Source organism: Silurus meridionalis, chromosome 4 (genome assembly GCF_014805685.1).
Source record: "Silurus meridionalis isolate SWU-2019-XX chromosome 4, ASM1480568v1, whole genome shotgun sequence".
Lineage (NCBI taxonomy): Eukaryota > Metazoa > Chordata > Actinopteri > Siluriformes > Siluridae > Silurus > Silurus meridionalis.
The window spans coordinates 33,566,010-33,854,367 of NC_060887.1; the positions used below are offsets into that span (position 1 = coordinate 33,566,010).

Genomic DNA, 288,358 nt, shown 5'->3' on the forward strand with positions numbered 1-288,358 from the left:
CCTCTCCAGGCTCTTCTCAACCTGCTCAGTACTCTCTCCACAAATCACAATATCATCTGCAAACATCATAATCCATGGAGATCATCACCACTGCAAGCAAGAAAGGGCTCAGAGTCGATCCTTGATGCAGACCAACCTCCACCTTGAACCAGTCTGTCGTTCCTACAGCACACTTTACTGCTGTCACACTGTCCTCATACATATTCTGCACCACCCTCACATACTTCTCTGACACACCTGACTTCCTCATACAATACCACAACTCCTCTCTTGGCACTCTGTCGTACGCTTTCTCTAAATCCACAAATACACAATGCAACTCCTTCTGACCTTCTCTATACTTCTCCATCAACATTCTCAAAGCAAATAATGCATCTGTGGTGCTCTTCTTAGGCAAGAAACCATACTGTTGCTCACAGATGGTCACCTCTTCTCTCAGCCTGGCTTCCACTATTCTTTCCCATAACTTCATGGTGTGACTGATCAGCTTTATTCCCCTGTAGTTACTGCAGGTCTGCACATCTCCCTTATTCTTAGAAATCGGTACCAGCACACTCCTCCTCTATTCCTCAAACATCCTCTCATCTTTCAGAATGTTGTTGAACATCAAATATCTGGTTAAAATCTCCACTGACATCTCTCCTGAACATCTTCATAGTTCTATTGGTATGCCATCTGGTCCAACCAACTTTCTATTTTTCATCCTCTTAATCGCTGCTCTTACATCCTCCTTACTTATCCTATCCACTTCCTGTTTCACCATCTCCACATCATCCAACCTTCTCTCTTTTTCATTTTCCTCATTCATCAGCTGCTCAAAATACTCCCTCCATCTTCTCAACACACTCTTCTTACTACTCAAAACACACTGATTGTAAGTACTGATGTGGTAGAGCTATAGCAGAGACTTCACTCAACTTCTGTAGATTGCTATCTATGAGTTGAATAGATTGATGTTGTCAATAGCAGAATTGGCATGAAATTGTAATCTTTAGAAGTAGAACAGTTACAGTATATGCACTGGTGCTTTAGTTTGGTTCTTTTCTATAAGTTCTGCTCAGTCATTTGAGAATGTGAAAAAAGCAAGTGTAAAGATTTAAACACCACTAGCACCACTATCAGTACTGTAGGTAGCTGAACAGCATTGTGGGTAATGTCGTTCTTGGACACTACTGAAAATCACATGTTTCTTCCAGTGTAGTTTTTTCCTATTAAACGACATTAGCTATTTCTCGGCAATGACACGACAGACACCAAACAAATGACACTGTGATCTATCAATCTGCCACACTTGCCAGAAAGCACCAACCTTACTATTTCATACAACTACAACAGCTAAGCAAGAAGATTTTGTTATCACCACAAATAAAAATTGAGTTAGGCTGTAGTTACTACTCAAATATCAAACACTTCAATGCTACTGTTAGTAAAGGCCAGGATACTCTTCACCTGATCTCTGTGTAGAAAGGCCTCACCTGGATTTCCTCACTAAATAAACACACTGCAGCAGGTTCAGGGTGGCTGTTGCTGAGTGTGTGAGATTGTCATCAGGCCATAGCAATTTCCTCTCAGCACTCCCACACTTTCCTTCTGAAATTACACACACTCACAGCTGATCCTCCCTCTGGACACTGGTGTTATAACCTCCAAGGTGCAAGCAAGTGAAGCTTTACATCATCATACTTGTAAATGATCCATTAATCAAAATGACAGCATTTTCTGGGCTGAAATATCAGGCTCTAGTGTCTCGCGTTCTACTGTTGCAGTGGTCACTTTAGACTGCAACAACATTAGTTACTTGACTTATGGGCTTGAAGCATTTTTGTCCATTATCTCAATCATGCAAAGACCCGAAGGTCTTGATTTGAGAAATTGAAGACAAAACCCTGATATTTCTCTTTTATCCATATGGCTTACAGTGCAAGCTGGTCCAAATGGCACAACTTCAAAGAATTGAGGAACAGTGACAGGGAAAGTTTACATAACCTAATTTATGCAGCAGCCAGTGAATGGCAAAAGTTTGGTGTGCTTCCACAACAAAATATCATGCTTCAAATGTTGGTGAAGTCAAAGCACCCACTGGGAAAGCCAGAATTCTCGAAGCTTAAAACCTGACTGGAACATCATGTTGATGAAAGCTGCCACCTTTAGCCCGTGGAAGATTCTCTTCAAAATTTCTGACCCTTCACCAAAAGTTCCTGGTCACTTAAACTTTAAGATTTATGTCTAAGCATGGAAGAAGTCGAAAGATTAACAGAGTTTCTCCAGAAGTCACACAGATGGCTTTCCCATCCCACCTTTCTCCCTCCTCGTCCTCTTTCTCTTTCCGTCTCTTTCTCAGAAACCTTGGGACCACTCCAGCTCTGCTTATTTCATTTCTTGGGCAACCCATCACTCCGGAACCCCTCCATCGTCACAGCAACGGAGTACACACACTGGAATGGAAGTGACGGCGGCATGGGTCAACTCCCATTGGCTGAAGATGGAGAGATGCAGTGTGGGAGCCGGGAAGGGGCTAATGTCAAGCACAGCTGGCCGAGCTGGATAACCCGTTTCCTTCTCCGAACGTGTCAGCGGAACCCGAACTGAAAACAGGAAAGCGCTTCCCATTGCTCTCTCAGGACTTCAAATCCATGTGATCCTGAGATCACGTGCCGAAAAAACAAGCAAGCAAGGACTTGTAAACATAAACAAATGCCTCCCAAGCAGCTGCCCCAAGTCGCTCACACCTTCCAAACTATTTCCATGGGAGTAAGAATTTTGCTCATAATGTGGCACATATTTGAGTCACAGATTTGATGCTTGCATTTCTGTCTTATTCCACCACTTTGGCTGGATCTCAAAAGAGAGCAGCTGAAGGCAAAATCAGAACCAAGTCATCTGCAGCACTCTACTTACACAATCGCAAACATTTCTATTGGAAAATCTTGCTAAATAAACCATCACTTACTATCATTGCTACTATCTTAATTAATGTTTACAGTAACAAAACAAAACAAAAATAATAGTTACAATAACATTTCAACTCAAAAATGGTTTAAATGATCCCTATGGGACATGCAGTCTAATTTTCATTCCCCCTGTCATTCATTTTCCTTCCGACAATTAGCTCAAGTGCTCGATACTTGAAAACGGAAGAAAATCATAGCCTTGTTTAATCTTGCCCAGTGTGTATACAGTAAGCAGAAAATTAGTGCTTGGAAAGACATAGCTATGATTGTTGCCGCAGTAGAGTGTATTAGCCCCTTGCTAATCTACATGGAAATCGACCAACCACTTTACAAACTGATTACTGTATTTTATATATATATATATATATATATATATATATATAAAATACAGAAAAATGCGGCGGCAGGCTATTCCCAAAATGGCTGCTCTTAAAGGAGCCACAACATATTTCACCTGTTACACCGTGTAACAGACACTGTCTTTCGTTAAAGCCTGTGTAATGTTCATTAGTTTCAGTGTAGACGCCTGCAGCTTATAGACAGGTGCAGCTTATTTATGTTAAAAATAAAAAACTTTGTCAAATTCAGTGGGTGCGGCTTATATATGGGTGCGCTTTATAGTCCGGAAATTACGGTGTATATATATATGTATATTTGATGCCTGACTACATTACATATTAGTAGAACACTAGTAGCTACAGTATAACTGCAACATTTTACTGAAACTAAACAAAATTTCTGGAAAGGTCATGCTAACAATGAAAAGAATATGCAAAGAAAGATTTTTGCAACATTTTATCACAGACTCTGCTGTTTTGAATTTCAAACACAATATTTTATGGCCAGTATTTGGCACCTATCTATTTTAATTGGCCAATAAAATAAAAGAAAAAAAAATCGTAAAAGTGCAAAAACAAGGCTCTAGGCATACAAAGATTTGCCCCGTACTTCTTCCAGGGTACTTATTAGAACGTGATTCCGGTTAAATGAACTGGAACCATCCAAACAGATGACTCATTCAGAAAAACTCCCTCTTTTGTAGCACTCAAAAGAGCAGAATTGCTTCTCACGGTGTCTAATAGAGAGACTCTGCCCTTGCTACAGCTAAATACTTTCAACCTGAAGCCTAAACAAAATTCTGCCCAAACCACGTTAGAAGTAATCATGGTGCAAAAGTAGTAAAAATCACACGGCAGTTGCTGGCTGGATTCAAATAAACTTTTTCTTGTGGTGTGTCCTTTATAGTGGTCATTCTCATGATGCTGCTGTCCTGCCATGACCCAAGTCTGTGTTTGACATCAAGTCATTTGTGCAGAACAGACGGGAAGAAGAAATCTGACATAAAAAATATCTGGCAATTACTGACATCCGAAACAACCCAAATCCCCACGAGGAACTGAATCACTCTACTCTGAGCTACCATAGTCACTGAACCTCTGAACAAACAGAGTTGTGTTTTTGGACATTGCACCTGTCGAGTTCATCATTGTGAAGTGTAGTCAAACAATGCTCATTCAGCTCATAAACATCTGGATGCAGTGAGAGTGCAAAAGTTAAGACAAGATATCATTTTATTGCATTGACACTTCTTACATAAATGCTGCATTCTTTAGTCTCCGGGTTGTGCAACAAGCTCAAATAAATGTGTTTTTTTTCCCTTCCTTCTCCAGGCCCAGAACTGCCAAAATTGTCAGACTAAAGCTGCATGCACGCTACAACATCTTTTAAAATCTCAGAAGTAATTTGTGAATGTACTGGTGTGCCAACTAAATGATCAGTCTCAGATGATGATGGCACATGCACTACACAATCTTTTACCTGAAAAGATCCCACCAAATCCTGCTTATAGAAAATAACCATGAAAAAGATCAATAAAGTAACTGTCAATTATAAGTATGCAAACTATACAAATAAGAAATTAATGAAAGGAATGCAGAAATATTGGTTGGAAAAATGGAGGCAGTAAAAATGATCTCTTTTGTAAAGAGAACTACAGGTATCATGCAATAAAATGTAGCTACAATCCAAATGCCCTGGCAGTTGTTGTTTTTGTTTTAACCAACAATCCTTTGAGTATCACATGGCAAATCATTTCATATCATTGCGCTATATACTGTCATGCTGAAACCAATTTTGCATCATTTGTATGACAGCAGATAAATTAGAAGTTTCATTCAGTGTTTTTATAAATGTATAGAAATAATTTATAAATTAATAATTTATATTCTTATTTATGTTTTGCTAAACTTTGTGAAAATGTCTATTGTTTAAATTGCTATATAAATATACTTTATATCTATACATTTCTTTTTTCATCATATATTTTAATTTATAATGTAATAGATTTTAATATACAGTGGTACCTTGACCTACGAGTGCATTAATGTACGAGTTGTTCGAGGTACGAGCGGTCACTCGGTCGATTTTTTGCTTTGTTACGCGAGCAAAAAATTGAGGTACGAGCTCGAGACGCCGCTGCTAGATGGTGAAGCGAAGCCAGAAAGTGAATACTGTGACGATAATTAAGATAAGCAAAGAAGAAAAAGTAAAAATTAAAAGTTTAGGGATACGTAGTGTACAGGAGTGATAGTAAAAAACAAGTTTTCCCTCCGCCTCTCGCCTCTACTTTTCACATGTAATCTACAGCACACTGAAATTCATTCTCTGCATATCCCAGCGATGATAAGAAGCTGGAGTCAGAGATTATACGGCACTTCTTTAGGGCCCAAGAGTCCTATCCATCCATCATCCATCCATCCATCCATCCATCCATCCATCCATCCATCCATCCATCAATTTAAAATATAATTCTTACTAATTATTTATTATAATATTTTAATTATATTCTAAATAAACAGGTCATTTAGTTGAATCACTAAACTCAATTTGCAGTAATTAATTTTCTGGATGCGTTTACATTTTTACAAAGAATAATCCTATTTTAAACGTTAACATTTTAAAGTTTTTACAGTGAAAACTAAATACAAAAGGTCAAAAAAAAAAGTTTTTTTTTTCATTTAATTTTAAATGATTTTAATTCACATAAGACAAAAATTGTTTAAGTATTTATGAATTTATTAAACATCCAACAAATATACATCACTTGCACCTCATACATCACTTGCATAATGCTTCTTAATTATAGATTATTATGATTAATTTAATCTAGATATATAAAAATAAAAAAGATACATTTTCATTTTTTCTCTTTATTTGTAGTAAATAGTTGGGCTTCTACCTGGGAAAGTAAACAACCTGTAAACAATGATGGTGCTAATGAGGTGTACAGATGATTTGTAGTGTGTTGTTTTGTTTGTCTTTCCAGCTGCACTGTTTTTGAGAAAAGCAGCAAAATCGTATCAAATAGTTTGTGTGCACTCGTAATCTGCATATAGAAAACTGCTGTTATGCTTAGCTTATTCATAACTGACGGTTGTTTTGCCCAAAGCAATCTTCTCCTATTCATCCACTTATATTGAAAAACTTTACATTGTGAAATTGTATCATAAAAATTAAAAATATTACTAAAAAACTGCAGTCGTATTATGTAAAATATGTTAATTACACAATCAGACAATTAGGAGATTTAACATTATAACAATTCTCACAGTGTAGTTGTTCTTACATCTATAATGGTTGTAGTGTTGGTGTAACTAAAAGAAAAAAAATAACCACACAAACTACTGAATGCACAAAACACTAAACAATTTAAAACCCATGCAGTTTTTTCTCACGCTAAGGAACAAAGACGGTGTGTGAGCAGGAAAGTAGTGTTCTTTTGACACTTGAGGGTACAGGGATAGCTGACGTAAGCTTTCGGCCAAATTTTTATGTGGTACTTTCCTAGATCTGATGTCATCTCTACTAAATATAGTCCAGCATCTAACTTTAATGTTTAACTTGGGAGAGGGAAAAAACATTCAATCACTACAGAATATGTAGCTAACAAAAGGAAACGAGTTGTAAAAATAAATGGAGAGAGGCTTTAAAACAACAACAACAAAAAACAACAAAAAAAAAAAAAAGATTTGTAAATTAAATGGGATTGAGAAATAATTATGGTAGAAAATGAAAGCTTATATTACTAAGGTGATGCTTTTGTTTAAACTAAAGCATAAAATAAATGAAAGGTGCCTTCATGGTGTGGTTCGTTTTGGCAAGTATAAAAACAACTTGCTTGGACAAAATTCAACACTTCCTGGAAGATGTGAGTGTTTTCTTTGCACCATGTGCACCATAGTGCAGTTCTATTACATTAAGATTTTCCCAATTACAAAAATTGGCCAATAGATAAATGACTAAAAGTATGATTTCAACTTATAAAGTGTTCAACAGCATTCATTTTACTTTAATTCAGACTACACAAAAATCCCGAGGTGTGTCGTGTATCCTTTACCGTAGGGTATTTCCACAAATTCTGAGGGTATTTCCACATTAGACTTGGAGTTCAGTCAGATAGTGTAAATTTTGCCAAAATAGTGATGTAGAACTGAGCTTAAAGGTTTTAGGGACAGCCCAAGAGCTGAGGAACAGATTTTCCTTCTTTCCATTACTGAACATTAGATTTGGAAGCTTATCCATCAGGGAGTCTGTACATGTTATAGATCAATAAAACAGGAAGAAGAGTGTGAGGTGATTTGAATGTGAGAGCAGGTCACAGAGCCAGAACACATTCGGCTCGACACGCCAATTGGCAAGCCAGAGCCTCCGAGCCTCCTCATGCGTCATTCTGTTGTTACCATTACGTTTTGCGGTGTGCTTTCGGTTGGCTGGTTTCAGCCGATTAATTCTTAAAACATAACCATAGAGTGTGGGAGGTGGAACAATATTTCTCCCTGAGTGTCTTGCCAGCGAGTATGTTTGTGCACGTTAGACCCAGTGTATTTATTTGGTAAAGAGGAGGGTGTATGATTGTATTTGGGGAGTGGACTCTGCCATGCCTTGTTTGTTGGAGTTAGTAAACTGTATTTTGAGCGACGGTCCGTGAAGCCAGAAGCTGGTTGATGACATCATCGCTGTAGCCCAGGATGCCCTTCAGGACCTCAACTGTGTGCTGACCAATCACAGGAGGCGGAGCTGGTTTGTCAAACTCAAAACTGCTGAATCGGACAGCAGGACCTGCAAGAAACAAATAACAGTAATCTTTTTTTGTTTGTTACTAAAATATACATTCAATTTAGACATAACTTTTGGGAAGAAGTTATCAATGGTTGGGTAACGGAAATGGAGTGTAGATAGGTTTGAATTTAGTGGATTAGATCTGCAGTGCTGCTGCTGCTGATGAGTGAGTTCAAAGACTTGCGTAGAACTATGTGCGTAGAACACGCCGACACAGTGCCTAGGAAGTTTAGTCAGATTATACAGAGTTACATAGATGAAGACGCAATAGGCTGCAATGCTAGATCAAACAAAACCAATCAACAGGTGGTGATGTTAATTCTAAAAAAAAAAAAAAACCTCTGTTCATCCTATCTTGGTAACAATATCTTTACTATTTTCAGAGTTATATTTATAATGAGATTTTTTTTTTAATTATTATTAGTTTTGAGTGTTTGAGCAGTCCTGCTGTTTTTAAGACAGGTTTAGTAGATTACTGTTTAATGAAATATTTGAAAGTTATTCATTAAAATTAACAAAATTAAGCAATCCCTTAGGGTTTCTGCCACTCACTGAGACCTGGATATCCCCACAGAACACCACTACACCAGCTGCTCTATCTTCTGCCTATGCTTTCTCTCACTCACCAAGAGGAACATGTAGAGATGGTGGTACAGGTTTACTGTTGTCACGGAGATGGTGTTTCACACCTCTCCCTTTGTCTCATCTAACCATCTCTTCTTTTGCATTCCATGCAGTTTCAGTTACCTCTACAATCAACCTCTTCATCATCATCAACTATTGCCCTCCTGGTCCCCCTGGAGACTTTCTTGAAGAGATGAAGACACTTCTTAGAACTTTCCCTCCTGACAGCACCCCTCTGGCAGTTCTTGGTGACGTCAACCTCCCATCTGACAAACTTCAGTCATATTATCTTCTGACTTTTCTGAATTCCTTCTCCTTGACATTTAACAGCTGCCCTCCCACACATAAGGGAGGAAATGTCCTTGACCTGGTTTTCACTTGCCCAACCCCAGCTACAGACATGACTGCTACCCCACTTCAAATTAGTGATCATCACTTGGTTTCCCTTACAAGCTCTCTCCCTATCCTACCTAAAAAAACATTTCCAACATCTCTCTTATCCGTTGTAACCTTCACTCCATCTCTCCCTCCTCTGTATCTTCCTGTACTCTTTCATCTCTTCCTGACCCTGACTCATTTTCTTCTCTATCCTTGGACTCTGTTACTGCAATTTTTCTCGTCCATTTTCTTAACCATGGACAAATTCTTCCCCTGTGTACTAAACCCAAAAGACTTCTTGTCCCGAGCCTGGATATCAGAAGTGCAAACTTAAATCAGTGGAGAGAAAGTGAAAAAATCTCAGGGTAAGAGGTAAGTATACTTCAAGGCTCTTCTCTGTTCTGGCACCAAGGTGGTAGAATGAACTTCGCCTAGATGTCTAAACAGTGGAGACAGGTGAAGACCTACCACTTCCTGAAACACTAACACTTTTCCCAGTTTGCTTTGTCTTTTTTTTTTTTATCCTCTTAGCAGAGTTGTAGGCTGATGGTATCTTAAACAGGGTTGATGAAAATGGCTCCATATTTTGTTATCAAAATACTTTAGTGTTTTGTATTTTTGAAGTTTTAAAATAGTGAAAAATACTTTGTGAGATGTCTACATGATGACATTATAAAAATGAGACCTCAGTAGTTTCAAGTTCATTTCTATAGCGCTTTTCACAGTGGACATTGTCTCAAGTTTGCCCAGACTTGAGATCAGAACAGAAAATTGATCTACCGTTGTATGCAAAAGTTTAGGAACCCCTGACAATGTCCATGATTTTCATTTATAAATATTTGGGTGTTTGGATCAGCAATTTCATTTTGATCTATCAAATAACTGAAGGAAGCAGTTATATTTTAGTAGTGAAATGAGGTTTATTGGATTAACAAAAAATGCGCAATATGCATTAAAACGAAATTATACAGGTGCATAAATTTGGGCACCCCAACAGAAAAATCACATCAATATTTAGTAGAGCCCCCTTTAGCAGAAATAACAGCCTTTAGATGCCTTCTATAGCCTGTAATGAGTGTCTGGATTCTGGATGAATGTATTTTGGACCATTTCTCCTTACAAAACATCTCCAGTTCAGTTAGGTTTGATGGTTGCTGAGCATGGACAGCCTGCCTTCAAATCACCCCACATATCTTCAATGACATTCAGGTCTGGGGACTGGGATGGCCATTCCAGAACATTGTACTTGTTCCTCTGCATAAATACCCGAGTAGATTTTGAGCAGTGTTTTAGGTCATTGTCTTGTTCAAATATCCAGCCCCCGGTGTAACTTCAACTTTGTGACTGATTCCTCAACATTATTCTCAAGAATCTGCTGATATTGAGTGGAATCCATGCGACCCTCAACTTTAACCAGATTCCCAGTACTGGCACACAGCCCCACATCATGATGGAACCCCAAATTTTACTGTGGGTAGCAAGTGTTTTTCTTGGACGGCTGTGTTCTTTTGCCACCATGCATAACGCCCCTTGTTATGACCAAATAACTCAATCTTTGTTTCATCAGTCCACAGCACCTTATTCCAAAATAAAGCTGGCTTCTCCAAATGTGCGTTTGCATACCTCAAGCAACTTCGTTTGTGGCATGTGTGCAGAAAAGGCTTCTTTCCCATCACTCTCCCATACAGCTTCTCCTTGTGCAAAGTGCGCTGAATTGTTGAACGATGCACAGTGACATCATCTGCAGCAAGTTGATGTTGTAGGTCTTTGGAGGTGGTCTGTGGGCTGTTTTTGACCGTTCTCCCCATCCTTCGCCTTAGCCTCTCCAATATTTTATGTGGCCTGCCACTTCTGGCATTAACAAGAACTGTGCCTTTGGTCTTTCATTTCCTCACTATGTTCCTCACAGTGGACACTGACAGCGTATATCTCTGCAATAATTTTTTGTAGCCCTCCCCGAAACCATAATGTTGAACAATCTTTGTTTTTTCAGGTCATTTGAGAGTTGTTTTCAGACCCCCATGTTGCCACTCTTCAAATGAGAGTCAAAGAGAACAAAAACTTGCAATTGGCCACCTCAAATACCTTCTCATGTTGGGATGCACCTGTCTATAAAGTTCAAGGCTTGAGCTCACCAAACCAATTGTGTGTTCCAGTTAATCAGTGCTAAGTAGTTACAGGTATTAAAATCAACAAAATGACAAGGGTGCCCAAATTTATGCACCTGTCTAATTTCGTTTTAATGCATATTGCGCATTTTCTGTTAATTCAATAAACCTCATTTCACTACTGAAATATTAGTTTCCTTCAGTTATTTGATAAATCAAAATTAAATTGCTGATCTAAACACCCAAATATTTATAAATGAAAATCATGGACATTGTCAGGGGTTCCTAAACCTTTGAATACAACTGTATATGAAAGAAGGCGGTCGTGGTAAGAAACGTGCAAGCTGCCAGCTTTCATATTGATCATTTAATAGTTAAAATGCTAAAATGTTATTTTTAAACTTCCAAATAGGTGTCCAATGATCGATAAATAAATATTTGCTGAATATTGTAGTCTGAATTGAAGTAGCTGTTTAGCAGGATCATGATTTTTCATACCATTGCATGAATGACTGCCTGGCACATAATATATTATGTTTATGATTAACAATCAAATGATTATTTAGTTAAAACCTATTTGCTATGAATACAGGGGCCATCAGTCATCTTCTTATGAATGACTTGTTTGTTATCTGATGCAAAGTAGCCCTTCGTTACCAAACACCAAGTAACTAAATTAGGATCCAATTATGAGTCATTTACAAACTGTTAAACATTAAACTGTTGGCTACTTTAAAACTAACCTTCACCTGGGAGATCACAGGGATTAGGTATGTGAATATTTGTTCTGTTAACTGGTTGTATATGTCAGATTTATTGCGTGACTCTGCCTTAGAAAAGCTGTTGCTATTAAACATTGTTTACTTAATTAACTGAGTGTGATAGTGAAGGAACAGATCAAACAGGTCAATTCAAAGAAGGTTTGCGAAGAAATTTCATGCTCCCTTGTAAAAGTATTTTTTTTTTTTTGTATTTTTAATATACAAAAATACAGTTGTTTTAATACATGGTGTAGCTGCTGTATTTTGAAGTTTATTTTGAAACACTTAAAGTTAAGGTATTTGGTATTTTATTTATTATATTGTGATCCAGTTCATCCCAAAGCAGTTAGAGCAAATGGATTTAGGTCTGGTGACTGGGCAGATCATGATAGATAACACTCCAGCTGACTGTATGCTAAATAATGCTTACAGAGTGTGGATGCATGCTCCGGTCATTATCTTGTTGTATGGTGAAGTTGGCTCCAATTAGCCACAGTTCAGATGGAATTGTATGGTGTTGAACCATGGAATGGTAGCTATGTTGGTTTAGGATTTTTTTTCACCCGGAATAAGTCTATAACCTTTCCTGCTCCAAAACAACCTAAAAAAACTCTCAAGCCATTTTAAACAAATTCTTCTGTTAGAGCCCAAAAAGTAAAATTTGGATTTATCTGTCCACAGAACCTTTTTCTAGTCATTCACTTTCCAATTCTTAAGGTTTTTCTTAAGAGGTTAAGGTTTTTTAACTTTTAAGAGGCATTATATATCTACAGATATGGCTATTGACAATGTGTGTTTCTTCCTGTGAAATCCCGTTGAATCCTGTAAGCACTTAATATACTTAAAAATGCGGTTCTCAATCTCTGTTGATTGCTCTCTGTACATGCCTGCATATTATTGGCTTCAGTAAACCCTAGAAATGGGGTATAATGGGGTACACGACTACCCCAGAGATATTTTTTTGTTCCTTTTTCTTTAACCTCCATTCTAACTTCATTAGTGGTCAGAATTCAATAAAGGAAAATCCTAGACTGGAAAGTGCTCAAGGAAGACCTCAAGGGCCTCTATACTCAATCTATACACATTAATACAGCACTTAAGTCCGCTGGTCACAGATACAAATCTAGGCATCAGACAGATGCAAGTGCAGATATTTCTTTGTCTTCTTCAAACCAACTACCTGCATGTCTTCCCTTGCCACATCCATAAACCTCCTCCTTGGTCTTCCTTTTTTCCTCCTTCCTGGTTGCTTCATCTTCAGCATTTTTCTATCGATATACCCCATGTGCCTCCTCGGCACATGTCCAAACCATCTCAATCAAACCTCTAAATCATTTTACATGCGCGGTCCCCTCTAATAAGCTTGTTTCTAATCCTGTACATCCTGATTACTCCTAATGAAAATCTCAACATCTTCAGCTCTGCTACCTCCAGCTCCACCTCCTGTCTTTTACTCAATGCTCTAAACCATACAACATCGCAGGTCTCACCACAGTCTTAAACTTTTCCTTTCATTCTCGCAGATACCCTTCTATCACAAATCACTCCTGTCACTCTTCTCCACCCACTCCACCGTTCCTGCACTATTTCCTTCACTTCTCTAACACACTCTCCATTACTTTGCACTGTTGACCCCAGGTACCTGAACTCCTCAACCTTCACCACCTCTTCTCCATGCAACCGCATCACTCCACTGCCCTCCCTCTCATTCATACACATGTACTCTGTCTTACTTCTACTGACTTTTAATCCCCTTCTCTCCAGCGTGTACCTCCACCTCTCCAGGCTCTTCTCAACCTGCTTCCTACTCTCACCACAAATTAAAACATCATCCGCAAACATCATAGTTCACGGAGACTCCTGTCTGACCTCGTCTGTCGACCTGTCTATCACCACTGCAAAGAGGAAAGGGCTTAGAGACGATCCTTGATGCAGGCCAACCTCCACTTTAAACCAGTCTGTCGTTCCCACTGCACACTTCACTGCTGTCACACTGTCCTCATACATGTCCTGTACCACCCTCACATACTTCTTTGACACACCCGACTTCCCTTATACAATACCACAACTCCTCTCTCGACACTCTGTCGTACGCGTTCTCAAAATCCACAAACACACAATGCAACTCCTTCTGACCTTCTCTATACTTCTCCATCAACATTCTCAAAGCAAATAAAGTATTAAATAAAGCTTCTCTTAATTGCTGCTCTCACTTCCTCCTTACTAAAGCCTACTTTTCTCATCACTCTGCCGAACCCAATTCTATTTTGCCAACCTCTTTCTCCTCATGCTTTCCTGCACTTCCTCATTCCACCACCACATCTCTTTGTCTTCCTTTCTATTTCCAGATGTCACACCAAGTACATTTCTAGCTTTCTCCCTTATCACTCCTGCAGTAGGTGCTCAATCATCCAGCACCTCTTCACCACCACCGAGCCCCTGTCTGACCTCTTCCCTGAATCTCACACTACACTCTGTCTCCTTCAGTTTCCACCATCTTAATCTATTTTTCACTTTTCACTCTACTCCTCTTTTTCTTCACCTCTAAAGCGATACTACAGACCACCATCCGATGCTGTCTAGCTACACTGTCCCCTACCAACACCTTACAGTCTCCAATCTCCTTCAGTTTTGTATCTCTTACATAGAACATTATCCACCTGTGTTTACCTTACTCCACTCTTATATGTCACCCTATGCTCATCCTTCTTCTTCTGCCATTTCCATCATTTTAGCAAAATCTACCACCATCTGCCCTTCCACATTCCTCACCTTAAAGCTATACCTACCCATAACCTCCTCATCACCTCTGTTCCCTTCACCTACATGCCCATTAAAGTCTGCCCCAAACACTAATCTTTAATTCCTAGGCACACCTTCTACCACATCTAACTCACTCCAGAATTTTTTTTCCCCTTCATCTCACAACCCACTTGTGGAGCATAGGCACATTTATTATCACCCCTTCAACTTCCAGCTTCAGGTTCATCACTCAATCAGAAACGTTCTTCACCTCCAATAAACTCTTACTGTTTTTTTTTCCTTCAGAATCACCCCTACACCATTTCTCTTTCCATCCACACCATGTTAGAACAGATTAAACCCACCTCCAATGTTCCTGGCCCTACTCCCCTTCTACTTGGTCTCCTGAACACGCAACATATCTACCTTTCTCCGCTCCATCATATCAGCTACCTCTCTCCCTTTACCAGTCATAGAACTAACATTTAAAGTAAAAACTCTAACCTCCACTCTCCTACACTTCTCCTTTTCCTGCTGTTTCTGTAGACGTCTTCCTCCTCTCTTTATCCTAATTCGGCCAACAGTAGCCCAATTCCACCGGTACCCTGTTGGCTAACAATACCTGTAGCGGTCATTGGTAACCCGGGCCTCGACCGATCCGGTATGAAAGTCTAATTCATGATCCGCATATTTGATTTGGCCCATGTTTTACGCTGGATGCCCTTCCTAACTCAACCCTCCACATTTATCCGTGCTTGGGCCTGGCACTAACAGTGCACTGACTTGTGCAACCCTAATGGCTGGGTTCAAGTGCAGATATTTATTAAAGTAAAAAAAAAAAACTGGAAGCACAGACCAACCTTGGTTAAAACACCATTAAGGGAGAATTCGAGACTTAATGTTGATAAGAAAAAAAAAAAAGAATGACACTAAGCAAATCATGGCATGTGATTCCTTCCCTTGTAGTCATGCTATTGCAATCATTAGGCGGCATTAGCATATACCCGCTTCCATCTTTACTCACCAAAGCCTCATTAATTTTGCTGAAACTAATTACAAAACCTCTCCTGACGAAATATCCACGACAGACGCAAGTTCGGTGAACAAACAAAGAGTGAAAGACTCGCATTCATAAATCATTTCATGCAATAAATGGTTGTGACCCCACCCCCCACACACTGCTTTAATATGCAGAAGCACTTCCTTCCTCTGTGCTTTGTTGTTTTTCTCCAATGCACCAATAGGTCAAAGCCAGCACAGATTTTACTGGCACTGATGCTTTAACCTGCAGGATTTATTCCTTCTGTAATTTAGGATAGAAGGAATCTCAAAACATAACGGGAAATTTCTGTTAGCAGTGGAAGGAGGGGGAGGAGGAGGACAAAGAAGGAACGGGGGGACAGCCAAAAACCTGCATTACAAGAGCCACATCTCTGTCTCATGCCTTTTGAGCTATTCATAACTAGTTCCTGATGTTCACTTTAATACCCATTGATACAAGGGAGCATATGTAAAAGGGGCTGAATGCCAGGAAGATAAAATTACCCTTGATTTCAATCAGGAAATGCTGATTGTCCAAATAAATTGTGATGTTTACTTAAAAAAACCCAAAAACCCAAACCCCAAAAAAAAAAAAAACCCCACAGATTAAAAAAAAACTATGCTAACTTGGAGAATGTCTGAATCCTCGAGCAGGGAGGATCTTCAGATGTTCGGGAGATCCTTAAATGTCACTGACTCATAATATATTGATAGCAGTAAATCATGAATAACCTATTCCATGACCGTGATGTGTTCTAAAGTGGGTTATATAAGAGAGTCAGATCATATTTTAGGCTCTAAATTGATGCTTGGTCATGCACATAGTACGTTTATACAAGCACCATCAATTTTTCAGACACATGAAAGTAAGTAAGTAGAAAGCAAGTGGAAGAACCCTTTTCTGCAAGCTAAGAACCTTTAGGGATCCAATGAACCTTAAATGTTTGAATAAAAATATAATAATAATAGTTTTTATAACATGTTCAGGAAAAAAAAAACATCTGTAATCATGCACTATACAGGACTTACACAATAGATAGTATATATGTCTTTTGGGGAAAAAACCCTCACACTTCTAATTATTTAAAGCTCCATGGATTCTTCAGATGTCTTCTTAGAGGAATATTTGAAGCTTCTTTGTTGAATTACACAACAGTCTATTAAGGATCGATAAACAACCTTAAAGCAGTGTTTCCCGCATCAGCTCCGATTGGAAGCCAAGAACACTTAAGTATGCAATGAACTTGTTCTGGGCTTGTTTTGGTCTATCTTAGCATCCTTCATTTTAATCATTTATTTGGGCCTCGGATGAGTTTTGGATGACTCTTGCTGCATTACAGATACAGACACAAAAACACCCCTAAACAAACAAACAAACAAACAAACAAACAAATACAGTTTTAAAAAGAGTTGCAGCCATTATGGTAGGTAAGTTTGAACAATGTTGCTCTTCTAGAACTGTTATTTTTTTTAAATGGGCAATTGGCTTTAAGCAATTTTTTGACTATACACAAGTTACAGTAGTCCTATGTTATAAATCTAGAATGATAAATGTTGAAAACATAATGCATAATGACAACATGGTTGTTAAGCCAAAAGGTCTGGGAACCCCTACATTAAGGATTCGTAAGGTTTCATGTAGAAGTGTGAAACAAAGTGTTTAACCATCGGAAATTCAGTGAACCCTTTAAATCTAACAAACTATTTAAGAAGGTGACTTCAAGTGAGGCAAGCAATGTGTATGGCAATGCGGTTTGTGCACAATGCATAATATTTGCAATCTAACATTCCTAAACACGAAGTAAATAAACATTTAATTGGTGAACTTTTCTTAGGAAGAAATGCCCACTATGGAGTCATTTGTACAAATGATACTGTAACTAATATGATACAAACTAAAGCAAAATATTCAGAGATCGCAGACAATCTAGAAGAACATAGTGCAGTTTGAGGAGAGGCGGAGTGAGGCAAAGCAGGGTTGTTCTGCAGTGTGAGTGTCTGTAGATTTTGTGCATGCCCTAACATTGTAAAAAGAGGGCATGGGCTGGACTGCTATTTACTGTCACTCTCACTGCTTTTGAAAATCTCATAGCAATCCATATTATGTACAGACACTTACACTGCAGAACAGCCAGTACACTCTTAGTGCCGGTCCCAAGCCTGGATAAATAGGGAGGGTTGCGTTAGGAAGGGCATCCAGCGTAAAAACGTGCCAAATCTAACATGCGGATCATGAATACGCTGTGGCGACCCCTAATGGGAGAAGCCGAAAGAAAGTTTATAGCAATCCATATTATGGGGAGATGGTAGTTTAGTGGTTAAGGCAGGGGTGTGCAATATTTTTCACAAAAGGCCAGTGTGGGTGCAGATTTTCATTCCAACCAATTAAGGGCCTGATAGTCATTGAAATGAAATGCCATTATTGTAAATATCTTCTAAGAGCGAATCCAGAATGTTAGATGAAGCCATTGATTGATTATGCACTGATGGTTGATCAGTTTTTTCCCATCCACACAACCAAATAACTTAAGTCAAAGAAATAAGATGGCAAGAAACTATTAATGCATAGTTTAAATATTTTAAATTTCTAAGGGAAAAAAATGGTTGTTACAGGATTTGTTTTTCATTTTTAAAACCAAAAACAAATGAATGCAACATACACAAACCCCAAACCCTGTTCTAATAAAATGTTATAAAGCAAATAAATAAACAAAACAAAAAAAATATGAGCACGACCTAAAACAAAACCGAGTGGCACAAAGGGGACAGCGAGAGGCGGCGGGCGTTTAAATAAAAGGCAGGAAAAGGAGGGAACAGCAAAACTCGAACATGATTGTGTGCGTGTGTGTGGTTTCGCAGCCTCAGCAGTTAGGAGCGATGCCCTAACCACATCCACCGTCCTCTTTTTCTCTCTCTTCTCCCCTGCTCCTCGCTCCTCTGCTTCTGCTCAAAAGACCACTGGCTCGTCGTCATGTTCAGCACCAACATCTGCTTCTCCTCAGCCTTGTACCCTGGCAAGGGAGGGACACGCTCCTCTCTCCTCCACAGGCATGGTTCAAGGGCTTCCTCTCCCTCCTCCTGCAACAAAGCCCTTTCTGTCCTCTCCTCCCATTCCATATTGGATTCGTTCACTGCTTAAACCCCCGAACCCCCCCCCGTTCATAATTTGCCTGTGTTTTTTTTTTCTTCAATAAATCTATAGACATATATGCAAATATGCCTGTATGGCAGGTAGGCGAAAACAAAATCCACTTTTATCCTTGCAAACATGCTACATGCCTGAGTAACACATTATTTGAAACCAATATCCCCAAACCATTGATTAAAATGTGCTTTTGATTCATGCAGGTTTAAAAGAAACAATAATAATGCCTCATAAAGCTTTCAAAATCCTCTATAATTAATGACCATAATTTATAAATAATCTTTATAATGCTACTGTATGCTGTACTGCAGAGATGGCTAAAGTACACACATCCTTCACTCAAATAGAAGTACAAATACTCATGTTTTAAAAGTACTGACTACACTTTTCCATTTGAGTTAAAGTAAAGAAGTTTGGGCTCTGACATGTACTTACGTAAAAAGTAGCCATTACACGCTGGTAACTGGACCTCATGTCATTAATATTAGGGCTGTCGATCAATTAAATTATTTCATCGTGATTGATCACATGATTGTCATAAGTTAACTCATGATTAATTGCAACTTAACCAGTCATTTTTATCTGTTCTAAATGTACCTTCAATTAATAAGAATAAGAATGGACTAATATGGATACTTTATGAAAAGTTTGTTTATTATGAACCCAGCCATTAGTGTTGCTGGAACGCACTGTTTTTAACCAACTGTCTGTCTATCTCTCACAGAACAACCTCCATGATCTGAACCAGTCTGGGTTCAAAGCGGCACATTCCACAGAGACGGCCCTTTTGGCTGTTTCTGAGAAACTGCATGCTGCTCGGTCAGCCAAGCTGTCATCTGTACTTATCTTCCTGGACCTTTCAGCAGCATTTGACACAGTCAACCACAAGACACTTTTGTCAACCCTCAAGAGCCTTGGTATCTGCGGAACAGCATGGGAATGGTTTGCTTCCTACCTGGAAGGTCGCTCATAACAGGTAACATGGAGGGGATCCACATCTGCCCCGTGCAGACTCACCACTGGTGTCCCACAAGGCTCTGTACTTGGTCCCCTCCTCTTCTCCCTCTATACCCACTCCATTGGTGAAGTCATATCCTCACATGGGTTTTCTTATCACTGCTATGCAGATGACACTCAACTCATCTTTTCTGTCCCTCCATCAGATACCACAGCTTCTGCTCGGATCTCAGCATGCTTGTCAGACATATCTTTATGGATGAGTGCTCACCAACTAAAACTCAACCCCAGCAAAACAGAACTGCTGGTCATCCCAGGTGATTCATCTCCAGGTCAAGATCTCCAAATAACACTTCATGACTCTCTGCTCTCCCCTTCAGCCACTGCTCGTAACCTTGGGGTAACTATGGACAATTAACTGTCTTTTTTCCCACATGTCGCTAATGTTGCTCATTCTTGTCGATTTCTTATCTATAACATCCGAAGGATTCGACCATTTCTGTCCATACAGGCTGCCCAGGTGCTTGTTCAGTCTCTTGTCATTTCAAGACTTGACTACTGCAACTCTCTGCTGGCAGGTCTTCCCCTGAACGCTATTCGTCCACTGCAAATAATCCAAAACGCAGCTGCACGACTTGTGTTCAATCAGCCCAAGTTTTCCCACACCACCCCACTGCTGCGCTCCCTTCACTGGCTTCCAGTAGCTGCACGTATCAGATTCAAAACACTGATGCTTGCCTACAAGGCCAAAAATGGACCAGCACCATTTTACCTCAGTGACCTCATCACATCTTGCACTGCACCACGCTGTCTGAGATCCTCCAGCACTGCTCGACTGGTACCACCTTCTCTCAGAATGAGAGGTAAGTACACTTCAAGGCTCTTCTCTGTTCTGGCACCGAGGTGGTGGAATGAACTTCCCTTAGATGTCCGTACAGCAGAGTCCCTGATTATCTTCAAGCGATGACTGAAGACCTACCTCTTCCTGAAATACCTAAATTAGCACTTTCTAAGTTTGTAGAATTTGAGTTATATTTATATTAAGTTTGTAATCTTGCGTAACAGTGTAGATTTATTAATTACCAGAGATTTAAAGCACTTTTGTACATCGCTCTGGATAAGGGCGTCTGCTAAATGCCGCAAATGTAAATGTAAATGTTGCACAAGCCAGTGCACTCTTAGTGCCGGACCCAAACCCGGATAAATGGGGAGGGTCGTGTTAGGGAGGGCATCCAGCGTAAAACCAGCCAAATCAAATATGCGAATCACGAAACAGAAATTTATACCGGATCGGTCGAGGCCCGGGTTACCAACGACCGCCACAGGTATCGTTAGCCAATAGGGTACTGGTGGAAATTGGGCTACTGTTGGCCGAAGAAGAAGAAGGAGAGGAGGAAGACGTCTACAGAGACGGCAGTGAAGGGAGAAGTGTAGGAGAGTGGAGGTTCGGGTGTGCATATTAAATGTTGGTACTATGACTGGTAAAGGGAGAGAGGGAGCTGATATGATGGAGAGGAGAATTATATTTTGTGTGCTCAGGAGATTAAGAGGAAAGGGAGAAAGACCAGGAATATTTGAGGTGGGTTTAAACTTTTCTATCATGGTGTGGATGGAAAGAGAAATGGTGTAGGGGTGATTCTGAAGGAAGAGTACAGTAAGAGTGTAGTGAAGGTGAAAAGAGTTTCTGATAGAGTGATGAACATGAAGCTGGAAGTTGAAGGCATGATGATAAATGTCATCAGTGCTTATGCTGGGTTGGAAAAAATCTGGAATGAGTTAGATGAAGTGGTAGATGGTATACCTAGGAATGAACGATTGGTGATCAGGGCAGACATCAATGGCCATGTAGGTGAAGGGAACAGAGGTGATTAGGAGGTGATGGGTAGGTATGGCTTTAAGGAGTGGAATGTGGAAGGGCAGATGGTGGTACATTTTTATAAAAGGATGACAATGGCAGTGGTGACACTTATTTTAGGAAGAAGGAAGATCATAGGGTGACATATAAGAGTGGAGGAAGGTGCACACAGGTGGACTATGTTCTATGTAGAAGATGGAACTTAAAGGAGATTGGAGACTGTAAGGTGTTGGCAGGGGACAGTGTAACTAGACATCATTGGATGGTGGTCTGTAGGATGGCTTTAGAGGTGAAGAAAAAGAGGAGGAGAGTGAAAAGAGAAAAAAGAATGAAAAGGAGAAAGACTGTAGTGTGAGATTCAGGAAGAGGTCAGACAGGAGTTTGGTGGTGGTGAAGAGTTGCTGGATGATTAAGCAACTACTGCAGAAGTGATAAGGGAAACAGTTAGGAAGATACTTGGTGTGACATCTGGAAATAGAAAGAAAGACAAAGAGACGTGGTGGTGGAATGAGGAAGTGCAGGAGAGCATAAGAAGGAAGGTTGGCAAAACTTGGGAATTAGGATTAGCAGAGAGATGCGTAGGAGTACAAGAAGATGCGGCAGTAGGTAAAGAGGGATGTGGTGAAAGCCAAGCAAAAGGCATATAAGGAGCTGTATGTGAAGTTGGACACTAAGGAAGGAGAAAAGGATTTATACCTATGGGCCAGGCAGAGGGACCGAGCTGGAAAGGATGTGCTGCAAGTTAAAGCAATTGAGGATGGAGATGGAAATGTGTTGACTAGTGAGGAGAGTGTGTTAAGAAGATGGAGGGAGTATTTTGAGCAGCTGATGAATGAGGAAAATGAGAGAGAGAGAGAGGATGTTGGATGGTGCGAAGATAGTGAAGCAGGAACAGTGCAAAATAATAAAGAGTATGTTAGAGAAGTGAAGAAAAGTGTGCAGGGCAAAAATCAAAATATTCCTAGAAATGTTTTAAAGTAATCATTGTGTTTTAAATTATGTAAATCATCAGGACACGATTTACTTAAATGTAGACATTTTAAGCTTTTTATTCATATATTTATTTTGTCTGTGAGGCAAATATTCAGTGAGATTCAGGTTGTTTTACTGATGTGTTTTTGAACAGAGATGACAGAGACGGCAGAGAGCGCCCCCTATCTTTTCTTTATTTTACAAAATCTGCCTTTCGTTGTTATTATGAGTTTATAGAAATAAACGTAGACCCTTTTTAGATTCGAACGATATATTGCTCTAATCTGTACAATAAAAAAAAAAAAAGAGTAATTCAAGTTCGTTTTAGTGTTATGAGGAAAAGAATGCCACGAAACGTGTTGGCGCATTTGTTGACCCCTGAGGGTTAATTGTGTGCATCATGCCGGATTTTGGTGCTAATTGGAGACATCAGTAAAACAAATGTTTACAGATTGAGAATAATCTTTCTGTAATTTTTTTTTATATCTGAGTAAAGCAGTAAAGATAATGATCATCAGGTGATCAGGAACGTCTCTGTTCTCAGTCATGTTTACATTACTGACTCCCTCTGTCTCCTCCACGTTAACCCCTGACTACTTACTGCCTTCTGCCTGCTCATTGTCAGCTTCATAAACTAGTCTACATCTGTGGTGTGTGAGAGCCAGGAAATGATACACCAGTGGTAAGTTGAAAAAGATGTGCAATGACAGGAAACAGGTTGATGGGCTGAAAACTGTGCGCAATGAAAATAAAGAATATTGACATGTCACCAAATAGATTGAAGCTAAATTATCAAGCCTGTTTTGAAAATGTAATAAGTAGAAAGTAAAGAAATTTGTGTAAAAAATGTAATGAGTGAAAGTAAAAAGTTGTGAAGAAAAATATTGATACCAGAAAAATCTACTTAAGTACAGTTAACAAAGTATTTGTACTTCATTACTTCCCACCTTATTATGTATATGTATACAGTAATTATTTAACTTATATTATTATATTATAGTTCATTTTAACACTGTCAAGTCAAGTCAAGTTTATTTCTATAGCGCTTTTCACAACAGACATTGTCTCAAAGCAGCTTTACACAAATCAACAGTTAAGGTGAATGGTGTGTATTTATCCCTGATGAGCAGCCGTGGTGACTGTGGCAAGGAAAAACTCCCTTAGATGTTATGAGGAAGAAACCTTGAGAGGAACCAGACTCAAAAGGGGAACCCATCCTCATTTGGGTGACATCAAGAGTTTGATCATAAATCTTTCAACAAATCTTTCATGCACTGTGTACATATTTGTTTGCATCTGACACCAAGACAAATTCCTAGTACTGTAAGTTGCTCCTCGCCGAACCCTTTGCTGTACCTGACAATAAAACTTGTCCAATTTACTGTTCCAAACTCTGATGTACTGTGTAACATTTATAACTAATAATGGCCTGTGTGTAATTATAAAGCAACTGTATTTTTGTTGTTGTTAATAATAATAATAATAATAATAATAATAATAATAAAATATTTATAACGGTTTGAGTACAGTATATATAATTTTATAATAAGATTTTCTGGACAAGTAATTGCTCTTAGCATCCAAAAAAGGTTCTACAAAGAAGATTTAAAGCTTTTTACAAGAGCAGAAATGTAGACCATGCAACATTAACTACAGCTGCAATCAACTTTATCAATATTTAACATATGAACAATAATACACATAGCATCTAAAAAAGTCACCAAGTGCATCAAGAACCTATGATGGTCAGTCCAGGAGTCATTTCCTTCCAGATGTATTGAATAACAGTAAACCCACCCCCCACAACCACCAAAACACACACACACACACACACACACACACACAAAATCTATATAAAATAAATTAAAATATAATTGCAGCTGGAAAACTTGAATCAAAACAAATACAAAAATCTGCAAAATAAAAAGTGCCAGGTTCTGTTCAAAAACATCAAACCGTAACATTTGTCCAAGTACAGGAAGCTCTCTCAGCTCCACAAGCAGCATGTCCTACCCCTTTTGTGAAGCACTCAGTAATGACATTTTAAATATGTATAATGTTTTTCATAATTGTTAATGCACTGCATATGACAGTCGCTTGTACAGTATAATTATCCATCGGTCCATTTTAGCTAAAACGTTAAAGTGCATTCCATGTGGTATGATGTTTTATTTGATACTTTAATTAATATAAAGTGATTATTTCTAGCAAGTTTTATTAGGTATTTTTTCCAACAAAAAACAAAAAGAGTAACATTTTATTAAACATAATAACCGACAATTAAATATGTTGATGAATATGGAAGCTTCATGGAAGTGTTTGGCAAAAGAGTAAATGTAAATATATTAAAATCCTTCAACATGAAGCTTTGTTGGAGACTTTAACATAGCTAAATGGTTTGGATATAAATGCTGGCAACATGGTGGGTCTCTAGAGGGATGTAAATATCAGCATTCCAAGCATGATGAACGTTTGCTTCTCTTCTACTATAGAACACGCTCCAAGCATATACTTGAGCTCTCCTGTGCCATTAGTCACACCAACACTTGGCTCTTATTTCTTCACTGAAGGCATATATGAGGTTTGATCTGAAGGCTACCACCGTTTCCATTGCCTAATACTTGGAGGTTAAAAGCACACGTTCCAGCTCGCTCAATGCCATCCAAGTCATGAGTGAGTCCTGATGGTTCTGCAATGTTCCTCACACTCCAAACCAGAAATCCAACTTGAACGCTGCTTGGCTCAGCTAACAACATGAACAAAGTACTGAAAAGAAAAAAAAAGCTAACTGGAATCCAATTCAATCCACACTACCTATTAGAAACTGTATATGTTTAAGCCTACAAGGGATAAAAAGAGAAGGAAAACAGAAGTTAAAGGAAAGCGAATGAAATGAAATCACTAAATTACTCCCAGGACCATGAGGCTCTATTTCTCTGCCTCTGTCTGGCCCTTTAGCTATTGGATGAAGCTGTGATAAAGATATTAACTGCATCTTTTTCTCACTGGCACAGACAAAGAGAAAAAAAAAAAGAAACATTAGAGGGCTTTAGAATCGCTGATTCATTATCAAGAGCAGGTCTAGGGCAATGTATGCTAGGAAATGGACCCCCAACCCCCAGCATACCGTTTGTTGTCTGGAGTGAGTAAGTATACAGCTATCTGTAAGGAATCATCTCCGGTTCTGCATCGGTGGCATAAAAGAAGAGCGAGAGAAGGAATTTCCAGTCAGAGTGTTACGCTGTTGGCTTGAAGCGAAAGAGGAAGAACCTCTCGCATGCGATGGAACGGTGAATCGATGGCGAACGAGTTCCTTTAATCTGAATACAAATGGATGAGTACTTAGTAATCAGGGGGTAAAATGCACGTATAATTAATGCACTATGTGGGCGGTTAAAAATGTACAGTATCCACAGCAAAGTTTTTTCAAAACTTCCTGTAACGAAATAAATGAAAACAACGATCAATTAGGCTGAAGTAATTGTTGGTGTAATTGACGTATTGAAAGGTTTATTCCTCTTATATAAAAAAACAATAAGCCACTGGTAACACTTTTGACTGAACAGTTCAGTCCTTTCATCACTTTTGTTACATAAACCTACAACAATTTTACCTAAAAAAAAATATGGCCTGCTATGCTGAAAGGCCTCAAACCTGAAGACCTTGCTGTCTTTGAAAAGTTATAGGTTTACTTCTGACTTTTTAGATTAGATTCAACTTTGTCACTGTGCAAGATACATGTTCATTTAAAAACATCACAGACACTGGAGGCTCCACCCTTAAACCTTTTTAGAAAATCGCCCAATAAAATGTATATATTGTATATCAAAATAATATTGTATATCATATATGATTTATATATTTTTAGGTGTAGGTATAAAGAGTACTATTAGCATAAGAGAGTTACGCTGTTATAACTAACACCATCGGACCAATTAAAAACAACACTGTTATAGCGGTGTAGTATAAATATTCCTAATATTATAAAAAGCTAAAAGATCAGTTTTCTTATATTCTACCTGATGGTGTAAAATTCTTCTCCTCACTCAAATTTGAAATGGAGTTATTACAAACTGAAGCTGCCAATACTGGTAAACTATTTAGCAAAGCTACACACTGGAGCACTGATCAACTGGAAGATCCAACACAACGCCAACTAGATCTTTCCTCCACATTACCTCAGTACACGAGAGACTCCATAACGCTACTTATCCTAAAAATAAAATAAAATAAAAAAAGTCTGTAGAAATAAAAAAGCTAGCAACAGCATAAAACCTCACCGTACTTATGGTTTTGACAGTCTCTGGCCCAATATTACATTTATAGTCAACACTGTAGCCAAAGACACATCAAGTCTGCAGTTTAACAGGAGACAGGCTTTTCTCTGCCAAGTCTTACTACTATGTTGTTAACGTGGATAAATTGGAGAAATGATGACTAAAGATTCAGCTAATGTGTAAAACATTTCCCAAAAGTGAGTCTTATGTGCATAATTACATAAAGTTAAATTCAAACGAAAATAAAAAGTAACTAAGTACACAAATCAACCATAAGAAAAAAAGACCACAAACATATTCTTAAAATAATAATAATAATAATAAAAACAATAATAATAAAATACTAGTAATGAAATAACCTTTACTAATGTAATGTAGGGTCACATGCATGCAATTATGCAAAATGTTTTGAAAATATAACTTCTGAAAATGATACACAGATTATGACAGTTTCTGTAGCATCATTTATAGCATTTTATATACTGAGCCCTTGAGGGTAAAGGGCCCTGCTCAAGGGCCCAGCAGTGGCAATTTTTTTTATTCACATACACACACACACACACACACACACACACACACACACACACACACACACACACACACACACTTGTTACGTGACTTTTAAAGTGAAGACAACTTGCATAAAAGGGATAAATAAAATGATAAAGGTTTAAAATGTGTCTTTCATTAATGAATGGTTGTAATTATTGGCAAATTGCTGTCACACAAGAGGAATAAAACTCTTGAGGATGTGGGGTTATTAGAAAATAATCAACTTTGAAGTGGAAATGGCGTTCCGCTTCGCATGACCCCACGCCGTCGTTGATTATTTCCTGATAACAGCATGGCTGTTGTGTTTTATTCCTTACTTATAGCTTGCTGCAGACAGTTAAACTTTATTGAATGAGGGTATAGCTATTGGTACCAGTAATTCTGGGAAGCACAGCAATCTGTCTTTATTCCTCCTAAATATCTAAATGTTTCCATGTACAGTACATCAGGAGTTGATTAAAGTAATATTTAGGTGAATGACCTACATATACACCAGTTTCTCCACTTCTACAGTTTTAAAACAGTCTGCTTTTCCTCTCTGCACTGGCTCTTTTCCCAGAGTCGAACTGCAAGAGGAAAAGAGCAGAGCGTTATTCATTATCCCTCCCTACATCCTCAGTGGCGACAAGGTCCATCAGCTCCGACCTAACATCTTCACCAGAGGCGTTTTGCATCCATGCAAAAAAGCTGACCCTCCAAAATCTCTGTAATCAGCCACCCTGTTTCTTTTTAACTGCTTATTTCACCTTTAATGGGCGTGCAAGAGCGGAAATGGATCAAAGGTGATGAAGGCATAATGGGGAGATGAGGGAGAGCAAAAAAGAATAGAGGCTTTCAATAAAAAAATAATAAAAAAATACCAAACAAACGGTTGGGTTTGGGACACCGGTATTAATGTATTAGATCGTATTAGACGATCAAAGCTGTGGCGTGTGTAAGAGGTTTTCTTGTACCAGCTTCCAAGGTAAAATATATGTGTAGGTGGTGAGGATTAAAAAAAAAAAAATTGCAACCAGATGAATTCATTCATGGTATCTGGGAAAGGGTGAGTCAGTTGTGCTGTTCTTTTACAAAGGTTAAAACAAAACTCCATTCATTCGAGCTTGTGTGTTGTGCATAATAACCACAGGAGTGGATGCCAAATTAAGAATAGGGGAAATCAAAGATTTCCAAAAGAGCAAAGTTCAAAGTAGTGTTAACATTCCTTTGACATTGAAAAGTTCCCCCCTGATGGAGGAATTCTGTAACAATAAAATATTGTTCATGTTAAAGCCACCATTTCCACCACGACATAGAAATAAATGTATGCATACCCTGTAAACCCGGGGGTCCCCAAACTATGGCCATCCAACACCTTTTGAATGGCCCTCTGAACATAGACATATTTTTAGAAATTTTTATTTTAAATATGTTTTAATCATATCATATCTGTATTTGATAATAAAGCTTGGCTTTCAAACTAAAATTTCCCTTAGTTATTACTGAACAGAGAGAAAGTGAGAAACAAAAAGAAGAACAGAAAGACAGAAAGAAGGTTCACATGGCATCCTGATACACATCAGAGATCAGCAGCATGAGGTGAGACTTATCCTCCAACCAGAATCCAGGCCTCGAATCTTTTCCTTCTATCTAATTAACTTTTTTCAATGGATCAGAACTTTTCACCCTCTTCTCACCCTCTTTTTTTTTACCAGTTTTCAACTGAATCACACTGTCTTGCTCTATTTTCCCTGTAAATGTTTAACTGTAAGGTGATTATGTGTGTGTGTGTGTGTGTGTGTGTGTGTGTATTGCCAGAAGAGTTTTATGACATTGCACTGCAATATTTTCCTTGGCTTCATCAGTGTTTTCACATATCCCTGTCATCTCGATTTTGAAATAATCTGCTGTTTGTGTGTGTTTATTAATCCAGCAATTAGAAATCATACCATCATTTGCCAGGTTGATGAAAAAGATGTATGATGTATTACTGAAACGATTCCTCAAGTAACAAGTTATTCCAATACAAAAATGCATGAAGGCAAAATATTTGCCTTGATGCTTCGTTTAGTCTATTTACCTACACACAGAGCACCGTGTTTCCCCACGGACCATTGTTACTGACACACCACCCACTAAAATCTGGAGCGTTCTGGACAGGTAACATGGAAGATGAGAACGATGAGAATACAAAGAGGGGTGAGGAGAAAATACAAGCCAAAGAAAATGACAAAGTTTCTCAAAAGTTCCAAACTAAAACATAAAAAACCCCATACAGTATGTTTACCATTTTCAAGTAATTTGAAATACATTTTATATTATTTTTAATTTTTTTTTTTGTATTTGCATTTTGATGTAATATGGCAATGAAATGCACTAAATGGGTCTAATTTTCACAGATATTCATGTGTACAATCTAGGAATAAAAATTACCTGTGCATTTTAGGAGACCTGTCGTATTCTATTTCGTATATTTAGTATTGTGCTTTAATAAAGAAAAAGTACTTCTAATTCAAATAATTGATCGAATAATGGATAGAATAGTTGATTACTAAAATAATAATAATATAGCTGCAGCCATACTTCCATTCAATGTGGAGCTTCAAAGAGTTGATAAGTAACTAAAAAAAAAATGCTATGATTCAAAGATGTTGAAGTTTACAGACATTTTAGTAGTTATCATTATGTACATTTAACAAGTGTACAAGAAAACTATATAGTACATTTCCCTATTTCTATCTTCACACTCCCAAACAGTTCACTGCACCAAAAGTAAGTAAACAAATGGAAGCACAATAGAGTCTCAAGAATACACTTGTTCTTGCTAATATAAACATTTTCTGACTATTTATTAGTTGTTAAAACCATCATAAGCTTTATATTTGGAATTATGAGTGCATTTAGAGCATTGCTGTGGTTTGGGGCTACTGATTTATCCATGTAGTCTAATAATAATAAAAAATCAAATCAAATAAAACACATACTACCACTAAACTAGTGACTTTAACAGATTCGAAACATGAATTGCAATCTCATGAAAAACAGCAGCAAAAACCCTTACAAATCACTAAAATGCCATTAATCCTGACAGTGGATAAGCATGCAGCATGCACAAGTGCTTCAGTGTTCCTAAAGCATGGCCTCATGGCCCAGTACAGGATGTTCTAGCTAAATGGGGAAAATGCCATTACTATAGAACACATTAATCCTGATGGTAAAAGCAGAGAAATCTTTCAAAGCAATAAGGGCTCAAGAGGTTAGTGGTATGAATGCATAAAAAGAGAAATTATAAGTGCCATTGTATTTACTGTGAACTCAAAGGCAAGGAATCCCTTTTGTAGTAAAATACACAAATTAAAAATATGGCTTGCCTAGTGTGTAGTGTGTTTTATTTTTTTATTGTTTTTATTTTTTTTCTTTAAAGCAGAAGCACTGATAAAGTTTTAATGACTGATTAGTGTCCGTCTGTCCGTCTGTCAATCCATCCATCCATCCATCCATCCATCCATCCATCCATCCATCCATCCATCTATCTATCTATCTATCTATCTATCTATCTATCTATCTATCTATCTATCTATCTATCTATCTATCTATCTATCTATCTATCATCTATCCATCTATCTATCTATCTACATTTGAGCCTTAGGAGCTCAAGTTAATGGATAAGATTCACAGTGCCCAGAACCCCAGCTAACAAGGTGCATCTCTGCTAAGGGTCTTCTGTTTAAATAAACAGGTTTATTTTGGGAAATGCCTCACAATGCGCTGTTTTGCATGCTCACTAAAAAGGGAGCATTCCACAATCAATGGCACGAAAGCACATCTAAAAGTGCATGCAGGGTGTTTAATGGGTGACAGCAAAATGATACACTTCCTACTACTGGCTGGGTTATTATTCCTGTTTGATACGGTGCTGCTTATTTATCAAACAATAATTGAAGGTGTAAATTCATTTAGTGTGTATATATATATATATATATATATATATATATATATATATATATATATATATATATATATACATATATATATATATATATATATATATATATATATATATATATATATATATATATATATATATATATATATATATAGCAACTCTATGCAAGTTTCAATATGTTAATGCTTATATATTAATCTATTTATTTTGTTACAGTAAAACTTTATATAAAAAGATTTTGCCCATTAACCATTTATGGAAGGAGTCTCCATTGTCAGTGGCTTCCTGCCAGGAAAAATTCTTCACATCTGAGATCCTCTTAAACATAAAAAGCTGCAAATACTGCTATATACTGCAAATAAAGCTGCAAATACTGCATTTTATTGATTTCTTCCACCACAAATCAAAGTGTCCTATCCTTTACCCTATATACTGACTGATACTGCTTTTGAAAATTAATGGGTAGATGGGAAACCAGTTCTGGATGAAAACATTTAGATCTTTCTTAATTCCTAATGCCTTTGCTCTGACACTCATTAGATAAAAGTCATAACTGAGCTTTTGTTTTTCATTCCCCTTCTCTATGAAATACAATAATGTTGAGTATGCTGTATGTTTCTAGTAAGAATTAGAGAATGGACACTGTTCAGAAGGTGGGTTTCTCATTAAAGAAGCAAACGCAATGGTAAAAACAGTGCATAAGCTCACAAGTAAATATAGACATAATTTTAATGCTCTTTCTGTTACATGTTTAAAGCAACAACCAAGCCCACACACAAAAAAAAAAACACTGTTTACAACCTAAATAACCAGGGAAGTCTTTTGGATTAACAGATTGACAAAGCGAGAAAAAAAAGCGCCCTGATTAACTGTGTGGTCTGATGCAAATGGCAGAAGAAGATTAGAAGCTCGGGGTGTGTACTGGAGTGTAATGTATATGTTGTGGAGTTGATGGGTCAGAGCCTCCGGGATGGAAAAAGGTGCTTGTTGTGGTTCTTGCCTTGTGTGCCGTGAGCCATTCTTCGTAATCACTCTCGATTCAGTTTGGTTAGCATCAACAAAGTGTGCACAGACGGAATGGCAAACAGCAGAATCAGGCACATCAAAGAGGCCGACTGATTATCCAGGATATCGCTCTGGGTACTTGATGACACACAGCAGTTCTCTGAGCATTCTTCACAAAACCACCAGAGAAACTGTGAGAAGGCACATGAACGGAACTAAAACTCGTAAGGAAGTAAATGCTTCCACAGGCATTTACGTGAACCAAAAATGCCAGTGGGTAGGCCATGGACTCGAGCAACTAGCCGTGAAAAAAAGAGTGATTTCTGTATATTCATTGAAGACATTAAGCACAGACCATTAGCAAGGTTTGACCCATAGCATCTACATACGCAAGCAGGCCCTGTTTGTTTGTTGAGGAGGAACAAAACATCCTCTAGTTTGCTAACATGCTTTAGATGCAACCTGTCTACAAACCATGACAGTAGCACGATAAAGATAACGGAGACAGATATTTCTAAGAACCTCCTCTCCTTTTAATTCTGTTTCCTGGAGAAATCTACTAACACCAGCCCGTCATCATACAACACACTTAGGTAAGGTTTAAGACAAATCTCAGCCACTGGTTTTCAATGGTCATAAGTCTTAAAAGGACAGCTGTCCAATACATACACAGTAGGAAAACCATACAATCCATCAAGGGACCAATAAAAGCATGTTTTGCATATGCGCGTGATTGGAAATGAAAAGGGTTAGCTCATATAACGGTCTTCCTGGGGCTGTCAAATTCAAGTATCTGGACTTCACTTCGGTGCTACAGTTCACTTTCAAGGAAATAAAAAAATCCCCAGAAATATTCTATTATTCAAGACATGAATGATGCAACACATTCAATGGTGGCAAAATAACCTTCGTAAGAGTGAGATGTGAGGTTGTCTGGTACATTGCTGACTAGGAGGTGATACCAAGAGACGGAAACGTTTTTTTTTTTTTTAACGGTTGAAACATTACAGCATCCTAAAAATGAGCATACAACACGAAAAAAAAGTTACTGGCCAAAAAAATAAGGTCAGACTGAATGCCTTTAATAATAACACCACATTAGTTTCCAGGAAAATTTTAAGAGCTTTCCACTGAATGAACCAGAGAAACGGGGCTGGTTAAAGTTCCTGAGTCTTAGATACAGGCAGCATTTAAGTTAGTTTTTCAGAGTAGGCACATTTCCAAAAAAATACTGAAAGCCACCGATTAGTCGAATGCATCCTCCATAACCTTGTTTTTATTTTAAATTCTCTATGCTTTAAAACTTGCTACAGAGACAAAACAACGATCAGAAAAGCAAATCGTTTATGTCTAATCTAGTGCTTTAACAAAGGAAGGAAATTACAAGAAGATTGACACTGGAAACTGGACTTCATATTTGTAATGTTATCATATACTTTACAGACAAACTTATTGGGACAAATGACAATTTTAGCCGTGTGTGTGTTTTTTCCCCAAAATGTTACCACAATGATGGAGACACACAATTGTGTAGGATATAAAGTATAGTCTTTGGATGTGGTAGTATAAAATTTTCTCTTCCCTTGATCTAGGAGACCCAAAGCTGTTAGGGCAGGACAATGGTCCAGAGAACAAGGCAATCTCCATAAAAATATGCCCTCACCTCACTGACATCTATACCTGACATTACTCATTTCCTTCAGGCTAAATAAGCTAAAATCTACACAATCACACTCCAAAATGTGGGGGGTTTTAAATAACAAATATGAGCTATTGGAAGTTCAAAAAGCACAGCTGTAGAGAACACCATAACTATAATCTCAAACGCCATATTTGCTGAGGTTGATTGTCCTGCTGAAGTTTTGTTGCAAGCTGAACTGATTTTAACCATTGAACCACTTTAGTATATCAATTTGATGGCAATGCAACAGAAGTAATCATGCATTTATACTCCAAGCAATTTCAGGATACACAGTGCCTCAAAAGGTCCAACATCATAACCACTGTGCTACCCCTTCCCCCGAGCTACCTAATTTGACCTGATTTGACTTTAGTGCACTTTTTACACTTGTATTATACAGTGATATTTTGCCATTTTGGAGCCAGGCCTTACAACGCAATGAACAATATATATGCACTATGACATTACACAATGCACTGTTGAGAGTTATGGTCTAAATTATACTAGTACTATATTTTGGAGAAAAGTCTACACTAGATAGAGAAGAAATTACAGCATGGGGAAACGTGAAATACAATACACTGACGGTACTGTGTTTCATTTGATGATATAAAACCAAAGTGCCATACTGAAATGCAATAACATATGCAATAACTGTAATAAATAAAATAACTAAGACTTTAAGAAAACAAATGAGATTCCTAACTGCACTGATCTCACTTTCATTCGTGTGTTACTGTAGTGCTACACTGAATTGTAATTATTGCACTTAAAGGTGAGATTGTATTTAGAACAGTGATTTTTTTTTTAGAAAAGCCCTACATGGATATACGGTTTCTTTACTGAACCCATCATCAATAACAATTTCACATCGGGACATTCTAAAACGCTTAATGTGAGAAACGGTTAATGTGGCTAAATGTGATAGAGTTTTTAAAAGACCAAACTCAGTAAACACATTAATAATAAAGAATACTATGTACAAACAAGCATACAAGTCCGAATATGAATCCTAAACACAGTTAAACACATGCTATGTGCTTTCTCCCATAGAAAACTGTTTAGAAAAAACTTACCATGGCTTAATGCAATAAGACAGCATTAAAATAAAACGCAACCAAATGGTCTGTCTGTCCATAGTATGCTTCGTTATTAATGTGTTCACTGAGTTTAGTCATTTAAAAATGGTGTCTTATTGCATTAAGCCACATTAAGCATTTTAGAATGTCCCTTTCACATTTACTACTAAAACATAATACTGCTAACAATACAGTTCAACGCAAACTTTGCCATGGAATCCTCTTTATTGTATTTTTAAGTACAGAATACCCATAATGTACTACATAATGTAATATGTGTATACATTTTGGATTATTTGACAAACCTGGGACTGCAATCCTTCCAGAAGTTGGATGGTCCATTTCCAAAATGAGGCCATTATGAACAACCTGAGAACACACACACACACACACACACACACACACACACACACACACACACACACACATAAAACATCATAAGCATTAAAGTGAATATTTTTTCAGGAAAACACTCATGATACTGCACAATGCAACAGATTGAACACACCTCTTAAAAATAATCAGGTCTTGCTGTGAAGAAAACTGGGTCAAATTGACACCGAAAATGACGACAGTCCCTCCAAATATCAGGGCTCCGAGGGGTAACATTCTGTACCATTTTTACAAGTCCTTAAAAAGCTCTCACATCTGTACAAGTTGCCCTGACCTTGAGAAATTGGCTTCTTATAGAAACATTGCTTCAAAGTGAGAAATCCTTGCACGTCACTTTTAAAGCGGAAGAACAGGAAGCTGCTAACAAGTGATCTTCAACAGATTTTAAAGAGATACCCTTCTTCTTACTTCTTTTCTTTTGATCAGTTTTACTGTCTAAAGCATTACAAAGCGTTTTTTTGGGGGAGCCATCCTTTGTGTGTCCAGGCTATTAGCTAATATACGTGCGTGTGTGTTTGTGTGTGTGTGTGTATATATATATATATATATATATATATATATATATATATATATATATATATATATATATATATATATATATATATATATATATATATATATATATATATATATATATATATACATATGCACACGCACACACACATACAAACAGAGCTCAACAACTAGAGTCAGATTAAATGTTCATGCATGACAAGCCAACTTTTCAACAGTTGGCACTCTTGGGCCCTTAAGCAAGGCCCTTAACCTTTTGTGCCCCAGGGCTGCTGTATCATGGTTGACCCTATGCTCCAACCCCAGCTTCCTAACATCACTGGGACATGCAAAGAAAGAATTTCACTGTGCTGTAAAGCATATGTGACTTGCCTGTCATTTCAAACAGGGATGTGGAAGCACCGACATAAATCGTCCTCTATGGCATACACGTTATATCTCTGAGCTACATGCAGTCACTTTAGGATTAAACATGCCAAAGAAAATAAAGACACTAGCCACACTTAAATATCTGTTTTGCAATGACAAAGTTCATAGCAAACGCTCACCAAGGACTTGCTGGCTTTTGCCAAGGTTGCCAATACAGTACCAGATGCCATCAAGAAAGGGTACTGGCTATGGAGGGCACATTCCATAGAAAGGAACTTATCTACCTATTTGTTTCATTCAGTCAATATTCATGTACTAATTAACTTTTCTTGGGCAAACTATAAATGTGGTACATAATGAAATCGTCACTCTAGTTTAAAATAATACCATTGATCATCAAATCCTCCAGGATAAAATGCAAAGCATAGAAAATACCGAGGTCTGCAATTACAAATCATTTACAACTGGGGAATCCAAAGTTTATCTATGACTCATTAGAAATACCATGAAAGAGGGTGATTGTTTCTCTTTTCTGCACTTTTGCTTCAATCAATACATTTAGCTTGTCACAATTTACAAGCTCTGCCAGAGCTACAGGTGAATGTCAGCAAGCTAAAGCCAGACAGTTATGCAATGCGAATAAAAAAAAATGAAACAATGAAACAATGTAGATGTAAGTGACACCCTCGTTGATCCCTTACTTACTGATCCAAGCTTTTCCTTATAGTTCTACATGCTGAAGAGAAACATATGCTAAAGTTGTGCTTGCACAGTATCCAGAGTGAAGTAACCCAACGGATGGCTAGACATGTAACTGTAATATACATAGGTGAGGATAATACAGGAAACCATAGGGCTCCTTTCATATGCTTTCTACATTTAATCTTGCTCAAAGTAACACTGATTCTGTTATTACTAAGGCACTTGGAGGTAGAAAGTTAATCCAGGAATATGGTGTAGAGATTTCTGCCAAAACTTATAAATAATTCTTTAGCTAAAAGTTGCTATTGGCAGCATGCATGATGTGACTGGTTTAATGCCATTGCAAAGAATTAGGAAAGATAGAGGCCGAGTGTTAGAGTGTTAAACTGAGCTCAACATTGAGAACAGTATAGGAATATTATATTAGGATAGTACTTGTAAGGAAAACCAGACAAAATGCAGTTTAATGATCTGAAAACAATGGTCTTATTACCTTAAAATCAATACAATAATTTTTGTAGAAATTTGAACAATGGACATCGTCACAAAGCAGCTTTACATAAATAATTATAAATATAATTTTTTAATTCATACATTAGTCTCTATAGGTTTATCCTGATTAGGCAAGCCAGAGGCAAGTGTGACAAAAACTCCCTGGGATGGTATAGGGAAGAGAAAGTGGGGAAAAACAAAAATCGCCGTTCCATTGATTTGGGAAGATGGTTACCGGTTTTATATAGTAATTTTCTCCATCTTCATGATAAAACATGTTCACAGGCAATCTGCTACAGAATTCAGCTTACATTATATTAAGATCTTTTTAAAGCGTGATGACAAATAACTGGATGCAGTCATACAAATTAAAACCACCTGTACACAACTAATTTATATGACTGCCACATGAGACACTGGTGTAACAGAATAATTACCCTTGACAAGATCACTGGGCTTCAGTCCAGACATTCCTGGCAACTGCTGTTACCTACGTTTTATCCCCTTTTTCTTCAGTAAACAGCATGAATCCTGAAAGTAAGGATTAAAGGATGAAACCGGACCAACCCAGAGAGTAAACAAGCAAAAGGTTTGACAATTTGTTTTTGCAACAGGAGACTTGTTCCTGAAGGATCTACTAGAAGTTTGTGTCCTTCAGGAAAGAAAAACACAGAGGCTTCCAAAGCTCCTGGGTGGGGAGGTGGTGAGCCACAAATTCACTCTAAGAAAACGTCCGGCAGAACCGCCAAAGCTCTCAGGCCTTCAGCAAGACTTTATCAAGCATATGCTACAACACTCAAACACCGAGTACGTCTGCTCATAAACAACGCCGAGGTGATGTTTGAAAAGTTAGACAAGTTTTGTGCGGCATTATTTATTAGCACTAATATGTTGTGATGACCGAATTGAATCTATTTAGTGTTTTTAATCCATGACATAAACAAATCACTCATCATTAGAAAAAAAAATAATTGGCAGAGAGAAAATATATACAAAAGCACCACTGGACATTGATTAAAGACAGGAATTATTCATGTAATTGCCACAAGTGCATTGAAGATAAATGGTGGAAAGACATGTCTGTTCACACTCCTATATAGAATGAATATAAGGGACTAGGATGTGCTCTTTTTCTTTCAGCAGAGATGCTGGAGAATCTATTAAGAGCTGGCTGGGGAAGTGATGTGTCTTAGTTCAAAAGTGATTGAGTCAGCTTGCATATAGATAGAGGTGTTTAAATATGCATCAGGCAGCATTTTCTGAGGTGCACATGAATTTGAGGGCAGTAATAAGTTACTGTATATTTGTGGAAACTCAATAAAAAAAATTATCATAAGATGATGTATGTATTGTCCCTAATGAGCGAGCCAGTGGTGACTGTGGCAAGGAAACACTCCATGAGATGGTATGGAGAAGAAACCTTAGAGGAACCAGATCCAAAAGGGAACCCATCCTCATCTGAGTGGTACATGCACATTCGTTCTTTGGGGGGTATTCAGCAGGTCAATGGTGACCCTGAAAAGCATGAATTGCTTACTGAAAAGGTGTTAATATGATTTCTATACAACCTACTGTCTGTACAACAGCGAAGTCTAGTCCAATGATCTGACTGACTGCGTGACCTTATATTGAGAATAATGAGAAATTTCACTGTGATTATGACTCCACTTGTTTGAATTCACAAAGATTCTAATTATAACAAAAGCCCCACTGAAACTGTTAGTATACAGTAGAGTTAATGTCATCATACAATATATCTTCCATGAATATAACTTTTAAACAAACATATAAAAGGGTAGATTTAATTAGTATGGCTTCTTCTGGAACAACTTACTTGCAGGGCAAAATAAAATAAAAAAACTTGCAAATATATAATGTGTCATAAGTGATTAGACACGAGTACATTTACATTTACAGGATTTGGCAGACTCTCTTATCCAGAGCAACTTACAATTATCTCATTCATACAACACAGCAGTTGATGGTTAAGGACCTTGCTCAAGGGCCAAGCAGTGGCAGTTTGGTGGTGCTGGAATTGGCACTCAGGACCTTCTGATCAGAAGACCAACATCTTAACCACTGAGGTATTCCTCTCTAAGTTTAAGGCTTGTGGGAAAACTTGAACAGCTGTATACAGTGATTATAAAAAGATAAATAAATAAAACATCTTACATTTTTGCAGACATTTTTAACCAAATATGATTTCCCCTTACCATGGAAGTGAATTTCCCTGTTTATGAATTTTCTCTAAATGTTCACAGCATCAAAACTAAAGAAACAAATGGTGGCACAGAAGCACATTTGTTTCATTCTTGCAAATTTTTTGAACAGTAATTTAATTTTCATCCTAATACCCTGCTATTTTTTTGGGAGCCCAGGAGTACAACACACTCAGAAACATGCAGTTATACTGAACAAAAGCACATAAACCTCGACTGAAGTACACTACAATCCCAGTGATCAAACTTAACAACAGTGCCTGACTTTCTTGTAAACAAAATTTGATAATGAAGTGGAATTATCAGTCTTGGACATGTGGACAACAAAATTGCAGCCTGGAGCCTGGGACTAGGTTAACCTCTTGTTCTGGAGAGCAATAAACCCCATGTGCCAGGGAACGACTGGCACATCAACAGCACGGCCACATGTGTCTTGCTGTGCAGCTTGAAAAACCCAGACTCTGGGCCTCAGCGTCTGCGTGCAGTAAAAGCCATGTTTATTTGTGTTTCTTGCACTTTTTAATAGCTTCCTCCGAGGCCTTCTTCCATCGAGGTCCTGCCTCATGCCTGCATCCCCTCCCTGTACCAATTCACAGTAGCTGGCAAGCTCTGCAGCTGCGTAGGAGGGGAAAATTAATAAGGCCTACATGTTGATCGATGGATTTAATTTAAACTTCATACATGTGGTATTTCTGGTGCGTGCAAATTTATGATGTTTCGTTTTTTATTTTTTATTCTTGTGACAGTTCATTCAGTGCACAAGGCACTACACAATCTTAATGGCATTAAAAGACTTTTACATTTAGGCTGGATCTTTTAGAAGGAACCATGAAGTTGTATGTCAGAACACATCCATGGTGTAAACAGCGATAAACGGTTCCCGAAGGAATCGTGATTATCAATTAGGCAAATCTACGCACTGAACCCTAAACATAACATCTTATTTAAGAAGGCAGTGCGGCATGTTTACGAGGCAGCTGTCAGACAATAAAGCCAACACGTGCCATGGATACCAACATGTGCAGTCGCAACTCGGAGGTACGTGTGCATACAAAGTTGGAAAATACTGTAAGTGTGACAGGATAATGAAAACCAGGCGGCTATGTGACTCATGAGCAAACAGGGCCTAAAAAACAAACTTCAGATTATAAGCATGAGCTTTAAAGTCAAGGTTGTGCTGTGGAAAGTCTGAAGCAGTAAGCAAGAATAAAAAATAAATACAATAAAAAATTTTATTAAATGTGCAATAAATTGTAAAAAAAAATAAATAAAAAAAAAAAACATGAGAATGAAAATGCCTACCATTGAAAAAGAAAAACAAAAAATTATATTAAAAAAAAAAGGAAAGCATAGTTCAGAGCTAACACACAGCAATTATAATGCTTTGGGTGTGTTTTCTTTCTTTCTTTCTTTCTTTCTTTCTTTCTTTCTTTCTATTTATTTATTTATTTATTTATTTATTTATTTATTTATTTATTTATTTTTTTTAAACACAGCAAGGGTTTTTTTTTGTCCCCCAGGACATACACCTAACCAAACCATGGCTAACAACTCATTATTAAATCATAAATGATTGGTTTATCATGCAAATATTAGCAAAATTTAACCACTCTAAATCAGCCTTTTGAAATTTTAGGAAACATCTAGGGTAAATAAAATAAATGTTTCGTGTGTGTACAGTGAAACTGTATATAGATGGTGCATCTACTGTACAGTGTAACACATCAGCATCCACAAGACTGGCATATGCAACTGAAACATTTTCCAAAAGAGGAAAAACGTGCTGTAGTACACAGAGTACAAGTGTCGCCATAAGCAGAGCCATCCGTAGCTCTGAGTCACAACTTACAAACAGTGAAGAACATACTAAGGTTCAAGCTGTGACTTCAGTACCATGCTTGAGTATATTTAAGAGCAGATCTAAAACTATGAGTTATTGTAATGAAAGTTTAATGCAACACAGATGCGCTTGCTCACGGTCCAGATCGCGCATATTACACACAGCTTTTATTCATTCAGTCAAAGTAGCAAAAGGGGAGCAGTGTTTCCAGATCGCTGTTCAAAGTCCAGGATAATTATTGCGAGCTAAAACATAAAACGCAGACAAGCAGGATAAGCCAGTAATTAGACGACAAAAAAAAAAAAACCTGAAACCTTGTGAACTTTTTAAAATGATCTCATGTATTTATTTCTATTCAGAACCAAAGGAATGTTAAATGTATGTACACAATAAACAGGACGTCAGGAATCTGTTACTTAAAGTTATGAGAGAAATGCGTGTTCTGTTAGTATAGGAATGAAAATGTTGTTTATTCATATTTTCAATATTTCCTATTTTTTCCCTTCTTCAAAAATGTCATCCTAATGAACACAAATGAATCACACTTACAATAGCTTACAACCGTGATTACACTGTAATCCAAGCTGGAATTTGAACCAAATGCTTGCTGAAAAAACAGGTTTATTATATTTCTTGCAGATGGCCCACTTAAGCTCCTGTTGTACCAAAATTGCAACCGTATGAATACAATATGCCATGAATGCATCTGTTCACACTCTACTGGCTCTTACTGTGCCAGGTGTTCATGACTGTACTGACCAAAATCATGCATACTGTATATTTGACTTCTTTTGCTGCATGGTGTGTACTGGTGTTTTGTTAAATGGCAGGAAAAGTAAACACATTCTAGCATTTTTTTTGCTAGTAGTTAATTTTTGTTCAATTAATTATTGTATTGGATTGTATTAATATAGCCAGATTACAAAAAAGTGACACTTTCCTGTGCTGGGAAACATTTAAAATCCTTCAGCACTGACTAACACTAGAGACTCCTTCCATAATGGATCAATATCTCCCAATAAAACTGCCTGCCAAAAACTTTCTGTTACTTAGCTAACGCATTACAGCAAAGACCATAATATGTTCAAGCCATGCTTTTATACAAAATTATTCAACACCTTTTGACCAATAGGAATCAAGCTTCCAAGAGTACTATTGTGTAAAGTGATGCCTGTGATAGCTCAGACCTTAGCAGGAACTGAAATGGATTCCTGTTTCTTTAGATATTTCCAGCATGTAGGAAATGCTTTAATGAAATATGTCCAAGATCATCTCAGAATACTGGTGAGAGACACTAACATCATTTGATGCTCTTGAAACAGGTGATGAATATTAATGCTCAGTAGATGAAGAGAGATATAGATACACCATATTTCCAAATGTTTGCATAAGTATGGTATGTGGTTTTTGAGCATTATATCCCACATTTAGCTCAAATTTGCTCTTATAATTACTCTTCTGGGAAGATGTTCCATCAGATTTTTGAATGTGTTTGTGGACGTTTGTGTTTATCAACCACAAAGATGTTAGTAAAGTCAGTTACTGATGTATAGGTGAGATAAGGAGGTCTGGGGTGCAGTCAGTGTTCCAATTCATCCCAAAGGTGTTCAGTAGGGTTGAGATACGAACTCTATAGCAGGCCACTCAAGATCTTCTTCTCCAAACCATGTAAGGCAGATCTTCATGGAGCTGGCTTTGTGCACAAGTCAAAAAGCTTTTATTGTCATTTCAACTATGTATAGCACGGAGTACATAGTAAAATGAAACATCGTTCCTCCAGAACCCTGGTGCTACATAAACAACATAAAGCTACATAACAGAAAACACAGGGCTAAGGACTAGTAAGTGTCCTCAACATACAAAGTGAAACATGCACCAACCTGGTGCAAACACTGCAAAGACAACACAAGACAGTGCAAGACAAATACACAAAACACAAAATACATTGCCATGCTCGAACAAGTTTGGGTTTCCAATTTCAAGTGAATGCAAAATTGTATTATACCGCATCCAAATGAGAGCTGTTGCTATAGATTATTTTAGTAATTCGAGTATTCTACCGATGATTCCAATGATTAATCGAGAAATTGGATAAGAAGTACGTTTTCTTTATTAAAACTCAATATTAAATATACGAGAGAAAAGAAGACAGGTCTCTTTAAATGTACAAGTTATTTCCTTTATAGAAAAATTTAAATTTTATTGCTGAATTGCTTATCCTTCTCAAGAAGTAAAGACACTGCTGGGCTTTCTTGGTGATGGAGCTGGCACTGAGTGACCAGGTAAAGTTCTCCACCAGATGAACACCAAGGAATTTGGTGCTTTTAAAGATCTAAATGGAGGATGCATCAATATTTACTGGAGAATGGCCGTTTTTTTGCTCTCCTAAAGTCAACAACCATCTCTTTAGTTTTGTCAACGTTCAGAGACAGGTTGTTGGTTGCACCTCCCCTCTGTATGCTGGCTCGTCGTTTTTTTTGATGAGACCCACCACGGCGAACTTGATGTGGTTCGAGCTGTGCATTGCTACACAGTCTTGAGTCAGCAGGGTGAACAGCAGTGGGCCAAGCACACATCCCTGAGGGGCCCCAGTGGTGTTGCTGGAGATGCTGTTCCTGTTCTGAACTGACTGAGGTCTTCCAGTCATGAAGTCCAGGATACAGTACATTAGCCATAACACTTAAATCACTGACCAGTGAAATGAATAACATTGGTTTTTTTTGTTGTTGGGACAGACAGTCCTCAAAGTTGGGTTTGGAAATATTGGTAAGAGTTAAGATCTAAGCAACTTGACAAGGGCAAAATTGCGATGTTTAGATGACTGGGTCAAAACATCTCCAATATGACATATTGTGTTACTAGGATGCAGGAATTTGTTAGAACCACACTTGGTCTATAGTAGGACAACCAGAATACAGGCCAGTCTCGTCCGAATCGCAGAGAATAGCTACTGATGCAATAAAATGCTAAAAAGGTTCATAATGCAATGGTTTTAGAACATAGTGTGCATGGAGAGATACATAGCGGCAGAGTGGTCAAAGCATGAACGAAACATTAGGCAGGTGATTTTAATGTTATGGTTGATCGGTGCAAACACAAAACCAAAAAGGATTTCCAGTGTACCGAGGTCAAGGTTCAATTAGCTAAACATAATATAAATGTCAGCAAGGCTTTACCTTCAGGCACAAGTCTGTTAAAACAGTTTAATAAATCCATTTCACAGGAATGAATGATCGAGACAAATCTGTATAAACAATACATAATCTCAGACATGAACTCCAAAAGAAATATTCAGGCATCAAATCACTGTTGATTTAAAAGTATTGAAGATCAATTGCATATACTGAGGGACAATTTAGGACTGCAGGTTAATGTCTCTATTTCCACGACAGCAAATGATACTTCCTATTAGGTCACTGTGATGGCCTGCAGGTTTGTGCCGTTCTAATGTATATTAATTCCCTGACCTGCAGTTGAACTTGTGGTTGAAACTTCCTATTCACTAGTTAGATTCCTGGTGGTTTCCATTTCAAAAGGCAGCTGTGGTGTTGCTCACTTAGGGACTTGTGACGTGACCTCAGAAAACCCATGTGGGTGTCTAATTCCGACCTTGCTCTTGCGGTCAGAATGAGTTTCCTCGCTTCAGCTAGCAAGAAAAGGTTTGGATCCTCAAAAAAAAAAAAAGATCTAATCAACCACTTTTTTGGACCATATGTTTTACTAGAAGAATAGGGAAGGAGGAGAAAATGCAAAGTTGAATTAACTAATGACCATGAAACCTTTGCCTGTCGCTGTTTTGGCTTTGTAGCGAGCCACAATGTAAGGAAATCTGCTAAATTAATCTATAAGAATCTATAAACTAATCTGTAAGAAAAGGTGGACCAGTAAATAGCTTTCACTGTAGGTTATATGAGGCTGTGCAAAAATCCATCATCTCCTATTTGATACATTGAGCAAACAGGTGCTTAGGTGGACCAGTGCCATTATATGCAGAATGAAGTTTGACACTCAAGTCAATGATGCATGGGTTCCCTTCTACACAGAGCAAGACAAACAGACTTTAAAAAAGTATCCCCGTTGTGCAACAGGAGTTATTAAAAGCTAGTAAAGGTCTAGTATGACTGTCAGTCAATGCTGGAAGAGTTTGAAGAGGAGGACATAATTTATTAACATCATGCATGATGAAAGGCTTAACATATGCAGCCCTCAGGGGGCTCAAAGCAATTCGGCATGGAGCTTAGTCGCTAAAACACAGAGTGAAATTAGATGGATTATAGAAAGGGGAAATCTCTTTAGACCACTGATCTCTTGATCCCAGTGCTGGAGACCCAATTCTCACTTTATTATAATATTTAGTTTGGTCTGGCACACCCGAGTCATGAGCTGTGCAGTCTGTCCAAGTCAAGGACAATCGAAAAATAATGATCTACCAGGAGATCTTTCATGAATCGAGAAAGAAAAAAAGGGATCCGTGAGCATCTTTAATCAATGTCTAATGTCTAATACATAATAACTCTATGTAAATGATGGATATTCCATAGAGCCATGAAGGCACTTAGATCAAGCAAATTAGGAGAAAGGAAGAGGAACTAAAACAAACACATTGCTCAGAGGAAGGGGAGGGAAACCCCGACAAGCTATACTTCCTCAGCTGAACGTGCCCAAGAAAATAAAAATGAGCAACTGTGTCCAAAAGGCCATAGCAGAGACAGGATCTACCTGGTGTTTACACAGGTGGGCTTCTATTCAGCCATATGGTTGGCAGAAAGCAGATAGAGAGAGTCTGGGAAAGAGTGAGTGCAATGGGAAAGAGAGAAACGCCGGGCCAGACAGTCGTGGAACAAAAGTGGAATGTAACTGGCAGCAGAATACAGAGGGGCTGCGATGGTGGGTGGAGAGAGTTTATTCATTGTCCCAGTCCCTGTGGAACGATCAGGATCAGAAGAGGTCTTTAAATAAATAAATAAATAATCAGAGTGTTTTATTCCTCTTATACCAAAGCAATATCGATATTACATTTTATGTAAATAAAATACTTTTTGTTATTGTTTTTTAATGGAGCATTATTAAATTTGTCCAGAAAACAATTTCGTTTCTTTTTTCTATTAAAGTACTACAGCTATAAACACTTGTTTCCTCACAGACTCTTTTTTCAAATAAATGAAAACCTAAAAAAAAATGCAGCTTTTAAGAAACTGCAAAGACCTCAAAGAACTATAAAAGACATTCAGTCTTCACCTCATGCACAGACTCCTCTCAGTGCTTCAATCAGGAAAGCACTTCCAGATCTTGAGGACTAACAGAGAGAGAGAGAGAGAGAGAGAGAGAGAGAGAGAGAGAGAGAGAGAGATATGCAGGAAGGGTTTCTACACACTAGCAATCAGACACTTGTGAGAGCCGATTTTCCTCTCACACAGAAACACTTTTGCACTATTTTGCACAATTAAAAACTGAATTGAAAAAACAACAACAAAGAAAAACACCCACACATTTTATAGTTTTTGTATATACTACTATATTCTATTATGTGTTTATTTATTATGGAGAGGTGGAAGCTTAGTGGTTAATGGATGGTTAATCAAATCCCAGCCACATCAAGCTGGGCCCCTGAGCAAGGCCCTTAAGTCCATAGTTGCTCAGCTGTATGAGAATTATTTAATTCACTCTGGATAAGGGCATCTGTCGAATGCTGTCAATTTATGATCTTGTTCTATTATTGCCTTACAGGATAAGTTACTAAGAAAAAAAATACAACCCTGAACCCTAAGTGCTTTCTTTCCGACACCGGAGAATCCATCCAAAAGATAGATTAAATTAAATTAATAAAAAATAATGAAAATAATTACAAAATCTTCACTATAACCAACCATTGTTTGTATTGCTCTTTTTTTTTATTAATTTTTTATTTTTTTTATATATTACACTAGAGAATGATTTGGTCTTTGGAATGATGGCTTTGGTATTGTACACATTCATATGTTTTCGATCTTATATTCAATAATAATCTGATCCTGAAGGCACTCAAGGTTTTAATCTCACAAGAAAACGAGCAGGTTATTTCAAACACATTTCTCTACAACCACTGTCCGCACTGTGACCACACTCCCACCCTAAGCTTTACTGTGCACGTGTGTGTGAGCGTTGTGTATCTGTAAGTGTTTAGAGGTCAAGATTACAAATCTCCAAAACCCAATTGTGCGTTAGAGTGCGCATGAGACTGACCACAGGAGAAGATCTCCGGCTGTCAGATGGCCAGTCCGGTCTCTAATTACTCAGGGCAGGGTTCCGTTCACATGGTCAATTACAATCCACCATTCTCCTCGCTCTATTGTTAACCCCCTCCTTTGCAGCATTCAAAGTGTGAGAAAATTGTGTTGCGCTATCATCTGGTGAGAATTTTCAAGATGAGCGCTCAATTGAAAAGATCGTACTGACTACAGAACCCTTTGGTGCATGAACAGACAAAGCGTCAACAACATTAATACGTCATTTGAAGCATATTATTGTATGAACGCCAAAACAAACACAAACTGGTAGATGGTTCTAAAAATGGAAGTTTGAAATGCTTTAAACATGCCCAAGGAATTTCTGCTTGCACTGTAATGTTATTTGAATTGTAACAGAACTGTAGGAATCTCCAGAATTTATAATGTGTAAATCGACAGTTAAGAGAACGTTACTTTGAGCGAGAAATAGAAAAACAATCATTTATAAATGAATGAAAATCCTTTGGGATTTCTTCTAACAACTGATACCTTCAGGTCAAGACACCCATAAGGCAACATCATGTGCAATACACTATATGGAGGCAAGTTTGTCGACACCTTACCATAAGATTCATGTGCTTTATGAACATCTTATTTCACATAAAGTCCTCATTTGCTATTACGAGGCATTATCAAAACGTTTTGAGACTAATGGTGCTAACTGACCCAGTGGGTTAACACGTCTGCATTGATGGTGTGTGAACGTAGATAAATAAAGTAGGTTCTTGTAAACAGAGCAAGTTTTGAAAACTTTTTACACCACCTTGTATACCGTATTTTTCGGACTATAATCCGCTACTTTTTTCCTACGTTTTGAAACCCGCGGCTTAAACAACGAAGCGGCTATTTTATTAATTTTTCCTGAGTTTTTCCCGGTTTCACAAACTTCAAGCCAAAAAACTGAACCCCATAACATTAGACCAATGAAATTTTCGAACGGAAACAAAAAATGCACCTCACCTGTGTTCAGAGCTGCACGGCATCAGGAGAAAAACTTCATTGGGTGAAATTTAAAATTGCCAAAAAGATGCCAAAAGATAAACTCCCGAGAGAAATAGTTGTGAAAGGAAGGAGGAAGACAGTGAACAATGACTTTCTTGGTCGGCTACTGTTTAGATACAAGCCGTTGTAACGCGTTAAGTCCGGGTGAAGGATAGCGCGCTAACTCCAGTTGCAACAGAAATCATATAAACACAGACAGTTTTCCAAAACTTGTGCTTTTTTATTTTTCTTGGCAACAGCGTTATGGGTTAGTCAAAGAAACTTAGAAATGAGCGTCAGAAAATAATAAGGACATATTCCTCAGTCTTATACACACGCAGTAATACTGAAAGAATGCAGTGCCAGGCTATTCCCAAAATACCGCTATGCTCCTAAAGGAAGCGCAACATATTTTACCCGTTAAACCGTGTGTAACGTGTCTTTCGTTAAAGCCTGTGTAAAGTACATTAGTGTAAACACAGCTTATAGACAGGTGCGGCTTATTTATGTTAAAAATATTTGTAAAATTCAGTGGGTGCGGCTTATATATGGGTGCGCTTAATAGTCCTGATGCAGGTCAGCGTTCCAGGTCATCCTAACGGTGTTGAGGACAGAGCTCTAAGAGAAGACAACTTAAAATCACTACTCCATCCCATGTAAAGAATATCTTCATATAGTTACCTTTGTGCACAGGGGCAGTGTCATGCTGGAACTAGTTCAAAGTAAAGAGAAAATTTGGTCAGCCTTTTTGCCTAATTGTGTCTCCAACTTTGTGGACAAACCACATATGGCTGAAAAAGACCATATAGTGTCCATATATTGTATCATATTTTGATTAAGCGGTCCAATGAAATCTCTATGCGTGTGAGAGGTTGGTCTGCGCCACACCATGATCTCATTTTACTAGCCTATAAGATTTCCTGTACGATTAAAGACAGAGGTAAACTGAGGACAGGTGGCTAACCCAGATACAGATTAATGCTCACTTTGAGGCCACTTCTCACTGGGAGTTTTTACTCACTGGCATCTGTTCAATGCAAAAGCACTTCTCTGGGATGAATGAGTTGCCAGAGGGTTTTAAAACCTATAGCACTTCTGACCGTCTATTAGGATGATAGAAAGTTATAGAAACGTCTATAAATGTTTACAATGGTTCACAAACGTTTTGTCTGGAAAACTGGCTGGTGATTTCTCATGATTTGTAATAATTTAACTTGAAAATAAGTATTAATAAATTACTTCCACTGGCATGGTATTACACTGCATAAGCAACCAGTTAAGGTAAAATAAAAGTGTTACCGCTGAGTACAGAAGCGGACAAATCACTGGCCATCGTTTACTTTAGAAAGTGAAAAGAATTTCCGTTTTACTCAAACGATCCCTTGAAAATGTCTCGTGCACACTCTGACAATCATCACATGGCACCTAATAACCCAAAGCAACAGCACTAATGGGTCACTTTCTAAAACGTTCCTATTCCTGGCTTTCTTTTGACTCTGAAGAGCATAGTGGATGCTGATGCTTGACAGAGGCCCAGGTCGGAAATGGCTAATTACTCATAGTGAGAAGGGTTCTAAATTAAACCGTGTGGTGACACGTTAAGGTTTATAGATTAGTTCCAATTGGTGAAGATTGGATAACGACTGGGGTCTCGCTAATCTCAGAGATCAGTCAGTGTGTGACCCGTGAGCCAAGGCAAAAGACGAGTGAGCTCAGTATTTGGCAGCCATGAACCACATCTGCAGCACAGCACAGTGTAGCGGTAACGGTGACAGCTAATGCCCCAAGCGTGAACTTTTAGACTAATGCCTCGAAATTTTGTGTATGTCATGTATTTTAATCCTTTTTGCTCATACTTTGCTGATTTGTATTAAATAAATAACAAAAAGAAATTTAGTTTTTGTTGGCAAATCTGCCTCTAATGCATTTTACATGCCTGAGGATTGTATTTTTTCTGCCAGGTCAGGGTTGCAGTGGATATACTGTAGAGCCTTTTCTGTAAACATTGGTCTGGCTGCAAGACTATGCTGGATTCTAGGATACTAGGATTGGATTCCAGTCAATCTTACTTTTATACCTAAGAATAATTTGGAGATGCCATTTTTGGGGGAAGCTCCACCAAGGAGCCTGATGTTGTGAGGTGAAAAAGATGACCAACATCCATCCAAAATTTCATTTACTAAGTGGCATAGAGTTAGAAATCGGTAAATACCATTCCAAAATCAGGGGAGCAGATCACCCCCTGAAAGAGAATTCCTTTAAACCCCACAGCAAATAGCATTTCTATTCCGAATCCTGATCTTTGCTAAGATTCAAATGAGTAATAAGTAATAAGTAGGTGCTACACGTGGTTCATGAAAGTCCCGAGTGGGCTGAAGTTTCAATGACTCATCCCACTGAGTGGTGAGGGTTCATCAAACCTAGGTGCTGGCAGAGTAAATGCTGGCTACAGCTACAAGCATCTCTCTTACAAATGCCAAATGTCCATCACAGCTTGAAGTAAAATCTCAAGTTGTTATGTATACTATAGCATGAGCTTATGTGGCTTCATGGAATTTGGCTTTAAGTGAACCGACCCAAAGCTTCTGCATCGAGCTTGCCAAATCCATTTACATCATATCACATGGGATTGATACATCAGGTTTGATATATTGACCACTCAACTATTGCGAACATCACACAAACAACTAGATCCGAATTAGAAATAGACAGATGGTGTATTGAATTGTATGGACAAGATTGGGGGATGGAGAATGATTTTGTCAGTTAGTAAATGCATGGTGGGGAGGGTATCTTAAACCAGGATATTAGTTTGCTAAATTTATGAGTCAAGTAGATTCATCCTCTGCATTTGACACAGCATGACGATATGCATGATATATGTGCTGGCATGTGTCAGTCTTTTTTCTAAACTTTTGTTTTGCAGGGGAAAAAAGCAGGGTTACAGCCAGAGGAATTGTATCACAATATCATCAGTGTATAGATGAAGCTGAAAGAAGAAGAAAAATATATATGTATGCTTATACAGTAATACCAGCAAGTAGGTGGTGGAACTTTTCAACCATTTTAGGACCCATGATTTAGGCTTAAAATGCACAGAAACACAAAAGAGAACGCTATGGCACTGTTCGCAAGCTAACAAGCTGACTCATGCATCTGTTTTACCACGAGACTGAAGTGATCGAGTTTTATTTTGACAGTCGGTGTCGAGTTCCGAGCATGCGGCAAGTGGCAAAATATTTTTAAGCCGTCATAACGTCACAAGTACCAAATTTGACGAGTTCTGGAGCTGAAGAGTACAGAAGTATTGCTGTATCCTAGAAGTCGACCGATTCATTGGTTTTGCTGATTAACCAGGAAAATAGTTGATTTCTGGAACGATTGGCTATCATCTGACGCCACATGCTGTTTGTTTTTAAACACACGACTCACTGCACAGAAGGTGCACGTTGCACAGAGGGCACAATATTATTTCTTATTATTAATTATTAATAATTTTATATATATAAAAGTATATATATATATATATATATATATATATATATATATATATATATATATATATATATATATATTTATATACTCGAGTCTCACTGGCAGTTTTTCATACTGATGTTTCCAGATGTGAAATCAGCATTAGAAAGTTGTCACATTGATTCAATGTCGGCATTTTATAAGGTTGCTGAAACTTTAGACTGTTTTGAAGTAAAAAAAAAAAAAGTCATATGCTTAAAGAGAGAAAAAGAAAAAGGAGCAACGCAGTAAAGGAGGGTCCAGGACTGTAAAGTCACTTAATGTCACTCCTGATGTTCTGCCCAACAAGACATCGATATTGACAGGGTCTGAGAGAGAAAAAGAGAAGGCTAAAGCTCTCATAAGAGACTTTGCTTTTCCCATGGGAGACTACCATACACACAAGGAGCTTTTAAGTGCCTGGAGCTTGTGTAAGATTCATCCATCAGACCACAAACATATGTGGTGGGAGAGTGGCAGTCTAGAGCTGAGGACATGGAGGAGGCATTGAAGTATGCATGTAGCAGGAGAAGTCAGAAATCTGAACTTTGTCGAGTTAAAACTTTTATCTTAGATCAAGAATTTTTATGTTGACATTTATAATTACAGAAAATATACTGAACAGTAAACGCTTACGTAAGCCTAGCAATGCTTAGGATATATATTTAATATCTTAATATCTTACTATTCAGTTCTTTTTTAGTCATACAGTATTTATGCTGGTCTACTGTAGGTCTGCATAAAGAAATGTTTAAAACACTTGAACATGGTTTGCTTTTTTTCTGTTTAGTGGGTATAGGAAATGCATCTTAATGACTCGTTTTTATTCCAACCAAGGGACTGTTTCATGATTAAAATGAAAAATTATTACATACATTATTTATTATGCCTTTTATTTGATTTGCATAGCACTTTTTTTTTTTTTATCAAAGGACATTGTCACAAAGAGCTGTACAAAATATATAGTTTAAGACTATACATTCATAAAACTTTCCCTATAAGTTTATCCCTAGTGCACAAACCAGAAGCAACAGTGATAAGACAAAAACAAATCCTCCCCCAGATGATACGAGGAAGAAACCTTGAGAGGAACCAGACTCTAATGGAACCCATAATCTAAATTATTATCCATTATATTTTTGCTCCTAATACTGGAATTAGGAACTACAAGGATTCAAATGGACATGCTGAATATACCTCCTTGTCGTTAACAAATCCCTCTTGATTTTTTACAGCTACTCAAACACATTAAAATCTTATAAAACCAGTGTAAAGGCTTCCACCAGTAACAAGAACCCCATTATATGTTCAATCATCATCTAGAGCTCTTAGTTCATTTCTCTGGAATCTCAAAATCTATAAATTACAAACCAAGCTGCAGGGGTTCAAGCTCAGGGTTTGATTGCACATAATTGGCAAACAACAATTGACAATTTGACCAGCAGACTTTTGTCAAGTGGTGAGGCGAGCTTCGCTTTAACCCACTGCCTGGCTTCAAAAAGAAATTTGGGGCCAGAGGCCATAATTTACAAATCCAAATGAAATCCAGCACCCATGGCATGACAGAGCCAGATCTAATTAGGCTTTAAATTCATCACAAGGAAATCCTTGTCCATGTCTGATTCTAGAGAAGAAACACACATCCCTAAACTCGTCAGCTTACCTCTGTTAATCATTACAGGATCAGAGCTTGGCTGAAAAGAAGAAGACCAGGAAAGAAGAATAGCTTTAAAAACACCACATTTTCTCTCAAACAAGGTTGGATTCCAGAGCAAAGGAGACCTCTATGGACAGAATTAAAGATTACAATCCCCAACCATGAGGTGAAGGGAGGAGGAGAAAGGAGAATTAAATAAATAAAATGATTTGCAAATGCCACAATCCATTCTATTATGGTACATATCAAATCTGTCCTCCTTTGCTACTTGTCATCTTTTATACATTTATACATACATACATACATACATACATATATATATATATATATATATATATATATATATATATATATATATATATATAATAGAAATGATCAGAAATAATTTCTCAGGACAAAACAACCCAATTATGATGCAGTGGCACAACAGTAAGAGAACAATTGCACTGAGTATACATTTCCCAGACTGATATAATGTCCTGGAGTCCTTACAATCTTAAAAATAAACATGCACCAAAAAAAGGCACATTATTATACTGTACTAAATTTCTCAGATTTAGGGATTGTAGTTGGTCAGGGGAAAGGGATAACTCAGTGGTTAACCTTCTTGGATTTCAGAAGGTTGTGAGTTTAAATCCTATCACCACCAAGCTGCCACTCCTATACCCTTGAGAAATGCCCTTGACTCTCAACTGTTTAGTTGTATAAGTGATATAACGGTGAGGCGTTCTGGACAAGGGGATGCAGTATTTGTAATAAATATACCTTGAAAAAATGTGAAAGACATGTAATTAGATTTTGAGAATCACTGATACACTTTTGAACAGAAATTAAACACATGACAATACCCAGGATTGGTAATTGGGTGATAATATATGCAAGAATAATATGAAATTAATAGCAAAGAAAAGAAGGGGGGTTAAATAAATAATAAATAATTAAATCATAAAATCATATGATCTGGTCCTGTAACAAATAGGTGGAAAAAATATCAAGTGTTAAAGTGTTTTTTTTTTCTTTTTTTGGCAGATCATTTTCTAGCTGTGTATATTTTTGCTATATTTTGTCAATTATTATTAATGTGCTAATAAAAAAAATATATATATATATATATATATATATAAAAAAAATTTATAACTTTCTTTGGTGCTTTATTATTATTTTTTTTTAAAGAAAAACACAAATTTGAAATTCAGAGTTTTGGTACCAGTCTGGTATAGGAATAAGAAGGCACAGGGGAAAAACAAGCCCAAATACAATCTCTACTTTTGAAGTTTTAATCTATAAGACAGTTATAAAGTACACCACAAGCATCTTTCCAGGTAAAATAAACTTCTTCAATGGTACACAATATGTAGCTCTAATGATAAATATCCTACACAACTACTAAAACAAAAAGGACTGTTTTCATCACTGTAACCTCAGAATTGTGTAATACTAAACACTGAACCTTGTCAAATAATGTAGTGCCCATGTCCAATACATCTAATGTTCTCTTGGGACAGAAATCTGGAAAACACATGTGAGGCCTGCGCCAGTACAACTGGCTTGCGTATAAATATGTTGTTATGAGCCAGAATAGTATCATCTCCTTCCTTTAGCCATCATGACATGATTTTCAGGAAAAAAAAAATACATTCGGAAGTTCTGATTTTAATTGACATGCATTATTATGGGCATTATTATAATTATAATTATAATAACTACATGCATGAAAGTTACAAACTGTTCTTGATGTCTAAATAGTGACTGAATTAGAACACAAAAAAGAGGGATGAAAACAGAAAGGCTTGTACAGATGTTTGTTAAATGATACAAATGTTTCCCAGGTGTCCTGGTCATGAGAAATAAAACTGATGGGGCATCAACAAGCTGAAGCGCCTTCAAAGACGAGCAGTGTTTAATGCGCGCCAGTCGTAACAGGACAATATAAGAGATGCCCGAGTTCGATTTCCTCATTGTTATACACCGAGACGAGTAGAACGTCTTGGATTCTGCAGGTCAGGTGACGGAGTATTGGCTGCAATGTTTTTGTCATTTAAAAATTGTGTATGTACATAAAACAGGAAAAAAACAGTCTGATCAGTTATAGTAACAAATAGTACTCATAATGACTGCTTTGCTGATTTACTGAATGAAACAGGGATTTTTAAGGTTTATGAGATTCTGCCTGAGGGTCATTAAGCTTGCACAACCATGTTCTTATGCTATATTTAAACCTGAAAATAAATATCGTAATCACTAGCAGGCGGGCCTTGCTTTAGTGCCATTTTATCAACTACAGATGCGTTCGTGTCTGAAAATGTTCACAGGAATTGAGATGTTCCATCTCTGCTGACATCACAGCACCTCATAGCTGTGAAACAAGACAGATATAAGAGTTCTTCATTTAAGGCATTTTTTTCCCCACTTGAAACAAGACCTTACTGCTTATGCTGAGTTATGAGTCATAGAATTTAGACGTTATGAGTCATGTCTTACAAGGCAGTGCTTCTGTAACTATTAGTGCTTCTAAAAATAAACCAGCGGTTTCAGACTCACTTTAAAAAGCAGTGCTGTGGCATGACATTACCAAGATACCTGACCACCGTGACAACATTCATGCATCATGTTGGTGGGCCACTTGAAAATAGTAAAAATTTAGTGCAAGTTGACTTTTTTGTTTAAATGCCTTTTATATATACAAAAGCAGATCAGGAGTCCCCAAACAATGGCCTGCCCCTCATTTAAAAAGGCCCTCTGACATATGACAGACATATTTTGTGCAACATTTAAATACAGTGCAACCTCGATAATCGCTGGGGTTACATTCTATGACCCCTCGCGAGTAACAAAAAAAAATGGCAAGGTTTTGACCTTTGCGAACCAGTAATGCAATAATAAATCGATTTAAATGGGTACTGCACAGTATTATACTTAAAATTAAACAAATAAAACTCAAAAGTTGTGAATTATTTGTCATAAATGTTTTATTTACTACTTTAAATGAATAATACAATAATAAAATAGGTAATAAAAGTTTTTCAAACATTATGTTATTTATTATTACAAACTGTTAAAAAAAGTTACTTTTAGTCCGGTTCCAAATGAAAAGTCGGGAACTATCAAGGTTGCGAGAGTCGAGGTTTTACTGTACATGTTCTGCTCATATGATAATAAAGTTTGGCTTGCAAACTAAAATGTACCTTATTAAATTAAGATATTAACGTAGACTATTTACTAGTTAGATTCACCCACCAACAAACAAACGATTTATTAATCATAACGTAAACGGCCTGTGTAATTTTCTGTTACCCAACTCCCATTAAAGGCAGAAAAAATGATGTGGCCCTCACACAAAAAAGTTTGGAAACCCCTTGTTTAGATCCATAATAAAAAAGCCAGAGGCTACAGTAGCAAGTCATGAAAAAGAAGCCTTTCTTTATGTTAGTGTATAAGTACCTGAAGACTGTTAATTATAGCACAACACAACCATCTCTATATTTTCTGATGCTTATTTAAAACTTTTTTTTATCCACACGACAGCTCACACTGCTAGACAATAAAATGCTGACGTTTTGTTGATGCCTGAGACATACAGTGCTACTTTCTCTAAAAGTGCTACTCATTTGTGTCAGTATTAAAGCACCTCAAATTCATTATAAATTTAGCTACTATTTTTTAAGCCTAGGCAGTTGTTCTGCGCAATCAAATCATGAGACGCTACTAGAACTGTGTCTTTTCTGGTGGTCTAGCTAGTAAATGTATGATTTGTTCACCCCTGGCTTCCTAAAACAATCTTCGACTTGTATTTGGCAAGATGCTAGTAATTTAATCCTCAATAATGAGTTCTTTAACATCTTATAAATTGGACTGGATTTTTCTCAACTGAAAAGCCAGTTTAGATAAAAGTCTGTTGGATTAATAAACTTTAAACAAATGTAAATGTGCTTACATTCCACCATGTGTCCACTGAGGCCTTGCTGCCGCATAGAATGGGTATTAAGCAGGACGCTCCCTAAATCAAATCCCCACTTTAGAAGATGAGAAAACACCTCTCTTCCTACTGTTCCCTAAATCAAATCCCCACTTTAGAAGATGAGAAAACACCTCTCTTCCTACTGTTCCATTCCAAAGATTCTCTTCACTTTCTCCTGATTTATTTTGAACACTTTTGAAAAAGGAACATGAGGGCTGGAAGGACTTTCAGGGTGAGAAGTTGCCAGAAATCATTAGAGACCATTTGAGAGAAAGAAGGAGGGGGAGAGCATTCGGCTGCCGAAGATCTCCACCTGTACCTCATCATGAAACAGCAGTGCACAGTTGTGCTAGTCAGCACCGGCACCCAGGATCATTAAAATGATGTCCTCGAGCATCCGGTGAGGGTAAAATCGGAAGGTGAAACGAAGGCTAAAGGATGCAAAGCAGACTAGACAAGAAACCCAAAAAACATTAGCGAGAAAAAGGGACACATCTAAAAGGTCCTGAAGGTAAAAAGAGAGAACTGTAGGTTAGCATATGCTGGACATGTGCTGACATTTACAGCACCATGAAGACACACAAAGCCTACTTCCATAGAATGGTTTCACAATTTCCTCTGCTCCATTTCCCGTTCTTGAGACACTGGGAAAGTTTGAGGCTATTCGGATATATAAATGTCCTTATATAAGGAGTTTGGAATACACAACACATTTTCAGGGCTTCATGGCTTTGCTTTCAAGTCATTTCTCAAAATCAGGTGTTTCCTGTGAAGAAGGAAGAGACCTGAATGGTAAATAGTGTTGGACGAGGCCAATTTTCAATCTCCCTTTTACAGCTGCAGTGGCAACTTTGATGTCCACTGATGCTTTTTAGTCATGTGTATTCTAGCGCTACAAACATACTCCATTCATAAGATCCTGCCAAGTTTAGCTTTTTCCTATTCTAACCCTAAGAGTTAAAGACCTTGATCAAGAACCCAGATTGGTTGGTGCTCTTGGTTGAACACTCCACCATCTAATCAGTAACTCAGAGCTTTAAACATTGAGATACTACTGATCATTAACTCAAGTGGGACTCGAATCTAAAATCCTCAGGCTGATCATTTTTACACCATTGGGGTTTCCAAGCCAGTGCTTTCTAACAGAACATTAGAAGCAGTTCAAAAAATTTGTGGGATCAAATTGGGGTAAAAATGCCCGAGATTCACTTTTTTTTACCACAATTATGATAGATGCAAGCACTCTTTTCTGACATAAAAGGAAAGTGTGCAATTCTAGACATGATTAAGTTTCTTTCTGAGATGTAAAACTTAAGGAATTTATTATATATATATATATATATATATATATATATATATATATATATATATATATATATATATACAGACCAAAAGTTTGGACACACCTTCTCATTCAGTCTTCTTTATTTTCATGACTATGAAAATTGTAGATTCACACTGAAGGCATCAAAACTATGAATTAACATGTGGAATTATATGGAATTATATACATAACAAAAAGTGTAAAACAACTGAAAATATCTCATAGTCTAGGTTCTTCAAAGTAGCCACCTTTTGCTTAGATTACTGCTTTGCACACTCTTGGCATTCTCTTGATGGCTACTTTGAAGAACCTACAATAGTTGTTTTACACTTTTTTGTTATGTATATAATTCCATATATAATTCCACATGTGTTAATTCATAGTTTTGATGCCTTCAGTGTGAATCTACAATTTTCATAGTCATGAAAATAAAGAAAACTGAATGAGAAGGTGTGTCCAAACTTTTGGTCTGTACTGTGTATATATATATATATATATATATATAGTATGTTTTATTTTTATTTTATACTTTATAGTTTATACCTTATATTTTATTATATTTAATTGTATACATTGTTTCATATTATACTTCTATTTATTTTTTAAGTATTGGACAGTCATAAACAAAGCATTTCTCTACATGTCAAATGAGTCTCCAGTGTCAGTGCTTAATAACTGTAAAGAATTCAGACAAGTCTTCAGGATAGAATGCTTTGGGAGTTGAGGAAAAATAAGCATTTTGTTGTAAATTAAATTAGACAGGTTAAAAAAAAAGAAAACGAAGAAGAAGATTGGTAATGGAACAAATGTTTGTATTTGTCATAATATAAGTGATGACAGGAATGAACAGTTTTTGCTGACAGTCCATTATTAAACGTGACAACATTGTTTAATAAATAAAATGTCCATGGTGGATGACTATGAAAACAATGTGTTATGTGATGTTACACAACAACCAAATTTGAGATGGTAACAGTAACTCTGCTTCGTATTGGTCTACATGGCATCAGCCGGGCATAGATCACTAAAAACAGCAGAAAACCCTTTTTATTCCTTACAAGGACAAAGAAATGTGTATCATGGGCAGAATATCCTACGCTTTTACTCTAAATAGTCCACGGTTATTCTAATATACATATTATTACTTGTTACTTACAACCATAAAACATACGTTAATTAGTTAATTATTAAAATATCCGAATATCGCAAATGACAAAAGAACTGGAAAACTCTGGAGAAGTTTTTTGTAATTGAATTCGTTCAAGCTGACTGACTGAAAAAAGGTTTAACACGACGCATAACGAATACATCATCAAGCGCCAGTCTCGTGGATTTCGCACAACCGCACACTTGCATATCTCCAACACCAGCTGATTTCATTTAGCGGCTCCTCAGGCTAATTCAATGTGACCATTGGGTGGATCAGATTGAACTGTTTACAAGAGATGATTTTTCCATTGTGATCCTTGCGATTCCCCTCATCCTTCGTTTTTACTCTCGAGGAAGTGTTGAGACCTTCTTCCCTAGACGCCTCATCGAAAAAGTCCCCGTCAGATCCAATTAAAAGTGATTCATCATCTTTGCGCGTGTTTAATTATATAGCGATATTGCAAACAATGGGACTCTGTCTGCAACATGTGCAAATTGAAATCTCATAAAAGAAACATTATGACATCACTGTGAAGGCTCTCAGTCACAGCAGATCTCAAAATGCAGTCAGAAAATAGTGTTTCATCAAATGTCCTGGAAGAAAAACACATTAATGGTGTCGTTTATACATATTATGCAATACTCAGCCCTAATCCGAAGCATCTGGTTAACAATATGAAAAAGGACAGTTTCTCATAGACACTCACCATATAAAAAGCATGTTTATAGTAAAAAAAAAAATAGCATATAGTATATGCAAACAACTTCGTCCCTTTAATTTCTTCTCTTATACACAAGTTGTCTATTGGTTTGTTTAATGATGCTAGAGTTGGATGGGGAAGGGTGTATACAGAGGCATATATCCTCACTTTTACACTGATTTTAAACACATAAGACCATGCTTAATGGGATTCCAAGTGGGGCAGCAAAAAGTTTCCCAAACAACCTGAGCTTACAAAGTCTGCGACATCTGTTGCTGGAGCAAAATTGGCTGTGGGGCATAAGCTCTCTATCCAATCATAGGTGTCTGTGAGCTTATGTATATGCAAGAGCATTTCCACAGTGTTTTATGAAGCCAAAATGCTGCATCACAGGGCTGCAAATGTTCACCCTCCCTGCTGGAAGGTGTTAAATGAAAGGAGGGGAGATGAGAAGATAAGGGAGGGGAATTCAGTTTAGAAAAAATTGGCCAAATAAATTGAATTGGAAATAAATAAATTGGAAGGAAGTTCAGCCCAATATGAATAAATAAAGAATTTATTAGCAATTTCTGCCGTATCATGCTTAAAGTTTTGCACCAGGGATCTTTTTTCAGCCCTTCTTAAACCACCCACCTTTTATACGTGGCGTTCGTGTTGTAATGCATTCTCCAAAGTGTCCCATGACAACATCTAACCCCCAAAGAAAGGTATCCATTATAAAAACCCTTGAAGCAGATTAACTATATTTTACTTTGGCTGTAGAGCGAGAAACACGATAGGGATTACAGCAGTCATCTGTACACTGAACAGGTATTTATGTGGGACTGATGAGGAAAACCTGTACGCAAGGTACCCATAAATCATAGAGTCCGATCGACTTGTCTGTCTTTCCTCTTGTGAATCTCTCCTCTGCAACCAGACCTGCAAAATCTCTACTACTGCCAGAAAATCCAGAGCTCAGCAGCCCATTAAACACGCCTTCAGCTTCCAGCAGCAAAGGCCCTCAAAGACTTTCCACCCACCCCCACTTGTTTTCTGATTGCAGATTGATAATGGAGAGAGTACAGGAGTGAAAAAGGGGAGGCTTGAAGTCCTAAATGCTGGGATAACAAAGCATTCTAAGTGATTCAAACTGATTAAGTAAGGAAACATAAGTTCTTTGTTTTTGCAGGAGCTCAAATTCACCAAAAATGGATCCGGGTCTGGATTAGCAGCCAACAAATTACTACTGTAGTAAGCGCTTATAGTGTTTCTCTCCGTGAGGTACACATGCTCACACTCAGTCAGATTCAATTAAATATGACAAGAGTGTGAACAGGATTCATGAAGCTACCTGATGGAAATTTGGATGCAGCATTAGATCAGTAATGAGCAACCCAGAAGCCAAACCGACAAGGGAACCCATAGACACGCACAAACCATTAAAACCACCTGTCTAATATTGTGTAGATTCCTCTTGTGCCACCAGAACTGCTCAAATCCAATGAGGCCTGGACTCCTCAAGACCTGAACGTGTGCTGTGATATCGGACACTAGATCCAAGTACAGTAGGTTGCAAGTTGGGGGTCTCCAAATAGAACATCTGTGGGATGTATTAAGCAAACAAGTCTATCAGATTGAAATTTTGGGGATTTAGAGGCCAAATCAGCAGCAGCTGTCATTCTTTAGACCAATTTTGTGGGAAATAACTGCTGCATACGTAAACAGAAAGAACTTGACTAAATATTTTATAGGTGCTCTGCCCCAATTATCCAACCATCATAATGTGATCCTTGTCATAGTATATGAATAGAACTTAAAAATTGGCATCATCCCAAAGCAGCTTTACAGAATAAATAATTAGGAATATACATTTTAATGTCAGAATCAAGTCCCTAAATGTATATCTCTAAAAAATGGTAATGATAGTAAGAAGAAATTATAAAGAAGAAACCTTAAGAGGAACCAGGCTCAAAAATAGAAACTTATCCTCATCTGGGGGACAAAGAAGGTCTATTTATTATAGATTCATCCAAAGGTTATCAACTGTTCAGTGATAGGGCTGCAATTGCCATGACAGTTGAAATATATCTTCATGGCTTTTGGATTTTAACTCTCCATGGTTAACTCTGGGATCCTTAGACACCTTAAACTTAAGAATTGACCTTCACTTGCTGACTAACACACTCATACTGATTTATTGTAATGACCATTTTATACACTTTACCTATTTGTGGTTTTAAAGATCTGACTGATTGATGTTAGGTTACACAGTGTGTTTAATAGATGTTCTATATTAGACTCATGGGTTTTTATAACAGATACACAAAACAAGCAAGCTCCATCATTTGCATAATAGAACCATTGAAGATGAATCTTTGAGATGAACTGGAACACCAACTGCGGCTCAGTCCTTCTGGTCCCGATATATTATATTATAAAGTTACATAAAGTATAATTGTATACATTAGGTGTCTATAAGTCCCGAATTAGTGAGCCAGTGCTACTGTGACAATGAAAAGCTACCCAAGATGGTAAGAGTAAAAAAACCTAGAGAGACTCCAGACTCATCTGAGTGCCACCAAATGTCCATTCATTACAGTTCCATCATTGTTGAGTTGTGCTGTGGACTTAAATGCAGAACTGTTCATGCAACCTTTGGTCTTGAGCCATTGTAGTCGACTGATATAACATTGAGGAGTGATTTGGAATGAAATTATCGAGTTGCTCAGTAACATCTTTAGGCTGTTTCTGTGGAACATCTCTTCCAGACATCTTACTACTGCTATATGATACTTTGCTAGAAGAGGATATTGATTACATAACCCATTTGTTTTCTTATCCAATATGAACGCAATTGCCTACTGTAGCAACCAACAAAACATGAGGCTGGTTGCACACTGGAGCTTGCATGTCTCTGGTGGGCTAGCTAATAAGTTTAAAGTTATCCATTCCTGCATTAACACACACATCCAAAGTCTGCATTATGTCCCTGAAAGAAAAAGAGGGGGAAATACACTCACTGTGAACATTATTGAAAGTTGTTTTTTTTGTAACATTTAAACAATTGCTTGGATCTTCGTTCATGCGAGTGCATTATAGAAAGTCGACGGGGGCGAGAACAAATTCCCACTGCCTGCTAACTGCTGTAGGAAAAATGTGCTGTGAGACACCAAGGTCAGTAATTATCTGTTATTGTGAGCAGCTGGATAAAGGTTCCTCTCCCATCGGCCAGAAACAAAACCAGAGAGTAATGCAGCAAACATGAAGCTTTAAGATCATTGGCAGGCCTTCAAAGTGTTATTATTTGTTGGCTAATTGGGCTCCATTTTCATTCAGACTGTAGATAATAGATGCCTCCCATGTCTGACCGCCGCATGCTGCATTTAGGCTAGTGTAAAAACAAGCGAGATTCAGGCGAAATTGCTTCAAATACAAAGCTATTAATTCAGGCAAGTTATCTGAGAGAGCCAAAGAGAGAGAGAGAGAGAGAGAGAGAGAGAGAGAGAGAAAGAAAATCCGAAAAGTCTTTCCAAACGAAGAAGGAAAGATCAAGTACACTGTCTAAGAATTAAAAGGTGAAAATATTAGCATTTGGAAGGCAGAGAAGTTGATACAAGATTAAAAAAAGGAAAGGTTGAAATAATTACTCTAAAAGTTAAATGAACAAATTAATCTGAGTAAATAAACAAGTCCTTTACACAAACACACACACACACACACACACACACACACACACACACACCACAGCAATATCATCTTTCTATTAACTACTGAAGTACATTATTTATTTCTTTTTATTTAGAATATTTTCACATCTTCTAGCTATTATAATCAAGTCCACCATCTGTGGTTGGCACCTGATGCAACAGTGCTTTGGAAACGTTCATTAATAATATTAATATTTATATCCGTTTGGCTCGAATCCTGCCGCGCAGCTTGTAGCAATGATAATCGATACCCGGCTCATTTGCAAACAACCGGCGGCTTTGAAAAGACAAGATAAATCTCCAAAATAAATAAATTCATAAAATTGAAACAGCTGCATGAAAATGTTCAGCATACATGCAGTGCAAAACAGAGCCTTGCTGCTATGACTTAAGGGATATGAAACATGAGCAAACCAACACTCCTGTGCAAACTTTTCAGCGACATGATGCTTTCATACCAGACCAAAAAAAAAAGTTATAATTGCAAAAATAAGCGTGCCGTAGGGAAGTTATTGTTGGACATGAAGGAGCTTCACAAAGTGAAGTTAATGGTTGACATTTGAAAGCTGTCGGTTTATTGGGAAAAGATGACTAGGACAGAGAATGGGTTTTGTCAAATGCAATATGAAATTGATGAGAATGAAAAATTGAAATTAGGATGAATGGGGTAAAAAAAAAAAAAAAACAGGTTTTAATAAAGAAAAAAATGTGTGTGTTTCATTTCAGGAAATGTCCATTGATACTGGAGAGTTGAATTCTCCTGACAGAACACAAATCTCTGGTTTACTGATAATTGCTTTTTTTTTGAGTGTTTGAAGACACAAAATAGGCATTAATGTTTAATGTATTATTATTTTAATTGTGATTTCATTGTCACTGTAGCTTTCATGTTATCATCCTGTTTATAATTATAATAATTTACTTAATGAAAGGTGAAAAAAATGTACAGTAACAGTGCTGTTTTAGAATACGGTCTGTATGGATTGTAACTTGTTCGCACTTTCCTTTGGGTTTTCTGGTTTCCTCAGTCAAAACCAATCAAACCATGCAGAAAGATCTCAAAAGTCTCCTCAGATGCAAGTTGACTTGAAGCCTAAATATGTATGTGTCTGCATTGTGATTTGAGATGGTGTAGAGTTCACATGACTGGGGACTTCTCACTCACTCACACACACACACACACACACACACACACACACACACACACAAATACATAATGTGTATAAGAGAGAAAGAGAGAGCGAGAGAGAGAGAGAGAGAGAGAGAGAGAGAGAGAGAGAGAGAGAGAGAGAGAGACATTAAAATGTGATTAGTGTGACAACAATCAAAATACTATGGTATAGAGGATTTTCAACAGCTGTCCAACAGATCCAATGGATCTTTACCAACACAAATAAAAATTTGTGAAATCATGACAGAACATCATTCCAACTGACAAAAACCCCCCGATGAGACTGCTGGTGTTCCCTGGTGTCAGCTAGAAAGAAAAGCACTGAATAGGGGGGACTAGAATCCTTGTGCGGGGTTGCTGGAGGTTTCACCAAGTCAAATTTAAGACTTTTTAACACCTTTCTAAGACCTTTTTAACACCATTAGGAGAAAAAAATTTGCCCTATATCACAGCAAAAACACACAAATACGTTGTTAGCAACTGGCCTTACCCGAGCCTTAAATAAAAACATTTTAAGCAGAGTATCGCTAAACTTGCACTTCGCAATGCTGAAAAATCAAATCCGTTTTTATGTCTGTGGTACAATCCGAGAGAGATTCGTACCAATAAGAGAAAATTCCTCATTTGTAGTAATAATACAGCAAATTATATTTTTAAATGTAGACTTTTTATGGCTTACAATTTAGAATTTTTTTAAATTTTGGACTTTTAAATTTTACTTTTTAGGACCCTGCAGAAACCCTGTTGTGAGTGACCCATAACAGAGAAGTTAAAGTTGAAATAATAAAAAATAAATGGTGGCCCAGTATGAACATTTGCCCAATTTCTAATGTGGTAAATTCTTCAAACTACAACTGGATGAAACAACCTCGTTAGTAGCCCCGTCCATGCAATCTTGATTTTATTATTCTAGATTAAAAAATAAATAAATATACGTATTCATGATCCGCATGTTTGATTTGGCACATGTTTTTACGCTGGATGCCCTTCCTAACACAACCCTCCCCATTTATCCGGGTTTGGCACTAGGAGTGCACTGGCTTGTGCAACCCTACTGGCTGGGGTTGGTTCCCTGACTGGGAATCGAACCCTGGCCGCAGCGGTGAGAGCGCCGAATCCTAACCACTAGACCACCAGGGAACCCTTAAAGAGGTGCACAAATTCACTGAAAATGAAAATGCACAAATTCACGTTTGAGGTAAAAGTCCATTAGGACATTCATTAGCAATGATAATCAATAAATAAAGCAGTAAATTATTAGAAATATAGTAACATTCACTTTGATTACAAACAGATTTGGATTCAAACTCAGTGGCTTCATTTGAAAAATATTTAAGGCTGGTTAGCCATTTAAAACAAAAGTAATGGCACCCTAAAAAGTAGATGGTATGCTTCAATATATGCATCAGTGGCTACAAAAGCTCTAAAAATGTCTTAACTGCATTACTGAGATATTTAGCACACTTTATTCTTTCATTTATTTATTCACTGATCTGTCTGCCTTTTTAAAAAGTCGTTAAATGAAACTCATGTTTTCCCATGAAAAACTGGTAAGTGGGTGATTTATATTTCTCAACCTACACATGCATGAGTATGAAACATATCAGCTTTACAGAAACCTTTTAAATCTGTTGAGAACAGTTTGGTTTGACCCGAGAAAACAGTCACACGCAGTTTTACTTAAACACTGAGTGTGCTGCCGTATGAAAAGGCTCCTCGTGTTGCATGCCGCCTGTGAAAGCACCAAGTGATACAGGATGCAAACAAAGCAAAAGGTCCTAAACTGAGAGAAGACAAATCTTGAATACTACTTAAGTTCAAGGACCACACTTTATCACTCCTGGCTTCAGTGAAAGGACACACACATGAGTTATGAAGGAAGCGCTTTGAGTTATAGGCTGTCTCCTACAGAGGAACTGATCTGACTTATAGTAGGATTTCCAAAGTTTCGAGTTACTTGCTAGTTTCAAACATGTTTCCTGAGTAATAGCAACAGTTTATGAGTTACTGTCAGAGTTTCTATTTCATGATGGAGCATATCACAAGATAAATGATTCATAATGATAACCCAGTAGATCAGTGAATCAAGTCTAGTGCTTTTTAGGGAGCTGAGAAACATCCCGGATTCATCTTTATCTCGACCTTGTGACAATCTTAACCTCCTCCCTCTTTCAGCAGTGTCTGCATCTGGTTTGCTTTCTGCCACTGGTGTTGTCCCTCCTCTGAACCATCGTCTCAGCTTGATCTTCATGTTTGCTGGATAATTTCCTCCAGGGCAGTATTTGAATGAGGCTCGAACAGACCTTCACCAGATGCAGTCATTATTGGCAGCTGACAGAATTTTCCTGGGCGTTTCTTGAGATAAATCCGCCCACGCCAACACGAACTGTGTTATACGGTGCTCTACTTTAATTTAAAAAAAACAAAACCTTCATCTCAATCTTAAACACTTCAGTAACAAGATGTTTAGGCAGTATTTGTTGCTTTGACTTAAGATAGTTTGGGACTTGCTTTCCATTTTGGTCCCACTTTTGAGATCTCAAATCTGATTGGTCAGAGGAAGTCGATTCATTTTCCAGAACAGGAGCTCTGACATTAGACTAATGCACTCATGTGAATACATTATCAGGATGGAAGGAGTCTCCAGTGCCATAGCATTGCAATAGTCCAAGGTAAAGCTAATTTGGAGATGGGGTTAAGGGGTAGCTCAGTGTGCAAGTTGTTAGACTTTTGATTGGAAGGTCATGGGTTCACCACCAAGCTTCCACTGATGAACCCTCAAATGTTCAGCTGTATAACCGAGTCACTCTGAATAAGGGTGTCTGCCAAATGCAGAAAATTTATTTTGCACACATTTTTCCACACAAAATGTGAACAATAATTGCAAACTGTAATCGTTTTATATAAAGTGCTCATTGCTCATGCAATTAATTGCTATCCAATAAAATTCCCTTACATTTCACTTCCAATTTCATAAATAAAAGTCCAGTGGAACTGTTTGCTGCTTTCTGCTTTTCCACAAACAACCTCCTAGCTGTAATCATGTTACACCACCCTCCTCAATAGCAACCCTCCTAACTGATTCATCTGGGTTGCCAGTTCATCACATATAACAGTAACTACTACACACTTGAACACTTTAGACAAAAACAAGAAATTCAGGGAGGTTTTTTCCCCCCTCCATGGGTTCACTTCAACGATGTTCTCTTCCCATTTCTTTTCATCTTCCTAATCCTATGTTTAATCCATATATCCTTCGCCTTTGGCTGGAAGAAAAGCACAGAGAGCTTTGCATCCTGCCGCATCGTTGCATGTCTTTTGTCATTTTGTTTACTCCACATTTCTGCCATATGCTCTTGTTCCTTTACTCTTTATAAACTGAAAGGCAGGACTGCGAGTCTGCCGTGTGTCACGAGCTGCCTACACGGCTACAGAATTAGCATCATGTTTGTACGCTCGACCTTGCGCTGAGAGTGAGGTTCTAAATGAAGGAAACCATATGGAAAAAAAAAAGCGTTACACAAAAGGTCCCAGAGGAAGTGTGTTTCTCATCAGGAACAAAGATAAAATAAAACAAATACTTAAAAAAAAACCCTCCTCATTCCTGCCCTGCTTTTTCAATAGTTTTATCTCTCCGCCTCGGGCCTGAGCCTCAGTATGCCAACGAGGCTTGGTAGGAATCGGTACCCTCACTTTCTGTAGCATGTGTTTGGAATTAAACTCTCAGGCGTGAGTTAACATCTACAGGTTCACATTCCAGCAGTGCCCAATTACACCCACTGGGGGTCAGTAAGTCTAATGGTTTTTCATTGTTTTGATTCTATTAGCAACTAACATGGATGAAAGGAAGGGAAGCGACTCCCTTGTCCTCCCTCTAATCCTGCTTCACTGACTGCAGGAATAATAAGTGGCAGGAAACACTATCTTCTGCAAAAGTTTAGGTCTGGTCCTAATTTAAGATAATAGATAATCGAGATTAGAGTGCAAGTCCGGCGCGATGCTAGGCTCTAAAATTTTATAGGAAGCAAAACAAACAAACAAACCAACCAACCAACAAACCCAGAAAAAAGAGAAAAAAATTTATACACTTTTGAAAAGAGAACAAGTATGGGGGGTTAAGAAAAGATTGTAGAAGTTTGCACATGGATTGAGAGTGACATTTGCTAAAAGGAGATGAATCAAGCTGACCTGTGGGTCAGAGAACACCTGCTGCATAGTGTTAATAGGGCCACAGGGGACTCCGGTGCCTTCGAAGCGGCTCAGCCACTCAGCTGTAGAGTCCTCAGAGAACCTGAGAGGAGAAGAAAGAGAAAACACATTGTGCTTCAACACAGGACATACAAGCAAAGGAAAAGTGGCACAAAAATGCTTCGAGTTCTTGTACATTGTTAATACACTAATGTAGTTTGACTTTTTGAGGTTTTTGCCCAATCTATTCTGATGCCTGACTTCTGCTTGAAGTTTTCACCACATAAAACTCATTCACTGCCACTGAGAACAACTTGCATAGATGACCTAAAGATCACCATGAGATCACTCCGGATGGTAGCACACAACCACCCGAAAGACATCAGTGTATGTTCTTCCTTTGATAAATGTCTGTAGCCATTGCAGCAAACACTTGAGTCTTATCTTGGTGAGATATTGGAGTTTAAACTTCTAATATGGAGCCACAGACAAAAATGTCTAAGAATGCCCTTTCTCAAGATTAAACTAAAGAATTTTACATCCAGTGGTGGACAGTAAGTATTTATACTTTGCCACTGTACTCAAGCACATAAGTACTTATAGTATTGTCTTTTTGAGAAGCATTGAGAAGTAACAAGAATAATACTTAGAGCTTTCAGAATTCAATACGTAATATGGGATAGACCGGATCCTGTGCATTAGACAAATAGATTGTTGAACCCTCATATACTGTTTTACAAACTTAAGTATAAAAAAAATACTATTTTGTAAATAGTTCTTGAATTTATTTCTGTAAAAGCCAATGTCCATTGTTAAAAGTTGAACTTTTACTCCTTCCCAGATTCTCTTGGGTTCTGTGATGGCTCAAAAAAAAAAGAAAAAAAGAAAGAAAAAACACACATCGGAGGACACATTCACATATAATTCGTAAGCAAATTTCTGTCAGTTCTCTCTCTTTGTTTATTTGCAGCTTTCGAGGAGTTCCTGCCATTTTAATAAGGTTTTTAAAATTCTTCACAACCTTCGAGCAGTAACTCTGCGCTCACTCATTGACCGAACAATCGCAGTGCTGCAGTGTACTGATTTAAACGTTCCAAGCATGCACAAGTATTTAAAACATCCTGCTACTCTGCACGTGTGATTCGAAGAACACAATTAGTCAAAATATAATTATTAGATTATTTGGTTGTGACATTAGATCTCAGATGTAGTTTGTGATAAACACACAAGTCAATGAATGTTTATTAAGCTAATAAATCAAGTTTTTATAGAACTTTATGACCACTTTAGTTCTGTAAAGCTGCTTTGAGACAATGTCCATTGTTTAAAAAAAAACAAAAAAAAAAAACAATACAAGTAAAAATGTATTGAATTGAACTGAATATACAAAGAACGGGTCCCTCAATAATCATCCAAAGAATGTTCCTTGTGTTAAGAATAATACAGTTTTACACAAATTATTAGAAAAGACTAGCATGCAGATTCGGTGGGAAGAGTAGTTAAAGATGTCTTGATAAAGAAGGTCTAAACCTCAAACTTTTGGAAACAAATACCCCATTTATTTAATTAATTTTTTTCACCAACGTCACAATGAACTGATTAAGATCAAAGTCGGAAAGATCACACATGGGTTCTTCACAGGTTTAACGTGTTTTATTAACCTGTGCGTGTCAGAGTGGGAGAGTGCAGGCGCTCCGCATTCACCGGGTCTAATGGGACCGGGCTTGTTTGTCGTGCTGCAGCTTATCAATGTCATAATACGTAGTCGAACGCACAAAACTCGTCTGTGTGGTAACATCCAACCTGGAGCTTTACTTTGATTTGATGTACACAAAGACACAAGCCTGAGGGCCATGAATAAGTGCTAGCAAATGGTGGTGTCTGTTCCATTTGGTTCACATGCTGCATTTTATGGAGATACTTTCATGAGTTTAGTTTACACTAAAAACATAATGGCTCAGGTGAAATAGGATGTGGCGCATGCAAAGGTTAAGTTAATTAAAATGGGAAAAATTTGCATATGGTTGTTATAATTTGGCATGAAGTTGAACCTCTGGCCCTGCACAAGGGTTAGAAAAAAAGTATATATATATATATATATATATATATATATATATATATATATATATATATATATATATATATATATATATATAGTACAGACCAAAAGTTTGGACACACCTTCTCATTCAAATAGTTTTCTTTATTTTCATGACTATGAAAATTGTAGAGTCACACTGAAGGCATCAAGGGCTATTTGACCAAGAAGGAGAGTGATGGGGTGCTGCGCCAGATGACCTGGCCTCCACAGTCACCGGACCTGAACCCAATCGAGATGGTTTAGGGGTGAGCTGGACCGCAGAGTGAAGGCAAAAGGGCCAACAAGTGCCAAGCATCTCTCGGGGAACTCCTTCAAGACTGTTGGAAGACCATTTCAGGTGACTACCTCTTGAAGCTCATCAAGAGAATGCCAAGAGTGTGCAAAGCAGTAATCAAAGCAAAAGGTGGCTACTTTGAAGAACCTAGAATATGACATTTTTCACTTGTTTCACACTTTTTTGTTATGTATATAATTCCATATATTCCATAATTCCACATGTGTTAATTCATAGTTTTGATGCCTTCAGTGTGAATCTACAATTTTCATAGTCATGAAAATACAGATCGGTGGAGTGTTACAGTAATATTTGACCTCCTGCAGATTTCTCCATTTCCACACATGACCTCTGGAGCTCAACCAGAATGACAATCAAGGTCTTAGTCACTTCTTTTACAAAGGCCATCTCCACCCGATTGCCCAATTTGGCCAGGCAGCTCATGTTCCAAACTTCAGTTTAACAATTGTGGAGATCATTGCACCCTTGAGAACATTTCACGCAGCATAGAACTTTCTCAAACTAGAATTTAGAAATGTCTCAATGATGTGAAAATGTGGGAAAAAAATACAGGGTCTGAATGCTTTCTAAGAGCACTGTATGACCAAAATAAATCAGGTGACCAAAAAAAAACAAAAAAACTGATCCAGTCATTTGGGTACCCTTCATTTGGAGATCTGGAATGAACAGTAAATTGCTGTTTAACCATCTGACCAAACGAACTGTAACATACCAAACCGAACCAGAGAATCCTGAAATAACTTCTGGCGAATTTGAGAAACCCACAAGATTCCTCCTTCAGTTGCGTGTCAAACTTTATTTGTGCCTGTTCGAATTAGCATCTTGTACACAGCGAAATATTTGTGGGGCTGTTCTGAGTGTGCGGTCTTCTCCTTCTGTAGGTGGCCGGGCTGCAGTTTATTCAACACAATGAGCTGACGCTTACAGCCGTGACACGCCTGGGTCCGGAACATCAGCCTACTTCCTCAGCTCGAACACAACGAGCTTGGAGAGGAAACGCAGATACAACTTTAATGAGGGCTGTGACCTCCGAAAGGAAAGAGAGAGCTGTAACATCTGGACAAAGGAATGCTTGTGGTGAGCTTGTCATTTGTGTGTTTCCTAGCTAGCAGGTTGAACTGATACGTGAAAAGGTCCGCTTACCTCTCAGCCAGAAGCTGCAGCAGGTCTTTGCGATGCTGGACCCGTAACGTGTTGGTCTTGTATTTCGGATTTTCGGCCAGGTGGGGAAGGTTCAGAACCTGAACGTGGACAGGAATATTATAACGGAATAATGAAGTGGATTTTCATTTTAAACATATATCGAATGAAAGTGTTTACATTAGGAGATTTCAAAAATGAAGATAATCATGTGTACTATAAAGAAAAAATGAGCGTATCCTCCTTACTTTGCACACTTTGACAAACTGCTGATCATTTCCAGCTGCAACGATAATGTATCCATCGTTTGTTTTGAACCCCTGGACCAAAAAAATGAAAGGAGAAAAAAAAGTTAAGAAAAGCGAAAAACTTTAACAGAGGGTTCCACAAAATCCAAAATGACTAATGATTTAACTTCACTAAGTCATCGGTTCCCAAAGCTTTTTTGCGCCACGGACCGGTTTAATGTCGGACAATATTTTCACGGACCGGCCTTTAAGGTGTGGTGGATAAATACAACAAAATAAAATGATACGACCGCCATAAAAACTGGTATTTTATAAATATAATAATAAACGTGAATCCACTGTGTTGTTTGTTGTTTATTTTGCTTGCTTGGGGGTTTGAGTTTAGCGGTAATGTATTATGTGTTAGTGGCCAAAGCAGCCCCTTTAAGAAGGTAGGGGATGGAGGTAAAACATGTGACCAAGACATCATGACATGCATCAAGAGTGAGTCATAGACAGATGTGGAGGAGAGAATCCGGTAATTTTCCAAAATAAAACATCGTTCAGAATCAGATAATAAATAAAACAGGCCCGGTACCAATTGACCCAGGAACCGGTGCCGGTCCACGGCCTGAGGTTGGGGACCACTGCACTAAGTCATTAAAAGCATCCTTGAAATCTTTCAGTTCAAAACCAGAGACATTAGTAGTCTATACCTGGTTTTCTGGCAGGTAATTAAAGGTAAAAATCAGAAGTCCCCTCATCCACACACAAAAAAATCCTGATCCTGGTGTCCAAATGTTTTATAGTTAACGTAGATCTGAAATCGTTTGTTTACATCCCGACACACTGGTTATTATTGAGAAGTCGCCATAGAATATGGAAAACGTGCGAATCGAAGTCTGTTTGATTTTCCACTTCGCCTTCATTAAAACCTCTTCCTCTAACTGCTTTGTGGAAAAAGGTCCCAGTGTCATTTGGGAATGTGGCTGAACATACGTACACAACTTTGGTGTTTAGAGAATATGCGCTCAAGCTTGTGATCCATTTCCAGGACGGGATGAGCAGTCACAGAGGCAGCGTAAACAAGCGAAAATCAAGGTGAACAAATCAGGAAGAACGCCCATGAGGGGTCTAGTGGAGTGCTGATGCCAGAGCGAGCCGCGTGGGAACTCGCCTAAGGGCCAGATCTAACTATCATGGAATGCCACAATTACTCCTCCTGTCATCAGATCGGCTCGAGCGATTTTCCTATTTGGGGACAGATTATGCTAAACAGAAGACAAAAAGACAGACTCAAAAAGCACGTCCTCTTTAAACTTCACAAACTTTTTTAGAACTCAAACCTCAATCTTGTATGTTATGTGGGGGAGGATAAATCCCAATTTGTTTTCCAGGTACTTACACCAGCTTGTCATTTTATACACATTATTAAGCTGTTAGTAAAAAAAAAGAAGCAAAGAAGAAAAGAAAAAAGAGAAATGAAAAGTAAAGAAAACAATAAGAACGAGAACAAAGAAAAAATAAGAGAACAAAATATAAAAATAAGAGAAACGTAAAGAAAAAAAGAGAAAAGAAAAGACTATAAATGGATTAAAATAAAAAAAAAAATAAATAAATAAAATGTTTTAAAAAGGTGTCAGAAAAGTGTACATCTGGGCATCATATTCCAAGTTGAAAATTTACTGGGAATTAATGGGAATGAATTAAAGATTTATTGAAATTTAGATAAACACTAACATACAACCATTAATATAAACATTTAATTTGATTATAAGATGTAAACAGATTAAAAAAAATAAGTTTTTTACTTTGATTTAATCGTCAGTGTAATTTTGTTGCACAATATTCAACACACAGAACGTTTTAAACAAATGTATGTAATTATGTCATTAACGTGAATACTATTTTGTGTGCAGAATTAAAAAAGTTATCTGTTTATGTATTGTTATGCAGTACATATAGAGGGTGTGGTAAAAGTTTTTTTTAATACATTCAAGTGCCCTGTTATTGAAAAACCTGCAATTTTGTAAATTACCAGTTTATTCACATTAATTCCAATATATTCCCCTGGAAAGTTCGCAGTATTGTAAATTCCTGGAATTTTGCAACCATAATTATAACATACATTACGTGCACTTGATATTTTCTCAGCTGCTGCATCTGTTTTTGTGGATTTTGTTCCACACATTTAACAGATTTGTACAGCATTCTGATTTCTCTTTAAATGTTAGTGTTGCTGTCATATTATACGAACAAATCACTGCCATGTCGTAATGAGAAAGAACTCTTGAGAAAGGTGATAGCACAGTCCACATTTTGTGTCATATCAAGTAGCATCACACGGTCCTGACATTAATATTTAAAGCTTAGACATGCATAGCCCTGAGAGTTAAGAGAGAAGAGGGAAAATAAGCCGTTTTAGAGACAATGCTAGAGTGCCAAACACCAAACAATCCTGTGCGAGTGCATGTGGTACAACCGCCACAAGCTGTAAAAAGTGAATATGGAACACAATCCACACGTCTAAGCGATCTGCAGAACAATAACCCGCCTCAAACGATCTTGTAACTCTCACTGTCTGAAGGTTTTTTCAAGAAAGGCATAAAGAACAATATGCATTATATCGATTTACAAGTGGAAACCTCTAAAAAGCCGCTATAAACAAACGTGATGAAACATTAACCCTTTTTTTGGGGGGGGGAGCTGGGGAGCCATATGCTCTGCGCTGGTCTATACCAATACAGCACTTCACATGCAGGAATGTAAAGAAGCGTGAAACATTACATTGCAAGCAGAGGTTCTTTGGAAAACTGCCGCTGAGTGGATGCTACTGCTGATTTTAAAAGCGCCCTTCCCATACCCACGTGATAAATGGGTTCAGTCCAATGACTGTGACCCATTTGTCACCAGAATGGGGGGCTTTTTTCATTTAAAACAATGCATAAGACACTGACAAAAAAAATTGTGTTGCAAAGATTAACTATACAGACTCGATACACAACATTTTATTGTGAATGTGCTGTTCTGTGTTGGTTTAGCAGAAAACAGCTGCTTTTCTTTAACTTAAACACCATGTAAAAGGTCAGTGTCACTTTATGGTGTATATAGTTCCTGTTGTGCCTTTTAAGCTTTGCTGAAGTGACAAAAGACCAAGTGTAACCAGACCACGCTCGAAGGGGTTTGATTCTGGAAGATCACGCAAAAGTTGAAGACATTTGAACTCTCGGTGACACTGAGCATGAAGTCTTGAACTCCGGTTTGCCTCTGTGCCACAAATCCCATTGAAGCTAACGTGCATGAAATGCAGCGGTGTAGTAAATTATGTGAAAGACTCTTTACTAAGGGAAAAAAAAACAACATCTTTGCGGTTATTTGGCCACCGACTTTGCTCCTCCCCTTAACCACATCTAAAAAGTCTTCCATAAGATCAACATGACAGAAATGTGTCATGAATGAAAACTCGAATGCATGGGATTTTCCAGGGAAAGAACCTTAAATCCAGAACTTTTTTACTACCAATCAATGTTAAAACTAACTTTAAAAGCATCTGATTTGTTTCTTGTTGGAATCTCAAAAGAAATTTCCACATCATGAGTTTGTCAAAGGTGAAGCAATTAACTCAAACTTTCAGAATTCCTGTCTCTACATTTTTATAGGTCATGGAGTTTTGTTCACACTGGAAGGTTGGCTGTAGCCTTTGGCTGACCCTGACTGATAAACACTGCTTAATAACAGGCTTATGATAGACAAAAGCTTTGAGGCTTGTATGGCCCTTTCATTCCCATCTCATCCAAAAAAGGAAAAGCCTGGCAGATAGCCTGATATAGAAAATGTGCACGTCATTTAAAAAAAAAAGGTTTTTATATAAAATTTAAAGTTCAAGCCACTGAAACTGACTATCAGATTTGTATTTAATTGATCAATATCAAAACACTGCTGTGTGCTTATCTTAGAATTCGTTTTCTACTCAATCAGATTCCTGTTCTTGGAGATGAATTTAGACCTCAACTCTTGTAGATCATTCACGGGAAGTTTTGATGTGCCTTCGGAGATTCTTTTCTGCTCTCCAGATCCATTTCTGGCATAGAGGTAATGCTGATGAGGCTGAAGTGTTTCCACAGCAGTATGTACAGTATCTAACAAAAGTAAGTACACCCCTTATATTTTGGCAACTATTTTATTAGACTTGTTTGGTTCAGATGGTGTCCAGCATGTGTGGCGACTCCCTGGTGAGGAGAACCAAGAAACGCATCATACAGCCATTATTGTCAAAATAACTGGCAACAAACGTTCACCCTAATTGAACATGTCAAAAACGTGTTGAAAGTGTAAATATAATGTGTGATAACTGGGCATTGAATTCACCAGAGCTGCACAGGTTGTTGCTGGGATCCTCTTCCACTCCTCCATAATTAAATCAAAGAGCTGCTGGATGTTAGACACATTGTGCATCTTCTTGAGAATGCAGTATTATGTTGGAAAACTGGCGTTCAGTTTAGTTTCTAAAGGGAGGGCATAATGTTCAGCTTCAGAATGTCACAGTACATGTTGGAATCTATGTTTCCCTCAATTAACTGCAGCTTCCCAGTCCCAGACCATGATGCTACCACCACCATACTTGACTTGTAGTTAAGACACAGTTTTCTTGGTTCTCCACACCAGGGCGTTGCCACACATGCTTGAACACCTTCTGAGCCAAACAAGTTTATCTTAGTCTCATCAGACCACAGGACATGGTTCCAGTAATTCATGCTCTTGGACAGGTTGTTCTTCAGCAAACTGTTTGTGGTCTTTCTTGTGAGCCAGCTTCAGAAAAATCTTCCTTCTTAGACAACAGCCATGCAAACCGACTTGTTGCAGTGTGAGGCGTCTGGTCTGAGCACTGACAATTCAATTCAATTCAATTCAATTCATTTTTATTTGTATAGCGCTTTTAACAATGAACATTGTCTCAAAGCAGCTTTACACAGATAATGTGGTGATTAAACGTAAATATGTTCTTTGTAAGTATGTTTGTCCCTGATGAGCAACTGTGGCAAGGAAAAACTCCCCGAGATGGCATAAGGAAGAAACCTTGAGAGGAACCAGACTCAAGAGGGAACCCATCCTCATCTGGGTTGCACCGAATGTCCATTCCATTTCGGAAGACCTTCCGCTTCTGCAACCTCTAAAGCAATGCTGCAGCACTTGTGCGTCTGTTTTTTGAAGCCAGCTTCTGCACCTGACGCACAGCACGAGGACTTAACTTTTTTGATCGACCGTTGCAAGGCCTGTTCTGAGTGGAACCAGTCTTGAAAAACCTCTGTATGACCCTGACAACTGTACAGTATTTTAGTTTCAGGGTCTTACCAATCTTTTTATAGCCTCAGCATTTTTGTGGAGAGCAACAATTTTAATTCTCAAATCCTCAGAGGTGCCATGTTGAACATCCAGTGGTTCAATGAGAGAAATGTTCTCAAAGCACCAAGTTGTATATAATATATGCAATTTACATAATATTTATATTTAATATATCCAAGTTTCATTTCTATAGTATTGTCCCTTGAGAAGATTTACTAAAATGGATGCTGAAATGTGAGGGATTGTACTCTTGTGAAATACTGTATGTATACAAAAACTTAATACGATTTACGATTGTTAGAGTAAGAAAAAGAAAATATAAAGTAAATTAAAATAGCCTATATAGTAAAACTTCAATACCACTTTTACAAAGATTTAAGGAATTAAATAGTTTTGTCCAAAATGTACCACCGGCCAAAATTAAATACCCCACCAAAAACCAGAGCCCGTTTATCAATTCAGCTTAACTTCCATTCATTTCCAAAAAAAAAATCGCCACTACATTGTAAATAGGAAAAGCATTTTCCTGAATGAAATCAATTAAAATCAAATGATTCTCCGTTTATCAGCTAAAAGAGCAGCTCTGCCTGACCTCAATTTTTCCTCGAGAGTTGGGTTTTCTTGATCTTCACAATAATCCATAATGATGAGCATTCAAACTATTGGCTAAACACACTTTAAACTAAGCTCAGGTGCTTCCTGTGGCAGTCGCTCAACAGTAAAATGGTTAAATTATATGTTTAATAGCTTAAACATAGTAAAGCAAGGCTATGTATATGGATTAGAGCTGCAGCTATCGATTATTTTAGCAATCAAGTATTCTTCCAATTATTCCATTGATTAATCGAGTAATCGGATCAAAAGTACTTTTTATTTTTTAAAGCGCAATACTAAACATACAAGAGAAAATAAGACGGGTCTTTTAATATAAACAGGTAATTTGCTTTTACAATTTACCTGTTTATTTTATATTTTTATGGGTAAAATTCCATTTAGTGTATTTAATTACCATATTACATTAAAATGCTAGTACAAATATAAATTTAAAATATAAAAATCTATTTCAAATGACTCTGGTCTACAGGTAAACATACTGTATGGTATTTTTCTGTATGTTTTAGTTTCCTCTTTCGGAAACTGTCGTTTTCTTCTGAATCTTCTCCTCGTTCCACCAATTTTCAATTCTGCAGCCTCTTTAGTGTTTACCTGTCAAGAGCGCTCCAGAGTTTAGCTGGTGGTGCGTCAGTAATAATGGTCCGTGGGAAAACACAGTGCTCTGTGTGTAGTTAAAGAACTAAACGAAACATTGGGGCAAATAATTCGCTTTGATTCTTTTTTTTGCATTTGAATATTGAAGTAACTTGAGAAATCGTTTCAGCCCTAGTATAGACCCCTGATCAAATTTCAGCACCAAAAAGCTAGATACACACATGCAACTACTTCTAGAACTTGGCCCCCATGGGCTCCAGAATTTTAAAACAGACAAAGATTGGAGCCAACAGGATTCAACCAAATAGCTAGTGATGGAAAAGTCTTGTTCAAGTAACCAAGAACCCAATCACCATAACCAAACCTTCAGAAATCTCAAAACAATGACTTGAAAAATATTCAATTGAATCAAGTCTCTATTATAAAAAGATAAGACACAAGCCAATCATATGCATTTTACACAGGAGAGGCACTTAAAGGACTAGGAGAGCAATAGAGCATGAGGTACTGCTCATCTGTCAGCACTATCACTATAGTGAAGATGTTAGATGTTAGTATCTACATGCAAGATATTAAATAAGCAATGTACAAATCTACCAGTAAAATCAATATATACACCTAAAGATTCACAGGAATTATGGCGTTAAGCTTTCAAGCGTTAATAAAACCACTATAAATAGCCTAATCCTTGTCCATTCATTTTTTGAGAAGCAAACATGGTTTTCTGCCTTGAACAATGAAGAAATATGGACGAAAGTTTGTAGACACCTGACCATAAGACTGCTTTTTAAAACAACCCATTCCATATCTAGTTTCTGTTTGCTGTTATAATAACCTCCACTCTTCTGGGAAGATGTTCCACTAGAGTTTGAAGTAGGTTTGTGGAAACTTTTCCTTGCTTTTTTACTAAGGGTGTTAGTAAAGTGGAGTACTGATGTATAGGTGAGGTGAGGAGGCCTGGGATGCAGTCAGCATTCCAATTCATCCCAAAGGTGTTTAACAGGGTTGAGCTCAGAGCTCTATAAAAGAGGCCACTCAAGATCTTAAACTCTAATTAAGGTAAAGCATGTACACTGGGGCATTGTCATGCTAGGACAGGTTTGGGTCTCCGAGTTTAGATTAGACAGTTTCGGTTCAAGGCAATGCAATGCAGTTTCAACCAGAAGCGCATTGGTGCCAGTGTAAAATATTTACATATGTACCAGTTGGTAAGGATATGATACATATAAATAATGACAGATGAATAAACAATATGAAATGAGCAATATGAATATAAACAAACAGTACACACAGAGAGAGGTGATTATATACAATGAAGGAGGTATTGTATACATTGTTTAGGAAAGGTTATATACAAAACCTGATTAAAAGACAGGAGGTAGCAGAGCTGAAGATGTTGAGGTTTTCGTTGGGGGTGATGAGGATGAACAGGATTAGAAATGAGTTTATTAGAGGGACAGCGCATGTAGGACGTTTTGGAGACAAGGTGAGGGAGGCGAGATTGAGATGGTTTGGACATGTGCAGAGGAGGGACATGGGGTATATCGGTAGGAGAATGCTGAGGATGGAGCCACCAGGAAGGAGGAAAAGAGGAAGACCAAAGAGGGTTTTTATGGATGTGTTGAGGAAAGACAGGCAGGTAGTTGGGTTGAAAGAGGCAGATGTAGAGGACAGGGGGGTATGAAGACGGATGGTCCGCTGTGGCGACCCCCAGTCTATGGCAGGGTAAAAAAAATTTAATTGTGCTTACAGATCAAGTGAATCCCAATATTTTTGTCAATATAGTGTAGGTAACAAATGTATTGACTTTAACAGGATTTAATCTTGTATTTGTTTTCAAATGGATTACGCCACCGGTCTGTGTAAAGCTGCTTTGAGACAATGTTCATTGTTAAAAAGCGCAATACAAATAAAAATGAATTGAATTGAATTAATAGATATGAAGTAAAGGACAAGTTACAAGTGAAATAAAGCCCTGTGTTTTGCATTTCAAATCAATGTTTGCAAGAAAGCAGAAAGGCCCACAATCCAACTCGAACCCAAAGACAGGCTGCACAAAAGCACTCCTGTTCTGATCACACACTCCAATAACTGCTAACAGCTTCCTTTCACAGCAAATTCCAGTGAGGATTGTAATTATGACTGCTCTTTATTATAGTTTTATTTGACAGAGAAATTACAGAATACATGAATAAAATCCTTAAATTATGCATACTGCATTTTTATCTATTATCATATTATCCTTTTTATTGCTTACATTCTTGTGTTACCAATCATTTCACAATACAAATATACCATTATTTTTTATTCGGAGAAAGAGAGAGATGGAGAACAGCCTGAAGAGAAGAAACCACTGATCTATATTCCTTGACAGTTTAACAGAGCAGGTTGACACGAACGCACATGTCCAGGTAAAGCAGTAGAGCCAAAGCAGTCAGCAGGGAGACAAATGGACAGACTCATAGAGCATATTAAAGAGCACAGTGACCTGCTAAGATCATGCTGCTGCTGATTTACAGAGCAGCATGTAATAAGTCCACAGTGCAAAGATATCAAGAGTATAAAAAAAATAAAAGACAAATCTGCACAAAAACAGCGTGAAAATTTGTTTCCCCACCCCCCCAGACCTGACCGGTCAAACAAATACAGGATGTACTGAAGATGCAAAACATACCAATGCTTAAAAGATTATATGCATAAAACATCTGCTTTGTTACTTTATTATTTGAAAGCTAACAGTAATAACCAGTTGTCTAGAGTTTCATAACAGACTTTGAGAATGATTCCACACAAGATCGAGCTAGGCTTTTATAATCAATTATAATTCAGTCGCATTTCAATAAATGTGTTTAAAAACACAACAAATCAGACAAAGGATTACTTAAATTATAATTTACCCTAAGTGCACACACACACACACACACATTATCACTTAGCACCTGCTGGGCCTGATTTTAATCCCATATTTTTAAAATAACAATTTGAAAGATTAATGGATTAGTATGGCTTTAAATTAAAGGATACAATTTACTTTAATATACACCTATATACCCAAAGTTTGTAGACACCTGACCAGATGATATGCATAGGCTTTTTAAACATTTCATTCCACATTTAGTCCCCATTTGCTGTCATAATAACTTCCACTCTTCTGGCTGCTTGTGAAGATTTGTGCTCATTCAGCCACAAAGCCTTTTGTAAAGTCAAGGAACTGACATATAGTAAGGTGAGGAGGACTGGGGTGCAATCAGCGCTCCAATTCATCCCAAAGGTGTTAAATACGTTTGAGGTCTGAGCTGTAGCTCTTCATCTCCAATGAATTTTAACCACATCTTCATGCAGCTGTTCTATAGGGCTCTGATCTTAACCCTGCTGAACACCTTTTAAGGAAAAATTGTACGCCAAACTTTGTTGGTCGACGTCCGATTTTGAACCCAAACCAGTTCCATACAACAGAGGAACAAGCATGCATGGGCAACTGCAGTTTGTGGGCTTTAACAATAGGATTGGCAGAAGTGAACAAGATAAGTCAGAAAGTCATGTTGAAGAGCACGAGGAAGAATTGTATGGAACTGCCTTTGTTTCAAAATCTCAGTCAACAACTAACAAACACTATTATGCATTTTGTGTCACTGTGGTGTTGTAGCCAATGGTTAAAACACCAGAAATATCAAACCATTTGGAAACTATGAATATGAGGAATGCACCGAGATGCGTGCAACAGATATTCCCGGAGAGCACCCGAAGAGCACGGTTTACACTCAGCAATCAATAAAGTCTTTATCCTTTGCCGGTACTCCTCAATAAGTAGTACGACAGTGAATAAGGAAAGACATAAGTGCAATAACACATCACAAAGCAAAGGACATGGTACCCATTCAAACTGCAGAGAAGGTGGTTTCAGAAAAAAAAATTTAAACTCTGAAGCCAAGATACAAGATTCCAAATTTGTCCTCATATCACAATATAATATCGATATTGTGAAGAAATATCATGAAATGAATTTTAGCTTACATTTTCATTTGCAGCATTTAGCAGACGCCCTTGTCCAGAGCGACGTATAAAAGTGCACAAGAGTCTCTCACAATAAATCTACACTGGTACGCAAGATTATAAACTTAATATAAATATAACTCTTGAATTCTACAAAGCAAACTTGGAAAGTGCTTATTTAGGTGTTTCAGGTGGGTCTTCAACCGTTGCTTAAAGATAGCCAGGGACTCCGCTGTACGGACATCTAGGGGAAGTTCATTCCACCACCTCGGTGCCAGAACAGAAGTGTGCTTACCTCTCATTCTGAGAGAAGGTGGTACCAGCCGAGCAGTGCTGGAGGATCTCAGACATTTACATTTGCGGCATTTAGCAGACGCCCTTATCCAGAGCGACGTACAAAAGTGCGTGGTGCAGTAGCTTTCATTGGGATGTTCTCAGTGTCAGTGCAGACACATGACCTGTAAATCCTATGGTCAGGGTCCCACAAACATTTGTCTATATAGAGATATAGTATAGTTTATGTACAGAGAACTACTTCAGCTTGAGTCCCTGATCAAAGAAAATTCGTTCATCCATGTTGCTGCAGACTGGCACTAATCTTTCATGGCCTGCATACTTGTGCCTCCACCACACACTGTTTAGAATGTGTACAAATTTTAAGAAATCGTGTTCTGAACTTTTTTCTCAATCAGGGTTTGTTTGTTTTTTAAATACACAAATGACTAGTTAAAATTCTTTCATATACCCACAAAGAGCCACGAAGAACAAGGTACAAGTGTGACCAAACAACAAGCCAAACAACAATCCTTAAGGGAAGGTTTCATAAACAGTTGAACCATTCAGCAGACTTTTATCTGTAAAAAGCATGCACTCAATTTAGCATGCGCTGGCAACATGCTAGTTCTGAAGAGCTGTGGCAGCCTGATCAAGAAAAACCAACGCTCAACACTTCACACAAACATGGGAGCTATTGCAAACCAGCTTTTTCAAATAGCCACAAAGGAAACAGGAAAATTAAAACAAGTCTGATTTAGGTTTTGCTGTAAATCTAGCATTTCACCACGTCATTGCTCATAACAGTCCTCCACTCCCAAAACTATCAGACTGGAACACAAAATAAAGAGCGATGTTTTGAAGATGAAAAAGCTTCTTCACTGAGCCGCATTGCAGACACCGAGACACTGGGAACCATTTTATTTTATTTTTCAGTAATCCAACAGAGATGCCATCCACTGAACCAATGCATAGTTAGGACTTATCCACCCCTTCCATCTTCACTGAATGGTGGTGCTTGGACAGGTTTTGAAGAACATGGAAAACTATTCCAGCTCAGTGCCCTGAGGGCCAAAGGCTACACAGGACATACTGTTCCCTTGGTATTCTGCCGTTAAAGATTTTTTTTTAATAAAGACCAAAGGAATCAAACAACTCAGTACGTCACACAGTGAACATCTGGGCCACACAACCACACACCCTGTGAAACAGAGAGAATGCTGTGATTCCACATGGAAACTTCACAAGGAGAGTGTGTGTGTTGGGTGTGGAAAGAGCTGCAAGTATACTCATACTAGCTATTTGCATTCAGAAGTAGATGAAGGACAGTATGTGTTATTGTTAAAAACATTTACTTACATTTAATAATCAATCAGTGATATATTTCTATAAATATATACACTGATCAGTGATTACTGATAGACTGCCTCAAAATATAATACAAATATATACAGTGCTATGTGTTAATAGTTTATCTCTATTAATTAATAAAAATGTAAATGAAATGAACAGAAGACAAATTTAAATCGAATCATTATTTGCTTTGCTTTGCTTCCAGGACTTCTTGCTCTTCTCTAAGCTGAAGATAGTTCTTAATGACATTGACTGTGTTTTTGGGTTCCTTGATCTACTACAGAATAACTTTAAGGCTAATCAGATGTCCCTTTGATGGTACTGCATGAGGGATAAGTATCTGCTTGTATTTCTTAGCATTAAGAGCGCCATTAATCCTGACCAAGTTTTCAAGACCATCCACCATGCTTCAAGACTGCCTGCAGACACTCATTACTATTCCATTTTTTACTTGTTTTTTGCCACAGCCAAATATTTCAGATTTACGACAGTCCAGAGCACCTGCTGGCATTTTTTTGACCCCCATTTCTCATGGCTTTAAGGCCACAAATATTCCATGAAGATCACTACTGGCCAAGCTTTCGAACAGTTGTTCGGTGAACCAGGGTCCCACTAGTTTCTGCCAGTTCTTTGTTGATGGCATTGCTGGACATGTTTTGACCACCATTGCCCATTTCTTTGTGCTTACATAGCTTGAACAGCACTATCTTAAACCCTCAGCATGCTCTAAAAGACTGTTGAAAGATCATTACTCGTAATATTACACTTCAGTGCTCATGTTAGTTCTCTCTCTCCAGTGTTCTGTATTGTTTAAAGACTATGATCACACTCTTGATGTCACCCAAATGAGGATGGGTTCCCTTTTGAGTCTGGTTCCTCTCAAGGTTTCTTCCTCATAACATCTAAGGGAGTTTTTCCTTGCCACAGTCACCATGGCTGCTCATCAGGGATAAATGCACACCATTCACCTTAACTGTTAAATTCTGTAAAGCTGCTTTGAGACAATGTCTGTTGTGAAAAGTGCTATAGACATAAACTTAACTTGACTTGAAATCTTTGCCTGGGAAAGAACTTGTTGATGCAGTGTAGCTACCTGGTGTCTTGTTGCTGTGCTCAGTCTTGCCATGGTGTATGACTTGCGACATGAAGCAGACTTCCGTAACCTTTACTTTATTAGAAGGGTTTGGCTGTTCCTCACCCAGTTTTAAGTCTCCTACACAGCTGCTTCTGATTCAGTTAATGACTGTGTTTCAAACGACATATGAAATTGATGATCATTAGCACCTGCTTGGTATAATTGGTTAATCATACACCTGACTCCGATCCTACAAAATCAATGACTTTGTGCTAGTGTTAAAGCCAGACACACCAAATGTTCGCTCACTTTGAGTTTTGGCAAATTGATAAAATATATATAAAACTCAAATAAATATTTTGAAAAGCATTCTGAATTCACAGCATTCTTTTTCACAAATGCCTAAAATTTTTGCACAGTACTGTACCCCTGGGACACCTGCCTTTTCCTGTTACCATACGTTCAGAGGCACACAATTTTCTATGCACTTGAACTAGCAGACTCAAACCTGTTCCAGCATGACAATGAGCAAAATCACATTGCAGCTCTATGAAGATATGATTTACATGGATCGGAGTGGAAAATCATGAGGCCAGCTATAGCCATTTGACCCCAACCCTCCTGGACACTTTTGGGATAAATGTAAACGCAGACTGCACCCCCTGGCCTCCTCACATCACCTATATCAGCACCTGACTTTACTAACACAGGAACAGGATCGATAATTTATATATACACATTTATATATAAACATTTTACATTTTGTTTGATCAAAATCCCTGATTTCTTTTTAATACCACTATTATATTAAGTTTATACAATTTCCTTTTTATGCTGTAGTCACTTTTGTTTAATTAATATCCAATTCAAAAGCACATTATTTCAACATCATCATCCCAGTGCATTGTCTCATACCTGATATGGGACTATACTCTCGTGAGCTGTTCCCCATCTTCTGGCCTCTTTTCCAGCGTTGAGGTAGTTCGCGGCAATGTGTGTGAGGCAAGCCACCTGAGAAAGCACAAACCAGAGAATAGTTTAAATTGGTCGATCTGTCAGTAAACTCATTACACCCTGCTTCTGGACAGTTTCAAAGCGTTTTGCTGTTTGTAAAGTGTTCACTAAGATTCAAGCCAGTATACTTAAGAAGTCAGAACTAATAAAACTTTAACCGGACAATATAGTGATCACTGGAGCAGCCCAAAAAAAACCCCTGAGATTTAATTTACTAGCTCATCTGTGTGAAGAACAAAGGCGGATTTTATGATGCCCAGGTGAGAAAAAGAGAAGACAAGGCAGCTGAAATAATATTTTTGTGATGTGAAGGGAGAGAAAAAAAAAAAAGGTCTTCAAAACTGTGGCCACAAACACTGACAGAAAGACGGAAAACTTGCCGAGATTAAAGGAGGTCTGTGAAGATTTGACGCAGTGTCGCATGCAGAGCCTCCAGGAAAAAAAGGCCCAACTTGTTCAAGGCCAGACAGACCGCCACAGTGATCCTGTCTGGCTCAGAACCTTGCATTTAACCCATGTATTACAGCACAGCTGCTCTGATCCACTGATTATCCTATTCTGTCTTTAAAAAGCACCCTCTCCTGTACTGAGGTAGTTTTGATTTTGATACTTGCCAAAAATATATATATATATATTTTATATTGCTAATGAATTTTTTTTTAACACTGCCACAACATTGCAATCAATTATTTTTTTACTTTCCATCTACAGTAACTTCTTACTTCCTGCTCTTTATATAATACAGAGCAGTGAATTCACACTTCTCCAAATTGGTCCAAAAATGTTGATTATTATAACTGCCGTTATAGTAATAGCTCATTTATATGCTCTCGATTGAAACACAATTAAAACCTAAAACACATTCAACAAAAAAGTACATACAATATGTTGACAGTAATTGACAGAAATAAAGCATTTTCCAACTGATGCTCATTGACACTGGAGACTTCCTTCTATAGATCAAAACACTTCTTAGGCACGTCTTTTGTTGTTGCAGATATCAAATGTAAACAGCTAGGAAGTATTTTACGTTGAAATATCTGTATTTTAGAGTATTTTAATCTTCAGAAACCTTCACACCACATTTTTTTCAGGAAAAAAAAAAACATGCCATTCCTCACCGCTCTAAAGTTGATGTCGACTGGGTTATTGGTTTTGGCGATTAATCGGCACCGACAGTTGATTGCTGGAACTATTGGCAAAAATCCATATCGATAGTTTTTCCGGGCTGCGTCTGTGGCTCGAGTGTACGAGAAGGTCAGATGTCATTATATTGTACAAGAGCGGCCTCTAGAGGCGAATCACCGATGCCTTGTGCTGTTTGTTGGTGTGTTTTTTATTTAATTTAGAAGTAACATTTATTTGAAGTGTTCATTTTTGTTTCAGTTTAAATGCATGTCTTATTTTCCTTAATATTTATTAATATGATTAATATATTCATATTTATTAAATGTAGTGCATTTTCATGATTCAGTACTTTTTTTTTATAGAGTTCAGTAATATTTTACATTGAGTATTTGTTTGTTTTTTTATCCAGTATCCATTATAAAATCTACCAGTTGATTAATTAATTGGTTATCGGCAAATACGATCCAACCTAGATATAAGAAAAAAAAACACTATCGTTCGACCTCTACTCTGAGGTAAAATCGTAAATGCTGTTAAATAAGAAACCATTGCGAGAGTGCAAGTGTAACACCACGTTCTGGTGTGTGTGTGTGTTGTAAGGTTTCTCCAACTGTGTAACTTAAGATAAAATAAAAAACTTATTTTTTTGAACATGCATAAGACAAGCATTTAATTGCATCAATTATTCAATCTGCTCGCCAAGACAAATGCTTTTATTTTTATCGTTCAAAGACCTTTAATAGCAAAAAAGTTATTTTGAACCTTCTTAAATATAAATGTAACATAAGTACTTTACTCAACCTATACACAAGAATTAGTCCTTTTACTCATGTACAGGAATGATTTACTTCACCCAATACTGGTTGGTGACATGGTGAAGTCTTCAGTAAGGACACGTTTATTTAATATCCATGAAGAAGTCTCCTTTAGAGTTCGTGATTTAAAAAGCATGGCCCAAGCATGGAGACAATTATGATTTACAGTTCCCCAGGAACATGACAAGCCGCAGTATTTGTCCGATTAACTTCAAGAGTGAGAGAAGAGAGGCTGGTGTAGTGTGGACTGTTTATAGCAGCTTTAACATGATTGATACCAGGAACTGACTTCTTGCGGACGTTCTGGCATTAGATTGTAACTACAAAAAATAAAAAAAAATTGAATAAAAATGTGTTGTGGACTATAAGCAAAACACAACATGTTGTAGAAAAATAGTGAATAAAAGGCAAATGCGAGATGCCAAAGGGAAATTTGAATTTCTTGCAAATATAATGGAAAATCAATTTAATATGATTACAAGAGAAGTTCGAAAAACATCTTTTGTCTTAATTTCCCACCGAACGGTCATCGTCCTGCAGGTGAAGTCATTTTAAAAGCATAAACAATATTGTGATATGCTACTATTGCTACATGCCTTCATAGACGTGCATTTACGCCATTTAACAGATGCCTGTATCCAAAACGATGTACAAAAATGCTTTGAATTCTCAATCAATTAATAAATCAACACTGGTTCACTAGTTTGCAAATGTAGGATACATACACTAAAGGATGTGTAGCACTTTTTACATAAAAAAAACCCCAAACAGGTCAAATAAGTGCTAGAAAATACCGTCCTCCTAAACGTCTATATTTCCGACATTTGGCAGACGCCCTTTTCCAGAACGATTAACATTGATCTTATTCATACAACTAAGCGCATATGGGGTCAAGGGCCTTGTTTAGGGGCCAAGGAGGGGCCTCTTGGTATGGCTGGGATATGAACTCATGACCTTCAGCTTCAATGTCCATGCCTTATCCACTAAGCTACCACCTCCACTTCATAGCAAATACAGATGTGTTTCTCTATATTTGAACACTTTTGAAAGATTTTAGAGTGATCCATTAGACAGCACTTTTTACCACCATTATCAAAATACCAACAAAGAGTTCTGGTGTCTCTTGACAGCTGAACACATTAACACTTCACATTTACTACTGTATTTATTAACAATCATACCTACTTTAAAGCAGTAGTATGCAAGTAGTACAGCTAAGGCATGCACACTAGCTCAGGTTCAAATTAGATTTTACCCTGAACTGAACCAACCAAATGATTACTTTTCATCAGAATCCCATTTTCTTTATTGCTCCAAAACAGCAAAGCAACATCTATATTCATGACATGATCGTTTAAATTTATTTGCTAGCTTTGATCCACAACTGCTTTCAATTTCATTCAGCATCGCTCCCAATGGGAAACTCTCAGACAGCTCTCGTGGTTAGAAACGCTGTCCCTTTCCACTTCTCACCAATAATCTAAAAACTGCACTCTCTGAAGACCCCACAGAGGGAGTCATAATGCCAAAGCTTCATTCATTCACCTCACATTCGCAACTCTTTATGTGCACTAATCATGCTGCCTTTTTCATTTAAACACCATTATATTTTACGAGGTAGCCGTTGCCAAGAAATCGCCAGGAACAGCAGATATTGGTGATAAATCTGCTACGCACATGTTTTTCCAACCTCATTATTCCCAATTAGAACAGAATTGAAAGAATCAAAAAGACACATCGTGGATCTCTCTTCCCTCTTTTTTCCCCCTCCTCTTTTTTTTTTTTTTTTTAAGATTTAGTCTTGTACTTGGCATCACATCTAAGTGAAATCTTTCAAGCTGTTTTTACTTACCATGAAAAGGAGCTAATCCACTAGAAACATAAACAAAACTTTACTCGAGTCCAAAAACTTGGATTTTTACCCCCCAACCTGTTTCCGCTTAGCATCAGTAGCAGCTTGGTCATTGCCGTAAAATGTACGCCTAATGCCAAAAACAAAAGTTGCTCCCAATTGTCTTAACTAGTACCTTACTGAGTTATGGTTCAAATTAGGGAATTATTACGGACAAACTTTCAACAACGCTCCCATTACGGATTTTCAATCAATTCAACGTGGAACCAAGAGGAATTTATTTAATATACGTATAAATGCTAGCAATAACTGGGAATGCAAGGAAAAACATTTCTCAATTATATTTTCCAAGAGGATCAGTGGTTAGTTTTGTTGACATAAAGGAAGAAGGTCAGAATTCCTGGGATGCTTAGATATGTGGCCCCGCAGCCACAGAGATGGACCCGATACACCCCGCATCCAAAACGGGCCCATTAGCAATACCAGAAGCAAGCCCATTTATCAACAGCTACAACAGAGCCTCAGAGCACCTAGCTTTAAAGTTCAGCCGAGCCAAAGCAAAACAGAACAAGGCAGACAATTAAAAATGTATGAGGAGTAAGAAGGGCAGGGGTCCAAGAAATTCTTCACAGAACATGGTGGAAAGGGAAGGAGAGAGATGGGAGTCCAAGGAAAATTGAAGTAAACCACAACAGACAGGCTACAAACAGTTGCATTATGGGAACACTTTCTTGAAAACCACATCCTTCAGTTGAATCGGTATCATCCAAGAGACATGGACTCACAGTTTAGTTCTGCTCAAAGTGCCAAGATGTCAGTTAAGGGGCAAGAGGAAGGAAAAATAGCCGTGCTGACATGTTCCAGCGCTTTTTTAAATTTGTTCGCGCATCTAAAGCATCTGGACGTGACGGGCGAATTTGATTCCAAACTCTCATCGCATATCGTGAAGGTTAACAGACGAATTGCAGGATTGAAGCGAGTCTTTACGAGCTTTTATCTGAGGCACTAATGTGAAAAAGTCAAGTTTGATTCAGTTGAAGAGGAAACGTACATATTACTGCCATATAAAATGCATTACCTAACTCCCTGTGGCAAAAAAAAGCAGTCCAGACAGACAGAGGTTCAACAGGGTCCATCACCACTGCTCCTATTTAGTAATGTGTGAAAATTAAAAAATCCAGCACCAATATTAGTGACAGTGGATTTGTTTCATACTAATATATATAAAGCTACATTTAATACAGTAATATTGACACTTATTTATACTTATACCACTGCTTTTAGCCACAAAACAGCAGCTCTGGATACATTTTTAATGTACTCGTTCCTATAGGTACGGGTACTTTAGTAAAATGTAATTCACAGGGTCTTGAATAAGGAGTGCTAACTATTTATACATTTATAATATAAGTTATTTAACAAAGAAAAGCCAACACATTACTATTAAAAAAAAAAAGTAATGCCACTCACTTAATAGGATTCAAATTGTAATTCTAAGCAAACTGCTGTGAAATAAAAGGAATAAAACTTACATGAAAATATGACTACTGCATCATGGATCATTTTTTCCCCCATCACAGAAGTCATGAGGGGAGAGGAAATGAATGATAATAAAAACATCTAGATAATGTACAGTATATAAATGTAGATTGTAAATCTTGAGTAAAATCATGGAACTCTAATCGTATTTAGTCTGCAATTTCAAGTATTAAATAAAAAAATAATCAAATGATGTAAATGAAAAATTATTTTGCCATTAATAACAGCTTGGAACAGTTACAAATGTCTAGAAATAGACTTGGTTAGTTTTACATTTACAGCATTGTAATTGAGAATAATAGAAAGTGCTGTGATCTGGTGTTTCTGGTTCTGTTTTCATACCTTCAAAGGGTTAAAATAAAAGTATTATCCTTGTATGTGAGTTTAACTAAAGCAATCCAGGTTCAGAGAAGCTTCTGTTACCTATTTTGCCAGAGCAAAGTGTTTGTGTGTGTCTACGGAAATTAGTTAATGTGAGAATTGGTGCCAAATTTCTTAGAAGTTCTGAGTGGATTTTAAAAGCCACATTATGTAAAAGGTTCTATTGAAATAGATTTTGTATTTGCAGTATTTTATGTACAAGAGGATGATTTATTTCTGTAATTTACCACAAATGTCAATGGACTAAGGAGTAATTAGATTGAAATAAATCATATATAATTGTTATTTTGAGCCATCACAGTTTTATTTCATATGAAACTAAAATGTGTAGAGCAGAGAGACTTCTATTGTTGGAAATGGACACACAGAAGCATTCATATATCCAAGTTGGGTCCTGTGTTACAAAGAATAATTATGTGGAAACAATGAAATCTGTCTGAAAAAGAGGAACAAGAGGATTCAAATCTGTTTCATGGCATTTGTGAAAAGACCACCGATAGAGATCTTCCCTTTTTTCAATACGAGTAAAGTTTGGATTGGAAAAAAAAAATTGAATTTTCTTTTTGAACTACAAATATTTTTAAATAAAATACATTTTAAAATAAGATGGAGAGAACTAAATACCAAAAGATGGACAGCATTGTAATTTACAGTGTTTACAGTGGAGTTTGAACGTTTGTGAACCCTTTCATATTTGGATCACTTGTCTAGAAAAATGAACGATTAATAATAATTCTGTCTCACATGCTTAATTGGCTTTTCTGTCTACTTTATTTGTGTTAAACATCAACCTATACATCATATTTTCAAACTGTATGAACAAAAACAATGACTTTTCTAGCAGTTCTTCCCCAAACTGTTACCATGTTTTAGGTACACAATTGTATATTTCCCTGGACAGGGCAGCATGAGATCTTTCCCAAACCTGTTCCAACCTGACATTGTCTCTGTGTACAAAGCCAGCTCCATGAAGATATGCTTTGCATGAGTTGGAATGGAAGATCTTGAGTTGTCTGCTATAGAGCACTGACCTCATCCCTATTGAACACTATTGGGATGGATGTGAAAGCTGACTGCACTCCAGGCCTCCTCACCTCACCTACATCAGTACCTGACTTTACTAACACCCTGGTTGCTGTATGAGCACAGATCTCCACAAGCATCAGTATCTAGTAGAACATCTTCCCAGACCAGTGGATGTTGCTATACCTGCAAATTTGGACTAAATGCAAAATGTGATGTGTTCAAGGTGTCCAAACCTTTGTCCATATAGTGCATGGATTAAACACAGAAAAGAAAAAAGTTAGAAAAGCCTAAAAAGCAAAATGCAAACAGGAGCATCATTATTGGGAAATATACTTTCTATACAGTGTTAAACAATAACAATTATATTACTCACAGAGCCAACATTTAATGCATGTTTGAGTGATAATATACTCAAATACGCCAACACCAATATTGCAGTATTTTGCACCGCAAGAAATTAAGGAAATAAGTCATTCTACATTCTGAATTGGCTTATAGGGTTGTTCAAAAAGCCCATTTTTTGGGGGCCAAAAAGGAAGAAAATATAAGACATCAAGCAACAAACATCTAATAAACCTACAAACAAGTAGCAAAGATGTTTCTCTCCTGCTCTGGTCTGGTCTGTAAATAGAAAAATAAACACACTTTATACGTGCTTATATGTGATATGCGGTATATCAGATAAAAAATAAAAATAAAAGTATATAAGGGTGTGCTATTCAAGCAGAAAAATCCACCACTTGGCCAAGCTTCTGCGATCGTCTTCTGGTTCTCTCTTTGACGCGAGAATGAAGGAATCAGTTCTGGACTGCTTTTATAGTCCACGACCTGGAAATGCAACTACACTAAAAACAGGAAGTGAACAAAACTAGCACTCAGATGATACTGAGCTCTGCTGGTGAGGAGGGGTACTGCTCCAGAATGTTCTAAAAAGAGAAATTCATTTTCACAAACATGCAGAAAAGCAAACCCGCAAGTTAATGCGGTATGCATGAATGATTGTAGGACGAGAAAGATAATGGGAATAATCCAGAACATCAGATATATCTATAAAACCATCTCCAAAATAAAACCCTAACCAATAAGAACAATCCGGAACATCAAGTTCCATCTGTAGACCAAAATGCAAAATATTCATTTAATCTATTAAAGCGTAGAGAACAAGAACAATGAATTACATTGCCTGCAGAAGAGTGCACGCATTAGAAAAAAACCTTCTATTCCCCCGAAAGTGGCCTAGAAGCGAGTCATGATACTGTCCAAAGATACACAAAGATGAAACATTTTGGCAGTCTCGAGATTTATAATCACATCCGTCTGGTCCCTAGTTCAGAAGCTTGAACGCTGCATTACCACAGAAGTTCAGGGAACAGTCTGAGATATGCTTGAGCCAAACTGGAAGTCTGTATGTTTACAAGGTAGGAAATGCACAAGCAGCGCATAAAGCACTCAGTAACAGCAACAGTGTTGACATCTGACTCAGACATCACCTCGTCACCTAATGAAAGCTCGCTCTGGAGTAAACTCGCCTCCGGGATCGCAGCAACATGCTGTCAAGAGACAGCCACTTTCACCTGGTGACATGTAAACTGTATGCTGTTTCACACTCTATTGATTTCGAAAGCATTAGTGTTTTAAACAGTCTTATTTGTGGTGCTAGAGCATAATCTTTGTCAGCATCTGCCATGTTTACTTATGTTATGTCTCTCCCATGATCATGTGCCAATTTTTGATGCAAATTTACAACTGTACACTGTTTATGGCCTTCACCAGAGATATTCATCTTCACTCATGAGCTAAAGAAGAAAATTATCTTGGATTTTTAATGCAGGTCAAGCCAAAAAAAAAAAGACTACAGCTCTAAGAGCATTCACAATTATCCAGCTTCAATTTCTCTCCTTTATACAATTTAGCAGTTGAGGGTTAAGGGCCTAGCAGTGGTAGTTTGAACTCACGACCTTCCAATCATTTTAACCACTCAGCTTGAATATGTATTGTCTGAGAAAAATATTTGAGTAGAAAATGTTGGCAAACTGAAATGTATAAGCATTACCAAAGATTCAATCGAATTAAAGCCAATTGCTTCAGTTCTGAGCCACTCGGGTGTAGCTTTGGCAGTACACTTAGGTTATTTTCCTAGACCTCTACCTCAGTCTCAAATATCTTACACAGTGTAAGTTCTACTCTATGATTTCTTCTATGATTTGTATCCAGCGATCTTGAGACGCGTTCCCACATCACAATTCCACCACCACCATGCTTTACTGTGGGGATGATTTTCCAGAACTCAGAAACGATATACAATATACCTATCGGGCATCATTCATGAGAAAATTCACTCCGGAGCAATATCACCTTGAATTCACGCTTATGCCGAGAGACGTTGCGTAAGTTTACAATGGCCATCTGTCGGATTCGTTTCACATGTTTTTCCATTTGCGCAAACTATGTGACAGCTCACTTAATTATCATTAAGGAAACTAACACTCAAACACACAACAATGTCTGTGAAGCATAAGGGATGGGGACAGTCGATGCTGGACCAGCTGTATTTACAACACAGATCACTTAAAAAGACAGGATTCAGTGGAATGGAAAATAATTGTGTGTATTCCACATAGTTCTGTGTATTCTGTTTACCCATACTGTAAGTATCATTAGCATACTTTGCTCTAAAACTACAAACTGCTCAAATGCATTATTATATAATTATGATTTTGCTAGCCTTCCCATTGTACACAAAGGCAGTGTGGGCTTTCAAAGCACTTTTATCTACCTTGATAAATGGCACATGGTCTCACAACAGATCTCTCTTGGATTAAAGGCTTTCTTATGTGTGAGAGACATGTCTAAAGCACGTATGATGGCCTTTAACATAATGACTGACTCAAAATGCAAATAAAAATCATTCACATTTAGCTAAATGTATATATAAAGATAAATCTATAGCATTTCTTTGTTATTGCTCCAGTAAAGAAACTGTGGCATCAAAGAGATACAAATTATAGCTCAGTGGTTATGCTGTTGAATATCTGATCAGGAGGTTGTGAGCTCAAATCCCAGCACCTCAAGCTGCATTAGTAAAATCTTGAGCTGATCAGCTGCTCAGTTGCGTAAGTGAGTTAAAACTCACTTAGGCTTAAGACATCTTCCGAATATTGTAAAAAAAGGCCTTTTAGATTAAAAGAATGTCCTGGAAGAGGTCACCAGACACTTTGGAAACAAATAAAACTGACCTGAGATGAAAGCAAATTGCAGTCAATGTGAAGACCTTCTCCTGTCCTCTGTCTCTGCAGCAAGCCAGCCATCACTGCTCCCTGAGCATACAGCCCAGTGGCCAGATCAGTCATGGCAACTCCAGGCCTCACTGGATCCCCATCCTTTAAGACACATAGTTCATGATGACGCTAACATGTGAGGTAATGTTTCTGAATCCTGCTTATAAAACATCCCAAATTTAAATTTGACCAGATATAAAGCAGATCATGTCTTAGCAAAACATGACGGTACCTGCATTAGCTTTTCTCACCTCAGGCCCTGTAATGTGCATCATCCCAGACACAGCAGATGCTATAGAGTCATATCCTGGTTTATGTGACTTGGATCCAGTCTGACCATAGCCTATAAACACACACACAATAAAAGTGAATGCTTATAATATCCCTTCATTCGTATAAAGAAAACAATTCCTGACATTTCAAAGCTTTGTGTAAATCTCCAGGAATCCTGGGCAGCTTCGGTGTATTTCACCTGAAAGTGAACAAAGCTTTAGAAGTATCCTTTCTTCTATACCTGACTAAAAGTCTCAGCCAAACACTGTTTAAATCAACACGTCATTTGGCAAAAGATCACAACCTAAATATGTTCGAACTCATTTGCGGCAGTCGGGACAGCTGTGTATTTATTTAATATCGATCTTATTGTGCACCCTGAATTTTGTATGACGGAAAATGTGTGTGTGGTCTTATTTTTTGGCCATTTAACTACCCTCCCTTTTACATAGACTCAGGCTGTTGATATGCACGATTAAGCTGTGTATTCCCCAAAAGACCTTCACAAGCTGTCAACACTGCAATATTTACCCAGTTGAGCAAAATATGCCCAAAACAATTTAATAAAGGCTCGAATTCAAACAAATTTAAATAGCCTTCACAACTCCTGGCAAAAAAAAATCACATTTTAACACCACCGGAATGCAATAATCGGTAAAGCCAGATATATATACAATAAAAAAATAAATAAAAGAAACACTTCTAAACACTTGTTACTTTAATGAAAGCCGGAGAGAGAAAATGTTCCAAAGAATGAGCCTTCAGGACAAGATGCCCAAACCAAAGCTCTGACTGCCAGAGCAAAATAAACAAGCGAAAGCCTAAGGCAGAGCATAGTTGGCTGCTTCAGAAGCTGAATGTTTGAGAACAAAAAAGATGAACAAGGAAATGAAATGTTTCATGTGGGGTTTATAGAGTAAAGAGACAGACGGAATTCAATGTGCGAATCACATAACGGGTAAAATGCATAAACAATCAGGAGAATAAAAATGTTTTGCATGCAAATGATCCCTTTGAACACTTTTTAATGATATTAAATGACTGGTACCTTTCTAATGGTGTAAATGGGCAAAAGTGATTCAAATTCATTTAAAGTTCACTGAACAACAAAGATACCAACAGCTCTTCTGAGCATATTGTCATCATTGGAATTTTAAGAAAATTCAGTTGGACTATATGATTGTGTGCCAATTTATTACAAGAAAAATATGTCTTTTTTTGAGAGCAAATACTAAAATTCCACAGCACAAATCAATCAGATGACTATCATTTCCCAGAACCCACCACATTAAACAATCAAAAAATTATTTTGCTATTCCAGGACCATCAGGCATGAATAATTATCAGTTTAATTTAACTGTATGCTCTTCTTCTTCTTTCAGCTTCTCCCATTAGGGGTCACCACAGCGGATCATCCATCTCCATACCCCCTTGTTCTCTACATCTGCCTCTTTCAAACCAACTACCTGCATGTCTTCCCTCACCACATCCATAAAACTCCTCCTTGGTCTTCCTCTTTTCCTCCTACTTGGCGGCTCCATCCTCAGCATTCTCCTACTGATATACCCCATGTCCCTCCTTTGCACATGTCCAAACAATCTCAATCTCACCTCCCTCACCTTGTCTCCAAAACGTCCTACATGCGCTGTCCCTCTAATAAACTCATTTCTAATCCTGTTCATCCTAGTCACGTCCAACGAAAAGCTCAACATTCTTCTCCACTTTGCCTGCACTCTTTTCTTAACACACTCTCCATTACTTTGCACTGTTGACCCCAGGTACCTGAACTCCTCCACCTTCTCCACCTCTTCTCCCTGCAACCGCACCACTTCACTGCCCTCCCTCTCGTTCACACACATGTACTCTAACTTACTCCTACTGACTTTCATTCCCCTTCTCTCCAGCGTGTACCTCCACCTCTCCAGTCTCTTCTCAACCTGCTCCCTACTCTCACCACAAATCACAATATCATCCGCAAACATTATAGACCTGTCTGACCTCGTCCGTCAACCTGTCCATCACCACTGCAAACAGAAAAGGGCTCAGAGCAGATCCTTGATGCAGTCCAACCTTCATGTTAAACCAGTCTATCGTTCCTACTGCACACTTCACTGCTGTCACACTGTCCTCATACATGTCCTGCACCACCCTCACATACTTCTCTGACACACCTGACTTCCTCATACAATACCACAACTCCTCTCTCTACCCTGTCGTACCCTTTCGTCAAATCCACAAATACACAATGCAACTCCTTCTGACCTTCTCTATACTTCTCCATTAACATTCTCAAAGCAAATAATGCTGTGGTGCTCTTCTTTGGCATGAAACCAAACGGTTGCTCACAGATGGTCACCTCTTCTCTCAGCCTGATTTTCACTACTCTTTCCCATAACTTCATGGTGTGACTGATCAACTTAATTTCCCTGTAGTTACTGCAGGTCTGTACATCTCCCTTATTCTTAAAGATCGGTACCAGCACACACCTTCTCCATTCCTCAGGCATCTTCTCACCTTCCAAAATTCTGTTAAACAATCTAGTTAAAAACTTCACTGCCATCTCTCCTAAACATCTCCATGCTTCTTTCCCTTAATTGCTGCTCTCATTTCCTCCTTACTAATCCTATCCACTTCCTGCTTCACCACCTCCACATCATCAAACCTTCTCTCTCTCTCATTTTCCTCAATTATCAGCTGCTCAAAATTCTCCCTCCATCTTCTCAACACACTCTCCTCACTAGTCAACACATTTCCATCTGCATCCTTTATTGCTCTAACTTGCAGCACATCCGCTACAAATCCTTTTCTCCTTCCTTAGTGTCCAACTTCTCATACAGCTTATTCATTTATAGTTTTATCCTCCTTTTTTTCCTCATTCATCCTACCAAGATAGTTTGGGAATAAAAAGCGCCATAAATGTCTAAATAAACAGTAGCTTTCTTTAAGTCCACCTTGCTATAGTTCTAATGCAGCCTAGTTTCTGTCCTGGAAAGTCTGACAGCATGCAAAAGGAATCCTTTTCCAAACCTCAGTGTGTCTGAACGTGTACACCCACTTAACGAAGGACACGTGTTGACAATAACTGTTGCTCTCAGACGCCACTTAATCGTATTTAATTTGCTGTAAAGAAATTAAACCAGAGTAATAAAACAAAAAACAAAAAAAAAACGGGCACACTGTCACTTTTGTGGAACAGGGGATTCGGTCTCAGTGGGTTATGGAGACCTAAAAAATGCATCGTTGGGGAACGAACAATGTGCAGCATTGACGTTGTGTCCCTGAGAGTGGTACACTTCGTTCTGGGAGTCTCAAATGTTCGGCTTGGTGTTGGAGAGTTTTGGAGCACTCAGATGGATGCTATTACCCTCAGCGTTCTCACTACAGTGGACCGAATCACAGCAGAACTAAATCAAAGTCAACTTTTGACTGGAGGCAAATTATAAAAAATGTAAAAAGCAATCACGCTGAGAGGAAAATAGTAAGAATGTTAACATAGATGTTGGCAGCACTGGATAATGGTACTGCCTTCCACTGTTACCCATGAAGCAGAGTTACATAATGTGAACAAACTGCTGAGTTCATACAACAGAACTGACATTAGACGTACAAAACCGCAAGGCTGCACAGCATACAAACTGAAATACAGTAGAGTCTTGTAACTAACGGCAGTATCTCGCAAAAGTGAGTACACCCCTCCCATTTCAGCAACCATTTTATTACCGGATTTTCCGGACTATAAGACGCTACTTTTTCCCCACGCTCTGAACCCCGCAGCCTAAATGATGAAGTGGCTAATTTATGGATTTTTTCTGGGTTTTTTCCCGGTTTCACAAGCTTCATGCCAAAAAACTGAGCTCCAAAACATCAGACCAATAAAATTGCCGAACGGGTTAAGGTGAACCAATGAAAGTCTTTATATTAAATTACGCACCCACTGAATCGGGACGCACCACATCATAAATATGGATGAGGTTCCTCTGACGTTTGACCTGCCGCTCACTCGGACTGTCTACAGGAAATGCGAATCATTCGTCACGCTGAAAACAACCAGGCATGAAAAAACACACTTCACCTGTGTTCTGAGCTGCACGGCATCGGGAGAAAAGATTCACCAATGGTGATTTTTAAACGCACGACGATGCCAAAAGAAAAAGTCTCGAGAGAAATTGTTGTGAAAGGAAGGAGGAAGACAGTGAACAATGACTTTCTTGGTAGGCTACTGTTTAGATACAAGCCGTGTAACAGACACTGTCTTTCGTTAAAGCCTGTGTAAATGTTTCAATGTAGACACCTGTGGCTAATAGACAGGTGCGGCTTATTTATGTTCAAAATAAAAATCTTTGTAAAATTCAGTGGGTGCGGCTTATATTTGGGTGCGCTTAATAATCCGGAAATTATGGTATATCTTCTTAAGGGACACTACTATAGAAATAAACTTGGATATATTTGATTTGTCAGTGTGCAGCTTGTATAGCAGTACATATTTACTCTCTGCTGAAAATAACTCAACATACAGCCATTATTGTCAAAATAACTGGCAACAAAAGTGAGTGAAAAGTGTCAATATTTTGTGTGAGCACCATTTTTATCCAGCACTGTCTTAAACCTCATTGCCATGAAATTCACCAGAGCTGCACAGGTTCCTCTGGGATCCTCTTCCACTCATCCATAATGACAATCCCCACCTTTTACTTGAGGATGCACCCCCAGGTGCTCAATAGCATTCAGATCTGGAGACATAATTGGTCACTCCATCACCTTCACCTTCAGCAAGGCATTTGTCATCTTTGAGGTGTGTTTGGGGTGGTTTTCATGTTGGAAAACCTCTAAAGAAATGCTGTCAGAACTCATGCATCTGTTTTATTGAAGCCAGCTTCTGCACCTGATGCACAGCAACTTCTTTAATCGACCATTTCGAGGCCTGTTCTGAGTGGAACCTGTCTTAGAAAACCCCTATATGACCCTGGCCACTGTACCGATCTTCTTATAGCCTAGGCCATCTTCATAGAGAGCAACAATTGTAATTCTCAAATCTTCAGAGTTTCTTTGCCATGGGGTGCATGTTGAACAGTGAGTGGTCAGTATGAGAGAATTGTACTCAAAGCATAAAATTTTAACTGCTCTAACACAAGATACACAAATTTGTATGGTCCTGTCAAGCAGACAAAAACATGAACATAATGAATAGAAATTGTGGCTTTGCACAGTTACAGGACATACAGCTGTTATCACTTAGGGTGTACTCACTTTTGTTGCCAGTTATTTAGACAACAAATACCGTATATCCCTAAAATACATATCCCTATAAAAACAGAAATTTAAATCTAAGTGCATTTCGTTCTATAATTCTTTCATTCTGTAAAACTGCTTTGAGACAATGTCCATTGTGAAAAATACTATGGAAATAAAATTAAATGTATCTGAATTGAATTGAAATTGAATGTTGCAGCCTAAGTTTACTAAGCAGAAGTTAGGGGGTTGAAGCACCACGACAGCCAAACTGCCACTGTTGGGCGGTTGAGCATGGCTCTTATGGTTGAATCACTAATCGCAACACACCTCAACAACAGTATATGACAGTAAATGACTTGTTTACGGTTATAAAAAGAAAAGCCTTTATTTATTACATAAACAATACAGCATAGCATCTATCTCAGCTTGTTAAAAATGTATCAGCCATCATATAACACCCCTGGGGCAGAGGGGGTTGAGGGTCTTTTTCAGGGCCCCAGTGGCAGATTGTCAGTGCTGGGACTTGAACAACCCTAGACACTAATGCCCTGATCAATCCACCAGAGTCTTAACCAATATGATTGCACATTCACTGCTAGTAGAAACGGTACAGTGTTATCTGAATACCTTTAAAAATCACAGGTTCATTGTTGGTGGCTGTCTGCCAAGAAGACCATTAAGGCCTAACCACACCATGTCATTAAAGCTAAACAACATGTTACATCAAATTTACAACTCTGTGTTATTAACTCTGCTGAACTATTATATGTAATTTACATCATCAACCAGTAGCAAATCTGCTTTGATTGTATTTAAATGATAGATACTTCAGTGCAGAAAAATCTAAACCTGAGGATGTGCTAAATTGAAATTGTGACTAATTTAATAATGAAATAAGAAAAATCATATCAAAAGTAACAGTTTTTTCAACATTTCTGCACTGTTTATAGAATACTACCCTTTGCAGAGCCCCACAATCATTTGCTGCTCAGATGTTATTACCATGCGTAAAGCAATCACCGAGAATGGATTCTCCTGTGCCGTTTCAGGAGTTGACATGTATCATTTGCAGCAGCAGGCTTTTTGAAGCTGTCTAGAAAAGTCAAGAAGCGGTTATGCTTTCGTGATGATAGCAGTAATACAATCTGCCCCTGGGTCATGGCCACTTATGGGAATTTAATCTGCTGATCCTTTCCATAGTTTTTTTCACAGACATGTAGATAGGGTTAGAAAAAAACCCTTTATCTACTGATTTGTCCTGGCAGTAAACTGTAAACTATGCTAATGGCGTTTGTTGGTTTTCAGAGTCTTTTGCATATTTCCTGTTTATTATTTACTTTTAGACTTTGAGGATAATAAAAAATACAAAGAGAGACAACCTCTATTTCTTTTTATTAATTGGATATGTATAAACTATGAAGGAAAGGCTGTGCAAAATCAGATGTAGAGTTCTTTTGTCCCTATCCTTGGGGAAGTGGTCAAGTGGTTAAGGCTCTTTGTTACTGATTGGAAGGTCAGGGGTTTAAGCCTGAGTATTTCCAAGCTGACACTCTTGGGCCCCTGAGGAAGGTTCTTAACCCTCAGTGCTCCAGGGGCCATGTATCATGGCTGACCCTGTGCTCTGCCCCCAGCTTCCTCACATGAATGAGATATGCAAAGAATAATTTTCCCAGTGCTGTTATGTACAAGCGACAAGTATGAAGCATCTTTCTTTTTTTTTCTTTCTGGTTGCGTACGTTCGAACTGCTTTGTGAATTTATGAGGATGACACAATCATTACAAATGTTGAGCTCAGTAGCTCCTAGTTTTATAACCATACTTATAAGACTGTAGAAAGAACATTACTTATAATCTTATACTCCAGTACTCATGTTAGTTCTCACTCTCCAGTGTTCTGTATTGCTGAAAGATTTATGATCAATCTCTTGATGTCATCCAAATGAGGATGGGTTCCCTTTTGAGTCTGGTTCCTCTCAAGGTTTCTTCCTCATAACATCTAAGGGAGTTTTTCCTTGCCACAGTCACCACGGCTGCTCATCAGGGATAAATACACACCATTCACTTTGACTGTTGATTTCTGTAAAGCTGCTTTGAGACAATGCCTGTTGTGAAAAGCGCTACAGAAATAAACTTAACTTGACATAACACAGACCTTATAAGCTTGATATCATTGTGGGCAGTGTAAAGTCTGAACAAACTCTCAGCACTGAACAGCAGCCATGGAGAATTTAAACACTGTAGCCTCGTGTGTTTCCGAATGTCACTAAAAGGCTTACACAACGGCCGCACAGACAGGCACATGAGGGACAGCGGTAAGTGTGGAGGATGTGGTTTTGCCGTTTCTGTGAATGACACATGGTGCAACCCTAGACACATTACTGTCAAAGCACAAGTTTGCAAGCGGAATGTTGAGCTGCTGGACTCTGGCCATTTTTCATGCCCCAGAAGATTTCACATGCTGTTGTTTTGGTTGTGTATGCCCGAGCTGCTGCTGACACAGCAACCACAACAAAGCAGATACATTCTGTGGTTAGTAAACTAATGACAGATCAGCCCAATGAATCCACAACAATCTCTGGCGATTTTAATCATCTATCCCTCTTTTTTATGCTCAAGTTTCTCACAGTATGTGGAATGTAATGCAGGACAATAGGATATTTCATTATGCCAGTGCCAAGGAGGCATACAAGGCCGCTGCTCTGCCACCAGTTTCGTGCATTTTATCCTTACACACAAACTTGTTGGTCGACAGCTCGCTGTTAACATAAGGAGAGTGAGCAAATGAACTAAGGGAGCTGGGGGAGTCTGCATGATGGAATTAAGGAGAGGAAAATTAAGGATTAAACCACTGCTTTACTGATCACATAAATGCTGTGTAGACCAAGTGAGGACAGAAAACATAAAGCTGCACAGGCAAGGCTGTGAGGCCTCATGGAATCAGCCACAGGGTGCAGAAGACCTTTGCCAACAAATTATGTGGAATGTTAGAGCACCTGTTCTCTCCTTTTCTGAGCTCTGGAAGATTTTATATATAGTTCTAGTGTTGGGACCACTCTTAAAATCTACAGACCTGATGGACTTAATTCCAGCATTATAAAGACAATTCACAGGATACTCTTAAAACAGCCTGGAGGTATTGTGGTCTGCCTTCCTGCCACATTGAACTGGTGTTCATGCTGCGCCAACACAAGCGGCCCCTGTCTGTAAGGGTCCAAAACTGTGTGTCAGAGATGGTAGACCATCATTGAGCAGCAGATCTTTCAAGTGTTTTCTCATGACTCTTTAATTATGGGTTGCATCCAGAATGCAGATGAATCAGATTACAAATGACTACAGGATTTTAATCTTTTGGTGCAGAGTTTGACAACTTGCAGCTTGACTTTCAGGCAAGTAACCATCTAGGGAGTGTAAGAGGAGACCTACAGGGATCTAGGGATCTACCTGAAATGCAGATTGAACTGGACAAGCACCACTATTACACAATAGTGGAAAGGCCAGAGCAGATTCTTCTTCTCACGAAGGCCCAGATACTTAAATGTGTGTAGCAAATGACTAATTAATTGTGACCAGCATTTATTTCTATAGTGTGGTTTGATTGTGTAGTAGCATCAGTTTTGGAGAAACTGAACACCACAATAACTTGAGCAGGCAAACCAGGTTCACTTAGATACTAACTCTGGATTGTAACTAATTATAAACAGTCTACTACAATGTCTCAAGACCACAGGCTGCATGAACAATTTAGCATTTAAGCGCCTTTCACTGCACGCCTCAACAATGATGGAACCCAGAGGAGGGTAGGTTCCTTTTTGAGTCTGGATCCCCTCAAGGTTTTTTCCAGGGAGTTTTTCCTTGCCACAGTCGCCATCGGATCGCTTTTTAGGGATAAACTTACAATTATAAGGAACAAATTTATAGCCACTAAACTTACAGTGCATCCGGAAAATATTCACATCAATTCACTTTTTCCACATTTTATGTTACAGCCTTATTCCAAAATGGATTAAATTTATCATTCTACTCAAAATTCTACAAACAATACACCATAATGGCAAAGTGAAAGAAGTTTGTTTGAAGTCACACTGAGGATCTGTCCTGGCACCAGAAAACTTAGCTCTGGTTAAGAAGGCACAACAACGCCTGTAATTCTTGAGAAGTCTCAAGAAAGCTCATCTGTCCCCAGGGATTTTAACAAGTTTCTACCCCTGCATCATCGAGAGCATCCTGACCAACTCCATCACTGTATAGTACAGAGACTCCTCTTTGTGTGAACGTAAAGCCCTGCAAAGGGTGGTCAAAAGCGCCCAACGCATCACTGACACCCAACAACCTGCCATTGAACACCTTCACCACAGCAGATATCTACGCAAAGCTGACGTTATCAAGGACTCTTCACATCCCAGTCATAAACTGTTTACCTTCCTTACATCTTTATATCCTTACTGTTTATTCTGCCCAACATTTCACATTCATGTATATATGTGTATAAAATGTGTGTGTGTATATATATATATATATATATATATATATATATATATATATATATATATATATATATATATATATATATATATATATATATATATATATATAGTAGACTTGTTTATTCAGCTTGCACATTTTTTAAAATGCCATAATCCTATAACCTTCCACTTCTGCACGTCTTTTTCAATGCCATAGCCTAAGAACCATTTACCTGTACTTTTCAATGATGTCCACATGTCTCTGCACTGCTATAGCCTTTATATTTATTCACTGTACATATGCTAACATATATATCACATGCTGTAAATATGCTACATATTTATCTGCACTATTTGCACGATTGGTACTTTTTGCACTTCTGGTAGATGCCAATCAATCAATCAATCAATCAATCAATCAATCAATCAATCTCTCTCTCTCTCTCTCTATCTATCTATCTATCTATCTATCTATCTATCTATCTATCTATCTATCTATCTATCTATCTATCTATCTATCTATCTACATAAATACTCCAACTCTTTGCCATTAAGCTCAGGTGAATCCTGTTTCCACTGATCATCCTTTTCTACAACTTGATTGGAGTCCACCTGTGTTAAATTCAGTTTGACATGATTTGGAAAGGCACACACCTCTCTATATGAAATTCCACAGTAAAGAGTGCATGTCAGAGCACAAACCAAGCCATGAAGTCCAAGGAATTGTCTGTAGACCTCCGAAACAGGATTGTATCAAGGCACAGATCTGGGGAAGGGAACAGACACATTTCTGCAGCATTGAAGGTCACAATGAGCACAGTGGCCTCTATGAAGAAATTCAGAAACACCAGGACTCTTCCTAGAGCATAGCCGCCTGGCCAAACTGAGCGATCGGGGGAAGAAGGACCTTGGTCAGGAAGGTCACCAAGAATGGTGACTCAATGGTTTCTGTTGAGAGAGGAGAACCATCTAGAAGAAAACCATCTCTGCAGCACTCCACCAATCAGGCCTCTATAGTAGAGTAACCAGATGTAAGCCACTTCTCAGTAAAAGGCAAATAACAGCCCACCTCAAGTTTGACAAAAGGCACTTGACAGACCACGAGCAACAAAGATTAAACTTTTTGGCCTGAATGCCAAGCATCATGTCTGGAGGAAACCGCTAATCACCTGGCCAATACCATCCCTACGGTGAAGCATGGTGGTGGCAGCATCATGCTGTGGGGATGTTTTTCAGCAGCAGGAACTGGAAGACTTGTCAGGATCGAGGGATAGGCGAATGCAGCAATGTATAAAGACATCCTTGATGAAAACCTGCTTCAGAGCGGTTTGAATTGACTGTTCATCTTCCAACAGAAGCGACCCCAACGACCCCAAACACACAGCCAAGATAACAAACTAGTGACAACGGGACGAGACTGTGAATGTCCTTGAGTGGCCCAGCCGGAGCCCAAACTTGAACCTGATTGAACATCTCTGGAGAGATCTGAAAATGGCTGTGCACAGACGCTCCCCATGCAATCTGATGGAGCTTGAGAGGTTCTGCAAAGAAGAAAGGGAGAAACTGCCCAAAAATAGGCTGTAATTGGTGACAAAGGTGCTTCAAAAATTATTAAGCAAATGCTGTGAATATTTATTTACATGTGATTTTTTATTTTATTTTTTTTTTATGAATTTGCAAAGATTTTAAGCAAACTTCTTTTACATTGCCATCATTGGGTATTGTTTGTAAAATTTTAAGGAAAATAATTAATTTAATCCATTTTGGAAAATGTGAAAAAAGTGAAGCGCCGTGAATACTTTCTGGATTTAATGTAGATGCCGCTGAATCTGCTATGAGACAACTTCCATTGTTAAAAGAGCTAAACAAAGAAGAAAAAAAGGAATTGATTTGAACTTTTTTCCTACGCACATTTAGCCCTTGGTTAATACCACCCTGGAAATCCCCAAATCCCCTCAACCACCACATCTGCTTAAGGTTCTGAGTTTTAATCCCAGCACCACCAACCTGCCACTGATGGGCCCTTGAGCAAGACCCTTAACAGTTCAGATTCATAAATGAAATACCTTTTGATATAGATCTCCAAAACGCCCCTAAATGTACATAGATCAGTTTTCATCCGTGATTGTTGTTCTTTACTTACAATGATGAATTAAGACACTTTTGAATCTGTTATATCACAATTTAGATGTAATACTGATAGTTCCTCTGCAATTTGAGTGTTTTCTGATCAAATATCTAAAACATATTCTTGTTTGTTCCATGATTATATTTTCTATCATCTAATTCCCTCATGCCTTCATGTGGTTTGGGAAGAGTTCATCAGGAAATGCACAACTCCCACTCCTTTCTTGCTCAAGGTTTCTGTGAGATTCCCATGGATTAAAGAAAAGCCATCCAGCTGTATTAACATGCCAGGTGCAGATCAGCTAAGCCATGTTTCTGAGAAAAACAAAGCACGGTATTTCCTCAAGTTGGACAGCATTAGCCAATGATTATACGTGGACTAGGAAAAATACTTGACGTGTCGCTGTATTTCAAGTCTCTTGGCATGCTCGTTGCTTCTCCTCACTCACCTCTTCACGTCTTGGCTCAGATATCCTGTATGCTAGCTGCCAACGAGCTTACACATCACAGGTTATCAAATGAGAAGTTACATTGGTGGCTTTTGCCCTAATGCTTAGAAATATATAGTGATTAAAAGTAATTACCACACTAAAAGTACAGACAGACAGCCACACTAACAAGACTAATCAAATCCATAGTAAAGTCTGCTAGGAATGTGTACAATGGTTTTTCCTAATTGTTCCCATCATTACATATCCACATGGCTTGTGCTGTCATTAAGGGGCTTACTAATTATTTTTTAAATGCACTCAAATTATGATGGAGAACACAATGGTCAAACAGCCAGCACACTTAATCCTTTGACCTGCAGAGTAGAAATTTATGCGACATCAAGCCTTCAGAGAAGGAAAACAGACTTTCTGGTTCAAACCCCTGAGGCCACACTCTGGCCACCCTCTCTCCATTCATGATCTACCTCAATAAGCTAAAAACAGTGAGGTCAGCGTTTGATTAATCCCCCTTTTTCACGACCCATGTCTCTGGAGGACCAGGCAAATCACGTCTTGACTAGTTCTGCATGTCACCTGCCAAGGCATTGGTTTGAGATCGCCTCTGGGGGACCTCGAGCGGTTACATAAGCAATCAGGTTTAAGACTGGGCAGGTTATTCAGTACCTGTTTGCTGACAATCTGGACCTGAATGAAATGGGGTCACTCCAAATTGCCACCGGATCACTGTTTTGCCCCCTTTGGGGTTGAAGCAATCAGCCAAGTGATGACAGTAAGTCATGGAAAGACATGGCAACGTGGGGCCTGTGTGGTTCATGGTTCAAATCACACAAGCTTGGGACCCGTATAACAACCTCTGCAAAGTTGTCACGTAGGCTATACATCAGCTGGCCAGGAACTAATGGCTTCCATCCTCCTGATTGTGGTCTCTAATTAAAAATGAATTTAAATAATACTAACTCAAGCAGTAAGACAGGCGATTGGGAGTGTTTTTTTTAAGTGAAATAAAGTTATCAGTTCCTGAAAAACAAGCAACTTTGGCACACACATTTATTTTGAACAAACAGCTTTAGCAAATATGTATCTGCTGCCAGGATCAATTATAAATCAATAGGTTTATAATTAATTGCTTTGAGAACGATATCGCTCTTATTATCGTATCATTTAACAAACGTCTTACATGCATTTTTTACTTTTTATCCAAATGCAACAGCGAACATCAGCGGTCATACGAAATAATATAAATAGGATGATATATGCGAAGTCTGTAGTCTAACCGTCCAGAGCCCAGCAGTGTAGAGTCACACATCAGCAGCCATGCTTCATCATCACACAGAGTGACACCCAATTAATAGGACCTCCATTGGGCTAAAATATTTTAGCCTGCTTTAGTGACATCTTCAAAATACGACATCAGCAGGTGGGTATCCGACTCATTCACATGTGTAATAAGCGTAAATTGGGCAGATTATTCATTCCGTTGTCACGTTTTCAACCTCAAAGTGTTTGGATAAGAAATATAAAGTTTCAACCGAAACACTATGTTAAAGCAGAGCACAATTCCAACAGACTTGTAAATTTACTAATTTACAAGGTTTTCTGGTATGAATAAAAATATACATTGTACCAAGCTACATATCTAATCTATTAAATGCATTTCCAATTCATGGGATGAATGGTAAGCGGTAGCTCAGTGGATAAGATGTTGGATTTCGGATCGAAAAGTCATGAGTACAAATCCAATGCAGTGCACTTAACCCTCAATTGCTCAGCTGTATAACTGAGATAACTGTGAGTCACTCTGGATAAGAGCACCTGGCAAATGCCATAAATGTAATATAAATAAAAAATTATAGTGTGTGAAAAATAAAGAAAATATAAAAAAATGTAAATGTTATAGTGAAAATTATAAGGAAGGAAAGAAAAGATGAGATAAGATGAGATATTTTATTGTCATTGTAAAGACAACAAATTTCAGTTTGGCGGATTGTCAGACAACAACTTCTTCTTCTTCTTTTTTCGGCTTCTCCCAATAGAGGTCGGCACAGCGGATCATCCGTCTCCATACTCCTCTGTCCTCTACATCTGCCTCTTTCAAACCAACTACCTGCATGTCTTCCCTCACCACATCCATAAACCTCCTCCTTGGTCTTCCTCTTTTCCTCCTTCCTGGTGTCTCCATCCTCAGCATTCTCCTACCGATATATCCCATGTCCAAACCATCTCAATCTGGCCTCCCTCACCTTGTCTCCAAAACGTCCTACATGCGCTGTCCCTCTAATTAACTCATTTCTAATCCTGTCCATCCTCGTCACTCCCAACAAAAACCTCATCTTCAGCTCTGCTACCTCCAGCTCCACCTCCTGTCTTTTACTCAATGCCACTGTCTCTAATCCATACAACATCGCAGGTCTCACCAAGGTCCTATAAACTTTCCCTTTTACTCTTGCAGATACCCTACTATCACAAATCACTCCTGTCACTCTTCTCCACCCACTCCACCCTGCCTGCACTCTTTTCTTCACTTCTCTAACACACTCTCCATTACTTTGCACTGTTGACCCCACTCCACCACAACAACAATAGCATTTAAAAATCTAACTCAAAGGAATTTAAATAAAAAAATTAAGGAAAGAAAAATAGATAATGCATAAACAGAGTAGTCTGTAAAACATATACAAGATGTGCTCTGAGATGTATATACTGCAAATAGAATAAAACTAGGAAACGATATACCATAGATGTTATAAGATTTTATTCCTTACGTCTAATAAATCAGTGTCAACTGGTTTATTAGACGTAAGGAATAAAATCTTATAACATCTATGGTATATCGTTTCCTAGTTTTTTTTTCCTAGGGGGTCGCCAAAAAGCATCGAGATAACCGATGATCGAGATAAACGAAAATCAAAATGGCGGCAATATATTAAGGTGCTTGAAATGTCTTTATGTACATGATGTGCATTAATAAATGAGAATGTGCATGCACGTGTTTTTGAAGGTTTTTTTTACACAACAGCGTTGCCGCGATTTGTTTGATGAAGGCATGCTATAAAAATACATACAGTACATGTTTATCTGTCAGGAATCCACCTGCCACGCCCCCTTCGGCCCCCTTCAGCGTGTCAGGAGCTTTCTCGGCCGCTTTCTCTGAAGCTCCTGGGTTCAATCGTTCAATCGCGCACATATGGTGCTCGTTTATCATCATCACCAGCTCCTATATAAACTTCCACACTCTCACCGTCCGTTATTGTTGGTATATGTTGGTTCACGGCGGTCGTTGTTATCCCGCATGTGTATCCCAGTACGTGCCTTCCCACCGGCACTCTCTCAACGGCTGCTCTTTTCTTCCCAAAGCCGCGCCGCGCCCCTACTAACACTGCGAACACTAGCACTAACTAACAGCAGAGATTCACCAGTATACAATACAACACCTGTAGCAGCTGTAAGCCTTGATTTTCCGCCACTTCATGAGTTCTTCTGCGGCTGCACCGAGATAAACGACGTTAAATGGCAAATTTTCCCCTTGTGCTCGAGATATCAGGGTTCGGCGACATAGCCGATAAAAAATGCTTAGAAAAAGCGAGAATTTGGCGGTTCCACTTCAAAAACGTCGACTTAATAGGGTTGTCGAGGTAACCGAGGGCGAGATAACCGGGTTCCACTGTAACTCATAACAAGAACCACATTTCTGTCCAACTAAATTGCGGCTTCCTTACTGTAATTATACTCACCGGTTGCTCCTTGCCTCTGCATAAATGTCCCTCAGGTTATAAACTACATACAGGGTTTTATAAAAGAATGAAGTCACACATACATAAGGATTGAACAATATAAGAATCTGCTTCTTACCTCACCTTGACTTGACTTGTATAAAGCCAGACTATTTGTATGCTTTTTCCCCACTTTATGTTGCTGTGAAATGTATATCAGAATATCATAATGCACAATTTGCATGTTTTTTAGATCAAATAAGGCCGGGTTAAGTCTGATATGCATCTGATGAAAGTGTGGACGGATCTGAGGCTGGTTATAATTAAAAGGCGTTGCAATGCAGTGTACGAGGTCTTACTATGGTGTAATGTTATTGTGTTAGGTGGTAATCAAAGATAAGCAAACGAGCAAACTATATTGTCGAACACCCATAAATGATAGATGGCTTTTTTTTTATCATGTGTTACAATCTAACTAACACAACGCCAGTTTTGGAATTTGTTCCGCATGTGCATTGGCTTTTGGGAAGCATTTTGTATGGCCAACTGTGGCTTGGAGAGACAAGTGGTCTTTCAGTGGTTAAGGCATTGGATTACTAATCAGCAGGTTGTGAGTTCAAATCTCAGCACAACCAAATAGAGCATGCTTGGCCTTTGAGTAACCCTAAACCATAAACCCCTAATTGTAATAAATTAGATATATTAAGGGACTAAGGATATTGGCCAAATGCCTTAAATGTAAATGAGTTTCATTTACTGTTCTATAAAATGTGGATACAATGAGTCTCTGAAATCCTAAAGTGGTTCGAGTAAATAAGAGGATAAAATCCAGTTTTCGATTTGGCAGGCTCTTTTGTTAGAGTGGAAAACTTAATTTAGGAGTCATAATTATACTTTACATATTAAAATGTTTCAACTTAGGAACACTTTGTACCCTTTCACCCTAAACCGAGGTGGTCAATCAAGAACTTCATACAGTGCAAGGCAAGAAAGAAGTGCTAAAAATGAGAAAACAACCTTTATATAAGTCAGATATACATTGTAAAGCCTTAAAAAGTGACTCCTGTATATATATATATATATATATATATATATATATATATATATATATATATATATATATATATATATATACACAAAATCCATAGTTAAAAAAGGAATCGGTTACTCACAACCCTGCTTTAGACTAGCAACAGGCATCTCTGTCTCCCACAAAAGCAGAAAAAGAAAAATGACCCTGAGGAAAAAAAATAATTAAACAACATAAAATGAGTGCTGTAAATCACTTCAATTTAACTGTCCACCATCCACAATTTAATGAGGTCTCATGGGCTGCGTCTGCATGATTTTATAATGAGAGGGAGCTTGGGAATTAGGCTGCAATTGTAACCTTCACATAAATGAGAAGCAAGCTAAAAATAAATACAGAACTATTTGCATGCATTTCAGCACTTACCAGGAAAGACATATCCACAATCGTGAACCGGTGTCACATCCTCTCACCGCAGACACGACGAAACGGAAACGCGTGGCCACGTTTGTTTAAGCATGTTTTTCTATGTGGTTCACGAGACCACTTTAGATGCAATCTATCCATTCCTGTTTCCACAGTGGTGTCTAGGTCTGAAACAAACCTAAAGGTGCTGTGTGTAATGTTTGAAGTGTTGTATATGTTAATTATAACTACACTATATGGACAAAAGTCTTGGGACACCTGACTTTTCCAGCTATGTGTGGTTCTTCCTTACACTGTTACCACCTAGATGGAGGCACACAATTGTAACTTTGGATATGATAGAATTACATTTTCCTTTTACTTGAATTAGGAGACTCAAACCTGCTCCAGCATGAAAATGCTTCTGTGCACAAATCCAGCTCTATGAAGATATGCTTTACATGGGTTGGAATAAAGATCTTGATTTTCTCTAATAGATCAATGACCTTAAACCTATTGAACGCCTTTGGGATGAACTGGACCACTGAGGCCTCACCTCACCTCAACCAACATCAGTATCTGATTTTATTAACACCCTTGTGGCTTAAAAAAGCACCAACCTCTACAAGCACACTTCAAAATGTAGTGGAACATCTCAGAAGAGTGGAGGTTATTATAACACCAAACAGGGATTAAATGTGGGAGGGGATGATCAAGAGTCATATACAAATCTTATGTTTGGGTGTCCACAAACTCTTGTTCATATAGTGTATACTATTACCTGCAAAATAAACTAATTTACAACACTGCAGTGTAATAAAGTTCTGGCCTCATGTGCTTCCAACTGAACAAACTTGTAACTCTTCTTCCCAGAAGAGTGGAGGGAATTATAATAACAAATTGGTACTAAATGTGAAATGTGATGCTCAAAAAGCACATGCCATACAGTGTGTGTGTGTGTGTGGGTCTGTGTGTGTAGGAATTCAAAAAAGCTAGAGGTGTTCGGCCATGAATTAAGCAAAGCCAGCATTTTGGGTGTGTGTATGTGTGTGTGATTCAGAAAATTCAGCAGTATGTGTGGGTATAAATTCGGAAAAATATAAATTCAGAAAAGTCTGTAGAGTTATAATTGTGTGTGTGTGGGGGCATGAGTCCGTATATCCAGCAGGGTGTAAAAATTCAGAAAAGTCATTATTGTGTGTGTGCATGTGTGTGTGTGTGTGTGTGTGTGTGTGTGTGTGTGTGTGTGTGTGTGTGTGTATGCATGTGTGAATTCTGAACAGCCCGCAGTGTGTGTATATGCATGTGTGCATTCAGAACAGCCCGCAGTGTGTGTGTATATGCATGTGTGCATTCAGAACAGCCCGCAGTGTGTGTGTATGCGTGTGTGCATTCAGAACAGGCCGCAGTGTGTGTGTATATGAGTGTGCGTGAATTCAGAACAGCCGCAGTGTGTGTGTGTGTATGCGTGTGTGTGAATTTAGAACAGCCCACAGTGTGTGTGTGTATATGCGTGTGTGAATTCAGAACAGGCTGCAGCGTGTGTATATGCATGTGTGAATTCTGAACAGCCCGCAGTGTGTGTATATGCGTGTGTGTGAATTCAGAACAGGCCGCAGTGTGTGTGTGTGTGTATGCGTGTGTGCATTCAGAACAGGCCGCAGTGTGTGTGTATATGTGTGTGTGTGAATTCAGAACAGCCCGCAGTGTGTGTGTATATGAGTGTGCGTGAATTCAGAACAGCCGCAGTGTGTGTGTATGCGTGTGTGTGTGAATTTAGAACAGCCCACAGTGTGTGTGTGTATATGCGTGTGTGAATTCTGAACAGCCCGCAGTGTGTGTATATGCGTGTGTGTGAATTCAGAACAGGCCGCAGTGTGTGTGTATATGCGTGTGTGAATTCTGAACAGCCCACAGTGTGTGTGTATATGCGTGTGTGCATTCAGAACAGGCCGCAGTGTGTGTGTATATGCGTGTGTGAATTCAGAACAGCCCGCAGTGTGTGTATATGAATGTGTGCATTCAGAACAGCCCACAGTGTGTGTGTATATGCATGTGTGTGAATTCAGAACAGCCCACAGTGTGTGTATATGAATGTGTGCATTCAGAACAGCCCACAGTGTGTGTGTATATGCGTGTGTGTGAATTCAGAACAGCCCACAGTGTGTGTGTGTATATGAGTGTGTGAATTTAGAACAGGCCGCAGTGTGTGTATATGCGTGTGCATCCAGAACAGCCCACAGTGTGTGTGTATATGCGTGTGTGTGAATTCAGAACAGCCCGGAGTGTGTGTATATGCATGTGTGCATTCAGAACAGCCCACAGTGTGTGTGTATATGCGTGTGTGTGAATTCAGAACAGCCCACAGTGTGTGTGTATATGCGTGTGTGCATCCAGAACAGCCCACAGTGTGTGTGTATGTGAATGTGTGAATTTAGAACAGGCTGCAGTGTGTGTGTATATGCATGTGTGGGGATTCAGAACAGCCCACAGTGTGTGTGTATATGCGTGTGTGTGAATTCAGAACAACCCACAGTGTGTGTGTATATGCGTGTGTGTGAATTCAGAACAGCCCACAGTGTGTGTGTGTATATGAGTGTGTGAATTTAGAACAGGCCGCAGTGTGTGTGTGTATGCGTGTGTGTGAATTCAGAACAGCCACAGTGTGTGTGTATGCGTGTGTGTGAATTTAGAACAGGCTGCAGTGTGTGTGTGTATATGCGTGTGTGAATTCTGAACAGCCCGCAGTGTGTGTATATGCGTGTGTGTGAATTCAGAACAGGCCGCAGTGTGTGTGTATATGCGTGTGTGTGAATTCAGAACAGCCCGCAGTGTGTGTGTATATGAGTGTGTGAATTCAGAACAGCCCGCAGTGTGTGTGTGTGTGTGTGTGTGAATTTAGAACAGCCCACAGTGTGTGTGTGTATATGAGTGTGTGAATTTAGAACAGGCCGCAGTGTGTGTGTATATGCGTGTGTGTGAATTCAGAACAGCCCACAGTGTGTGTGTATATGCGTGTGTGAATTCAGAACAGGCCGCAGTGTGTGTATATGCGTGTGTAAATTCAGAACAGCCCGCAGTGTGTGTATATGAGTGTGCATGAATTGAGAACAGCCCGCAGTGTTGGTGTATATGCATGTGTGTGAATTTAGAACAGCCCACAGTGTGTGTGTATATGAGTGTGTGAATTCAGAACAGCCCGCAGTGTGTGTGTATATGCGTGTGTGTGAATTCAGAAAAGCGAGCAGTGTGTGTGAGGTTGAACAAGCTGTCTAGCCAGGAGTGTAAAGTATTGGTAGCTATATCCTGCCTACCTTAATCCAGAAAATCCCTTGAAATGACTGTTCCTAATCAACATTCCTCTTTATTATTACATGATGCCTTATAAATGATTAATTATCCTTTAAACCTGGAATTTGATGGTCGTTCCTGTTTAATCTCCTGCAACTGAACAAACCCCATCACACATCAAATAGCCTGCAGTGTCAGCTCCATCACCACACGCAATTTACTGTCTTCCTGCTCCGACCTGACGATTAGACAAATTCTTGTCGAACCCATGAAAAATCTGTAAAAAGGCAAGTAAATTTGATTTCCATTTCTTAGCTCCCAACACTTCCTTACCCTTTGTTAAAAGCAATTGTGAAAGAAAAAAAGAACAACAAAAAACGCAAAATGGAAGGATTTCTCCGAATCTGTTCATTAGAGGGTAAGAAAAATGTGTAGGGGGAAAAAAAAGTGAGTTCCCACAGGCATGTAATATAAGGTCTTTGTGGTGGTAAAGCCACCATGGGCGCCTTATTATTTACCATAAATTGCTACACTTTTACCCCGTCCATACACCACAACTACATGCCTGAGGCTTAACCTCGAATTACATCAAATTTTAGTACTGCGATTAAGTAAAAATAAAAAAAGAAAGATAAAAAAACTGTGAAATACACAACTACCAATATGCGGATTTCAGAGGCTGAAACTGAAACCGTGATCTGTCTTTGCTTGCCGAGTGCAACTTGGCCATGGGTTTATTGGTGTGTGACACGTGAAAGCTGTCTCCTGCCAGCCAATATAGTGACTACGCCAAGCCACTCCAAATTAGTGTGGTAACAGAATCATTTTTTAAAATAAAACTTGGCCTCTTTTACAAGGGCTGTGAATACGACATGAAATTCAAGCAGGGCCGTCACAAAAACGCTAACATGAGAACGGAAAAGCATTAGGGTGATAGCGGGACGTCTATTTATCGACGCCTCTGAGAACGATTTCTCGCTGCTTTCTGAATATCGTGCTGCTGATTCTCACAAGCAGGCATGCCCACCCACTTTGACTCGCCCCGACGTGCTGGTTCTGTGTAGGCTTTTAGTCAAATAAATAGGATGTGCATGACTTTGCATTAAGTAAATAGAGTGAAAAGGAAAAAAAAAGGTTTTTTTTTCCCTTTGCATATATCCACTACAAATTTACACATGTATTTAGTATTAAGACATATGAATATGAACACAAATTGCAGATTCAAAATATATGCAACAGTACTGATGCTTTAAAAAATACATATAAATGTTACAACCCTAATTCCGATAAAGTTGGTACAATGCGCAAAATGTACATAACAGTATGCAATGATTTGCAAATCTTATAAAAACACGTTTTATTTACAAAAAAACAACAATAAAATACATATCAAATGTTGAAAATGAGAATTTATATACAGTACCATTTTAAGGAAAAGATGAGGTCATTTAGAATTTGATTGCTTTTCTTTAAAAAGTTGGGACCGAGCCATGTTTAACACTATGTAGCATCACGACTTCTGTCCATATGCATCTGGGAACTGAGTAGACCAGTTGCTGACTGGGTAGCATCAGGGTTCTGGAGGAACGTCGTTTCATTCACTGTGACCTGCACCAGCTATATATGGATGAAATGACAATAAAAGCTTCTTGACTCTTGACTTAACTTGACTAATGGCAGAATTCTAGCTGCTCAACACTTCTGGGTGTCCTTTGTTGTATTTTTTGTTTCATGATGTACCCAATATTTTCAAATGTTGAAAGGTCTAAACTGCAGACAGGCCAGTTTAGCACCCAGACTCTTCTACTATGAAGTCATAAAATTGTAATAGATGCAGTAAATAATTTAATATAAATAAATACATCTCAACAATTTACAAGAGTTAGCATTGTCCACGGTGTTAGCATTGTCTTGCTTAAATATGCAAGGACTCCCCTAAAAAAGACGTTTGGATGCATTGGTTGCTCTAGAACCTGAATATATTGTTCAGCATTAATGGAGCTTTTCCAGTTGTACTAATACACTCCTATATCATCAGAGATGCAGCTTTTAAACCGACCACTGATAACAAGCTTGATGGTCGTTCCTGTTTAATCTCCTGCAACTGAACAAACCCCATCACACATCAAATAGCCTGCAGTGTCAGCTCCATCACCACACGCAATTTACTGTCTTCCTGCTCCGACCTGACGACTAGACAAATTCTTGTCGAACCCATGAAAAATCTGTAAAAAGGCAAGTAAATTTGATTTCCATTTCTTAGCTCCCAACACTTCCTTACCCTTTGTTAAAAGCAATTGTGAAAGAAAAAAAGAACAACAAAAAACGCAAAATGGAAGGATTTCTCCGAATCTGTTCATTAGAGGGTAAGAAAAATGTGTAGGGGGAAAAAAAAGTGAGTTCCCACAGGCATGTAATATAAGGTCTTTGTGGTGGTAAAGCCACCATGGGGCGCCTTTATTATTTACCATAAATTGCTACACTTTTACCCCGTCCATACACCACAACTACATGCCTGAGGCTTAACCTCGAATTACATCAAATTTTAGTACTGCGATTAAGTAAAAAAAAAAAGAAAGATAAAAAAACTGTGAAATACACAACTACCAATATGCGGATTTCAGAGGCTGAAACTGAAACCGTGATCTGTCTTTGCTTGCCGAGTGCAACTTGGCCATGGGTTTATTGGTGTGTGACACGTGAAAGCTGTCTCCTGCCAGCCAATATAGTGACTACGCCAAGCCACTCCAAATTAGTGTGGTAACAGAATCATTTTTTAAAATAAAACTTGGCCTCTTTTACAAGGGCTGTGAATACGACATGAAATTCAAGCAGGGCCGTCACAAAAACGCTAACATGAGAACGGAAAAGCATTAGGGTGATAGCGGGACGTCTATTTATCAACGCCTCTGAGAACGATTTCTCGCTGCTTTCTGAATATCGTGCTGCTGATTCTCACAAGCAGGCATGCCCACCCACTTTGACTCGCCCCGACGTGCTGGTTCTGTGTAGGCTTTTAGTCAAATAAATAGGATGTGCATGACTTTGCATTAAGTAAATAGAGTGAAAAGGAAAAAAAAAGGGTTTTTTTTCCCTTTGCATATATCCACTACAAATTTACACATGTATTTAGTATTAAGACATATGAATATGAACACAAATTGCAGATTCAAAATATATGCAACAGTACTGATGCTTTAAAAAATACATATAAATGTTACAACCCTAATTCCGATAAAGTTGGTACAATGCAAAATGTACATAACAGTATGCAATGATTTGCAAATCTTATAAAAACACGTTTTATTTACAAAAAAACAACAATAAAATACATATCAAATGTTGAAAATGAGAATTTATATACAGTACCATTTTAAGGAAAAGATGAGGTCATTTAGAATTTGATTGCTTTTCTTTAAAAAGTTGGGACCGAGCCATGTTTAACACTATGTAGCATCACGACTTCTGTCCATATGCATCTGGGAACTGAGTAGACCAGTTGCTGACTGGGTAGCATCAGGGTTCTGGAGGAACGTCGTTTCATTCACTGTGACCTGCACCAGCTATATATGGATGAAATGACAATAAAAGCTTCTTGACTCTTGACTTAACTTGACTAATGGCAGAATTCTAGCTGCTCAACACTTCTGGGTGTCCTTTGTTGTATTTTTTGTTTCATGATGTACCCAATATTTTCAAATGTTGAAAGGTCTAAACTGCAGACAGGCCAGTTTAGCACCCAGACTCTTCTACTATGAAGTCATAAAATTGTAATAGATGCAGTAAATAATTTAATATAAATAAATACATCTCAACAATTTACAAGAGTTAGCATTGTCCACGGTGTTAGCATTGTCTTGCTTAAATATGCAAGGACTCCCCTAAAAAAGACGTTTGGATGCATTGGTTGCTCTAGAACCTGAATATATTGTTCAGCATTAATGGAGCTTTTCCAGTTGTACTAATACACTCCTATATCATCAGAGATGCAGCTTTTAAACCGACCACTGATAACAAGCTTGATGGTCCCTCTCTTCTTTAGTCTGGAGGACACAGTGTCCATGGGATCCAAAAATAAATTACAATTTAGATTCATCTGACCACAGAACAGTTTTCCACTTTGCTTCAGCATATTTTAAATGAACTTTGGCCCAGAGGGGATGGCAGCGTTTCTGGATCATGTTCACGTATGCTTTCTAGTTTTCATGATAAAGATTTAACACTGTGTTCACAGACAATGATTTCTGGAGGTGTTAATAAACCCATGCAGTGATTCCCATTACAGCATTACCTTATTTTTTTCCTTAAAATGGTACATTTTCTCATTTGGCATGTTTTCTATGTTCTAATGTGAATAAAAAATGGGTTTATGAGATTTGCTAATCATTGCATTCTGTTTTTATTTTCATTTTACACAGCGTCCCAACTTTTTAAGACTTAAGGTTGTACATGAACAACCAAAAATATTACGTTCTCATGCACAACACACCACTATAAAAGAGCAGCATTATTAAAGATGAAAGAGATTTCAAAAGTTCTTATTAAAGAACACTCAAGTTACACTCGAATTGCAGAGCCACAACAAGAAAGCATCCCTCTCAGGTCAAATGGTACGATAATATGTACATGGAACAACATCTAACCATCCCTGGACAGGTCTGCCCAGCAAAATTTCACAATAATCTCAATACATCTCAATAATAATAAGAAACCCAGCAGTCTGTAGAAAAGAGTTGCATGACAATTTGGTAAATCTACATCTCAAAAAAAAAAAACAAACAAAAAAAAAAAAAAACAAAGTAAAGGTGACTGCATGTTATTGAAATCTTCATGAAAGATTTTGAAATTGCAGCCCTGTACTTAAGTAAAAGTACTAACCGCCTGCTAAAATATGACCCCAGTAAAAGGAAATGTACTCTTCTTATATTTTCACTTGAGTACTCACTTTTGAATGGACCTAAGTATCAAACAAGTATCCAACAAGAGTGCAATTTCTGGCACATTACACTTTCTTACAGGGAAATTTTCTATCAATTTTCTATCGTTACAGACGCAACAGAAACTCTCGCCAGAACCGTGAGGTTATACTACTCATTTAAAATAATATACATATTCAAAGTAGTGAGGATCAAGTAAAAAGTAATATATTGCATGTTAAATTGTAGTAAATTACATACTTCCCGAAGATGAAAATACTCAAATAAAGTACAGATACTTTAAAAAGTAGGAATTTCCTTTTGTTCCAGTTCACAATTGTAAAATTGTTTGTCTATTAGAGGAAGACTTATCAGGAACTAGAAATGATTTGATAAGAGGAATGAGTCAAAATTGCACTACAAAGCTTCTTAAACTGGTAAATTAGAATCAACAGCTTTGCAAAAAAAATTATAAAAAGGATTAATTAATTCAATTAAAGTCACATAAAAAGCCACACGGTCACAAAGCAATATTTCTCCACACATAGAAATCAAATACACATAAACAAATGCATTCTGCACATCTGTACATAGATACTACCGTAATTGATGGGTATCTTTGGTTCTATTCAATAAACTCAATTGTTGATATGCTAAAAATTCTGTTTATTCCTCAACATCCAGAGAGTCTTCAGTGTCAACTCTTTGTTACAATCATTAAATTCCCCTATATTTTAAACCACATCAGGATGTGCTGTTACAGGAACATTAGCAACATCTTTAGCATGGTAATTGTAACAGTAACTACATTGTATCTATTATTCTTTTACTTAGAACCTATGGATTTTTTTATTGTACCACACTGAAATATCACCCATTTAAGATATTTTGTACCTGTTCAAAAAAAAAGGAAGAAATACCTGTAATAGAACAGTAGACGATTTGCGGCGCTGCTTCGCTCATATCCTTATAGCCGAGTCCCATCTCATCCAGTTTACCAGGAAGATAGTTTTCCACCAGTATATCACAACTTTTGGCTAACTGTGGGAAATATTTAGGAAAACAGCAAAACTAATACATGCTGGAGTTCAACCATGAATAACGTCTCTGGGTTTAGAATTTAAATATTCAATCAATACTAGACATTTTTTTTCACAATCATGTTTATGACACTTTCATACCATCAGATATTTACCTCTGTTATCAGTTTTGCCCCCTTCGGATCTTTAAGATTAACAGCAATGCTCTAAAAGAAATAGATGAGAAAGAGTGTATGATTTTCTGGTAAAATATTTGATGAAATGGTGTGAAAAAGTGAAACCTGACCATTACACCCATATTTTCTAGTGGAACAATTTCAGACTATAAGGTTAAGGGCCTCGCTCAGGGGCCCCGAAGTGGCAGCTTGGTGTGGCTGGGATTTGATCCAAAGTCCAGTGCCTTGCCACCCCCCTCCCTTAAATACACACACAAACTATTTCATTCCGAGTCTGTGGCAACATTTTGTGGAAGAACCACATACGAGTGTGAAGGGCAAGGGAGCCATATAGTGAATAATTATATATCCATTCATATTACCTTTTTATTCCTGTTCACACTGAGGAAATAAGCGCTTTCATCACGAACAAATGGAGGTCCCCACGCTCTCGTGTCATCTCCTTGCCCTGCCACCCACACACACACACACACACACACACACACACACACACACTTACAGATGCACTGACATACTGTTTCAAGGACTTAAACAGTTCTAATTGTATCAGATCGTTTTGAATACTAACATTGTTACAAATGCTGTGAAATGTATGATGCTGTTATAAAGTATGCCTAACAATATTTTAAAATGTAAACAATTTCTATTTAAAAAAATTAATATGTGAATGGCAACAACAAAAAAATTCCCCACCTCTCTTACAAATACACCTTAGCCTTAATGCTCTAATTAGGACCTTCCAGTGAAATGTTTATTAATGCAGCTAATTTAACTATTAAAAAAACTTTGTGCTTTTCTTTATTTGATTGTTTATAATTAAACCTACAGTTGTAGTTTATAAAAGTGTTCCTTACAGGGTTTCGAGTATCACTGTGGGAATATTGACACTGTAAAAGTTGTAAGGTTTTAAAATAATGGCATTTATCTATCTATCTATCTGTCTGTCTGTCTGTTTGTCTCTCTCTGTCTGTCTGTCTGTCTGGACCTGTTGGAAGAGGTATGTCTTTAGAGAGGTAATTTGGAGACTGCTACAGTCTCGGGTGTCTGTATATCAAGTAGAAGTTCATGCCTGAGTGCCAGAACAGAGAATAGTCTGGAAGCATGTCTTTCTTGTTCCACGAGAGATGGCAGGACCAGTCGGGCAGTGGTTAAAGATCGAGCATGGTGTAGTGCAGGGTGAGATGAGTGCCAAGAGATTAGTCAATTTTTTGGTTTTTAGGCGAGCATCAATGTTTAAATTTGAAGAAAGAAAGAAACCAGTGAGTGTAGAAAAAACGTATTTTAAAGTTCATCTCCAGTATTTGCTCATACAAGATCATAATAGGCCAAAACATAAATATTAAACCTATTTTAAGCCACGTGGTCTCATTTCAAGCTTGAAAACCAGTAGTCTTCTTCTTCTTCCAAATACGTTTGCATCATTTTTTTCCATACAGCTACTGTAAATAAAATAAAGTCAAATAATGTCAAGTGGCTTTATTGTCTTTACACTTTTGCATTTAGTACAGCGACATTAATAAATTGGGGAAAACCCAGAAAATCCCATTTTCAGTTAAATAAATAAATAACCCAAGACTGCAAATTCCTTTTTATTAATCTTTAATTACACAGAAATGCTAAAAGTATTTTTATTTTATTTATTAATGAATAGAATACACTTCTCCACAATCCTATAGTGTTTAAATGGCTTTACTGCTGAACGCTTCATTATGTTGTACATGCGGGATTGAGAAATCCTGAATCCAGTTTTTAAATTAGCAACAAAAAATGTAAAAATACTGATTTCTCACACAAAAAAAATGACTCGGAAATAAACCTCAACTCTAAAGGTTAGATGGTTTCTGTAAAATGTTTTGAAGAGGTGCATCACATACACAATCCTACACGCCAGGGCTGCTTGGCACATCTAAAGGCAAATACTTGGATTTACAGATTTACTGGGATGCAAAACAGCACAGTGATCTAAACGGGACATGTTAAGTATGCTTATTTTAGTCGTCTGAAGTTTATAACAGCTCATGTACTTATACATGGAGTCACATGCTCTTAACTCACCTGGTCGCTCAACTTTGATGACTTCTGCCCCCAAATCTCCCAGGATCATTGTGGCAAAAGGACCAGCCAGGACTCTGAAATAGACAAAATCATTCCAATCCAACTGTCCATTATTCTCAGTGGCTATAATTCACACAATGACTCATGGAATCTCCTCTGTGTTTTTTTTTACTCCATGTCTTACCTAGTGAGGTCTAATACTCTAATGCCATCTAGTGGTTTAATCTGCTTCACACCTGTGGGTTAAAAAAGGAGGGAAATCGTCACTTCAAAAATATTTACAGCAAGATCATTTCTTATTTATTATCTTGCTTGTACTTATGCATATTATCGTATGCATACACATGCATACAATTAAAACAAAACAAAAATATGCCAATGATTTAACCAGAATCTAAAACTAAATTCACTTTATTGGCTAATTACACTTACATGCATTTGTTTTTTGCCAGGACAATACACAGTGTATATAAGGTTTGCAGACACCTGACCATAATGTTTGTGTGTGTTTTTTAAGCATCCCAGTCGACAATTAGTTTCCATTTGCTGTTACTTTATAATAACCTCCACTCTTCTGGGAAGATGTTCCACTAGATGTTGCTGTGTGTTTGGGCACTAATAAAATCGGCTACTGATGTAGGGTGCGGAGGTCTGGGGTGCATCGGCCTTCCAATTCATCACAAAGGTGTTTCATAGGGTTGAGGTCAGAGCTCTATAGCAGGCCACTCAACATCTTTACCTCCAACTGAGGTAACGCATGAAGCTTTGTGCACCGGAGCATTGTCATGCTGGAACAGGTTTGGGTCTCTGAGTTCTACTAGAGAAAACGCAATGCTTATACATCCAAAGACCCGTACAATTCTGTACCTGGACCAACATATGGGCGGAAAAAGTCAGGTGTTCTTGTATATATGTGTATATATATCTTGTATATATTCTTGTATATATACTGTATATCATACAAAAATGTTATATATATATATATATATATATATATATATATATATATATATATATATATATATATATATATATAAAAGAAAGAGAGAGAAGAGAGAGAGAGAGAGAGAGAGAGAGAGAGAGAGAGAGAGAGAGAGAGAGAGAGAATATATATATTGGAAGAATACTATCTTCATTAGAAAGAGAGAATTTTATATTACTACAATTACAACATGACAACAAGGTCAACTGATCTGTGTGTTGTGCAAACATGCAGGTACAGAGTCCATTACAGCTGTGTAATATGAACACAACTCCCCAGAACCATTAAATTGCACTTATATTATATACCAAAACCTATTCAAATTGGCCTATTTTTCACATATATTTCATCTCCTTACACATCGAACAGGCATAACATTAAAACCACATGCCTAATATAATGTAGATCCTGTCTAGGTGTGTTACCAAACCAGCTCTGATTTGTTAGGGACTAGACACCACAAAACCTCTGAAGATTTGCTCTGGTTTCCAGCACTAACATTTTAAAATAAGACCCTTTCAGTCATGTAAGCTGTGAGGTGAACCTCCATGGACGTCCCTAAGATGCTCGTTTGGATAAAGATCTGAGGAACATGGAGACTCTTTTTGCAGTCTAGCAGTGCATGCTATGATGCTGATTGGGTCCATACTAATTTGGGAATACTGCTGCCATTAGGGAGATGTACTTGATCTGTAATGATGTCGAGGTAGGTTGTACAAGTAACACCTAGATGAAACACTAGGACCCAGGGTTTTCCCAGCAGAACATTCAAGTCAAGTCAAGTTTATTTCTATAGCGCTTTTCACAACAGACATTGTCTCAAAGCAGCTTTACAGAAATCAACAGTCAAGGTGAATGGTGTGCATTTATCCCAGATGAGCAAGCATGATGAGCAAGATTGTGGCAAGGAAAAACTCCCTTGGATGTTATGAGAAAGAAACCTTGAGAGGAACCAGACTCAAAAAAGAAACCATCCTCATTTGGGTGACATCAAGAGTTTGATCATAACATTGCCCAGACCAACACACTATACCAGTCGGCTTGATTTCTTTATTGTAGAAGCTTGTTGTACTGGGGTCAGTATGGGGGCTCTGACCACAGTGCAGCTACACAGATCCACTGTGTGTTCTGACACAGAACCAGCATTTTTCCGCAATTTATGCTCCAGTAACTCTTTGTGGAATCGGATCAGATGATCATTGCCTTCATATCCATCAGAGAGCCACCAGTGATATACCAGTTATCCTTTCTTGGACCACTGTTGGTGGGTACCCCATTAACTGGTGCTAATCTAACCACTGTGGTTCACACTTCATCGTAATAAAATGTTTTGAGCTTTAAATCTGAGTCCCATTGACTAATGTCCCTGTACATGTTCATGTTCAGTACATAAAACTGGGAGGGAAACATGTCCAGTAACCAGTGATCCTGTCCCTTCATTCTTTTCGGATCCGCCTGATTTATCCCCACCTCTGGATTGAGTTCATTTCAACTGGGGACCACTCTGTGTGGCCAAGGATGGTTCCACATGAAAAGCCTAAAGATCCATGAAAAACTCCAGATCTATGAGAATTGATTTGGACTGTAATTATATCAACAGTCTGCTACAATGGTTTAGGAATTAATTCGCATGAACACTTCTGCATTAAAGTGCCCATTTACTGCGCAGTACAATAATAGAACTCTAAAGAATGGACATTTAGTTCCACCAAGCTAAGAATGGGATCTTTTTTAAGTCTGGATCCTCTCAAGATTTCATCCTCACACCATCTCGAGGAGTTTTTTCTTTCCACGGTCACCACTGTCTCACTCGTTAGAGAGTTAACCGTTTCAATTCAAAACAATTCGTTTTATTTTACCCTTTTAACGATGCACATTGTCTTAAAGCAATATGACAAAAATAAAGCGGTTATAAGGTTGTATAAAAGAATGTATACGTCGATGCCTATATGTTTGTTCCTTGTGGCAGGGAAAAACTCCCTGAGACGCCATGGGGGGGAACATTAACAGGAACCAGACTGAAAAGGAAAACCTATCCTCATCTGGATGGCACCGAATGACCATTCATTACAGTTAGGCGATAACATATTCCTATTTTTAAACTATTTATCTCTGCTTTAAAGCTACTTAGGGGCAATGTATGGTGTTGAAAGTGCTTACAAATAACAGTGAATTGAAAACAAGCATGTCAGATATATTGAAATGATACAGTATATAGTGCAGTACACAGTATAATACCATAACACAGTATAATACACAGTATATACTGATGAGGTCACTGAAAGACACCCACGTGGGTGTGAGTACTGACCTGTAGACTGTCACTAGGGACGCTTTAAATAATGAATGAGCGTTTCATTGACAGCTCACTATGCATTATATCAGGAGTGTCATATGGTACCTTTCAGCCCGGACGTGAAACGCCTGATGACATACGGACAGCCGGTGTTTACGTCTGGAATACAGGATCGTAGTCTCCTGATACTAAAGAGCAGTCTGGAGCAGGACTTCAGCGACATGTTTACCCCACAACAGTCCACTCGTCAAGTGGGCGGAGACGGACATGATGCGTCCTCTTGTAACCACGCCCACTGCACGCAACCCGGAAGAGATGTTGTTCCCATGCTTTTTGTTTCTCTCTCAATGCTGTTACATGACTGTAACACTGGCATCTATTTATTTACTTCAACTGGCAATTTATTTATCAGTTTATTTATCGCGTCAACATACAACAGAGCAGTTGAAACAATGAGACTGTAAAATAAAGAAATATTTCTATCTTTCCTATACAGCGACACAGAAGCTCCACCTACTTCCGGCAACTGATTCCCACGTTTTTATTTGTATTTTTTATTTTTTTTTACATTTATTTAAATTCAATTTAATTTTGTTGTTATTTGGTAAATTTAATTTATGTATTTTTGCATGGTGGGTGTTTTTGTTTATTTTAACAATAAATAATTATTAACAAAATGAACAACTAACATTAACACACAATCGATGAAAATGTCTGCATTTATTCATTCATTCGTTCAAGAAGGAAGGAAGAAGTACGAACAGAGGATCCTCCGTTCCCATTCTACCCTGTCCTTTATATCTGCCTCTTTCAAACTAACTGCCTGCATGTCTTCCTTCACCACATCCATAAACCTCCAAACCATCTCAATCTCGCCTCCCTCACCTTGTCTCCAAAACGTCCTACATGCGCTGTCAATCTAATAAACTCATTTTTAATCCTGTCCATCCTCATCACTCCCAACCAACATCTCAACATCTTCAGCTCTGCTACCTCCAGCTCCATCTCCTGTCTTTTACTCAAAACCACACAACATCTCAGGTCTCACCACAGTCCTATAAACTTTCCCTTTCACTCTTACAGATACCCTTCTATCACAAATCACTCCTGTCGCTCTTCTCCAGCCCCTCCACCCTGCCTGCACTCTTTTCTTTACTTCTCTAACACACTCTCCATTACTTTGCACTGTTGACCCCAGGTACCTGAACTTCTCCACCTTCTCCACCGCTTCTCCCTGCAACCGCACCACTCCACTGCCCTCCCTCTCATTCACACACATGTACTCTGTCTTACTCCTACTGACTTTCATTCCCCTTCTCTCCAGCACGTACCTCCACCTCTCCAGGCTCTTCTCAACCTGCTCCCTACTGCCACCACAAATAGCAATATCATCCGCAAACATCATAGTCCACGGAGACTCCTATCTGACCTCGTCCGTCAATCTGCCCCTCACCACTGCAAACAGGAAAGGGATCAGAGCCGATCCTTGATGCAGTCCAACCTCCACCTTGAACCAGTCTGTCATTTCTACTGCACACTTCACTGCTGTCACACTGTCCTCATACATGACCTGAATAATAAAATAATAATAAATAATAATACAAAACAAAGATCAACAGAAAACACAGAACTATCACATTACATTGTGATACATTGTGATTGATATATATATATATATATATATATATATATATATATATATATATATATATATATATATATATATATGTGTGTGTGTGTGTGTGTGTGTGTGTGTGTGTGTGTGTGTGTGTGTGTGTGTGTTTGTGTGTGTGTGTTTTATATGCAATACTCAAATGATTTGCTAATTAATAAATGCAAGCAATGTAAGGGTATAGCACTGCATTTTTTATTTGCAATGCTCTGTTTAAAAAAATACATTGAATAACATGTACAATAACTTTATTTAGTAACAGGAGTTTGCCTCTGATAATAGAAGGTTTTCTTATTTTTAGTAAAGTTAGAACAGTAGCTTGTAGTTTAGAAATGAATGACTAATGCTATTTATTTTCAATTAAGCATTCATGAGCTAATTTTTAAATTTTTATCATGTACTAAAAGCTTTAGACTGCATTTCCCTCTGACTTCAAGCAATTAATAAACACATGAATACTGACAGACTTAAAAAAAAAATATATATATATATATATATATATATATATATATATATATATATATATATATATATATATATATATATATATATACATATTAAAAGTGGTAATTTCAGATAAATCATATAATTCCTATGGAAACAGTTCCATACAGTAAAATTATGGGTTGTGAAATCTTAGGTCACTGGTTATGGGCATGGATTACTCATCAGAAGGTTGGGGATTCAAGATGCCACCGTGGGGCCCTTGAGCAAGGCCCTTAACCATGGTGCTGTATTATACCTGACACTGCGCTCTGACTCCAACTTCCTAACAAGCTAAGATATGCAAAGGAATGAATTTGATTGTGTCATAAAACCTGGTTTCATATAATAAAGGCTCAGATGGACACAAATGCAGTTTAGGCAGATTTTACTGCTTAACGGCTTGCAACCAAATCCAAAATGTAATCCAAATATCAAAGTCCATTTCAGCAAACAACATATACAGGGTAATCCAGAGACAAGAAACCATAAACAGAACACAAGATCAAAAGCAATGAAGCAAACAGAATAACAGGGCTTGGCCTAGACTGAGAGTAATACAAACAACACTAATATTTTGCATTGTTTCTATCACTGAATGTCTTTTATATAAGAGAAGTGTGTGTGTGTGTGTGTGTGTGTGTGTGTGTGTGTGTGTGTGTGTGTGTGTGTGTGTGTGTAAACTGGGTGTGTCGGTTGCTGGGGGTCAGAGTTCTCCATCGATATGACTCTTAATTTCACCAGATTAAATTGACAACTATTTTATAAGCAGGTCATAAAGGTTCCAAGAAGTCCCTCTGATGCAGAGGTGCTCAAACCTTTTTTTTAATCAAGGGCCAAAAATTGGAAGGTGGTAGTTTAGTGGTTAAGCCACTCCTGCATCCTCCTGAACTAGGTGCTGCTCAGTTGTACTGAATGAATGAGATGTAATGGAAGTCGCTCTGGATAAGGGCATCTGAAAAATGCCATGAATGCGTTTGCCAGAAAGGCTGTTGGGCAAAAGCAAATGTTTGCATTATACCAAGCATTATATTAAAATTCTAGTTGCCATGGTTCCCCTTACTTACAATTTTATAATGTTTACAAATAAAGTTGAAACTAATAGTACAAAAAGAAACAATACAATTTATTTTACAGTAGAATTTAATGCATGTTCAATACAGCTATTCAATGACCTCTCATGAGAGACATGAAGCTGGCCGTTGGCATTTTTTTCCTGTTCTCATATATGGTATGATGGACGAAATTAAAGGTCACCATCAGCAAACTAGTTTGGACATCTCCATTCTAGAGCAGACACTTTATAAATCGATAAATAAATAAATAAATAAATAAATAAATAAATAAATAAATAAATAGATAGTCATTTTTGGAACAAAGGTATTCAGTGAATTCATGTTGGTGAAAAATGGACATGATGAGAACGATGGTGATTACTAACTGAAATACGAGACCAATGTTGATCATTAATTGGTCATTGAAAAAGATGATGTGCTTAGATGCTGGTGAAATTGCATATCAGTTGGATTGTGTTATGAAAATAATTGCAATCAGTAATCGGTTGTTAGGAAAGTTGATCATTAGTGTTGGGATGAGGATGGATTCCCCTTTTGAGTCTGGTTCCTCTCAAGGTTTCTTCCTCATAACATCTAAGGGAGTTTTTCCTTGCCACCATCGCCATGGCTGCTCATCAGGGATAAATACACATCGTTTACTTAAACTGTTACATTCTGTAAAGCTGCTTTGAGACAATGTCTGTTGTTAAAAAAAGCGCTATAGAAATAAACTTGACATGACGAGAACTATGATGATCAGTAATTGGATGTTGAGAACAGTGGTGATCAGTAATTGGGTGATGGAAAAAATGGTATCAGTGATTGGTTAGTGAAAACATTCTTAAGCAGTGATTGGTTGTTAGGGAAAATATTTTCCATGACTGGTCTTTGAAAACAGTGGTGATCAGGGATTGGATGTTCAGAAGAGTGGTGATCTCTGGATATCTGGAAAATGTTAAGGCTAGTAATTGACCTTGCAGTTCCAATACTGGCCACATGGCGACAGCAAAAGACTGTTGAAAATGATAAATAATATATACTGTATATTTTAAAAATGCTGTGTTGCAAGAACTGTGCAGATTTTTCGCCTGGTCTTGTCTTCAAGAGGTACAAATACCCAGTCCCTTTTGTATGTGATTGTAGCGGGAACTGTAGTTAAATAGCTCAGTGCAGATGCAGTAATGTCCAAATTACTAAGTCATGGCATTATGCAGCTTTTTTTATTTGTTAATTATTTTTTTTAAAAGTGTTATAAAAGTGTTGTATCCACCCTGTAATTTCACCAAAACTTCTCCTTCATGCCTGAGGCCATGTGCAAAGAACTGATCATGCAAATGATACTTTCACTACAGTGTGAGCTAGTTATACGTTTTTGTGAATATAATAAAGTGTAGATGCAATGTATGATGCAACTCCTCAGCAGTCAACACTTCCTGGAGAAAAGAAAATCACCAAATATTTTCATGCAAATTTAATGTAATGCAGACGAGTCAGTAAGCTAGAAACTGCCGTAGCAGTCTGCAGACTTAACAGGACAGCTAAAGACAGAGGATTTCAATGCTTCAAATGTCAGGAATGTACTGTAAGGTGCTAGTATTTCATTAGTAGTTCATGCCCCAAAGGGTGACATTTCCAGTTGGAGACGAACAGTTATGCAATAGCATGCAATGATATTTAAATTAGAAGTGTTAGCATTGTTTACTCTACCCAAAATGTCACCGTACTGAAGACGAGGCACCACAGTGACTGAAAGTGGTAAAATATCATCTCTGAGAGGCTAAAGAAGACAAAATGAAAGCTGAAGTGCACATAGTGAGGGTGAATTTAATTTCTTTATTACAAAAAAAGTTTGAATCATGAGCAGTTAACCAACAAATACGTATGCATTGGATAAATTATGCCTGCTATGTGATGTAATGTAATATCATGTGGTCAAATGTTTTTGCTTCTAACTCCTTAAACATGCAGACGGTGTTGATGCTAGCTGTTTTCAAATGAAAATAGTTAACTCAGTCAAAAAGTCACTAAAAGTTGCCAGTTGAGTCATGGACCAATTTGAATATGCATCGCTAAATTGTCCAGATCAATTTCATTACATTAATTACATCTCTGTTCTCCAGGGGTACTGTATCATAGCTGACCCTGCTCTCTGGCTCTAGCTTCCTAACATCACTGGGATATGCAAATAAATAAATTCATTGTGCTGTAAAGACGTGATTAGTATAAAACACCTCTCTTACTTGAAGATGCTTAGAATCAAGTAAAATAAAAAGATACCACAACAAACTATTTTATTATAATTTAAACAGGTCTGAAAAAAGTGCTCTGGAAAGTAGAAGAAAATAAAGACTGTGTCAAACCATTGACCAAATACTGCTTATCCAAATTTTACAAATACAAGTATCCAACTAAATGTAATTTGTAAATAATGATTGTAAATGATCCCTAATTAAGAAACCTGACCTGGACCCCTATCAGCTGTTTAACTTTAATCCAATATCAAACCTCCCCTTTATCTCCAAGATTTTACAAAAGGTTGTACCATAGCAGTTCTGCTCACATCTACTCAGGAAGGACATTTTTAAAATGTATCAGTCGAGATTTGGGCCTAATCATAGCACAGCGACAGCGCTAGTTAAAGTGGCAAACGGCCTGTAATTGGTGATTGGTGGTTTAAATGTTGTGTGTGAAGGACATTAGACAGTGGATGCTTGATAACTTCCTTCTGCTCAACTCGTATAAGACGGAAGGACTTTTACTAGGACCACATGCAGCTAGAAGTAAACTTTCCGATTACGTAGCATCTCTGGATGGTGTTTCTGTCTATAGCAGTTAAAGACCTTGGTGTGATTATTGACCCCAGTCTTTTCATTACAGCTCACGTGAATAATATCACCAGGATCGTCCTCTTTCACCTTAGAAATATTGCTAAAATTAGAAATATGATGTTGTTACAGGATGCAGAAAAACTAGCTCATGCTTTTTTACATCTAGATTAGACTACTGTAACGCTTTACTGTCTGGGTGTTCAAGTAAGTGCATTAATAAGCTTCAGTTAGTTCAGAATGCAGCAGCAAGAGTCCTTACTAGATCTAGAAAATATAACCACATCACCACTGTTTTAATCAGTCTACACTGCTCCCAATCAAATCTCACATTGATTATAAAATACTACCCCTGACTTATAAAGCACATAACGGTTTCACGCCACAGTATCTGAGTGAATTTCTGTACCATTATGATCCCACACACCCACTTAGATTAAAAGGTGCAGGCTATTTGTTGGTACCCCAAATAATGAAAATGACAGCAGGCAGATCTTTTTCTTATAAAGTTATGGAAGAGCCTTCCTATTAGTGTTCGGGACTCAGACACAGTCTCAGTGTTGAAGTCGAGGCTGAAAACATATTTATTTAGTCAAGTCTTTTATCAATAGATGTAGGTAAAGGAGCAGATCTGGAGGGATCATGAATATAGAGTGTTCGTTGAACTGGGTATATGGTAGACCAAGATGGCGGCACATACACATTGCGAGGCTCAGCGTCTTTCCAGATTTGCCGTATTTTATTTATGTACGCAATATTCTCCGGCTTTCTCCCACTATTCAGTTATGCGATTATGCGTTATTATAGTTATTATTATTATTATGCGAACATTCGGCAGACAGTCACTTTTGGTCATATCTGCACAACCTCTGTTTCAGACTTAATTTTCACATTTGACCAGATACCGCCGGAGCTCATAAGGAAGCCACAACACAGCGAGCCCTTTTTTCCGACTGGAACTGTCTGGTGCCAGTGCCGGGGCGGAGACTATAAACAGAAATGAGGAAAACGCAGAAGACTTCAGGTTAAGCTAAGACTAAACCCACATCGACCAACGCTTCCTAGAATTTTTCTCGCAAATGTTCAGTCCCTGGTGAACAAAATGGATGAGCTCAGGACCCTCATTCAGAGACTGATTACAGACTGCAATATCATGGTGTTCTCGGAAACTTGGCTCAACATCGCCATCCCAAACTGCGTGCTGGAGCTCGAGGGGCGTCTGGGAATCTGCAAAGCCAAACATGTTTACGAACAGCATACCAACTCTGCTGACCCCGACACATGTGGCAAGGCATTCAGGCCATCACTGACGTCAAACCACCCAGCAAAGCACCTCCAACCAGTTCTTGCCCACTCCCCAACAAGCTCAACCCCTTCTACGCTCGGTTTAAAAAGGGAACATAGAGCCCATGCTCAAGAAACAGCTATTACCAGGTGAGCAGCCACTCACACTTACTACCTCTGAAGTGTGTGCCACCCTGCACAGGGTGACTGCACGTAAAGCAGCCAGCCCTTACAGCATTCCTGGCCGTGTACTCAGAGCAGCTGGCTGAGGTCTTCACAGACATCTTCAATCTGTTCTCGGCCCAAACAACTTTGCTGCAACAGAACATAGTGACTTTCATCCCGTTAAACTCACCCCTGTCATCTCAGTGGGAACGCTTCTGCGTTGTCCACAGCGTTGTTGACGCAGCATCTCATTCCCTCAAACTAAAGTCACATACGTAATCAAGAGATGTTCACAGATGACACCACAGTGGTAGGGTTAGAGGTAACAATGGGGCTTACAGGGGGGGAGATCCAGCACCTAGCCTAAAACCTGGAACTCAACCACAAGAAGCTGAAAGAGGTCATTGTGGATTTTTTACCTCTCACCCCAACCATGGACAATTTATCCTGCTCCCATCAGGCAGAGGCTACACAAACAGACTGAAGTATAGCTTTATTCCTGGGGCTGTTACTGCACTGAACAGCTGATCATCATACATTGTTAACAATACAATGTGCATAGCCACTTCTGTGTATGTTGCACTGCTTATCCACTTCTCCTTTCTGCACCATCCATAACTCATGCTTATCATTGCACTTCTGTATATTCCACCCATATTTATTCTGTATATACTCTATTATACATACTCTACATTCATAATTGTACATACAGTAACTATAGCATTGGAAGAATTTAATTCTAACACATCCAAATACATCCTGTACAATTTGGTAGCAGCTTTTAACAGTATTTTTGCAATGTAGGTGTAGTTTATGCTTTTTAAGAAATTGAGGAAAATACCTAAATTTAGCCTACCACCATCCTGAAAACTTTTTGTTTCCTAAGGCAAGGCCTGACATTAAAAATATCTGCACAGAAACATATTTGCACAGAAACATATTTGTTTACATGCCGTTTGTTGTTGCTGATCTTCCAGGACTTGCTCTCTTTGCACAATATTCTGTCTAAATCCTTTGGTCACTGTTCAGTTTATTTTGATTGCTGCTATTGTTGAATTGCACAATTCTGTTTACATTTTTCTGCTACTGTGCACCATATTCTGTCACGACAGGTTTTACTGGCGGAGCTATTGCTGTTTTATTTTTATATTTTGTGTATTGTGTATTGTCCTGCACTGTCCTGTGTTGTCTTGCACTGTCTTGTGTTGTCTTTTGCACTGTTTGCACCAGTTGCACACATGCACTTTATGTGGCGAGTATCTTAGTTCTTGGCCCTGTGTTCTTCTGTTCTGTGACTGTTGTTTTATGTTGTTTTATGTAGCACCTGGGTTCAGGAGGAACGTTGTTTCATTTTCACTGTGTACTGCATCAGCTATATATGGTTGAAATGACAATAAAAGCTTCTTCACTTGACTTGACTTTTTAGAAAATAACATTATATGGATTTCAGTGGTTGTGGAAATTGTAGTTAATTTGATCTAGAGATAAGAGCATTGTTTTATTTAAACCTGTTTCTAAAAAAAATACTTCAATGATTTTCATAGTATGAGAACAGTCACAGGTTATATATATTAAACGGAACCCTCAATACTGTTTCATGCTATCTGCACTCCATGCTTATGACCACCAGATGTCACCACTGTGCACTGTGTTGAAATACTTAAAATATTTTCTTAAATCTTAGGCTAAATTAGACACTGAAGGCTAAATTAGACACTGGTTTCCCTAGATTTAGGCTTTAGTTTTTTGCTATTGTAGCCCATCCATTTCAAGGTGCTACATGTTGTGTGCTTTGAGATGATTCACACCTCGACATAGTTGTAAAGATTAATTGTTGTAGACTTCCTGTCAGTGTGATCCAGTCTGGTTCTTCTCTGACCTCTTTCATTAACAGGGAATGTTGTTTGCACCATTCGGTATGTACTTTAGATGTTTTATGTGAAGTATCACTTTATTTGCAGATTGGATAGCTGGTGTACACAAGATCTTATTAACGTGGATGTTGAGTATACATTTTTCCTGATCATCACAAACAGTCATGATCAGGTGGCCAAACAACCATAAACTATAAAAATCATGTTCAGATCAAATAGAAAGCACATAAAACTGGAAAAGTTCACAGAAAGTGGCCCCTTCAACTGGAAATTTCATCAGCAGTTTCTTTATCATCATTCTCATTAAAGTCTTCTTGACTTGACTGAAGACTTGACTTGAATATTCCTTCCCTGTTTACAGAGTGACACCAAATAAACATGGATGCTCATAACTGTGAACAGTAGTTAGACCTTCATTTCTACTTCTTAATAAATTCATGGCTGTATTGCCAATACTACTTATTCAATAAAAAAGTAAACAACATTAGCATTATTAGCAAGATACACTGACTAGCTTGATGGTAAGCTACTCCACCACTAGTTTGTTGCTAACCATTCTTGCTGAACTGCAATTTCAAGTCAGAGTGTTACATGAATGATTAAAGGTCACAATAGTAGAATAAAACCAATTGCCTCTTAGATCTGTAACTGTAGAAGTGAGTTGCAAATAGCTCTTTTATGAAATACCCTGCCAAAAAAACCCACATGCTTTCATTGTGGCATCAATATTTGGTTTGTTTATAAAATATTTATGGATGATGTCTTTAGTGTCACTTTAGAGATGATGATGTGTCCTGCTAGCCATGGAAATACTGTTTTGACAATATGTCTGCAGTAACTTGTTAAAAAAGTGTCTCTCACACACACACACACACACACACACACACACACACACACACACACAAACACAGAAAAAAACACAGGCACATGCATTCTGTGACCATCACAACCACTGTCAGGGTGTACCACTGACTACTAGACTTTAAATAAAACCTTGCATCTCGGCAGAACCCTCATTGCCTCCTTGTGTGTGAGTGAAGTGGTGAGTAGAGAGACTAACTGGTCTGGCTCAGTTTCTACTCCAGTTGTTTCTGTAACGCTCTCCCCAATTGGGGAATAAACTGGACCTAAATAATGTTTATATAAGGTTCCGACTGCTTGTTTTGGCCTTTGCAGGCGGCCCTCTGTGTTTCGTGAGGTCATTCTGTTTCAAACTATGGAACAGCTGAATTCTGATTTTATAACTCTTTCTCCTCAGCACATGGTTTTAATTTCATGCAGAACCAAAAATATTACATGGCCTATTCATTAGTGCTGAGATAAAGTAAACTGAAATATAGCTGTGCATTCACTCGCATAGAACTGTGTGCTGTAAATTTATGATAAGGCTATTTTACATGGAAATGTATTCCAAACCACACACACACACACACACACACACACACACACACACACACACACACACATATTGTACTGTACTGTAGTACTGTAGTTTACTTACAAAATATAATTAAGCATGTACCAATAGTGGAAATGGTAGCAACTGTGCAAACTGACAAGTGCCTATAAATATGTAAATATATAAACAGCAAATATTGTACATATGTACAGTGCATCCTGAAAGTATTCACAGCACTTCACTTTTTCCACATTTTATGTTACAGCCTTATACCAAAATGAATTAAGTTCATTATTTTCCTCAAAATTCTAGTATATAAAATATACTAAAATGGTTGCTAAAATGTGAGGGTTGTATTCACATTTGTGAGATACTGTATATATATATATATATATATATATATATATATATATATATATATATATATATATATATATATATATATATATATATAAAACTTTCTCTTTCACTCTCACATTTACCACTCTTCCACCTTCACCACCTCTTCTCCCTGCAACCCACCACTCCATTCACACACATGTTCTCTTTCTTACCCCTACTTACCTACATTCCTCTTCTCTCCAGCACGTACCTGCACCTTTCCAGTCTCTTCTCAACCTGCTCCCTACTCTCGCCACTAATCACAATTTCATCCCCACACATTATAGTCCACAGAGACTCCTGTCTGACCTCGTCTGTCAACCTGTCTATCACCACTGCAAACAGGAAAGGTCTCAGAGCCGATCCTTAATGCAGTCCAACCTCCACCTTGAACCAGTCTGTTGTTCCTACTGCACACTTCACTGCTGTCACACTGTCCTCATACATGTCCGGCACCACCCTCACATACTTCTCTGACACACCTGACTTCCTCATACAATACCACAATTCCTCTCTCGGCACTCTGTCGTACGCTTTCTTTAAATCCACAAATACACAATGCAACTCCTTCTGACCTTCTCTATACTTCTCCATCAACATTCTTAAAACAACTATTGCGTCTGTGGTGCTCTTCCTATTTATGAAACCAAACTGTTGCTCACAGATGGTCACCTCTTCTCTCAGTCTGGCTGCCACTATTTTTTCCCATAACTTCATGGTGTGACTGATCAACTTTATTCCTCTGTAGTTACTGCAGGTCTGCACATCTCCCTTATTCTTAAAAATCGGTACCAGCACACTCCTTCTCCATTACTTAGGCATCCTCTCACCTTCCAATAAATAACCTGGTTAAAAACTCAACTGCTATCTCTCCTAAACATCTCCATGCCTCTATCGGTATGTCATCTGGTCCAACCGACTTTCCACTCTTCATCCTCTTAATCGCTGTTCTCAGTTCCTCCTTACTAATCCTCTCCTTTTCCTCCTTTACCATCTCCTCACCATCCAACCTTCTATCTTTCTAATTTTCCTCGTTTATCAGCTGCTCAAAATTCAATTCAATTCAATTAATTTTTATTTGTATAGCGCTTTTAAGAATGAACATTGTCTCAAAGCAGCTTTACACAGATAATGTGGTGATTAAACATAAATATGTTCTTTGTAAGTATGTTTGTCCCTGATGAGCAACTGTGGCAAGGAAAAACTCCCCGAGATGGCATAAGGAAGAAACCTTGAGAGGAACCAGACTCAAGAGGGAACCCATCCTCATCTGGGTTGCACCAAATGTCCATTTGAAGCAGATATACAATGTTGTGGGGTACAGTGATGATGATCAGAAGCAAACTGCACTCCCGAGTCAGTGCAGCAGACCGCCGACACCAACTACAGTCCAATCCGTCCTCAAAGCACCCGTTCTACTCCGAATTAAGAGACCGTCCCGAGCTGCACAGAAGTGTGAAGATCCAAGGAGGGAGAGGGGCAGGAACACTGGTCACTGGAGCCTCAGGAGCATGTTTAACTCGACCGAGAGAGAGAGAGAGAGAGAGAGAGAGAGAGAGAGAGAGAGAGAGAGAGAGGGTGACGGGAAGAGAAGGATATGGATTATTAAGTGTAACTATTGGTGTATGAAAGTTAATGTCACTGTGCAGTTTGGACTCCGCAAGACTCGCTATGGCAGCATAACTAAAAGGGAGAACCAGAAGGTAACACAGACATGAGGGATCTCTGGGATAAGAGACGACCCACCACACCACCGTCAACAAACCTGAGTGAACGTGTGAATGTGAGGGGACGACAGCATACAAATATACCAGTTCACCAAACACTCTATATCCATGTTCCCTCCAGATCTGTGCCTTTACCTAAGAGAAATCTACTGATAAAAGGCTTGACTAAATAAATACGTTTTCAACCTCGACTTGAACACTGAGACTGTGTCTGAGTCCCGAACACTGATTGGAAGGCTGTTCCATAACTGTGGGGCTTTATAAGAGAAAGATCTGCCCCCTGCTGTAGTCTTCATTATTTGAGGAACCAACAGATAGCCAGCACCTTTTGATCTAAGTAGGCGTGGAGGATCATACTGGTACAGAAGTTCACTCAGATACTGCGGTGCAAGACCGTTGAGTGCTTTATACGTCAGTAGTAATATTTTATAGTCAATGCGAGATTTGATTGGGAGCCAGTGTAGACTGATTAAAACAGGGGTGATGTGGTCATATTTCCTAGATCTAGTGAGGACCCTTGCTGCTGCATTCTGGACTAACTGAAGCTTATTGATGCACTTACTGCACACCCAGACAGTAAAGCGTTACAGTAGTCTAATCTAGAAGTAACAAAAGCATGAACCAGTTTTTCTGCATCCTGTAACGACATCATATTTCTAATCTTAGCAATATTTCTAAGGTGAAAGAAGGCGATTCTGGTGATATTATTCACGTGAGACTCAAAGGAAAGACTCGGGTCAATAATCACACCAAGGTCTTTGACAGCCGTACATGCTGAAACAGAAACACCATCCAGAGATGCTACGTAATCGGAAAGTTTACTTCTAGCTGCATGTGGTCCTAGTAAAAGTACTTCCGTCTTATCTGAGTTGAGCAGAAGAAAGTTATTAAGCATCCACTGTCTAATGTCCTTTACACACTTCTCAACATTGTTAAGCTGATCTCTCTCATCTGGCTTTGCTGAAATATACAGCTGTGTGTCATCAGCATAGCAATGGAAGCGAATCCCATGTTTATGAATAATTTCACCAAGAGGCAGCATATATAAAGAGAAAAGCAGTGGGCCTAAGACAGATCCTTGAGGAACACCAAACTTTACCTCATAGGCGTGGAGAACTCACCATTTACATCCACAAACTGATAGCGATCAGTCAAATAAGACCTGAGCCAAGAGAGAGCTGTTCCTTTATTCCTACAACATTCTCAAGTCTAGCAAGCAGTATAGTGTGATCAATGGTGTCAAAAGCTGCACTAAGGTCGAGCAAAACAAGTAAGGAGACAAAACCCTGATCAGAGGCCAATAACAGGTCATTTACCACCTTAACTAGCGCCGTCTCTGTGCTATGATGAGGCCGAAATCCTGACTGGTACAGAAGTTCACTCAGATACTGCGGTGCAAGACCGTTGAGTGCTTTATCGTCAGTAGTAATATTTTATAGTCAATGCGAGATTTGATTGGGAGCCAGTGTAGACTGATTAAAACAGGGGTGATGTGGTCATATTTCCTAGATCTAGTGAGGACCCTTGCTGCTGCATTCTGGACTAACTGAAGCTTATTGATGCACTTACCGCACACCCAGACAGTAAAGCGTTACAGTAGTCTAATCTAGAAGTAACAAAAGCATGAACCAGTTTTTCTGCATCCTGTAACGACATCATATTTCTAATCTTAGCAATATTTCTAAGGTGAAAGAAGGCGATTCTGGTGATATTATTCACGTGAGACTCAAAGGAAAGACTCGGGTCAATAATCACACCAAGGTCTTTGACAGCCGTACATGCTGAAACAGAAACACCATCCAGAGATGCTACGTAATCGGAAAGTTTACTTCTAGCTGCATGTGGTCCTAGTAAAAGTACTTCCGTCTTATCTGAGTTGAGCAGAAGAAAGTTATTAAGCATCCACTGTCTAATGTCCTTTACACACTTCTCAACATTGTTAAGCTGATCTCTCTCATCTGGCTTTGCTGAAATATACAGCTGTGTGTCATCAGCATAGCAATGGAAGCGAATCCCATGTTTATGAATAATTTCACCAAGAGGCAGCATATATAAAGAGAAAAGCAGTGGGCCTAAGACAGATCCTTGAGGAACACCAAACTTTACCTCATAGGCGTGGAGAACTCACCATTTACATCCACAAACTGATAGCGATCAGTCAAATAAGACCTGAGCCAAGAGAGAGCTGTTCCTTTATTCCTACAACATTCTCAAGTCTAGCAAGCAGTATAGTGTGATCAATGGTGTCAAAAGCTGCACTAAGGTCGAGCAAAACAAGTAAGGAGACAAAACCCTGATCAGAGGCCAATAACAGGTCATTTACCACCTTAACTAGCGCCGTCTCTGTGCTATGATGAGGCCGAAATCCTGACTGATACATTTCAAAATGTTATTCATAAGCAGATGTGAGCATAACTGCTGTGCTACAACCTTTTCTAAAATTTTGGATATAAAGGGGAGATTTGATATCGGTCTGTAGTTGGACAACTGACATGGGTCAAGGTCAGGTTTCTTAATAAGGGGGTGGATAACTGCCAGTTTGAAGGATTTCGGTACATAACCAGTGCTAATGGAAGAGTTAATTATTTTTAAAACAGGTTTGATTACCTCTGGAGCTATCTGTTTAAAGAAACTAGTAGGCAAGGGATCGAGAATACAGGTTGATGATTTTGATGAGGAGATTAATGAAATTAAGTCACTCTCATGAATAGTAGTGAAGCTTTGTAATTGATTGTCTGCTATAATGACACTGCTGTCTACAGGGTTACTTGTAAAATAATTTGGATTTATATTAACCGCCTGGATTTCTTGCCTGATGTTTTCAATTTTATTATTAAAAAAGTTCATGAAATCATTACTACCTATTGATGGTGTGCATGTTAGCGCAGTGCTTTTATTCCCTGTTAATTTTGCTACCGTGCTGAATAAAAATCTAGGATTATGCTTGTTATTTTCTATGAGGGTGGAGAAATATGCTGATCTGGCAGCACTAAGAGATTTTCTATAATTTAGAGGCTCTCCTTCCATGCTATTTGAAATACTGTTAATTTTGTTTGACGCCATTTACGCTCTAGTTTTCGAGTGTTCTGTTTTAAGGTGCGCGTATGATCATTATACCACTGTGCTAATTTTTTCTCCCTGATCATTTTGGTCTTAAGGGAGCTACATCATCTAGAGTGTAACGTAACGTTGTTTCTAGATGTTCAGTGGCCCAGTCGAGCTCTGCGGGTCTGACGGAGATCTATCTAATATCGTAATATCGGGAAGATAATTAATAAAACGCGCTGCTGTAGCTGACGTGAAAGTACGCTTAACACGGTAACGTGGTGAGGTAGAAATGCGATGACTAAGGCAAATTTTAAACGAGATTAGATAATGGTCTGAAATAGCTTCAGACTGTGGAATTATGACTAAGTTTTTATTTTTAATCCAAATGTTAACAACAAGTCGAGTGTGTCCACCACTATGAGTGGGTCCTATAACATTCTGATTAATTCCGACTGAATCTAGAATGGACACAACTGCTGCTCTTAAGGAGTCTTCCTGATTATCAAAATGAATATTAAAGTCTCCAACAATTAATGCTTTGTCTAAAGAAGTAGCTAGATTTGTAATGAAATCTGCAAATTCTATCAGAAAATCAGAGTAGGGCCCTGGGGTCTATATATAATAATTAGTGGAATTAACTGACTTGACCTGCTTTCAGACACTGAATATTTTATGTTGGTGTAGAGAACTTCAAATGTTTTACATTTGTGTTTAGTCTTTTGTGTGACGTTTAGATTATTATTATAAATAGCTGCTACTCCGCCTCCTCTGCCATTTAGACGGGTTGGTGTATGTAACTATACCCAGGAGGACTCGCCTCATTTAATGCTACATATTCATTCGATTTAATCCACGTTTCTGTCAAACACATTATATTAAACTCCTGGTCGGTAATAATTTCGTTTATAGTAAGCGCTTTTGGCGTGAGAGATCTAATATTCAACAATCCTATTTTTAGATCAGAGGTGCTGGCTGTGCGTTCAGTCCTATTTAATTTAATGTTAATCAGGTTACTTAAACAGACTTTCTGATAATTCCTATATTTTGGTTTTGCTCGGGGGACAGACACAGTCTCAATATGGTGGATCCTGAGTGACGACTCTGTGCAGCTAGCAGACGGTCGGTTTAGCCTGTCTGTCTGCTCCCTGGCCTTGGCTCTAGACAGTCACTTGTTAACTAGTGCTGTTCTGAGACTATGACCTATACTACAAGAAATGAGAGCAGCACCTTCCGGGTGGGATGGACACCGTCCGCCCTAACAGGCCAGCCTTGCCCTCAAAAATGCTCCAATTATTAATGAAGCCCACATTGTTTTTGGAGCACCACTCGGACATCCAGCAGTTCAGCGACCATAACCTGCTGTAGGCTACATCGCCACGTCGCATTGGGATGGGGCCAGAGCATACTACAGCATCGGACATTGCCTTCGCTATTTTACACACCTCTATAATATTACTCTTAGTAACCTCTGACTGTCGGCGTATATCATTAGCTCCTGTGTGAAAAACTATCTTAGAGAACCTGTGCTTTCCTAAGAATCTAAGCTGACCTGCTATGTCCGCGCCTGGCTCCCGGTATACACATAACCTGTGCTGCTGGTGCCCCTAAAGGTCTAGCTAGTTTCACGTGCCTCAGAATGGAGTCTCCTAAAACCAGAGCTCTTTCAGGTTTCTCAGCGGGTGCTTCACTGAGGAGAGCAAACCTGTTGGACACGAGCGGAGAGGAATGGTGCTCCCGTGGGCGAGCCTTAGCGTTAGCTTTGGCTTTGCGAGTATGCCGCCGAGTCGTCACCCATTCGCCCCGCTGCGAGGGCTCTAATGCCGGAGTCGGGGGAATAGTACCTTCACCTAGGGCATCCAGACTTTCCCCTGCAGAACTTGGACTGCTCTCACACTCACTACTTCTCTCTAGACTCTGGATGCGCTCCTCTAATGCTAAGATCTTCTCCGTCAAAGAGCAAACTAGCTTACACTTCTCACAGATAAAATTATCGCTAACAACGGAGAAAGACTGACTAAACATGTCACACTTCACACACTGAGTGAACTGGATGTTCGCCATAATAGAGAAATTACGTACCCTTAATGTGATTACTGTAGTGTGTGTTTGTAGTTCTGGTGAATGTCCTTCACTCACTGCTTTCAAACCAACCTTCTCAACACACTCTCCTCACTAGTCAACACATTTCCATCTGCATCCTTTACTGCACTAACTTCCAGCACATCCTTCCCAGCTCGGTCCCTCTGCCTGGTCAATCGGTAGAAATCCTTTTCTCCTTTCTTAGTGTTCAACTTCTCATACAGCTCCTCATATGCCCTTTCTTGCCTTTCTCCACATCCCTCTTTACCTGCTGTCACATCTCCTTGTACTTCTGCTTACTTTTCTCATCACTCTGCCAAACCCAATTCTGTTTTGCCAACCACTTACTCCTTATGCTCTCCTGCACTTCCTCATTCCATCACCACATCTCTTTGTCTTCCTTTCTATTTCCAGATGTCAGACCAAGTACCTTTCTGGCTGTCTCCCTCATCACTCCTGCAGTAGTTGCCCAATCATCCAGCACCTCTTCACCACCACCGAGCCCCTGTCTGACCTCTACCCTGAATCTCACACTACAGTCTTCCTCCTTCAGTTTCCACAATCTTATTCTTCTTTCAGTCCTCACTCTCCTCCTCTTCTTTTTCACCTCCAAAACCATCCTACAGACCACCATCCGATGTTGTCTAGCTACACTGTCCCCTGCCAACACCTGACAGTCTCCAATCTCTTTCAGGTTGCATCTCCTACATAGAACATAGTCCACCTGCATGCACCTTCCTCCACTCTTATACGTCACCCTATGATCATCCTTCTTCCTAAAATAAGTGTTCACCACTGCCATTTCCATCCTTTTAGCAAAATCTACCACCATCTGCCCTTCCACATTCCTCTCCTTAAGGCCATACCTACCATCACCTCCTCATCACCTCTGTTCCCTTCACTTACATGCCTATTAAAGTCTGCCCCAATTACCAATCTTTCATTCCTAGGTTTACCTTCTACCACTTCATCTAACTCACGCCAGAATTTTACCTTCTCCTCCATCTCACAGCCCACTTGAGAAGTATAAGCACTGATAACATTTATCATCACCCCTTCAAATTCCAGCTTCACGTTCATCACCCTATCAGAAACTCTCTTCACCTCCACTACACTCTTACTGTACTGTTCCTTCAGAATCACCCCTACACCATTTCTCTTTCCATCCACACCATAATAGAACCATTTAATCCCACCTCCAATGTTCCTGGTCTTACTCCCTTTCCACTTGGTCTCCTGAACATACAACATATCTACCTTTCTCCTCTCCATTATATCAGCTAACTCTCTCCGTTTAACAACCATAAGACCAACATTTAAAGTACCAACTCTAACCTCCACTTTTCCTTTCCCTGCTGTCTCTGTAGACGTCTTCCTCCTCTCCTTTTCCTCCTTCAGCCAACAGTAGCCCAATTTCCACCGGTACCCTGTTGGCTAACGATACCTTTGGCTGTCGTTGGTAACCCGGGCCTCGACTGATCCGATATGAAAGTCCGATTCGTGATCCGCATATTTGATTTGGCACATGTTTTACGCTGGATGCCATTCCTAATGCAACCCTCCCTATTTATCCAGGCTTGGGACCGGCACTAAGAGTGCACTGACTCGTACAACCCTAATGGCTGGGTTCCTAGTTTCCTGGCATGTAAAATATGAATTACAGTTATTCTTGGTTATAAAGTGTTGTATAGATATGACATTCTCTCTCTTATACACACACAACACACAGACACACACACAAACACACACACACACACACACACACACACACACACACACACACACACACACTGTAAGAAAAGACAGGCCAGGTAACCCCTTATTAGGTTCAGCCAACCTGTCAATGCAAGAAATGGTCAAGTGTACACCAGGGCCAAATAATAAAAGCCCAATGCTGTCTGCAGGGTGGAATTCAGATGACAAGGGAACAGCTATTTTTGACTCATGTTAATGTGTAGCAGTTGCGCTTGAATCAGGAAGTATCAGAAATACAAAATTCGCATCACAAAAAATTTACTATGGTGACATTTGTCTAATCACAAAGCAGCGAGACAAATTAAGAACAGTTATTTTGCAGATTTGTCAGCCTGCTTCACATACTATAAATGTACACATGATCCTTTATTATAGTGCTCTCTCTCTCTCTCTCTTTCTCTCTCTCTCTCTGTTCCCCCAGCAGCTCAGGGCCCTGACAGCTATTACAAGCCTCATTAGTGTGCAGCAGTGGCAGAGAGGCTCAGCGGAGGGGGCTCGAGTCAGCACCCCAGCTGTCAGGAGCCATGACGGAGAGGAAGAAAAAGCTCTTCTCCCTCTCCGGCATCACTTCATCATGACTCTAAAACACAAGGCCAGGGTTTTCTGCGGCCTAATGACTGGAAAAGAAAGGTGATTTAACACAGCCTGGACCCAGAGCACCCGTGAAACAGTATCCATACAGCCATACAACACCACACGACCGTCTGCTGACACGCTGAATTTAGAAATGTTTGAAAAAAAACAACATTCAGTTTTACCCCTTAACACATATTTATAAGCCTTCGAGTTTAGTCTTTGAGGCCCGCTTGAGAGGAATGCGTCTAATTGAAACAAGCCTGACATTTTCATGCGAGCGCATGAGGGAGACACACAGCGTTACTCGCAGGAATAATCCACTCTCACCTCACTAACCGCACAGCTGGGGACAGCCTAATGAGGTCACCATGCACAGACACATCGTTTTGTGTCAACAGCTTGCAAATAGCACGGCACTCTGGAGCGCTTAGTGTGGCTGCAAAACGAGGGCCAAAGGAATAAAAAAACACAATCGCATGTGTAACTGTGAGGTTGTAATTCTTCACAACGACTAACACGTGAATCAGGAATTTGCTTGACATTTTTTTGTTGTTGTTATTAAACAGATTTCTTTTACAACAAGATTTTGTAGAAATCTTTTAAGGGGGTGAAGGTTATAGAAAAAGTAATTAAAAATGTAATAATGTGATTTGGCTCGACGTAAATCCGAGAGCAATTTGCCAGTCATTACAATGTTTTTATACAAATGAATGGCACGTCGTAAAGTTTTTTTTGACAGAATTCACATTGTGGAACATCTGCGAAGTTAGAGAAGCTATGTAGACATTCCACTATCTTTATTTTTTTCTTCCCTCTTAGCACACACACACACACACACACACACACACACACACACTTCCACACATTGCATGAACCTTGTTACCAAGAAACCCGAAACCACATAATCCTCTGTTCTGAAAATCCTGTTTTTCTTGACATAAAATTTACTGCCTGTTACAAATCGTTGATGCTGTAGACTTCTATAATTTTTTACAAACTACACCTTACCATATCTTCACCATATCAATGTATTAACAAAATGTGTTATCTGTTTTCAATCAGCATGTTCTAGAATTAGTTTCATAAATCTCTGGCTATGTGGACATCTGTATGAATGAGGTGTTTTACTAGTTTTAATAGAAGTAACATTAAAGAACAATTGATACACTATTCAGACAAAAGTATTACATCTGACATTTCCAGCCATATGTGGTTCTTCGGCAAACTGTTACCACAAAGTTGCAGGCGCACAATTGTGTAGGATGTCTCTGAATGTGGTAGCATTACATTTTCCCTTTACTATAACTGGAAGACCCAAACATGTTCCAACCTGACAATGCCCCTGTGTAAACAGCCAACTCCATGAAGATGATCCATGAAGTGTGAAGGTAATTTTATAATGTAATTAAAATAAACAGTTTGCTACAATGGTGTAGGGCTGCAATTGCAATGAACAATTTTGCATTTAAACACGCGTCACGAAATAAATAACCTCAACAATAATAAAACTATAATGAAGATGGGTTTCCTTTTAAATCTGGTTCCTCTCAAGGTTTCTTGCTCAAACCATCGCAGGTTGGTGAGAGGTTTTTTTTGCCTCTGTTTCCACTGGCTCACTCATTATAGATAATCTTATCAGGGAAAAATGTATAAATATAAAATTTCTATTCTTAATCTATTTATTCCTGTACTGCTACTTTGTGACAATATCCCTTGCTAAAAGCATTATGGTTTATTGATTATGATATGGTTTACATGGTTTGAAGTGGAAGATCTTGAGTGGCCTGCTATTGAGCTCTGACCTCAATCCTACTGAACACATTTGGGATGAATTGAAACACTGACGGCAGTCCGGATGACTTGTGTTTGAATGAGCACAAATCTCACACAAGCGCACTCCAAAATCCAGTGGAACATCTTCCCAGTAGAGTGGAGGTTATTATAACAGCAAATGGGGACTAAATGTGGAATAGGATGTTCAAAAAGCACATGCTATACTTATGGCCAGGTGTCCACAATTCTTTTTTGCATATAGTGTGTAAACCTGTGATTTTAAATACTTTAGAAAGTTAATCAACACTTCCTAAGTAATCAGATTCGAGTTATAATGTAAAGCAATTCTTTCATGCTGTAGCAGGTTTCATGGTCAACAGATGGACAGATTAGTTAATCACAATGAGGGGAATCCCTCCAAATACCTCGCTCTTTCTTAGCGGTCTGTGGCTCGGCTGCCCAGGCTTCTGTTTGAAAGCTTGATGAATGGAGCCCGTAAATGCTTTTCAGTTCTGGGAGCCAATCTCAGGTGGCCTGTATTTTAGAGCTCCATCCGGCCAGAACTCGGCCCTGCTTTAACAGCAACACTATGTTTTTTTTATCCTGGATCTGGATATACGCCAGACCTGGCCATCAGCAGGTCCAGAGGAAAGCAAACCACTTCTTCTTACCAACCTTCTTGTCTCTAGTTCTTTGTCTGGTTCCATGCTTACCTGTTTTTTTGCGGTTCAACTCGCCATACGCTAAACACATTGACGGTGACAAGGTTTTTTGAGAATGCACACCTATGTAGTCTGAGTCCATGTGCATGTGCATGATGCGAGTCCTCAGCGGGCTTCTCTGAGGTTGTTGACATAACTCAGAGGTCCGGCCAGGCAGCCGAATCTGCTCTCTGTATCAAGTGAGGGCTCCCGAAGGATCGCTTCCGCTCGCTTTGCCAGGAGTTTCGCTCCGCCATTAATCTGAACATAGCCATCAGGATATGATAACAACTCCTCTCTGGTTCCTGTGTGGCCCTGCTGGAGTCCATGCAAAACACTAGAGAGGGTGAAAACAAACACCCGGACTGCAGCTGGGAGATATTAAGTCAGGTTTCCCAGCATGAATAGCCATGGCCTCTTTATTTTCTGCTACTAAATCACATCTGTGGCAGTCTGGCCCTCTGCATAAACAGTTTACACACCATTAGGGAGAGGTAAAGTGTACGGCCATGCGCAGTGCACGCTCGCTCATAAATACATCTGTTTACTCGTGGTACAGGGAGTAAGAAACTGTTCATTCACTCATTAGGTCAAGGAGATTTCGAGGTTTAATACTGTTAAGGAAACAATTAACTATATATTGTTTAATGTGCCTTTTGATTTGAAATTGAGGGTACTGATAAGTAGGTGAGAGGCCTGGAGAAATGAAATGACTAAAGCATCGTTCTCTTTAGGTAGATATAAAGTGAGGGGAAAAATCCCCCCCCCCCACTATTATCAAAACAAAGTCAATAGGTAATTGTATTTAATATAGGAAACCATTAATCAAAGTGAAAGTAGACCAATATGTTAATAAAAATCCTCAGAACTTAAATATTTAATAAATATTTTCCATTCGAGATCACCCTTTACTCTACATGTTGATAAGCATTTTATTTAGGGTGGATTTTTTTTTATAGCATAGGAGTTCTTGCACTTCCTGTGCTGCCCATTAGGAGGAAGCAGAATACCACTCTGCACCAAATATTCACCCTCCTCTGTGTGGGAGAACTTCGCTTTCCACTTTGAACGGAATAAAGTTTTATACAGACGGCGATCTTATCACGCAACTCCACTAAATTGTTAGTCCCGAGCAAGTGCACTAAAAGTCCAATTTAAGCTTTCAGCACAGGGGTGAACATTGCAGTGATTTCACAGCAAACTTCTTTCCAAAAAGCTTAGACATAACTGGATTTGGCTTTATAAGGGCAAAGTTTAGTTTCTGTCCCGTTAACAAGGGTGAGATACTTTCCAGCTCGAGATTCAGGATTTCTGATCCTACTGAGAGCTTTTATTATTCAGCATGAAGGTTCTAGCCTTAAAACCTCATGGCAGGGCAAGAAACAGGCCTCCAGCAAATCAATACTTTCAATCAGAGAGGTTTCACATGGCATGAAGAACGCGTGAGTGAAAACCCAAATGGCGCACTATTTGTTGCACCCTTCAGCTGTAATATTAATCATCTGACTGAGCTCGAAGAGCCTCAAGGAAGCGGCCATTTTCTCTTTGGCTTTATATAAGCATTGTTATGTGGTTTTATACATGTGGTTCTATATATGTGGTTTAGTGTTAGTGATTTTTTTTCTTAACCACAGACTGAAAAAAGGTGCACGACAATGAAAGACTGATCTGGTCAGCAATAAGATCAACCATTTGAAGTTCATTCATCCTTTCTAGATCATGTGATAAGACTAAAAATGTAATAATGGGACACCGGAGCGGTGCATGGAGAGTATGACACATCGTAAGGATCAGGAGGATCATGCATGGTATATCTCAGTCTGCCTTATCCAGAGACTAATTCTGTCATATCAGCATGATCTAAATGGAAGAGATCTGACAGGTCAGCAGAAGCCAAAGCAGATGAGCCATTTACTAAGGAACAATCATTAACTACTAAGCAAGCAACCTTGTCTGCTCTTTGTTCGTATTTTCCCCCAAAATACACACATGACCATCTCTTTTCTATTTCATTTTCAGCAGCTATACTTGTGATTTGTTTGGTTTGGCTCTCTAACGCTTGACAGTTGAAACATATTGTCATGTCTGTCACCAGCTCACAGCTTGCCATTGTGGCTTCGGGTAATGTAAACACTTCTAAATCAGTCATACTTAAATTAGCCGAAAACTGGTTGTACGTCCCTGTGGTGCCAAAACACACAAGCTTGTATTTGTCTTCTTCTGTGTAATTTGTACAGATACACAATACAGGTCATTTGACATGTATTAGGAAATGACATTCAAGGTCAAAAGTGCACTGTAAAAATACTCGTATACAACATAAGAACCACAACAAATTGTGCAATAACTACACAGACACACAGTACCAATGCTGATCTACTATATCGCACGTTAAAGATACTGGTGTATATCATACAGTTAATATATAGATTTTTGGTTCTAACTGATTTTTGGATCTAACTAATGGTGTGGGATTGATTTGCTGGTGACTCTGTTGGTGACTTATTCCAAACTCAGGGTACATTTAACCATCATGGCAACCACAGCCATTTACAATAACATGCCATCCCTTCTGGTTTGCATCATTTGTTTTCCAACAGGACAATGACCATTAAAACACCTCTAGGTTATGTAAGAGCTATTTTGTGCAATAAAAAGAGTGATGGAGTGCCACATCGGATGGCTCGGCCTCCACAATCAACGGATCTAAATCCAACTGAGATGGTTTAAAAGTAAAGAAAAAGCAGCCAAAAAGTACTCAACACTTCTGAGAACTCCTTCAAGATTGAAGGAAAATAATATACATAATATGCTACATAATAATATATGTGTTCTGGGTGTTCGGTATTATTATTATTATTAACTTTTTTCCAGTTTTGTAAACCTTCTCTGAACAACGTTTGCAGTGTGGCAGGGCACATTATCCTGTTGAAAGAGTCCATTGCTCAGAGCATCACACAGTCTCTGCCAGTTTTCCTTCGTCCAATAATGGTTCTCTTTATAGCATCTCTTTGCATCTCCTTAATTTGTATAGAAATAAGGAGAAAACAGCAACATGTGCCACTTAAACTGCTTATTAGGTTAATCATCTGATTACTTTTAAGTCTGTGAAAATGGAGGACTGGTTGTATAAATGGTTGTATTTTAATAATAATAAATGCAATGTCTTTGTAAGTCCATTTGAATTAAAGTTGAATGTCTACACTTCAATCCTATCTTAAGTGCTTGATTTCAAATTCATTTTGGTGGTATACAGGCAGAATTTTGAAACCTGTGTTCCTGTCCAAATACTATGCACCTGACAGTAAATCATGTGATACCCATATTAATGTACATCCTGCAGTAACCTATACAGTATATTACACAGTAACTATATTGATAACACGTGGTATCACATGGTATCTATGCTACTGATTTCACACCATAACCATGCTTACGTATAATCACATGGTAACAATAAAATGATAATCACACGATTGAACAATTGCACTAGAAGTAGAGCAATAATATTTCACTGACGCTTATCACAGAGAAAACATACTGAATCATAACAGAGTAAATATTGCTCATTATTATATTTTGAAGTACACTATATTGTTACTATACTGATGTTTTTACCACGATAAATTTATATAACACAAAATGCAGGTGTACTGTCTAATTTCAAACATGGCAGAAGGTCTATCAGAGTGTCTTCATCAAAGAGATCCTCTTGTCCAGTCCTGGTTCTTCTCCACCGCATTGGACATGCATATCCTTTGTACAACATCTGTCATTTTTCTCTAATCTGGTTATGGCACCAGGCTGGAGCTTTACTGTCAAATTCAAAATTTAAACTAAATGTGACAGATCAGATAGCATTTAGTGACAAATCTGCTCTGCTGGATGATGTAAAGTAAGTTGTAAGCATTATGTATTGTACATAGTAATTCATGATGCTCTATATTCTTTGTTATTAAGCTGAAATGAAATGAAATGTAATTTTATTTGTATAGCGCTTTTAACAATGTACATTTTCCCCAAGCAGCTTTACATAGATAAAGAGTTTATGAAGTTGGGATGTATACGTTTAGTGCCTTTGCATCTGTTTCTTATGAGTTTATCCCTAATTTGTGAGCCAGTGGTGACTTTGGCAAAGAAAAAAATCTCTGAGATGCTGTGAGGGAAAAAAAACAGACTCTAAAGGGAACCCATCCTCGTTTGGGTGGCACCGAATGTCCATTCATTACAGTTAAAGCGCACTGTTCAGTGAAGGGCAGTGATGACAACACTGTATTTCTCAGATCTATATGTTTTTAGCTGTGGTCATTTTGGAACATACAAATAGAAGAAAATTTTGAGTTTCCCATAAAGTCTAAAAACAGCCGCTAGCAAGCCTTAAAGCCTAAACATACACCAGGGCTTTAAATAGAGCCGGACTCTCTCTTTTTGACAGAAATAGGTGGTATTTTATCATTACATTTCATTTTGTCTCTTTGAGAGCTATAATTACTCGCAGAGGACTGTTTAAAATTACATGTCTCTTCTACCATAGAGGATAGTATTTCCCTGCTGGATATTCTTAACTATTCTATTTAAATCCCATATCATTATTTTTCATTCCAAATTCTTTTCTGTAATCATTCTGCTGGTGCTTAGTATTCACTCACATTTTTTTTTCAGATCAATAGTACTAAACTCTTAGATACGTCCTTCTTTCTTTCTTTCTTTCTTTCTTTCTTTCTTTCTTTCTTTCTTTCTTTCTTTCTTTCTTTCTTTCTTTTTTCCCAATTTTAGGTTTTTCAAAGATTTCTTTAGCTTTGGTTCAAAAGTATACAAACACAATAAGGTTGAATTGTCTTTGGACAAGAATTTTTCTCTTTCTTGTTATTTTTGGTTTACTGCTAAATTGATTAATTCGGACCATGAGTCAGTCAGAAAGATGTAAATCAGAATCAGAATCAGAAATAACTTTATTACCAAGTATGCTTTTACACACACGGAATTTGACTTCCATGTGCAGGAGAAGTACAGACATAATGTTACAGAATAGTAAACCAGACAGTTAAACAGGTAACAGTTAAATCAGACAGTTGAACAGTTAAAACTTGGTCATGTTACTCAAACAACTGAGATGGACCCGAGTAGGCCTGATGGTGGAACTTTATTGCAATGAATTAACATGAAAATTTACAGTGAAAGCCTGTGTTTTTTTTCCTAATTTTCATCTTGAGAATAAAATCTGTAATTAAAGTATAATATTATTCTATAAACTTTAAGAATTGTTAAAAATATGTTGAGATTTGGAAATAATTTGGCCGCAACATCCTTATTTTACAACATATTTTACACTTAACTAATTGCATGCATTTGACCAAAGTCAAATTTATGCACGGTTTTAGCTATAGTTGCTTTAAAACAAAAGATTTTAAAGCAGGCAGATTGATGTGAAATTCAGTGAGGTCTTGATCAATAGGTGATTTCTAATGATTACTATCTTATTTTAAAACATCGTGGCTATTTTCAGCCAATTACCTTTCCGGAGACAGTTAACACTGCTTTAAAACAGCATTCTTATATGTGGTCTTTTCAATTCTCTGACTATGCACTATTTGTGAAAAGTGCTTGGACCCATCATATTACTGCTATACAATACAAATATTCAAAAGATTTTTTTTATAAGTGTAGGAAATGAGACCTTGCAAATATCTAGCATTTGTTTGTGTTACCTCAGTTAAAGAGGATTGCATGTGCAAATATCTAGCATTTGTTTGTGTTACCTCAGTTAAAGAGGATTGCATGTGACCATGCAGACGTGTACATTTCGCTCCAAGGCAAAACCACATCTTGTATCAAAGCCTTGCAAATTAATTACTTGCCTAATTACACTGCTTACATGCATATTTGGCCATGTTCTTTGACGAGTCACGCAACATAAAATCTTTTGTGTGTTTACAAGTTCGGTATTGATGAATAGACAGGTTACTACTACATGCCTTTGTCCCTAAATGTAGGGTGAAAAAAATGCCCTGTTTTTGGAAGGCCAGATTTTGGACTGAATATCTAGAACTTTTTGTTTACAGTTAAGCCTCGTCTGTGCTCAGCCACAAATTAAGATGGAAACTCAGTGTAAACAGGCGGGCCAAATTGCCTGCTCTCCAACCAACCAAAATAAAACAAGGACATCGGTCCACTCAACCGCCCTCTCTAATTTACTCTCTGAGTCTGAGTCCAGGCCACACTCACTGTCTGAACTCACAAGCCAACACATGGCATGGTATGGGGAGGAGCTTCACATTTCTTCCATAATGGCTGAGAAAATACATATTAACCTCATGTGTAAATACACCCTGTATACACACATGCAAACACACACACCCCTCCATATTCATCAGCTTACACACAAACAGTAATTTGGTCATTCTTGGGTAAATTACAGTCATGTGTTTTAATATTTCAAAATGCAAAACCATCAACTGCCTTAAACCTTTTTAGAATAAAATATAAGAAATAGAATTGTCTGTCAATTTTACTCCTGTACATGTTAATTCACAGTTTATTTTATATTCAATTCAATTAATTTGTATTTGTATAGCACTTTTAACAATGAACATTGTCTCAAAGCAGCTTTACACAGATAATGTGGTAATTAAAAGTAAATATGTTTTTTATAAGTAAGTTTGTCCCTGATGAGTGAGCTGGTGGTGACTGTGGCAAGAAAAAACTCCCCGAGATGGCATAAGGAAGAAACCTTGAGAGGAACCAGACTCAAGAGGGAACCCATCCTCATCTGAGTTGCACGGAATGTCCATTTGTAACAGATATACGATGTTTCGGGGTACAGTGTTGATGATCAGAAGCGAAAAGTAGTCCTGAATCAGTGTAGGAGACTGTTAACATTATCTACATTCCAATCCATCCTCAAAGCGCCCGTTCTTACTCCGAAATTTGATGGAACCACCCAAGGTGTTGATGAGAAACTATAGGAGTTAATGCTTAGCGGTAGCAGGCAGTACATTTTACATCTGGGCCGTCAGTATTGTCTTGACTGAACCAATCCACCTCTTAATACTATCATTATGATGCCATGGCTAAAGTCATCATTAATATATCATTAATATTATATAGAAATGCAGTATAACAGAGCACTGCATTGCAGACTGGTATCTCTGGTTGATAAATGTATCTGTAAACAAATTTAGCAATTTCTTCTCCTCTGTCAGCAATTTTGGAATTAAAAACAGCTATTAAATCCTCACAAATATATTTGAGGTTGTGCAGTTTGCTACAGATGCAGGTTGTGAATCTGTCTGGCACGTTTTTTAACCATCCAAGGGCATAAAAAAATGGTGATAGAGGGCCTTGGAGTGACCAAATCGCAATCTGATCAATAAAGCAACAACTTCAAGCAACATGGATTGGAACCTACCAAGAGCCCGCACTGTTCATTTTTGCTGGCTTTATGACAATACGTGATGTGACAGCTGAAATCTGATTGGATAGAAACGTCACTAGGTTACGTATGTAACCCTAGTTTCCTGAGGAAATGAGAGCTTAGTCGTGCTTTGGGAACGGCTGGCATTGTTCACGCTCTGAATCACTTGTGAAATCCGGCCAATATTCAAGCCGTGACATCATTGGTGGTCATGGAAACCAGGAAGCTACAAAATGGGTGAGCGATGGTAGCGACATTAGCTTCTGAAAAAGGAGAAGGTAAGCGCTGCAGGGATGCAGGGAGTATGGCCCGTTGATGCAGCTCTCGTTCCCTCAGGGAACTAGGGTTACATATGTTACCTAGTGACGTTCCCTTTTAGGAACCCGAGCTGCGTCAAAAACGCTTTGGGAATGAGTGTCCAATCACACCATACTGACCAGTCCCTGCCTATTGTGTCTGAGCACAACCTGCATGCAGGATAGAGGAGCCGGGAGTGGCTCTGATGTCGAGGTCGTAAAACCTGACAAAAGGTCAGCGGGGTGGACCAGACCGCAGTGTTACATAGTCCTGGAGTGAAACTCCAGTGGACCAGGCCGTGGAGGCCGCCATACCCCGGGCGGAATGACCCTTGACTCCAAAGGAGTGGGAAGACCAGAGGACTCATAACACAAAGAAATGGCATCCACAATCTATCTGCTGGGTGCATCTCCGGGTTCTGCGTAGGAAACGTGTCACGAGGGGGTGCTTCCCCAGCAACCGCCCCGCTGTCGGGGTACAACAAGCCATGATAGCAGACATGTAAACCTTCAGGGTTGACAGAGCCAACCCTGTGGCATACTGTTTGAGCAGGAAATCCATAACTGAACCAACCGGGCAGTAACTGGGTCCAACTGATGATGCTCACACCACGTGGCAAAGAGATGCAATTTAGCGGCATACAACCTCCTCGTGGAGGGAGCTCTGGAATAGAGAATGGTCTCTACTACCTAAGGGGCCACAGCCACAGCTTTCTTAACAAGCTGGGACAAGCTCTTTCCTGGCGGATTCTCTCCAGAACTCCCGGGAGCAGCGCGATAGGGGTAAAGGTGTGCAGACATAGCCTCGGCCACGTCTGCACCATGGCGTCCAGCACCAATGGGGCTGGGTGAGAGAAAGAGAACCAGAGGGGACATTGCAAAGTCTCCCAAGTCGCAAACAGATCCACCTGGGCTCTATAATATCTCCTCGGACCTTGCCTTGAAAGGGCATCTGCTCTCCAGTTCAACCTGCCCAGGATGTAAACTGTAAGGGGGCAAGACTGGAGACCCCCCCTGATGGTTGATGTACAAGACCACAGACATGTTGTCCGTACGGACCAACACGTGGCGACCTCTCAGGTCTTGGTGGAAGTGTTCCAGTAGCAAAAACACGGCCATCATCTTTAGGCAGTTTTGTGCCATAAAAGATGTGACTGCTTCCCACACCGTGAGGGATGGGTCCATCGTTAGCATTACGCGACGACAAGGAGCTCCCGGGACAGGGACTGGAGACAGGAAAGTAGGTTTTCCCCATACTTTTAAGGCCCGCAGGGCTTGCCGCGAGACTTTGATAGTACGGAATGGATTGCGCTTTCGGGAGAACCCTCTGTCTCAGAGCCACCACTGAAGGTGTCTCAAATGGAGAAGCCCAAGTGGGATTACAATGGATGTTGCCGCCATTAAAACCGAGCAGCCTCTGGAACTGCCTCACAGTCAGTGACTGGCCTGCTTTTACTCTCTAGGCTGTAGTGAGGATGACTTCCGTCTGGGCAGGAGACAATTGTGCCCGCAACACGGTCGAGTCCAACACCACGTTCAAGAAGGTGGCTCTCTCTACTGGAGAAAGCACACTCTTCTTTGCATTTTGTCTTAACCAAAATTCCTTAATGTGGGCGACAACGACATCTCGATGCTGGCCCGCCTTAAGCTCTGATCAAGCTAATAACGACCAATCGTTGATAGTTTAGAGTGCGGATGCCCTGAAGCTGTAGCCAGGCTAGAGCCCCATTCATGCACTTGGTGAAGGTGGGGGGTGAGAGCTCTAGGCCGAAGCTTCGCCCCTGAAAGCAAACATCAGGCACCTCCTGTGAGTAGGAAGGATGGCTATGTGGAAATAGGTGTCCCTTAGATCTATCGTGACAAACCAGTCCTTGAACTTGATCTGAGACACGATCTCCCTGAAATTGAGCATCCTAAATCTGAGCCTCACGAGTAAGCGGTTCAAGGAGCGCAGATCTAGGATCGGCCGCATTCCACCATCCTTCTTTGGAACAACAAAGTACTGGCTGTAGTAGCCTGGCTGTAGTAGCCAGTCTGTGTAACTGTTTCTTCCCTCAAGCCATCAGGCTTCTCAACACAAAACTGAACTGAACTTAACTCACACACACACACACACACACACACACACACACACACACACACACACACACAAATTGTGTGACTGATCTGTACAACCTGGACTCAACACACACTCATACTCAACACACACTCATTCACACGTTCATGTCTTCAGAACCACTCACATTACATCACTTTATTACCATAAACTGTTTAAATGCCGTTTTTGCACATCTTTTCTAGATTTTAGCTCTAGCTGCTATTGCTTTTTTGCACAACACTTTGTTTACATTTTTTGTTACTGTTCACTTTAAAGTGTGCAATATACAACAGGTTTACTGGTGGCACTATTTTGTGTTTTGTGTAATCGAGTAGCCCCTCTACTGTGTGCAGGACCCACCGGGATACGTCTGGCAGGCCTTCCCAAGCTGGTCTCTGACCCTTCCAGAGTGGCTGGAGCAATGCCCTGCAGCCGTTGGGGCCTCCTGAGAGGCAGCAGGTCTCCTCCATCCACAGTGATCTTTCGGGCGGAAATGGAAGGAGACACCCACAGGAGGGAGGCTGCACTCTGAAGCACATCTTGTGGGAGAGATAACAGCCTGGCCTCTCCATCTGCCTGAAAGTCTGATCGGGGAACCAGCCCCTCAAGGCTGGCTTCTAACCTTCTCAGAACATCTGGGGAGATCCCGTGCAGTTGTGAATGCTTCCGAAGCAGGCTTGGGTCCCCTCCATTCTCATTGGTTAGGTTGCAGCATGACGTAACGCCTAAATGGTCAGCCCCAGAGCTGAATCCCTCGTCCATCTCTCATAGCAGGTCAGCCTGGTATGCCTGCAACACACTCATCGTGAGGAGACAACCCCTGGCCTGATCTGCCACCGCGTACCACCTACCTACTAGAGCCGATTTGGCCTTTGTAGGCAATACCGGAGCCTTCAGCGATGCATCACCTGGGGAGAGATAGCCAGCTAGCGTCTCTTCAACCCCGGGCATCTTCCCATAGCCGCACTCCCTGAACCCTACTATATTCACGTATAGCGAATGCGGGGCAAAGGTATGGGCAGCATATGGGGTCTTCCAGAACCTAGACACCTCGGTGTGTAGGTCCCCCCCCGCTTGGTGTCACAATAACTTCCGTAATTTAAAAGACTATAATTACTTTAAAACATTAAAAAAAAAAAATGTAAAAAAATTTTTATGCTTTACATTTGCATACAGCATCCCTATTTGTCCATAACTATATTAATTAGAGTATTAAAAACTTGAAAAGTATTGATTTGAGGTACATTTAGAACACATACAAATGTGCGATTAACTTGCAATCAATCACAAGTTACTTTATGACAATCATTCGATTAATCACAATTAAATTATCAGAATCAACTGACAGCCCTAATACATATTAGTTTAATAATTTAATACATATTCATAAACAAAATTTAATGTTATGATGCTGATGCTATGTCTATGTCTATATGCTGGGCAGAAATGCAGAGATAACATTTTTTGAATGCAGGAGAAGAAAAAGCTGACTCCGGAGTGGTGGCTCACTATTCTACTATTCTGCAGTATTGCTTGTAAAATATTATCTGCATGGAAGAGTCATCAGAAGGGAAATTTTACCTGCAACCCCTCATTACAAAAGTAATAAACTTATGTCAAATGCATTTTGAAAATAACAGCTGCTGCTTTCTGAAGTGAAAATATAACTTTTAGATAACAGTCATCAAATGGATGTACCACAAAAAAAAAAAAAAGATTTTATACAGAGCTGTTAAGATAAGAGGTGGGTCTGTTATGGATCTGTTATGGGTTGGATGGCGACCAGGAAGCTTTGGACAGATAAATGTTAGTGAAGAAATGAACGTCGAAAAGAGGCTGTCTTCTACAGTACAATTATACAATATATAATTCAGGATACACACGTTTTGAGCATTTGGTATGGCCCTCACAGTCCCCTGACTTAAACAAGAAAACATGCATGTAATTCTTACATATTAAATACATGCAAAGCAGCTAAAGGTAGATGTATTTTGCAATACAGAGTGGCAGATGTTACATTAAACAAAAACAGATTAACATGTAGCTGTCATATCTGTCAAATAGGGCTCAACTTAGTACTAACTGTGTAGGGTGTCCATAAAGATTTATTTTTTATAGGTTTCTTGGAGAGCTGGCATTTATTTATTTTATGAACACCAATAACCACTTTTCAAAACAATATGCACTGCCACTTTATTGTTATTCATTTTTCACTTTGATAATGTTTGCACTGCACTGCCATTTTAATTTACCTTAAGTCTGCTCTTGAATCAGCAATGTTCACACTCATACTCCCTTTATGCACGCACAGACACACACACACACACACACACACACACACACACACACACACACACACACACACACACACACACTTACAATGCAACTGCGACACCTGAGGAACCACCCTTTTAGTCTCGCTCACACACATACAAACACTTTGCACTTAGACATGTAATTACATACCATCTTACACACACACACACACACACACACACACACACACACACACACACACACACAAACACGCACACACTTGCACACATGCACATGTACACCTGATTAACCCCCACCCACCACACACACAGTTAGACTTACACATGAATTTGCACACTGTTTACACAAACCATGACAAAACATGACAAACATTTTCGACATGGAATTACATTCCTTTACACACACACACATTTTATTTTAGACTTACTCATGAAATAGCACACTCTTTTTACACACACACACACACACACACACACACACACACACACACACACACACTTGCTTACTTGCTTACCCCAGTAATTACAGCCACTCTTGGACACACACACACACACACACACACACACACACACACACACACACACACACACACACACACACACACAGAGATACACCTCTTACATTCACTAGCAATTACACGGCTCTCTGGTTCTCCTTATATTAAAAGCTTCCTTTGTTGGGTGCCGCCCACTAAATAGCTCGCATGTGCAAGTGTTTTCTTAGCTTTATCGCACGCAGCTGAGGCTGGAGTGCAGCGAGTGAATGGAAGCCATCATTCCATTAACCTGCCCATTAACCCTGCCATCCAAAGTGCCAGCCGAACACAGGTGCAGTGACAGAGACAGCTCTGTTATCAGCCCTGGCTTTCTGCGCTCTGCTTAACCCTTTATCACAACAACAACGTGGCGAGAATGAAGGTGCTACACCGAGTTATTTATTTTACCTACTCAGCTTAAGATAAAAAGCGACATTAAGTAATAAATAATAAAATCTGACGTGCTCATTTCTAAATTTCAACATCACCTTTTATGTCATATTAAATATACTTTCAATATTCTGTAGTCATTTTCATAAGATATACATTTAATGCATCGCTGGAGATGAGTCTAAAACTGGATTTCCCATGGAAGCCTTGCTATTTAATGCAATTTTTTTTTTAAGTATAAATCAACAATAAACATAAGAAAACATGAATTTTACTATACAAACTTGTTTGATCATAACTTATGTAAAATGTTTCTTTGCTGTCTTTAATAAAGCTTTTAGCACCGAATTTAAAAAACTCTTTTGAACTGGCGTACGTGCTTAAATCATGAGGACAATAAAACATATTCTAACATTCTCCCCTGCCAAATGATTACAGTGCACACTTGCTCACACACCCAGTCCCACACTGAAGACAATGTGGAATTGCCAATCTACAAGATTTCCTGGACCTCTCAAGCACTGGAATTTGAACCCCTCAACCCTGGAGATGCAAGGCAAATAATTTAGGCATGAACTATAATTTGGGTAACAGGGTTGAGAAGGGTTTTCTTCTTCCCAGATCTCCAGAAACTTTGGAGGTGGCAACTCCCCAGTAGAAGACTCCAAAGGGAATCTGCTCTATATAACGTGAAATTTAATTGCACTAAAATCTTTCATGATTTGTAATAGACCACTCGTGTAAAAGGCTAAAATCTCAAGCATGGGCTATCAAATCGATCCATAGTTTAGTGCACAAAGTTCACAACTGGTGTGCTATTTTAATCTTAATATTTATAGTTATTTAAATCTTTTTTTTTCTTTTTATTGTTCAACAATAGACATGATATTAACATGAATTTAGTAATTCAAATATGTTGGAAGCCACCTTAGGCAATGGTATTACACAGTTTCTTTGCATAAAATGGCTGCATTCTGGTTTAAATGACGGCTTTTAGCTAGAATTAGCATTAAACTGTGTCAAAAATTGCTGCCTATCCTCTATATAATCAACAAGCTATATCGAGTGTTTTCTCGTTTTTCTCGTTTTCTCATTTTATGGTGGTGGTGTTTTATTTACTACATTTATTCACTTGTTTATACCCATAATGCACTCTGATTAAGTTTACATTTGATGTACACTTGCCAGTATATTAGAGGACACTGACAGGAAACTCTTGGAAAATGTTCTGTACATAATGTTCCTATACTTGTTTATTCTTGTTGATCTTTATTTTATGTTTTTAAATAAAATCAATTAAATAAATGCGATGTGTTTATATTTGTATTTTTTAAATATTAAATGTACTTTTATATTATGACAACCAGCTGTTTTGCTCTTCTGTTATGAACATACAATAAATGTGTACCAAATGAACTACTGTTACATGATACACCACTGATGTTAATACAGGCTTGTTGTAACAATTATAATGATATTGTCCATGACAGCCTCTCCTATCTGACTCATAATAATTACATCAGTGTTTGAATTCACTCCCTTTTTTTAATTCCCTTTTTCCCCACATAGTGAACTCAACCGCAATGCACTAAAAAGGGATTAGTAAATGAGTAAACGAGTGAGAGATTTTGCAACCATCTTATCTATTATTTAAAACTAGCATTCATGCTAATGACATGTGGGCATTATGAATCACTGTATTTTTTTTTTTTATTATAACTTTTTTTTAACAGGGTTGTACTTGGGACCCAAGTCATCAATATTACAATATCATTCAGAATAAAACTACAAAAATATAAAGGAAATTGCTTCTCTTCTTCCCACTCATCATATCTACCATGGTATCAAAAAGTTTCAAAACTAATGGTGCTAACTGATGCTGTTCTGACCACGTGTCTTACCAGGTCTGTGATTTCATCATGGACAGCAAGTTAGAATAAAGGTGAAATTCTGCGAGCACCTGGCCACAGAGACATTTGACATGACGTACGTTTGACATATGGCGATGCAGCAATGAATCGTTTCAGGTGTTTTGAAGGCATGCATGCTTTAGGACCACCTTCGTAAGATTAGACAAGAGATCAGGAAGAGCTTCAACGAGCTCAACCCCCAAAAACGTTGAAACCATTCGGCAACTTGCGCATGATGATCGTCGGAGAACAATCCACATGATCTCACTTCAGCACCTACTCACCAGATTTGCCTCCTACAGACTTCACCCTCTTCCCAAAGATGAAGATTCAGCTTAAAGGTCACCGTTTTACCACAATTGCAGAGATCCAGTGTGAATAGCAAAAGATGCTTGACACACTTTGAAAAGAAGACTTCCAGGACACATTCCAGAAGTGGCAGGAATGCTGGAGCGCTGTATTGTTATGCAAGGGGACCATTTTGAAGGAGACGGTGTATAAACATAGATAAATAAAGTATTTTCTTGTAAACACAGCTAGACTTAAAACTTTTGATATTACCTTGTATATGTCATCTCTATATACACTGTGTATTACCTTGTATACTTGTATATACAATGTACATATTTCATATTGTACATTTTTATATCCCACATTTCCTACACATATTGTGCCTTATAGACATCCTGCACTAAGTTCTGACAAATGTTACATATTTTCTTAGTGTACTTGCTCATCAGCTCCTGTACATTATTTTACTGCCCAGAGCTTTCTATCTATCTATCTATCTATCTATCTATCTATCTATCTATCTATCTATCTATCTATCTATCTATCTGTCTGTCTGTCTGTCTGTCTGTCTGTCTGTCTGTCTGTCTGTCTGTCTGTCTGTCTGTCCACTGTATGATCTTCAAGAGATTTGGAGAATTCAACTTTCCTGTGGTAAAAGATAACATCTTAGGTATGAGATATTTAATGGATACACTATTCAATGCAAAATAACATTTTTAATATTTATATTTTAAGGTAAACATTTCCTGTTAAATGCATAGAAAGTCCTGACCTTGTGTCATTTATCGTGCAACACCTAATAACACCTACCTCTCTCCTCCTGTTCATAAATTATATTAATTACAATATGAAAAACAGGAACAGACCTGTCTGTGCTAGTGCTTTTTCTAGCTGTCTCTGAGGCTATTTAGAAAAGTCAGGACTTATCTTAACATTAGCCTCTCATTTTTCACAGACGGTATTTTGGTGGCGGAAAGCGGCTGTGGCCAAATGCCACAAGCTTCCCGGAGTAAAGACTCATGGGTAAAGCTGAACAAAATACAGACAGCTGAGAGTAAGATTGTCTTTCCTGTGTGACCTCAGTCATTATCAGTAAAGTTTCCTTCCCCCTGTAGTCCTGCTTCTGTAGTGTAACAAGCAGCCAAAGCCTACAGGCACGTTTCAGTGCACAGGGAAGAAGTTGGCTATAGAGCAACATGTCTCACTCAAATATGGATTTGTGACTAAAGAAGAAAAAAAGCCATTGATTCCTCTTCCAGACACTGTGCTTTATTTTGAATAAGCTAAACGTTTGTCAGGGATTCATTGGGGATGTGGAGTTTAAATCAATGGAAATTAAACTCCTACCTGTCTGTAGGAAAATCAGTATGATCACTGAACATGGCATAAGATTTAGCAGACCTGTGGGTTGGAAAAATAGAGTACTGCAAACTCCAGGTATTCCAGATGTTTTCTAGTTTTAATGACTTTGGATGTGGCACTTGAGATGGTAACAAAAAAGATACAAATGTAAAAAATGAAGAAGAAGAAGAAAAAGCGACTACTGAGACTTATATATATATATGTACATTAGAATCCCATAAACTAAAGGATCATGACATGCATTTAAGTACTTTTATTGTTAAGGCTTTTTGAACAAACAAATACATAAAATGAATCCGGGCTTGGGACCGGCACTAAGAGTGGCTGGGGTTGGTTCCCTGACCAGGGAGCGAAACCAGGGCTACAGCGGTGAGAGTGCCACATCCTAACCACTAGACCACCAGGGTAGGAACTAATAAAAAAAAATTTTTCAGTAATAATCATCATCAGCAGCATTTAGTTGATGTAATTATTAGTTTCAGTTATATAACATAAATTAATCGATTAATTAATTAATTAATTAATTTATCAACAAATCCTATATCGTAGGAGAATGCTGAGGATGGAGCCACTAGGAAGGAGCAAAAGAGGAAGACCAAAGAGGAGGTTTATGGATGTGGTGAGGGAAGACATGTAGGTAGTTGGGTTAAAAGAGGCAGATGTAGAGGACAGAATTTCATAAAAAAAAAAAAAAGAAAAAATTTTATTAAAATACAACATTTAAAAAACATCTTAGCCACATTAGACTATTGAGTGCTATTGAGAGGATTGAGTGCTATCCTGTTTACTTTTAAAAGCTTTTAATACTCAATCCTACAATGCATATTTAAAGCACTTTGCTTGATAAAATTTTAAACGAAATATAAAATCTTTAATCTTCATGTATCTCTAATACAACCTCCAATGACCTTTTAAGCAAAACCAAATAAACAAAGAGGAATCACACTATCCCTGAGCCTTTATGTCTCTATGTGTTTATGTCTCATAATCCAGAGAGGAGTTATACAAACAAAACACATGGAGAGTCTAATATCAGAGGATCAAAAATGTGAAATGTGATGTCAGAGTATATGTTCCAGATCCAGACTGTTACTGCGTCAGCAAGCGCCATTCACACATGGCTTAGGAGGGGCTTGCAGCTCGAATGTCATGTGAATGTAAACCAGGAAGGCAGGGGACTGAACTCTAATAGCATCCAAGACACACCAGTGTGTCCCTTAACCAGTTTATTTAAGGTTTTATTAAAATTACCAATCAAATGCCCAGAAACACTTATATTGAATGTTTATTGTGAATGGTTAATATGGATTATCCACTGAGGTGGAAGGTACTGTTTTTGAATCTACTGTTCAAGTCTATTTACTTTACTCTTTCTTTTTCTTTACAGTTTTTTTTTTTTATTTTTTGATATAAACTCATGTTTGTTAAAACACACAGTGACTTCTTAGCCTCAGAAAGCTTTAGGAACTTGAAAGAAATTCTTAACAAGTCAAAGCTTGAACAGATATAACAGTGATAATGAGAACTAATGAGACCCCATTGCTGCTACTGTATACATATCTGTATATATTATATTTGTGTATTGTGATAGCTAGCTATTAGCTTTCAGTGAGTTCAAATCCCTGCACAACCAAGCTGCAACTGTTTGGCCTTGAGAAAGGCCCTCAACCTTCAACTGCAAAAACCATGCATTAAGTTTATTAAGTCATTAGTATGACCCCAATTCCAAAAAAAGTGTTAGAACACATGTGTAAACTGAGTAAATGTACAATTTAAATAAAAAAAATATTGTCATTTTAAAATTTATGGGAGCAGCACATCTCTCAGCCCATGGACAGGCCCATGTTTACCATTGTGTAGCATCCCCTCTTCTTTTAACAACAGTCTGTAAACATCTTGGAACTGAGAAAACCAGTTGCTGGATCTTTAGCACTGATCTTTAGCACTGGTTTTCTGATCTGCTGCTTCCTCAACTAGGTATTTTATGTAAAATAGGCATAAAAAAAATCTATATATTAACTTGATTTATGACACGTTTGTGTATATATGCATATACTACACTATGAACTATGAAAAAACTTCACTATGCTGTAATGGATATTTGACTTGTAACAGCCTGTCTTCATTCTGTGTGAATAAGAAGTATCAAGACTGACCACAAGGGGGATTGGAAGATCTCATCATATCAACTCTATACACAGAAACAAAGCACAAATTTTCTGAAATGTCTGATCTCATTATCAGAATTGGTGTGTATCTTGTTAGAAATGCCAGTGATGTGTAACAATTCATTGACTTGCTGTAAAACCACATGAAGAAGCTTGTAATATGATGACTGTGTGACTAACATACACCGTCTAATGAGACAAAGTCCTATTTGTAACAGATCATTCTGTCTCTGAACTACATCCTAAGCCTGTGCCTCAGACAATAGTTTGTTTTTTATGAATATATTTTCTCACCGAGGGATGTAGAATGTGTTTTTAATTTCTTTACAGATTATTTCTTTTATACTGAAGCAACCCTGAAAATATATACGGATCCATAAATCCAGTTCTTCCTCAGGTTCCTACCCCCAGGAGCTTGTTGCGTATTGATCCGCACATTAATAATTGAGCATCGAAGAAAAAGCAGCTCGATATTGTATGGTCAGTGCAGAATACAGGATCAGTGTTCAGGGCCAGCAAGAGCTTTCCAGTGCTACTAATACATATCAGATAGCAATTACATTTGGGTTCTATTGGGAAGAGTTAAGAGCAAGCTCTGGAATACACATTTTGGAAAAATCGGGAGGTGGAACACGTTTTGAGGGTTTTTTAATGCATTTGCCAAATCCGCTCTTGGAGCAGGAACCTGACTGTTATGAGATGAGGGCAGCACCTGTGTGAGATGGAAAGAAAGAAAGAAAAAAAGAAAGAATGGAAAGCTGAAATGGTTACCATGCTACCCTTTGTCCCTCAGCCTACTTAAAAAATCCTTCATCCTAACGTGCACTGTGTAATTAACTGTGGGTTGAACTGTATTAATTTTCACCTTCTCCCAACTCTAGCCCACACATTTATTCTTTAACAAAACAAAAACGTGACTGTAAGGTAATCTCGCTGACTTCCTGTTCCCAGGACTCGGCTCCGGCTCTGTCCTAGAGGGACTTATTAAAATCCATATTTCACTCTCCGAGCACATAAAAGATTTACACATGCAGAAACACCTGGTATTCATGCAGGTCATTATGGGTTATTTGGTTAAACCTCATCGCTGTTGCTGACCAGTTAACACGTGGTCAGTCATTAGATATATGTGTAGGTGGGCCAGGGAACAAATAGCTGCAAGGAAAAAAGTTAAGTATTTCAATGGATTGTACTAACGTTTCTGATGAAGAATTTCTAAATCAACAAAAGTAATTTTCTGCACACAATCCAGTTCTATTTCTGTTGCAAAGAACTATTTTCACAAATTTGTTGATTTTATTTAGTCTCTCATGTTGGCTTGTAAGACAAATTAGCATAGATAATAAGTAATAGGCATAAGTAGACAGATAATGTGAATACACATACGTATACACAGTGGTGAACAAAGTACACAAACCATGTACTTGATTTAAAGTAGAGATACACAGGGGATATTACTCCAGTAAAACCTTTACATTTTCACTTAAAAGTAAAAGTAAAAATACGAAATATATTAAAATTCAAATATGATTAAGTATTCAAAGTACTTTAATTTATTTATTAATTCATTTTTATCACAATACTCTTTGCTCAATCAAATCAGTTTATGTGAAAAGAATCTAATGTTACTCTCAGCCCACCAGTCTATTGATAGAATAATATTAATGAATCAAACACTGATTGATTTCTATTACAGTGATTATGAGTCCAAAACCTTCTTTTCAACTACTTTCAAAAATTCACATAAATTAGACCACAGGTGTTGTGGCAAGTTAGAGTCATGAGTTTCTTCCATCTGCTTGCTGTTATACCAATGCTGAATTGTATGTTGGTGATAAGTAGATACTATCAACCGGCAAAATCCATCAAACGACATAAAAACAAGTTTAAAACAGACCCTGATTGGTGACTTGCTGCTCTGTTTGACCAGTTAAGCTTTTTATCCACACATAAATAAAAAGTAACGATTTGATAGGGTGATGAATGTGTAAGGTGTTGGCAGGAGACAGTGTAGCCATCGGATGGTGGTCTGTAGGATGGTTTTTAGATAGTGGAAACTGAAGAAGGTAGACTGTAGTGTGATATTCAGGGAAGAGGTCAGACAGGGGCTGGTGAAGAGGTGCTGGATGATTGGGCAACTACTGCAGAAGTGATAAGGGAGACAGCTAGGAAGGTACTTGGGGTGACATCTGAAAATAGAAAGGAAGACAAAAGAGACTTAGTGGTGGAATGAGGAAGTGCAGGAGAGCATAAGGAGAAAGAGGTTGGCAAAACAGAATTGGGATCGACAGAGTGATGAGAAAAGTAGGCAGGAGTACTAAGAGATGTGGAAGCAGGTAAACTGGGATTAGGCAAAAGGCAAGGAAAAAGCATCTGTATGAGACGTTGGACACTAAGGAAGTAGAAAAGGATTTCTACTGATTGTCCAGGCAGAGGGACCGAGCTGGGAAGTTTGTGCTGCAAGTTAGAGCAATAAAGGATGCAAATGGAAATGTGTTGACTAGTGTTGAGAAGATGGAGGGAATATTTTGAGAAGCTGATGAATGAGGAAAATGAGAAAGATAGAAGGTTGGATGATGTTGAGAGTTGGTGAAGAGTTGGTGAAGCAGGAAGTTGATAGGATTTGTAAGGAGGAATTGAGAGCAGCGATTAAGAGGATGAAGAGTGGAAAGTCGGTTGGACCAGATGACATACCGGTAGAAGCATGGAGATGTTTAAGAGAGATGGCAGTGGGGTTTTTAACCGGGTTGATTTTGGAAGGTGAGAAGATGCCTGAGGAATGGAGAAGGAGTGTGCTGGTACCGATCTTTAGGAATTAGGGAGATGTGCAGACCTGCAGTAACTACAGGGGAATAAAGTTGATCAGTCACACCATGAAGTTATGGGAAAGAGTAGTGGAAGCCAGGCTGAGAGAAGAGGTGACCATCTGTGAGCAACAGTATGGTTTCATGCTGAGGAAGAGCACCACAGACGCATTATTTGCTTTGAGAATGTTAATGGAGAAGTATAGAGAAGGTCAGAAGGAGTTGCATTGTGTGTTTGTGGATTTAGAGAAAGCGTACGACAGGGTGCCAAGAGAGGAATTGTGGTATTGTATGAGGAAGTCAGGTGTGTCAGAGAAGTATGTGAGGGTGGTGCAGGACATGTATGAGGACAGTGTGACGGCAGTGAAGTGTGCAGTAGGAATGACAGACTGGTTCAAGGTGGAGGTTGGACTACATCAAGGATTGGCTCTGAGCCCTTCCTGTTTGGAGTAGTGATGGACAATTTGACGGACGAGGTCAGACAGGATTTTCTGTGGATTATGATGTTTGCGGATGATATTGTGATTTGTGGTCAGAGTAAGGAGCAGGTGGAGAAGAGCCTGGAGAGGTGGAGGTACACGCTGGAGAGAAGGGGAATGAAAGTCAGTAGAAGTAAGACAGAGTACATGTTTGTGAATGAGAGGGAAGGCAGTGGAGGGGTGCAGTTGCAGGGAAAGGGGTGGTAAAGGTGGAGAGGTTCAGGTGCCTGGGGTCAACAGTGCAAAGTAATTAAGAGTGTGTGAGAGAAGTGAAGAAAAGAGTGCAGGCAGGGTGGAGTGGGTGGAGAAGAGTGGCAGGAGTGATTTGTGATAGAAGAGTATCTGTAAGAGTGAAAGGGAAAGTTTATAGGACTGTGGTGTGACCTGTGATGTTGTAAGGTTTAGAGACAGTGGCACTGAGTAAAAGCGAGGGAGGTGGAGCTGGAGGTAGCAGAGCTGAAGATGTTAAGGTTTTCATTGGGAGTTAAGACGATGGACAAGATTAGAAATGAGTTTATTAGAGGAAGAGCCCATGTAGGACATTTTGGAGACAAGGTAAGGGAAGCAAGATTGAGATGGTTTAGACATGAGCAGAGAAGAGTCATAAGGGTCTGTTGGTAGGAGAATGCTGAGGATGAAGCCACCAGGAAGGAGGAAAAGAGGAAGACCAAGGAGGAGGTTTATGGATGTGGTGAGGGAAGACATGCAGGTAGTTGGGTTGAAAGAGGCAGATGTAGAGGACAGGAGGGGTATGGAGACGGATGATTCGCTGTGGCGACCCCTAATGGGAGAAGCTGAAAAAAGAAGAAGAAATAAAAAGGAACGACTGATGTTGATGAGTAAAAATTAAGATATTTGACTTTGAAATCGAGTGAGGTAAAATTTTCCTTAAATGGAAATGGATACTTCAGTAAATTACAGAGAAAAAGCTACTTAAGTACATTAAGGAATTACATTTACTCTGTTACTGTTCACCACTGCATATACTAATATTGTACAGGTACAAGATGCAGCATACACTTTTACATGTATATGTAAGGAACTAAATGAGAAATAAACAACAAATATGATGAAACAAATATGATGAATCTGTCAATCTATCCCAGGAACACTGGACATAAGGTGGGAATATATCCTGAATTTTTTGCTAGTCCATGGCTGGACATCATTTTAACACACATTCATGCATAAGTGTAGTTTACTTTAGCCAGTCCACCTACTGGCAAGACACTAACCTTACTTAGGATTGAGTCCAGGACTCTGGAGCCTTGCCCACTTCACCACTGTGCCATTGCTATATGTGTAACTGCAAAGTGCAAATATATTGCAGGCAAAACAAATGAAATGAAGTGTAAATGATACAGGGCAATAACAGCAGCCTGACATTTGCCCATAGTCAGATCATGGTATTCGTTTATTTAAAGATACAATTCACTAACAGCTAAGCATTCAGCCCTGTTCACTGCCTCTAGGTCTTTTTAAGCACAAATGTTTATATTATTTTAGTTCAGTTGTACACAGTTTATAGTGATCATGGTTTAGGAATTTGAACAATAGTTTTACTTCACAAACAGCTCTCCATTATTAAGAAAGACTCACCATCGATTTATTTCCACAGTCAGTTAATCAAACAGAGGTCAACACACCAGGATGAACACTGACAGAATCAGGTTCAAATCGTGACATGCTGGAAAACATCCTGTCCAGCTCAACTAAACAAACCTCTAGCCATTCCCTTTTACCGTCAGAAAGTATGACAGGACCTGTTATTCCGGCCTCGGCACCTCCACGCTCCCTGTCCATCATACAACCCCACAAATCACACTGCCTGGTACCAAGAAGACACATTTAACTTAATTATTAAATATTCAACCAGAAATGTACTGGAATTCAAAGACTTTTCATTCTTGAGTCAAATTAGATGAACAGATAATTGGTTAAACATCTGTGCTGAAGAATTCAACCTGATATGTAAGTGAATTAGAGTTGAATTAATGTCGCTGTAGAAATTCCTCCATGCACCTCTGCCTCAGCTTTCACAATCCCCCCCTGTCCTGCAAAGTTAATAGGAGAAACATCTGTCAAGGCTAAAATATGAAGCCACAAGTAACAGTTGGTGGACTGAGACTTAAAGGATATGGTTTCTGTAAAAGCATGACAGAGATGTACTCGAATCTTGACAATTAGCTTCAACATGATCCCAAGGTTTTCACCATGAATGCATGTTAATGTTATTTAATGGTGTAAAATAGAAAGTTGATTTGTAATTAATGTGCAATATTTGAATTGTAAAAAAATATTATTATTGTCATGTTGATAAATTTTACATAATTACAGTTACAACACCGGTGGACTTAACTAAAGCTACTGTAAGCTAGCTGACTGAGAAATGTTTCTGGACACCTGAACATGAGATTTTAATGTTTTCCACTCTTCTGGGAAGATGTTTCTCTAGATTATATAGTGTTCTTGTGGATATTTGTGCTCATTCAGCCACAAAGGTAAGGTCAGGTATTGATGTAGGTGAGGTAAGAAGACCTGGGGTGCAGTCAGTGATTCAATTCATCCCAAAGGTGTTCAATAGGGTTGAGCTCTATAGCAGGCCACTCAAGAGCTTCCATTCTAACTTCTGTAAACCAAATCTTCATAGAGCTCACTTTGTGCACAGGGGTATTGTCATGCTGTTGCATCCAAAGGCATTCAAAACAATTGTGTGTTAACACTTTGGAGAAAGACCACACATGGGTAAAAAAGTTAGGTGTCCCATTACATTTGTCAATGGAGTGTATAGTTCTACAGTGCTTATGTTTGTAGCTGCTATAACCCAAGCGATAACCTTCATGGTCATTCCGTTACATTGATGGTGTGCTGGAAAAAATAATCAACTTCAGGTTGATTCAATTCAAGCCACACCACACCATTGTTAGTTTCTTATAAAATCACCCAAGCAAATGTGTCTTTTCCTTTGTAATATGCACAAAAGCAACATAATAACATTGATACAATATTGTATCAGTCTCTGATGGATGACACACCAAATTGTACTATTTAAATCCTAAGCTCCATTGTCCCAAATGCATGAGTGTGCCATAAAGCAACAAGCATACAATCTCTTCCAGCTGACCTGCAAAAGTAATTAGCCTGTGGAAAATCTGAATCGGATCAAAAAGACATTTACTTGAAGCACAGAGTTACCAATTTTGGTACAGTAGGTTTTTGCATGTGACTTATCTCAAGCACATCAGCTTCTGTATGTCGTACAGGAGACAGTAATCATGTGCTACTTAATAAATCTTTGTGAGGACTGAGTGCTGAGTAAGAACAGAACAGAACAGAACAGAACACATTGTAATACCTTTCATAGAGGATGATGACCATTTAATTTTACAAGACAGCAAGGTGCTAAGGGAAATATCGGACATGTGGTAGATTAAGGTTTGCAGTGGTTGTTAAAAACAACATAAAATGTCTTTGTAGTTGAAGCTGAAAATAAATTTGAATATTCAATATGACAGGGAAAAAAAAGGAAGTGATTGGCTCAGGAGAAGTAAAAGGAGCCTTGTTATGTTACATCATACAGTGAAATTCATACTCTGTGACTCCTCCAGCAGCAAGCGACATAAATTGTAAAGATCTGAGGGAAAAAACATTCATTAAAAATTAACAAAGTAACAATAATGCAAATGCAAAAGTTTCACAAATATCACCAAGCTGCCACTTGAGCAAGCCCCTTAACTTTCTGTGCTCCAGGGGCACTCTGTGCTCTGACCCCTAATTCTCAACATCACTAGGATATCAGAAAAAAGCATTTTGTTGTGCTGTACTGTACATGTGACGTGTAAAATTCATCTATTCTATTCTATTCTATTCTATTCTATTCTATTCTATTCTATTCTATTCTATCTAGCAACATCTAATCCACAGAGATTGAGAGTAATAATAATCCAAAAAAATGTGCTGTTATTTAATAAAAAATGAATAAAAAATAGAAAGAAAGAATGAAAGAAAGAAAGAAAGAAAGAAAGAAAGAAAGAAAGAAAGAAAGAAAGAAAGAAAGAAAGAAAGAAAGAAAGAAAGAAAGAGGCTGGTAATTAACTCAAGGTTTATAACCGTTGTTGATTTTAGGATGTTTCATAAATGTACCACAACATTAAATATAAATGGATATAAGGATATGAGTGGTGTGTTGTTATTTTTTTTTTTAATTTAGAAAATGTGGGAACATTGTTTTTAAGAGAAATGTGCAACATAGGCAAATTCGCATCTGGCTTGTTTAGTTCTGTTTTTATACAGATGCACAGAGAATTTGCAAATACATGATATTTACTCCTAACATCTGTTTAACACACTCACCATGTCTCTTGAAAATAACCAAGTATATAACCAATATATACGATCAGAATGAATGGACTCTGTAAATAGATAACCTTGAACACTTAATGTTTATATAATAACATATTTTGAAGCCTACGGATGTTTATTTAGAACCGTACATATACAGAGATGAGCTCATGGCCACCGGATCTGTGCTGATAAATAACATCTGGTGCTGTTTCTCTGAGAGCTGTAAACAGTAGCTGATGGCCATGTGGCTCTGTGTCATGATTTACAAATCATTGGAATTTCCCTTTCCCTCCAAGCCCAAACTTCTGACTGACAGTTTGATGATAATATGGAAGGAAGCACAAGGACCTATATTTACTGCCACTCATACGATTCCAATAGCCAGCAATATTCATTAAATCAGTACAATTTGAACTGTTAGAAACCAGTAGTAGAATAGAACTAAAGCCTGTGTTTAAATTAAAGAGAATATATATTACGAGGCTGACAATGATCCAGATCTAATGGGATATTAAAACAAACACACTTTTGAGTGGTGCAATAAAAAAGATATTCATGCTATGGTTCAGAGATTATGAGTTTGAACCTTGACAAAAAGCACAAAGCACAATTAGTGAATCATAGACTGTGAGCTCATACAGAACAGTAGGTGGAAAAGCACAAATAGCACTTTCTTCCAGTACTGTCTTGTGTAGCAAATGGTTTGTAGGGTTGCAGATGCTGCATCCTATACTATTAGACAAACACATACACATTCTTGTGTAATATGCATTCTGTTCTAAGAGATACAAACATAACTTTTAAGGGATTTTCCACTGACTTCTGTTGTAACACAGCTAGAGTACGTACATTTGACCTATTTACAATGCCATGGATGGGTGGACAGACTGATACTGTAGATAGATAGATAGATAGATAGATAGATAGATAGATAGATAGATAGATAGATAGATAGATAGATAGATAGATAGATAGACCGATCGATCGATGATCTATAGATAGAAAGATTCATACAAAACAAATTTATATATATATATATATATATATATATATATATATATATATATATATATATATATATATATATATATATATATATTACAATACCAATTGTAATATAATTACAATTCTTGATCAGCCAAGGCTTCCCAAAAGGAACACACACACACACACACACACACACACACACACACACACACACTTGCTCTCTCTGCCTGCATCTTGTTTCAGATTTTTTATTATTATTATAATTTATTTTTTTACATTATTGAATGGTTACTTCTCTAAAAGATGTACAAATATGAGACACACACCTACAATACATGTGCTCATGTGCCAACTTTACATAATTTCAAAACATCATGTATAATGTAAATGTACACTCCATTATTCACGTTCCCTCGCAGTCGTGCACCGATTGCATACAAAATTGTGTAAGTTTCCAAATGTACGAAAATTTACATATTTAAGAAGCAATTTGCACGTATAAATACAGCACAAATATCCAGGGACACCATCAAAGCTCTGACTCAGATTGCCTTATTTTCAAGCACACAAAGCTTTATTGAGGATGAATCTCAGTGCTGATTGTGTGTACATAGCAAAACTGGTCCTGACAAACCACAGCCCTTTGTTATGAAAGCAAATAATTATACTGTCAGTTTTTGACAGCTCTGTATCCATTCATGCAATCAGCACTGCAGCACACAATCATGCCATTTAGTTCAATTAAGGATAAACAGCTGCTGCTGCTGTGGACGAACCTTTCCAAGAATCATTGTATCACTTTTTGTTTTTGCTTAATTTAATCTGCATTCAGTTAATAAAATCCAGATCATGAACTAATTTAATGTTTATCATTTCAACAGTGCTGTCATTGTCCTTATTACACAAATTAAAGTATTTTCATTTACATAGAATTCATTCAGAATATTCTTTGTACAAAGTGCACAATGTTAGTAATTCTTTTAAAAAGGAAAATTGCTTAAAAAGGAAGAACTGTCATTTTCTGGCATTGTCTCAAAAGTGTTTTGTCGCTTAGCTGCACTAATTAGCATCAACAAACAAGTGTAGAAATACTAGCAAAACACTAATATCTAACAAGATTTTAACTCGATTTGCATAGTGCTTTTAACAAAGAACATTTTCTCAAAACAGCTTTGCAGAGATAAAGAAGCTATTAAACAATGTATACGTTTGTTTATTATAATTGTACGTTTATTCTTAATGAGCAAGGAGGTTCCCTGGTGGTCTAGTGGTTAGGATGCGGCGCTCTCACTGCTGCGGCCTGGGTTCGATCCCCGGTCAGGGAACCAACCCCAGCCATTAGGATTGCACAAGCCTTAGTGCTGGTCCCAAGCCTGGATAAATGGGGAGGTTGTGTTGTGTTGAGATGGGGCATCCAGCTGTGGCGACCCCTAATGGGAGAAGCCGAAAGAAAGTTTTTATTCGTAATGAGCGAGACAGTGGCAACTGTGGCAAGAACAAACTTCCCGAGATCCTCATCTGGGTGGCACCGAATGTCCATTTCTAAACTGAGATCCTGTACTGATTGTCTGGCTCAGATTACTTCCATCTTCACAGAGTCTCTAGCTACAGTACCTCTGTAGTCTCTGTAGTCTGATTTAAAAAATCTATAGTCATTCATATGCCAATATGACCTCTACCCTAATGTGCTCTATCATCCTTACATTACTTGTTATGAAGAGTTTTTTTTATAGGCCTATAAAAAATTATTTGCTTCTCCATCATTGACAACATCAAACGGCCTCCAGATAAATTGCAGGGAATAACATCAAATTGGTGGTGGATTTCTGTAGGCACAAACACTTCATTTTTACCAGTGAACATTCAGGGAAAGGACATTGAGAGAGTGGAATCTTATAAATACCTGGGTGTTCATCTGAACAGCAAACTGGACTTGACATAAAGGAAGCAATTTACAGAAAAATCACAGACCAGACTCTTTCTGCTAAGAAGACTAAGGTCTTTTGGAGTGGAGGGAACACTACTGAAGACCTATTTTAACTCTATGGTGGCCTCAGTCATCTTCTATAGATTGGTCTGCTGGTGCAGCAGCATCTCTACTGCAGACAGAAATAAGTGATGCCCCTGGATACTGTTCAGGAGGTGGGAGAAAGGAAGATGGTAGCTAAGCTATCATTATTGTTGGAGAAGTACCAGAGCTGCTTCAAGTGAACCAGTCACCACAATGTACACTGTTAATACTGTCTGTTTTTTGTTTTACTGTGCAATAACAGGATTTAAATTGCACTTAGATTTATTGCACTTTTGTGCAATATTACCTAGTGTGATTTGTTTGTATATCTTACCTTATCTTATCTCCTAATATGCCCTCTAGACTTAAACCAGACTCAAAAGGGGAACCCATCCTCATCTGGGTGGCACCAAGAGTATTTTTATAAACCATTAAAAGCATAAAAACACCAGAGATTGAGAAATATCATGATCACTGAAATGTGGGATTATGAGTAATGTCTATTAAAGTCTTATACAGTCAGATGAAGTTGTGGAACCAAGAGCTCCTAAGCAACTCATAACTTGGCTCAACATCTCAGATAATTATAGAGTCATACAATCATTAAATTCACTACTGAGTGCAATAATGTGATTTTGGGTCTCGTTTCTCTTAATAACAAGGCTGAAAATTGTAGCACTGGAACTCATGATTGGCAGGGGTTCTGTAGAGAGTAAACAGCTTCAGGTAGGATTGAGTACACCCCTTTGAGATCCTGACCTGGACTCATCACATTCAAGCTCAGGAGAACAAAGACAGACAACTGTTGTAGCATCTGAGATTGTTCAGGAAATTCAGACTCTCCCCAGCGACTCAGAAAAACGTTCTACACTGGGGCTATAGCAAGTTTACTGACTTGGTGCATCTCAGCATGGTAAGGAAACTGCTCGACCCTGGACCGCAAAGCCCTGCAGAGAGTGGTGCGCTTAGCCGAGTGCATCTCCGGGTCTGCTCTTACCTCTCTGCATGATATCTACACCAGGCAGGGCAGTACCAGATCTGCTAAAACCATCAAGGACTACACCCACCCCGGCAACTGTCTGTGCAGCCTGCTGCATCCAGGCAAGTGCTTTCGTAGTCTGTTGGCTAAAACTGAGAGCCTCAGGAGGAGCTTCTTCCCTCAGGCCATTAGACTCCTCAACATGAATATGTCCACCATACAGATCCCTTAGGGCTCTATAAAGACTCTCTTATCACCCTGAACTCTACTGACACTCTGCACACTGCACTTTGTACACCTAACATACACTACTTTCATAGTATTTTATATATATATATATATATATATATATATATATATATATATATATATATATATATATATAAATAGTATAAAAGCAGGATTTTTATTATACTTCACAAAATATTTATATATATATATATATATATCCTTCACATTTTTGTACAGAAGCCTTACTCACTGTTCAGTTCTACTTCACAAAGGCTTTCTTTTAAGGCACTATCCTGTTTGCTTTTCCATTTATTTACTTTGCCTACCATCTAAGGTGAAGTGGGCTAGGTCCTCATATCACTGCAACATATATACTGTACATAACGCTATTTACCAAATAAAATCTTAATTCATGAATCTTGAAATATCCTTCTATAAATATTCCATAACAGTATTTTCAGACACAAGAGAGTAAAATGTTGAAATCTTAACACCTCGTAGCTTGAGGGTTTTTGGGTTTGGTCCTGACCTCAGGTTACTCTCAATGTGGAGTTTACTGAATGCTCCAACAATGCCAATGGTGAGTTGTCTATGGGTTGCCTGTTTTTTTCCTGTCTCCCAAAAGAAAACCAGTAGGTGCATTAGCTGCTCTAAATTGCCCATAGGCATGAGAGAGTGCTTCTGCCCAAACAGATGAATAATTAAATAAATGAATAAATGAATGAAAGAATGCATTCTGTAACTTCAAACTTTAAACACTTCTACCTCACTCTCTTATTTTATTTTGATTCTGCCCATTTTCGTCATTTGCTAATTCCCATCAATGAGCTATCTCATGCTTCGTCTAGCCATCACAACATTTTTTAAACTGCACTCATTACAGGGTTTCCAAATACACTCAGAGAAAATTGCTAACTGCTCACTTTTACATGCATTAGCTCACAGATATATGCAATTGGCTAGTGCTTCTCTGATTGACAGCTAAGAGAGTAACCCACAAAACATGCCCAATTATGCGTTTTCTTTCTCAGCTTTCTAGCTAATTCTTGCGTATTATGCCTATATCTTCAGTCAGTGTGCTAGCTTAAAGTGTCCTTTTCAGCTCTGCAATTCTAAATATATTTTATCTTTAATACCACATCTTTGTTTAGTCCTTCAGCTCATTCTGTCAATCACAGTAAAAATTTGGCTGATTTCTGACCCATGATTGTATTCGATTCTCAAATAATATTGAAGTACTTAAAAAAAAAAAAAAAAATATATATATATATATATATATATATATATATATATATATATATATATATATTAGTTGCTAATAAATTACGAATAAAAATCATGTCAAGAATCAGGTTTAACAATCTAAAAACAAGGGTGTTTTCCCCCCCAAGTGTGCAGTTTTAGATTTCGAGCTAGTTGCTGTTTATGTGTTGTGTATGTGTTCACTGGATGGTGGGATGCTGAGACAGGCACTAACTCCTGCTCTATTTATAGAGATGTGCTGATTCTGAGCGAGAGCACCTGCCTATAGTAAATACCAGCAGGTATTAATGCAGCCTGCTCAGGTTCCCAGAGCACCAACACATTTCTACATCAACACCCTTCTTCTGGAAACTTCACTAACAAGCAGATGTGATTTATTTATTTTTTAACATAAAAAAAAACTTGTCACATTTATTTCATTGTGAGTTTCACTAAGTTTAAAAAACTTACGATCTTATATAAAGTAAGTTAATAATAATGCTAGAAAATAGATTTAAAAATGTATAATATTTATCAACTGCTTGGATATGTTTTACTTGTTGCCATGTTTTGAGTTTGGAAATAAATTCATAAAAAAATAATTAATATTATTATAAATAGAGCATTTTTATTTAATTTACAAAAAAAAATAAGAAGAAAGAATTCAAATTATTTTTATAAATGCATTTTTGTAGGTTTTTTATCTTGAGGGATCACAGGGTGAAAAAATAACTTTAAACATAATTTATTAAATTCAATTTATATATCAAATAAACCATAAAGTAAAGCATTCTAAATGTTAATAAATCTTAAAAGAAAATAGAATCAGTGTAGCATGGCCTTTGCAGATCAGGTAGGTTTTCTAAAAGTGGAAGTGTTAGTTATAATTTTATTCAGTAATTATATGCAAAAATACAATTAGGAGAATTTTTTATTTTTTGGATTGTATTATGTTTTAAAATCAAAACGCATTTCGTTAATAATAATGATTAGCATATAATATAACAATGACGCGTTTGGTGTCAGTGCACCATATTTCTGGTGATGTCAGCATGTAAATTCCTTAAACGCTGATTACGATAATGATGATGATGATCTTTTTAGCTCTTAGTTGGTATGAGGAGTGTGTGGTAGATACATAAGTCTGGCATGAGAATCAGTTATAGTGTTACATGTGTGTATGGTTTCAGGGCTCTAGTAAGCAGTGATTGATAGGCTGTTGGTGGACTTCGGTAGGGCTTTCCCACCAGATCACTCACACCCTGAAAAGCTGGATGTTCTGCATGGCCAAACCGCAGTGCCCTGGGATTTATGGCTGCATCGATCTTTGTAAATCACTCCACCACCCCAAGCGTCCATCACCTGTCAGATGTCATTCCTTCTCCATATTTTGCTCTCTTCTTTTTCGTCTCACTAAGCCTCATCGTGGTCAAATATGCACCAGGTTACAAATATTGCCTCATTTTGGAACCTCTGTGTCCACTTTCTCTCATACACACATACACACAGCATGTCGGAGAGGTGTAGAAGACTGACAGCTGCTGATGAAATATGGCTGTGTGTGTAAGTCTTAAGAGCCCGTGGCGGCGCAGAGGAACAGATGCTCGAGAAGATTTGTTACAGCTCGTAACTCCTCCTTGTACGCCGTGCTGGGGCTGGGTTCTCTCTGACTCAGCACGCCCTCACGCAGACCTCTGAACTCAAATATTTGTTTTTAGCAGGCTAAACATGTGGGTTTATATAGTGCTGGCTGCCAGTAGCACACAAATCCAAGCAATGGTTTGCACACTGATGATTTCTGATAGACAGTGGTTAGTTAATGTATACAGAACAAAGTGAGGTAGACACACTCAGGCTGTTGTACAAATCTGCGTAAATGAAAGGAATACAGCGAGCTGCATGTTTTACGACTTAACCCTTAGCATGGAGTGTGAAGCAATTACCCAATCAGAATTTGTACCAGTATACATTGAAACCTTTTACTCTAGAATTCCAAGTGATTTCTAACAGTATTTTATTGCATTTTACATAAAACAGTAACATGCTCTCTGTTTTTACAGACTGGCTTTAAATATAAAGTGGTTTCAGCCTGTTTTCAGCCTGCCTTGTCATTAATACAGTATCAAAACATGCATTCTGGGATTTCTTTAGTTTATAAATAATAATGGAAACAGATTTTTTTATCTGTACTGCGGCCAAACTTGATTTTGTTAATGAAATTTCTAATGCACAATTAATATGCATCATAATTAACACATAGATGGCAAAAGTACACACATCCATCGCTTAAGTAAAAGATGCTCATGTTTTAAAATACTCTGGTAAAAGTTGAAGTATTGTTTATACTTTTTTACTCAAGCTACAGTAAAGAAGTTTGTGCTTAAGTAAAAATTAGTCATAACTACTACCTGTTTTAGTGTCATGCTGGTAACTAACCCTCACATCATATTAATATATTAATACAAAAAAATGTGAAATGTTGTTACCTAATGAATGTATTCAGGCTGAACATCCACCATATAGAACACTGCGCATTAATATTAACTTATGTATGTTGGAAACAAATATATTAATCAGATTTTTCAGCACAGAGAACAATCAGATGCTAAAAAATATAATATTTGACACACGCACACACACACACACACGCACACACACACGCACACACACACACACACACACACAATTTTATACTTGGTTACATTTTTATACTATTTACAGGAAGGTAGAAAGACCTTTTGCAATTGAGTGGCCAGGATACACACAATAGCATTAATTAACAATAATCTAGGGTGTGGCAAAATACTAATCCACACCCTTGTAAAATGACATAATGTGGCCATCTGTGTAGGGTCTGTAGTGTTCATCTGACATAAATGACACGCAGAAACATTTATTACGTTGTTATCCCACAATCCACAAACAAATGTGCTTGCATTAATGTCTTAAAGATGTTAGCATTAAGATTATCAATTTATTACAAAAAATAAAAATAAATAAATAAACCCTATAACAAGCTAAAGAAATCCAAAAAACACATAACCAATGACTTAGCCTTGATCACATATTTTTCTGTACAAGTGTCTATCAGTAAACAGTTGATAACCCCAACAATGATGGAAATATAATTAATGGAAATTAATGGAGTTTCTTTCTGAGTCTGATCCCTCTCAAGGTTTTGTCCTCAGACCATCACAGGGAGATTTTTCTTTCGACTGTAACCAGTGGTTTGCTCATTAAAGCTCATTTCTGGTGGTGAACTTTACATTTGTTATCGATTCATCTCTGTAAAGTTGCATTGGGACAATTTCTATTGTTAAAATTGATATTTAAATGAATTGAATTGAATTGTTTGCTGTACTGTATCCGTAGTATTGCTCACATGGCCTGTCACAGCAAGACTGACCTTCTGAAGTCATTCAGTTTCATTTCATATGACATTGGTAATCTCATCCCTCATCTTCAGCCCTTTCAAAGCATACAATAAAATCATATTACAGATATATTCTGGTGCCATTTTACTTGACAATGCCAAATATGTTTTTAATGCCCTTATATTAAATTTTGTCTAACTGCCACAAATTCCAAATATATTTTATTGGATTGAAATTATAGCTTTCCTTTAATGTGCCCCATTTATCACTTCAGGTAAACAGCCAGTTGGCCATCGTCCTCGGGTTAAATGCTTGCTCCAGCTCTGAATGCCGGGCAATCATTACTGCTGGTCCGCCGTGCCTCATAGCAAGTACACTGACCATAATTCATGGTGTCATATACTCCAAAATTAGACTGTAAATTCTTCCTGCGTCAGTGTGCGAGCATAGCAGGAGGTGCCTACAATCTAAACTAGTCAACAACATGAGCAACATGAAGAGCAAATCCCGTGTTTATTTCAAATGAGGTATTCCTTATGTTGTTCATAATCTAGCAGGTCATCTTTTAAAGGATAAATCAACATACAGATTTGTGGAAAGGTGTTTGCCCATGAAGGCATGTCAGAAAATCTTAATTGCTTCTTTGCAATTGATATTCCAAAGTCCCTGACATAATTAGTGGTCATTTTGATTCATCCAAATTAGATCTTTTGGGTCTATTCACCAAAATGATTTGCTTACCAAATGATAAAATACATTATACATACAAAGGTTTGTGGACAGCTGATCATACGATCATGCATTTTGAACATCCCATTCCACATTTAGTCTCCATTTGCTTCTATAATAACCTCCACTCTTCTTAGATGATGTTCCACTAGATTGGAGTGTACTAGATTGTGAAGAATTGTGCTCATTCAGCCACAAGGGTGTTAGTAAAGGCAGGTACTGATGTTGGTGGCTTGAGGAGGTCTGGGGTGCAGGCAGCATTCACATTTATCCCGAAGGTCTTCAGTAGGGTAGAGGTCAGAACTCTATAGCAGGCCATTCAAGATCTTACTCTCCTTGGAAACCATATCTTCATGAAGCTGGCTTTGTGCACAGAGACATTGTCATGTTGGAGCAGGTTTTGGTGTCCTGAAAAGTCAGGTCTCATAATACTTTACTTCATATAGTGTATTTTCACCTTAAATGCCAACATGAGTGTTATTATATTGTCCAATATTTTGTTAACTGCTGAAAAAATAACAATAATTCAGTCAACATCATTTTTTTCATTTCACATTACAACATATCATATATAATTTACATTCTCATCAAACCATTCAGTAAGCCCTCGTGCCTTGTGGATGGATGAAGTCATCATAAAAGTCCACATTCATCACAATAGAAATGTTTCACTATAGGATGAAGGTGATCAGTCAGAAGAGCTGAAATAATGATTTGCAGTGACGTTGGACAATTGGACCCAAACCATGCTAAATAGTGTAACAGAGCAACTCTATTTTCTTTCATTTCTCACCATCTTTATACTTACTGTACATTTAATTGTAATAGTGTGCATACTTATAAGCAATCTATTGTCTCATACCAAGAAAGTGTTTAATGTGAGTTACATTTCACAAACATTCAACTGTTCCATAAAAGTCTATGCTTCTAAGATCTTAATAGTGAAAAGGCATTCCTTTACAAATATCATATGCCATTTTTATTCTAATCTCTATAAACACATATTGGGCTTTTAAAACATTGTTTTTTGAATGTTCGCATTTTTTTTATAATGTCCATATTTTTCCTAATAATTTCACACAAAGGAGCTCATTTATCAAACTGGTTTTGAAAGTACGTTCTCATAAATTGTTCACAAGAGGATTTACGCAAGAGATTCATAAACATTCTTGTTAGTTTAGAGAAAAAAAATAACATTTGTATCCCCAGAGCTGAAGAGTTTGTGTATATTTAAATCGGTATTGTGCAGCAACACTGCATAACTATGAAATAATACTGTACATTTACAGCATTTGTCTTTATCCAGAACAACTTTAAGTTATCTGAGCACACAACTGTGAGTTTTTAGGGTATAATATAATGCAAATCAGTTGTGTGTAAAGCAGAAAAAAATGAACATTACTAAAACAGCCACGAGTTTTTCACTGGGTTTGGCAAACATGTTACTTTAAGGCAGAGAAATGAGGACTAACATCATTGTATTGTTAAAAAAAAGAAATACAGGGTATGCTTTTCTTTTCACACCAACTGTTTTTGCTCTCAGCTGTAATTTTGCTAACCCGGATTTGCAACCTGACCTGAGAGAAGTTTTTTGAGAAAAATCACTGACCACGGCCGTAGTCATATCACAATCAAAAGTCTTTAGCTCTCATCAAAAATTAGTGGTGGCAAAAAACCCACAGATGAGAAGGTGTATGGTCATTTTCACTAAACTTTCATTACGCCAAAGCAACCACTAATGACATATACAGGAGACTGTGGACTGCTCCGATAATGCACGGTGTTATTATAAGGCAATTTAAGCTCTTCTACCAGATGTGAGTTCAGACTGATTTCTAAGGCAGCTCGGAGCCACTGATCCTGTCCTGCTTTCCAGATCCTGTCTAAAGTGCTATTGCGGCATGTCGCAAATTTCCCCTGGAACTCAGAGGGGCCTGTTCTTTTTTTTTTTTTACTGGTTTTACTTTATTTTAATAAGTGCTCCATTCAAACCGCAAAAACAGCATTTAAAAAATGGCCCTCAAGTGCAACTGACAGCTTCCTCGGTTGAATCATTACTAAGAGACTAATTAAATTCATTGGAAGGGCCGTGGGAGAGATACACAGCCAGGATATGAATGGTTTCTAAACAGAATCAACTGTAAAAACGCAATACTTTGGATCTTTTGTTGGATTCCAGAGGCACAGGGATAGGAAGTAGGAAACTTGTCTCTAATTGCCAGGCAGGTCATGTTTATCCAGCCATGGCATTGACAGACCTTGCACCGATGTTTATTTTCACATTCCTACCTATTTCAGAGAAAATAAATCAAGGCACCGCAGTCGGGAATGAAAGGAGCCACTCGTTATGGCATGTGGAACATTTCTGTCAGAGCTTAATGGTTTCAGCCAGAGGTGAAGATACATGACTGAGGCCACATTCATCAAGTGTTTTACAGGAGATCCTGTAATGCATTAATTTGTTTAATTCTGTCTCGGACTTCCTGCAAACCTGAATTAATGTGCTTTTAGGGCCTTTGGGCATTCTGAGTTTATGACTAATTTTACACATGTAAAAAAAATTTAGATTAAATTATAATGTAAATTAAAAAAAAAAAAAAACAACACAGTTTACTAATCAAGTCTTAATAATGAATTATTATCGATAAAAAGGAGGAGAGTGGGCATTGGGCTAACAACCCGAACCCGTACGTAAGCCATCAGGGTCTTGTCTTACGCCCACCTTCCTCCTTTTTGCAGCCGGGGCTTGGTACCGTCCATTGCAGAGTACTTCATCCCTATTCCCCCAATTGAGCACCCATTTGGGCCTTGCTCAAGGGCCCAAGAGTGGCAGTCTAGTAAAGTTGGGATTCAAACCCATAACCCCGTAACTACCATGCCTAAACCATACACACACATATCACTCTGCTTTAGATGTATTAAGATTGCAGTTGCAACTACTTAGTGTGTAATTTTTAGGAAATTGGTGAAATAATGATATTCTTATCCCTTTCTATGTTTAATGTGCATCCATTAAGAAGCAACAAACTGTCATTAGCCAGCGTGCAATATCCTAAACTTTCTGTATATCAATTTTCTTTTTAAAACAGCTATTGCCAGGTGGTATACAGCTAATATATGTATGATATGATTACTGACAAAATGGCAACAACCACTCATCTAGGAAACCTAACAAAAGAATATTATCAAATTGTCAGTAAAAGAAATCCTATGCAGCTAAAAACTCCAGTAAGAGTATTTTTTGCCAGTTTGCTTAACCTCTGTTGAGTTGGTTTAGATTTGCTATGAGGTGTAGCATATCTTGAAGACTATTGGTCGCTTTGGAAATCAGTCAAACTGGTATGACACATCCTGCTTTGAAAAGAAAGCAACATACTGAAGAATTCTGCCTTTCTGTCCAACGTGTGTGTGTAAATAAAACAGCACACTAAGTAAATTCCTTCATGCTTGCAGATTCCATAAGACACTGATCTGATACGCAAGCCACTATGAAGCAGCTCACACAAACTTATGTTAATGACAAAGTAAATAGCAGGAAACCTTTCCTTCATACAATTCAGCTCAGAATATCTTCATAAAAATAAAATATATCACTACTGGTGCAATAGAATCCCCTGCCTACTCCATGTGCAATTCCTATGTCTGACACTGTAGGAGCTATGATGCAAGTTTTTTCTGTGCAAACATACAGCCAGACATGTGGCAGGATATCCTGAGGGACGAGTTTGTCACCAGCTTGTTTCTCAGCCATATCCTGAACGTCTCGAGGTGACGGACTCTGACCCTTGGATGAACCCAGCAAGCGGAGCCGGGGGACTCCACCGCAATGAACGTAATTATAAACACATTTAATCTCACACACGGACTATTTGATGACAAGAGAAAATGATTTGGTCCAGATTAATGTTTTTGCTTCAATAAATGGTTCCAAATACAACTTTTTTTTTTCAAAGGAATTTTATCTCAGTTTTATCTAAATGAATTCTGTCTATCTGATCTGAAAATCAGCCTTGTCGCCTTACAGCATGACAAACCCTGCTTATGCACTTAGCTTGGGTTACTGACTGTATGGAGTTTGCTTTTTCCTCTTTGTGTCCATCAGGGTTTCCTCCGGATTCTCGTTTTTCCTCCCATCTCCTACAAAACATCAAAGTAGGTGGATTTGCAAAGCTAAATTGCCTCTAGGTGTGTATGGTGATGGACTGCCAGTGTATTCCCTGCTCATGCCCAAGTATTCTTGACGCAGGCTCCTAGCCCACCATGACCTTGACCAAGATAAATCAAATAAATCAATCTCACAATAGTGTAACGATTTCCTTTTATTCTTCTAGAGCCATGTCTCTAGTCACACCCAATTCTTGGCTAACAGAGTCTCAGAGACTATAATTAACTCTTTCGGATAAACTCCCCTGGTCTCAGAGATGTCAGAAAACAAATCCAGTATGGTACTACTCGGTCTGTACATTTTAATAAATCGATGCGCTAATCATCGGAGGCGCCATGTGCGTGCCACGAGAACTTCCTCCCTTCCCCCCTTTGAGGTTAATTTAATTAGGTTTCTGCTCTAAGGACCCTCTGCCACACAGACAAGCAGGTGCAATTGATTTTTTAGCCTACTCTGGGATGCAATGCATAATGTCTGAACAACAAGCGAAGCTGAATTTTATGAAAATAACCAGCAAATGTACTGTAACCGGAAAATAATGTGTCCTCTTGCTATAGTATTGCAACTCGTTCTTTTTCCATCAAAGATTAAAAAATAGTATTTAAAAAATAATAATTTCATTTATTTTTTCACACAAAGACCAGTGATTGCTTCTTCTTTTTCTACTTATTATTATTATTATTATTATTATTATTATTATTATTATTACAGAATGATTTATAAAGATTTAAGATTATAGAAAGACCATTATTCTATTCTTGCAAAATATGATTTCAAACACTACATTTACAGTCCAGAGTGACTTACATTTAATCTCAACTAAGGCCTTATGCATGGAACAAAGAAAGGCTGCATGGGGTGGCTGGGATTTAAACTCACAACCTTTGGACCCAACAGTACACATGCATACATTGTTATTTATATAATTGTTTATGTACAGAATATGTAAATCAGGTCAATGCTTTTAAACAACTTCAGATTTCTAGTGAATTTCTAAAGACATGACTCACTTAATTTTTATTAATTTTGTACTGTTTATGTGTGTCCTTTAAATCAATTCACTTTAATTACAGAGATAAAGTTGTATAAAAGAAAGTATAAATTGAGATCCTATAAGTTTGTTTCTAATAATTGTAAGTTTATCCCTAATGAGTGAGCCAGTGGCCACTGTGGCAAGGAAAAACTCCTTGAGATGGCATGAGGAGAAAACCAGACTCAAAGTCTTCGGGATGGAGGATATTACTTATCCGTTTCCTTGTAACTTGATCAGCGACATCGTTTTACTTTACTAAGGTCATGTGGTAAAATCCTGTTACTACTGAGCTTTAGAGCAAACCCTCAACTGCTCACTCACAAATATATGAAATAAATATAGGTTGTTCTGGAGAAGGGTGCCTGCCAAATGCATGACCTTTTTGTGAATAACATGTCTTTTTGTATTCTTATTCCGTATATCCTCATTGTCATTATCATCCTGGAGTTTATGTGCTTGTCTGATTCTGTTTAACAAGTTACATGTGAACTGGGTAATATATTAGTAATATATTAAATATTTCATTATTCATGATTAAGATTAAGTATGCATAGCGATAAAGCAGCCTTTGTATGCAATATCTTCTTCATTTTCTTTCGGCTGCTCCCATTAGGGGTCGCCACAGCGGATCATTCGTCTCTGTGTATGCAATATATTTGAGCATAAAAATCTGTGCAGTATAAACACAGATGACACAATGTTTAAAGGCAAGCATTGTGTCCTTCTCTGAGAAATCTACTAATAAAAGTATTTTATCACTAGGATGTATTTTATAGTGTATCACAATGCATAATGGTCCCAAGTTCAAGCTTGGCGAACTTGGTGACGTGAGTTTGTAGTGCATGTCTATGGAAAAATGTCACCTGTGTATACTATATTTCACAAAAGTGAGTACACCCTTTACATTTCAGCAACCATTTTAGTATAACTTCTCACAATACTATAGAAATGAAACCTCTAAAAAGAACTCACCATACAGCCATTATTGTCTAAATAACTGGCAACAAAAGTAAGTACACCCTAAGTGATAACAGCTGTGTGTGGTCTAACCATGAGACGCCACATGTCCTATTTATCATGTTCATGTTTTTGTTTGTTTGCTTGAAAGAACCATACTAATTTGTGCATCTTTTATTAAAACAGTTAATATTTGGTGCTTCAAGTACAATTTTCTCATACTGACCACTGGATGTTCAACATGCACCACATTACAAAGACTCTTTGAGGATTAGAATTCCACAAAGATGGCCTTGGATATAAGAAGATCGGTAACACCTTGAAGCTGGATGCTGAAATTTCAGGAGTTTACTCACTATTGTGAGATACTATATATAAATATGTACATATCATATGACAAATATGTAATCAGGCATAACATTATAACATTATGACTGGTGAAATGAACAACACTGATGTCAAGTAAACATTTTGTCCTTAAAGTTGTGTTTGAGATGCAGGAAAAAAAGGCCAAGCGTTAAGATTTGAGCGATTTTGACAATGAATTGTGATGTCTAGACAACTGGGTCAGAGCATCTCCAAAACTGCTGTTCTTGTGGGATGTTCCTGGTCTGCAGTGGACAGTATCAAAAGTGCTCCAATGAAGGAAACAGTGGTGAACCGGCGACAGGGTCATGGACGGCCGAGGCTTATTAATGCATGTGCTGTTAATGCTTGATGAGTCAGGATCTTTTTGGCAGCAAAAGGGTGACCAACACAATATTAGGCAGGTGGTCATAATGTTATGCCTATTAAGTGGCCAAAAAGACAACAGCTTATCTCACATGCATCAAGGATTGTTAGATAGATAGAAAGATAGATAGATATACTCTATTGAGCCCGTGAGGGAAATTATTGCATTACGCTTGCCCATTTTTCCTGCTTCTAACACATCAACTTTGAGAACAAAATGTTCACCTGCTGCCTAATAATACTCCAAGCATTAGCAAGTGCCATGAAGAGATAATCAGTACTATTCACTTCACTGGTCATAATGCTATAATGTCATGATGTTATAGCTGATTGGTGTATATATACACAGGGTGGCACAGAAAAAACGTGAAATTTTGGAACTAGGAGTTTAGTCTTCACCAGTCCCCAGGTGAAATCCTGAAATCCTCATCGGTCAATATCGACTCTGTTCAAGCCACCATTGTGAGGAGCCCTCGCCGTTCCGTTTCACAACGCGCATCATCGTTGTGTTGAGTCCTAAAAATTACGCACCCATGTTTATATAATTCTTTTATTTAACTACATATTTCAGTATAAAAACCAGGACTTAAAGATTGTTTGCTCTTTGACTTTCCCCATCAGGCCTTTATGACCTACATGGTTTACCTGACCTTCCGGAGCGCAGCAGCTGAGTGTTGAGAAGCCCCCTGCTGTGCCCCCTAAACCTGCCATAACACAAACACACGCACACACACACACACACACACACACACACACACACACACACACACACACACACAGTTAGTAACACCACCACTGGATTATTCAGCCTACAACTCTGAATATTTTGGCCTGCAACCGTCCCCTTGACATCCAACACCAGCAGCTGCTGCCCTCTTTTATAAGCTTTCAGCAGTTGGAATCATAGCGTCTTTGTCCCATTCAATCGTCCACACCAACCACATGAGCAGCAACAACATTCACATACGCATACATACATTCCTTTTCTTCCATTTAGTATGGTATGTGTGTCTCCAGGGCTTGGATACAATTCAACATATCGGATTTCACATCAATTTGTGCACATCTTTAACCGAAGACCTTTTTTTTTTTTATGTCTTCTTCACATTTTTCATTCCTTACACCACGTGCCATTAGCGTAACGATCGTTTTACTGCTCGGAACGGCAATCTCACTTCCAAGAATAACAAATGACGCATAAGCGAAAATTCAAGACATCTTGACTTTATAAAATCCTGTAAAAACCTATTCCGTATATCCCCTACTGTATATCCAGGCTTTATATACCGATCCCACACGTCTTAGTTTTTAAATTCTGGTACTGTACACACACTGGCAATTTAATGCTCTGAAACCTTTTCAAACCCTTTTAGCTCATCAGTTATTTACTGCAGTATGTTTGCCTTGACTTTGCCTCAGTGCCCATGTGTGTGCATATCTAAATTTCTGCATCTCACAAGCAAAACCTGTCAATATTTTACAGAAGGGGCTCCACACCTACATTTGACTGGCAGTGAAGATCATCCATAATTCATAATATTGGTGTGGTTTTATTTAATTATTTTTTTGAGAGTGGCTTAAGTGAAAAATGGCAGAATGGCAAACGTTGAGCCATCAATTTTGCAGGACAAGAGAATCATTTATTGTTGAAATTACAAGGATCATGCTTGGTAAAGGCATTGTTAAAATGTCTTTGATAGTGATGTGATTTTCTGTTGATAGAGCTCAGTTTTAGTTTTATATAGATGTGCTGCCAAGCTGCCATTTTTAGGGCCCTTGAGCAAGGCCCTCAACCCTCAGTGCTTTAATGGCTGACCCTGCACTCTGACCCGCTGGGGTCTTTCTTTCTTTCTTTCTTTCTTCTTTCTTTCTTTCTTTCTTTCTTTCTTTCTTTCTTTCTTTCTTTCTTTCTCAAAACTATGTTGACCTAGTCTGAAAAACAACAGCAATAACAACAACATTAAAACTAGACAAGAAATATACCTTACATTTTTATTCTAAAACAGAATATAATCCAGACACGTGAGATGTTGGAATTTTAAAGGTAAAGGCGTCCCAGGGCATCATTCAAGCTAGAAGCACCATTGTCGGTTGGTGGTATCTATTTAGCACGAATGTCCAGTTCAGCTTCAGTTCAACAGTAAGCAGAACATTTTGAAAGAAATACATTTTTTTAAGTCGTTTGAGAGTTTGGGCACATGATAATTTTATTAGATATCAATCAGTGTTGAACTCTTTAATATCATTCAATTAATAGATTGATGTGCTGAGAGTAAAACTTGAGCCTTTTCACATAAACTGAGTTGATTAAGCGAAGAGTCTTGTGATAAAAATGATAATAGGAAGATTATAGCCATAATATATTATAGTACTTGGATACTTAAGTACATTTCAAGACAAATACTTTTGTTCTTTTACTCAAGAGAAAGTATAAAGGGACACATTTTTTCTTTTACTGGAGTTATATTTTACCTTATCTACTTTTACTCAAGTACATGCTTTGTGTACTTTGTCCACCACTAATGGTATGAAAGTAAATGAAGTCTGGACCAGCTTTTGAATTGAAACACTTAATATTTGCAAACCAGTAAGTGCATTTCTTAAAAATATTGTACAAACAACCTTACATAATGGATTTCTTGTAAAAGCCTGGACTTTTCTCAAAATCCTTACTTTATCTCTTAAAACTAAGTATTTGTGTCAATAAACTTATCTTTGCCTTTAAAAGGAGGAATCATTTTGTCATTGTTCACAAATAAGATCATCAAAATGTTCAGTCATGTTGTCAGTATGATGATGCACAGTTTTAGTATTTCCTGATATAAACTACAGTTTGGGTTACAATGATTGAAAATGCACAAGGCTGAGTTTCTTTCTTTACTGCATCAATAAATTTCAGTTTATTTTAATAATAATTACTGTATTTTCCGGACTATAAGCGGATGCTTTTTTCCCACGCTTTGAACTCTGTGGCTTAAGCAAAGAAGCGGCTAATTTATGGATTTTTCCTGGGTTTTTCCGGTTTCACAAACTTCCAAAACTTGTGCTTTTTTATTTTTCTTGGCAACAGCGTTACGGGTTAGTCAAAGAAACTTAGAAATGAGCTTCAGTAGATAATAAGGACATATTCCTCGGTCTTGCACACATGCAGTAATACAGGAAAAATGCGGCGGCAGGCTATTCCCAAAAGGCCGCTTTGCTCTTAAAGGAAGCACAACATATTTCACCCATTACACCGTGTTACAGACACTGACTTTCGTTAAAGCCTGTGTATAGTTCATTAGTTTCAGTGTAGACAGCGGCTTATAGACAGGTGCGTCTTATTTATGTTCAAAATAAAAATCTTTGTAAAATTCAGTGGGTGTGGCTTATATTTGGGTGCGCTTTATAGTCCGGAAATTACGGTATATTGATTTCAAGAGATCAGACAGGATTCACACTTGTACTGTACCAGTGTTTGTTTGTTTGTTTGGTTGGTAATTTACAGAAATTGTAATTCTATGTTTTGCTCTGTCTGTCACCAAATTAAATCTTAAAGTAAAAAAAAAAAAAACGAGAGAAAATCATGCCATTCACAAGGATGTGGCATGACCAAAATAATTACATTCAGGGTGCCTTAAAAAAGAAAGAAGTAAGAAACATACATTGAATTGGTCTTCTTGGGAAATCAACAACAAAGCATTTTTTTGTGACATACAAAAAAGTACACTGAATATTCCATTATACGCCTGCACAGATCCAATTCCCACTAAGTGTTAAAATTCCCAGCTGCTCATGTTATACGTGTGAATTTCCATTGGTCATAATTGCTACCTTATTCTACTCACAATACCCACAAAGGAAGTGTGCTACTTATTCAACAAAAAGACTGCATTACCACCGCTGAGCTCTGTTTGTTCAGGGAGGAAATCTGTCTTGGCAAATTACATGCAGTGTTGTATCCTTCAGGGGTAGTGAAGGACGATAACTGAAAAAAATAAATGCAAAAGAAAACAAAAACCCTCTAAAAGTCGAGTGATGGGATTCAGGCAATATCTGTGGTAAACCACAGGGAGGAAATAGCCACAGTTCACCTCATTATTGAAGTACTTCTTATAATCAAACTCCACGTCGGGATTCTTTGGATAGGAAGAGGTGGATTATCTCCTACCCTTCTTGCATTCCCTCTTCTCTCCTTTCTGCTTTTTCTTTCTTGTGGATTAATATCTATGCTAATCCAAGCGACTGTTGAAAAAACAGATTTAATTCCCCTTTGAAACTAAAGCAAATAAGGATAATATGATAGCAGGTGAAATTTTATTCATGTATGTCATTGTTTATTATTCACTCCAAAGCCACACAGATTAAAAACACAGCCGGTGGGCTTGAAAAAAAAAGAAAGAAGTAGAAAGAAAAGGTACAGGTAAGCAGCCTGAATGCCTGAATTGGCAGGAAGTGTAGGTTGTAAGCTGCTTCAACATCCTGTCTTGGGTTGTGTAGGGAAACATGGGGCGACGGATGGGTGAGGGAAAAGAAAAAGATAAAATGCAGCAATATGTCCATAGGATAGGTGTGTTATCTGTCAGACAGGCTAATCCTCCCTATCAAGACTTCATGACAGGGCTGCCATGCTCACTGACACAGCAGTCTAAACTTTCTGCCCAAACTTGCACGCTCATGCAAACCTCGGCAAAGTTTACACTGTAATAACAAAGCAGGAAATGAGTTACAGCTGAGCACGTCTTCTATTTAGCCTAAACAACACACAGCATTGTCACAAACATCAACATTTTAGCTTTGAGGAAAGCTGTTGGGACTAAATCTTAGTGTCATAGAACAAACCGTAGACTGATGTTCAAGAATATATAATAGACAGTTGTTCGAATATTGACAATATTCCTAATTATGGGTAAAGTATTGTGTTATGACTTGTGCTCTTTATTATTTTAATATCTAGAGTACAATTAGCATATGAGTTTTTTAGAAATTGTTAATAAAATGTTATCATTTAATATAATTTTAAATTGGGGTACATTGTGTTTCTGTTGCATATAAAATAGTGTTTGTATTTTATTTTATTATATTACATTTTTTTTTATTCAATATATTTCTCAACACCGAATTCAAAATAAACATCAATTTAACCCTAAAAAAATGCGCCAACCGAATTTTAACCAACAATATTTTTCTTTGTCATTTTCAGGAAATATCCTCGTCCCACAGAGTGCGTCTAGCCAGAGTTTACATAGAGGAAGCCACCACGAAGCACAGTTACTCACACTGCTACAGCCTTCCACATTCCCATGTCTGTTTACACTGTAACATGTGTTCATTCATGTAATGTCTCCACCCCGTCTCACCATTGGTCCTTGTTTTTAAGTGTCTTTTCATTCACAGGTGTCTCCATTTCCTGGTGTAAGTCATATCTGTATATATACCCGTATGTTTTGTGGTTTATGTTTGGCCAATTTCATTGCGATTACCAAGTCATTTATGTTTCCTGTTGCATGTGATTTATAGTTGCTTGTTTCTCAATATTGCGTAGCGTGCCCATATCAAAACATACAATCATTATCATCATTTCGAACTGTAATATTTTAACAAGGAACAATAAATAACTTGATATTTTATATAATATTTTCAAAATAGAGTATGATTATAATGAGGTAATGAGGTAATGCTGTTTTTTGTGGGTAATAAATGTCGATTTTATTAATGCAGTTTAATGTCTGCATGTCAATACACTTTTCCTTTATTTTACACACATACTGCATTGATAAATATAATATAAGGAGGACCTAGTCAATGAATCACCTCCTGAATAAAAACTTGATTTACACTTTTGGTAGCTGCTCTATATCCAAAATAACCTATAGACCTAAAAGTAATATTATGATGCCTTCACACACTGCAAACATGCCATGCACACATGTTTGAGACAGTACTACTCTAAATGTTAGCATTCTAAATCGAATCAAACTGATCTAGTAAAAATATTTAGACATGGGATTAATTAATTAATTTTTGCAGTGAAATTATTCATGTGGACAGTACATGCGTGTATGAGCTCCCACTGTATAAAACCAAATTATAATTAAAACCATAAAGCCATAGTGGATCATAAGTTCATATTTGGTTAAAATTTGAAAGCTGAAGGTGGTTATTTTGAAAATGCAACATAACACACTCCATAGAAACAACATATTAATTTATCATGACATTTGTGTTTAGAAATTTTATAATATAAGTTTCACTGAAAATTATATTATAATATAGTCCTATTTGTTTAAGGTGTACTAATACTATTAATGGCTGAAGTGTGTCAAGTGTTGTTTGTCTGATGGGATTTAAATCATGTGTGTATTGTTTATTGTTACTACAGCACAATTATTAGTCATTTTTAAGTAACAGATCTCCAGGTATTTATCAATGTATTATTATTATTGCAATTATTATTATTATTATTATTATTATTATTATTATTATTATTATTATTGTTCTTTATTTATCATTATTACTTGTATAAGAGCAGAGCTTCTGCCGTTCTCTCCTCAAGCACTTTATTTATCTTTTGATGCTCAGCCTGTATGAATGATTGCTATCATATATGCTGCTTATTTTTGGATAAACTTTTCCAAACAGACTTGAAAGTCTCTGCCTGTACTCGCCTGCCAGCTTCTCACTAGGTGGTCCAGCAACATGCAGGCTTTGTATGTTATGTTTATCAAGAGGGCATGAGAAATGACTTCCCCTGAGACTCGAGCTGTCTTTGCACAGGGAATACTCAAGTGTGTCTGACAGGTCACCACTGAGCAAACTCAATCATTGCTGACTGATTGGCAAGGCAGGAAATGAGCAATTAGCTCCCTCATTTTATTTAATTGTGAGGGAAAAAAATGGAACAAAGTTTCTGAGTTCCTGAGGCATCTTTGGACCTTCAGTTGGAAGAGTCCTAAAGGATTTAATGATGACTAAATGCTTGTGAGTGAAATAGATGGTTGTTTCCTGTGTCTTCCCGCCAACATTTTGGTTCATTGATCATTTCCTGGAGGGTGAGATGTGGTCTTAAATAGGACCGAAACAAATCTAAAATTGAGCTGAAGGTTGTCAAAGAACGTCTGCCATGTCTCAGGGGTCCAGTGAGTTTTCTTCAGATCCTGCTTTCAGTGCACTGTATATTTTCTTTTCCCAGCTGGACTAAACAGAGGTGGAGTTTGAGGAAAAGGCCAGGTTCCCCCTGGAGGAAATGTGGCCAGACCAGTGGTTGCCATGGACAACGGCTCTTTCACAATGTTCAAGGCCGAGACAGATGTAAAAAGGGGGATGCTGGGAAGCCATAACCTCCGGCCGGAATGGTCTGGACAGGGTGGTGCACGGAGGGAGTGCAGACTTCTTCTCACCCTTTCCCCTCCTCCTCTCAAATCACCCAACCTCCATCAGAGATGATGCATTTCAGCGGCGTACTGACGGCTTCACACCCTGACGCTGTGTGGGCTGACAAATGAGGCTCTGCAGAGGCCAAAGGGTCAAACTTCAGGGCCCATTTAGCACAGTGTTAGGGTCCAATTATGTAAATACAATGTCATAGAGTTTGTTTCACCAAGAGATGGTTACCATTCAGGATAGTCCACAAAACACCTCAAACCTTGAAATGAAAGTGTTTCCAGAAGTTGCCACTGTGAAATAGATGAAGTCAAATTTCAATTTGTAGCATGGTCACATAAAATTCTTTATTGGTTTGCAGGTTGTCCCATACTGGTTGAAGATGAGTGAAAAGTGTAGAGAAATTGGGGCCAATAACACATTTGTTAACCAGTATAAATTAGATTTGGGGAGCAAGAACAGGTAAAAAAATTCCAGGTTGTCAGAGTTCCAGACAATTTTCAACAATGTTTTAAATGCCATTTTTTTACTTTACCATTTAAAATATAAAAAAAATAAATAATAAAAAAAATGTACAGTAAAATAAAAAATATAAGGTCCTGGGGACAGAAATAGCAGCCATTTAGTGTAATGGTAAGTAAAGCATCAACAATGACTGATTGTACTGACTTCAGAAAGAACATTACTTATAATCTTATACTCCAGTACTCATGTTAGTTCTCACTCTCCAGTGTTCTGTATTGTTGAAAGATTTATGTTTAAACTCTTGATGTCACCCAAATGAGGATGGGTTCCCCTTTTGAGTCTGGTTCCTCTCAAGGTTTCTTCCTCATAACATCTAAGGGAGTTTTTCCTTGCCACAGTCGCCACGCTGCTCATCAGGGAAAAATACACACCATTCACCTTCACTGTTAATTTCTGTAAAGCTGCTTTGAGACAATGTCTGTTGTGAAAAGCGCTATAGAAATAAACTTGACTTGACTTGACTTGACTGATTATGCAACAAACGCAAGCAGAAACTAGACATATATTTAAGCATGGCATGTCAATAACAAGACATTTTTTAAAATACTGACAGACGCTAGATGAATAGTGCAATATAAATGTGACTCACAAGGGCATATTCTGCATTAACACTGGTTCAGGTGTTCGTAATCATGTGACAAGAACATATGGGGACAGTGGCTGATGGGATCTGTAGTCCCGAGCATTGATTCCTCATGTCATAACATCTGGAAGTAGAGGTGCTGTTGAGTTCTAAATCCTGCTTGTTTAGAACATGGAGATGTCCTAATAATCTATGAGATAAAAATCATCCATATATTGGTAAAGTGGGCATGTTATAACCTGGGCCTCTGAGAAAGGTTCTTAACCCCATACCTGCTTAGCTATATGAACGAGATAAATGTAAGTCGTTCTTGATGTATAACTTTCTTTCGGCTTCTCCCATTAGGGGTCGCCACAGCGGATCCTCCGCATGTTTGATTTGGCACATGTTTTTACGCTGGATCCCCTTCCTAATGCAACCCTCCCCATTTATCCAGGCTTGGGACTGGCACTAAGAGTGGCTGGTGTTGGTTCCCTGAGCAGTGAGAGCGCCGCATCCTAACCACTAGACCACCAGGGGACCCTCTTTCTTGATGTATGTAAATGTAAATTTAAATGCAGAGATGTTAAAGTATCCTTGGAAAATCAGAAAATTATTGGAGGCAGCATTAATTATGAAAGCCCCAAATCAGATTAAAAAAAGTGCTAAATTTTTATTTTGGCTTAAAATCTAATTTGTTCAGATAGTTTGTGATTCAAATGCATTATTCTATGATATTATGTAAAATCTTTTATTAATGAACACGTCATCACTTCCATTTAATAACTTATTATTAAAGGTTGTTCTGTTTAATATCTTACTGCCTCTGCCTTGTATATAAGTTATATTTTGCATGTTGGGTCTTAATTAATGTGAACTTGGAGAAAAACAGACAGATAGATAGATGGCTAACATTATTCTCTGACATGTTTGACTGTCTCATGAACTTTCCGTTTTTGATTGATCTGAAGAACTCAGCTTCCCTGCTGGCCCAATCATTACAGAAGCATTGTTAGTTATCAATACAGAAAATCAGTGCAGAATAAATCACAGCCTGCATTAAACAGTTTCATTAGTGAAATGAAACGATCAAGGCCGAGCATCCTTGACCTCCAGGCGTTAAGAACACTGTCCTTCATGTCCTCAGTATGAGTTCTTTCTTTCATTCTCCTGCCATTGCACATGTCCATTGCCTTGTTTTCATGCTGAGTCTCCCGTGATGACTCCGATAAGGCTAATGTGTCAGGCGAGAGATACTTAAAAAATGGCTTAAAATTCTCTGTAGAGCCTGGGCCATCAGCTTTTATCACCGCTGTGTTTACATTCATTAGCACTCGTCTAAAATGTGTCATTTCCTCCCTCCTCTCCATTTCGAGCCTTCGCTCGGCTCTTTATATCCATTTAAGACTGGCGATTCGGCAAACAGATGCTATCGAGCAGTGAAAATGTTTTGTCTGCTTTCCATTAGCAAGACAAATGCTGCCTTCAAGACTTCACACATCTACCGGCAAAGTGAGCATGACACGGCCAGATGCAGACAAGCATTTGTGAGATGTACATTCAGGCTTTTCTTGTCCACAACTGAAAAAGAAGCACAATTCAATGCTATGCGGAAATACATTTATCAGAATTTCACTGCTGGAGCAAAACACTGGAAAAAGTATTAGTGCGTCTTCTATTTATATTTGTACTGTACTGTTTCGATCACATTATCCCCTAATTTTTAATAATGCATTCATATTTAGTTACATCTCAAATCTAATGCTACTTTAGATTCATGAGGTTATAGAAAGAAACAGACTGTAAGTAAGAAAATCTAGCCAATAGTATCTTTGGACAATTATTTAATCTTTTTAAACAGCAAAGCAGTGTTGTTCAAAGATGACCTTAGGGTAATGTGGAATGGTGCAATAGGGAATTGAGTTCATCTAACAGTCTTTAACAGAGGAAAAAGGTAATTACATTTGTTAACATTTCCAGCCCTGAGAATCTTCACTCAAAACGCCCCGTAATCCAAACAGAGGCAAAGCAGAGACAGCGGTTTACCCAGAATAATGGCCTCCACTAGACAGCTGGGTGCTCCTGCCAGCTGCACCTCTCTTGACTACTTGAAAGATGGACAAAGTGTTATTTTAACTCAATGCTACAAATGCAAGTCCATCCACTATAACTTCGCTGTTTCCAGTCGCTCATTTTCCGCATCTTTTAGCACTACTAAGCTCCTCTGTACTCAAACATCTGTCAAACAAAATGACACTAGCATGCTGATGGATGATTTAAATATGTGTTTGAATGATGACCCTCTGTTCGCAAGCGAAGCTTCTCCCTGCGCCTCGCATGGGACCCATTATCATGATAGCTTTTAACTCTGAAAACTGTCCTTTCTTATAAGCTTTGAGACCTTTTATCAGGAGCCCTGGCTTCAGGGGGACTTCGAATTAAGAACCAGGCATGATTATGCATGGGCTGTAATAAATGGTAATGTATGTTTTTTAAACAGCTTGAATAAATCTTTATCGCTCTGGATGAGTGTGTTAATTGTGGATGTTATTTAATTGTATTCATGGATGCATTCAATGGATAATTAAGGCAATTTATGCTTCAGTTTTTTCCTTTTATATACGTATAAATATATATATGGGGTGTATAAAATTCATGGGTCGGTACATACCTCGGTTTTGAAGTCACAGTTCGGTTACATTTTGGTACGGTTTGGGGGAAGAAATGCAAAAAAAATTGCTCATTAACATTTGTGAACATCAACAGTTTACATTTACATTTTATTTGTCACATACACATTCATACAGAGTATAATTATGCAGTGAAATGCTTCTTATGACCGTCCAACATGTAAACATGTAAATAAAAATTTAATATAAAAATGAAGTGAATAAAAATTAAGTATAAAAGTATATTGAAAGCATAAAGTATAATTATTAGGTATAAAAATAAAGTTCAGAATAATATAATATATACACTATAAAATATTAAAAGATACGTACATGGCAGATTTCGACAGAAGTACAGATTTAAAGTGTGAATTTTTTTTTTTTTTACAATTTTAAATAAAATGCCTGCTTGGTTAAATAATATATAAAATAATTCTTTATAATATTTATTAAAATAAAACAGAATAAATAATATGAATGCAATATACTTTTTATTATATTAATTAAATTGAGCAATCAATACACTAATTAAATTGATTAAATAAAATTAAATAAGTGGAAATAATTAAATAAGTGAAAAAATCAAATTAAATAGTTTACATTTGTTAGACCCCTACTAGCACTATGGCTTCTTTAGCGTTTTCATGCATGCTCAAAACAAATCTAATTTCTGGTTCGGAGTGAGTAGCCACAGTGACACTGCTCTAACTCTAGTTTCTTTTTTATACCCTCTGGCATTGTAGTGTATGTTTTAAATGTAATAATAAAATCAATGCGTTTAAAAAGTGCGACGGAGACTAAACAAATTTGCATGTTCTACAAGTAAAAAGGACTGTATTTGGTACACATGTGCACAAAACCGAAAGCCCTGTACTGAAAAATTATGTACAAATATGTGTGCCATTACACCCCAAATATATATATATATATATATATATATATATATATATATATATATATATATATATATATATATATATATATATATATATATAAAACAAAGAGAGAAAGAAAGAGAGAGAGAGAGAGAGAGAGAGAGAGAGACCAGAGCTCCATAAAGATATGGTTTTCATGGGTTGGAAGTCTCACCTGCTATAGATTTCTCAGCTCAACCTATTGAACACCTTTGGGATTAATTGGAACCTTCTCACCTCACATACATCAGACTTTACTAACACCCTTGTGGCTGAATGTGGCACAAATCTCCACAAGCACAATCCAAAATCTATTGAAATGCCTTCCCAAAAAAGTGAAGGTTATTATAACAGCATATGGGAACTAAATGATGTTTAAAAAGCACATAGATTATGATGATGCTTAAATCACAAGAGTGATAATTAAAGACTCACTCTGATTCATGCAGTGTTACAACTGTGTTGTATATTTGCATGATAGAATCCAGCAGTGCTTCCCTACTATGCACTGTGACAAGAAAAAAAAAAGTACTAAGCAAATCCAAATGACTACAATTTTGTATCAAGAAACAATAGGAAAAGATATTCTGTACAGTGTGTGTCTTGGAAAGAGGGCTACAAGTTAGTTAAATACTATTCACAAACCTTGTTTAACTGCCTATGTTTTAATAAGGACTTTTACCATCAGATCTCTGGTTAGAAAGTGGATATTCAGTGAAAAGTCTTTGTGAAATGTATTAGTGTGATATGTGAGGAAAAACAAAAAGAAGTGACAGTCAATAGTACTTGCAGAACATGAACAGAAAAATGGCATAAAGACAAATGCGATAATAGTGTAGCAGTGCATGGGTCAAGATGTGGCAAGAGTTTAGTAGTTAAAAAAAAACCTAAACAATGCATTGAAGTGGAAAAAATGTCAGGAATTTTGTTAGTTTGCTTTGGGTCCCAATTGCCCAATCAAGGAAGAACTATAAATCAACACAAAGTTCGTCTGACTTTTAACCTATTCAGGAAATCTTTCTATCCTGATGGATTTCCTATTCCAGGATGAAGAGGGATCATGAAGTAGGCTGAAGAGAATAGAAATGATTTCATGGCCCTCGCAAATCACAAATTTACTTAAGTGCCTTCTAACTTGTAACGCATGACACTTTCACAAACCGGCCTTTGTAGTGCAAAAAAAAAAAAAATTGAAAAAAAACAGACGTTAATTTCCTGTTCTGTCTCCAGGAAGATGCAGCTCTACCTCTGCCATGTTAATCTGTATTCTATGTGACTTTCAGGACACGTCTTGGTCTCTGTAGTGTTGTGACAAATCATATTCATGTAGCAACAGTGGTAAACACTTGATAAACAGTTTAGTGAGGAAAAATTGATCTACATTTAAAGTACTGGTCACAAATGATCTGGCACTTTCTAAATAATAATTGTATGCCGCATTTGCTAATAATTACACACAAATAAATAAGTTTTTACAGAGGCAAATATGTTTCAAACGATGCATCACGATATACAAAAATGCCAATTTGTATCGTTTGCACACTTTTTTAATTGATGCATCATATCGTTAACTTTTATGCCGATGCATCGATGCGAATCGGTGAATGTTACTATCCCTATTAGATACAACCTTCCATCATCATCAACAATATGCCAATTAATGGAATGTCTTTTTGAAAGAAAAGTTTAGTTCTATAAACTTTCTCATGGTGCAATGAAGCTGGTGGTTTGTAGTGGCCCGGGATCCTGCTAATGCACCTTTCATTTGGTCTTCTTTCACCTAATATAGAAGTAACACATGAATCTATAAAGTTACCAATCAGGTATTAGACATAAGTTTCTTAAAATTTACTGGCTATACTAAATATTAACATCATAATACAGACTGTTTATGCTCTTCACTCTCTATTCTATGACCTAAATTGGCTGCTTTTTGGCTTGATATGATTCGATTACTTGTTATAAATGGACTCATGTTCCCATTCCTCCGTTTAAAAATGAAAATTGAGAAGTCACCATGCACAGCCAAAGTGGTGAAAAGGCGATGGGGGGAAATGTAAAGAATGTTGTTACAGCTGTTTTCTTTCGTACGGTAGGGGAAGTGAAACAGCAAATCATCTCATGAAGAAACAATTAACAGTCTCTGCTGGCGGACAGAGGAATGAAACAGCTGAATGGAAGAAAAATAGGAAATGAGTCAAGAAGAAGGAGAAAGAGAAAAAAAATAAAAACAGGGAAAGTAATAAATCACAATAAAGACGTATGGACAGCAGTAGACTTTGTGCACGTCTGACTTTAAACACTGATCTCACACTGGTGTTGTGGCTGCAGTCAGATTGGATTGATCGTATTGTTGAATGCGTTTGACAAGAACAAATACATCGCAGGTTATTAGGTCCTTCACTATCACTTATCATTAGACGCCACTGCTCAAACTCTTTCTGTCAGCTGGCACAGTAAATCAGCACGAGGCTGCCTGCGTCTAGGAGCGTCGACAGAGCGAGCTTTCCAAGCCACTGACCAGGATCAAGGATGTCTGTTCTGGCTTGACCGATTCTTTCTGTCACACCAATAGATGCCACGGATGGCAGGCTTCATGCCGAGGGAATGAGGTGACAAGGAAAGTCAACATGACCTTAAGATGAATGGATTGTTGCTTACCAGAGCTCAGCTTCGTTTTCTTTAAAGAAAAATATTCAAGTAATCCAAATAACACGTTGGGGCAATATGGGATTCTAGTAGAGTGTGCTGCTGTATCTGTAGTTTGATATCTCGAAGATATTGTCAGACTGAAACATGGAAAACATTTTCTGTCCGTTCCAGATGTATGGATTGTGTGGTTAATAAAAAGCACAGTGTAATATATTATTATTATTAGTAGTAGTAGTAGTAGTAGTAGTAGTATTAAGATGTTTTGCTCAGTATTAGTATAGTATAGAATATAAAGCTATCACACAACTCATGAAGATTATAGACCTTTAAAGAAGTAGATGCCGAAACTCGCAAACATCCCGTACCATCTAGAGACGTACCAGTGCCAATTGGATCCCACTACATTTGTGGAGTTTTGACATTGGACCTCCTGGAGTGTTTAAAGGCTCTGGCATGGAGAAGCTGATGCTGGATCTGTGATGATCACAAATGTTGAGCTCAGTAGCTCCTAGTTTTATAACCATAAAGACTGTATAAGACTGTTGAAAGAACATTACTTATAATCTTATACTCCAGTGCTCATGTTAGTTCTCACTCTCCAGTGTTCTGTATTGTTGAAAGATTTATGATCAAACTCTTGATGTCACCCAAATGAGGATGGGTTTTTCTTTTGAGTCTGGTTCCTCTCAAGGTTTCTTCCTCATAACATCTAAGGGAGTTTTTCCTTGCCACAGTCGCCATGGCTGCTCATCAGGGATAAATACACACCATTCACCTTCACTGTTAATTTCTGTAAAACTGCTTTGAGACAATGTGAAAAGCGCTATAGATATAAACTTGACTTGACTTGACTTGATAATAATCCACATTAGAGGTCAAAATCATTGAAACGTTTAATATGAAAATATTTATTGTATATTTATAGTATATTTAAAAATGTATTGCGTAAATAATTAACTAATAATATTCTTTCTTTCTTTCTTTCTTTCTTTCTTTCTTTCTTTCTTTCTTTCTTTCTTTCTTTCTTTCTTTCTTAATTTCTTGACAGATGAAAAAGAAAAAAAAATGCGGAAAAAAGAAAAAAAGAAAAACGTAATTACATAGTTGCATAAGTTTCATTGCTTTTTGGTTTTCTTTCAAGAGATTTATGTCATTTAAAATCATTTATATGATGTGAGAAATGTGGTTTTCCAGACGCCCACTTCTTTTTGTTCATATGTTATAATAATATAATTCTTTTGTCATACAAGACGAATGACAGATGAAATAAAGCAGAAGGAGAAACCTGTAAAGTAAGTCCTTTTTTCCCTAGCATGCTATTTATAGATTTTATCAGTTAATTGCTGAAAAACCCCACTGCACTCTTTTTATAAACACAATTAAATTAGCATTATCTTTTTTTTGTCTGTGTGTGTGTAGAAAACATTAATTACTCTAATGCAAAGGCACTCATCCATAATAACATATAGTTTAAATGGTACGCAGTGAAAATCTAGAGCTGTCATAACTTTCCCATCTGTGCTTTCTGCCGTCTGCATTTCACCTATAAAAGAAGATGAAGTCTTCTAAATATTTATCAGCTCATAAGTACTGACGGAACGCCAAAACAAACTCAAGAGAGGTGAAATGTTCTACCACATTCCGTCTTCTCAGGAAGACACGCTTGACAGAAGTCATCAACCTAAAAAAACTCTCCTGAGCAAATAATTGATATTGCAGGTCCTCATCTGTAATCATGCAGTAACTGGGCCGGTCTACATCAGTTAGCACAAGTTAAAAACAGTGACAAACATATGTGGAGCTCCGTGAATCAAAAGTAATTGGGTCACCCAGTCCATCGAAATGAGGCTTTTGACCAGATTTCAACTGCAGTCTGTTTAATGACTCGACTGTTTATGCAGTCTGTGTGGTCTGTGTGCGCACACACACACACACACACACACACACACACACACACACACCCAGAATGCTAGGAACACATGGGACTACAGTAATTAAGCTCTATCTGAAAGGAAAATAATAAAATGTCTGCTAGAAATCAAAAGAATAATATATAAAATTATATTTTAATATTATATTTAACAGTTTGAGGTAGAAAAAAAAATATATATATATATATCTAATATATTTTTGTACCTCAAACAGTGTATATACATATCCAAATTTGTTTTCTATTACTCTATTACTCTATTTTCTGGTTTTCTGGCACCTACATAATGCTTTTCATAACATATTCATAAGTACTGCATACATTATTTGATGCGATATACTGTAAAAGAGGTTTTGTGGATTGGTTGGTGTTTGTTATAAATTTTTACAGCATTATATATATATAAATTTACCCACAAAATGCCATTTAATTCATTAGAATAGCATATAAGCTTTGTGAACTTTGTGAAATGCAAATGTACCTAATAAATATATTTTGTCTTAAGAAAAAATCATCTTTTCTATGTTTCATCTTAAGACAAACGCAATATTCTTCATAATAAATTGTCATCACTCATGTTAATGTCATTCAATTCTAAGTGCTTGTTTATGAAGTATCATACTTTGCCAATGGATGTGTTACGAAGGTCCAGTGTACTGTAGATCTTTTTTACAAATATCACTTTCTTAGCTTAATTTTTTTGCCATGTATCTTGCATTCGTTTATCTATGAGTTCAAACGTTATGTGGGTTTTAAGATAAAGTTGCTTTTAAAATTACAGCATGGTGAAATTCTTTCTTCACATATCCAAACGATGTAAAAGGTTGGGGTCAGAGTGCAGGTCAGCGATGTTACAGCTTCACTAGAACACTGAGAGGTTAAGGGCCTTGCTTCAGGGCCCAAAAGTGTCAGCTTGGCAATACTGTGGCTTGATCCCCTGACCTTTCCATCAGTAACACAGAGCCTTAACCACTGTGTTACCACTTCCCCTTAAGTTTCCCTTTAGTTTATTAAATCCAGATTTTTGCATGATTTGATGGAAACAGAGCCATGGCCTTAATAGTAAGTTTTTAATATGTAACAGAAATAACACAAATTTGTATGGTATGGTTAGATTAAGTGGGGTTATTAATACATCAAATTCAATATAAACACATAAGCCTTTGCTTTTTGTTATTCCGTCTAGTATATTTTATATATTTTTTTTTTACAATTGTGTATTTGTAGTTTATGTATTTTCTATTAACCATGAAGAAACTAGCGATGAGAACTGCTGACTTGTGACTTGTCTAGCATTTGATGCTAAGTGACTTGACTCCAACCCTCATAACATACCAACTTGCTTCATACCCTTGCTGTACTCATTACATTTAAAAAGCCAATAGATAAGTTTTTTGATTTTTGGCATCGAACACACTCTGAACCAAAGGGAAATTTTGACTGATATGACATTGTTGGAAATCTGAGGCTGTACTCATGTGATCTTCTGTCCAGCCAACTCCAGCGGTCACCATGTGGCCTGTTAAATGTTTTACAAGAAAATACTTGAAGGCACAGCAAGCTCTATGGGTCTGAGGACATTTAAGGTCTACAAATTCCCCCAAAGATAGCGGGCGTGAGAAGATAACGGCTCTGTCGGGGTCTACAGCAAGGTAATGTGACCAGAGTGCACTCCACTGGGGATGACGTATGCCAAAATCCACCAGATGTGGGTAATTTTTTCATTCCTCAGTTTTGCCTTGATGGTTGTTATTTATTTTGAACACGCTTTCATTGGTGGGATGGGAATGTTACCTTTAATTAACTTCTCTCTTCAAAATTATTCACATTTTACCTCTACAAATGTACATCTTCTCTCTGTCTATTCGCAACTCGAGCTTCATGTCTCGTCTCTAGTTGAGAGTGATTCATGTTCTGTGGTCATTTCAGTACAAAAGTGTGGGTGGCTAGGTTTACCTTAAGTTTTTATAAATCATTTAAGCACATAAGTGGATTAACAGTGGAGGCTTGCTGGCCTTTTAAGGTCACACTACTGTATATCATTTTCACACTGCTGGCTAAAGTTGCTCAGCTAATATACTGCCCATACGGGCATGGCATTCCAAAGCTGCAGTGGCTGGCATGACTCCGACACCCTCCTCCATCACCTCCCTCCTCGCTCATGCCCAACTCTCCAGGGAGTGAGCTTCATTAAATTCAAATTATACCCTGAGTTCTGCTCATCTCTAATAAGGGTCCTGTGGATTTGCTCAGGCCATATGGAAAGATAAAGAGTAAAATAATGAAGTATGTATTCTATCGTACGTAAACAAATGAATGCATTTAGAGTTGCTGTTTGGAAGTTGGTAAAATATGACAAAGTAAAATAAAGTCTGACCAAACATTTAATGTTAGCCAAGCTATTATACTCGTGCCTTTAATTCCATGTCAATGAATAATTGTTATATAATAATAATTGTATGTATTACAATCTTAATGCATATGCTACAAAGAGTAAAACTACTGCATGAAAGCCGCTTTGCTCATCTCACTGCTGGAGTGTGAAAGTTCAGACGAACCATCTTTGGTGTACCGATGAAAGCTGTATGATAAATAAGATCTCAGGCTTGCCTGCTGTAACCGTAGCTTGAACACATGTTTTTTTCTGAGGAGTTGAAAGATGGCACATCCGGGGGCCAGAACTCTTGTGCGAAACTGTTCTGCAAGCATTAAAATCTGATTTACCTTAGCGAGGCGCGCCTTGACTGGCTTCCACGTAAGAGTCGCGACACCAAAGAGACGCCGGTGCGACATTGTTTATTTTAACAAGAACATTCCAGGAACTGACTGCTATTCCCTTTGCCCAGAGTGCCTCAGACTCTTGCGCATTTCTCCAGACTTAAGACACGCCACACTTCCACTGACCCCTCTTCCTTCTAGACCCGCTCCTCCTCATATATCCACTCCAGCGAAAACTCCCTCACTCATACAGAGAGGTAAAAGTAATAGATTTCGCAGATCAATATTTGAACCATAGGTGTAGGCTCTCTCTTTTTCCTGTCTCACTAGTCTATCTATCTGGCCTGCATAGTTTTCATCACTGCAGCCAGATCATTACAAGTACTACGTGTACAGTTACATCTTCAATGACGACTCCAGAAGTGATTCCTGTGGACGTCAGAAGACCTTTTTATTTTTTTGTGCGGTTCGTTTCTACATTAACTGCGCCACATTCCACAGTCTTGCATTTCTCTCTGGTTCTGATCTTTGCACTTAATCCAGACAAATTTGCCATATTGCCATATTGAGTTGAGTCCTGAGAAGTGTTTTGGCCCAGCATATGGTGCTGTAAATGTGATACTTTAGGGACTTGTCACTCAGCGTCTCTGGCAGGCAGCAGGGAAGGATTCCATCCCCGCAAAGCTGCCTCAGTCATCTGGCCAGATTGAGCTTGGGTCAGCCCTCCTGGGTGCACTGGTTTTTCAAGAACCTCTGCCTCCTCCTGAATCTCCACACTTACTCATTTTTTTCCTCTGAAGATATATAACCTTGTTCCTTGAACTTTGACCATTTGTGGACTGTTTACTCAGTGGTGTTAAAGGTAGACAATAATAACACATAACAGACTGTATGTGCTGTTGGAATACATGCTGAGGGTAAAAAAAAACCTTTGACATGGTCACAGTTTCAACAGAAATAATATATTACAGGTTCAAGCTATTTGAAATCTGGCAACCTCCATGTGAATTGCAATTGCCTCTACATTTATAAAATAATCTGCAGTAGGAAAAAACAATATAACTACCAAATCTTGAAGATAGATAAGCTTACAATGGGAAGTAAGTTCACACATGATTATCAACATCTTGCAAATGAGTTGATTTCAACTATTTTCACCTCACTCAAGGTAAAAGCCACTCCAAGTTTTTAAGCAAACCTTATTATTGTTTCTGTCCTGTTTCTAACATCACTGGCGGCTTAATTGCTGCTTTGGTATCGAAATGAAATGTTATTAATTACTTTTTATCATTAGAGTTTTATAAATAAATCAATAGTTAAAAAGTATTACAATTAGAAGGAAAGCTGTTTTTTGTCAAATATAATTAAGTTTCTGTAAATTAGTGGTGTTAAAGGAATTTCACTGTGCTGTAATGTATATGTGACAAATAAAAAATAAAGACAAAAAAATATTATTTTAATCCAAAGATTTATCATTATTATTGGCTGTATTTCAGAATGTACCCACAGAATCAGACTCTCAGACCTTTCCAAAAACACACCATACACAATTGCACATAGAGTAAGACAGTCTTTTAGCAGACACACCTGGGAAAAAGAATGAGAGAGTGCATGCGAGAGAGAGAGAGAGAGAGAGAGAGAGAGAGAGAGAGAGAGAGAGAGAGAGAGAGATGGAGAAAGACAGAGAAAAACCTGTGGCACAAAAAAAAAAAAAAAACACAGCTGGAGGTGGTGGTCTGTTCCCATGCACTGTGTTAATTTGTCTGTTTGACAGACTTAGTGGACAGGCCTCTGGAGCTCAGCCCAGACCACTCAACTATTTCCTGAGCAGGACTTCATTCTGCATTTCCCCTCTCTATCTTTCTGTCTTTCCATCTGCCTTTCTAAAGAGCTGTTAGGTTGAGTGTCTGGGCAGCTCAGTTCACCTGGTTAGAGTTTGTGTGAACAGAAACAACACTTGTTATTTCAGGATTTTGTTAGTTTACAGAACTGCCACAGAACTATCTCCGTCTCTCTCATTCTATTTCTCCTTCTTTACTTTCATTTTCTGATAGGATGAAACAGTGTTTGGACAGTTAATTTGAACTTGAACTTGTGGAATTGTTGTGAAGGAAGGACTTTAAGTTCATCTGGCAAATTAGTGTACTACTGTGTGTCTTTTAATAGATTTAAATCTGGTGCATGAATAGTTCTATGTTTATGGCATTTTGGTAGGTCTCATCACATGATCCAATTTATACAACTGAGCAGTTGAGGGTTAGGAGCCTCACTCAAGGACCCAGAAATGGCAGCTTGGTGGTGCTGGGATTTGAACTTAGAACCTGACAGTCAGAAGTCCAATGACCACTGACCTTCTACAATGGCAATTCCAAAAGAGTTGTGTAAAGTGTAGGGTTACAAACAGAATGCATTATTTTAAGAAAAAAAAATCTAAATAATAATTTAAAGGAAAAAATGAGATAATTTTGAATTTCATGCCCGCAACCGGTCTCAAAAAAGTTAGGAAAGGGCCATGTTTACCACTGTGTAGCATCACGCCCTCTGTCCATAAACATCTAGGAACTGAGGTGACCAGTTGCTGAAGTTTTGGGATATAAATGTTTTCACTTACTGACCTGCTGTCAATCAACTTAATTAGTGGCAAAATGTTTTTCCGACTGTTTAATTTTAATAACACTTACTTTTTCATGACTTTTGTTGCCATGTCGCAACTTTTTTGAGATGTGTTCAGCCATCAAATTCAAAAGTAACATCTTTTCCCTAAAATAGCAGATTTTATCAGTTGTAACAGTTGATATGTTTTCATTTTTTTCAATTGTGAATAAAGTACACATTTACGAGATTTGCAAATCATTGCATTCTGTTTCTGTTTACATTTTGCAAAGTATCTACATTGTTTTATGGAATTGCAGTTGTACAATTAAACATCAACCTACAAACCAATTATCATTACAAAACATTGACCACCCTGATCTAAACGTAACTAGCATTTATGGGATTTGACAGATGCCCTTAAACTTACAAGTGAGCAGTTGAAGGTTAAGGGCCATGCAATGGAAGCTTGGTGGTGCTTGGAGCTGAACTTGTGACCTTTTGCAGTTTCACAGTTTAATGCTTTAACATCTGAGTTACCACCCCCTAAATAAACACAATATCTGGACACATTGTACACTAAAACGGTTAATGTTTTTGACTGTAGATGTGCTTTCTGTCCAATCACTTTTTTGGGACACAGCTGTAGTTTATTATTTCTAAATCTTCTTCTTTTGGCTTCTCCCATTAGGGGTCGCCATAGCGGATCATCCGTCTCCATACCCCCTTTGTCCTCTACATCTGCCACTTTCACACCAACTACCTGCATGTCTTCCCTCATTACATCCATAAACCTCCTCCTTGGTCTTCCTCTTTTCCTCCTTCCTGGTGGCTCCATCCTCAGCATTCTCCTACCAATACAATTCATGTCCCTCCTCTGCACATGTCCAAACCATCTCAATCTGGCCTCCCTCATCTTGTCTCCAAAACGTCCTACATGCGCTGTCCCTCTAATAAACTCATTTCTAATCCTGTCCATCGTCGTCACTCCCAACGAAAACCTCAACATCTTCAGCTCTGCTACCTCCAGCTCCACCTCCAGTCTTTTACTCAATGCCACTGACTCTAAACCAGACAACATCTCAGGTCTCACCACAGTCCTATAAACTTTCCCTTTCATTCCTGCAGATACACTTCTATCACAAGTTTATTATTTCTAAATATTTATTTAAAATCTTTATAGATTCTGACCTTTTTCTGAGTTTTTTGGCATGTAGAGACAGTAACTCTTTCTGTGACTGTCGGTTTCCCTCTCTGTTCAATTAGATTCTATTCAATTCAATGGAATTGGAAAAGACAGTGCCAAAGCTTTCTCCTTCTGTCTCTCACTCTGTCTCTATCACTCACTCACTCACTCACACACTCACACACACACACACACACACACACACACACACACACACACACACACACACCATTGCTGAGCTGTGAGTAGTAAGAAAACAGTGTCAGGTAAGGTTAGCACAAAGCCCCAGGCAAGATGGCACAGAAAAATGACAGCAACACGCACACATGCACACACACACACACACACACACACACACACACACACACACACACACCACATGTCCAGATTTTCTTCTTTTATGCCGAGATGAGATATTCACCTGTGTTGCATATTAAATCTCATAATACTGCCAATCTGATGTACGCATAATTAAACAGAGGACACAAATAGCTCGATAATTGCTATAATTCTATGTGCAAGTGTTTTTGTTACATCAGCCTTATTACAGCATCAAATGGTGTATCATGTCAGCTTAGCCGAGCTCATCTCATCGATAGCGCCTGAGGCTAGTCTACGATAAGTGCTTCCGTTTTCCACAATGTGCCATTCAGCGGGAACACTGTCCTCGTCTCTGCCTATACAAACCTGAGCTCGATTCTAGGTCACGCAAACATCTGACACCAGTTTCACCCCTTCTGTTAACCCTCTGGAGTCGGAGGTATAATCCAGGGTGGGGTTTGTCACGGTCAGACTATTGTATAAACTTCGACTGTGATTACAGTGTGTCTCAGTGTTTCAGATGCAGAACAAACTGAGCTACAATAACACAGAAACAGTAAGAAAGTGATGACAGTATGTTACTATGCGATCATGCTGCCTGAACACTACTTTGAAATTCATGTACACATTATTCCTGAATATTGTTTAATCAATGGGGAACAGAAATGAATTAAACGTAATCCGTTACTGTAGTAAATAGCTATTTTGGGTATCTGTACTTTACTGAAGTATTTTTTATTTGGGGAGACTTTTATCTTAACTTTACATTTCAAATTCTTTCTAACTTTTTACATTTTGCTAAATCAATCGTTCCTTTTTATTTATGAGTGGAGGAAAACTGGTCAAACACGCAGGAAGTCACCAATCAGGGTTGAGGGTGCGCTCTGTTTTGACTTTGTTTTGATTGGCGCTTGGTGGAATCTACTTATTACCAACATACAGTTCAGCGTCAGTTCAACAGCAAGCAGAACATTTGGAGATAATAAATAATGGAAGAAACTCCTGACTCGAACTCGCCCCAACACCTGTGGTCTTATTTTTTTTTTAAGTAGTTGAAAAGAAGGTTTGGGGTTCATGATATTTTAACAGATATCATCAGTGTTCAACTCATGAATATCATTCTATTTATAAATTGGTGTAATACGAGTAACATTAAAGTCTATTCCCATTAACTGAGTTGATTAAGAGTCTTATAAATGATAGTAGGAGATTATAGCCATATTAAATCATAGTACTTTAGATACTTAAGTTATTTAGAAATATAAGTAATTTGAAGGCAAATACTTTTGTACACTTTTTTAATAACAGAGGTCAGTGGAGTATGGGTAGACTGATTCTAGCTCACAGAAAGGCTACAGTAACTTACATAACCACACTTTACAACTGTGCTAGGAAGAAAAGCATCTCAGAAAGCTCAACATTGACGAGGATAGGATGTGACAGTAAAAAAGCAACAGTACACATCAGGTTCCTTTTCTTTCTGATGAAGGTGAGGTGAGGAGGCCTGTGGTGAGAGTTCCAATTAATCCCAAAGGTGTTCAATGGGGTTGAGGTCAGAGCTTTGTAACACGCCACTCAAGATTTTCCACCTCAACCCATGTAAATCATATATTCATGTAGCTGGTTTTGTGCACAGGAACAATGCAATGCTGGAACAGGTTTGGGTCTCCTAGTTTAAGTGAAGGAAAAACTACTGCATTCAAAAACATCTAATGCAATTTGTACCTCCATTTTTGTGGTAATGGTTTTGAAAAAGGCACATATAGCCGGAAAAGTAAATATAGTGTGTACGTATGTGTACAGTATAATATCATACAACAAGCAAAAAAAAAAGAAATCTTTTTTTTTGGTTTGTTTTTCATCTATTTAACTTTTTCATGCATTCTCAGACATATTTTTAAAACTTGAGCTATAAAAGCATTTAAAAGGATCTGTAAACGATCAACTGTGGATATATGGTTATTTAGACAAATTGTGACATTGCTTGTGCACTTTGTCTATAGAATAGCTGCTACACAACAGCACTGTGAAGAAAACCCAAGTCTGTCATTCCACCTGATACATCTCAAAATTGCAGCAGGAAATCCCAAAAGAAATCCCAGGAAATACCAAAAAAAAAAGCACTAGGCTTTGGAGTGGCTTGGAACAATTCTTAAACTGGATCCTCAAAATTCTTGACCTGCATGATGACTGAAACCAGCTTTTATCCAACAATGAACATTCTTCATTCTTATTCACCATTGTTTGGCTTCAGCCCGGTGTGTGTCTCGTTTAGAGACGGGTGGGAACTTGAAAAACATGTACTTGAGTGCTTGTAGTTGCTCCTCTTGAAGACTATAGGCTTGTCAATCAAATGTGAGTGTTTCACATTCACTGCCCTTGCTGTCATTCTCAGCTGTGCAAGAATGCTTTACACTTTTAACTCCTTTAAGTCCTGAGTGCATCGTTCCATGATGGCCTTGTTCGCTCTCTCTGCACTGCTGGATTTATCAAATACAATATGTTGAATGGACATGGCCTGGCCTGGGAGTGCAGCCCTGGAAGAAGGCCAGGAGTGTGAAGGTTAGCAGCCCAGATGGTCACAATCATCACTGAGACACACTGAGAATGACTGCATAGGAGATGAGTGATGCTGAATGTTTAGAAGTCTGCAGTGTTTGCTCAAGTTGACCATAACTAGAGCATTGGCTTGTTGGAAAACAATATTCTAAATATAGACATTGTGTATCTAACTTTTTCCACTTTTTTATCATTTTAATGAATTCTGACAATATTATCCGGTACGAACTGGAATTCAAATCACAGACACTGTCACTGCAATTGTGCTAATACAAATGTTTATCATTTCTGTAGTAACAGCTCATTCGCTATGGCTTACACAGCAAACACGCATAATCTAGAACTAATAACAAAGAGATGTTTTGTTATTTAATAAAGATATCAACAATTAAATGTTTTTTTGTGAGGACATTTTCAGAAGTTGTATCAGTACTTTGTAGAACTGTACATTTTCCACCATAGGATGACTGCCACAAATTACTGCCACAAAGTTAGAAGCTTAAAATAGCATGTGTTTTTTTTTCCCAGTAGTGTAAAGCAGTGGTCCCCCACCCCCAGGCCACGGACCAGCACCAGTCAATTGGTACCGGGCCGCACAGTAATACATAACTTACATTATTTCCGTTTTATTTATTATCTGATTCTGAACGATGTTTTATTTTGGATATTTACCGGATTCTCTCCACCACATCTGTCTATGACTCACTCTTGATGCATGTCATGATGCCTCGGTCACATGTCTTACCTACAGCCCCTACCTTCTTAAAGGGGCTGCTCCGGCCGCTAACACATAATACATTACCGCTAAACTCAAACCCTTAAGATAAGATAAGATAAGATAAACCTTTATTCGTCCCACAGTGGGGAAATTTCTAAAAGTTAGCAAAATGAACAAAAATCAACACAATGGATTCACGTTTATTATTAGATTTATAAAATACCAGTTTTTATGTCAATCGTATCATTTTATTTAGTTCTATTTACCTCCCCCTCCTTAAAGGCCGGTCCGTGAAAATATTGTCCGACATTAATCTGGTCCGTGGTGCAAAAAAGGTTGGGGGCCGCTGGTGTAAAGCATTTGAGTAAATGTGCTTTGTTACAGTACTCAAGTAATTTTTTGGCTACTTACTAGTTTTACTGAGCATCAAAGACACTAAGAACTTTACTTTCTATTTAAATACATTCAACTACATGCATATTATAATTCAGTATATGTACTTTTTACCTGCACTATATTTTAATTGACATTGACCATTATCATTTACATTTTGCATTAAGATATCATTAAAGCTCAACACTCCTGTATATGCTTTTGCTTCCTGTGATAGATTTTTTAGCACTTTTTTTTAACGACTTTTTGGATCTTTGTTTTATTCTGGTAGAGGCTCTGGTGTTGATGGTTAATGCAGTGTTGAGGAGTCTCATTTGATTTATTTTTTTGGTAAATAAACCTCAAAAATCATCTGTTTTTGGCTTTACATTTACATGTGTCTGGCTGTTGAGGTAAAAGTCTTATCTGATTTGAGTATCTGATTTGAACATTACTTGAGTATTTGACTCATATTAAACGTAGGCTCAAATATGCACTAGTTATCTGAGCCTACGTTCAATATGAGTCAAATATTCAAGTAATGTTCGAATCAGATACTCAAATCAGATAAGACTTTTACTTTTGTAATGGAGTATTACAGAAAGTTTTGCAGTATATAATTTATACTTTAACTCAAGTGTTCTTCTCAAGTACTTTTTTACACCTCTGTTAACATCATTAATGCTTTTGTAGCTGAATGATCACAAGTTCCCACAACCATGCCCCAAAATCTAGTTAAACACCTTCCCAGAAAAGCTATTACAGTGTTAAAAAAGAGGGGGGCTAATATCATAGTTTTACAAAGAAATGTCCAACAAGCACTTAAGGGTGTGAAAGTGAGGTGTCCATACACTGTATTTTAAATTAATAAGTAGCGTTGAAGCAGTTTAGCGAGTGTCTGTGAGTGAGAACACTTACAACTCGCATGCCATCTCTGTGAAATTCTTGCATTACACTATAAAAGTCATGAAAGTGACTTTGCAACTGTTCGAGTTTTTTCCTGTTCAGGCACAGCAGCGAGTTATCACACACAAGGGAAAGCCTGTACTAAATTGAGCCCTGAGTATGGAATGAATTAAACTAGGAGAAAAAGACGTAGCGGGAACGTATTCATGTTTTACGTCGACAATAAATCTAGGCCCAATGCCTTCCCGGTCTGTGGCCTGATCTCACCGAGATGTTTGGCCCTCATTTCCGTACAGACTTGGAGACTGGCTGTAAATTTGTTAAGGAGATCCCGGCTCGATCCTCTATCCCGGCTGCGCTTGGAGCAGGAGTAGGTTTTGGCACAGAGAGCCAAACATATGGGGCGCTGCTTAATTCTGTACTATTTCAAACCGGGGTCAACATTTAATGAGTTCATTTTTTTCATAGCGTTCATTGCGGGGAAAATAAATAGTGCTAATACAAAATAGAGAGAGAAAAGAAATGAAGGAAGAAAGAAAGTTTGCTCAGGCTGGTGCCAGTTTTTAATTATATGAAGTCAAAATTATTCCTTCTGAGTTTACCATGTAGCGCAATACACTGTAACATAGCTCATTTGCTGTGTACAAGTGCTGGAAGTAGAATGGAAGGTCCAATCTTTTTTTTTTTTTTTACAGTTATTAAATACCTGCAGTTTATTTTATTTGGCTAATGTATTTTCATGCTTCTACTCACACAATCAAGATAATGATTGATAAACTCTGGACCAGGGATGGCCATGGGCAATTAAGTATGACTTAACATTTTATACAGTTCCTCCATTCTGTCAGAGCCTTTTGAGAGGCTATAGCACTGTGTGTGTGTGTGTGTGTGTGTGTGTGTGTGTGTGTGTGTGTGTGGTTACCTTAACAAGACGTAAGCTCTGCTGTCATTCATTTTCTGCTTGACGAGACATGCCACAGGCCAAACAACACACACACACACACACACACACACACACACACACACACACACACACGTGCGCACACACTTGTGCATTTCTTTCCATGAAATCCTGAAGTGGCTTGGGCTTCCTAATTAGTCTCCTTGCTTTCGTCGGGGGGGAAAAAAGTAAATGAATTGGGAATTGTCAAGTGAGTATGTGTGTGAGCATGGAAGGCGAAAAGATTGTAGAGTGGTTCTCACACTTTGCCCTTTTGTCGCTTCATGTGGAATGCATTATGTCAATGTTTTCAATGGCTGAATCTGCACAGAAAGAATTTGTCTTTGCTCTACAAAAAAAAGAACACTAACAAGGAGAAGTGATGGACATGCAGAGTTGAATTTGTTCACTTTATGAATACACGGCAAACTTCCCGACTGCTGGTCACCTTTGTGTTAGGGTCTCCTGCTGCATCAGACATGGAAGCCATTTTTTTTTCTTTAGGAGAGGTGGATGTGTTTCAGGATCGACTTAGACCTTTAGTAAAGACTTAAAGATTGAAAATGATGCCACGATAATAAAGTTTTGAGTTCTACCAGACGATCGATTTGACTCACTCCCAGCTTGACTCTTAACAGGGATTAGGCCACACCATTGAAGCTTTCCTTTCTGTATGAAACTGATACCAGGATTCATTTGGCACTTTTTTGATGGCCAGAAATGTTGATGGAAGGATTTCAACTTGTCCTTTCCCTGCCACCCTCTCTAATTAGACACATTTAACTATCTGAACTCTGAGCTCTTATTTGTTTTTGTTCAATATTGATCTGATTGTAATAAATTATGCATTTGCAAGCCTTTAGCAAAAAACTCCCTGTTGGGTGTCTCAAAGATACTGCCTTGTGGCAATCTCTCTTCCCACAGAGTGTCAAAATCCACACTGGTCTAATAGTTTGCCTTCAGTAATTGTATATTTGAATCCAGCTTTGACATACAGAGTAGATGACTGCTACAGCCCTGAGAGGGAGTGTGTACTAGATGTGTGTACTAGGTGTTTGAATATTTTCTATCGTTATAGTGGTGGTCTAGTGGTTAGGATGCGGCGCTCTCACCGCTGCGACTCGGGTTCGATTCCCGGCTAACCAACCCCAGCCGTTAGGGTTGCACAAGCCAGTGCACTCTTAGTGGCGGTCCCAAGCCCGGATAAATGGGAAGGGTTGCGTTAGGAAGGGCATCCAGTGTAAAAACATGTGCCAAATCGAACATGCAGATCATGAATACGGATGATCCGCTGTGGCGACCCCTAATGGGAGAAGCCGAAAGAAAGTTTATAGTGTAGCAAGTGGCTAGTAAAAGAAAATAAGTGTGTAAGCTAGACAAGTGTTTTAATTAGAGCAACTGAGGATCATCATTGAAGTCTACAGATTGAAGGCAACAGGATTTTAAAAGGATTGAGAAGTTATACATTAAATATGAGTTTACACAGAAAAATATTAAAACAACACCAGAGTAATGCTTGGTAATAGAAGGATGCTGAGATGATTGCAATTGCAGTTATCAACTTTTGATTAAAATAGTCATCTTTTAGACCAAAAAATAAATAAAAAACAGCTCAATGTCAAAACGGGTATGCATCCGCAGGAAGAACATATAAAGTCACGTTTTTTAAACTCAGCATATACTTCACAGACTCTTGGTGAATAAAACTCTCTTTTTAGAGACTTCTTTTGAGATTCCCTCCAGGATCATGAACAAGAGTGCTAGGGGTGACTCGCATGGACTTCCTGGACAGCCCAGTCTCATGCCATTTAATCCATGTAATCTATTGATTTGTGTTTATAGACACGAATTTCCCTCTTTTTTTTCGTGTCACTGAGGACGACTTTCTATGTATTTCTGGTACCTCCACCAAAGTTTTCTTTCTGCCACTGGATACCACAGATGCTGTATTGTTTTTTTCTTGTTCGTTATTGATTTTTTCAATTTCAAACACCATTTCTTACATTTAATCAGTTGATTTTATTCTTGTTTTTATTGCTTTATATTCAGTAAACTATTCACTATTATAAACCATACTCAGTGGGTCGTTCCAGTTAAAATACAGTAAATAAATTCTCCCGGTTCATTAAGGACACTGCGTTAATTAGAGACAGACACATTTATTACAGTATAACCCTAACACTAACCCTTACCGTATATTTTCTGCCTATTCTCTAATAAAAATAGGGAAAAATGATTATTTTTGACATTTCTGTCACCATTATCCGTGATCCTTTGCCTATGGAGATAAAGCCAGTTGGAGGCAGTCGTGCTGATTGACACGAAAAAAGAGGAAATTTCTTGTCCATGAACACAAATCAATAGATTAAACTTCTTGACTATATTAAACAGGTTAAGGATGTTGTCTGCATTGTCACTTTGTTGAATTGACCCTTGATGCTAAAAGGACTTGGTAAGTGGTATGTTAGTCAATAGGAAAATGGAATCATCAACTTGAAGTGGCAAATGTGAAATGTGAAGGCTATGTAGTAGTGTCAAGGTAAGTCCCCTTTGTAAGTAACACTGCTAATCGGTTTGCAGATTTTGAGATTGTTGTATATAGGGTTTAATTTCTTGCAGGTGTATATTTATCTAAATAACTCCCACCCCACCCCATCTCAAAGCATCCACCTCTAGGATAAAGTGATGGGGTATAAAAAAAAAACTTACTCCCCATTCATATGGACAATTAATATCTCTCATTCTATAACAATAATGTTGTCATTAATCAAGAAGAAACTAACAAGAATTCCAATGTACATGTACAGTAATGTACCTTTGCAAATAGCAATAAAATAAACTTATATCTGGCTTTGGGGGCAATAGGAGCTCTGGCTAAAGTGGTTTTGAGCTGGTTTTGAGCTTTCCCAGATGCGGTGTACCAGACCAGGTTGAGGAGCAAAGTTATGGGATGATCTATAGAGCTGAAACGCTAGATGAAAAACTGGTAAAAGACAAAGAATCACTGCACAAAACATAATGTTTTTTTTGGGTTTTTTTATTTCATATAAGTTGTGCTTTAATTTGGCTTTGTCAAATTATTTAAAATTTCCCCTTCAAGGCAAAGCTACAAATCAGTAGCAACATATTTACCTCAGCTATGCTTAATACACCTACTGCCCTATTTCACGTGTGCCTTCCTAATAACTGCTGAATGATGTTATGAATGTAAAAGTAACGCAGGCTGAAATGATTGAGCCCAAATTTACATTAAATCTAAGAGTTTCTTTACTCTGTGTAATCAACTGACACAATGTTTTACTGATAAATCTACATCCTTGGCTAGAAAGAAATCAGCCCTATCTCCTGCTGCATACCATTCTGTGTTTTTCTTTTTTATATGGCAGTTGCTATTGTTCTTAGTTTCTACTTTCTAAAAATGTATAGCATCATGTCACAACCTTTATAGATCCTCTGCTAAAGACATTTTCAGGTCACTCAGATTAAAACTAAATGCTCTTCTAACAATAATGTTCAGAAACTACATATAAAGCGGTGCTCCTTCTGGGTTTTGTACTGCACCACAGGCCACAAAACGTCATATTACAAAAGAGCAACAACAACTGGTAGTCATCTGCCATTTACATTTAGAGCCACTGTCTGACACATGCACACATGCGTTACCTGCGGCTATGGATTTGGATGAGAGGCAAAAACATGCAGTGATTGACATTTAAATGCCTGTGAATTTTGTCGACAGGCATGGGCAGTATTTCTGATGATTAGGGCCAGCAGGGAAAGCTTCAAAACGACTGACTCATCCGGGAGCAAATGTAGACGTATCATTGTGACAACTCACTCATTTCAATCCTGGAAAAATTCTGCAAAAAAAAATAAAAATAAAAACACCACAGGATGCCTAATAACTGCTTAAAAGATTTCATTTCATCTCACTGTTTGTTCACTAGCAGGTAAAGTTTCTATGATCTTCTTAAGTTTGTGGCAACCTGCAGGAAACAAATATAGCAGCAGGTTAATACTTGTACATCGAAACCAAAGAAACAGTATAATTGATCCCCCTTTAGGGTTTAATGTAGACCACAAGGCTTTCTGAAGGACACCTCATCTATTTTGATGTTTATTTGCCCATCCCTGTGTGTATAATGTACTGGAAAAGCGGAAACAGCATTAGCCAGAGACTAGATAAGCTCTGTAGGAGCTGAAATTATAAATGTATCACACAGGCCTGACTCACACATGACTGTGAGATTTGTATAGGGTAAATCATTTGTGCTCTTTTGTGAAAAAGCTCATACTTCAGAAGAACAAAGCATAGTATACTCAAAAGAATCTGATGCACTTAGCTATCAAGATGATAAGATATATTTACTGTAGGGGTGGTTCTTAAGCAATACATCCCACCATGCTGAGAGTTACAATCTGACTTAGCATGCTTAGCTTGATAACTTATAAACCTGCCATATGGAGAGGATTTGATGCCCCTGCACTCTTTTCAAGTTCAATCCAATTCATCTTTAACCTAATATCCAGTAATTGTTTCAAGGAACAACAACATATGAAGAATCCTTATGTCTGACGTAGCAAAGATATAAATATGTCTTGTTTTCTTGAGATTTAGATTTCTTTTATGCACGCATGCAATATTAAAGCATGAAGAATATTTTTAATTGTGTCTTGTAATTTTTTTGTATGGCAAGCCTTGTATTTGTGGTGAGCTATATAAAAAAATATATTTTGTAGTATTTATGTTTTAACTGGTGGGATGTCTAATTTTGAACTTTGCCTTAATTGTAACATTAAATGTGGGAAAACTTTGTATAAAAAAAAAAAGAGTTATGGCATTTGGGCTGCACAAGCCAGTGCACTCTTAGTGCTGGTCATCGTTAGGAAGGGCATCCAGTGTAAAACATGAAAAAACAAATCAAATATGTGGATCACAGAACAGGAATTCATACCGGATCGGTCGGTGCCCGGGTTGCCAACAACCGCCACGGGTATCGTTAGCCAACAGGGTACCGGTAAAAATTGGGCTACTGTTGGCCGAAGGAGGAGAAGGAGAGGAGGAAGACATTTATAGAGACGGCAGAGAAAAGAGCAGTGTAGAGTTTTGGGTTGGTACTTTAAATGTTGGCACTATGACGGGTAAAGGGAGAGAGGTAGCTGATATGATGGAGAGGAGAAAGGTGAATATGTTGTGTGTTCTGGAGACCAAGTGAAAAGGGACTAGTGTAACAGGTATAGAAAATACACTGTTAAATATAAGAATTCACACAAAATTGTATTTATCTCATATGGTTACCTGATGTAAAAATGAGCGCTTCCCCTTTAAGAGTTGTGATGCCACATGTGATTTAACTTCCTCTGCTGCTCCCTCCTCTTCCCTTTTGTAATGTTATCTTGTGGAAGAGGTAGGTTTTTCTTTAGTCTCCTGATATTTCATTTATTTTTAATCTTTTGAACTTATATTTTCACTTAAATTTATTTTGTATAATGTTATTTTACTTATCTGTGTGGTTAATCGTGTCATCTTATACTTTTGAGTAATAATCTTATCTTTAAGTGTGTGGAAGTAAGAGCACATGGTGATAAATGTACAACGTGTGTATTTTAGAATGAAAAGGGCATTTCCATCTAAAGAGGCTGCTTATTTGTTTCATGTGTCAGGTATGTTTGTTGTATTTTTATTTTTTTTGTTTCCCCTTTTGTAATGTTATCTTGTGGAAGAGAATGAAAAGGGCATTTCCATCTAAAGAGGCTGCTTATTTGTTTCATGTGTCAGAAATAAAAATGCTCCTGGAGAAGAATCAAAGCCTGCTGTCCTGTATCTGATTCAGTAAAGTCACAACGCAGAGTCCAGTTATTCCACCGGTGTCGCCGGCTGCATGTAAAGTTTGGCGTCGCGAGTCACCGGTTACACGTGGTGCCGTGAACCCTTCGGATTTCACGCGATCGGCTGCTTATCGATCGCCGGAGCTGCTGCTTTGGCGGACTACAGGTGAACTGCGCATTGATTCACGTACATTTGGGGGTGTGTTTCAACAATCGCGGTGACTTCAGCTCGTTCGTCTCGTCACCCGTTTTCGCCTCGCCTTCTGTCTACTACTTAGTGCCCTTAAGACTGTATTGAACGAACGCTGCTTCACGTGAGGTGAGATTACACGTTTTGGGGACTTTATTTGTGTGCAGTTTTCTACTTTATTATTTGTGAGTTTATTACATATGTGAAGCATTTGTTTATTTTCTCAAGTTTGTTGTTTTGATGCTCTATTTACTTTCTTAACTGCAGATTTTCATTTTACTGTGTTTTCTGGTTATGCTGGAAAATGTTTGAAGACACAATGAGTCAGGATAATTTTAGCCCCGTGAAACGACCTAATGCTGTGTTTTCAGTAGGTAGGGGTAGTGGGGTTGCTGAATATTGTGCTAAGACAGTATCTGAAACTTCACCCAGATGTTTTGGGAGGGGTCGAGTAGTCTTTAATTCAGATATTGACAATGTACACATGCCTGATTCAGCTATTGGTGCTTCTGTGAGCCCAACTGCCTGTTCTACCCCATTTACACGACCAAATGCTGATACTATCGCTCCTGAGTCTTTAGGGAGTATTATTTCTGATTTGGCACAGAAAATTGGTGAGAGCATTTCAGCCAATCTCAGTTTAGCACAACAGCACAGCCAAGAGCAGTCAAAGTCATGTGTGCAGTGTTCAAATGAATGTGTTGATGCTTCTAAATTGAAAGTCATTATCCAACATGATGTCACACCTCCCCCATTCTTTAGAGGTGATCGAAGTGATTTGTTTACTGTGCATGAATGGGAAGACATGATGTACAGTTATTTGAACAGTAAGAAATGCACTGATGACGCTGAGGCCTATGATTTAATTTTGGGTAGATTAGCAGGGAAAGCAAGGGATATAGTCAAAGTGTCTTTGCGCAGTGCCCCAGGGCGAACCACTACAGTGCCCTCTAGCACAATTTTGATATTCTGAAGCGCAACTTCAGTGAGTTGATGTATTCAAACATGCCTATGGCTGACTTTTATAACACCCTTCCTAAGGCAAATGAGAGTCCAATGGACTACTGGATACGGCTTAATAAGGCTATCGATGTGGCTGATGAGTGCTTACGTAGGCGCAACAAGTGCGTTGAGGACCCTGCGGCTGAAGCTGTTATGATGTTTGTCTCTCACTGTCCGGATCCTAGTCTTGCTTTGTCTCTTCAGTTCAAACCTGCTGAACAATGGAGTGCTACCGAGATACAGGAGCGTTTGGACTGCCATCGCAGGAACATGAAAAGAGATTCCGCTAGGAGCCCTCGCTACACACCTGGGTCTGCTTGCCATCAGAACACTGTGACTGTATGTGACGATCCTATACCTAGTTCCACCAAACAGCCTGAACTCTCATCCGGGCAGTCACAATATTCAGACGCTCAGCTCAATCCCAACGCTGCTCCTTTCTCTCCCAATACTAATGTGCAGCATCTGGTTGGTATGATGGATAAAGTCCTATCATTATGCACTGCTTCACTGTCATTGTCTAACACTGCATGTCCCAACAGATCCTCAGATTTTAAGTCCAACGTGAGCCAGGCATGTAGAGTGTGTCAGTCCAAAGAGCACACCACATATACTCACTGTATGCGTCAGAGACTTTGTCGTAACTGCCTCAAGCCTGGACACTTTAAGAGTAGTTGCCCCATGGCAGCGAACCTAGAACAACCTTCTCCTAGCACTCAGTTAAACTAGAAAGCCCATGCATGGAGGGGTTAGCATGGGCAGTGGCATATTTCCTGAAAGCCGAGTCAGACCCACAAGAGATTTTTGTAAATAGTTGCAAACTGCTGCCTCCCAATAAAACAGTGCTGTTTGTAGGTTCTCAGAAAATTGATGGAGCAAGTGATCTGTTCTATGCTCCTGTGACTGTTCATGGCTTGTCGGTACTGAATGGCTTGCTAGATTCTGGTAGTATGGCTTGCACTCTAAGTTCAGAAGGTGAATCCAAGTTACGTACTGATGGTGTCCTCCCACAACCTTCAGTAATTCCAGATAATGTGGTCTTAGTTGGCTGCGCGGCCTTACTACCAAGTCAAGTGTGCTTATGACCTGAAATCAAAGTTTACGATTTTGAATTCACTGTACCTACCTTAGTAGTGCCTGGTCAGAAGGACGAATTCATTATCGGCAGTAATGTCATCAAATGCATGCTTCAAAAGATGAAAGCTGAAAAGAAGTACTGGGAGCTCATCTCCTGCCAAAACAGTAACTCAGAGTGTGAAGAGTTTCTTGAGCTGTTGACTGGTACTTCCGTTGGTCTGGTTCCACTCAACCCGATAAACTTGGATCAGTGAAGCTTTGTCAGGCAGTCACTTTACTTCCAAAGTGTGAGCACCTTGTATGGGGAAAGTTACCAGCAAACACACCTATTTCACCGGTAGCACCGTCATCATTGAACCCACTACTTCACGTTCAGCACCTCGCAATGTTCTTGTTGGACGAGTGGTGTCTCCGATGTGGGGTGATCGTTGGGTCCCGATGAAGATTTTAAATACTACCCAGTCTCCAATTACTCTGAGGCGTAATACAAAGCTGGCTGACGTTTCTCCTTGTTTGGCAGTAGAGGATGTTACCATTGCACAAGGTGTGTGCAGACCTCTTGATACAACTGATTCAGCTTTGCCCAAACCAGTTCCACCCATTGACCCTGAGCAGCTTCTGCACAAGTATGGGTTGAATGATATTGATATTGATGGATGCAAGGTTTCAGAGTCATGGAAGAAGGAGCTGACAAATCTCATCGTGTCTTACCGTGATGTTTTCTCCAGAGGCAGACTTGATTGTGGAGAAGCATCAGACTTTGTCCACAGAATTCATTTGTGTGATGATCGTCCGTTTCGCTTACCTTACCGCCGAATCCCTCCGGCCCATTACCAGAAGTTGAGAGAGGCCCTATCTGAAATGGAAGAGAAAGGCATTATTAGCAAATCCATCAGCGAATACGCGTCTCCTCTGGTCATGGTCTGGAAGAAGGATGGATCTCTTAGAATCTGTACCGACTTTCGCTGGCTTAACGCAAGACGATCAAGGACGCTCATCCTTTGCCCCATCAGGCGGATTGCCTGGCTGCTCTTGGTGGAAATTTTCTCTTCAGCTCTGTAGATTTAACATCAGGATTTTACAACATCCCGCTTCATGTGGCTGACCGACATTACACAGCATTTACAACGCCCATGGGGTTATATGAATATAACCGTCTCCCTCAGGGCCTGTGTAACAGTCCGGCATCCTTTATGCGGATGATGCTTAGCATTTTGGAGATCTTAATTTTCAAGTTTGCTTTGCTATCTTGACGATTTACTGATTTTTGCCCGTTCTGAGCTGGAGGCCTTGCAGCGCTTGGAAGTGGTATTTTCGCGGTTGAGGGCTAGTAATTTGAAGCTGTCCCAGAAAAGTGTCACTTTCTCAGACGCTCAATCAAGTTTTTGGGCCATGTAATCAGTGGTTCTGGAATTTCCGTGACGAAGACAAGGTGGCAATCATTTCCGCCTTTCAGAAAAAGGATCTGATGAAAGATGATGGCTTAACACCTTCGCAGAAGAAAGTGAGATCATTTCTGGGCATGGTCCTCTATTACCAAAGCTTCATTCCTGGGTGTTCAAGGATCGCAAAACCATTGTTCAATCTGACGGCTGGTCAAAAACGGACTGTGAAAGGTGTAAGTGGTCCGAATCGATCTGGCACTTACCGTGTGCTGTCTCCCCAAGATTGGACTCCTGCCTGTGATGCCGCCTTTGCGGAGTTAAAAAGATCTCTTGTTGAAAGTGTGGTGCTTGCTCACCCTGACTTTGAGCGCCATTCATTCTTTGCACTGATGCGTCTCTAGACGGCTTGGGCGCAGTACTTTCTCAAGTTCCCACTGGTGAGGATAAAGCGCGTCCAATAGCCTTTGCCAGCAAGTCTTTGAGCCGCAGCCAAGCCAATTACCCTGCGCATAGGCTAGAATTTTTGGCGCTCAAATGGTCCATATGTGACAAGTTCAGCCACTGGCTTAAAGGTCACGAGTTCACTGTATGGACTGATAACAACCCGCTTACATACATCATGACGAAACCTAAACTGGATGCATGCGAGCAGCGCTGGGTTTCAAACTGGCCCCGCATAACTTCCAGATCAAGTACGTCCGGAAGGTTAAATGTAGTGGCGGATGCGCTCAGTCGTGACCTGCTCAGAAGCCAGTGAGCCAACGACTCCTGTCCGAGCCTTACTCTGAATTGCTGAAACATGTGCACAATGTGCAGGATGATTCTGTGCAGAATGCATTTCATCTTACATGCCAGCCACAGATCCTTGACACCGGGTTCAATCAGAGCTCTGAAAAGGACATCTCCATGGCTGCTGAGGATGTGTCTTCCATCTTGTCGTCTTGTGGTGATTGGGATTTAGGGGCTGTATCCAGAGCAACGTCTTTGGCCGATCACTTGAGTTCATTGGTTCCTGACTGCCACGACAACATTCATGCCTTTTCGTTGCCTGAACTGCAGATTCAGCAGCATGAAGACAAGGTTATTTCAAGGGTAGCCTTCTATGTTAGTAGGAAACGCAGACCTTCCAGGCGTGAGCGTATGAGTGAGGATTTGCGTGTTCTGAGATTCTTGAGACAGTGGGACAAACTCTTTTTGCTTAATGACATCCTGTACAGAGCCGTCAAAGATCCCTGTACTAAGAGAAAGAAGTTTCAGTTTGCCATGCCTGATTCCCTGAAACAACAAGCTCTTGCTGGTGTTCATGACCTGGCCGGTCACCAAGGTCAACCACGCACCCTGTCTTTAGTCCGCCAGAGGTTCTATTGGCCTGGCATGGAACGAGATGTACGTGATTATGTCAAGACTTGTACCCGCTGTGTCCTAAGTAAGACTCCAGAGCCGGCAGCCAGAGCACCATTGAGAGTATCAAAACCTTTGCCCCATTGGAGCTTGTTTGTATTGATTTCTGGGCCGCTGAAGACAGGCACAATAAATCGGTGGATGTCTTGGTAATCACGGATCATTTCACCAAGCTAGCTCACGCTTTTCCTTGTCGGAACCAATCTGCAAAGAGCGTTGCCAAGAAACTCTGGGATGGCTTCTTCTGCATTTATGGCTTTCCCCAACGTATTCATTCCGACCAGGGAGCCAATTTTGAGAGTGAGCTGATAGCGGAGCTCCTTCATCTTGCCGGTGTGGACAAGTCACGAACTTCCCCGTACCATCCAATGGGGAATGGTGGCGCTGAGAGGTTTAACAGAACATTGGGGAGCATGCTGAGATCCCTTCCTCCTGAATCAAAACAGAAGTGGCCACAGTTAGTGCAAACGATGACATTTGTATATAACTGTACTACCCATGAGACAACTGGATTTGCTCCGTTTTATTTGATGTTCGGGAGGGTGCCGAGATTACCTGTTGACCTGATGTTTCGAAGTGTCCTTCGTGATGAGTCTACCTGTAATTACCATGATTATGTCCAATCTCTTGTCGGAGATCTACAGTCTGCTATGGTGCTGGCTCAAAAGAACTCTACTGCAGAACAAAAACATCAATCTGATCAATACAATAAGAGAGTTAAAGGTCTTCCCTTGTCAGTTGGTGATCAGGTCCTCCTTGCTAACAAAGGCTGCAGAGGGAAAAGAAAGCTTGCCGATAAGTGGGAGCCCACCATGTATTCTGTTGTCTCCTCCAACCCGACCCTGCACATCTATAAAATCCGTGACAGATCTGGTCGTGAGAGAGTGGTGCATCGAAATCTGTTGTTACCAGTTAATTTTCTCCCTATGCCGACTGCTGATTTTGAATCTTCTGTTTGTGGAAGTGTTTGTGTTGATCATTGTTCCACTCCTTCTCAATCTGTATGTGGTCTGGTTGAGTCTACAATACCATTAACTGATGATTTGTCACATGTGGAGTCTCTCTGTCATCTCTCACATGGCTGTTTGTGATGATGATCCTGTTGCTACATGGGTCTCATCTCATTGCTCTCAACCTATTTCTGAAGCATGTGATGATGTATCAGTTGTTAACTTTGACACTGTAACTGATGCCTCTTTCTCTAATGTTCCTGTTTCCAATGAATTACATGACCCAGTGGTTCACCCTGATACTGCCAATCATTATTTTACCAGGTTTGGTAGGGTAATTAGACCCGTTCGCAGATTAATTGAGTCCATGGTTCAATTGGAAACCATACTTGGTATGGAGCCTGGATCTCCTGTTATTCATGTTTAGGTCTGTATTTTCATTGCGTTGCCTATGATGATGATGATGTTTACTATATGTTATGTTTAAAACTATATGTTTAAGCAAATGGTCTGAGTGTTTCAAAGTGTAATGGGCACTTTGTCTATGCCTACAACATGTGTGGAGGTTTGGCCAATCTCTTTCACGTTTGTATCCTATGGTTGGGTAACTTTCTACGTTGATGTCTGCATTTTTTTTCCTGTCATGTAGGCCGAGTGATTCTTATGACCAGTGCTTTGTGTTTACCTTCATATTTTGTGTAAATTCTGGGGGGTGAGTGTAACAGGTATAGAAAATACACTGTTAAATATAAGAATTCACACAAAATTGTATTTATCTCATATGGTTACCTGATGTAAAAATGAGCGCTTCCCCTTTAAGAGTTGTGATGCCACATGTGATTTAACTTCCTCTGCTGCTCCCTCCTCTTCCCTTTTGTAATGTTATCTTGTGGAAGAGGTAGGTTTTTCTTTAGTCTCCTGATATTTCATTTATTTTTAATCTTTTGAACTTATATTTTCACTTAAATTTATTTTGTATAATGTTATTTTACTTATCTGTGTGGTTAATCGTGTCATCTTATACTTTTGAGTAATAATCTTATCTTTAAGTGTGTGGAAGTAAGAGCACATGGTGATAAATGTACAACGTGTGTATTTTAGAATGAAAAGGGCATTTCCATCTAAAGAGGCTGCTTATTTGTTTCATGTGTCAGGTATGTTTGTTGTATTTTTATTTTTTTTGTTTCCCCTTTTGTAATGTTATCTTGTGGAAGAGAATGAAAAGGGCATTTCCATCTAAAGAGGCTGCTTATTTGTTTCATGTGTCAGAAATAAAAATGCTCCTGGAGAAGAATCAAAGCCTGCTGTCCTGTATCTGATTCAGTAAAGTCACAACGCAGAGTCCAGTTATTCCACCGGTGTCGCCGGCTGCATGTAAAGTTTGGCGTCGCGAGTCACCGGTTACACTAAGACCAGGAACATTGAAGGTGGGTTTAAACTGTTCTTTCATGGTGTGTATGGAAAGAGAAATGGTGTAGGGGTGATTCTGAAGGAAGAGTGCAGTAAGAGTGTAGTGGAGGTGAAGAGAGTTTCTGATAGGGTGATGAATGTGAAGCTGGAAGTTGAAGAGGTGATAATAAATGTTATCAGTGCTTATGTACCACAAGTGGTTTGTGAGATGGAGGAGAAGGAAAAATTGTGGAATGAGTAAGATGAAGTGGTTGAAGGTGTACCTAGGAATGCAGGATTGGTGATTGGGGCAGGTTTCAGTGGGCATGTAGGTGAAGGGAACAGTGGTAATGAGGTGATGAGTAGGTATGGTTTTAAGAAGAAGAATGTGGAAGGGCAGATGGTGGTAGATTTTGCCAAAAGGATGGAAATGGCAGTGGTGAACACTTATTTTAAGAAGAAGGATGATAGGGTGACAAATATGAGTGGAGTAAGGTGCACACAGGTGGACTATGTTCTATGTAGAAGATGCAACCTGAAGGAAATTGGAGACTGTAAGGTGTTGGTAGGGGACAGTGTAGCTAGACAGCATCGGATGGTGGTCTGTAGGTTGGGTTGGAGGTGAAGAAGAAGAGGAGAGTGAAGACTGAAAGAAGAATAAGATGGGGGAAACTGAAAGAGGAAGACTGTAGTGTGAGATTCAGGGAAGAGGTCAGACAGGGGCTCGGTGGTAGTGAAGAGGTGTTGGATGATTAGGCAACTACTGCAGAAGTGATAAGGGAGACAGCTAGAAATGTACTTGGTATGACATTTGGAAATTGAAAGGAAGACAAAGAAACATGGTGGTGGAATGAGGAAGTGCAGGAGAGCATAAGGAGAAAGAGGTTGATGAAACAGAATTGGGATTCGACAGAGTGATGTGAAAAATAGGCAGGAGTACAAGGAGATGCAGCAGCAGGTAAAGAGAGATTTGGCGAAAGCCAAGGAAAAGGCATATGAGGAGCTGTATGGGAGGTTGGAGACTAAGGAAGGAGAAAATAATTTGTATCGATTGGCCAGGCAGAGGGACGGAGCTGGGAAGGATGTGCTGCAAGTTAGGGCAATTAAGGATGGAGATGGAAATGTGTTGACTAGTGAGGAGAGTGTGTTGAGAAGATGGAGGGAGTATTGTGAGCAGCTGACGAATGAGGAAATGAGAGAGAGAAGGTTGGATTAGGTGTGGAGATGGTGAAGCAGGATCAATAATGAGGAAGTGAGAGCAGCGATTAAGAGGATGAAGAGTGGAAAGTTGGTTGGACCAGATGACATACTGGTAGAAGCATGGAGATGTTTAGGAGAGATGGCAGTGGAGTTTTTAACAAGATTGTTTAACAGGATTTTGGAAGGTGAGAAGATGCCTGAGGAATAGAGAAGGAGTGTGCTGGTACGGATCTTTAAGCATAAGGAAGATGTGCAGACCTGCAGTAACTACAGGGAAATAAAGTTGATCAGTCACACCATGAAGTTATGGGAAAGAGTAGTGGAAGCCAGGCTGAGAGAAGAGGTGACCATCTGCAAGCAACAGTATGGTTTCATGCTGAGGAAAAGCACCACAGACGCATTATTTGCTTTGAGGATGTTGATGGAGAAGTATAGAGAAGGTCATAAGGAGTTGCATTGTGTGTTTGTGGATTTAGAAAAAGCGTATGACAGGGTACCGAGAGAGGAGTTGTGGTATTGTATGAGAAAGTCGGGTGTGTCAAAGAAGTATGTGAGGGTGGTGCAGGACATGTATGAGGACAGTGTGACAGCAGTGAAGTGTGCAGTAGGAACGGCAGACTGCTTTAAGGTGAAGGTTGGACTTCATCAAGGATCTGAGCCCTTTCCTGTTTGCAGAGGTGATGGACAGGTTGACAGACGAGGTCAGACAGAAGTCTTCATGGACTATGATGTTTGCGGATGATATTGTGATTTGTGGTGATAGTAGGGAGCAGGTTAAGAAGAGCCTGGAGAGCTGAAGGTACGCGATGGAGAGAAGGGGAATGAAAGTCAGTAGGAGTAAGACAGAATACATGTGTGTGAATGAGAGGGAGGGCAGTGGAGTGGTGCGGTTGCAGGGAGAAGAGGTGGTGAAGGTGGAGTAGTTCAGGTACCTGGGGTCAACAGTGCAAAGCAATGGAGAGTGTGTTAGAGAAGTGATGAAAAGGGTGATGAAGAGTGATAGCAGGAGTGATTTGTGATAGAAGAGTATTTGCAAAAGTGAAAGAGAAAGTTTATAAGACTGTGGTGAGACCTGCGATGATGTATGGTTTAGAGACAGTGGCATTGAGTAAAAGACAGGAGGTGGAGCTGGAGGTAGCAGAGCTGAAGATGTTTAGGTGGAACAAACACACAGCCATGTGTTTATTCCACCCAAAGCAGTAAGCTGGAGGTACCCAATTTTATATGATGGTTGTATTAGCATTAAATTGTCCTCTCTCTTGAACTAGGAGCCCCAAACAATATGACAATACGGGTTCCAGTATGACAATACATCAGTGCACAAAGAAAACTCAAGATACACTGACTGCACCCCATGCCCCCTCACCTCACCTACATCAGTACCTGACTATACTAATGTCACAAATCTACACAAACACACTCTAAAATCTAGTCTATCATCTTCCCAGAAGAGTGGAGGTTATTGAAACAGCAAATTTGGACTAAGTGTGGGGTGGGATGCTCAGAAAGCACATATTATCATCAAGTGCTCACAATTTTGTCCATATAGTGTAGCCAAAAGGTTAAGATTTTGGACTTCTGATAGACAGATTGTAAGTTTTATCCCAACACTAACAAACTACCACTGTGGGGACCTTTAGACTACATTTAGAAAATCTGGAAAACAAGCTATTCTAGACAGTGGCTCTGTTGATCAGAATGGTGTTTTTTAATTTAATACAGTAATTGGTTAGTGATTGATCACATTTTTTAATTAGTTTATTAAATATGAACGTCAATATCTTAAAAACAAGTTTCCTAATAGATAACATACTTAGGACCCAAAAATGTCTCTCAAGTGGACATTTCAAGATTTAGAATAATTGAATTATATTTATTGAAACAGTTCTATTATGACCAGCCTGTGGAATTTATTAAAAGATTGTTATAGTTAAAGAGATGTCTTGCTGTAAAAACTCACTTAGACACTTCTTTGTGTCTGATAAAAGGATGGGAATGAGACAGGAGCACTTTTATTAAGAAGGGTCCAAATCCTGAAATAATTTAACATATGACAGAAATTTACAGAATTGCTTCATAGTGTCTACCAAACACACATCTTCATGCTATGGCAAAGAAGTCAAAATCTTTTAATAAGTGCAAATTAGAACCAAAATGTCACGTCCTATTCCTGTTTTTTACACATGAATCCAGACCAGGATCCAGTTCAGGTAATAGATCACTCCTACTCACTTGAACTCTGACTGCACCTGTTTCCTGTTAAAGCCTCATTTATTTTAGTGTATTTAACCAGCTCATGCAGCTATGTTACACTTTACCATGTGTATTTCTTGTCATATTATAACTTTGCTTCTACCTATTTTAATATATTTTAATATTTTAATATATTTTAATCAACATATTACTGTGTTCTGACTTTGACCCATACTGTGCCAATAAACTTATTATATATATATATATATATATATATATATATATATATATATATATATATATATATATATATATATATTTTTTTTTTTTTTTTTTTCAGTTAAAAGCTCACACATAATTGAGTCAATTAAAGAATTCAAGTTTGTGATCTGTGATCTTTTATTTTCTACACTGAGAAATAATTCCCGGTCATGATTATTATAAAGATTTGCCAGTTTTGTCACCTTACCTATGTTACTTTTCAGAGGTTTGCATATAATTAACTCAATTCAGATGTATATCACTTTTAAAAATATACATTGTCCCAAAGCGACTTTTATGTAAAAGTTTAGTGCCTTTAAGTAAAACCTCCCTGAGATGGCATGAGGAAGAAACCTTGAGAAAAACCAGACAGTTCCATCATTGTTAAGGTGTGCATTGATGAGTGCTTTAATGAAGAAATGTTCATGCAACCTGTGGTCCTGAGCTGTTGATTTTACAATCCAAATCCATAATCAAATTCTTGGATTTCTCAGTAACTTCATGGATTTTTAGGGTGTTCATGTGAAACCATCCCTAACCACACAGAGTATCTCCAGTTTAAGAGAACACCATCTAGAGGTAAGGCTTTGGGAGGAATCAGGTGGATTTGTAGAGAAGAAAGGGACAGGAACACTGGTCTCTGGTACCTCAGGAGTATGTACTGTATACTTAAAGAGAGAGAGAGAGAGAGAGAGAGAGAGAGTAAAGGAGAAGTAAAGGAGAAACAAGAAGAAAGAAAGAAGTATTATTACATATCCTTATTGTTACATGAAATTGAACACAATTACCTCTTACAGGATCAAACATCCACAGTGCACAAAGAGGTGGACTGGTGATTGTGTTAGATTTCTACAAATTAACTCTATTTGTTGAATTTGTTATGCTCAATTATTTGTGAGCGTTATAGAATTGACAGGAAATCTACAGGAAAACTACATTGAAAGTAAAAAAAATTTGGAAGTTGAAAGTAGTTACACAAGAAATGTACTGTAGTATTGCTAAAAAAAATCTATCCTGCTCTTGCTAATGTGTATATGCAAATGTATGTATAGTGTGTAAACCAATGTAAATGAATTTACATTAATGTATCTACATACATTTTTGATAACCAATTGATTAATTGTCTGTTGCTTTTATAAGAGGTTTTTACATATTAATGTTTTCTTATTTGTTTATATTCCTTTTTTTATATTGAAGAAAAAGGTATATCATGCATTGAATTTGTACAGATTAGTGTTTTCTGAGAAAATATTTTTAGAAATGTGAGTTTTTAAATAGATACAGCATACAAAAAGACTTATTTTCACTTCTTTCCCATGTCACCCCCAGAAATCTCCTCCCATCTCAGCTATTCTCAACATATGCCTTCTCATAGAATAGTTTTCGTAGCGTTTTGACATAATTAAAAAGAAAAGAAAAGGAAATTTCACAGTGGCCTAAATGAACAGTTCTTTTTTTCTATTCTTCCCAGCATCTTTGTGTGTGTACACAGTGGGCAGGGCAGCACAGATCTCTGGATCATTTTTGATGAAAAGACTTCTCACAGGCTGACTGGCCCAACAAGAGCAGGTGTGCCAAAGCTTGGGTTTCAGGCCTCCCGGAGCGCTAACCACCTGCCCCGTCTCACCTTCTGCCCCCTCCACAGAAACCTTTCTTGCCTCAATCAATGGTCACAATCACTTTTATTGGATCCAGTTTCATATTTGGATCAGGGTTCATGCTGTCTCATTCTAGCGGCAGCACTTTCGATGAGCTTTGGTGTGATCTCTCTGTCTCCGTACAGCTGTAGCAGATTTGTTTTTGCAATGTCTGGCGTCCGCTTTTCTCTAATAGTTTCTCTCAATGCAGAGACATTATGAATGAACAATGATGAGCCATAAAAAAAGACAGATCGTGTTTCTGTTAAAACAGTAAGGTTTCTTGGCTTTGAGGACTGATACTCAATCCCTTCTTGTTAACAGATGCAGTGAAAGGAAAGAAAAAAGGTGGGACTGGGCTTCTGTATGACCAGTTATATATATATTTTTTTTAAATGCATTAATAAACTAAATAAAAACTGCAAAATGTTCAGTTTTGCATTAATAACTAGTATGTAAAAACACATTTAAAGATTTGTATTTGTCACAAACAAGGTTATATACAGGATACAGGTTATATATGGCTTCTCAAAAAATTGTCTATTAAATAAAAGGAACTATAAAATAAGATCAAATTATATCGAATAAGATAAAGTTTTAATAAAAAATTACAAATATGCTTACATTTATTTTTGTGCAAAAGAGAATTGCACATTATATGCAATCTGTAATGTAATATAATGAGTATGATAAAACCAAACCCAAAAACAGATTATTCAACAAATTCATTAAATGTTTGTTCACATCATTTTTTTTACTTGTTTATCCAAGCCACCACTTAAAATTAATTCACATTCATTAAATCAAGATGCATCAATTAAAATATTTAAACATGCTTTTCAGTGTGTTGTGAATTTTATTGAGAATAAACTCAATAGCGTTTCACATGATTATGTGAGTCATATATATAATATATGATGTGAAAAATGTAAAGATGAATAACAAACAAAATAAATGAGTTTTGTCATAGAAAAATTTTACACACAAAAATAAAAAGATATTTTACACTAAAAATGCACTATTGGTTAGTTGCTATCTGCATTTTATTGCCTTGTACCATAACTTGTGCAATGTCCATAAAGTTTAATCTAATGTAATATCCACCATGTTTAATTTCAATGAATGGTAAAATATGGTATGTTTTTTCACATATTTTTACATGCACTAAGTTAATAATTCATTTGAATTATATCTGGAAAATAAAACCGAATGCTGTTTGGGAAAAAATCACACATGAAAATGAAATAAAAAAAAAAATGTTACATTTTTCTGTCAGAATTATTTCATCTGTTGATGCTATGACCATTGTTTAATGCAAGTGTTTTTTATTCGGCTCTTTTAGTTTCTTATTAAAAATGTATATCAGTCCTAGGTCCATTGTTAATGTTACTCATAATGTGGTAATGCTGATGTTTAGGGGTTGTTCATGTTAACTACCGGATTAAATATTCTCTGAGAACCTAATGTAAAGCGATATGTTTATTACTTTCCATAAAACAGGTTTGTCTCTGCACACTGTGCATGCTTTTATATAATGTACAATGCAAGTGGAGCAAAGTCGGTTTCATGTTCTCCATCTTTTGTCTAACTCAATGTGAATGAGGTGATGCACATCCTGTCTTTAAAACCATATGGACACAAAAACAGTTATGCTTATGCAAATCCTTTAAATGCTGCCCACCATGCTAGCAACGCTTCCAGTGAAACTCTGCTCTAAATCATACTAGCGTGGAACCCTTGGTCTGATAAGTCCCATAAGCACTGAAGAGCTCTTGAGAGGGATATCTAAAAGGCATCCAAAATAGCACTTGGACCTTTCTTTCAGTCAGGGAAGTGTGTTAGTGTGACGAGCAGGTAACTTTTGTAAGCAAATAAAACCACGTGGAAACATGCTACCCTATGGTCCCTAAGTAATACATTAGTGTAGGCCATAATGCTTGATTTAATTTTGTTTAGATAAATCTAATACTTTTGGGTGGTGTTTTTTTTATATTAGAAACCACTCATTCAAAAGGAGTGTCTTTGCAGATATGGCGAGGCAGTGTGATCCTGAAGCTTCTGCTATAATGTTTCTTTGCTCCTTGACTTTCTTTATCTCTTCCAGCCCACACAGTGGTCTTTGGAGAGAATTGCTTGCATTAGTTTTGATTCACTTCTGTAAGATTCGCTCACCAGCATATTGTTGGCTAGGAGGTATGGGTCCGGGTGTTGCCATAGAGGTGTGAGCAGGATTTATTTTTTTACTAGCTCCTGAAACAAATCTAACCTATTCCACCCACTCCCACTGAAAGTCTCAGCAATCTTACCCTCTTTCCCAAAGGTTTGGTCATACAACAGCAGAAAGTTTGCCTAAAACCACCCACTCCTTCAAAGTTTGAATAATTCCTCTCACTTGAGCAGAAAGTTTGACCAATCCTGTCCACTCTTGCAGAAAAGTTTATCAATCCTGTACATTCGGGAAAGTTTCAAACAAATCTCACACAGTTCTAAAGAAAGTTTGACCAAAATGCCCTCCTCCCCAAAATATTTGATACATTTTCCCTACAACCACCGACCAATACCATCAACTCTTCACAGAAAGTTTGACCAATCACACTCATTCTGGTTGTAGATTTACCAATCAATCTTACTCAAAACATTGTCAATCAAGACCACTGTGTAGAAAATTGACCAATCCTGTCTATTTTAATGGAATGTTTGACCAGTCCCATCTACTTCTTCAAGCCTTAGTATCTATACCTGCTTATGATGCTTTCTAATAAAGGATGTTTAATTATTTTCTCAAATAAATCTCTAAACTAAACATTGCAGACCAAACCATTATTCACAGAGCAGTAAAACTCCAATACGTCCCATAGTGGCAGGAATTATTGTTGTTGTATATGTTTTAGCTTGTATCTAGATAGATTTGAATACTATTTGATAATACAAATTATTGATTCATTAACTAATTCCAGATCAGTTTGGAATTTGGGTCATTAAGCTCCACTCATTTACAGTACAACCCCTTTTAAAGGTGAGGAAACACCTTATCTTTTCTGTTTTTTGACACACAATCTTTTTGTTTTTAATGCAACAAAAGAGGTAAAAGCAAAAACCTACAAGAATTGACAATGAATGAATGGAAAAAATCTGTGGACACATGAGTCCAAATCGGACATTTTTTTGAGAAGAACTTCTCTTGAGAAGAAGATGTTAGCAGACTGTCTCACCCCCACAGTCAAGCATGGAAGTGGAAGCTTAATGGTTTAGGCTTGTTTGGAGCAGGGAAGAGTTATTCTGAGATTTATTCTGGATGCAAGGAAAACTGAAACAACATGACAACCATTCCATACTTTAACACCATGCACCTGTCCGTGGATGCATGGAACCAACGTCATTATACCAGACAATGAGCCGAAGCAAACGTCCAAGCTCTGGAATTAATATTTAGAGGACAATCAGCCCACTCACAGCCCACTCACCTCACCTAAATCCTATTGAACTGCTCTGTGATGAACTGTATCGCAAAAAAAGAAATCTCCAACTAGTAAAGAACATCTTTGGCAATTTTTACAAGATGCATGGCAAAGTTTTTCAGCTGAAAGTTTGGAGAAACAAACTGTCCAGATGCCAATCAACACCATCAGAATAAAGAACTGATTTAAATGTTTGGTTTTGCTATGTAGACATATGTAAGAGAAGGGAAAAAACATCAATACACTGATCCTGAGCCAAAATCTCTTTAATTCTGAAATGAGAAAAGTACATTTAAAAGAAAAACAAGATGGACGAAGAAGCGAATGTTCAAGCAGAGAGCACAAATGCAACCCTACAGATCTACAGAGAGAGCAGACAGCTCCAGCTTTAAATCCTGGAGGGACAGGCAGAGACTGATCAATGAGATCCACCTCTCTAGCTCTCCACCCATCAGGCCCTATGCTCCCTTTTTCTCTTGCTGCTGCTATTTCTCTCTCTCGCTGCCTCATTATGTCAGAAATGACCTCATTCCTGCTGAGCTGTGCTAGCTACAGTTTCGGAGGGCCTTGGGGCCAGATGCATGCAGTGCCAGTATGATCACAGCCAGTGTAAGCTCCATCCCCAGAGTCTTGCCTCTCTCACACACACACACACACACACACACACACACACACACACACACACACACACACACACATATATATATATATATATATATATATATATATATATATATATATATATATATATACAAGCCAACAAAGCCTGCAAGGAGAAGAACCAACCCTGGAAAGCTCTTACAGATGCTGCCTGTGCAAACACTGGGCCTCGATTCAGCTCTGCACTCTTTCATTCATCTGAACCATAAAGCAAAGTGGTTATGGGAAATCAAAAACTTTCCTTTCCTTTTCCTTGTTAATTTCCGGCCACACTTTCTACTCTGTTTAAATCTCCACTCTGACATGTGTATTACTGCATTATGTCATTATATCCTGTAAAGTCAGGTTCATAACACATTCGAATGCTTACATTGCTGGAGCTAGAAAAATACACAAAGAAGTGAGAGTTACCGTGAAGTGTGTCGTTCCAGTCGGTGAATATTTACTGGATGATTAAAACTCAGGTCTTTTTTGTATGAATTTATTTTCTTTATTCTTTTTTTTTATACTGGAAATCGTTTAGTCTTGTTTCACGCTAAAATCAAGGCCACAGTGAAAACACAGCCGTTTAATTTATTACGTGTGGTTTACTCTTGGTAATCTTGGCACAAATTATGCTTTAAACACACACTTGCTAAATTATAATTATTCGCCGTAAATGCTATGCTACTATAGCGAACTTAGTATGTGTTGCAGCAAATTGTTTGCTTTAGCCTTTAAAAAATGTCTAGACATATGATGTCAAATATTCAACACATTAAATTTCTATTTATTTATTCATTTACATAAACATACATCTTATAGTGTAAGACTGGATAATCATTAAAAATCTGTAATAATTAAAAAAAATGTTATATAGTTAGTTTGTAGTTTAAGGCATTAGACCTAAGATCTGATGGTCTTATGGTCTTGAGTTTAAATCCCAGCCACACCAAACTGACATTTCTGGGCCCCTGAGCAAGGCCCTTAACCATGTAGCTGCTCAATTGTATAATTGAGATAAATGTAAGTTGCTGTGAATAAGGGCATCTGCCAAATACCATAAATGTAAATGTATATAATAAAATGTTCATAGTTTTCTGTTCATTAATGACCACCTCATTATCAGAAACTTTAAAGAAGGTATATTCCGCCTACTCAATGATCTTATGTCAGATCTTTCAAGTCTGGTGCACAGAATTTATGTAGATAAAAGTCAGGAACTTAATTTTCACATTGAGTAATACAATAGGGGTGGGGCTCAGGGTTTTTAACTGTGTCATGAGGAAAAACACCTTGGCATTGAGATTAAAGTTGAACAAATTGATGGCTCAGCATTTACAGGAGATCCATGGTAACTAAGAACAATAACTCTTTACAACCATGGTGAGAAGAGAAGCATCTCAGAATAAGAGCACATGGCACAACAGCGTGGACAGGTGGTAGCTTAGCGGTTAAGGCATTGGACTTTGTTCTAAGGGACTCAGAAATCCCTGCCGGGCCAAAATGCCTTTCTTGGGCCCCTGAACAAGGCCCTTGACCCCAATAGCTATTTAGTTGTATGAATGAGATAAATGTAAGTCGCTTTGGATAAAAGCATCTGCCAAATGTTAATGTAAATACATTAAGTCCCTCCTTTTCAGCCAAGAACAGAAATCTGAGCCTAGAGTGAGCACAGGTTCATCAAAACTGGACAGCTATTGTAGCTTCAGAATTTCTTTTTAAGGTTTTTTTTATTCGCCTTTAGTGTCTTGCCTTAATTCTACTCAGATTGTTGAGATAGTCTTTTTGCTTTCTTTTTATTGGTAACACTGATTATTATTGGCTTAACATTCTTAATGACTCAGTGTATTCTAACTAAGCAGGTTTTGTTCTCACAGAAAACTCCAGAGCTTTGTCCGTGTGTGTGTGTGTGTATGTGTGTGTGTGCACGTGTTTTTTTTTCTTCTTCTTTTTTTCTGTACGACAGACTGAACCTAATAAACACAGAGCCTATCAGATCACAGCTTTAAGCTCATCAGATCCTGAAAAGGCCGTTGTAAAAGTAGGTGAAGTGATCAGCTCAGGTTTTAGCTGAGAGATTTCTCTGGTGCGTGCACCTACAACTGAGCCAAAAAGCGAGCTTTTACCCCGCATCCAGCCTGCAGGGAGGAGCTGGAAATGTGGCAACAGCACAAAGTTGGTGACTGGACCGCATCCAAGCCCTAAAACCCGCTTCGGCCCTTCTAATGCAGCCGTCTGCACTGTGTGTCCAAAATGGCCTTATCCAGTCTAATCTGTACACAGAACTTGATGTTTCATGGTGTAACAGTGTGTGCTGGTGAAAGCTCAGTCATGCTGAGAATGTGTGCATACTGTATCTCTTTCACTCACTGTACAATATTGTTCTTTTCTGTAACAACAAAAAAAGGTCATGCATTTTTTGGACCAACCATCATTATGTACTTGATGACCTGAGTGGAGGAGTGATGTTTTGAATGGAATTAAACTGACCTCAATTTCTAAGTAATAACAGTGTGGCTTTTTGAAAGTGTTCGATTAGTAGTAGAAAGTTTGGAAAACATTAGAGTTGCGTGTCTTGAGACAATACATAAAGACACTATTGGTTCGTCTAAAATTTTACATGAAATTGAATTAAGCACAATGTGGTTTTGTAATCATAGCTTGATCCCTAAGTAGGGGAGGTGGTAGCTCAGTCATTAAATCTCTTGGTTACCGATCAGAAGGTTGGGGGTTCAAGCCCCTGTATCACCAAGCTGCCACTTTCGGGGCCCTTGAGCAAGGCCCTTAACCCTCTTTTCTCCAGGGGCTCTAAATTATCCCTGACCCTAGCTGACTAAAATTGCTGGGATATGTAAAGAAAGAATTTTGCTTTAATGTAACTTTTTTAATCGTATTTGTTCATACACACATCTGCAAAGCTGTGATTTGCGATTACTGCCTTCTAAAGGATCTTGCTATTTTTGCCACCTTGACCTTAGCCTAGGCTTAAAATTCACTTCTCTGTAGATTGAATGGGACTTCAAAACATATCCTTGCTTTTCTTATATTTAACAATGTGTCACGGTCACTCAGCTGTCAGCAACTGTGCAAAAAATGGTTATACTAAATAGCTTCCATTCCTAACCAGCATTTGCCAAAACAATGATGTTTTTATTCCAAGAACAATCAGACTTTTCAGTCCACAGGAGATGATGCATTAACCCATCCTCACCCCACACGCACACACTCAAACACACGCTGTACAATTATTTATTTGCTCTCGATCATTCCCAGAGCGCAGCATGGGACATAAAAAATCCAATGTACTGTTCCACTTACGGACATTAGATTACTGCTCTGCTGACGGGGCATGACCAATCAATTCTGTGCGCTATTTAGCGGAGCATGAATGCAGCGTGCTGTTCCGCAGAACAGCTTACAGACCTCGAAACAATACTCGGGGAGACGCTCCGGCTTGTGCTCAGAGTGGACGAGGCCGGAAAGGTATGGATCTTGTGCAATATGCACATGTCAATCAAATCACAAGATACTCGGTCAAGCAGAAAACGTGTCTGCATGTCATCTCCAGGATGTGGTTAGTGTTCTTGTTTAGGAGCGATTGGCAATCCTATGTGAAGACCCCCCCACCACCACCATCAAAGTCATTTCAAAGCTAAGGTTTCATTCATGTTCTCATGTCTTTCTCGCTCTTATCTTTTGAGGATCGTATTTGTAATTAACCTCGGAATCAGTCGTTCGTGTCATGATTTTTAAACCGGATATCCATGAAATTGACCTGACATCCTTCTGGCAGGCGTTCTAAGCGGGAACACATATCCAAGCGGCGAACCAGAGTGACTTTGACTTCAGCCAATATCAAATATGGATAGAGATCGTCTTGCACTCTTACCCTCTATTAAGAGCTCTGAACCTTGCTCGGTGAAATTTGGCAAACTCTCAAAGCCCTGATGGCCCGAGGCTACTCTGTAGACTCAAAAGATATCAAAGACCTTTTAAAGATCTCTTTTTTCATTTACTTGTGAACATTCCTTCTCGCCCTTGTTGCCTCGTTCTCGGGTTTGTAAGCCTTCATTTATAAGAGGACGTGGTTTAACTAGAAGAAAAAACTTGCAGTTTAAGGTCTGTTTAGTCACCTATGAAATAGCCAAATAATAGAGAGGGCTGGATTCGAACACATTTTAGAAGATCTTCACGGAGAACTTGTTCAGAATTTGCCTCTCTGGCAACAAATTTCTCAAAAAACTCTCTTGAACCTCTTATGTTCTTTTTTTGAGCTTGCTAAGTAAGTAATAAATCATGACAATATGTTTTGTTATAGAAAAATAATCAATGGCTGTGTAGTGTACTGTGGTTGAATGCTTTTATACCACAGCAATTTGCCACTGAACATTTTTGACAAGTTGTACTTTTTACTTTTTATAGCCATTAATCATTCCATATAATACTATTCCCTCACCAAACTTTCTTTTTCTTCTTTCTTTTGAAGGTATTAAAATAATAATTAGAAGAAGATGAGAAAAATGCACTCTGTCATGTTACCCGGAAAGCACAAATGCGCAAATTCCCTCAACCTGAAAGCTTTCCCTGTGTCGGAAAAAATTAAGCTGCTCTTTCTTCTTGCCTGCATCTGCAAATGACCAAATGGTGGATTTGTTTAAGACTTGCTCCAGGAAGGCAAGCATCAAGGGGGCCGTTTCTCTAACGAGTGACTTTTCTTTTTCCGTTTGCTTGCAGGAGTAATGACACGAAAGAGAGAGTGTTGAGTTCAACCTGTTTACATTAGCAACAAACACGGCTGTTGTGCTTTTCCCGCTATAGAATTTTAAACACGTCTGGAAAAGTCTTCAGGTGGCCTTTTTCCCCATCACATCTTTGAAAAATAGGCATAGGTTTTGTGGGCTTTATAATTACATTAAATAATAAAGTCATTTAAAGGCTTTGCGATCACTGATCTGTGATCAAAGCGGCTTTACAGAAACATGCAGATTTAGAAAATTCTTTTTACTTGAATAAATCCTGAGACAGCACTGGTTAAAGTGGAAATTGACCACTTACAAAGCACCATGAATGCAGCATAACTACCTGAATTTCACAGGAAACGATACCTGGCTTTCACTTCCTGGAATACTAGTCAAACTACAGCAGCACATATGCTAAAATTGGAAGATTAGCATTCCCTCAGCACAAAATGATCATATTATCTGGAAACGTAGCTTAGTGGTTAAGGTTCTGGGTTACTAATCAGAAGTTCAGGGGTTTAAGCCCCTTTATCGCCAAGCTGTCAGTCTCGGGGCTGTGCTCCAGGGGCCCTGCAACATGGCTGACTCTGCACTCTGACCCCAGCTTCCTAACATCACTGGGATATGTAAAGAAAGAATTTCACTTTGCTGTAATATACATGTGACAAGCATAAAACACATTTATTTTTTAAGCTTATCAAACACATATACACACACAAATAGGACAGTGGTAACTCGTATAAGCTGTTGGACTTCTGCTTGGAAGATGTAAATCCTCGTACCACCAAGCTGCCATTCCTGGGTCCTTGAGCAAGATTCTTCACCCTAAATTGTATACTAGATAACTGTAAATCCCAGGTGTATATCCTAGGATATACATCCTATCGCTTTGGATAAAAGCATCTGCCAAATGTGGTAAATGTACTGTATTTTCCTAATCACTGATTAACCACATATACACAGCATCAGCATACTGTATACATAGCTAATCAATTTCATGGTGGTAAAAAATAGCTCAATATATCTTTATTGATTTTTTTTTTTCTATGCCATAATGCCCTGTCATGCTTTTTTTCCCCCTTACTTCTGTACCTCTAAAAATAATTATCAAGATCTTATGAAGTGTCTATTAGAACTGAAAAATACATTTTTATTATGAAGAAAAACTCCAGTCACCTTGAGGCACTACCAGACATATTTAAAAAATATGAATGAATAGTTCACTCCTCTCTCTCTCTCTCTCTCTCTCTCTCTCTCTCGCTGTGTGTGTGTGTGTGTGTGTGTGTGTGTGTGTGTATCTTGGCTGTCAGTGAATAGCAATAAACGTTCCAGGAAGCAGCGAAAGGGTTTTGCATTGAGATCACGATATGTGTCTGTGCACTGAAAATGCATTAACAGTTAAGCCCGGCTTAATATTTCAACCCATCATGCAGACATTTCCTTCTGATGACTAGTACAGAGGGAGAGCTATGTTTGACTAGACTAGATCAGATACCGAACATGCATTTCAAAGTCATCATATGATAATTGTGACACAATCTATTCTTATTAAAACTGCTAATAAGTTTCAGCATGTGCATGATTTATATTCTGAATGCATACGTTTTCACTGTTATATTCTAAATGACAAAAGTATTGGGACACCTGGTTTTTCCAATCATATGCGGTTCTTCTTCGGGTATGGTAAATTTGCATTTTTTTCTTCAGGTGAACTAGGAGACATTCTTTACCTGGGTTAAAGTAGAACATCTTGAGTGGCCTGTTATAGAGCTCTGACCTCAACCCTACTGAATACATTTGGGATGAACATGAACACTGACTGCACCCCAGGCCTCCTCACCTCACCTATATCAATACCTGACTTTACTAACACCCTTGAGACTGAATGAGCACAAATCTCCACAAATACACTAGAAAACCTAGTGGAACATCTTCCCAAAAGAGTGGAGGGAATTATAAAAACAACTGTGGACTACAGTTTAAAAAGCACATACAAATATTATAGTCAGGCTTCCACTAATGTTTGTCCATATTGTGTATTTGCAGCTATAATTTTATCTTTTAACTTCCCTTTCAGGAATTTGAACTGCGTTGAAATGCTTTGGGAATGTGCCCAAGTGTTCATGTTCTAAAATAATGTGTGTAATTAGTCAAAAATTGAACGCTGGCTGTCCAGAGGTTGTAACGTGTGCTGTTGTCAAGAACAATATAACTTGGCCGGCTCATGAGCAGAAAGTGCTTTTATCTAGTAAATTAGATGAGCGCTTTCTGACACCCGTGTCACAACTTCCAGGTAGGGGTCTTCCCTTTTTTCCAAACCTGCACACCAAGATGTCCAGGGCATGGGTTAAGCCTTTTTCAGCACGCCCCTTCACCCCCAGTTATACTGTGTATTCCCACATCAAGGGGTGGGTTATGAGGCAATGCCGCGGGTTAAAGAGACACTTGCCATCTATTTCTGTCTGGAATTGCCTCCTTACATAAGATCCCGACATTACCCACGAAGCCCCTACACAATACATCAGTGCTCATTGGTAAAGCCTATGCTGGTTATCAAGAGGGTATCAAGAATGTAGGGGACCTGCAGGCTCTTTCTGTGCCCCCTCCTTCCTGGAGTTTACTCCAGGTAAACCCCCGTACAGATTACATCCCCAAGGTGCCCTCGGCCGGCCCACGACCCGTAAGTTTACAGGCATTCTGTCCTCCTCCGTTCCAGGCCCCAGACCAGGAGAAACTGAACCGGCTCTGTCCGGTGCATGCACTGGACACCTACGTCCACAGGACAGGTCCTTGGAGAAGGACCAGTCAGCTGCTCGTCTGCTACGGCCCTCCCAAGAAAGGCCTCCCTACTAATAAGCAGTCTCTGAGCAGGTGGATTGTTGATGCTATCACATCATCGTATGAGTCCTCTGGTCTCCCCACTCCCTTCGGGTTTAGAGCTCACTTTATATTGTATAACCTAGACCGCAGTGCCACTCCTGGCCCCTCAGTCCTCCTCTAGCTGTGTTGACAGACACACACTAGGCAGAGACTGGTCAGTCTGGCGTGATTGGACACTTGTTTCCAAAGCCTTTCGACGCAGCTCGAGTTCCTGAAAGGGAACGTATCTAGGTTACGTATGTAACCATAGTTCCCTGAGAGAACAAGATAATGCGTCTCTATGCCACACCTCCGGCGTCACTGCAGAACTTTCTTCTCTCTTACAGAAGCTGCCGCTCCCTCACTCATATGCGTTTTATACTCCTGGTCGTGACGTCACCCCACCAATTTTTGACTGATTTCAGAGCGTGAACACTCAGGCGCGTTCCCAAAGCATTTCAACGCAGAGTCTCGTTCTCTCAGGGAACTAGAATTACATACTTAAAATAGAGACGTTATCTATTCACTATGAGAGGAATCAGAACTTAAATAATGTGTTCAATTGAACTTTGAATCCCTTCCTATTTTTAAAATGAGCAGACATCTCCTTACTGACATGCTCAGATATAGTCTACTTCTGGTTATTTTGGTAGATCAGTGGTTAAGATGTTTGACTTCTAAAAAGAAGTTTGTGAGTTAAAATCCCAGCAACACTAAGATGCCACTTGATGCCTTTGAGCAAGGCCCTCCATTGTGCTAAAGAATAATGTTTTGCAGAAAACAGATGCCTTTAGGCGGAAAGCACATCTGTCATTGAATAGGTTGTTACTATATATTAAATTGTGATTATTAAAGCACATGAATTAATATAAAGATGTGATTTGAATTACAGAAATCACTATTTTTAGACTGAGTTATACTTAACGACATTTTAACTAATCAGATAAGTGGTTATAAATGAAATTTTGTTTTTGGATTCGCATCACAGGTGTTAGTTATTCTGACAATTACAAATTCAATAATGTGCTGTCTTCCACGTCCATAGAACTAATAAAACAAACTTGTATGAGTAGAGAAAACTCTTTGGATAGACTTGCATCAGCATCATCTTTAATTTATACCTTTATTTTCTATCCTGACAGTCTAAGGAGTCATATTGCATTCTCTAGAATACAACACAAGAAGGCAGTTTTTTTTAAGTGATACTACTGATATAATGACAGCTAATATAAATGTAAGCATTATTTGTGAAATCTGGTGTCAAGAATTTTGGGTGGATTATATGCCTTTATGTGAATAATCCCAATCTTAAAACATGAAAGCACGTGAAGTACCGTCTCTAGGTTACGTATGTAACCCTGGTTCCCTGAGGGAAAAAGATGCTGAGTCAGAACGCTTTGGAAACTTTCCCAAAGCGTTCCGACGCAGCTCAAATTCCTGAAAGGGAACCAGATGTAAGCAAGGTGTTAGGGAATATATTGGTACCTGATCTCTTAAAAAAACTTGACAACAATCTCAAGTCCCACCTGAAAATAAGAGGAGGATTTGCAGAGAACGAGCAGGAAATGAGTGAGTGGTTACTCCATGTGTGTGGTTAAGATGAAGTGGATTGAATGGACATTTGTTTTTGTTTTGTCACAAGAGAGAGTGACATTGACTATTAACAAACTATTGACAAAAGAAATTTGGTGTTATCAGGTTACTAATCAATATGAAATATAAACACAGCCTTGTTTTCTTTGAAGCCTGCTTTCTCTGCCTTTAATCTTCCTTACTGCCCACTGGGCTCTTGTCAATTCCTACATGTTAACTCCACCCCTGACCTTAACCTTGACACGTCTTGTAAATTTGTGTGAAGTCATGTTATATAACTGCGTTCTATTGACAAATACAGCTATCGTCTTGGTCTCCACCACATTCTCTTTGTCAGCTATGAATTATTAATCAAATACAAGACCAAAGGTTTAGGAGAAGGCTATTCTATCCTTCCTCTTATTAAAATAGTGTATGTACGATAACAGAGCTCAACATTAACTCCCTCATAGCTCAGGCTAAACCAGAGGAGCATGCTGACCCTTGAAACACCAACCACAGACTAGACTCATTGAACTCCTGTGTCTATTTGACACCTCATGAAAGGGGGCTGTGCTGAGAGGTACATTTCTGTGGTTTGCAGAGGTCCAGGAGAACAATTCTCACAGTACTTTACCCTGCCATGCTCCCCTTTTGTACTTTTGTTCGTCGCTCTGGATAAAGGCATCTGCTAAATGCCGTAAATGTAAGTGCCATCTCTGACATAACCATAGGGAACCTTTGACTCTGGAAAATATTCACCATTAATTAATTCATACTGTTTCAGTCATGTTTAAAAAATCTTATATTTTTTAAGTTTTGTTTGGTATAAAATCAATTGACTGACAAGTGACAGAGGCATAGGCTACTTGTTCAAGACGAGCCAAAGCGGCCGCTTTCCCCACCACCACATCTACCACCACATCTCGGCCTCTGGGTCTCCTGCCACAAGGTGATTCATGAGCAGCACATAGACGGAGAGGGGGGGTGGGGGCGGGGGTCTGGTTAAGTCTGCCTTAATCCAAACAATGAGAAAATGGAAAAGGAAAATACCCGGCAGAAAGAAAAACAGAAAATGAGCGGGAGACGCAGAATGCAAAACACAGGAAGCTGCTCAAAAAGGACACAGGTGAAAGACTAGTTCCATAAACAATGTTATTTTAGTGATTTCTGGAAAGAGTTACAAAATGCGAGTTTCTTTTAGAAAAAAACAATATACACATTGTTATAGTTGTGTCAGCAAGAATGTCTCTCTCTTTTAGCAAAATGTTGAACAGTATGAAGATCCCACTTGTATAAATGTCCTTCTTGGATCAATAATCAAAAATTATCTATCTATCTATCTATCTATCTATCTATCTATCTATCTATCTATCTATCTATCTATCTATCTGTCTGTCTGTCTGTCTGTCTGTCTGTCTGTCTGTCTGTCTGTCTGTCTGTCTGTCTAAGTAATTTGGAATGTTCTGGTTGAACTTATGAAATAATCACTAAACCACATTCACATTGTTGCTAAATCTCTCACTAAGTTACATATATGGTATAGTATATATTCAATTCAATTCAATTCCATTAAATTTCATTTCTTATAGTTCTTTTTATTTAAATATTTTTGTAGAATTGAATTGATTTCATCTATAAATATTTATTTAAAAAGAAGCTTGACCATACTCATGTCTAGTGTAACTCGTGATTATCCATATAAAAATACAAGATTTACTTTATAGATGATTTAAAAAAAACCTGTTATGCTTTACTGTACAATTACATTTAAATATTTTTTTATGAAACACTCAATTTAAACTATCTATATATTTAAAAAAAAAAAATAAGCTGTGATTTACCTCTGAATCATTTGAGAGCAATTTTCTGTAACTCTTTAGACTCGGTGTCATTCTCAGTCTTTATGTTTTCACCTTAAAAAGCAAAAATTCAAGCATTGCAGGGATAAAAAAGGGATATTCTTTTATTTATATCATTTTATGTCATTTGGTCTTTATCTCAAAATATTTTTAATAATATAATGTTGTTTAAAATGTTAAAGATTAATTATGATTCTTTCACACAAACTGTATTTTTGTACTCATGTACAATGAATTTGAGTTTTTTTCTATATTTATTGATGGTTAAATAGTGTTGTAATAAATTTTATTAGAATCAACCATTATAAAATATTGTATTAGAATACAATTGAGTTTCTTGAAATTATTTGAAAATAAATAAAAAAACATCTGCATTTAAAGATTATAAAGTACTACATTTATAGTTTTTTTTTGGTATTGAGGTCAGATTACTGACTGTAGAATGTGTGGGATTTTCTTTTTCTTTTTTTCTTTTTTTTCCATGAAGCAACATTTTTCCTGCACAAAACAATCTAAAAAAAAGGAACAAAACATGAAGATGGTGTTGAGGATTACAAGCTTATGCACATTTTATTTGCATAACTAATTTATTCAGATAATTTCAGTGCAAGTATGTTAGATGTTTATTAAATACAATTCAGATAAATGACATAAATGTGCATACATTGTGGGGGGAAAAAAATTGTGAAATAAAAAAATTAAATTAACCTAATTTGTTGTAATAAGACACAAGCAAGTGTTGCTGTTTGCAGAAATCTTTCCCACTCTCTCAGCAGGAATTATTATCTTTTTATTTTTTTATTTATGGACATGTGTATATCCGGTTTGCCCTAGGACAATCTGAGTGAACTGTTATCAGTTGATAAGGGCCAAGTACTAATGGTTAAACCCTTCCAGAGCGACATTTAGATTTTGAATATTTGCTGGAGGGAGGATTTGGGTGCTGTGGTTAAACATCCCCCTTATGCACAGAAGCACTGAATTTTTTACATTTGGAGACCTAAATTAGAAAACTGCATACTCCACACTTTATGGCCACGCTAAAAAAAGTCTCATTTTCGTACAGTAAGTTAGTAGCTCTCTCCGCTGTGAGTGTAAGATGATTGCTCTGGGCTGAGGGACATATGGGATACAGTTTCTAATTAATTCCAATACAGTTCATAATGAGAAGCCCTGGGAGCAATACAGGGATGGGTCATTAAAGAATATATCATCTGAATAAAGCTCTCCAGAAGCAAAAAAAAAAAAAGAGAAATGGCCTGAAGTGAGATTTATTAATACCATAATAAGTGACCAGACAGATCACAATGGGACCTGGTGTGTGTGTGTGTGTGTGTGTGTGTGTGTGTGTGTGTGTGTATACCTGGTTTATGTTTTGTCTGAGTTTTTAGCGTCGCCTGAAACAAACGCTTAAATAAACAGACTAGAATTTTACCTCAAGTCAACATTAATGTGTTAAAACATATATTTGTGCCTCAGATCTGGCAGAGATTCCCTGAGTATTCATAGAGTGTTTGAACTGCGTACTTTTTTCCCCCCTCAAAAAAAAAAAAACCCACTGACATGAAATAAAGACACACATCAGCCTAAATGGATGCTCAGGGATCTTCTCTTTCTCTAAAGAACAGAACAATGTTTGGCTGTGATCCGAGCTTGTGCTGTTTTTCACTGTTCTTTCCACTTTCTTCTCATCCCTGAGACAGGTCATTTTCTCAGTTATATTGATATTTATCTATGAAGTATTCTACATCCTGTCAGAGCTTTATGTCTTAGAACTGTTATCATTCATATAAGAGCTGTCCAGATTATTCAAATGATCCCCGTACATTATCTTAAACCGAAAAACAATGTCCATACATAAACAAATATATACATATACTTTGAGAGATAATGTAATTGATAATGTAATAATGTAATAAAAGCTTTAAAAGGCATGTTTACTACAATTAGAACAAATGCATTCTATTCGTATTACATTTGGTGCTACTGTCTAAATTGTTATGGTATTCATCACTCTAACTCAGTGGTCCCCAACCCCGGGCTGTGGACCGGCACCGGTCCGTAGGTCAATTGGTTCCCGGGCCGCACAGAAAGAATACATGACTTACATTATTTCCGTTTTGTTTATGATCTGATTCTGACAATGTTTAATTTCGGAATATTACTGGATTCTCTCCACCACATCTGTCTATGATTCACTCTTAATGCATGTCATGATGCCTCGGTCACGTCTTACCTCCATCCTCTACCTTCTTAAAGGGGCTCCGGCCGCGAACACATAATACATTACCGCTAAACTCAAACCCCCAAGCGAGCAAAATTAACAAACAACACAGTGAATTCACGTTTATTATTATATTTATAAAAAATTCTAGTTTTTATGGCGGTCGTATTTTTTTATTTTGTTGTTTTTATCCGCCACACCTTAAAGGCCGGTCCGTGAAAATATTGCCTGACATTAAACTGGTCCGTGGCGCAAACAATGTTGGGGACCGCTGATCTAACTCATATCCTCGTGCCATTTTTATAAATCAGTTTACAACATATCTAGTTGAGAATGGCACTTCTATAACTTCTATAGGTTAAGCTCTAAGTCTATTGGTTTATGATTTAATTCAGAATTATTTACACATTTACCATGTTTTTATGTTTTATTTTTCATATTAGTTTTGTGATCCCCCCCCCCCCCCGATTACCGCAGCATTACGATCATTAAAACAATAAAGTAAAGCAACGACAGCTCTTTTATTAGCATAAAAGCTTGTAAATGATTATAACCTATAAGCAGTTGTGAACTACATACAGATTATAGAAAATGAATGCAGCTTATGATGTGACAGAAATACCTAGAGATGGTCCTGTTTTCCGTCTACATACTAAATGCGTTGTATTTTTATATATATATATATATATATATATATATATATATATATATATATATATATATATATATATATTCCCACACTTTAGGGGTGTCTGTGAAAACAACAGAGGAATAAATTTGGAATAATTGCAGCCAAAGTGACTGCTATACTCAGCGCTGGCTTAAGGGGAATGAAAAAGGATCTTTTACAGTTTCCTTCTTTTTCCTTTTCTTTTTGCTCGTCTCTTGGCTTCGGATTTCTTGTCACTTTTGCAGAAGTATTGCCTGTTTAAAACAGCAGTAATTAAATCTCTCTGCTCTCATTAAATATACAGCTGTCTGCGGCAGAGCACCCGGACTCCTCTAAGTGAATGAAAATTTCCATTTCATGGTAAACTGTAAGGGAACAGGAGCAGAGATTCTGTCTGGCATGCTCTGCTGTCCCATGCTGCATGAAAATATTGCTTTCTTATAATAATTGTGCTTCTTTTTTTCCAGAAGAGCAGAAGTATGGAAAAGGCAATGTCATTATATAACTCATGCGTTAGGTCCAGATACAGTTACATGACTGCTGTTTTTTTACGGCATGAATAGAAAGAAAAGCAAAAGTCAATTTGCACTGACTTCTTTATAAGATTTTTTTAAATGAACCTGAATGGTCGTACTATATCTCCGAGATAAAACGCACACAAAAGGTAGCATGAGGTTAATCACAAACTTAATGAAGTTCCTCTTTCAATTGTTCTTTCCAGCCGAACCTGATTATGCTGATTCACAGGATTTCTCCAGGAGGATTATTATTCATACTGAATTAAAAGGCATTGTCTAGTAATGAACTGGGTAAGAATTTGACAATGAAGTTGTAAAAATGTGATTAATAGACATCCTGATGAGTTATAGCCATGGGCAAGGTCAGAACATCAGCAGACTCTGATTCACTGACAGCCATTTCAGCCCTAATGAACATCCAGTCCTTCTGTCACAGAGAGAGAAAACTCGGCTAATGCAGGATTTACACATTGGTGTAAGAAACCTACTCCAATTAATTAAAACACAATGCATTTTCTGGTAGCTAAGAAAAGTGAACGGTCTCACTGAAAAAGTCTGATTGCAAAAAAAGCTTTAGTTTCTAATTAAATTCTCAACATCCCGACATTTTGAAAAGAAATTTGGTACTGGGCATATTTGTGGCAAATGCTTTTATAACTAAAATATGAGGGGAAATGTAGCGAAAAAAAAAATCTGTGAGTCAAAATATTGAATTATTTATCAAATCAAAACTAGTATACTATTATTATTATTAGTAATATACCCCGACGAGACATAACATTATGACATTATAACATTATGAGTGGTGAAGTGAATCACACTGATTCTCTCTTCACCGTGGCACCTGTTAGTGACTGGGATTCATTTATTAGGCAGAACATTTTGTTCTCATAGCTGACGTGTTAGAAGCCTGAAAAATGGGTGAGCGTAAGGATTTGAGCAACTTTGGGCCAAATTGTGATGTCTAGACGACTGGGTCAGAGCATCTCCAAAGCTGCAGCTCTTGTAGGATGTTCCTGGTCTGCAGTGGTCAGTATCTATCAAAAGTGCTCCAAGGGCGACAGGGTCACGTGCGGCCGAGGCTCATTGATGCACCTGGGGAGTGAAGACTGGCCCGTGTGGTCCGATCCAACAGAAAAGCTTCTGTAGCTTAATGCTGGTAATGCTCAACAGGTCAGGACTGTTTAAGAAGCAAAAGAAGGACCAACGCAATAATAAGCAGGTGGTTAATAATAGTTATGCCTGCTCGGTGTAAACATAATAGGTGTGGGCACCTGACCAGAAGACTCATTATGTGCTTGTTGAATATCCCATTCCACATTTAGTCCCCATTTGCTGTTATAATAACCTCCACTTGTTTAGGAAGATCTATATCTATTCAGTCATACTGGCATTATTAAAGTCAAGTACTGAAGTAGGGTGAGGAGGCCTGGGATGTAGTCTGTGTTCCAATTTATCCCAACAGGTGATCAAAATGGTTGTGATCAGAGATCTATAGCAGGAGAATTAAACCATATCTACATGTAACTCGCTTTGTGCACAATTATTTCAATGTGGTATCTATACCTTTCTGTCATGGATGTTTTAAGTTTATTTAATAAATACACTTAAGTAGGTGCTTTAATATATATATATATATATATATATATATATATATATATATATATATATATATATATATATATATATATAATATTTTTTGTTATACTCAGGTATAATTATTCCTGTAGAAAGAGTAAAAGCATAGTATAGTATAGTATAGTATAGTATAGTATAGTATAGACAGGTAGTAATGCATAGCATTGTTTCGTCAAATAGTAGAATTATAATTTAATAGTTTAAAACAGGTTTAAAACATATGACATTTTTTTACAACATAATACAAAAAACTATTACATCACAGTCTCATTTCTCACTCATCTCATAACAAATTGTTTAAACAGATCCAAATTACAGAGGCCAACCATGTTATTAAGAAACAACAAAGCCAAGGAGGAGAACCACGTGGCCTGCCTTTTAAAGAGTTTACCACAGAGACCATCAGTCCCTTCACATCACTCACTGTTATTGACATATGACTGCAATTCAAAAGAACAACACAAATGATGGATGTAACACACACACACACACACACACACACACACACACACACACACACACACACACACACACAGACACAACAGCGGAGCAAAGCAAAGTGGGTGTCAAAGCAATCAGCCTAGTGGTTCAGGCAGCACATCACAAGTGTTTCAAACATTAATTTTCAGAACAATACACAGTGAAAGTTGAAAACATTTGTATTAATTATGTGGAATTTTATTAAAATAATTTTAAAAAAGCTTGTGGAAAATATGTTTATTAATAAAATATAAACTTATGGAAAATGTTTGAAAACACCTGTGTAGTGTTGATGAAATGAAAATGCAGTTTTCAGATCTATAGCGTTTAATGTGGGCGTAGCCTAAGGCTCATGGCAGGTAATTGAAGAAATGAAAATTTCTATAAACACTAAGATGAAAACACTCTAGCTACTCATTCTTAATTGCGAATTTGTTTTGCTTTGTTTGAGAAAAAAAAGGCTTTCTGAAAATAAAGTTGCCTAGTTGTGATTGATGGATATCTATCATTGTTGTCATGTACAGATTATTATAAATCAAAGGCAGCATTTTTGTAGAGCTAAACCTCTAAATTGATCTCAGGCTAAACAGAAATGATAAGAAGTGACACCGATCCCATAAGTAAAGCAGTACGCTTCTGGGAGTTGCAACATTTCAGGGAAATACTGCAAAAATATATTGAGATAAAAAAAAAAAAAAATACTATGCTATATATAGGGGAAAGTCTGAGCGGGAGCCAAAGTGTAGGTCTTTTCAAATTAATCCTCACTGCTCAGGAAGTGTGGAAATCTATTTCCTCAGGCTGTCCTTCATCCCATCAAGTCTCAGGAGTCTTTCTGTCATTCATCCAAGCTGCTGTATTTATTTGTATTATTTATTTCTTTTTTTGGTGGATTGGTGGTGGGGTTCTCTTCCCTTTATAATTGTTAGGGTTTAAATGGTTTAAGTAGAAACAGAACCCAAATTATGTTCCCACCAAATACATGCATGTCCTAAATAAAATATTTACTTATAGTTTCCCTGCTGCTCCCTGAAAGTAAACACTTTGTAAATACTGTATGATTCATTCAAAATCAGCTGTGGTGTGAATCGAGCTTCGCTCTCAGCATGGCTCTGTGTGTTATTATAAACACATTTCTGAATTTGTTCACACTCTGCTGCTGGTGTAATCCTGCACGCTGGAACACCTCCTCTGCACACAGTCGGACCTTTATCTTCTAATCTGAATCTGTGTGTGTGTGTGTGTGTGTGTGTGTGTGTGTGTGTGTGTGTGTGTGTGTGTGTGTACAAGTACGTCAACACAAAAGTTTTATAATAGAGGTTTTTCAATAGCAAGATATTTTCTATATATATTATGATGGAGAGCTAGACTGATCCTGCGTATACTAATGGGTCGAGGGTAATGTTTCTGACATCCTTTCCCAAGCAACTGTAACTTTCTAATTGAAAGTACCCCATCAGAATAGATTTTGTACATTAATGTATATATTTCCAACAGGGGATCAAGAGGGGATCAAGAGACGGAAACCGGAATAACACTTCTCTGACACCGTTACACCTTTACCTTGATAAAAAATTACATTTGTAAATCATGTCCCTTTAATAGTTAGTTTGATAATAAAGAGCTAATAATTAAGGAAGGGTAGCTTAGTGGTTGAGGCATTGGACTTTGGGTCTGAAGGTCATAAGTTAAATTCCCAGTCACACCAAGCTGCCACTCCTGGGCCCCTGAGCTAAGCCCTTAACCCCATAGCTGCTCTGTTGTATGAATAAGATAAATGGAAGTCCAGTGCTATAAATGTAAATGCAAGCTAACATGTTAGCTATTCCTACTTCAGTTTTAATTGCTATATAGATAATTTATTTTGGAGAACCTTGACAGAATATATGACAACAACCATTTAATCACTGCAAGCATTAGCTAAGTCAAGTATTCAGTTTTGGAAACGGTTTTTTACATTGACAAAATTGGGATTACACTCTATGTTTTGGCTGGTAAAATTCATTCATTCATCTTTAGTATTCACTTTTTCCTGGCCAGAGTTGTGGTGAATCCTGAGCCTGTTTCAGGAACACTGGGTGCAAGGAAGAAGAATTCTTTTGAACACACACACACACACACACACACACACACACACACACACACACACACACACACACACACACACACATTTACACACTTAGTTTTTAAGCACATTAGCATGTTGGGGTAATTTTAAATACCAAATCGTCTTATCTACATGTTTTATTATTATTATTATTATTATTATTATTATTATTATTATTATTATTATTATTATTATTATTTGTAGGAAAAGAAAAAAAAATCAGGGGCAGCTGCCAAATGTCACACAAGACCCTGGAGCTGTGAGGCAGCAATGTGCCACTCACATTAAAGTGAATCTGTACAGATATTGCATATTTTGTTTAACAGTAACATGAACTAATCCAGTTATTCAACTTCTCTGAATAAAGGTATCTGGGTACCATGCCTTCTAACAATAATGACGTCATCTCATAATTACTATATAAGCCAATGAGAGTGTAAAGTTGTCACCATTTAAACTCATACATCGTCATTGCTGAATCATTGTTACGCAAGTGCTGGCAAAGTGGCTAATTTAAGCAAACACATCGAACCACACTTTAATTACTCGTTAGAAACTCAAGCTTCAAAAATGTCATTCTGCAATGGAAACAATGAAAGTAAATAAATCATTGCAAAAATTGTGAAAAATGATAAATGTATGACACTTTCTAAGTATAAACAAAGTTTTAAAATGGACAAACCGTATTCTGGAATTGAGCGCGTGCAGTATGGAAGCTCATGTCCATCCACAGAGCTCATCTTATTACTCAATAAGCAGCCTTTCCTTCTTTGGAGGATGTTATGTCTACAACAGTGTCTGGGAAGTCTTTTCAGGCTGATAAAGCCCTGAAAGCTGAACTGCTATGCTTAACTTTAGCAGCCATCTGAAAATAAACCTTAATCACCATTTATGAGTTGGCACGCGTGCGACATGCTAAACTAGATAAGTGGAATTGGTTAGGGATGTGCATGTCATGGCTGTTTAGTGATTTTATTTTACTGTAATGGGCAACAGAATTGACTGAAGTGTCTGGTTCCTTTCAAGAATTGAGAGAATTGTCTGGTTCATCTCAAGGTTTCTTCCTCATGCCGTCTCAGGAAGTTTTTCCTTGCCACAGTCAACACTGGCTCACTCATTAGAGATAAACTTTCAATTATTAGGAACAAATTTTAGATTTTTGAAAATTTGATACAACTTTATAACCGCTTTATCTCTGTGAAGCCGCCTTTGGACAATGTGCATTGTTAGAAGCACTTGACAAATAAAAATGTATTGAATTAAACAGAACTGACTGCAGCAATGGACCAAAGTTTAAAAAAATTAATCTACTCCTAATTTTAGAGATTTTTTTTATTTTAGAGTCCAAATTAACACTGTAGGTATAAACTAGGCTTATTCACACCAGGTTTCTTCATTTGCCACTTTTCTTTTTTTCTATCTGTCTGTCTCACTAACACACCTTCGTGAGGAAAGCATGTATTCTTTCATGTCATGTGGTGAACAAGGTGCCATGCAGGCTCACACAGGCCTATTCATTATGTGTTTCATCATGTCTGCGCCCTGCCCCCATGCATGCAGATCGGCGTCTTCAGAACTCTCCGGCACGTCCCGAACATCATCCCTGTCTAAAGAAACTAGCCACGAGCCATAATGGAGCCAGACTTTAGAAAGAAGATGAGGCACCAGTGATCACAAAATGTTTCATACATATTGTACATACACGTATAATTGTATACAGTAATACATATAATTGCTCCAGAGTGATCGTTCTGAACCCCGCATGATGCAATACAATAGTTAGCTCCAGTAGAGAAAATCCTTTAATTATTTTACTGATTTTCTTCAAAGGCTTCACCCATTTTAACATGAAACCCAAAAACATCAATGTTTTACAGTTAAAAAACAATACATGCCTATTTTGTTCTCCAGAAGTCTATAAGATTGACACTAAAGCCTATACTGAAACCTCAACTTGACCACATCCTCTGTATTTTTAGCTTTCTGGGCAATTTGGAGTTCACCACAATGGTTTCTGCACAGAGTGTAAATTTCTTTTCAACAAAAAGTAAAAAAAAACAAGTCTGCATTTTAGTATGCAGCTATAAGTACATAATACAATATAATACAACAACAAAAATATGAAAATAGGGAAATTACAGATGAACCAATCCATGCATTCATTTGAAATGTTTGCGTAGGTTTTAAAAATTTTAACTAACCCACATTAGTCATTTTGAATCATCATTATATTCGGAAATATTTTTTTCCTGCTTGAAAAATGTGCAAATTAATGTTCACTTTCTGCAAAGGTAAAGAAGAATGTCCTGCATTAATCTATTTGGAAAAAACTGTGAAATAAATTACTGTAAAATAAAATCTATTAATGTATGTGCCTGACTAATAGATACTATGTGCTTTTGAACATCCAATACAACATTGAGTCCACATTTGCTGTTATAATATCTTTCACTATTCTGGAAAGATGTTCCACTATACTTTAGAGTGTGCTTGTCTGTGCTCATTCAGACACAAGGGTGTTAGTAAGGTCAATTAATGATGTACGGTGAGGAGGTCTGGGGTGCAGTCAGAGCTCTATAGCAGGAGATCTTTCACTCCAACCCATGCAAAGCATATCTTCATAGGGCTGGCTTTGTGCACAGAGGCATTGTCATGCTGGAACTGGTTTGGTTCTCCTAAAGTTCGGCATTAGACAAATAAAACCACATCCAAAGACATCCTACAGAATTGTGTGGCTTTAACTTTGGGGTAAAAGTTTGGAGAAAACTACACAAGTCAAGTGACATTTGTATATATTGTGGATGAGTGGTTAATTCAGTTGGCTATACTTATTAGCGATGCCACTAAATGAATATCCTCAACAGCGTTACACTTTATAAATAATTAGTAATTAGTTAAATAGTTAGGGATTAATAAAATAGTTAAGTGATGTAAAGTACCGTTCAAACCTGTTGTGGTAGAAACTGAATTATCCAGGTGTTTAAAAAGTAATTATGAGGCAATTCATGAAGTCTGCTGTCTCTCTATTTTAGATAAGATGCAGGCACTAGAAAAGTGGACACCTTCACATGGACAACCTTTTGTTAATTGTTGTTTGTAACACTGTTTTCCCAGATTTGGTGGGAAGGAAGTGTCTCAAAGAAGCTTGTGAGTCTGGGTGTTTGGTATTTTCTTAGGTTTCCATGTAGTTTCTTGTCTTTTAAAATAAAAGAAACAGGATTGGGAACCTTGTTAGCCAAGCATTCTTAGTAGTGCACCATTGAGCAGGAAGCTGGAGATCAGGATGCAACAGTGAATGAAAACACTGAAAGGCCAGTCCCTGAGCCTGGAACTGGTGGCCTTTTGACTTCCTTTCGCCTTTTTTCTCCTTTTCTTCGGCTAAAAGAAAACTGAGATTCACAGGATCAAGAGCAGCTTTCCATCACGTCTGTTTATTGAACCTGGCTAAGGGTTCCACCCTTGATACGTATGCATACAGTGTCTCTGTATGCCTAAGTCCTACTTTCTCTCTCACTTTTTTCTATTCCTCTGGTGGCTGGCCAAATCAACTGGTCTGGAAAAGGCAGAATTTGTTGGTATGGAGAGATGACAAGCGCCAGAGTCAACACAGGTTGTACCTTCCTTTGGGAGCGTTGTAGCAAATTGGTCCAGTGAAAGAAATGTGTGGGTTGAACGACACTAAAAGCCATGCTGAAGCTCCTGACTTAAGATGTAAGTAGAGAAGCCTGGGGGGAGCAGTTCTGTTCAAACATGCAAACATTGCCATGAAGCGGTAAGGGAAATTAACTGAGCATTAAAACTCATCTATTTCCTGTGTAAACAGGCAGCTGGTCAGAGATTTTTTTTCTTTTTTTGGGAGTTTGTAAAAAAGTGAGGAGGCTGTGTTAGTGGTTTTACTCTACATAAATGCAGTCAGTGAGACTGAGCCTGCCAGAGACCACAGTTGCATTAGGGAAAGTGAAACAGCATTTTCTAACAGGACTGAACAAATAGACATATCAAAAGCAAATATGCGTTTTTGAAGACTTCAGTACACTAGTTAGATACAGGGTTTTTTTTATATTGCATGTTTCATTTCCATACAGGGCATGGATTACTGTTAATGTGGAGTTTTACATGTTATCTATCTCTTTGTGGCTATGCTCTAGGTTCACCAGTTCCTCATATATCCTCATAAACATATCATTAGGTGTAGTTTGTCATTATGTGTGAATGTGTTTGCGTTGAGATGTAGTGCAGTGTGACTGTATATGGGTAAAGGTATTGGGACACCTCATTTTCCAGCCAAATATGGTTCTTCCATAAACTGTTACTCTAACGTTTGAGGCACACAATTGTATAAGATGTCAATGGAAGTGGTAGCATTCAATGTCCCTTTAATTCAACTAGGAGACCCAAGTCTGTTTCAGCATGACAATGCCTCTGTGCACCAAGCCAGGTTTATGAAGATATGGTTTACATAATTTGGAATAGAAGATCTTGAGTGGCCTCAACCACAATTAACACTTTTGGGATAAATTGAAACATTGACGGCACCACAAACCTTCTCACCTCAGATACATCATTACCTAAGTTTACGAATTTTCTTGTGGAATGAGCACAAATATCCACAAGCACACTGAAAAAAACTAGTGAAAAAAAAAAAATAAACGCTTTTGTATAACTCTCTAAGATGGCAGGGGGAAGAAACCTTGAGAGGAACCAGACTCATAAATGAACCATCCCCATCCTCATTTGGGTGGCACCAAATATACATTCATTACATTTCCATTGTTGTTAAGGTGTGCAGTGTGCAGTCCTAAGCCATTGTAGTAGACTGTTGCTATTAATTACAGTCCAAATCCATCCTTAAAATTTAGTTGCTCAGTAATTTCATGGATCTTTAGGATGTTATAGTTGAACTATCCTCAGCTGCCTGTAAACTTCATTTGAAGAGAACTCCATCCAGAGGAAGGTTGTCAGGACGAATCAGGCAGATCCAAAGATAAGAAGAGGACAGGAACTCTGGTCACTCGTACCTCAATAGCATGTTTAGCTTGGCAGAGAAAGAGAGAGAGAGAGAGAGAGAGAGAGAGATGGGTGACAAGGAAAGAGATATAAGGATTGATATGCATTTTCATAGTTTCATGATTGTTTGAATAAATGAATCATGCCAGTGTCCTTCAAAAAATTTCACTTCCAGTGGAATCCCAGACACAACACACACTTATCAACCTGCAAACGTTTTAGGCAAATATGCACTATATTGCCAAAGGTTTGTGGACACCTGGTCATAAGTTTTTTTTTAACAACATTCTGTCCTAATTTGCTCTTATAATTCCCTCCATTCTTCTTAAAAGATGTTTCACTAGAGATTTGTGCTCATTCAGACACAGGGGTAGTAAAGTCAGGTACTGATGTAGGTGAGGTGAGGTGAGGAGGCCTGGGGTGTAGCCCGTGTTCCAATTCATCCTAAAGATGTTCAATGAATGCATATTACAAATTCGGGGCAACTTGTTTTTCATTATAAAAAAGCAGTAATAACAAGCTCTGATGACACCTCTTTGACTAAGCAATGCACTTAAACATGTATTTGTCATTTGTATTTAACACACAGAACACTTAAGCTTTACTGCTGAACAATAGCTACAAAGACGAACCATGATTCGAGTTTGTTAACGTGCATAATCTAATCTTTTCATCGACAGATTGTCCTCGGTGGTCAAGAGGATCCGGATATGTTAAATATTCTTTAGATTAGCTTTACAGATAGCCAGCAAGAACACATCACAGAGCGGGCCTCTCTGAAAGGAAACTATGGATATGTATCATTACACGCTCCACTTCAAACACTGCTTCATGCTCAATCACACCTTGTTTGAAGCTGTGGTGTTTGATCCAGATGTGTTTGATGCTTTTGGGGTTGAGGTGGGTAAGCAAGAGTAGGACCTTGCTTTTATTTCAGTTGTAGGCCTTTTTTTTTTTTTTTTTTTTTACGTGTCACACCAAACCATGGCCAAGTGGATTTACATAAGAGACTGGATGATAAACAGGAAATGTGTTTTAAAGAGATTAAAGCTTTTTGAAGAGATTTCCTTCTGTTTAAAAGACAACCATTATGGCATTTCTAAACTCGAGCGTGTTTGCATACACGTGAGTGCTTAGATATGACATTCAAGAAGCTATGAGATGAGTACATGTATGCAAAGGATCATTATGATATTATCTTGTTGTCCCTCACGCATATTTTAATGCTGTCCATTCCCAAGTACAAGCCAAACATATCACCTGCATTGTCTGTTATAAAAAAACTGCTGATGAGAAAATTGATTAAAAATAAATCCCAAAAGTTCTCAGTGGAAACAGAGGCCAAGACAAAAATCACAGAGGTGCTGAGTGGAATGGATCTTTTCCTTCACACCTGGGTTGAAGTAAATCAGACTTAGAGATGATCTCAGCCCAGACAGACACATTAAAGATAAGCCACAATGTTCCCTGAAATGTTCCTATGCATGCAAATCTGCTCAGACTTGCCAAACACACTTTACAACTCACAGCAAACCTTGTGCTAGCCAATTTTAAGTTTCTTTAATTTTTCATGACTCACAATGCAGCTGACAATGGAAAACAGTTCATCGTAGATGTTTAAATTAGTCCAAAAAAACTTATTGTTTTAAAAATACCGCCATATTTTTTTATAGTCTCTAAATAAAGTTTAGAGCTGCTTCATTGTAGTTTCCTAATCAAAAATACCAGATACCATCCATCTATTATATTGATTACAGGGTCATGAGGAAGCCTAAACCTTATTACAGGGAACATAAGCCACAAGGAAGGGCACCATCACAGGGTACCATCACACATTTTGCGAACAATGCATGTTTTTGACTAGAGAGGGAAACTGGAGAGCCAGGAGGAAACCCCTGAAGTATGGGGAGAACAGGTAAACTCTACACACATAGAGAACAGAGGTGGGATTTAAAAGCCCCCAAACCTAGTGTGCAATGCAATGTTTAAAACCAGTGTGTTAAAAATAGGGTCAGAACTGATATAACTGATGTACTCAGTGGTGTTGCTATTGTGTCATGTAAACAGGCTGGAGATGATGCATGATGTACAGCACAATACAAAAAAACTTGAACAAAACATGACAGGAAAACAGCTCATTAGCATTAGCATGTGACACAGTTAATGGGATGCGTAGTCCAGTGTCTCTTACAGCATAATCCTAATACGTCACTGGCAGTCTCCTTTCTTATACACCTCAAATGTGATGATGTCATTTCCAATCGGCCAGTCTCTTTGTTGGGGCTAGTACTCGTCTGGGAAATCCTTTACATGTAACAGAGAGATGGAAGGAGACAGACAGATATCCAAAAAATGTCCTGGGATATGACAAGCCTACATATAAAAAAATGTTTAAAGCAGGTTGGTATAAGGCTGTCTCAACCCATGGCTAGAAGAGCAGAAAAGCTAATGAACCAGTAAAAGCAAAGATGGTTATTGACGAATGGCTTAGTTTCTATCCCACCAATAGGAAAAAGATAAAGAACCCAGCAACATCAACAATTTGACCTCCTATAAATCTCCATGTGCCAAAGGAAAGCTCATTAGACGGACCCTCTAGCATTTCATATGATGCACAGGCTCAAACAGTATTATTTTCACCCCCCATTAAATACCATTCAGTTTTGCTGATCTTTACAGATTTATAAAGTATAACCAATCAGACGTGCTCCCAAATATCACCTACCCCAAATATATTTGTGATCGAAATGTCTTGATTTTATCATCTAATGGACAATGCTTGCTTTCCACCATCTGCGAAGACACTCTGACAACATCATCAGGGGAAAAAAAAAATAACTCAAACAGCTGCGAAAGTCAACATGGTGACCTAAGCATCACGAGTCGTATAGATAGGAGGCTCATTCTGCATAATGCACCTCCATTTGCCCTTAAAAACAGCAGCGCTACATTTCATTGGAAATGTAATACATAAGCAAAGAGCTTTTCCTGTCTTCCAGGCAGGGCCTGCTCTCCACGGCTTCTCAGACGGCTTCAAAGAGCAGGTATCCCACAATGCCCCAGGGGACCCATGATTGAAAGCTTCGCAGGATGGACTGACTGCCAAAAAATCTTATAAAGAATGTAACAGAAGATACATACATTATTCAGATTAAATTTTAATGCCCGTAGTACATCCACCCACAGGGATAGTGTTGGGGAGAAGGTTATAGAAAAAAATAGCAGGAAGAGTTGTTTTGGATGATTTCATGGAGCTAGAGAAGAATGACGAAATATTGGTGACATCTTATGACCAATAAGTGGCGTCAAGTTTCCCTTTTTAAATATGAAAATCGAGGTAGGTGGAAATGAGACGATGTGGAGACCAAAGTCCAAAAGGTGCTCCAACACACTTCTGAATGACTTTCTAGTCCCGCTTGCAGATAGCGGAAAAGAAATCCGGCCTGATTTGAATGGATTTCATTTCTACAGATTAGGTGTGACAACTTCAAATGTTCAGGCATAAAAAGGCTTGAGCGATTTGCCATCCAGCGGGAGGTCTCCAGATGTCAGAGCACCAAGCGATTAACATGGCACACACATTAAGGAGGGGAAAAAGTTGCACAGATAGAGAGAGAAAGAGAGAGAGAGAAAGAGAGTTGGTCTCCCACCGGCCGTAGCAAACATGAACTCCAACTAGCTTTCAACTTGAAGGAAAAATCCTTTTCTCCTTCAGGACCACACCATCTCAAGAATAGTTATCTGAAGCCATATCTGTGGCAAGGACATGTAAACAGTGTATCTACGTTCTAGATAACTAAATATGACTTTCCTAATCCTGGAATGAACAGCGTGTGTCTGAATTGATTAGGAACAAATTCTGTATGTCTGAATCCTCTTACATCCTCGACAGTGTCACAGGTGTGGCCGTGCCAAATGAATTTGTCATCAGCTACAGAGATTTTTCTGGCAGGATGTCTCATATTGAGGCCCATCCTTAAGGTGAAGGGCAGCTTCCCTGCTGCTTGGCTGCTCTGTAACCCAGCAGGTCTGAGGATTAAATTTAGGAGTCTTGTCAAAACCTGTCACAGGCCTTAAAGGAAGAGCTTCTTTCCCCCTTACTTCTCGTATTATTCCCAGGGGGAGATCTGAGCCATGGCTCTCTATTAGTAAGCATAAAACCAGTGGAGTTCCACTGAGATGGGCTACTCGTCGAGCTTACTTCAATTTTAGCATTATGGAACAGGGTTTGTGAGTTGATTTTCAGCACCAAACTGTCAGTCATTACAGTATGTGGCATGAGAGTAAGTTCATTCAGGAGCACAATGTTGCTCAGGATAATCCAGACTAGGCTGGATAATGGTTATTAAGGATGGAGGAATGGTGGTGCAGCAGGTTGCTTTGTTGCTTCAAAGCTCCTGCATTATGGTTTCATTCTAAACTTGTGTTATTGAGAGAGTAGGCTACCTTCTATAGGGTACTAGTGTAGGATTCCTCCAACCTCCCCAAAACATGCCAGTAGTAGCCAGAAAAAAATTGGTGGCCAAATTGCCTCTAGGCGTAATTGAGTCCGTGTGTAATAGATTAGCATTACATCCAGGGTGTATTCCTGATTTTCATTAAGTATTACAAGGATCCACCTTAACCCTGATCCCAACTATTAGTACTTGCATACGATTTATGAAGTGCAGCCAATCAAATGTACTGCTAAAATAATGTAATTTAGTGTGTGTTTAAAGTCAGCTAGCATCACACCCAGGGTGAAGACCTGCTTCGAATCCAGTTTTACAAGGATCCACCTTGACCCTGATTACCATGAAGTGTTTATTGAGGACAAATGAAAAATGTTACAATAATCAGCACACACCTTGGCACACCTTTTGGCTTATTTTACGATGCTTGTTTGGTTTTCTTTAATTATTTGAATATTAAGAATTAAGTGTAACCATAGAAACGATATTTTGAACTGTTGATATAATAATGTTTAGCCTAATGATTTCTTTAAAGGTTTTTATTTTCACATTGATGAAAGGAGTCTCCAGTGTCAGAGCACTGATAATAAAACTTTGGTAACATCTTACAATCAGATTTCCTTTTCAACTTGGACAAATTTATCTGCAAAAATGCTCGAAAATAAGATGCTTCTTGTCCTATTGGGAATCCCAGACAAAAAAAAGGAAGCCAAGTTTGTTGTAATTAGCCACAATTTGTTTCCTTTCTCTAACTGCATGAATGTACCGGAGGCTCTTGAGACACCGTAGAGCCCTGAAGCACTTCTCAGCAGTAATTGTTAGAACAGGTTACGTATTGATTTTTGTGTTCCCCTTCACATTGAGTGTCGTCCCAGACCTTTGTATTTTCCACACAATCCCACAATTTATTTAGCATTCCTTCAAATTGGATCTGGACCCCAAAAAAAATCCTTGGGCCAATGTTTGTGGACAGGGTTAATGAATCACCAATCAGTGTTTACCACAAACACGGTGCTGCCAGCCGTTGAAGTTTGCTGCCACGGGATTTGAACCTAGAGCTTAGATGTGCACAGCAGAGCTGATTGGAATGGCAAACATCAGTAACTGGCATGTGAGAGGTCAGAAAACGAAGACGGGTAACAGGAGAAGCACCATCGTTCCTTAAAGTAACTCATGAGACAAAAATGTGATTAAAAAAAAAAGTTTGTCCAAATGAGATTAGCAATCACTCTGGGATTTAACGCTCGTATCCTGTTTAGACTTCTGGGGACCGCAGACCCTCTTAACAATTCAAATTAACTACGTTTTTCCTACTTGGGCTTTGATGACGTTGTCCAGTTTGTGGGTTAAGAGATCCTAGATAGAAACTGTATGCTGTTGTTTAGATGTTAGACATTTCACATTTGTTTTATATATATATATATATATATATATATATATATATATATATATATACAAATAATATAACTTTTTTTCTCACAGAATTTTTCAACAGATTACATTCATTATTTTAAACAAAACAAATTTATTTAAAATAAAAAAACTTAAAAAATTGGCTCATTTTGAACCCTAATTTAATTACTATTTTAATACATACAGTATTTGGTTATGCTCATGTTAGTTCTTACTCTCCGGTGTTTTTTATTGTTTTAAAGACTATAATCACACTCTTGATGTCACCCAAATGAGGATGGGTTCCCTTTTAAATCTGGTTCCTCTCAAGGTTTCTTCCTCATAACATCTAAGGGAGTTTTTCCCTCCAACACTCACCCCAGGCTGCTCATCAGGGATAAATGCACATCATTCACCTTAACTCTTAAATTCTGTAAAGTTGCATTGTGATAATGTCTATTATGAAAAGTGCTATAGAAATAAACTTGACTTGACTATTAAGGACCCCAACAATAAAAATAAAACTACAAGCTATCGCATAATTACCTAATAGTCTATATCTAATGATATAGATTTATTTTTTTCCAAGAAAAAACATTACAATTTTGATTCATAATCACAGATTAAAAAAATGTGCATGTTACAAAAGCAGTATCTTTGAACAGTTATTGCTGATAATAGGACCTAAAGGTGCTCGTCAAATGGTTCTTTAGTGTACAAGTAAACAGAACTTAAAAGCATTCCCTGAACTGATTCAGCATATTATATGGTATCGAAAAGAAGCCAAAAAAGCTTTCCATTACACTGTTTTTTAAAGCACTTGCTGAGACTGCCCATTTAACCTTAGCTTATAACAAATGGGGCATATTGACTTTTTTGAGTGAGAAAAGCCCAGAAAAGCACACAAATCCCACTTATGGAAAGCTAGAAAAAGAAGGCCCATTAATTGGGTTTTAAATGGGGTGAACTCCCCCCCTTCCAATCTTTAGTCAAGGGGGACCCTTTTAAGTTTCATTTGCGAATAGTGACAGGAGAGCCTGGCGTACCTCAGTGCCGCTGTGTCCTCCTGCTCCCCCCCTTCAACAGGGGACAGACAATGAGCTAGCTGTGTCCCCTATGGAGGGCTCGAGTCTGGGAGACTGCACCGGCTGCTCTGGGGGAGAAAAAGGAGATGTGGGGGGTTTGGGGGGGTGTCTATTGGAGAGGACTTGAATAGAAAGAAAGTTGGGGAGGGCTAGAGAAACGAGAGAGTAGAGTATGGGAAGAAGGGATGGAAAGGGGGGGATGGGAGGGAAGCAAGAGGCCGATCACTGTGGGAACAACCCCTCACCCGAGCTGGCGGATGGCAAAAAGGCCAAAGCGCTACTCCATTTGCAATTCAGATCACGGGCGTCCGGAGCGGGAATCAATGGTGCTGTATCAATCTGTTGACTGCAAATGTCAGTTGCATTTTGATTCTTGACCCCGTTTTTCTGGCTCGCCCAACACTGGAGCCATTGTCTTGTGAGGGCCACCCCTCTTTCTGTTCCCCATCTTACTGCCCCGAGACCTACACCAGCCCACAAGCCAGGCACCCTTTCACACCAGCTCAGGCGGCCGTCATTCAGCACCATGTTCGGCAGGTCTCACACTGCGCCATAAAGGAATTAGGGCTTCGAGACAAAGCCAAGATACCAGCGGCCGTTTGGAAAGCTAAATGACATTAACCTTTGTGACCATGGGCACAATGTAACAATTTGTGTCAGAAGTCTGTTTAGTATGTAACGGTGAATCAAAGCTAAACAAAATAGCAAAAAGTCACGGCCAAAGCATAGCCCAGTGAAAGAACAAAAAAAAACTAGACAAAAATACCATGCTAGTTCAGCTTACACTTTGAGGGCAGCCTTTAAGCTAATGAATGATTTCTGTCTTTGCATGCCTAAACAATGTATGCTAAACTACCTGCTTTAATCACTCGATCACAATGAACAGTTGCAATTTTTTTTTTCTGATACCTGGTCATTAACTTTTTTTGGTAAACAAAGCTAGTTTATTAGATCTCCTAGCTTACCCAACAACCAATTATTTACATATTCAAACAATCCTCAGCTATTGTTCTTTAATCTTTTCACTAAAGCTTTAAAATGTTTATGAGAAACTGATTTAACGTTTTTTCAAGGTCACTGTCAATCATTTTTTTATGCTGTTTCTTAATTGCATTCATTCAATCACTTAAAAGTGCATTGTTGTTAAAACAACACGGATAGGACACGTTTCTTCTAATCATGTTATTAGATGAGATTAATCTCAACCTCACTGCCTTTGGACAAAATTTTATTATAAATGTAAAGTATAGTGCAATAGTGGTAAAGTGCAGAGAAGCTAAAGAACAAAATGGCAAGCTATATGTTATATTTATTGCTATATATTTAAATGAATATGGATCATAATGATGAGTGGATATATAATAAAATGGCAAAGGTACTGAAGAAGAGAATAAAGGACAAGATATATGGCACATGCACAGTACCATACAATAGATATTCATTTGCAGATTGAGAAACGAATATGTACAATAAAAGAAAAAGGACTGTGTGAGCAACCAATCAGGTGTGAAGTTGAATTGTACAACTTAAAACAAGTTCTTTTCCAAGTTGTATTTCCAGCATCCTTAGTAACTGACACAGGAAACTAATGGTTGTTAAAATAAGAATACTAGCTTGGTTGTTATATAATATACAATATTATATAAATATATCCAATGATTTATTACAAATTTATAAAAATGTATTTAAATAATATTTTCAATATTCTGTTGTGTTTTCTGGGGTTTAGTACGCAAACCCCAGTTTCTGGAGTGTTTTCTGGGGTTTCAATTACCAAAAAAAGTCTACTTGTTAATTTAATGTAGTCTTATCAATGGCAAGTTTAGGAAGTGATGCCAAATCAGCATAAAATTACAATCACAGTGTTTATATGAAATTTAATTTGTGCAAAAAAAATGTTAACAATAAAATGACTAACTGTTTTTTTTTAGTGAAATAAGAGCTATTAAATTACTATAACCAACATATTTGTAGCAAATATCATGTTTCTCTTGTAAAACATATTGAAAAAAAAGTTTTCATGAACATTAAAAACTATTGCATTGCATAAAGTTGCTTTAACTTAATTGTATTGTATGTGACAAAACAATTCCAGCTATTAAAAACAAAAAGAAATCACAAACTCAAATTAGTAATGTTTCTTTTTTTATTACTGCTATTTCATCATATCAGTTTCAAATAAAAAGTTACATCCTTCTTATATCTACATTGGATCAAACAGAAAGGTGAGTGTGTTGTATAAATCATGTCATATATATATATATTTTATGCCTGGTGTTTATTTTCTTTACGGATGTTTGAACGTCGCCGCAATGACTAAAAATGCATTGAACCAAATTAAATACCTTCCAGGGCATTTACAAATAGCTACATTTCTGTTGAATGAAAACGCCATCTCAGTGTGAATAGAGGGCAAAAACTGGCAAAAAATGTCTGCTATACAATTAAAATGGAATTAAATTGAACTGAATTGAATACATATTACTCATTAGCTACAGTGACACAAATGGAGAAGGAGTGAGGTTACATGAGTTAGTAATATAACTCTGAATCCAAACAAGTCTCCTGGGAGTTAAAAGAGTTAATAATTACTAAGTCATTGTTTGTCATATTTATAATAGTTGTGTTGGTTCCAAGAAGATATAATTATAGCAGTCCATGCAGTGTTGACTTTAAACTGGTTGTGTGCAACCCATTATTTTATAATAACTATTCCATGGTGCTGTCAGTCATCATTTATCCTTCATTCTTCAGCAAACCAGGTCATGGTGGATCTGAAATTTAGAACACTGGGCATTTCCTGGATATATCCTAAAGCTTCATGCACACACACTTTCACACACTTCCAGACCCACACACAGACACCAGGAGGAGAAAATAAATCAGAGAAAAAAACAATGTTAGAATTGTACATATTTTAGCTTTTTTTTTAAGCGTAATACTTTCTTAGAACTAAAAATAGCTGCTTTTTGTATCTTGACATAAAATAAAATTTAACCTTAAAGCTTCTCCATTGATGTTGCTATTGTTAGCGTAGGTAGGTAGGTAGGTAGGTAGGTAGGTAGGTAGGTAGATAGATAGAACTTTATTTTCATTGCACAGTACAGGTACACAGCAACAAAATGCAGCTTAGCATCTACCAGAAGTTCAAATGATAGCAATCATGGTAATTTGGAATTGCAGATAAATATGCAAATATACACCGATCAGGCAAAACATTATGACCACCTGCCTAACATTTGTGTTTGTCCCCCTTTCGCTTCCAAAACAGCCTGACCCATCAAGCATTAGCAGCGTTAACTTCTTCAGCAGTTTGAGCTGCAGTAGCTCGTCTGTTAGGGCCAGCCTTCTGTTTAAACCAGCCTTCGCTCCTCACATGCATCAATGAGCCTCAGCCGACAATGACCCTGTCACAGGTTCACCACTGTTCATTCCTTGGACCACTTTTGATAGATACTGACCACTGCAGACTGCAGTTTTGGAGATGCTCTAAACCAGTTGTCTAGCCGTCACAATTTGGCCCTTGTCAAACTCGCTCAAATCCTTACTCTTGCCAATTTCCTGCTTCTAGCACATCAACTTCGAGGACAAACTGTTCGCTTGATGAAGTGATAAACAGTGTTATTCACTTCACTGGTCATAATGTTATAATTTCAATATAATATGAGGGCTATGGTAGTTAAAAATGTGCATGAGCTGTAGCGTATTAGGTATGATAAGAAAATATGATAGGAAATGGATGTAAGTACTAAATTAATACTAAACAGTAGCTAAAATTGATGTTGTTTATTCTGCATTCAGATTAGCAGCCACACCATTATCTGTAGTTTTCAGCTGGTTAGAAAAGTGCCTTAGTCGGAATATGGACGTATCTCTCTGGACGTATCTCCAACACAAGCTTGTTAGTCTGAACCCAGAGGTCAACACATGTTAAGCTAAATGTTAAGCTCTTTCAAGAAAGAGAACATGAAGCTGTTATGTCCCTGGATACAGCAGGCATATATAATGGGATTTGGGTTTTTCCAACTTACGGCTGGCTTAGCTTGGGTTATGGCTGCTGGGAACAGACAGGTGGATGGACGAAGCAAGTGAATGTTTTGGCTGAGTATATTGTGACAAAATGCAATGTGACATTTTATTTACCGTAGAGGACGGATGTTCGACAGCTGAACACCCAGAGACCTGCTCATCGGTATGCAGCCGGTGTTCACACACAAGGCACATAGTGCAAGCTGACTAGAAGAGAGAGAGAGAGAGAGAGTGTGTGTGTGTGTGTGTGTGTGTGTGTGTGTGTGTGTGTGTGTGTGTGTGTGAGAGAGAGCGGGAGAGTGAGAGAAAGAGAGAGAAAGCTGTGAGGTACACTCACACATGCATGGTTCAGTGTGTAGATGGAGCTAGAATGCACAGGTTAGAATGTGCACTCAATGCTGTCTGTGTGTGTGTGTGTGTGTAGATGTGTGTGTTTGTGAAGCCTATGAAATATACTCATGCTTCAATAACATTCTCTCCACCTCTCTCTTTCTGTCTCTCTTCCCTGCTCTCTCTCTCACATGAGTGACACATGAAGAGACTCTCAAACTCTATCCAGAATGCATCATCGCCAGTCACGGCATGAAAATAATATCCAGTGCATTAACACAGTAGGAAAGCTTTAATTTGAGAGGAAGCCAGCCAAACCCTTCCTGACCGCCCGCCCAAGTGTGTGAGTGTATGTTTTCTGCACTGTAACGTAGCACTCGATCCCAGGCACTGAGAAGAACAGACTTGTGTTTATTTATGAGCGCTTCCTGCATCGCTCGCTTTCAATCATTCATGGGGCTCGAACAGGGCATCCAAATCCAAGAGCACAAAAATACATGCAAACAATATACATAGACAACTATGCAGTATAAACTCTAACACCCTGAATAAACACTCACATGCTTCTATACTATGTATAGGATCAAAACCATTTCATTTTTTAATAATCTCCAATCTCAATCTATTTTTTCCTGCGATTTTTTTTTGCACATTTACGAAAACTTCAGCAGAGATACCGTTTGATTGACACAACCGCTGCAATCCTAATGTGTCCCACATGTTTGGAGGTTGATTATTCATCCATTCGATGAATAATTGCTTGACCCCTGTTAAGTCGTGAGAAACGGCCTGATAACCCTGGTGCTACATGTAGCTTTCTTGATAGCCCAGCTTTCACTAACCAGGCAGCTTTTCCATGAATAACACCAGACTGATGAAGGATAAAATAAAAATTATGGCGCTTGTCAAAGAAATGTAAATGTTCCTCGTCGAGGTTAAAGATCAGTCACATGCAAACAAAGCGAGGAAATGAGAGTCGTAAATCTTCGAGTTGAAAAGTTCGAATTTAAGTAACATTAAATACAAGGACTAATAATGTTTGAAATAAAGAAAGCGATTTATTAAGGATTCAAGTAACACTTCAGGTAATGGGGGAATCACATTAATTGTTAACTCATAGCAAAGAAATAATGATTTCAGCAGTTATAAGTGCTGTATATATATATTTTTTCCCCCAATATTGCCCCTATATTAGATTATAAGGAATTCCCTGTTTCTATTTAATAGCTACTATTTCTTAATTTCTTGCTTTAGAGCAGCCAGGCAATTTTAGTATAATTGAGCTTTATAAAATATTTTGTGCTAAACAGTGTAATATAGAGATTTTAGTACTGAACACAGCCAGATTAACTATTTATGTGGTATTTATGAGCTATTCTCTCTCTCTCTCTCTCTCTGTAAGGCAATTCAAAATTAAGCTAGCTTGTTTTGGGTACATAACAAAGAGGCAATTCTAGCTAGCTCTTTGTACATAAAGAGACTATTCTAGCTAGCAAGCACTTAGTACATGTTAAAAATCAAATTCTAGCTCTAGCTAGCACTTGCTACATATCAAGCAGGCAATACTAACTGCTTTAGTACATATCCTGTGGTTATTACTAATAAAGGATTATAATAATAACTGGAAAAATGGTTGAAAGTACGAAAGCAAGAAGCTATGCTAGTAGCAAGATAAGTTTGCTGAGTCGATGAGGTTATTAGCCAGATAACTCAGTTCTAGGTAAATAATTTGTTCAAGGCTAAGCTAGTTTGCTAATTATGTAGCATTGGGCAGACTTTATGCTTCTGAAACATTTTATAAATAGATTGGCAAACATAGGTGCAGTTTTTATTTCATATGATGAAGTTTTAATGAGGATTTACCATTAATGGAGAATTTTTATCACTTATGGAAGGGGTCTCCAATCGCAGCACTCAATAAGTTGAAAGTTAACCAGTGCACAAAAACACACAATCGATGAACATAGTGCAGTCTTTCTATAATAGTTATTATTTAAGGGTATTAATTAAACGGTATTTGTTTACTCGGCAGGGAAAATTTGTTCATCACATGTATGTGTGGGTATTTCATTGATATTCCCGGTCTGACAGACATTGTGACACAGCAGGGTGTGTGTTTTTGGCTGTTAGCTTGGGAGTACATCATTCTTTTTTTTTCTCTATAGCAAGAAAAGCAAGAGGACAGTGAGCAGATAATAACCTCATAAACAGTGTGAAGAATGCAATTCACTCCTCTGCTAAAGATAAATCATCCATGCTAAAGAGCGTTACCACTAAACATAGCCTCCCCGTACAAACTATTTATCATTTTGCCACAGGAAGTGCTAATTTATGACCCGATTGGACTGTTTCTGACTTATGAGGAACACATAAATATAGAGGGTGAATGCTGGAAATTTTGATTGCTAGCATGACAGAGAGGGCTAAAAATGCATCTCTGTCAACAAGTATATGTTTTCTTGAAGAGTTTTATTACATACTGAGTACAACCCCAATGCAAGGTATTATAACAGATTACACAAGCTCAAGCCAGAAATACGGACAAGCTTCAACAATGCTACGGCAATTTGTTGATGAAGTCCAGACTGAGTTTTTGTGTATTTTGGGAACAGGAGAGCCCACTCCCTCCCATATGTTGAGCGCTTAACCAGCCAGAGAGAGCCATGTGGGGGTACAGTGCTATCGCCGCCACGTTGAGCCCTGTAATCAGAACGGCGCTCAGGACGGAGACTTCCGCCAGCCAGAGTCAGGATTTGACAAATGGAAGGCACAGCTGCACGCAGACATTTTGAAAATATTTTTTGATGTGGCTTTGCCAACCCAGTGATGACAGGCTGTAGGGGTGGGGGTAGGATAGAAGGTTTGATTTCCACAGAGAAATAGCATAGAGAAAGAGAGAAAGTGATGCCAGCTGCAGGAATGAATTATATGCAAAGGTTATCCAATTTGCCTTTAACCAAATGACACTGAGTTGCAGAACTGAGCTTTAAGCAGACACCGACAAACAGCACAGTAACTGATAAGAGGAAATTAACACTGCCTGAGATAAAGTGTACACAATCCTAGTGTGTGTATGTGTATTTGTGAGCAGGGGAAGGGTGTCTGGTGGGGCATGTTTTTATATTTTGCTGAGGACCAAATGTCCACACATGGTTGGACATATGTCTGTTTTGACCTTAAGGAGAATTTTAGTGTAACCAGTGCACTTGGTTATTCGATAAATTTGTATTTGTATAGTGTTTTTAACAATGGACATTGTCTCAAAGCAGCTTCACACAGATGAAGTGGTGATAAAAAATGTATACATTTATTTCTTATAATTGTAAGTTTGTCCTTAAAGAGCAAGCTAGTGGCAAGAGAAAACTCCCTGAGGATGGCTTGAGGAAGAAACCTTGAGAGGAACCAGACTCAAGAGGAAACCACATCCTCATCTGGGTGGCACCGAATGTCAATTTATGACAGTACATCGTTGTTGAGGTGTGTAGTGATTGGTGATTAAATGCAACTTGTGGTCCTGAGCTATTGTATTATACTGTTAATATTAAGTACAGGTAGTCGTCGACTTACGACCACGATTGGTTCCGACAGACCGGTTGTAACACGATTTGGTTGTAAGTAGAGTAGACTATATGTACAGTCCTATGAAATCTTTAAGTACCGTATTTTCCGGACTACTTTTTTCCCATTTATACAATGAAGCGGCTAATTTATGGATTTTCCGGGGGTTTTCCCGGTTTCACAAGCTTCAAGCCAAAACACTGAGCCCCATAACATTAGACCAACGAAAACGCACACATCACCTGTGTTCTGAGCTGCACGGCATCGGGAGAAAAGCTTCACCGATGGTGATTTTTAGCATTTGTGGTCGTAAAGTCGAATGGTCGTAAGTCGCATAGGTCGTAAGTCGACGACTGCCTGTACAGTCTAAATCCATCCTCAAAGCTCATGTGTTGCTCCAAAATGTCATGGATCTCAGGCGGTTCATGCGAAACCCTCCTCAGCTGCACAGAGTGGCCTCCAATCGAAGAGAACCCCATCCTGTTTATTGAGGTTATGGTCATTGTTGCATTTGAGTGTATGTTTGGAATGTAACTAAATATAAATGTATTTAGACAGAACAAACAAATATTGTGCTCTAAACAGATGCAAATATGACACACACACACACACACACACACACTGTATTTTAAAGCTTACCAGCAAACTTCACAGGACATTTGTTTAACACTAGACGTACCAGTGGGTAGTAACAAACGTCACACAAGCAAATGTTTTACATCAGTCAGATGTTTATCTTATGGAATGAAGAAAGTTGACAGGCATTTACATGTATTGTGCATTTACTTATTATACATTTTTTATTTATTGTTACATGTATATACATTTACAAATGAACTTACTAAGGAAATACATGCAAAATGCATGTATTCATCCTTAGTAACTGCCTGGTCAGGGTCACAGTGGTGTAAATTAGGGGTTAGTGGTTCATATTCTAGCAAATAGGATTCAATTTAATATCTCAGCCAATTGCAAACAATCATATAATATCATCTATGAGTATAATGAATATAATTACATTTAAATCAAAGTCCTGCATAAAATGTCTAGTAGAGACCATTATGAAATTGAGTGAGGAACTCTCAGAGCATGATTTCACACACCACATTGACAGTCCTGGAATTTCTACCTCTTTTTTTCCCCCCAGTGTCTTAAGGACATAGTGGTAGAGTTCATATTTAATTTTCCAGTCCAGAGCACATCCAGGTTTAAACCCAAATTCAACCCAAGTTCACAAACATTTTTGGTGCACTAAATAGAGATTGATACAAGCATTGTGTTATGGCAATGATGTATTGTTTGTCATTCAGTGGTATTTGAGTATATGTACTTCGTTACTGTACTTTTTTTAGTTTTTGCTACTTTCTAGTTCTACTGATTATCAAGGTTTATCAAGCAACTTTTAGTCTCTACTCAACTACATTTATGATTCAATATATGTACTTTTTACTCCAATGTATTTTAATTGACAATGTCCATTTCCAATTACATTTAAAATCTGTTACTTTAATTGTATTTCTCCATTGAATACTAATGTTTCTTCTACCCTGTGACATAATACTGTAATTGTATTTGTTATTTGAAAATCCCTTTTTTAAAAATTGCTTTATTACTTTGTCTTTTTTCATTGATTTGTTTAATCTTTGCTTCATTCTGACATTTTGAAGAGTCAGTTGTGTTGATGGTTAATGCAGTGTTAAGGAGTCTCATTTGATTTGTGTTTTAGGGAAAACTTCACAAATCAACTGTTTTTGGATTTTTCCAAACATGTGTCTTTGTGTTGAGGACTAGTGCATCTCTGAGTTTAATATGAGTAAAATACTCAAGTACTTGTCAAATCAGATACTCTAAAACGTTTACTCAAGTTATATTAGAAATAATTTTAACTTGTAATGGAGTAGGTTTT

The 288,358-nt window shown here is 38.2% G+C and overlaps 1 protein-coding gene across 1 annotated transcript; it reads right to left on the reverse strand.

Annotated features, from left to right (window-relative positions):
• Nucleotides 1–6,035: 6,035 nt before the first annotated feature.
• Nucleotides 6,036–131,052, reverse strand: sugct (succinyl-CoA:glutarate-CoA transferase). Its single transcript, XM_046847056.1, has 14 exons — nt 130,892–131,052; nt 127,693–127,744; nt 127,509–127,582; nt 125,816–125,901; nt 125,433–125,483; nt 125,158–125,278; nt 98,590–98,681; nt 98,297–98,440; nt 88,221–88,316; nt 74,081–74,152; nt 73,836–73,933; nt 70,297–70,399; nt 35,477–35,540; nt 6,036–8,069 (listed from the first exon to the last, which is right to left on the reverse strand). Exons 1-14 carry the CDS (start codon nt 131,007–131,009, stop codon nt 7,906–7,908), a joined length of 1,335 nt encoding a protein of 444 aa, XP_046703012.1. The 5' UTR covers nt 131,010–131,052; the 3' UTR covers nt 6,036–7,905.
• Nucleotides 131,053–288,358: the final 157,306 nt, after the last annotated feature.

Coding starts and splice junctions, on each gene's coding strand:
- sugct (XM_046847056.1), bottom strand. CDS start 131,009: ATGTCGCTGAAGTCCTGCTCCAGACTGCTCTTTAGTATCAGGAGACTA. Junction 125,902..127,508: donor CATCAAAGTTGAGCGACCAG/GTGAGTTAAGAG, acceptor TGTGGGTGGCAG/GGCAAGGAGATGACACGAGA. Junction 125,484..125,815: donor GTGTGAACAGGAATAAAAAG/GTAATATGAATG, acceptor TATTTCTTTTAG/AGCATTGCTGTTAATCTTAA.